Raw genomic sequence first — 288358 nt, 5'->3', positions numbered from 1 at the left:
GGAATACATACAAGATAATTTTTTAGGATCTAAATGCCATCTATAAAACATTTTATAAAAATTTTCTCTCAAATTTTGAGCTTGTGTAAATTTAACATTTCTTATCCAAATTATCTCCCATAAATCCAATGAGATCGGCTCCTGTATATTCTGAGCCCATTTAATCATACAATCTTTAACCAATTCTGTTTCCTGAATCTAACTCTAATAAAACATTATATATTCTTTTTATATGAGCCGGACCTTGGTTTTTAATCTGAATAACCAATTGTCTATCTTCTAGTGTTATTCCCTCTTTCTTGTCTACAGTCCATCTATCCATTATTTGTAAATATTGAAACCATGACTGTAGAATATTTTGCTGCCTTAATACATCTAGGGATTTCAAATGCCAATTCGAACCAGAACAAATTAACAATTCTTTATATGAAATTTTATCAAAATTTGTCCCCTTAGAGGTTCCCTCAATTGCATGTCTGGGAATCCCCCAGATAGGTATTTTATAATTTAATCTACAATAATACTTCTTCCAAACACGAAGTAAGGCATTCCTCAAAATATGTGATTTAAAAGTCCGATCAACTTTCTTATTAAAAATTAAATATGCATGCCAACCATATATTAAATCCCAACCTTCCAAAAAAAGAATATCCATATTTGTTAAATTAAGCCAATCACTTAACCAAGTTAGGGCGGCTGCATCATAATATAATTTCAAATTGGGTGCCTTAAGTCCCCCTCTTTCTCGAGCATCCTGTAATATCTTAAATTTAACCCTTGGTTTCTTCCCGGCCCATATAAAATTATTGATACCCTTTTGCCATTCCTCCAAATTTGCCTCTTTTTTAAGAATAGGTATCATCTGAAACAAAAAAAGAAACTTTGGTAGAACATTCATTTTTACAGCTGAAATTCTCCCCAACAATGACAATTGCAATTTTTTCCAATCTATTAAATCCTTTTGGACTTTTGCCCATAGTGGTTCATAATTGTTCTTGTACAATTTTCCATTTGAAGCAGTTAGATATACTCCCAAGTATTTAACCTTTTTTACCATCTGAAAACCTGTGGCTTTAATCAAACTTTCCCTTTCTTTAACTGACATATTCTTAGATAATATCTTAGTCTTATAATTATTAACTTTAAAACCAGAAACATTCCCATACTGTGTTATAAGTTCTAATAAACCATCAATCGCCTGATTCGGCTGTTCCAAAATTAAAACCAAATCATCCGCAAATGCCCGCAATTTATACTCATTCTTCCTTATCTTTACACCCTTAATTAACTTCGATTCCCGAATCTGAATCAATAAAATTTCCAATGTTAAAACAAATAACAATGGGGATAATGGACATCCTTGTCTTGTCCCTTTTTGAATATTAAAATTCTCAGTCAATCCCCCATTTACAACAATTTGTGCAGATTGCTGCTGATATATAGCTTTAAGTGCATGTAAAAAATTATCCCCAAAATTCATTTTCTCTACCAAAGAAAATAAAAATTGCCAGTCCAATTGATCAAAAGCTTTTTCAGCGTCCAAAAAGATAAAAGCCACAGGAATCTGATTATTCTTATCCAAGTACTCAATTAAGTTAATAATTTGTCTAACATTATCTTTCATATATCTCCCTGTTATAAATCCTGCTTGATAACTATGAATCAAGTCTTTCATAACCTGCATTAATCTATTTGCCACTTATACCATCTTTTAGAGATATCCAGCCATTGCTATTGCTTATGACAATAACGACAAAATATATATTATGAAGCACATTGTACTCTTCCTCCTCTTGAGGATGCCCAGGGAATGCGGACAGATTATAAATGAATTTATCACTGGTTGGATGATGTTAGAAAGTCTCTGTAAGTCACTACTGGGAAAGTGGCCTGTATTGCAACATTTGCAGAAGTGTGAAATCTGCTGGGTAACTAAATTGCAATCAGCATATTTGTGTGAAAAGTGCCCATCTGGTTATCTCATATAAGAATTTGCAAAAATCTTTAATCCTAACAAAAAGAAAGCTGATTTTACATCTCTAGGAAGGAAAAAAAATAATCTCAATTTGGCAAGAAGCCCAGCATATGCTTCTGTTGCCAAGATACTGAAGGAGATAGGCATCCTTCATTTTATTGCTCCTGTGGGTTTAAATGCAGCATTTTTAGGTTGTAGGGTTGCATATGTAATCCCCATTTGTTTTCCTATTGGTGCAGCATATGTCCATTTCAAATAGAGGCTCAATAAAGATTGATTCCTGAGTGATATGGAGCTGCTTGTTTCTTGTGATCTTAACTCTAACCTCAAAACATTTCACTTTATAGCAATAAAAAAGTAATAACAAAAAATAAGTTCACTGACAATGATAGCACAATAAAAGTGACTTAGAACTGGGTGCCTAACAAATTAATGGCAGGTTCATAACTCAGTATTTGGGGAGTCTGGTGAACAGCAAGCTTATTAGTAGGAAAATTCTGATTCTACATATTTCTAAAATCAATGAGCATGTTTTTCTGACAAAAGTACTGTTAATCAGGCCTACCCATCCAAACCTAGCTTATGATGTGTTCTGTTTTTAAAATGACAGTCTATATTTTAAGGTTTGTCCCAACTAAAGGAATTAGGAGCAGGAGATTTGAAGCTCTACAGCAGGGGTGTCAAACTGCTGGCCCACGGGCCGGACGCGTCATGTGGAAGCCACGCCCACCCCATTGCCAGCAATGGCAAAATCAGCGCGATACGTTGCGCGATGTCACATGACGTCACAAGTTTGACATGCCTGCTATACAGTTAAAGCAGCATAGCAGACTGCTTACAAATTCAGTCTGTTGTGATTACTTCTATTTAATAACAGGGATTATTTCTGAATTGTCCTTTATTACATACAAATTCAAACATGCAAATATTATGAAATGTATTGCTTCTTTTTATTTTGTCTTGAACTGTGCTTTTTGAAGAGCAAGATCTGTGTAGGATTTACGTGTGTGTTTAGTCTTGATCTGAACATTTGGACTCCTGCTTCAGAGTAAACTGTGGCTGAAAAAAAGATTGCAAGCTCCTTTCATTTATGCTAATCCACCACTTGATACCAAGAGAAAGGTCACAGAGGAAACAAATCTTGACACTGTTGTGATGCAGCCAACTTGGCAAAGAACTTGGCTGGGTTCCAGGTCTCCTTTACCCTTTGGGCAAAGTATATATTGAGGAATGGATAAAGCTGTGCAATAGGTAGAATATTGTTTTGATAAACCTATTAATTGTACTGAATGTTATGTCTAATTCACCAAGGACTTTGGAGTGTGATCAGATCATCAACAGTTCCCACACGGCATTTTTTAGCTCTAGGTTTGCACATATTATTTCTCCCCCTGTCTGGCTGTGGCTGCAAGAGATCAACTGCCCAAGAACCTCTAGCAAAGAAACATAATAATATTCCACCAAATAACTCACATCGGCCTAATAGGGATAGATTTCTAGAAGAAATTGTATGCCTCTTTCTGTATTATTACAAAAGAAATCTTAAAAGTATGTGAAAGTGGATTTTAATTCTCTCTGCACAGCAAGATCACAAGCCAGTTTTGTGCCCTACAAATATTTGTTTCATAGAATGCATATTTGTTTTCCTACTACTGTGAACCTGAAGTCTGATTATTTTCACACTGAGAAATGAATTTACAATATTTCATTCTTCAACATCTTATCCCTGTAATCATAAATCAGCCTTCTTCAAACTGAAGTCTTCCAAATTAGAGATGTACAAAATTTCTATTTGGAGCTTCAGTTTTAAACCACTTCAATGAAATAATCCTTTCCAATCAAGTATCTAAATCAAACCATCAAATTCAAGGTCTTGAATTGAATCTGTCAACTTCAAATTCATTTAAACATTCGATAGACTTTTATGTGTGCATAGGCACACTTACACAGATGATTTGATTCACAGATTCAAATCAAATTGAATTGATTCTTTGAAATGAATTGCAACACATCTCATAACCTTGCATAAGGTTTATCTTTCACTTGCTATCTGATCCTTTTCACAGAAAATTGTATGGATTGAATTTTGGATTGTCTGTACTTTACCACTGAGCCATGATTTCTCTGAGTGAAATTCTATTATATATTAGCTGTTTTGCATCTGTTTCTAATGGTAAAATCTCCTTAGATACTTCCTACATAATGAAGCCTTCTCCCTGTTACTTTATTTGAAGAAGTCTTTCCTGCCTCTATGAAGGAATGTCAATCAAAATGCCAATTTGCTAAGTTTTTCAAAGCATTGAGAGCTAGTTCAGAGTTTCCCAAATACACTAAATTTTAAAGTTAGAAAAGCCATCATGTTAAAAAATGAATTATGAACTTTCCCATTAAATCTTGTTTTAAAAATATACATCAGTAGCTATAATAATGGAAAAAATTTATAAATGTGAGTTTCGCTGACCAAGATCATGATTTTTCAATTATGTCTTTGTCAGTACAGCTCAGGAATGATATTCTTATTTTACTGAACTGCAATCAAGCAAAACCCAACATTCTCTGGGAGCACTGCAGAACTATTATTCTTTAAAGAGAATATATAACAATGATTGCAGGCAGGATTTGTATTCTTAGGACATTGACTGTCACTCCTCAGATTGCTAGGCAAATTTCCATACTTTGTTTTCTAGTCCATGCATATACTTCTTTTCCAAACTGGCTGCTCTTTTTTTCATGGATATTCCAATCTGGTTTCCTATTTGTTTTTAAAGCAGATGTTGCACATCAATATTAATGTAAACACTTTAAAGCAAGCAATTCAATCATAGGATTGAAAGCATTGAAAGCATGCCTAGGATTGTAACATCTCTCAGTGATAAGATTCAGGTGTGATGGGAGTTACAATTGGAAGGTCACAGATTTCCCACACTTGGTTTAGGTTTGGAATAAACAACCAAAACTCATTATTTACAGCTGTCATAAATACTGAGTCAAAACTGACTCACTAACATTTCATCAAAAAAAATAAATCTCCCAATAAATTTTAATTTCCCTATTGTTACACTAGCTCTCATTTCCTGCACACAATGTTTCAAATTACTGAAAACTTTTTTTACTCCTGATGTTTTGTGCTGATAAATTTAAATCCATCATACAGTCAGTTCATACCCCCACTGGTAGTTAAAAGGAAGAAACAGCTAAGACCACAAATTGCTCCTTGAAGCTCGAAGCTGAAACACCAGCCTGAAGATGATGAATGAGATTTCATCGAAACGTCGCCAAGACACTTCCAATTTTACGTGGAAGAACGGACAAAAATACAAACAAACAGAAGGAGCACCCATGGGATCACCCCTCTCACCTGTCATTGCTAACCTCTACATGGAACACTTTGAAACCCAAGGTCTAGAAAAATCGGATCACAAACCCAAACTCTGGCTCAGATACGTAGACGACACCTCCATAATCTGGCCACATGGGAAAGAAAAACTGGACAACGTCCTCACACACCTCAACAGCCTACACCCCAAAATACAGTTCACCATGGAAACAGAAGCTAATAACCAACTTCCCTTCCTGGATGTCTTAGTCTACAAGAAATCCAATGGCTCCCTAAGACACACCATCTACCAAAAGAAAACACACACAAACTGCTATCTGCATGCTCTCTCACACCACCACCCAGCACAGATCAACTCCGTAGCCAAGACACTCATCTCTAGAACAAAACGCTTAGCTGACGAACAACACCTAAAAACCGAACTACACACTCTCACCAATGTACTAACATCCAATGGATTCCAAAGAAGTAAGATTACAAACCTAATCCAAAAAGAAACCCCCACTAAAATCCAAGACAGAGAACAAGAAAACGGCAAAGCCCTCTTCCCATACATAAAAGGCACCACAGACAGAATCAGTAAGATCCTTCATAAACACAACATCAAAACAGCATTCTGCCCAAACAGAAAAATATCCACCATCCTAAGAAACCCCAAAGATAAAATTGAGTTAGAAAATCAAGGAGTATATGAAATCCCATGCACTGCTTGTCCCACCTGCTTGTTGCTTGACAAACCAACAGAAGAATAAGTGCACGCATTGAAGAACATAAGAACTCAATCAAAAAAGAGGAACCAACATCTTCCCTGGTCCAACACCTTAAAGCCACAGAACATGAAATTGACTTTAAAAATACCAGAACTATCGCCAAAACTGAACATTTTAGTAACAGAATAATCAGAGAAGCCATCGAAATAGAAAAATGCCCTCACAGCATGAACAAACGAGATGATACGTCCCGCCTACCAGCCATTTGGAAACCCACCCTTATTGACAAACGACTCCCTAACACAAAAAATGACACCAGACCCACACTCACAAAAACCACACAGGATGTCACCACCACACATCCACGCAAAAAGCAAACTCAAAGCCACACCAATGATGAGGCACGACCACAAACCAGAAGCCAGACCACAGCTGCATCATTAGCCACTTTAAACCCCTCCAATCCATACATGAAGCAAACTGACACCCTCCATGAAGATGAGGCATGACTACGAACGCGAAGCCAAAAAATAACAAGGCAGCCCACCATCTTAAATTCCCCTGCAACTCAGACTAACCTGAGCACAACAAAGCCCCCACCCAAACAGAACACTCCCCCAACCAATCAGACCACAGCCAACCCCCCAGTCAATCAGAGCACACCCAACCCCCCAGCCAATCAGAGCACAGCCAAGCCCCTAACCAATCAGAACACACCTCCACCAAATCAGAACACAGCCAAGCTCCCACCCAATCAGTTCATATCCCCACTGGCAGTTAAAAGGAAGAAACAGCTAAGACCACACATTGCTCCTCGAAGCACGAAGCTGAAAACACCAGCCTGAAGATGACGAATGGGACTTCGTCGAAACGTCGCCAAGACACTTCCAATTTTATGCAGGAGAAAACCCGAACAATCAAAGACATATATATATATATATATATATATATATATATATATATATATATATATATATATATATATATATATGGTACAAATAAAATACGAACACCAGGAGAGTATAAATATAAAAATATACTTTACTTAAAGCTGCCAAACTTTCGTTTAGAAATTCCAAACATCATCAGGGCTAAGGAGCCAGTAAACAATGTGGAGCAGGGATTGAGAAAAGTGTGTGTGTGGGGGAGCTTTGTGAGCCCAGGGAAGCTTGTAACACTGATAGAGGAGAAACAGATGCCCCCAGGGTGGAAAATGAAAAAAAAGGGGAGGAGGGTCAGTACTATGGAAGGAAATAAGGATAACGGGGTGGTGGAGGAGATGAATGCCAGTAATGAGATAGTGGAAGGAATGATCCGGAAGAACCATAGAAGGAAGCATAAGGAGAGTAATAAAGAAACATCTGGAACACTAATTAACCGGCCGGGACCGGTGACGCGGTCCATGAGCCGGGTGCAGATGCCGGCAAAACCCATTTAAGTCATCATTGTTTACTGGCTCCTTAGCCCTGATGATGTTTGGAGTTTCCAAACGAAAGCTTGGCAGCTTTTAGTAAACTATATTTTTATATTTATACTCTCCTGGTGTTCGTATTTTATTTGTACCATAGACATGCCCAGGAGTCGTATTTTTATGCAAATTTTCCAGTATATATATATATATATATTTGTTTTCTGAGGTTTTCGCGGGTATTTGTATGTAGGTCTTTGGTTGTTCGGGTTTTCTCCCACGTAAAATTGGAGGTGTCTTGGCGACGTTTCGACGAAGTCCCATTTGTCATCTTCAGGCTGGTGCTTTCAGCTTCGTGCTTTGAGCAGCAATGTGTGGTCTTAGCTGTTTATTCCTTTTAACTGCCAGTGGGGGTATGAACTGAGTGGGTGGGAGCTTGGCTGTGTTCTGATTGGGTGGAGGTGTGTTCTGAATGGTTAGGGGCTTGGCTGTGCTCTGATTGGCTGGGGGAGTGTTCTGTTTGGTTGTGCTCTGGTTAGTCTGAGTTGCAGAGGGATTTAAGATTTTGGGCTGCCTTGCTATTTTCTGGCTTTGCGTTCGTGGTCGTGTCTCCTCTTCATGGAGGGTGTCAGTTTGCTTCATGTATGGATTGGAGGGGTTTAAAGTGGCTAATGATGCAGCTGTGGTCTGGCTTCTGGTTTGTGGTCGTGCCTCGTCATCGGTGTGGCTTTGGGTTTGTTTTTTGTGTGGATGTGTGGTGGTGACATCCTGTGTGGTTTTTGTGAGTGTGGGTCTGGTGTCTTTTTTTGTGTTAGGGAGTCGTTTGTCAATAAGGGCGGGTTTCCAAATGGCTGGTAGGCGGGAGGTATCATCTCGTTTGTTCATGCTGTGTGGGCATTTTTCTATCTCGATGGCTTCTCTGATTATTCTGTTATTAAAATGTTCACTTTTGGCAATGGTTCTGATATTTTTAAAGTCAATTTCATGTCCTGTGGCTTTAAGGTGTTGGACCAGGGAAGATGTTGGTTCCTCTTTTTTGACTGAGTTCTTATGTTCTTCAATGCGTGCACTTATTCTTCTGTTGGTTTGTCCGATGTATGTGGTGGGACAAATGGTGCATGGGATTTTGTATACTCCTTGATTTTCTAATTCAATTTTATCTTTGGGGTTTCTAAGGATGGTGGATATTTTTCTGTTTGTGCAGAATGCTGTTTTGATGTTGTGTTTATGGAGGATCTTACTGATTCTGTCTGTGGTGCCTTTTATGTATGGGAGGAGGGCTTTGCCGTTTTCTTGTTCTTTGTCTTGGATTTTAGTGGGGGTTTCTTAAGCCAGAAAATAGCAAGGCAGCCCAAAATCTTAAACCCCTCTGCAACTCAGACTAACCTGAGCACAACCAAACAGAACACTTCCCCAGCCAATCAGAGCACAGCCAAGCCCCTAACCATTCAGAACACACCTCCACCCAATCAGAACACAGCCAAGCTCCCACCCAATCAGTTCATACCCCCACTGGCAGTTAAAAGGAATAAACAGCTAAGACCACACATTTCTGCTCAAAGCACGAAGCTGAAAGCACCAGCCTGAAGATGACGAATGGGACTTCGTCGAAACGTCGCCAAGACACTTCCAATTTTACGTGGGAGAAAACCCAAACAACCAAAGACCTACATACAAACACCTGTGAAAACCTCAGAATATATATATATATATATATATATATATATATATATATATATATATATATATATGCGCTTTTATACATATGCATCAATAGCATTTAGGTTTATTTAGTGCTTCAGTGTGCTTTACAGTCCTCTCTAAGCAGTGTACAGAGTCAACATATTACCTCCAACAGTCTAGGTCCTCATTTTACCAACCTCAGAAGGATGGAAGGCTGAGTCAACCTTGAGCCAGTCAGAATTGAACTCCTGGCAATCAGCATTCAGGAGAATTAGCCTGCAATAGTGCATTCTAACCACTGCGCCACAACAGACACACAAACATACATGTATTCTACATGTAGGTGCATTGAACTTCCAGTTAGAAACAAGGGCTAATTATACTACATAGAGTAAAGAGAGTTAGTTCTAAAGAGCATGATGGATATATAGTTTCAAGCTGTAAGATGTGGCTCACTTGATCAAAATATTGCTTTCATTTAATATTAGTGATGTATAATTCTTATCAGGAGCAAGCAGTGTGATGGTTGTGGACATGCCATGGAACTTGCTTGCTATCCATCAGGGTCTCTGCCTTTCAATACACAAGAAGTTAATTATAAGCTTGCCTGCTGCAAGCAAAGCAGTAGCTATTGCCATCATATTTATTTGCAGGAAAACATTTAAGAACCTACAAGATCCCACTTACTGATCATGCATTGCACAGCAGACATTTTGTGAATAAACAAGTCACCAGCAAACACTATTTTCTAAACTAATGTGTCATAAGTTTTCAGTGGTACTTCTTATGTACATATAATGAACTTACACTCATAATCATTTTCTCTGGCTTGAAGAGATGCTGCAATTACAGTATTTCATTAGCTGAAATGATGGCAATTTTAAAAACCATTTGCTTGCTTGTATTTTGTCAAGGTAGACCAGATTAAGAAACCAATATTTTATGGGCCAAGGTAACTTTTGAAAGTACCGTATATGCCGGCATATAAGGCGACTTCCGCAAGCATTAAAATCCGCGCCAAAGACGGGGGTCGTCTTATACGCCAGAAATACTGGTAGTTTCCGGCGTATAAGACGACATTCTAGGAATGTGACTCAGTGCCAAAGACGGGGGTCGTCTTATACGCTGGGTCGCCTAATACGCCAGCATATATGGGTAGCATTTTAATAGTAGCAATTTTGCAAGCTGGATGGAATGCAGTTTGCAGAATGAAGTCAGCAAGATGAGTGATTCATGGTTTCTTAAAGCCAACTAATTTCAATGAATATATTATTAAACCGAGATCCATCTATACTGTTTTTCTTTAGAGTGTTATACAGGTAATATTGTCTTTATCCATGGCAATGATAAAATTATTGGCTTTAAGAAACACAATCAATTTAGGAAACTCACTTTTGACAATTGCTGTACAAACTGAATTTCATCTTCACTGTGCATATTCTCTAAAATTACTTACATGGGATTACATTCAACTAAATGCTGTTGAATGTAATCCCATGTAAGTAATGTTAAGGCCTTTTCCTTTGACACTAAAGTGGAAAAATGCCCAATTTATAAATATGTCATTTTTTTCCTTCATAGGAAGGAAATGCTAAAATATATGTATCCTTTCTTCTTTAATGTCAGGTTTCTTTTTTCAAAGTCTCCATTGAGAATTTTCCAGATGTATCTTTCTGTTTACAGTTTTGAAGAACAGTTAGAAATTCCTCTGTTTGAAAAGTCAACTTTCTTCATTCAGCAATACAAATATTCTGCTTAGAATTGTCAAATTGCAGATAGAATATTGACACCTCACATTGGCATAGTTAATACAACTATATTTTAATTGTAAACACTGTAGACAATTATTCAAACTTGGTGGGGGTTTTTTGTTTTTGTAATTCTAATATCTAAATATCTTCCATTTGAATCACCCATATAATTACTGTTATGACCCAGTTCTCTTATGAAGACTAAAATAACAAGAATATTAAACATCATCAATTAATCTGCTCTGAACTGTTTAACAATCTGATGTTGAATGAAATCTAGTGTTTGAGACTAACCAGAGAAAAAGGGACTTCTTTTACTGAATTTGAAAATAATAAGTGAGCATTAAATAGATGCTATATCACATGGTGAAATATTCTAAATACATTTCCCCCTCCCCCCTTAATTACATTCTTTTAGGAATGAATTGATCCTTTTTTAGCATTTATTTCTGTTTACAGCTATGATTGAGCTCAAACCAATCCAGGTGTTAAGTTAACTGACACAGCTGGAAAATACAACCATAGCACATCAAAAAGTTCTAACATTTTTTTTCCCTTACAGGAAATGGAGAAAAAAAATCCTAAGAGATTTGCTTACTATCTAAACAAACTTCTCTTTCAGAGAGATTGTCCCACATTTCCCAGTATAAGGTGCATACATGTATCTTTTGAAGTTTTTTTTAAAGGAGATAATGTTAGTTTAATGTCTATCATTATGAAAATATAATAAACTAGGGCTTTTCTAGGACTACCTTCTATAGGTAGACCTCAACTTACAACAGTTCATTTAGTGACCATTCAAAGTTACAACGGTACTAAAAAAAAGTGACTTATGACCATTTTTACACAACCATTGCAGCATCCCCATGGTCACATGATCAAAATTCAGATATGTGGCAACTGACTCATATTTATGACGGTTGCAGTGTCCTGGGTTTATGTGATCCCTTCTGCAACTTTATGACAGACAAAGTCAATGGGAAAAACAGATTCATTTAACAACTATGTTGCTAACCTAACAATTGCAGTGATTCACTTAACAACTGTGACAAGAAAGGTCATAAAATGGAGCAAAATTCACTTAACAAATGTCTTGCTTAGCATTAGAAATTGCGGGTTCAATTGAGGTCATAAGTTGAGGACTGTTTGTATTAACTTTTTGACATGGTCTTAGAGCATATCTGTAATTCCCAATCCTGGAATATTTTATTTCATGATCATGACTAATTCACAATTCTTTATGAAATTCATTAGCAATAATAATCATTAAATCTGATGCTAGAGAATTCTGTAAATTATCTTTTTACAAGTGTAAGTACTTCTTTCCTCACCATAAATTTACTGGTAATTTCATTGTAGCAATCAATATAAATACCCTTTCTACTTTAAAAAAAACACACCTGCAATTAAGTTATCAAATTCATGTTATCTGCATAAAACATTTACTGGTTGAGGTAGCGTCAGCATGAAAGATCATGATTATTCTTGGGAGTTTAGTGACATATTTTGGTTTTTCTTTATATTAAGAAAAGTATAGAAGTTTAGAGCTCATTTTGAGCAAGCCTGCTTATTTTTCATTCTTGCTTGATGGACAAAGGAAAAAGGAGGGGGGAATCTTCAAATAGTTTTTCCCATTGTGAAGACTTTTGATTTCCATCCCTGAGTCATATCCTAGCCAGCCAAGGTCACGTCTTGCAATCTCCCAACCATATCAGAGACACAAGGTCATGGTGCTACAGTACATTTTAATAAAAAACTGCAGGGTTGTTGTTAGTTTGAAGTTTCTGCAAGAAAATATAGTGCTAGGCACTGTTGAAAACTTGGCCACTCTTGAGGTAGCTCTACTGTCATTATTAAGGAGCTCCTGATAGCCTGTAAGAGTTTTGACTATTGCCTGATATGTATGCTTTTTATTTTATGCTATTAGTTCTGTTTGCTTGAACTAATATTAAAGCTTAATAACTTTTTATTTACAGAAGTATTGGGTCTGATCATTGCCCTGACACTTAGCAAAACATAATTAGTGACAAAAGTGAGATCCAGTGACAATGTCCTGGTTCTGGGAAAGGAAATCTGCTAGGCAAGGTGATAGTGACCAGAATGACATCCCTGTTTGGCCCAGTGTCTGGGGGACAGTGGCTCAAATATTGAATTGGGTAACTTCACCAACATCAGACCAGCAAGAGGTGGCACAATTTGGAGACTCAGCTCCCAATTCAATGTTTGAAATGCTATTATTGGGAGAGAAGAAGGAGCAGAAGTCAGTGATTGGATCAGGGAGGATCTTTCTTAGTCTGCTCAGTAATGTCTGGGATCAATTAAAAGGTACTTGGAGAAAGGTGTAGCAGCAGGCTGAAGAAATTATAGCTGATAAAGTTCAGCAGGACCTCCTGAGAGAAGCACTGGAACATGCTCAAAACACGGGGGATTCAACAGAGGAACGAGCTGTAACAATGGGTGCTTGGTTTGCAAAATTAAAGAAGAAACAGTGCATAACCAACCTTTGCAACTTTATCTCAACCCCAGAATGGATTCCAAAAATTCGAGATGAAGGTATGTGGAATTTTGATGAAGAGGAATCCAGTTTGATGGAGGAAAATGAAGGAGGTGAAACTGTTTCGGCAACTAAAGCACAACCTTTGTTCATTAATAAATCTAAGGGGCCACCTGGCAAATTACAAGCTTCTCAAGCAAGGCAGACTGTCAGAAATTATACTCAACAGGAATTAGCTGACATGTCTAAGACTAATAGGCAGAAGCCAGGAGAAAGGCTGAGTCAATGGTTACTGAGAATGTGGGATCAAGGAGCTGCTAATCTTTATTTAACTGGAGAAGACTTAGTTAAGTTGGGGGCATTATCTAAAGACACCATGATTAATCAATATTTGAGTTTGCCTAAGGTTGCTACTGCAGAATCCTTATTTGATTGGTGTACACTGGCTATACAATACAGATAGACGGCTGCGAACTGGGAAGAACAGATGCCTTTATGGCATTCCATTGAAGAAGCCATAGATCAATTAAGAGGAATGGCTATGTAAGAAGCAATTTATCAACCAGAGTTTACAGGACCTGACACTCAACGTCTTACAGATGGGATGAATGCTTGTTTAATAAAAGGAGCCCCTTCCTACATGCACACTCCTTTGCTAACATTGCTGGGTCCAGTGCAAAGCATATCTGTGGGGGAGGCGGTAGTGCTGATAGCGTGTTTAGAAGATGTTCTGAGAGAAAATGCTTTCAAGCCTCCTGCTCAAGTAGCTAAAGAGGGAGACAATTTTCAGAAAAGAAAATCCAAAAATAGAATCTCACCAAGACAAATGTTTATGGAACTTCTTAAAGAAGGCATGCCAAAAGCAGATATACGTTACCTTCCAAACTTAAAGTTGTATAAAATGTGGAAGGAAAAATGTGCCACTGATGGGAAAAGTCTTCAAGAAAATGCACAGGTGAAGAAAATTATCCCAGCAGCCCCATTGAAAAAGCAATTGTATCATTCTCTTCCTAGAAGAAAAACTGGAGAGTGGAAGATGTCTCAGCTTTTAAACTGGGGATGTGACAACACTCCAGTGAGAATAGTAAGGGCACCTAAGCCTGGAGATCAACGTCCTTACTTACCATTAACAATTTATTGGCCTCGTAAGAAGACACAACAAGTAATGGTCCTTGTGGACACAGGGTCAGAAGTCACAATAATATATGGAAATCCTAAAAAACATCGTGGACAAACTGTATATATTAGTGGATATGGCAATGGAGAGGAGCGCACCACACAGGTGCAATTGAAACTGGCTATTGGAAGGTCATCCCCCTTTATGGCAAAAGTAATGATCTCTGCTGTGCGGGAATATATAATTGGAATTGATTTACTACAAGCACGAGAGTTTCATACACCGAAGGGCCATTTTGCCTTTGGAGTCTGAGCTATTGCTTGAGAAAAGCAAAATGAGAACCTTTCAAAATATCTCCACCTGAAGAGATAGTAAATTTAAAACTATACCATAGGGTGGGGGAATAAGGAGATATCTGAAACTATACAGGGGCTTTTGGAAGTGGAAATTTTAAGGCCAGCAGTTTCTCCTTTTAATTTCTCTGTCTGGCCTCTGAAAAAGCCTTAAAGGTCATGGAGAATGACAGTAGATTACCTTCATTTAAATCACCATTAGCAGCACTGCCAGATCTAGAAGTCTGTTAGAAAATATAGAGAAAAATTCTGGAACATGAATGCAGTTGTACACTTAACTAATGCTTTTTTTCTGTTCCAATTGATTCAGATTCTCAAGATCAATTTTCATTCATTTGGGAAGACAGACAATGTAACTTTTGAAGTTTTTGTTACAAAGGTATCACCCCACCTGAGTGCACCCCTGTCCTTGAAAATTAAGAATCCACAACTTAAATTGATGGCTCTAGGGGTTTTAGCTCCTTAGAAATAGCATAACAGCAGCCTAACAGAAATTATTTTAATCTGTTAAACTTCAAGGGATGGGGTAGGTCTGCTTCCTACTTTAGTGTAAAAGTAATTGTAGTAAATGGGCTGGCTTTTAAGCCCCTTACCAGAATAACAGTTGCATTTTTGTTAGTCTTTTCCTACAGCTGTTACTGTTAGGAAAGGTGATTGTTCCTCTTGATAATAGTTTGTTTACTGCTTATCTGTTGTGCAGGTCATGAGAGTGCTTTGCACTCCATTTTTCACCAATCTGAACCCCTGTCTTTCAACAAGAATCCACTATTGGCTCTAATGCAAGAAAATTTTCTTTGAGGACAATTAATGTGATTCATAAAGAAAGGAGGGTTGGTAGCTTCACATGTCTTAATTTTTAAATGGATTAAGAAATGGATTAAGAGAAATATCTTGGTTTTTATTTGAATAAACACTGTTTGACAGAGCCTCCAGGGGTAGGTATGATCTACATGAAAAAGTTTTAAAACATACTTAGAAACAGTTCAAGCACTGAATACGCATATATTTTCTTCTACTCAGCTTTGCAAGTTTTGTTTTTGAAAAGTAAAGGGGAATTAAATAGTATTTAAAGTTTTTTTCCAGTTTAATTGTATAATGTAAGCTTTAAACAGAAAATGCAATGAATTGTTTGTTTTGTCTCAAAATTGCTGTCAGGCATTGTTATGATTATGTTAATATTTGAAGATTTATCTTTACTGCAGAAGTAGACAACTGACCTGCAAACAGATGAGGGTGGGCAGTTAATCCTAATGAATACAAGGATCAGATACTGGTAGAAAAAAAATAGTGGTATGGCCAGGACATCATTACACATGGTTAACAACATTTTCCCCTGGTCTGAATAGTGAAAAGGGAAAGGAATGCTATGAAATGGGAAAGAAGGTGCTTTCAGACACTTTTAGTTCAATAAGCTGCTCAGAAGTGCAGAAATGTGGAGTTTCCTATTGGAAAAACAATAGCTGACAGTTTACTATGCATCAGTACATATAGAGGGAATCACAGATAAAACAATCACCCAGTAAAGGGGTGAATAAGTGACTCTACAACAGAAAGTTATGAGACCAGTCACATTCCTAGAAGAAGCTAATAACAAGCCCACTCATCCATCAATCTCTCAGGAAAATATTGAATGATGGGAAGAGGCATTTGGTAACCTAACTTTGCCCTTTCCTTTGCAAATAATTTGAATGTCCCTTGAAGACTTCACTTTGACTTTAATGTATATATGTCTAAAAGCAATTGGGCTAGATCTCTGGACCTGTAGAACTGTGGCCTAGCTGCACCATGCCAGGATTGCCCTCAGGTCTAGTTTGGCTGCAAAGGGAAATGGGGTATTAAAAGCAGTATAATAGACCCGGATTACAGAGGAGAATGTCCTATATAAAAGAGGGACACAAGTTTACTGAGAGATGAGATTGATATGTCCAGCTAATTCTGAAAAGTTTTTTTAAAAAAAGTTTGCCCAGTAAAAGAGATGGATAAACAAACAAACAAACAAAAAATAATATCTTTTATATTTAGAGGAAAAAAAGTACACAAACCCAGATGGTAGGTTAGCAAAGAAGTGCAAAGTAATAAATCTATTGTTTCCAACTGTTTTCTATCTCCTAGGTAAACTTTGTTTTTGAGCTTGCATGGTAGCAGTAGCTTTTATAGATCATAAGGGTCACAAAGACATCTGCATGACTATGCCTCAAATTATTACTATAATTGTTGGATTAATTTCATTTTACCAGTACGTGGGCATGAGTCCTTGAACACAATCCCCGATGTCCTAGTGGCAGTAAATCTGGGACCTCCAGCTGCTTAAGAAGGAATGTGTGAATTTAAGCAAGAATGCTGTGTGTTCATCCTTTATTCACAGTTTAAGAAAACAAAGCATGATCTCCATATGCCCAGAAGTTGTTGAAGAAGTTTAATAAAGTATTTTCAGAATTGAGCCCAACTATAACCAATGTTGTAAACTTGGCATAGCATCAAACAATTAATTTTCTAATGCAGTGGTTCTCAACCTTTTTAATGCCGCGACCCCCAACCGGTTGTAAGTCAAGGACTACTCAACCAATCGTAAGTCGAGGACTACTCAACTGGTGCAGCACCGTTTGCAGAATGGGACTTTTGGCGGGCTCAGCAGGGCAGAGACAGCCTGGACAATTCCTATTGGCTTTTGAAAGCCAATAGAATTAGACTCTATTCAAGAGAGTCTATTCTATTGGCTTTCAAAAGCCAATAAAATAAAAGGGAGTAGCACAGCTAAGGAAAAGGGGGAAAAAATGGCGGACTGCATTGTTTGGCAACCCCCGTGAAATGGTCGTTCAACCCCAAATGGGATCCCAACCCACAGGTTGAGAACCATTGTTCTAATGACTATGTTGATGTGTATTTTGTATGTTGAAGCTGAGTGATTACATGTAAGTGTAGAATTTATTATACAGAACAACAAGGTGAAGAAAAATTAAAATATGTCAGGGATGGAAGGTAGTGGCAATGCGGAAGACTATTGTTTATTTCGAGGAGATTAGAGACATATTTTTATTTTTTCTTCCTATTAAAAAAAGTGTAAAAGTTTAGAATTCATTCCAATCTAGCCTACTTGTTTTCACTCTTGAGTGCTAAACAAATGTACCTGGGAGTGGGGGAGGCAGGAGCAGAAGGAGGGAATCTTCATAGCTTTGACATTTTTCTGTTGTAGAAATATCAGACTTTCCAATTCCCATCACAGAGTCATATGCCAGCCGGGGGAAGATCAAATCTGGGACTCTCCTTACCATATCAGGGACATGAAGTTATGATACTACATTTTGATAAAAACTGCAAAAAAACTTTGTTATTGCAACAAAATCTGGTGCATGGTACTGTTGAAAACTGGCCACTCTTGAAACAGTCTGCTATTATTATTAAGGAATTCCGGCCAGCCTGTAAGAGATTGCTTACTATATATTATGTTGATTACTATACTGTATATTATGTTGCTTTCTATATATTATGTTTATTTGATGCTTTTAACTTTGAACAAATAATAAAGTGTAAAATACCTTTTTTTAATGGTATGCTTATTGTGTCTGGATCCAAAAGAACTAATTGCCTGGGTAACTGATCACTGCTCTGACATTTGGCAAAACAGTAGATTGATTGATTGATTGATTTAAATAAATGTGTATGCTACCGATCATGCTGGAAATGACTCTGGGAAGCTTATAGACATACAGTTAATATACATTGTAAAACATCAAAACAATAAATAGGGATCTTAAAATTAAAATTCAGTTAAAATAAAATTCACCCAGCTGGAAAGAGAGAGAACAAAGTCTGCACGGGGAGAAAGTGAAGCTATTTTCTATTCCATTAGCCACTTCCAAAAATGTAGGGCATCAAAACCAAAAAGATAGGTGCATATCTCACCTTGGGGGGGGGGAACACGATGTTCCAGAGGCTGGAAGCCATGGAAGAAAAGACACTTCTCCTAGACCCCATTTCATCCAGGTCCTCTGAAGCTGTCAAGCAACTACCTGCTCTACCATCTTTCAAAAAAAAAAAAAAAAAAAGGAAGATGGATGGAAATTTAGATGGTTTTTTTTTTAAGGAGGGAGAGAAATAGGGCCTTCTTAAAAGTTCCAGAAATGACCCTTCCTATAGTGAGGGAACCACATCAGCTCTTTTCCAGTCCCCTGGTATGAGATGTCATTGAAAATTCATTTATTGAACTCTCTTGGACTTTCGCCCCAACAACCACAGTGTGGGCAGTGATAACCTTATTGAACAATTTCAGCAGGGCATTTCAAACATGGAAAAGCAAATGGGGTCCCAATACATTGGCTGTCTACTGTTGGATTCTTGGAGAGATGTTCTTGAAGTGAAAATCAACAAACAAACAAACATCAAGCAGTGCTTATTTTAGGTAACACCTTTGTGCTTTTAATTAACTTATATAAACTATTATGGTGTGGTTGTGTGTCATTCAAAGCCTTGCTTGATAGAGAAGTTCTGAAAACATATCTGAATTCAGCATTAAAAAATATCAGATTTTGTTTGTGAAACACACTCACAAAAATATTTTTGTTCCTCAATTATTGAAGTAACTTCACTTTTTCATGTCTTTTTAGCACACATACAAAACAAAACAAACATAAAAACAGCAGCATTGATTTTAGAATCACATTCTTTAATGTGTTAATGTCTTTAACATGAGATTTAACAAAAATCAACCATCCATCCTATAAATCAACCATCCATCCTATAGGAAAACATTAGGTGCTGATGATCTATTATTGAACTGTTTAAACCTGCAGGAGATGAAGCAGTTGTAGTGGTAACAACTCTTTATCAACAAATATGTAAAAGATTTTATGGCCTAGAGTGTGGAAAAAGATTGGTATACTGTATTCAGCTTACTGAAGAAAAGTGCAAAATGCAACAGAATATACAAATTACTAAATCACTGCAGTAATAATTCATTCAGTAAGTGAAGTTTGGCTTCATATATGAAATAGAATAGGTAAGTTTCAAGAAATAGAGATAGTCAGATAAAAAAATGGATAATGGAGGCAGCAAGATAATATAAGAGGGAGGTATACCCTTGCTTTATTGACCACATTGCCTTTGATTGCATAAATCATGTTAGAATGGGAGACATATGATGGCTAAGGATGTGCTAGAACAACAGATAATTCTTCCGAGCCAACTATTATAAAAACTAAAATTGTAGAAACAAAGTTAATCAGAAAAGGGAAAGCATAAGGAAAAGCATATATGTTTAACTTATAAAGGGAATGTTTTATAAGGACCGGAATAAATGATACCAGAATTCAAAATAGAAGGCTAAAACTCTTAACAATTTGACCATGTTGGAGATACCACTTAATAAAAATCATTATAAAAGGAAAAAGAAAACATGGAAAAAGGCTATTGCTAAGTATTAAGGAAATAAAAATAATGCTAACCAGTCTGTTTAGTGGATTTATAGTAGACAAAAAAAATTATATGCCAGATAGTTATGATTTCTGGTGCTGAAGAATCAGTAAAAATGGTCAATGTACTAGAGTAGGAGATTAATCTCATGGATCATTTGCCCATGAATTATCAGAATTTGATACCATGAAACAATAGTACCCTACCTAACTATTCTTTTGGCTTACACAGAACAAGCACTGTAATGTTTCTGGATAAAGAACGGGATTACAGACTCAGAAACAGAACTGGTTAAAGATTGCATGATTAAATGGGCTCAGAATATACAGGAACCAATCTCATTGGACTTATGGGAGACAATTTGGATTAGAAATGTTAAATTTACACAAGCTCAAAATTTGAGAGAAAATTTTTATAAAATGTTTTATAGATGGCATTTAGATCCTAAAAAATTATCCTGCATGTATCCTAATATACAGCCCAAATGTTGGAGATGTGGTAATAATGATGTGACATATTTTCATATTTGGTGGAATTGTAAAAAAGTAAAGGCTTTTTGGATTATGATTTGGTGGAACATTCAAAAGATTTTTAGAAGGAAAATAAAGTTTACTCCTCAACTATTTTTACTGGGTATTTTTGTTGATTTAAATGAAAAAGAAACTATTTTGATGTTGAATTTAGTAACTGCAGCAAGGTTATTAGTAGGTTTATACTGGAAGAAAGATTCTCTGCCTACTTTAGAAGAATGGACACTTAAAATATCTAGTTTTGCAGAAATGGCAAAAATTTCTGCTTATTTAAAGGATCATACACAAGAAAGATACATCATTGTATGGAGAAGGTGGATAGATTATATTCAGAAAAAGTATGGAATTAAAAAGTTTCATTTATTTTATGAATGAATATTATAACAAATATTATAGAGAATTGTCTTATAGGTTATGGAGTTAAAGGTTAATTATGATATTTTCTTTTTTCTTTTCTTTTTTCTTTTTTTCTTTTCTTTTTTTATTATTAAATTTTGTTATTATTAACCCTGTATTCTGCTCTGGGAAGTGAAGGGAGGGGGGTTGGGGGTGGGAGGGAGGGTAAGAGGGGGGGTAAGTGTAGTATAGATAATGGTTGTTTACAGGAGTGCGGCCCGGGCACTCCCCTAATGCTGCGTTCATGGGTTTGATAGGGATGAGAGGAGAGAAGGTGTAGAGAGGAAGTAGGGTATTGAGAGGAGAGGGGGAGGGGAAAAGAGTAGGAGGGGAGGAGAGAAAGAGGAGGGAAGTAGGGAATGTTTTAAGAAAGGGTGGACGCAGCCTGGGGGGAATGGGCGGGTCGCACCAATGGTTATAATGTTTAAATGGAAAAAATAAAAATTTTCAATAATAATAATAAAAAAAGAACGGGATTACAAATATCTCCAAGGAACAAAACAAATCCAATAAACTGCAATCTCTCACTGAATCATCAACTCCTGAGAAAACTCAGGGTCTTATCCTGCTACTTAGTGAGATAGAAAAAGGTGGATAGACAACAACACCAGCAGATGGATTTGTAACTGGCTGACATACTGTACTCAGCAGAGTAGTCCTCAATGGTACCACATCCACATGGAGAAAAGTAAGCAGTGGGGTACCGCAAGACTCCTTCTTAGGCCCAGTACTATTCAATATCTTCAACAATGACTTAGATGAGGGAATAGAAGGGGAACTCATCAAATTTTCAGATGACACCAAACTGGCAGGAATAGCCAACATTCCAGAAGACAAGCTCAGGATATGAAAAGATCTTGACAGACTTGAACAATGGGCTCTATCCAACAAAATGAAATTTAATGTGGAGAAAAGCAAAGTTTTACATTTAGGCAGCAAAAGTCAAAGGTATAAGTACAGATTAGGTGTGACCTGGCTCAAAAACAATATCTGTCAGAGGGATCTTGGAGTCCTAGTGGACTATCACTTGACTATGAGCCAGCAGTGTGCAGCAGCAGACAAAAAAGCTAATACAATCCTGGGTTGTATAAATGGAGGCATATAATCAAGATCACACAAAGTATTAGTTATAAAACCATAGTAAGACCACACCTGGAATACTGCAACCAGTTTTGGTCACCATAGTATAAAAAAGAGGTTGAGACTTTGGAAAAAGTTCAGAGAAGAGCAACTAAGATGATCAAAAAAGTTCAGAGAATAGCAACTAAGATGATCAAAGGCCTGGAGACTAAAACATATGAAGAACAGCTGCAGGACTTGGGTTTTGCTAGTCTAAAGAAAGGGGTGACATGATAGCAGTATTCCATTGTTTGAGGGGCTGCCACCAAGAAGAGGGCATCAAACTATTCTCCAAAGCACCAGAGGGCAGGAAAAGAAACAATGGTTGGAAACTAACCAAAGAGAGAAGCAACCTGGAATTAAGGAGAAACTTCCTAACAGTGAGGACAATTAACCAGTGGAACAGCTTGCCTTCAGAAATGGTGGGTGTTCCATCATTGGAGATTTTTAAGAAGAGACTAGGCAGTCACTTTTCTGAAATGATATAGGTTCTTCTGCTTGAGCAGGGGGCTGGAGTAGGACCTCCAAGGTCCCTTCCATCTCTATTCTATTCTATTCTATTCTATTCTATTCTATTCTATTCTATTCTATTCTATTCATATAATGAAAATCTTTATTTGCTACATTTGGCAGCTAAAAGCAATAAACTGTGAGGTTCAGTGCTCCTACATGTACAAACCCTATTCAATCAAAGATAGATATTCTATTTCCTTCTTCAATAATACACCATACATTGTGTTACCTCTAGAGAAATCACTCAGTAAAGACTTAAAACAATTCTTAATCATCTGCTAATACCTTCCAAAGGGCAATTCAGTTCTTAGGAATTCTGGAGTTGCAATGATTATCATTGCCCTGAATTATTAACAGGTTTATATCAAAGCGCAGGCTTAAGTTGCTTTGGTTTCTGTAAAAAAAAAATTCTCTGATCTTTGGCAATCATAATTTATTTACAGCTTCCATACGTTCTATTCTCTGTGAAGAAATAGGGACATTTTTAAATATGCCCAAAAGGTGCTACATTTTTATATGCAATGCTGTCACAATATTAAAAAGTACAGTCAGCTTTCTCATGTGAAAGGCAGGTTATCTAAACATTTTCTTTCCCTGAGAGAGAGGTATTCATAATATTTATTCTAAAATACAAATATTGGGGCTTTTTGCTCCATGTGAATTGTCCTTAGGTATAGTAAATACAGTTCAGATTAAAATTAAATCAGTATATAGGAATAACTAATGTCTACATTTACAGAAGGGATATAGATGAGAGTGATTTCAGAAATATAGCATAGAATGCAATCATGGTCCCTTTTGTATCAATATAAAGCCTCCCCCCTGCTTTTTTTATAGACTTTGAATTTTAGCTAAAATTGATTGTAAATATAGGATTAAGCTTACATAGAACACATTTATGTTTATTGTGGCTGTTTGCCCAAATGTTGAGTTTGATTCAGAACAGAAAGTAATATCAAATGTCTTTTTTAAATATAAATTAAGATGAAATGTAGGCAGGTCACTTTTTTTAAAGATCTGTTTGACTATAATTTTGTTTTTCTGCTTTTGGAACAGACACAGTAAAAAGGAGAGAAATGTTTTAAAAGGGGGTATTTTTATGTTTTGGAGTTCGCGGCATTGAAGCAAGACACATATTGTAATTAAGTACTTCTTTATTCATTCCTCAACTCAACTCAACTCTACCAAGCAGGCATACAGGCCTTTTATAGTCTCCCAAAACCAGGCAGTCCAGCCAATAGGGAAGAATCTTTTTTTGCGCCTTGCGCATGCGCGCAAGGCCGGCACTAGCCAGTCTGGTCCTGGGCAGCTTTTAGTTTGCCCGGGACTGTTTGCAACACCCCTCCCCCCCTGGATGAAACATGCCACAGAAAGCACAATAGCCCAATACAGGTGTCTTGGACAGGATAACTGTTAAACACAAGTTTCTTTTACTGCGCATAGGCAGAGTACTTTATACTAAATCATAATAATAACAAATAAACTTTTAACAAAATAATTACAGCAGCCACTTTGTGGAACATAATTCTTTGACTAGTAATGTGGCCTTTGGACTGATAGTAACCTTACATAACCTTTAAGGTATTTAGGTGGGCCTTTGGCCCTTTGTGACCATCGCAGGGTCAGGGAGGGTTCCTGGCCTGACAGCTCATCTGCCACTCTAGGCAGACCAGGACTTCTAGTTAATGGTGCCTGGCCTACCTGCCCATCTGGTGGGCTCAATAGACCAGGACTTTGATGCCTTAGAATTCCAGGTGACCCACTCTGCTGCTGACTGGCTGGATCCTCTGAATCCAAGCCAGGTTTCCTTGGAGGGGTGGAAATCCCCAAACCCAATGGTGGAGTGGAATTCTCCAAGTCCACAATGGACTCCTCTTTAAACATTGTCTCTCAAGCCCACGACCAGCATCGGAAGTGGCCTGCGTTGCAGAAGTGCCCCAGTAGTCCCAGTCCCCTGTCATCTTTGGCCAAGGTGCCAAAGTCAGGAGCCGCTTCCATGGCAAACCCCCTCTCTTGTGGCTGTTTGGAACTCTTGCTGTATTGTGTGGATATGCCCAGTGCAACTCCCTGTCTGGAGCAATAACTGATGTGCGGAATGACCCCCTTTCTGGAGACTCCCTGTTTGGAGCAATAGCTGAATCCTGAGAATGCATTCAGTCACTGGACTCAGTGCATTAGTGTGTGAAAACTCATTGGAGCTAGGAGACTGAGGCCCAGAATGCAATTGATGGCCCTCCTCCCCTCCCGAGAGCAGAGCCAGGAGCAGAAACATTGTTGGACAACCACCAGCGCAGTCGGTCAATATGGAGCCAAAGGACGCATCCATTGCCCAAGGCCACTTCGTATGAGAGTGTGCCTGAGACCTTGCATACAATAGTACTGACCCAGAGATGTCCAGGACCATAGTTCCCTGCCCAGACTGGATCACCCACCTGAAGTCTCCTAGGTGCCCGCAGCTGTGATACCTGTGAAGCCACCCGGTCTGGGTGCAGTCTGTCCAACTTCATGATGAGGCGTCAAGCCCAGAGGAGTTCAGCTGGGCTCTTTCCAGTGGCAGTGCATGGTGTGGTGTGGTGTGCAAGAAGAAAATCTGCTAACCTGGGATGCCAGCTACCGTGCATGATTCTTTTGAGTGCATCTTTGGTGGCGCGCACCATCCGTTCAACTTGCCCATTGGTGGAAGGGTGGAAAGGAGTTGATGTTGCATGCCAGATCAAGTTGGCCTGTAGGAAAGCCTGGAACTCAAGAGAAGTAAATTGGGGGCCATTGTCAGAGACTATGACATCAGGAAGTCCATGGGTAGCGAAGATTCCTCTCAACGCCTGGATGGTCCTAGCAGTAGTAGTGGAGGAGACAGGTACAACCTCTAGCCACTTGGAATGTCTATCCACCAGGATAAGGAAGAATTGCCCCTGAAAGGGCCCAGCATAATCTAAATGTACCTTTGACCAAGGGGTTTGTGTCTCCTCCCACCTGTGTACAGAGGCCTGAGACATTTCAGGATGTGACTGTTGGCACACCTGGCACCCATGCACCTGGGCCTTGATAGCTTTATAAGCCCAGGCAACCAAATATGGCTGCGTGCAAGCGCTTTCATATGCACAATGCCCAGATGTTCCCTCATGCAGAGAGAACAAGACTCTAGACCTCAGTGAGGCTGGGATAACTACTCTACTACCCCGTAACAGGCACCCATTAAATGTAGAAAGTTCGTGCCTCCTTTGCCAGAAGCTTTGAAACACAGCATCTGGACATGTGTCAGGCCATCCTTACAACACCCATGTCAGCACGCGTGTAAGCATGTGATCAGTGGCAGTTTCTGCAGCCACGTCCCTAGCATTGAGGGGAGATTCAGGCAGCTCCTGAATAGAGAGAATATTAATAGCAGGTGCAGGATCTGCCTCTATTTGTGTGAGAGGTAGCCTACTTAGGCCATCTGCATGGCCCATTTCTTTCCCAGTTTTGTGAATGAGCGTGTAGTCATATGCTGGCAGGAAAATGGACCACCTCAGCATATGTGGAGATATGATGTGTGGGATTTGTTTGGTCATTGTAAACAACTCCTGCAAAGGCTTGTGCTCTGTATAGAATGTGAAGTGGCAACCATATAAGAAATGGTATTTCTTTATGCCAGCCATTATGGCCAAGGCTTCTCTGTCAATCTGAGCATAATTCCACTCTGCAGATGAGAGAGTCCTTGAATAGTAGGCCACAGGCAATGCACACAGGCAGTTGCTCATTAAAATGTGCTAATATAGCATTTGATGAGAGCAAGGGCTTGACCTCTTTAAAACTCCTGTCATGGACCTTAGTCCACTGCCATGGAGCTTGCTTATCTAAAAGCTGGTGTAATGGCTCAGCCACTGCAGCCTTATGGGGAAGAAAAGCATGATAGAAGTTGAAGCATGATAGAAGTCCCAAGAAAGCCTGAAACTCACTTTTAGACTTGGGATTTGGGGACTCCTGAATGGCCTTAAGTTTGCAGGGTGGATTCTGCAGGGTGGATGCCTTGAGCATCTATTTTAAAGCATAAAATTTTTGTGGAATTAACTCCAATTTTGCATTTGTCTTTTTTCAATTTGAGGCCCGCTTGGCGGAACCTCAAATTTGAGGCCCACTCTGAAATATGCCAGGAGCAACATTTACCCCAAATTGTAACCCTTTTACAGTAACTTAAAAGTGCCCCTATGTGTCACTATGTGTTTGGGCCTCAGCAGTTGCCTCATCAACAGGTAGCTGTTGATAGGCCTGTGCTAAATCAAGCTTTGCAAACAGCTTTTCCCCTTTGAGGGAGGCCAGAATATGACTCACTACTGGTATAGGATATGCATGCTGTTGCAAAGCTGTATTCAAAGTACATTTATAGTCTGTGCAAATTCGGACTTCCCCATTAGCCTTTAAAGGCATTACAATGGGGGTTTCCCATGGACTGGAGTCCACAGTTTCCAAGATGCACTGCTGGAGCAGCTTGTCCAGCTCATCATCAGTCTTGCCCTTGAGGACAAAGGGCATCCTCCTAGGCTTGTTTGAGTCTAACCGCAAGGCAATGGGAGGCCCCTTGTATGAACCAAGCTCTGAACTAAACACATCCACAAAGTCTCTGCAGACTTCTGCAATTCCTGGAGTTTGTAGGCTGTGTAGGTCAGTTACCTGGATTCCCAGGGCCTCGAACCAATCGTGTCCAATTAGACTTGCACGATCACCCCCAACAACCACCACATCTAATAGGCCTTGGAAAGCCTTACACTGCACTTTGAGTGTGGCTTGTCCAAGTACATTAACCCTTGAATTTTGAAAGTCAGTAAGAATTAGGAGCCAAGAATTCAGTTACTATGGCCCATTAGCTTCAGTGAAACTCAACTGAAATTTAGGTACTCTTAAGTGTTTATGCTTATCAAGCTGTTACTGAATTAACAGAAAGTTCAATGGACTTTTAATGTAAGAATAATCAATAACAGACTGGAGTTTTGATGTGCCATTTCTCTCTTGATAACCTGTTAAAGATCACAGACAGCATCTAAAGAGAACAGATGTTCCTTGCAACAGCAAGGATCAAGTATATTTCACCTTCTAGACAAAATGTTAGTCTTACATCCACACCATTTGATCTCACTTCTAATATTCCACTTTTAAGGAAACAATTTACTCCATTAAAAACATGATTGCAATTCTTCTGATATTTGGGCTACTGTCACCAGATTAAAAGATATAATTCCTTATTACTAGGCTGCCAAAATACAATTTCCTATTTAAAATTTACTGATAGTAATATGCAATTTCCTATCCAGTTTCTGGGGCGCAAGCTACTTTATAGAGAATAATTTTAGATTTAAAATATGTTGTCTGAAATTAAGAATATTCATTATAAACTGGGCTGTAATTTTGGGTTCTTGGAAGAGGAACCAGAAGAGCAGTTTGGAACCCTGGCATCATCCTCTGACCCTGTCTGAGTACCACTTGGAAGGGAATTGACAGGTGCAGCAATTGCCACTGAAACCATGCACACAATGTTAGGATGCACAAACCCTAAATATATATATCCTAAACTATGCATACAACCTCCTGGTGCAGCAATCTGCCCTGGTGGCAACCTGGATGGTCCACAACTTTTACCACTGTTGTTGTTATCCCAGAAATCTTTTGGCTTTCTCCTCAAGACATGATCAAGGCTCTGCTCTGGGGAATTCTGTCTCAAGGGAGAAAGGGCCACCAAGGATCCCATGGGTATCTAGTCTCAATTGCAGCCAGAAAATCAGAGATGTTTGCTGGATCCCACTGCTGATACCAAAACTGTCATGGAATTTTCACAAAGAAAAGAGCACAACACTAAGGGAAAATGGCCAAACATTTTCAGTTATCACTGGGTGCCTGTTTTGCAAGAAAAGGGATTCTGAACAAAAAACAGACAGAGGAGCTTACACATTCTGGGCTCAAGGGGTGGAAATTGCAAAGAAGATTGATCTGTCCAAAATCATGGACACATTTTGAGCAAATGAAATAATTGTTTAAACAGGAAAATTTCCTAAGCTGTTCCAAAGATGCTGTTTCAAGAGGCAACTGGACTTTCTTGTTTTTCTTTGAAGACATTCTGTTTCTCATGGAAGAAGCTGAAGCTTCTTCAGCTCTGATTGGATGGGGGAATGGAAGGGTTTATATTTCTTGCAAACAGCTGGGCATTTGCATTCTTTTAGAGAATCATTAAGGCCAATTGGAGGTTTACCTGTGTCCTAAGGGTCACTTGAATAGTACAAATGGGTGTGGAGACTTCTTGGCTGCAGGATGTTTTTTTCCCTGTGTCCCTTCACTGTTGAAGACAGGCGCAAGATATTGGGGGTCTGTGTTGTCCGCATCTCAAACTGAAGTGCAAATAGTTCCTGTAGATGTCTTTAGTAGTGAAGTGACACAGGGAAGAAAATATCCAAACCTCCAATTGGCCTCAACAACTCAAGGAAGCTCTGTGGCACTTCACACTTATGCTGCCACTTGCAGCAGGAGACCTCATGGTTTGTTGCACCAGTGCCACTGCTTGTGACAGGGAATGGGAGGCCTGGCTGCAGCAGTCCTAAGGCAAGTAGGTGTGGGATGCACACCCCCACTCTGCCCTAGCTTGATTTTTATGAATGCCCCTCACCCCAAAACTAGGGCTCATTTTGGAAGTAAAACTTATATTAGGCGCATGCATAAAAATCAAGCGAAGGCTTATTTTTGGAATAGGTCTTATTTTCAGGAAAATGTGGTATATTATATTCATGTTCATTTTATCATATAATCTTTAAATTGCTTGTCCTCTGTTTCCAGATTTTTCAGTAAAAACTTATGCATTTTAACAATAATATGATAATTATGTGTACACAAGTTCATATAAAATTAAGTCTTACCATCTTCAAATTCATATTTTTTCTTATTAAATTTAAATCTTAAATCTTAACAGTACATAAGAAAACCACAATCCTTGGACTTGGTTTGTATATTTCATGAAGATTATGTTTATAGAACTACCTAATTTGCTATAGTAGCAGGCAGGCTTATGGATTGTATGGAATGAAACAAGCAAGTCTATTGTTGTCTATTGTTATCAGCTTGACCATGTATTATGAACTTTGAGGTCAAAGAATATAGTACCAATGTATCCATTATCAGATGAGTGACTTTCAAATAAAACTCACATTATTAATTTATAAAGCTGGACCATCCAAGGAATGCTTCAAACTGTGTTCTAATTTGAAATTTATAATCTCATTATAATCAACAGGTACCAATAAATAAAAAATGTGTTGGCTTAAAGTCTCAAAAATTAAATTATGCTGAATTCCTAGCTACTATTTTATTTCTAGATCACTTTTGATTCATAATTTTGCCTCCATTTAATTTGGATGTCTCTAGATATAGTTCTTATGTTCCTATTTGAAACTTTGTTTTCCAACACCTATTGATAATCCAGATGCTGTTTTTTTGTTTGTTTTTTTTAAAAAGATATAACCTGTGTTTTGCCATCTTTATTTGAACAAAGTCCTAAAAGCAAATGTTACCGGGTCATTAATCACTCAGATTCATCGATTAGTAGAGTTTAAGATAAAATAGAAATGCTTTTTTGCCAATGAGAACCAATTGTGCCACTCTACAACTATTGGGCCAGTATAGAGGCAATACCCAAATAGTTTTTCATCCACAACCTGCATATTTCTCTGAACAGCCTAAGAATTGGATTACCCAATTATACCAACCTCAAAGTAACATAGTTCTCTCACCCCACTTCTTCTTTACAAACAGTATAATTTAAAAAGAAATGTCTGTCCATTTTTTTTACAAAAAAATATTTTAATTCAAAATTAAATGGTCACCTCTTTATCTCAAAAATGTAAGAAAAAGATAGTAGTGGGTGTCCCTTATAGGATAAAAAAACTGATTTTTCTCAAGAAGGATTCAAGTTAAAACTAGTCAATAGATCCAGTGAGAATTCATGCCATTAAAAAAAAATTACACTCAGGAGACCAGGATAACGCATTGTTAAAGTCTATCTCAAATCAAGCTTCACTTCTGGTAATTTTGTGTGTGTGTAATTTGTTTGGTAACAATAAGCAAGTATTTTACAATTATCCTTTTTCAGTTTTAGTTTTTGGGTTTTTTTTTTACTTTCCAATCTAGATAACAATCCTTGCATTTCTCATTCAAGAATTAACTCTACCTTTGGATTCATTCATTCATTTAAATTCATTGCCATTGATTTTAAATCTCCAAATAAATAACTCTGACTTTGGAGGTAAATTTATCAATTTGGAGGTTCACATTCAATGGCAATGATTTTTCAGTACCTTATGACCTTATGATCTTATTTACTCTACTTACTATTTGTCTAAGTGATTGTTTATCTGACTTCTTCTACCTTTCTTCCTAGACATCCTGATATAAAGCACATATGCCTTTATTTATTTATGAGACTTATATATCACTTTAAGTGCAAGCACTCTCTAAGCGGTATACACCAGTAAGCAATGTATATATATATTTACATTGCCCCCAACAATCTGGGTCCTCATTTTACCTACCCAGGAAGGATGGAAGGCTGAGTCAACCTTGAGCCAGTGAGATTTGAACCACTGACCTGCTGAACACAATCAGCCAAAGTAGCCTGCAGTACTGCACTCTAACTGCTGCGCCACCTCGGCTCATAGGACTTGACTTTCTCTTGATAGAATACACTTAGACCACAGGTCGGCAACCTGCGGCTCCGGAGCCGCATGTGGCTCTTTGAGCCTTCCCCGGTGGCTCCCAGCCTCCTCTGCCTTTGTAGAGAGAGACAGAGACAGAGAGAGGCAATTGCGCTTCCCTGCTTCTCTCTCTCTCTCTCTCTCTCTCTCTCTCTCTCTCTCTGTGTGTGTGTGTGTGTGTGTGTGTGTGTGTGTGTCTGTGTGTGTAAAAGAGAGTGCACTCACAGTATTCTCCGAGGAGCTGAAAAGCTTTCTGGGCGGAGCTCCTCCCTTTGCTGCGTCTCTGAAGGAAGCAGGAAGGGCAGGAGAGAGCTAGCTAGCCCAGCTAGGCTGACTCAGGAATTCTGGGAGTTGAAGTCCATGAGTCATAAAAGAGACGAGGTTGCCTACCCCGGAGATTGTTGGACAACAGCTTGAAGCTTGCCAGGTGAGCAGCAGATAGGAGGGGGGGGAGAAAGAGAGAGAGAGAAAGAGAGAGAGAGGGAGAGAGAGAGTGGGGGAAGAGGAGTGGCAGACCAAGGGCAGATAGAGAGGGAGGGAGAGAGAGACCCTTTTGACATCTAAAATGAAGATAAACTGCATATATCCTTTTTTTACCTTTGTGTGTATGTAATTTTATTCTCTTAAAGCATTCTCTTGGTGATCATTGTTTTAATAGTATGGATATTCCCAAGAGTCATATTTTTACTTTTATTTTTAATGTGTGTGTGTGTGTGTGTGTGTATACACATACATACACACACACACACATACACACACACACACACACACCTATAATAAAGGTAAAAAAGGATATATGCAGTGTTATCTTCATTTTAGATATCAAAATGGTTTTGCGGCTCCCTGTGTTTTGTTTTTGGTGGGAAACGGGTCCAAGTGGCTCTTTGAGTGTTTTGGGTTGCCTACCCCTGACTTAGACAGATACTAGGCTTCTAAAAAGCTTTGTTGCAGACCACAGTTGAGTTCCCTAATTAGAAGTCCTGCTATAAATTTTCCCATCCAGTTCTTAACCTCTGGCAGACTTACATCTAAGACAGACTGATGTGACTGGTTAGTACCCATGCAACAGGCTACTAAGCCAAGTTGAAAAATCTGTTTCTGATTAATAAGGCCTTAAGAAACTTGTACCTGGATTTTTGCCATCATTGATCATCAGAGAAACTTCTGCTACTTATTCCAGGATTGGCAGAAAGTCCCTTTATGATTACTTAAATTAAAATAGAATAACACAGTTGGAAGGGATCTTGGAGGTCACTCCATGTAGATGCAGTTCCATTGAGGACAAAAAGTTGAGTGCAGTTGGTAGCAGGGTTTTAAATCCATCTGGTGATGATGCTGCCTAACCCACATTTTTTTATCTTATCTAGTAGTAGGCCATGGTCTACTTTATCAAATGCCTTACTGAAATGCAAGTAAATTATATCCACAGCCTTTCTCTGGTCCACTAATTTTGTCACCTGGTCAAAGAATGCAATAAGATTTATCTGGCATGATCTATTTTTGACAAACCCATGTTGGCTTTTGGTTATGACTTTGTTTGCCTCTAAGTGTTCACTGATTCATTGCTTGATTATCTTTTCCAGAATCTTCCGAGGTATTGAGGTCAGGCTGACAGATTTTTCCTGGTTCTATTTTTTCCCCTTTTTTGAAGATGGGAACTACATCAGCTCTTTTCCAGTCCTCGGCTAGTTCCCCAGTGCTCTGGGATCTTTGAAAAATATAGTTCAGTGGTTCTGAGCTCACATCTGCCAGTTCCTTCAGAACCTTGGGATGTAATCCATCTGGTCCTGGTTATTTTAACTCATCTAGGGTGGACAGATGGTCACTTACCATTTTCTTGCCTATTTTAACTTGTGTTCCTAATCTGTTTCTTATGGTACTGTTGTTGATAGGTTGAACTGTTTTTTTTTCCTTTTGTGTAAAGATGAATGCAAAAGCCAAGTTAAGTAGTTCTCCCTGTTGCTTGTCATCTTCTTGCCACTTTCTCCCACTAATGGACCAATCATTTCCTTGACTTTTTTCTTGTTTTTTACATGTTGAAAGAAGCTTTTTTGTTATTTTTTACTTTTGTCACAGGTCTTAGTTCATTTTGAGCCTTAGCTTTCTTCACTTCATCTTTGCAGATTCAGACTATCTGCTGATATTCTGCCTTAGTTATGTGTCCCTCTTTCCACTTTTTATACTTGTCATTTTTGTCTTTCAATTTATCAGAGAGTTCTTTATGCATTCATGCTGATTTCTTTTGAGAGCATTATTTTTCTTCTTCACTGGTATTGTGCTAGACTGGGCTTTTATAATCTCGCTTTTCAAAATTTCCCAAGCTTCTTGAGTTGTTTTCCTCTTGAGGATTCTCATCCATGGAATCCTTCCCAAGCTCTGTGTAAGTTTATTGAAATTAGCTCTCTTAAAGTCCAAGACTCTAGTTTGACTTTTTTCTATTGCTTGTGCTTGCATAATATTGAATTCTAATATTACCTGATCACTCTCCCTAAGGTTCCTGTAGTTTCAAGATCTTCTATCATTTCATCTCTGTTAGTGAAAATTAAGTCCAATATGACTGATTCCCTAGTTCCGTTCTCTACTTTTTGGGAGGCAAAGTTGTCTGCTAGGTTTGTCAGAAACCTTTTTGATCTTGTATTTGTATGGAGTTTGTATTTGTATGGAGTTGATGTCAGGGTAGTTAAAATCCCCCATTACTATTGTGATGTGCTTCCTATATACCTTAGTTAACTGACTAGCAAAAAAGTTCATCTATTTCTTCTGTTTGTTTGGGTGGCTTATAGTATACATCATTGGCAATCTCTTTTTCCCCCTTTTATATTGATTTTGTAAGTTGGCTTTCTCTCTGGTCATGAAATTATCTTTCCTTGAAGTTGATGTAGTATTTATTCCTATATCTTTTAAGAATCTGTTGAGTACTGTTCTGTCCACTCAGTGCCCATACTGGGCAAATTAATCCAATGGATCTGTTTTGAATAATTTTAAAAATAATTTTAATAATAATTATTTAAAAAGTACTTTTAATCATTCTTTAGGAAATCATTTTACAATGTCATTGTTTAAACTTTATGCTATTTCATATATAAACACTCTCCAAAATCTCTTTTCTCTCTTAGGTACCTATTCGCTTAATATCAAAAAAGGTAATACTAAAAGATACTACTAAGAAGAAGAAATACAGGGCAATAAAGGAAAGTGTACTTACTTATATCAAATTTTAATTTTTTTAAATAATGTAAATATTTAATAAAACAAGAGGAATGTGGTTTTTTAAAAAAAATAAAATATATTATTTAAAGTGATTAAAACCTCATTTACAAACATATTCCTGTTCTATAGCCTATTCAGAGGGAATTATCAGCTTGTTGGGTGAGATTTTAATCATTTTCATTTTTAACATAAATATTTGGCTAATAGATACAAAAGGTATTTATTCTTCCTACAGTTGGCTCTTTTTCCCTGGATTAGTATAACATAACAGATGGTTGATGTCATCTTTGCTTGGAAGAACTCAGCTGGCAGTAATAGCATGGTACATTTCTAGGGATTTGTGATGCTGTGCATAAAAAGCATGCTTTTGAACCAAAAAGGAAAGAAAAAAAAAAACAAATGCCCAAAAGGGATTTCCCCAAAGTAAATATCTGTCTGTGCTAACCTACTGTTCTTTGTTGATGTATCATAAACAGAAGAATCCCCAACTAAAAAAGCATGGAATCTATATGAAATTCTATCAATATTGATATTACTGTCACTATTGAAGATACATTGCAAATGGTACAGATTATAAATGTTATAGATCCTTTGACTCAAAATCTTCTATTTTGACTGAAAATAATAAAAACAAATGCACATATACATGTTACATGTATATATTTGGGGATTTCCCTAGTTATAGATATGTTTGAATAGAAAGAGAGATCTTAATTTTCCTTATTTTTATTATACAAATATCTTACTTGAAGGAGATTGAGCCTTTATATTTCTCACCATTACCTACTGTATTTCTATCTTCTCAACAACTTTGCAAAGTGAAGGAAGAGCTAAGATAGGTAACAAATGTACAGCCACATGTGGAGCCCCAAACAACTTTTCCAAAACTGTCAAATCACATCTGATGAAAACAGCATGAATTCATGCCATTTTGAGCTGAGTATCAAACAAAAGACAGTGTTCACACTTGAACTATGCTTAGCATAATTTATAAACAAAGTTGATTCCTCTAATTCCTCCTGCCACACAAGGGGTATGGAAAGCAAAAAGTCTTAGTCTTGCTCAGATAGCTTGCAGAGATCTGTCTACTGCACATTTTTAGTGCAATCACCTGCTGTAGGTTTCATACTGGCCATGAGATTAAGTGTAAACACAGCTACCAAAGGCATGTCCAGACTCCTTTACCATTCAGGTTTCCTTTGATGAGTTTCATAGTAAATAGAACATATATGTAATTAAGTATTGCATATAAACTTATATAACCAACTAGTTAGAATAGAATAGAATTCTTTATTGGCCAAGTATGATTGGACACACAAGGAATTTGTCTCCAGTGGAGAAGCTCTCAATGTACAGACAAGCAACAAGTGATAAATCATGATCATAATGATAAAATACAAATCATCATAAATCATAAGATACAAACTCATTAGTAGTCATAGGATACTGGCTTCCGGTGGTGACGGCTGTGCCGATGGTCCCTGGGATGTGTCAAAGCCAGCTGAGACAGTGAGCAACAGCTATCTTGCAGCTTGGAACCTCTCTCCCCAGGTGAAGGGGAGGAGGTGAGCTTTCCTCAGATAGTAGTAGAGCTCCTCGAGACCCCGAAGCTTTCTTTTTGGTGGTCGGAGGGTGAGAGCTCCCATGGAGTCTGAGGTGTCCTCCACATTCCAATATGACTTTGCCCTGATTTTTATCCAGGGCAAAGCTAGACGCTGCTTCCACATCTGCACTTAAAATGAATTTGTGAGTAAAATTTAAAGCAGACAGAGCTGACCAGGAGAGATTAAAATGGTGATTATTTCGTGACTTTAACTCTGGAAAAGAATTTATCTTTTCCTTTTTTTTTTCAATTAAGAGTGGTGAAAAATGGTGCTGAGATGTTGATTCTTTGAGTGAAAGGACCGGAACTTCTATTTGAAACAATGTAACAGATTTTGTATTTATATAAAATGCAAGAATCTTCTTTTTTCTTTTAAGGGGGCTTTTGTCTTTTTTCCTTCCCCTTTTTTGGTATTTGTTGATTTTATAAGATTTTAGCAGACTTTTTAACAAGTGGTCTTAAAAATAAAATGGCTTCAAAGTGTCTCGGAGCTTCTATTGTTTCTAAAGCCTCGATCTTCCTGGTAATGCAGACAGCTCAGCAAGCTAAGTTTAAGTTACCACCACCTTCTCCATCGTTACCAGCATTTATACTTAAAGATTTACAGGAGGCCTTGGGAAATAAGGCAAGAAAGATTAAAGAAGAGAAGGAGGAATTTTTTGAAAATAAAATTAGGGAACTGAGAGAGGATATTGCGTCTGCGTTTCAAAAGTTTGTTGGTCATATAGATCGACTAGATGATTATATTGATGATGTTGTAGAAAATTTTGAAAAACTGGAAGATCGAATTGATAAAGTAGAAAATAAGGCGGAAATAATACAGGATGAAATTACAATGTTACAATATAGAGACATGGAATTTGCTTTAAGAATAAGGGGAATGAAGGAAAACATGCAAGAGGATTTGAGATAAGTGGTGGTAAAAGATATAGCTTTCATTTGGGGGGCTGAGCCTGAAGAAATATTGAGAGAGACAGAAAAAGTTTTTAGGGTTAATTCAAGGGTTGCAAGGCAGAGGAATTTGCCACGAGACATGGTTATTTATTTTTCTAGTAGATCACTTTGTAATGAAATTTTACAGGCTTTTTATAAGCAGAGATTTCAAATTGCAATCTATTATAATTTTAAAAGAAATACCTTCAAAAATTCTTAGAAAAAGAAAGGATTTTGATTTTTTGGCTGATGAGCTCAAAAAACAACAAGTCCGGTTCAGATGGGAGATACCGGCTGGAATAGCGGTGAATTATGTGGGGATATATCATAGACTTAACACAATTTCAAAGGCAAAAGATTTTTACCCTTCTGTTTTGAAGGCAGGCTCTTCATCATCTTTGCGACCTGAGATTACAGAAGAAAAGTCGGAAGGGCAGCTGGTTGACGGTGTTATGTTATTGGATGTAGGAGACATACAGGCTGAACCTCTGCAGCAGTCTCTTGTGACAGAAGCCGAGAATGACTCATGCAGCTTATAGACATAAAGTAAAAGAACAGCAGAAGGCGGATGTTGGAATAAAGAAAAGGAAATGATGAACTTTTGTAGTAGTATTTTGAGATAGAAGATGTTTTAAAGGAATAGTGAATGATTTGTGTAGTATGTAGATGTAAAGAAAAAGAATAATAGAAGGTGACGATTTAGTGGAAAAGTTTAAATATTTCGGAGTATATATATTATAAAATTTTTAATTTAAAGTGTATAAAAATAATTATGAGATATTATGGGTAAATATGTAAAAGAAATTCTAATGATCTCTGTTGGTGAGAATTTTAGTGATTAAGATGAATGGTTTGTTGAAACTTCTTAAGCAGGAGAGTATTAATAGATGTACTTAGGGGTGGGAAAAAAAGCAAATAGCCAAGTTTGTCAAATGTAAGTTTGTTGGTTGGGTTATATTGGAAGGAAAATTTTGTGTTTATTATGGATGAATGGTTGTTTAAAAGAAATATACACCTCAGCGTGGAGAAGATGGATAAATTACATGTAGAGTAAATAGAGTTGATATGGGATTAAAAAGTATTATTTAGATTATGAATAATTTTTAGTTTTTTAATTTGGAATTGCTTATATTGTTATTTTTGTTTTTTTCTTTTGTTTTTTTTATATATATTTTATTTGCTTAAATTTGTTTTGTATTTGAGTTAAAGTACATTATTGATTTTATTATTTGTATAGTTGGATAAATTTATTTAGAATTTGTTTGTTTATTTGTAACCCTGTAACCAGCTCTGGGAAGTGAGGGGGGAGGGAGGGAGGGGGTTATTTTAGGGGGGGATATTGTTAAAAACTTGTATAAAACTTTTCAATTAAAAAAAATAGTCATAGGATACTAAATAAACAAACAACGTAAATCATAATAGGATACTAAATAAATGCAATTAACATAAATCGTGAGATACAAACAACAAAGTTATAGTTATAAGAAGCTAAGGAAATAGGTAATAGATGAGAAGGATAATAGGTAATAAAGCCCTACTAGGTGGTTTGACATCTTAGAGCATAGATAATGTTGTGGGTATTAGTTGTTTAACAGGGTGATAGCATAGGGGAAAAAATTTTCTTTGTGTCTGGTTGTTTTGGCATGCAATGCCCTATAGCGGGGTAGGCAACCTTGGCTCTTTTATGACTTGTGGACTTCAACTCCCAGAATTCCTGAGCCAGCATGGCTCAGCTTGGAAACCTCTCCCTTTCCCCTCAGCATGGCTGGCTCAGGAATTTTTCATCAAGTCAACCTTTTTCTCAAGTAGCAGTCAAATGTGGAGCCATCCAAGGTTTTATCCTCCCTTTATTGCCAGAGTAGGCATCCTTAATTCCTCTACCATTTTAGGTATTATTATTCTTGCATATCTCTTTATTGTTAAATTTACCAGTAAGTCAGATATTAGTAAAAAATAAATAGCAAAAATTATCAGGAAAGCTCAGTCATGAGGGGGAACAATAAATTCACCACATATTCTTCTTTGGTGGCCAGTTACACCCCGTCTGCTGATTGCTATTCTCAAAGAGTAATAGATTTTATTTGCAAATTCAGTTTTAAGATTATTTTCAAAGCACACTAAGTCTACCTTTATAAAAACTCTAGATTAGAACTGAAAAGCAGGCTAGTCAGATGAAGAAGATCCATTTGTGGAAACCCCATGTCCAGTTTTAAGCCCAAGCCAACATGATTATAGAAAGCAGTTACAAACAATCTGGTGAGAGGGGAGGACAATGCAAGCAATAGTAAATGTTGCTGTGCAAATTTCAGCTAGTGACCATGTCAGTAACACATTCTCGGGAAATTGATAGAATAGAGCTAGAAGGGACTTTGGAAGTTTTCTAGTCCAGCCCCCTGCTCAAGCAGGAGAACCTATGCCATTTCAGGTAAGTGACTGTCTAGCTAGCCTCTTCTTAAAAACCTCCAGTGATGAAGCACCCATAACTTCTGAAGTCAAGCTGTTCCACTGATTAATTATCCTCATTGTTAGGATGTTTCTCCTTAATTCCAGGTTGCTTCCGTCTTTGATCATTTTCTGTCCATTGTTTCTTGTCATCATGCTAAATTGTAGCCAGGGCAAATGTTGTTTCAGGAGAGGAAAAATACTACTTTAAACTGGAGATGAGATAAATTTTATCATGAGGACATGCTACAAAAATGGGATAGAAGTGGTTGCATGATCATGTTGCAATGGGTATGAGGAAGAACTCAAAGTGAATAAAATTTACTTTTTTAAAGAAGGTTATTTGTTGAAAAAGAGTTGTATGCTATAATTTATGGCTTTACACATAGATAAGAGATGGGTTCTTTGAATAAAATTCCATCTTCTCCATGACACATATATTTAGATGACTCCCCAATTTCCTCTTTTGCTGGCTAAATATACACAATGCCTTCAGTTGTTTCTTATAGTCTTCCTCTCTTTTTCTTTTGATTGCTTTTCTCTGAATATACTCCAGTTTGTTTAGGTCTTCCCTAAAAAGTTTTTCCCAGAACTGAATGAAGTATTTTAGACATAATCTAACCTATATAGAGTAGAGAATCTGTCTTGATTGCACATTATTTCATACAAAGTAAAATGCCAAAGAGATGGAACTGAAATGTAACATTCAGAACAATAGCAAAAGAACCCAGAAAAATAATTAAAATTAAAAAACAAATCTCACATAGAAACATAGAATACATGAGGATTTTTTTCAGGGAAAAGAGTTAACCCTTTTTTTGATCAAAATATTGCATTTTTTAAAGGTGGGTTTTAAAATAATGCTGCTATAGACTATTGAAAAACTCAACCCAAGATTTGAAGTTAATACAAAATATAATTGCTGCTTTTGTGTAGATTGTTAAACCCTTTTTCAGTTGAGTGCAGTAAGTCAGCCAGTTACAAATCCATCTGGTGATGATGCTGGATGACATCTGTTTTAGGCTCAGTACTCTTCAACATTTCATCAATGATTTGGATAAGGGGATAGATGGGAAACTCATCAAATTTGCAAACAACATCAGGAATAGCCAACACTCCAGAAGACAGGCTTAAGATACAGAAGGATCTTGAAAGACTTGAACATTGGGTGCTATCTAACAAATGAAATTCAATGGTAAAAAAAAATAAGCTTCTACATTTAGGCAAGAAAAAACAAATGCACAGGTATAGTATAGGTGCTACCTTGCTCAGTAATAGTAACTGTGAGAGGGATTTTGGAGTCCTAGTGGACAATCACTTAAATATGAGTCAGCAGTGTGTTGCAGCTGCCAAAAAAGTCAACACAGTTGTAGACTGCATTAACAGAGGGATAGAAAAAAGATCACATGAAGTTTTAATACCACTTTATAATACCTTGGTAAAGCCACACTTGGTTTTGGTCACCATGATGTAAAAAAGATGTTGAGACTCTAGAAAGAATGCAGAAAAGAGCAACAAAGATGATCAGAGGACTGGAAACTAAAACATATAAAGAATAGTTGCTGGAATTGGCTATGTCTAGCTTAATGAAAAGAAGGACTAGGGGTGACATGATAGCAGTGTTCCAGTATCTCAGGAGTTGCCACAAAGAAAAGGGATTAAAGCTATTCTCCAAAGCAATGGATGAAAACTAATCAAGGTGAGAAGCAACCTAGAACTAAAAAAAAATTCCTGACAGAACAATTAATCAGTGGGCCAACTTGCCTCCAGAAATTGTGAATACTCCAACAGTGCAAGTTTTTAAGAAGAGACTGGACAGCTATTTGTCTGAAATGGTATAGGGTTTACTGTCTGAGCAGGGGGTTGGACTAGATTACCTTCAAGGTCCCTTCCCACTCTGCTATTCTATTCTGTTCTGTTCTATTCTATTCTATTCTATTCTATTCTATTCTATTCTATTCCTTTTAAATTACTGAGACAAAATTGTGTGTTTTAACATTTGGAACAGACTCTAAAATATAAAGTTCATGCATCCAGTAGCAATAAAATGTTAAAAATATTCAAAGATCTGAGAATCTATACAAATCATTCAAGTCAATATTACTGAGTTGCCAATCCATAAGCAGATGTGATAGAGCTCTCCAGTTTCCTCTTTGTATCCAAAATTGGTTGCCAAAATTCAGTGGCAAAATAGGCAATATTCAATGACATTTTTTGTCACTGAATACTGATCAATAACAGTAGTTGGTGGCCTTCTATTATTGAGACATATCATTTACTGATTAATTCATAACATCTCAAAATCACTGCTTCGCTTAACAATAGTCATATTTGCTTATCCTTTGATATAAAAATGAAATCATATTTAAATTATATATCCATTTCACACCTATGAATTTATTTATTTGGTATATGGCATAGAAAACATGGATATCAGTAATAAAATTATATAGAAGGAGCACATAATATTATGGTACATGTATGACAGAAATTTGTAGTCAATTTTATAAGATTTGAGAAATTAAAGAAATTATATACACGTAATCATCAACCTGCGACCACAACTGAATCCAATATTTATGTTGCTGAGTAAGGAATGTGTTAAGTGAGTTTTGCCTCATTTTATGACTTTTCTTGCCACAGTTGTTAAGTGAATCACTGCAGCTGTTAAGTTAGTAACATAGTTGTTAAATGAATCTGTTGACTTTACTGGTCAGAAGATTGCAAAATGGCATCCCATAACCCTGGGACACTGCAACTGTCATAAATGTGAGTCAGTTGACCAGCATCCAGGCGTAAATCACATGACCGTGGGATGCTGCAATGGTCATAAGTGTGAAAAATGGTCATAAATCACTTTTTTCAGTGCTGTAACTTTGAACAGTCACTAAGAGAACTGCTGTAAGTGAAGGACTACCTGTATTAGTTATATATTACATTTTAAAGTATGCTGATTCATAAGAATAGAATCTTCTATATATTAATACTGTACATAGACCTTCTATCTGAAACTCTACTACCACCAAACCAAATAGTGATGTAGTTTGTTTAAACACTCTCAATTGTGCCTCTGTAAAAAGTGGCCAGGACAGAAGGAGAAAGATGTGCTCTCCTCATCTGACACAAGAAATCAGATACTTGTTTGTACGCTTCACTAAAGATGATGTATGAAGAGACCAAGTCAGATTGTTAATTACCCCCAGATACTTAATACTGTTGACCACTTCCACAGTTGTAACCTTGATACAAAGTGGAGTATGACTATGCCATTTTTTTCAGATCCTATTCAGAGTTTTCCAGCACTGAATAAGTGGCATTGAAATCTGCTAATTTTTGTTTCAGATTAGATACTCTTTTTCTGGAATCTGGACACTCGGTAATCCAGTTTACTTTCCATTGGGATTTTACATTAAAGTTAGCATGATGCATCTGCTATGCCAGTATCAGTAGGGAAGGGGAGGGTTCTTGGATTCAAACATTCCAATTGATAGTGTGGCATATTGGAATGCACCAGAAGTTGCAGATTACTGCAGGCTGGTTTTGGGTGGTTTTTTGTTTTTTGTTTTGTTTTTGTACACTTTGAGAAGTGCATCTTGTAGTAAGGCTGGTGGAGCAGTATAGTTCAGTATGGGAAGACAGCAGGTCAACATGGTCTAGCATCCAGTTTATTTGTATGGCCACTGTTCATCCAGACAGGGCCAAGATATTTAGCTGTAGAGTATACCAATCCCAATGCTTGAGCTAGAGGCAGAGGCACCCCATTTAGTTCCACAAAGTTTATGTGAGTTCTGGTATTAGTTTTTACTGCAATGCTCTCTATATGTTTTTTATAAGAAACTTATCTAGCATTATAAGAAACTTATCTAGCATTAAAACAAGGTATTTTGGAAAAGAGTTATAAGGCAAAAGGCTGTTATTTAAGTATACCTTTGGAAGATTTTTGTTTGTTGTTTGTTATTAAGGTGAAATACATTGTTTCTTCTTTGCTCATGCTTGGGATAAGTCTCCATCAGCAAAGGACTTTCTCAGAACTTTTAGGTCTTCTGTGAGGAAATTGTCAACATCTTCTCTATGTTTATCTTGAGTTGCTAGGGCTAGGTCATCTGTATAAACAAATTTCCCTACAAGTAATCCCCCACTAATCAAATCTACCTTAAATGTAATTAAGATCTGAAATTAACTTTATTAGCATCAAAAAAAGTTAAGTTCAAAAAGTAAAGAAGTAAAGTATATGAAAAAATATTACTAAATATTGTTATGGCATATTTCTATTGCTCTGTATCAAATCTAAATGAATAACAATGGGGACTGAATGTGTTGAAGGAAATTCACCGGAAACACATTCAATATTTTAAAAGCATTGTTTTAATAAGTGAAACACATGCATTTATCAGGATAGATTTAATTCTAGCTTTTGTTCCCAAATGTATTATATTACAATGATAAATGTGTCAGGTTCAGTGTGAAAAGGAATAATGCCGTTAGACAAATACCTATGATTGTATACCAAGAGCTCTTTCTATATCATGCCAAATTTGCAAACAAATTATGTCATTTATTAAAGCTTTTATTGCTTCTCCTGTGTTTCTTAGACCTAGAGCATAACATGAAAAATCTGCATATCCTTGCATTTAGGGAATGCTTGTGTGTGTGTGTGTGTGTGTGTGTGTGTGTAGTTATATATACATGCATAAAAGTAATAAGCAATACCAGATCTATTTTACTTATAAGTTTTTATTAAAATTGTGGCCATTTCATTAATCAGTTTTAAACAGATCCACTTTATATTATGTAACATGAAATGGCTCAAATACCTTAGCAGAAGTGAGACTGCTAGGGAGACTTTTAGAAGTAGCGGTGGTTATTGTTGCTATTAGTAGTAGTAGTATTTCAAAGTTATCCTTCACTGGCAATGTGTATTTCTTTTAAAGTGTGATTAAATAATCACAAGAAATCTCTCCAAGGGCTAATCTGCTTTATTTCCCAGATTTTCACCTTGGGGACATATTTTCCCTTGTCCCTGAAGCCTCAGGGACAGAAGGGGACGCCACAGGATGGCTCAGCAGGAAGCTGCGATCCTGATGAAACAGTGTTCAGTTAATGAAGGCATGGCCCATGGCCTCTGCTGGTATGCCATATGTTTGAAGAAATGTTAATGACTACAATTCAAATACCTTTTTCATCTTAACTATATGTAAATGTCTTTATAAATACTTGCTTATAAATATACTATCACATTTTTAAAAACTAAGTGCTAATGTTGCTTTCAACATCTATAATACACAATAATTAAAACTTTAGCAATTCTGCTTAATTATACCTTATGGGAAACTGTATAGTAATTTATAGACATTAAGCAGAAAAAAAACAGGGGAGGAGGAATTGAATAATAAATCTCTCCCAACATTAATATACCTCCAAAAATTGTTGGGAAAGAAGTGACAGAAGGCCAATTTGAGATATGGCTGAAATATAAGAGAAAGACTAACATTCCTTGAGTCAATTGTACCAGTTATTTTGTACATACACACATAGAGACATTTTCTATAATTTCAGTATTATTTTTTCAGCATGGTATTCTTATTTACAATAATTTTGTTTCTCTTTCCAAAATCTGTTTTTTTAATCTGGTGCTCCATATAGCAATGATGACAATGATATTGTTGTTGATGATGGATATTTCTTTAATTAAGATGCTTGTGCCTTAGTTAACACACCAAATTTGTTGTTTGGAGATCGAAGTCTTGAGATGAACAATAAAAAGAGCATGTAAGATTATTGCCATATTTTTATCTTGCTTAATAACTGGTAAAATAATAGTCAAAAAGGAATAGAGAATTTTAGGTGATAGAATGTAATAAAGATTTTTGATGAAGGTGCTAAATATAAATAGGTAACCTGTTAAACAGACTATCTATGAAAGAGCCCTAAAGTGATTGTTCAGATGTCTCCTCTAACTGGCAGCTGTCTATAGGAATAAATATTTCTAGGCCTAGCTACATATAAAACAGATTGGTTCTGGGATAAACGCAAAATAGATGTTCTCCCTTTAAGCCAGAGGTGAAGAACTATGGCCCCTTTATGAAGCTGTCCTTTCCCACATGGCTGGCTCAGGAATTCTGGGACTTGAAGTCCATAAGTCATAAAAGAGGCATTGTTCCCCACTCCTGCTATAAGCCAACATTCCTCAATACTGATAGCATTCAGATATTTCAGCTTCCAGAATTCTCCAGCCACCACTGCTGACCAGGGAATTATGAAGCCCATGTATCTGAAATCTGCCAAGTTTGAGAAATACTAATCTAAGCTATGAATTTACATCGCAAAATACTATGTGTGGTACTGTATGTGTGATACTAAAATCATAACAATATATATTCTAGTGTTTCATATATTGGCAACTTCTAAACATATAGAATTCCTAGATTTACATGCAATGGCCATGCCACTTGGGGATTTGCGGAGTTGAATTCTGGAAATTGTCAAGACTGGGAAACACTTCATTTGCATGTATACAAGAAACATACTGTACATACCAGAGGAAGAAGGGTAAATGAAGGAATGTTGGTACAATCACATTATGCAAACTCTGCTCTTTTTATACTTGCACTGTGATGTTGTATGAATGGATATAAGGAGAGGAACTTGTATGATGACAAACCACATATGTTTTAGCATCTTGAGCAAATCTCCAGTTGCTGCAGATGCAACTGAGAAGGATGTTCTGATATTGTGCTTTGGATCTTGATTACACAATTTGGAAGAGTGAAAAAGCTAAATGTTTAAGCAAGTTTTCTGTTTGGAATTGGTCAATTTTTATTATATAATTTTTATATGACAACAGCTGAATACCTGGCAAGAACAGTGAATCAAAAATGCAGAAAATAAAATATTCCACAAGGCTGAAGCCCTGATAGATTTCAACCAGAGATCTTTAACTGAAAACCTCATTTATATCCAGGAATAGAAAAAATGCACATGAAGCTTTCTTACCTATAAGTGTTTTCCCCTCCCCCTATAGAATAGACATTTCAAAATGGGATTAATGCTTCTTTTCATTGCAATGGAATATCAGATGATAGCTTATAATGACTTTAAAGACACATTGAAAGAAAAATAATAAACAATCTAAGACAGTGATGGTGAACCTTTTAGAGACTGAGTGCCCTAACTGCAACCCAAAACCCACTTATGCATCGTCGAGTGTCAGGTGGGTGTGGCCCATTGGGTGGATGTGGCTAGTTAGGTGGACATGGCCAGTTGGGTAGGCATAGCTGCAGTGGTGACAGCAGACTGGGTGGAACTAAAAAGTTCAATCAATCAATTCCAACTTTGCAAGATCTTTTTTTTTCCTGCGAGAAGTTGAAATTGATTGATTGAACCTTTTTTTTTTTTTTTTGCATACGGCAGCAGAGGTCTAAAGCGAAAAGGTTTTATAAAACCCAGCTGAAGGCCTAGGACTGGGGCCTACAGAGAGGGCTCTGAGTGCTGCCTCTGGCACCCGTGCCATAGGTTTGCCACCACTGATCTAAGAGCATAAAACTGGTGCATTGTACAGAAGCTGCAGTAAAAACCAGCAATGGACAGTTATCTTAGCAGGCTCAAAACTACCTAAACAAAAAAAGGAGGCAAACCAGTTTAGAAGGGATAAAAAAGTATGAGCACAATTGCCTCCCAAAAGCAGTCTTGCACTGCTGCCAAATAAACCTAAGACATTGGAGGGACCCGAAAGAGGGCAACTGCTGTTGAAACAATAAATAGCAAGCCATTAGTCAGCACATATAATTCCTCATTCTCTTCTTTTTCTAAGAATGAAATAGACTAAAGTCAAGGGCAGACAGAAGTGTCAAAATGTATTGACATAGGGGAGGACCCCTGACCTCTGCTTTCAAAGCTGCTTGTGGGGCTGCCCTTCCTCAGCCCCAGCATATAGCATGAAGCATCAGAGAGCCAGAGTTCCTTGTACTGGAGGTACCCTGAAAGCTAATTATCTCCTGAGAACTTGCGAGAATCTTAAGGGTTATGCACAAGATGTTAACTAATCACACAGCTCCCAGATATTTGTAACATGCAGTGTGACTGTGAGGTTGTATTTAAATGAGTGCCAGGCATGATTACTGATGTGTTGTTTGTTAGTGCTGCACAGCAAGCAAAATGCTACATTACACGGTGCCAAATTCACAATAGTTGCTAGTTTATGCTTCAGAGAGGAAAGAAAGCATACAACGATTAATCAGGGTGCAGTGTTCCACAGGCGGTATTCAATAATAAGAATAATAAACTGAGGAGTACTTGAGGAGAAAATAGATGACAAAATTAATTACAAATTGCAAATATCATGCAAATGAATGCAAGACAAAGAGGTGAGATATGCATATTTTTATGTAAAAATGTTATTCAAATTATTATCTTTTTTTAACTCACAGGAGCATCAATAACTAATAGGGCCAGGAGCTACATCAGAGCATTCTACATTTATTTAAAACTTCTACATGTAACCAGTAGTAACGGTAAATTAGTGTTTTTAAGTGAATGGCCAAACAGATTTTAAAACTTATCATAAACAAATGGATTTTAAAACAAATTAAAACTTTTAGATAGTTATTACATGCTTTACAAAATTCTTGAAGAATTTCAACAGTAAAATCCAAGTTAAAGATTATTAGAATTTGGGTATTTGTGAAAGTGCCAATTGTTTGTGTAATCTTGAACAAACTACCAAGAAAACATTTGTGGGTATATTCTTTTGAATGAATATCTGTCCAAACCTTTAGCTGAACAGTGATTATATAATCATACGTGTGCATTTGCATGACTGAAGACATGTAGAATATGCAGAGCATAAAAGTTCCTTAGTCCTTTAAATTTATTTTTAAAATCTGATTGTCTCACTAAGAAACCATACTGTTTATCTTATGATGTTGATTAAAATGATCAAGAGATAAAGGTGAATATGTGGACATTTTATAATCTGTTATAGTCACAGTAGCTGGGATGATAATCACCAGCTGAATCTCTTCCAACATCACAAGGTCATCAAACATCAAGGGGAAATGTGACCATCCTAGACCAAGCCAAATCCAAAAATTCTAGTGAATTTCTAGAAGCCTGGCACTCTGACATATCAACCATAATAGATACATAGACATTAACAAGATATATAGACTATTGAAAAGAGAGTATCATCTGGCCCAAAAAGGAACAAAAAGACTCAAGCATCTTTCCTCCTGCAATCAGCAACCAGATCAGCATAGATTAACTCCAAGATTAACATCAGACCAACAATTTAATAAACAATACCCCAATTAAGAAACTGCCAATGAAGCCAACAGCAAGCAGCCCAACCAAAGGACGTCTAAGACCACCACCAACAACAACACTGACAGCTAAAGCACTAGAATATAAACTGACAAAAAACTGCACTCCTTACTTGCACTGATGTAAGTTACCTAGTTTGGGTAATGAAACATCTGCAAAAAACAAGCAAGCTCAGAGAACAGCAAGGACCCCTCATGTCAACCCTGAGCTACAAATATTCTCCTTTATTAAAGGTTGTATCTGTACCAAAGAAAGTCAGAATTTTTTTCACTTCTTGTATACACACTCTAATTTTGTTTTTTCCCTGCTTCCCCCTTTTCTCTTCATATCTTTTTCCCTTGTTGTTTGTACTGAAATTCAATATTGTAAACAAAAAAATCCACATAAGAGTTGTGATATACTTTGACGATATTCATCAAAATCTAAGATTTGAATCTGTTGAATATATCATTTTGCCCTATAAGAACTGTCTTATAATATTTTATAATTTTATGCCATAAAATATTATGATAAATAATTTTCCTACCAAATGTTACCCCACTATTTAATGAAATTTTCATCTACTTGATCCACGGCAGGAATGGAACCAAAGACTGAATTGAACCACAGTGCAAATGCATAAAGGGACAGTTTTAAACTTTGCAAATTCCAGAATTGAAGAGAAACATTTTTTTTTCTCAGATGTTTCACAGGAAGCATTATAGAGGAAGAAGATGCCATTGAAGAAATAATTTTCTCTGAAATTTATATGACCAGAGCAAACCATATTCCTCTTTCTCCTGATCCTCTTATATATTAATTAATTAAGAAAAGGGAACATAGCAGTATATTTAAGTTTAATACTTCAGAGAAGAAACCCAGGGTTTCAATTCTCAGACTTTAGTTCCTATCAGCTCTTAAATAACATAGTCAGTGAGAAGAGATTATAGGAATTGTAGTCCCAAAACATTTGGAGAAATTGGTCTTGTCATACAAGATCCTATAATTTCCTATTTGAAGTGCAGACCCACATTGTGGTTTTGGTCACGTGATGTAAAAAAGATGTTGAAACTCTAGAGAGAGTGCAGAGAAGAGCAACAAAGATGATTAGGGGACTGGAGGCTAAAGCATATAAGGAAAGGTTGCTGGAATTGGGAATGTCTAGTTTAATGAAGAGAAGGATGAGGGGGGACATGATAGCAGTGTTCCAATATCTCAGGGGTTGCCACAAAGAAGAGGGAGTCAAGCTATTCTCCAAAGTGCCGGAAGGTAGGACAAGAAGCAACGGATGGAAACTAATCAAGGAGAGAAGCAACCTAGAATTAAGGAGAAATTTCCTGACAGTTAGAACAATTAACCAGTGGAACAACCTGCCTCCAGAAGCAGTGAATGCTCCAACATTGGAAGTTTTTAAGAAGAGACTGGACAGCCATTTGTCTGAAATGATGTAGGGTTTCCTGCCTGAGCAAGGGGTTGGACTAGATGACCTCCAGGGTCCCTTCCAACTTTATTATTATTATTATTGTTGTTGTTGTTGTTGTTAATAAAAACATCACTGACAAGATAGTCATTTCCTCTTTCTCCTCCCCATCTCCAAAAACAAACTATTAGTACTTGCGGAAGAGGAGTGTAAAGGTATCAGGAACCAAACAACTTTCTTCCAGCAAGATAATGTTCAAACCTGTCCTGATCAAATAACAACTTGAATGATGTTATTTATTAGATGCTTCTGGGTAATGGCTGCCATTTCTATCAAGCCTCTCCTCCCCAAAAAAATGAATACAATCTCCTGGACTGCAAATATATCAAAGTGTATTACTGCACTTTATAGAATATCACATTTCATTTTGTGGAATCCATATAGATTCATCCTATGATTACTTTTCTAATCTTTAATATGCTAGAAGATTTAAAGTCATTCTAAGGAAAACAACAGTGAATGAGAAAAATTCTGCTGTTGCAATTATTGTTAAAGATAGCCAACCCTGCCCTTTGATAAAGCACATTAAACTTTTGAAAATGAATGAAAAGGCCAGTGTTTAGGGAGTCATCATATGGGGATTTGATGCTTGATTGTCTTTTTTAGCTTTCCTTTTAATTTTGATCTTTAAAACTTTACTGTACCTGGCTTGATTCAGGAAAAAAAAAATTGGCTGCATGTAGAGATTATTTTCAAGGCCTTGCCTAGAGTATTCCACTTCCAAAAAAAAAAAAGTTATGTAGAAACAACACACAAAGCCTTCTCAGTTATCTATTTGCAAGCATTCTGTGCAATTGTAAATAGATGATAAGCAAGAATAAATTTTCTATTCCATGTTAGTACCAACCATCCAGTCATAACAACACCTTGGTATTCACCTTAGAACCAAAGTTCAAGGTGTAACTAGAGTAATTTCGTAAAAATCTTTTTTTTTCATGCTACCCAGCACTTCACTCTTATGAAATCTTTCTCCATTCCTAAATCCAAATACTCTATTTAAGGCAACCTTAGAAATCTACAGGGAGAATGATTTTGAGACTTTGAGGGGGAAAAGAAAAGAGAAAGGACAATATGGGAGCTAGTAATGGGAGTAGATAATCAGGTGAGTTCTTTCAATCATGTATGACTAAAACATCCATGTCCAATTTTCTTTTGGAGGGGGGGGGAAGCCTCATAAACCACCAGCTCAAAACAAAAAACTAGCAGCAGTTATTTGAGAACTGACTACCATGCCAAAATACATGATATTAAGAAGCTAATATGTATAAATATTGCAATCTCTAATGTATGGTAGAGCACAATGTCTGTTCTGAACTTTTGAAAGTAAAGTTTACAACAATAAAGGAGGACAATTATGACAGTTGTGGGCATATTAGTAGACATAAGAATGAAATAAATGTAGAGTGGTAATTCATTGATTAACCAAACTGTCTCTCTTCTGAATGAATTGTTCAGAGTGTGTGCACATGACTCAGCTAGACACTTGTAAAAAATCAAATCTCAAATCAATCACTCTAAGTGGCAGGACACACAGCAGAAGAACAGAAACTCAACAGATTGATTTATCTTTCCTCTTATGTTAGATTGTCAACCTTTAGTCCCAGAAGGGTAAATAGGACATTGTATAAATTATTCTTAGCAATGCTGACAGCTGCTACCTCTTGTCTTTTAATGTAAACAAAATTTACCGATCCAGTTTCATTATTAGTCAAGGAACCAACAAAAGTTCATATTGTTTATATCTCTTCTGAATGAGCTCCATGCAAGAAATGAATGCTCTCTTGTATTTTTTATATATACAAACATATATGCCATATGTAGAATATAGAATGCAGCCTCCATCTCAAGATGGTATTTTTCCTTGTCAACATGGTAGGAGTTTTCAGAGTGGGGAAGGTTGTTTAAAAATATTCAGCTTACACATTCAGATAAGTATATAGAGGATTCAAACTATCTGTGTGTGTGTGTGTGTGTGTGTGTGTGTGTATATATATATATATATATATATATATATATATATATATATATATATATATATATATATAGGTCTTTGGTTGTTCGGGTTTTCTCCTGCGTAAAATTGGAAGTGTCTTGGCGACGTTTCGACGAAGTCCCATTCGTCATCTTCAGGCTGGTGTTTTCAGCTTTGTGCTTCGAGCAGCAATGTGTGGTCTTAGCTGTTTCTTCCTTTTAACTGCCAGTGGGGGTATGAACTGATTGGGTGGGAGCTTGCTGTGTTCTGATTGGGTGGAGGTGTGTTCTGATTGGTTAGGGGCGTGGCTGTGCTCTGATTGGCTGGGGGGTTGGCTGTGCTCTGATTGGCTGGGGGGTTGGCTGTGCTCTGATTGGCTGGGGGAGTGTTCTGTTTGGTTGTGTTCAGGTTAGTCTGAGTTGCAGAGGGGTTTAAGATTTTGGTCTGCCTTGCTATTTTTTGGCTTCGCGTTCGTGGTCGTGCCTCCTCTTCATGGAGGGTGTCAGTTTGCTTCATGTATGGATTGGAGGGGTTTAAAGTGGCTAATGATGCAGCTGTGGTCTGGCTTCTGGTTTGTGGTCGTGCCTCATCATCGGTGTGGCTTTGGGTTTGTTTTTTGCGTGGATGTGTGGTGGTGACATTCTGTGTGGTTTTTGTGAGTGTGGGTCTGGTATCATTTTTTGTGTTAGGGAGTCGTTTGTCAATAAGGGCGGGTTTCCAAATGGCTGATAGGCGGGAGGTATCATCTCGCTTGTTCATGCTGTGTGGGCATTTTTCTATCTCGATGGCTTCCCTGATTATTCTGTTATTAAAATGTTCACTTTTGGCAATGGTTCTGGTATTTTTAAAGTCAATTTCATGTCCTGTGGCTTTAAGGTGTTGGACCAGGGAAGATGTTGTTTCCTCTTTTTTGACTGAGTTCTTATGTTCTTCAGTGCGTGCACTTATTCTTCTGTTGGTTTGTCCGATGTATGTGGTGGGACAAGTGGTGCATGGGATTTTGTATACTCCTTGATTTTCTAATTCAATTTTATCTTTGGGGTTTCTAAGGATGGTTGATATTTTTCTGTTTGTGCAGAATGCTGTTTTGATGTTGTGTTTATGGAGGATCTTACTGATTCTGTCTGTGGTGCCTTTTATGTATGGGAGGAGGGCTTTGCCGTTTTCTTGTTCTTCGTCTTGGATTTTAGTGTGGGTTTCTTTTTGGATTAGGTTTGTAATCTTATTTCTTTGGAATCCATTGGATGTTAGTACATTGGTGAAAGTGTGTAGTTCGGTTTTTAGGTGTTGTTCGCATACATATAAAAATAAGGTTTTCGCGGGTGTTTGTATGTAGGTCTTTGGTTGTTCGGGTTTTCTCCCACATAAAATTGGAAGTGTCTTGGCGACGTTTCGACGAAGTCCCATTCGTCATCTTCAGGCTGGTGTTTTCAGCTTCGTCCTTCGAGGAGCAATGTTTGCTCCTCGAAGCACGAAGCACGAAGCTGAAAGCACGAAGCACAAAGCTGAAATTGTCCTCCTTTATTGTTGTAAACTTTACTTTCAAAAGTTCAGAACAGACATTGTGCTCTACATACATTAGAGATTGCAATATTGATACATATTAGCTTCTTAATATCATGTATTTTGGCATGGTAGTCAGTTCTCAAATAACTGTTGCTAGTTTTTTGTTTTGAGCTGGTGGTTTATGAGGCTTCCCCCCCCCTCCAAAAGAAAATTGGACATGGATGTTTTAGTCATACATGATTGAAAGAACTCACCTGATTATCTACTCCCATTACTAGCTCCCATATTGTCCTTTCTCTTTTCTTTTCCCCCTCAAAGTCTCAAAATCATTCTCCCTGTAGATTTCTAAGGCTGCCTTAAATAGAGTATTTGGATTTAGGAATGGAGAAAGATTTCATAAGAGTGAAGTGCTGGGTAGCATGAAAAAAAAAGATTTTTACGAAATTACTCTAGTTACACCTTGAACTTTGGTTCCAAGGTGAATACCAAGGTGTTGTTATGACTGGATGGTTGGTACTAACGTGGAATAGAAAATTTATTCTTGCTTATCATCTATTTACAATTGCACAGAATGCTTGCAAATAGATAACTGAGAAGGCTTTGTGTGTTGTTTCTATATGTGTGTCGTCATCTTCAGGCTGGTGTTTTCAGCTTCGTGCTTCGAGGAGCAATATTTGCTCCTCGAAGCACGAAGCACGAAGCTGAAAGCACGAAGCACGAAGCTGAAAACACCAGCCTGAAGATGACGAATGGGACTTTGTCGAAACGTCGCCAAGACACTTCCAATTTTACGCAGGAGAAAACCCGAACAACCAAAGACCTACATACAAACACCCGCGAAAACCTCAGAAAACACACACACACACATACACACACACACACACACACACACACACACACACATACTTACATACATACACACAGGGCTTTTTTTCTCATAGAACACCCAGAACAGAGTTCCGGCACCTTTTTTGGATAGAACCTTGTAGGGTAGGCAAGGTGGGTTGCATGACGTGTGTGAGTTCTGGCACCTTTTTTTTTTTTTAGAAAAAAAGAACTCTGTGTGTGTGTGTGTGTGTTTGTGTGTGTGTGTGTGTGTATGTATGTATGTATGTATGTATGTATGTATATATATATATAAAAAATTCTTCTAGCCATGCCCCACAGTCTTCCAGCTTCTATCTTGTTTGATTGGATATCTGAAAAAACAAAATCGATTATGGTTGCAGGAACTATATAATCAGGATCTGCTTTATTATGTTCTGGGCTTTGCAGAAAAGATATATTCAAATTCAAGCAAATTATTTAGCAATTATGTGGACTGCTCACTGAATGCTTGAAGGTTAGTGATGGTGAGGGCTCCATTACATACTCCACTATCTACTCAGTTTGAATGTCCCAAACTAACTCTTTTCCATGAGTCAAAGAGAAAATGTTTTGGTAAGAAAAGAGTAACAGATTGGCATATGGTATGTTTTCTGGGTACCCAATATGTGTGTATTTCTTTATTAGTTAGAGCTTAACTAGACATGGATTTAATGAGACATGGATTTAATTGAAGGAATGTAATTAAAAGATTACTTAGACCTCTTCCAGTTAGGATTTAAGGGGGACAGAAATAGCATTGGTTGCACTTGTTGCTGTTGTCCAGCAAGAGTAGGATGGGGATAGTGCATCCATCCTTGCTCTCCTTGCTCTCTTAGCAGTCAACCACAGTATCCTTTGGGGCTGGGCAGTATAGTCTTGTCCTGGTTTGGCTCTTTTTTCCAGGCTGGTCCCAATCAGTGTTGATAAGAAGGGAAAGGCTCTGCCTATTCCCACTGCTTTGTGGAATGCTGCAGGGTTTGGTACTCTGTCCAATCATTTTTAATATCCAAATGAAACTCCTGGGTGAGATCTTTCACCACCATGGGTTGAAGCATCATACGTATGTTGATAATACTCAACTATATTTCTCTACTCTGGTGATCCAAATGATGCTGTTGTTCCCTCTCGTGGAACCTGGAGGCTGTGGGACCAGGATGGAGGAACAATAGGCTTTGGCTGAACCCTACCAAGATGAAATGATTTGGGTACATGGAACTTCAAGATCCAAGACTTTACAAATTTATTTCTGGATGGGTTGCATTACTCCAGATAGACCCAGTTCACAAATTGAAGATTCTCTATGACTCCTGCTCGAAGAATGATGGCAGTTATAACTAGAACATCCTTTGCACAATTTTGTGTTGTGCACCAGTTGCAGCCTTTCCTGATTGGGAGTCCCTGTGCTCAGTTTCTCAAGCCTAGTCATCTCACATGTTATGACCCAGGTCACCTAGGCAGATGCAGGCTTCAATTAAATCCTGTATTGCTCTGCTATCCCATGACAAATGGCTCTACAATGGCTTGTAAAGATCCACCCCAAACCTTCCCGAAGCAAACCCACAGTCTATGTAACACAGTCCCACAGACTAAAGCCAATAGTCACTAGAGTGATTCACAAGTTAGGGAAGAAGTCCATAGTCCAGAAACAAGTTGTAAGTTCACAAAACAAGGTCTGAAAGTCAGAAACAAGTTTTAAGGTCCATAAGCAAGGTTCAGAGTCCACAGGATTTAAAGCAGGATTTAAAGCAGAGTTTTTCCAAGGCTGGGGAAGCAAAACAATTGTTCCTCATGAAGAAACCCTCTCCCAGCCTCCAATTAAATCAGTTTAAGCCAGATGTTCTTTCTGAGAAGGGGTAGGGTGGCCTCCTCACCAGCAGCCTTGAAGACTTTCCTTGAGCTTTCCTCTGGTCCAGATGGAATGTTCTGCCTCTCATCACCCCTGTCTGTCTGCAGCCAATCCTCCTCTGTGTTTGTGAAGGCAGGCAGCTCTCCATCCAGTCGACCACCTCTCTCAATGCCGGAAGAGCCTGGGACAGCGTCGTCCTCGGCTGCTGGACTCTTCAGACATTTCAGGGAAAACATGCCATCCATGTTAAATGGTCTTGGTTCCAACTCCTCCTCCGAACTGGGATCTGATTGGACCATGACATCATATTTGAACTACTGCATGGGGCTAACCTTGAAGAGCATTTGGAAGCTACCAGCATCCAGTGGCATAAGCAATTCTTTCAGACCCTAGGGTGGCCCATTTTACACTTCCACTCTGCAAGCTGCACTGGTATGGTATTGGTTATTACCTTTAAAACCCTGCAAGGTATTGGTCCAGGTTTTTTGAATAACTGTCTCACTCCAGTGGCACTGATCCACTGAAGCTGACAGAGGAGATATTCTGTAGAACTCAACAGTCAGAGAATTTTGGTTGATAGGATCCAGGAGAAGAGCTTTCTCCTACCCTTTGAAACATCCTGTCCCCAGAGGTAAGATTGGCTCCTGCCTTTCTATTCTTCCATAAGAACCTGAAGACCTGGCTCTGCCAGCTGGCTAGGAGCCCCAACAAGAGGAGTATCACACTGGAAATGGTTGATGAATTAAGATAAAATCCCACTTCTCCCCTGGAACATCTTAATCTCTCCCCCCCCCCCCATCTATTAAGTTCAATTCCACTTGGCTTGTAATTCTATTTTATTGTTTTAGAAATAGTTATCTTTTAATTATTACATTATTGTTTTTAATGCTATAAGCCAGGTGCCCCCAACTCCATGGTCGTGGTTCACTACCAAGCCACAGCCTGTTCAGTGCCAGGCTGTGCAAGTGATGGCCAAGCACACAAGTGAAGTTTCATTTGTGTGGAGTTGCATGTATGAGTGTGCACACTTGCTGCTTCCACAGAACCATACTTCTCTGGTCCACCAATCTGGAAAGGGGAATACTGTTGTAAGTCACCCATAGTCACTTTGCAGTGAGGCAAACAAAGTTAATAAACAAACCAATAAATAAATAGGTACTTTTGCTAGTTCTTGCAAGCATCATCGGAATATTTTAGCCCATTTCTCTATTGCAGTTAAAATTCCAAAGAAGACATCATGATAAAAGTCCTTCAACTGAGCTTTTCCCAACAGAGAGGATAGATAACCAAAAAAGCTTTGCTATGAGAGATGTGTTTAGCAGAAAGCAACAGCATAATTATAGTTGTTCAGCTTTAGTAATAAATTAGGCTCAAAATTGTTCCTAAGATAAATTCTAAAGCAATTATTAAATACATTGAGACCAGTAATTTTTTCCTAAGTGTACCTATACCTACACATCATCCAAAACAGACAAAAAAAAAACCTAAGGAAACAAAAAGACCATAACACATTTTTTTCAGAAGCCAACACCCAATAAACATGGATTAACACCAGACAAACAACTAAATAGAAAACAATATCATATTTAAGGAATTAACATGGAGAAAGCCAAACCATCATCACACCACATTGGCAAGGCAAGCTACTGTATATAAATAGTGACCAAATCCCACACTAACTGATGATATTATCCACCCAGGTAATAAAATGTCTGCAAGTAAACAACCAAGCTCAGAGAGCACCAAGGACTTCAGAGTACCTATACTTATCTACAGCATAATTCGATAAACAACTACAAGACACAAATTTACCAGACATTTGTTTTGGCCAATTTTTCTTTTGAGAGAAAAAAAGACTGATTGAATTTCTACATAGGAATTTAAACTGCTTAAACTGCTCTATTGCCATCCAAAGCCTCTCTATGAGGGTGGTGGGTGGTTAGGAAGTTTGATATATATAAACAAACAAATAAACTTACAGAATATCTAATGGTGTTTACTATGGAAGTTTCTAAAACATAATTTGGATACCTTGAACATTTGGAAATATGAACACCTCCCAAATATTGCAGGCAAACACAATAATACACAAGTTTAGAATTAAGGTGAAAATAAAAGATAATTTACTGGTTGACATTCTCACCCTCATACTTTGTGACACTATTCATGTTAATTTGATGGATATACAGTGCTATTAAATCTTCAGAGGTGAAAAAGAGCAACATCAGCTCAAACAACTGAGAGGTAGCCTGCAAGCATGGATGAAAAGTGCTTTATTAGTGCGATGTCACAGCAGGACTTTACAAAGTTGGCAGGGAAAACTCTGTATGTTGTAAGAGAAGTAAAAAAGGAAAAAGAGGCACATGATTAGAGAAACAAAAGGTATGTTATTAATATATTTCCACAAACACCTGAAATAAAAATACTTCAAATATTCAAAAAGAAAAAAATAAGAAATGCAAGATGTAGAAAGACAAGATCTTTATCAAAACTGTGCTGAAAATTGCTTCCTCATTTTTTACTCATTTTAATCCATTTGATGAAAAAGGATTTTCTTTACAAAGTAAAATATGAAATTTGTATCTCTTAATTGTTGTATGTTGTTTGTCCATTGATTTCGATGAAGACCTTGACATCTTGTGGGTTATGGGCCATCAATGATGTGTCCGTAGTTGGCTAATAAGACTGATGTTAGCACGGAATGTTCTGCCACATACTGAACAAAGAAGTGTAGACACTGTTAATTCAGCATTTGCAGCTCTGGCTTTGCGAAGTGCTCGCTTTTCTTGTGCCAAGATTGTCCTTCTGTGTTCATATGTCTGGCAACCCTGGTACACCAAGGTGCGCCATGTCGATCGATCATGCGCCAGAAGTTCCCAAGAGATGGTGTTAATATCCAGGGACTTAAGAGAAGCTTTTAACGTGTCTTTGTATCACTTCTTTTGTCCCCCGTGTGATCGCTTTCCTTGAGAGAGCTCACCACAGAAGAGCTGTTTAGGGATGCGATGATCTGGCATACTTACAACATGGCCTGCCCAGCACATCTGGGCTTTCATCAACAGAGTGTAAACTGATGATAGACCTGCTCTGGAGAGGACATCTGTGTCTAGTATCTTATCCTGCCACCGGATCCTCAGAATTCTATGAAGGCAAGTCATGTGGAAGTAGTTCAGTTGCCTAACATGCCTCCTGTACACTGTCCAGGTCTCACTAGCATACAATAGGGTAGTTAGCACTGCTGCCTGGTAAACTTTAAGCTTGGTAGCAAGACTTATTCCATGGCAGTCCCACACATTAGTCCGCAATCTGCCAAATGCAGAACTTGCCTTGGCAATTCTACAGTTGACCTCGATGTCAATTGTCACTGCATGGGAGAGGGTACTACCAAGATATGTAAATTGGTCCACTGCTTGCAGCTTTTGTCCCTTTACTGTGATGGTAGGCTCTTGATATTGGGCTTTTGGAGCTGGCTGGCGTATCACTTCAGTTTTCTTCATGTTGATGAAGAGGCCAAAGTTGTCACAATTGGCTGCGAATTTGTCCATGCTGGCTTGCATTTCTTGCTCCGATCCTGCATTAAGGGCACAGTCATCAGCAAAGAGGAGATCTCGTAGTACAGTCTCCTTTACCTTGGTGACAGCCTGAAGTCTTCGCAGGCTGAACAGTTTCCCATCAGTTCTGTACCTCAGATTAACTCCCACTGAGCTGTTCTGAAAGGCGTCTGACAGCACGGCTGAGAACATCATGCTGAACAGGGTTGGTGCCAGCACGCAGCTTTGCTTAACGCCATTAGTAACAGGGAAGGCCTCTGAGGCTCCACCGTTACTCAGAACACGAGCCGCCATGCCATCATGGAACTATCGTACCATCAGAATAAATCTGTCAGGGCACCCAAACTTCGACATAATGCGCCATAGTCCTTCATGACTAACTGTGTCAAAAGCCTTGGTGAGATCCACGAAGATGTGTATAGTTCACAATTCTGCTCCTGAAATTTCTCCTGGAGCTGTCGAGCTGCAAATATCATGTCCACTGTGCCACGCTTCCATCATGATGTCTTCTTTGGAATTTTAACTGCAATAGAGAAATGGGCTAAAATATTCCGATGATGCTTGCAAAAACTAGCAAAAGTACCTATTTATTTATTGGTTTGTTTATTAACTTTGTTTGCCTCACTGCAAAGTGACTATGGGTGACTTACAACAGTATTCCCCTTTCCAGCTTGGTGCACCAGAGAAGTATGGAGGATGGTGTTGAATAGTTGTGAAGGAACTTCCAATTCATTTGAAGAATGTAACCATTTGAGTGAAGATGACTTCTTCTACAGACATCTTCATGAGTGTAGGTCAGACCCACATAAGAGTTTTTCATAGCTTTCAAAACTGATTTATTCTTCCTGGTTTCTTAGAAGATTCTTAGGGAACAGAAGTAAAATGAGAAAGTAGAAAATAGAAAAGTGAGAAGATAGAACCAATAACAAAAACAATGCAAGAAACAGGACTTGCTAAGGACTTCCACAAAAACTCCTTTCAGCGAGGTCAAAGAAATATGAAGCTAATGAGAAAAGGAATTGCAACCCACACACACAAAGAGAATACTATTTTTCCTTACTACCCAGCAAAATGGCTTTTACATGAAAATCTGATACAAGGTAATGTCCAGCAATTGAAAAAAAAAAAACAGTTAAAAATCAGAAATGACAGGAACAGCAGGAGAGAGAGAGAGAGAGAGAGAGAGAGAGAGAGAGAGAGAGAGAGAAAGAGAGAGAGAGAGAGAGAGAGAGAGAGAGAGAGAGAGAGAGAGAGAAATTATGCACCATCTGTTCTTTGCCTAAAGAGAGATCCACATGCATTTTAATGGAGAGGATAGCTCCACAGGCCTCTATGGGAGGCAAGGCATTTATAATACCCTGGAGTCATTGCTTCTATACACCATGGAATCAAAAAAGTTCTACAGCAAAGTATTTCAGTTGGGAAATAACAACACTATGTTGTCACTTGATCTCCAAGATCTCCAGAACACACATTATAAAAAATCCCACCAAATATTAATCAAAGTAACATTAAAATTATTCATTGATTTAAAAGGAGAGGGGCAAGGTAAAGTACCATAAATCTTTTCTAAGTTTTAAGAAACTATGTACAAAAAGTTATTCTTACTGATGAAAGGAGCTCTTTACATATAAATTATATTGTAATAATAGAGATTCCCAATGGAAAAAGAGTTTCTTTTCCTGCTGGCAAAAATTAGAATAATCACAGATGGCTGATGATAAAAAATACTGACTGACTGTTCTGAAGTACAAGGTGTGCAAAATAGACTCAGAACTGAAGATTCCTTGTGGCCTGAGTTGGCTTTAGGCAATTACAGAATCTGTGGATCAGTGAGATGGGACCAAGATCTTTTATTCACCCCACTACTATGTTAGGATGGTAGCTGGTTCTTGTGATTTCACTGCATTATACATAATTGGTTTGTTGCAAAGTGACAGTAAATGATTTTTGGTGACATGAGAACAAAATAAAATGGCACTTGCTTTGCATGTAATGTATTGCATTATGCAGAATGTAAAACTGAAGTCAAATACTAAACCATATGCAAATTGAATGCACTGTTACCGCTTCAATGGTCCAAGTTTTAAAATCAATTCAAATTCCCACTGACTGGGTCTGGAAATTTCTTTACAATTATAAATAAAATACTTGAGAAATGGGACTGCAATTTAATGACAAGGATTTATATAAAGTTTTCCATTACTTTCTTATTTTGTTTTGACTTCCATCTATTCTAAGTGGAATTTCTTAATAGTGTCCCATTTGAATACTAATCATATTTGATCCTGTTTAGCTTTGGCACAGATAAACAAGATATTTCCGGGTGCTATGCCCTTGAAGTTTACATTGAAAATTGAATCTCTGAAGCATAAAGCTTCTATAGGATGGCAACATGACGACATACCTTTCAGATGTTACATAATGCTCCAATCAAGCCCATTGATATATAAACCCAATTTTGCTACAATTACATGAATTGGCTAGAACCAGATCAATCATCTTAATTTTTTTTTGTATTAGTGCAAGTGTAGTTACTAGAAAATTGATAAATACAGTTTTCTAATTCTTATTAATGGTTTGAGGCTTCAGCCTACAGGGCCTTTTTAGTGATGGTGCCCAAACTCTAGTGAAATTATTTATTCTACATTTAGGCAAGAAAAACCAAATGTACAGGTATAGTATAGGTGGTATGTCCTAATGGACAATCATTTAAATATGAGCCAGAAGTGTGCTGCAGCTGCCAAAAAAGCCAACACAGTTCTAGGATGCATTAACAGAGGGATAGACTCAAGATCACATGAAGTGTTAATACCACTTTTCAATGTCTTGGAAAGATCACACTTGGAATACTGCCTGCAGTTTTGGTCACCACAATGTTAAAAAGATGTTGAGACTCTAGAAAGAGTACAGAGAAGAACACAAATATGATAAGAGGACTGGAGGCTAAAATATATATGGCTTGGTTGCTGGAATTGGGAATGTCTAGTTTAATGAAGAGAAGGACGAGGGGGGACATGATATCAGTGTTCCAATATCTCAGGGGCTGCCACAAAGAAGAGGGAGTCAAGCTATTCTCCAAAGCACCTGAAGGCAGGACAAGAAGCAACGGATGGAAACTAACCAAAGAGAGAAACAAGGAGAAATTTTCTGACAGTTAGAACAATTAACCAGTGGAACAATCTGCCTCCAGAAGCTGTAAATGCTCCAACACTGGAAGTTTTTAAGAAGAAACTGGACAGCCATTTGTCTGAAATGGTATAGGATTTCCTGCCTGAGCAGGGGGTTGGACTAGATGACCTCCAAGTTCCCTTCCAACTTTATTATTATTATTGTTATTGTTGTTGTTGTTGTTGTTGCTATTGTTTTTTTTTTTTTTTTATTGAAAATTTTTAAATTTTTACAAAAACAAATCCCCTTCCCATACCCCCCCCAACCCTACCTCACCCCCCTCCTCCCCAACCTCCCAAACCCTCCCCTAGACTTCCCAGAGCTGAATACAGGCTTAATTGAGAAAAAAACTTAAAACACTTTTAAAACCTAAACAAATTTAAATACAATCATCATTCTATATAAACTCCCTCCAAAAATGCAAATTTAAACATTACTTTCTTTGAATATCTATAGCTATAATGTAAAATCTAATTTCTCCCTCTTTCTTTATCCTAATACAAAAAGATAAACATATAAACCTTTGTTGTACCATTAAAACTAAATACTCTTAGAAAACTTAAAGTAAATACATATTTCCTTCAATCTTCATCATCTTCTCACCTATCCAAAAAAAAAAAAAAAAACTTAAAAATCCTAAACAAATCTAGACACATTTAGTTAAACAAATTATTTTCTCTTAAAAATATTAATAATAATATTTAAAAGCTTGAAACACTTTTAAATCCTAAACAAATCTAAATACAATCATCATTCTATATAAACTTTCTCCAAAAACACAGATTTAAGCATTACTTTCTTTCCTAAACAAATCTAGACATTTAATTAAGCAAATTATTTTCTCTTAGAAATATTAATAATAATATTTAAAAACCAAATTTAAGCATTACTTGAAACTTAAACAAATTATACTCCCTTCGAAACACAAATTTATTAGAATCCCCTCACTGAAATAAACAAATTATAATCCCTTCAAAACACAGGTTTAAACAATATTATCATTAAAGGTTTAAAACTTAAAACTGAAATATATTATTATCCCAAAACACATATTTAGACATTACATAAGACATTTTCCAAAAACGATATAAGTTTTACTTCTCCCACAATCTCAATAGTAAACTTCTTGTCTAAAGTTCTCATTCAATGTCCATAATTTTCTGTCCAATAACCAGTTGCACCCACTATAAACACAAACTTCTTATCTAAAATTTTCATTCAATATCCATAATCTTCTGTCTAATAGCCAGTTGCATCTACTATAAGCACAATCCATATTGGTCTCTCTTGCCCGCAAGCATCGAAAAAAATGCGTGGAATTCTGCCCTTGAAGATCGCTCCAAAGAGTTTGTAAGTCCTGGTTGACCCACCAGCTCAGGAATCAGTACCTGTGAAACTTCCTCAACCTCCTTCTTCTGTTGGTCTTTCTCTTTACATTTATATGTTACTTTTTCTTTACATTTATATGTTGCACAAGTCTCAGGGACCGATACCTGTAAAACTTCCTCAGTGAATTCCTCCTTGTGTTGATCTTCACAGTTGTAAGTTGTACAAGTTATCCTCTGCCCGTTCCTCTCTTGTTGGTGCCCCTCAAGCTGAAATTTCCCAATTTCGATTTCAGGCAGCAATTCCACCCTTGAAGATTGCTCCAAAGACTTTGTAGGTCTAACTTCTCCCAGAGCTACCCTTGAAGATTGCTCCAAAGACTTTGTAAGTCCAACATCTCCCAGAGATTCAGAGACCGCTGAATATGAAACTTCCTTAACCTTCTTCTGTTGCTGCTTTTCTTTGGAGTTATGTGCTACACAAGTTGTCTTCTGCTCCTCAATCTGGACTTGTTGAGACCTAATAGATGGCGATGCACATACCCCCAGGACCGAAGTATAAAAATCTTTTGCTTGAGAAACAGTATTAAGTCTATGACATGTCCCCAGGTAGTTCACCACCATTCCAGTCGGAATATCCCATCTGAATAGAATTTTTCTCTTTTTAAGTTCATTTACTAGAAAAGCAAACTCCTTTCTTCTTCTTAAAATTTTAGATGGGATCTCCTTAAAAATTATGACATCTTGTGAAGCAATTTGAAATCTCTTCTTATAATAGGCTTGCACAATTTGATTGCGTAAGGATCTTTTACCAAAGTAAATTACCACATCTCTTGGCAGATTCTTCTGTGCTGCCACCACAGAGTTAACCCTAAATAATTTTTCAATTTCACTAAGTATTCCCTCTTTTTCTTTATTCAAAATCAATGCAAAGTCCTTTGCAACCATTTCTTTCAAATCTTCTTGCAAAGACTCTTCCAGGCCTCTGATTCTTAAGGCATATTCCATTTGTCCATATTGAAGCATAAGAATCTCATTTTCCATTTCTTTTTCCATACTTTCAATTTTCCCCTCCATTATGTCCACTTTTTCAGCTACCTCTTCCACATGGGAGTTCACCTTTTCAAGAACAGAAGCAACTCCTTCTAAAGCCAAAACAAAATCTTGTCTCAAGATCTTATTATTTTCCTCTAAAATCTTTTTCATTTCTGCCCTAATTTGAATTATAACATCTCCCATCATGTTTTGCAAATCCTTCATAGTTATTAGCTGACCCCCAGAAGAGGGTGAAACTGTTGATTTAGAAGCTGTAGAAATCCCTGGACGCTTTGGAGCCATCTTAAAGAAAAACCTTTAGCCCTTCTTAAAAAATTATAAAAATTCCTTCAAAAATCATAACTCCCTCCAAAGAAGGTCATTATAATAAAAAGAAAAAAGGGAAAAGAAAAAAAAAAGGAAGAGAAAAAGAATTAAAAAAAGCTTTACTCCTTCTTAAAAATTGCAAAAAATTAAACAGAAAAAAGTCCTTCAAAAAAGAGTCATTACAATATAAAGAAGGGAGAAGAAAAAAAATAATAATAATAATAATAATAATTAAATAGAAAAAGTCCATTCCAAAAAAAAAATACTTAGAGATACCAAAAACAACCATTCCAATCATAAGAAAATAAAAAGGGAAAGGGAAAGGAAAGAAAAAGAAACACCAAAAAGCCTGCCGGTCAGCATTCTAACTTCAAAAAAAAAAAAAACACCGAGAGATTTGCCGATCGCCATTTTACTTTCCCTTTCAACAGAGAAAAAAAAAAAAAAATAAAATAAAAAGAGAGAATAAAAATAGAAGCAAGTCTTAAAACTTAAAATCCAAATAAATCAAAGAAAGCAAAAACTAAATCCTCTACTCAGCTCTGTCCGTTTATAAAAAAAAAAACTCACCAGTTCTCTTTAAGCACGGAGGTGTTTGCAGCGGCTCGTTTTGTCCCTGAGGACAAAAACAGCTGGGAAGCGGAGACAAGTCCGAACTCCGTGGGAGCACTCCTTTCACCCCCCCCAAAAAAAAACTTGGGGGGTGCAAAAGAGGCTCTACCACTATTCGGACACTCTCTACCCCCCCCCTTTGCCCGGGAGGGGGATTTTGAACCGCTGAACAGCTGGTGTCTGCTGTTCATAGCGGTTCTTACACTTACCCAGGAAAGACGGCTACAAAGTAGCCGCCATCGCGCGCGCAAAATCCACCGGAAGTCACGTTGTTGCTATTGTTGTTGTTGTTGCTATCTTGGAAATTCCCAGTGAACTTTAATTTTTAATTCCCAATGGAGTTAAATTTTCAGGAATATATTACAAATTGCTAGATATGTTGGTTTTCAAAAATTTCCTTGAATGTAAGGAAGCCATCTGTCTCCCTGATTGCATCATCTGTCTGTCTGTCTGTCTGTCTGTCTGTTTGTCTGTTTGTCTGTCTGTCTATCTGTCTATCACAGACATTAGCTATAATTACTATAAGGTATTTAGAAGGATAATTTAAAGCATTCTTCATTATCATTACAATTTACATGCTTGTTGATATATTCATTTTTTCCTTTGATTTGTTTCATGCTTCTGTAATTATGCTGTTCTCTATGTATCATGCTGTTTTCAGTAATAAATACCCTACCTTATAATATAGGAGAACATGATAATACTGATTGGTAAAATGTTCTCTGTAACTCAGAAGAGTCCAAACTTTTTATCTATCAATATTTTTGTGATAAAGTTTGATAAACCATGAAAAATGATAAACATTGATAAAGCAGTTTGCTGTAGTGGTTAAGGCACTAGTCCAGAATCCAGAAAAGTGTGAGTTCTAGTCCTATCTCAGTCATGAAAGCCAGCTGGCTGACTTTGGACTAGTCACTATCTCTCAGTTCACCTCACCTACAATACAAGATGAAGATGTAGAGTATTAGGTATGTTTACTGTTATTTATGATAAATACATAAATTCAGCTTGCTTACTGGGTTGTTTGGATCACAGAGATAATATAGGAATTATTTTTTTCTCACAATGTGCCCAGATTTGTCAATAAACCTGCAAGAGAAAAGCTGCTGTTATGGGAATGCCACCTACTCATTCTTAGCAAAACAACACTTCTAAAGAGTGTGTGCTCATTTAAAAAAATAAATAAATAAATCGATATTACAGCTTAGTGCATCATCACAACTAAATCATTTCACTGAACTGAACAACTACAACAAAAATTAAAAGGAGTAAAAGTATTAAAAGCGTGCCTAAGGCGACAGTAAAGTTTGATGTTAATTTCCATTTCTTTCAAGTGTTTTTGATGAATGATATAACAAAAGAATTCTAATTAAAGTCAAAATCTTGAATACTAAGTAATTAGAAGTGCCCCTGTGTTCAGTTTAATAATGCTGTCACTTTCAATGCTTTGTGGAACATCTCATAATAGTCCTCAGAAAAGGACTTTCTGGCAAGGAAAATGAAGTAATCTTTGCCTGAACCAACAAAATAAGAGACAATAAAGCCTAACTTTGAAATCCTCAGTTCTTACCCAAGTCCCAAGCCTGATTTTATCCTTATGTTGCTTTTTTAATTTTAAATAGAGCTCTGATGCTATTTTTTTTAAAAAAAATCTCTTCTCCTCCCACAATTCTAAATTCTGTGTTAATATTGAATTTATTTTCCTGATCATGTAAGTATACTTTTTACAGCTGTGATTCATATCATTCACCTGGAAATAAGGAAAATAATGCCCATTTATCCAAAGCCATTTGTATTTGTGACATGGGAACCAGCAAAAACAGCGTTCTGCATTTCTACTACCTATCTGTTGAGACATATACAATTCTCATGATGTTGTTCTTTATCAAAATTGGATAAAAATGGTGATAATGTTATAAAATTATGTGTGGATGAAGCAGTCTGGATTTCCTAGAAATCCTAATATTCTCTCTCATTCCTAGTACAGCATTTTATTTGAAGGCCAAAGATATATGTTGATTTTATCAGTTTTTGGAATGTAGCCCAATTTAGCAGGCTGAGCTACTCAGAAAATATTGAATAAAATATAATAAGTTGAATATCTTTGTCCCATCTTGTACTTCCTCACTCAATAGAAGATTTGGGCTTCAGCACAGCCCTCTTTGTTCAATAAAGTATCTATTACTAGAATGGTCATTCTATTTATCAGTTTATACCCACACATTAGAGCAAATGGTAAATTATGACATCGCAATTTTTGGAACAAGGTACCTAAAAAGTACATGTCCTATCCTCCTCCACATATGCAAACACTGTAGGTGTTAGAAACTTTTACTGAGGCTTCCAAGCTCCAGTCTTCCTAGAAATTCATCGTTCCAATACCAATGCCACCTTCCCCACAAAGGACTTAACAGGCTATTCAAGGAAAACCCTGTGCCAATCCACACAGCAAAGGAAAGTTGACAAGGCAAAGATCGAAAGGCAAAGGCAAATCTAGAGTTTAAGAGGGATGATCCAAAGTTCAAGGTACAGAATCCAAAACTGGTAGTCAAGACAAGAATCACAGTGGTTTAAGAATATGCAGCAAGGACACAAACATGTTGTTCCCAACATCATTTTTCTCCAAGTGGTGAAGTAAATAGCACTCCCCAATGCAGCCCATAAAGAGGAGTGAGGCTGCTGCCTAAAAAAAAGTCTTCATTGCGCCTGCCTCCTCTCAATCCTATGCGCTCTCAGATCAGGAGGGGGAGGCAGTTCTTCCTCATTTTTGCTGACCAGCTGCAGCTGCATGCCCTCTCCTCCTGAAGTCTCTGGAGGAGGCTTCCCAGCTGCAGCTGTCCCTAGTTCAGCTGGCTGCTCGTGCAGTCCCTCCTGCTGCGACTGCTTTGTTGTGCTCAGTCTTGCCACTTGTCTCTGGCAACCTCTGGACATTCGTCCATGTTGCCTCCCTCACAACATCTCTAGATCTGGCTCTTCCTCATTCAAACTAGTATCTGGAGAAGTATCAGGGGAAGCCATCACAATGCATAAAATTATCCATTACTACAGTAGAATTGTAATTTTCACAATGTTCAGAATCTACCCAGTCACATGGTCATGATTTCCAATATTCCCTGCCAGTTTCCCATAAGCAAAGGGAAACTGGAAAGTTGTCAGGAAGTCAAATGTCACTCCCACTTTTAGAGCTATTTTGCCTGCCGTGTTCTTTCTATTTATTTGCTTAGGTAGATATTGATTTATTATTTAAGTTCATTTGTCACTACAATTAATTTTGTACTTATGATATATACCCTTGTTAGATAGTCATGGGGCTATCCAGGGTAAAAAAGAAAATATGGTCAGCCTATTGGTCACTGATCATTTCAGACTGCATACCTTTTTCTCAAAGGATGAACCAATAGGTCACAGGGTTGTCTAGTACTTCTAATGTTCCTGTTAATGATAAGAATCAAATTATCAAGTTCCAATTCTCCCAAAGAAAATTATTTCCTCTTTAAACCCATTTAAATTAATGGCCATCGCCTGATCTTATGACATTGTTTTAATTATCTGCCCGATTGAGTGTTTTCTTTCCTGAAATTACTGTCAATTGAATTGAATTTTAGAACTGTAAATCAAATCCAGAAGGGAGAGAAGGAGAAGCTTATATAAGATAAGATTAACACACAGGGTTTTTAGTGGTGATATTAAATATGATCAGAACCTGAGTTTGGGTCCTTAGTTTCTTAATGTGCATTAACCATGAGTGATTAAAATTTTCCTAATCAAATGTATCAATGAATAACTTAAAATATTAAATTATTCTAGAGTTTTAACTGCCAGGAGAATTGGAATGTAAAGAGAGCTAGAGGGAAAGGCCAGGAGAGAAACATGGGGAGAGAATTGAAAGAAATCTACCAGGTCATCAAGTCAACTCCTCTGCATAATGCAAGAAGCATTGTATCATCTCTGATAGATGACTATCCAGCCTTGTCTGAAAACTTCCAGTGAGGGGGGAAGGGAGGGAAACCACATGTAGTGACCTATTCATTGATTAACAACTCTTACTTCTATTTCAGCTTTGCTAAGGTTCACCAGTAGCCTAGGGATAATTTGACTATTCCTCTAGGCCTAGATTGTAGAGCCATTAGAAAATCCCCACCACCATGTTCATCTTATAGAGTGAAACTGCCCTATTCCCCTTACTACAGTAATCAAGTTTTGGATTTGGCCAACAGAGCCAAAGGCTTGCAAGAGATAGCCAAGCCAATAGAGTTAAAATTCTGCACTTTGTCAGAAAATCCACAGTAACCTTTGCATGGGGTGTTTAATTTTATTGCAAGCTTTTTATCAACACAGATGGAACATGTTCATTTTTCAGTTAGTCTAAGCAAAATCCCATTTAAATAATGTGTCTGCAATTGTATTCTATAGAGATAATCAGTAGCTTATTAACCTTAATCATAACACATTATCACTATTTGGTTTCATGTCTCTTAATTTGCAGAACAATGGCAAAGAGCATACTCCACACATATGAATATATTCTCAAGTTACTGGCACTGCATAAATACAGTGACCCTCACTTGAAATGTCAGGGACTTAACAATAAACTATATCACACAATAAATGGAGAGACATGAAGAAAAGTCCTGGGGAGAAGGGGAGAGAAAGGGTGAAACAAACTGATCAATGAGTTTGTAAAGAGAGAAATACTTAGAACAAAGTGGACCCTCAAAGTGGGCTCTGAAAGAGTCAACCAAAGTGCAAGCAAAGGTCAATAACTCTTGAGCATGTTTATGAAGCTTCAATTAAACTAAAAGATAATGGTGTCTGCTTAGATTAGACTTCAACTCTCCAAGGTTTACTTGAGACCAGCAAAAACAAGATTGAAATGTTTTTAGGGGTTTTGTGACACTTTGCTTCTTCACAAAACAGACTGTGTTCTTCCTTGTTTGGGGTAGCAAACTTCACCTTTGACCAGCAAAGACCCTGCAATATAATATCTACATAGAAAAGTGATCTGAAGCAGTGGTGAGATTCAAATACCTAAACAACCAGTTCTCTGCTTGGATGCTGCTTCCAGAAGTCCATTCTGGACCTGGGAAGCCTCCTCCAGGCTTTTGGGCTCAGAACAGACTTACAGAAGTGACATCCATGCACTTCTGGTGGGCCGTTCTGGTCCTGGGAGGCCTCCCCCAGGCCTTTGAGGCTCAGACAGACTTCCAGAAGTGGCGTCCATGTACTTCCAATGGGCTGTTCTGGGCCTAGGAGGCCTTCCCCAGGCCTCTGGGGCTCAGAGCGGACTCCCAGAAGTGGCATCCATGCACTTCCGGTGATCCATTCTTGGCCTTGTGAAAAAGGCTAGGGCTTCACTAGTTTGCCAAAGTCAACAAAAAATCAGCTACTGGTTCTACCGAACCAGTACGAACTGGCTGAATCCCACCATTGATCTCTAGAGACTTCTATAAAATCTAATCTTTACTCTTCCACCTCTCAGAAGTTGTTTGAAAATGACAAGCAATTATCTTCACTTCTAAGTCTCATAAATGTTGAGGACAAAGAGTCAAAAGCATTGTTGTGCCATTGCAGCAACAAGCTGCTGCAGGCCCACAAAAATAAATACAGGGAATTCTCAACTTATAGCAGTTCATTTTGTGACTGTTCAAAGTTGCAGTGTCACTGAAAAAAGTGACTTATGACTGTTTGTTACATTTAGGACTATTGCAGCATTTCCAGATCACGTAATCAAATTTTGAATTCTTGGCAACTAATATTTATGACAATTGAAGTGTTCTGAGATCATATGATCACTTTTGTTCAGGTGACCAACAGTCCTCCTTTTGTAAGTTCTGTCCTCCCTCCAAAATTGTCCTCCTACATATCCTCCTTTTCAATATTTGAAGACTAATTTCCAGGGCTTTTTTTTCTCATAGAACGCTTAGAACGGCATTCCGCCAAAACAATCGGCCAGCAAACTTTGCACATGCAAGTTGTCTGCAGCGAAGGTGAATTGGCAGGAACTTTGCACCCCTCCCTGCTACCCAACTACACCATCTACACTAGTCCTGAAGATACCTGCAGGAAACTAGCTTCCATTTAGGGATGGAAAAATAAAAAAAGAGGAAATGCCATTTCAATGTTAAATTGAATAAGGAATTTCCATTCATCACATCAAAGAAGGATAACATTGTTTTCTGCAATATTTGCAGCGGAGAATTTTGTATTGCAGTTGGGGGCAGAGCAGTTATTAGAAACACTTGACCACCAAGAAACATAAACAATCATCAGATAATCTGCTTCCAGTTGTAAAGTAACAAGTTTTTTTAAAAAACTTCAAAGTATTCTGAAGATGAAAAACAGTTAGCTGCAATGGAGGGAACACTTGCATTCCATACCATTCCATAATTCACAATCAAAGTTTTCGTAGTATGGATTGTACAACTAAATTATTGAAAAAGTTTCACAATGCTAAATTTTCATGCGCCAGGACAAAATGTGAGGCTATTATTAAATCAGTATTTAAAAATTACTATGACAAAATACTTACAGAAGAGTTAGAAACTGCAGTATTTGTAACGGTTTTATCTGATGCATCCAATCATAATGAAATTAAATTGTATCCAATACTAATAAGATATTTTAATGTTACCAAGGGCATTCAAGTAAAAATTTTAAATTTAGAATCCATTGAGGGCGAAACTGCTGAAATTTTATCAAACCATCTATACAGAATAATAAATGAAACAATTTGAAATCCAAAGTTGTTGCACTAACAGCTGATAATACAAACACAAATTTTGGTGGGCAAAGACGCAAAGGGGTGAATAATGTGTATGTAAAATTACAAGATTTACTCCAAAAGAAAATACTAGGAATAGATTGTAATGCACATATTTTGTCAAATGCAATCAACACGGCGTCATATGCCATGCCAATTGATATAGAAGTAATAATAACTACAATTTATTTGTATTTTAGTTGTTTTACCATTCGTGTGGCTACTTTAAAACAACTTTGTTAAGAAGCTAATGTTCAATATAAAAAACGTTTAGGACATTCAAAAGTTAGATAGCTTGCTCTAACATCTGCTATAGAGCATGTTCTACAATTATTTGTGCCTCTCCATTCATATTTTTAAAGTTTAAACAAATGTCCTAAAGTCCTGGAATAGCTTTTCAATAATGAAATATCTGAGATATTAATGTATTTTGTACATAATTAAGCATCTATTTTTCACAAAACAATTCAAAAGGTTGAAGGTGAACACATTTCAGCTACAGAAGTTAGTCTTGTATTGAATGACTTTATCCTTCAATATAAAACTCGAGTTGAAGAAAAATTTCTTCCTTTAGTTATAAAAAGAAAATTGTCAGACTTAGAGGAATCAAATCCAGGCATAACGGAAAAGTTTATCAAACGGAAAAGTTTATCTGAAACAAACATCACAAGAAATAACAGTTTTCAATGGTGTTTTCTGACTTCATCACAAGTATATTAGACAGATATTGAATCTTGTGTTGAGTTTTTATCTAAAGAAATGTCAGACATTAAAATAGACGACAATTGTCTCTTTGAAGAAATTAGAATACTGAATGTATTTTTAAATTTTGAAAAATTAATACAATGGGAAAATAAACACATTGAAATTGATAAAAGATGGGTGGAAATATTCAGCCATTTCAAAAATGAACATATTCCATGTGTAAATTTATTTATTCTTGTTCAATTTACGTTGTGCTGTCCTGGAACTAATGCAGCAGTTGAAAGGGTTTTTTCAATTGCTAATGATTTTTGGAAAAGTGAGAAATCGAGATTGGATGTTGATACTCTATACTGTTCCAGACAGAACAGACTGCCCCTCAGTTCAATCTAGTACACATAGATAACTTAATATAAATAATTGCAAAACAGATAAATGTTTATTCAAAGTAAATACTTGCTTTTACGATGTTGCTTCTGTATATTACATCTCTCCGTTCATTTGCATAGGTAAATTGATAATGGATTTCCCCCTCTTCTTCTGCATAAGCATCACATGTTGGCATAAGCATAAGATCTCCGAACCGTGTGGCTAGGGGCCATGAGGCTGGATGAACAAAGCATTCCCCTCAGGCTTGTGTCTAGGAAGTCTCCCTTTAGAAACTCCTCCCACTGACCCATCAACAACCAGCATTTAACCCAATAACTGCCAGATATTCTAACATACTGATACATGCTCACTAGTTAGGGTTACATAGAGCTATATGGTTCAGAATGCTCCCTGCTTGGAAATTTATATTTCCACTACTAACTAACTGAAATAGCAAAAAAATATAGCATTAAGGCATGCAATACTCATTGTTAACTAAATTGTGACTAAATAGGTAAAAACTTGGTATCAAATATGCATAACTATTGGTAAATATAAAACATGCACAATTATACAAAAAACAAGTAAGTGTTATATCAAACAATCCACAGACACAATACACAGTTTGAGGTTTGATCTTCTGATTCAGTCTTCATCAGCAACGGGTCCAAATTGGTGATCGGCCTGGCACAAGTGTCTTTGAGTCACTACCTGACTCACGTGGCTTCATGATCTGGATTTCAGCTTGGCAAAGTAGTTCATCAACTGGGTGGGCCTGGTGCGCAAGTCCCATGGGCCAATAATTCTGGTATGCAGTCTTGTCTCTCAGCGAGACAAGGTCTTCTTCCTGTAAAGAAAACTGGAACCAAATCTGGAACAGAAAAACTGGAACCCAAAATTTTTCAGGAACAAAGAGAACTGGATTCATGGGATACTCTGGAACTGAAGAACCTGGAAAAATGGGAACAACTGGATCTGAAAACTCAGGAACAGCTAGAGCTGGAAACTCAGGAACTGCTGGAGCTGAAGAATCAGGATCAGGAACATCAGCTGGAACTGAAGAAACAGGAACAACAGCTGGAACTGAAGAATCAGGAACAACAGCTGGAACTGAGAATCAGGATACTCAAGAACCGAAGGGTCTGGAACCATCAATGGAGTATTGAAGAGGGTTGTTACTGTTGTCATCAAGGTAGTGAGACTTCATGTGTGGGTGTGGGTGTCTTTAATGACATAGAGTCCATGAATTTGTGGGATGCACCAATCATGTGCTCCCATGCTTCGCCTATGCGTGCTTCGCCCTGTGAGATGCATGGGTAAGGCAATTTTTAGCTTTCAGACATTTGTCAATCACTGGGTCATGGCAAATGTCTCCAATAGTCTGTAGGTCTTTGCAGGCTTCTGTAAGGTAAATTCTTGGGATACTAAGACAGTGATCAAGATGATCAAAACTATGCCTAATCTCAAGTGCTTCCACTTAGATAGGTGTTTGAAGCAGATGGGTTGACATTTACTGGGTGCCTGAAGTTGAAGGTTGGCATGTTGATTTGAAGCTGGGAGTACATAGCGTTTTGGTCTCTGTGGCATTTGCCTGTTTAGACAGACCAAGAACTCAGGACTTTCTAGCCAGGTCAATTCTGTTAACTGTGTTGCAAGAGTGAGCCCCTTCACTTGGTTCACAAAGTTCTTATCTGTTGGCACATGTTGCCATTGTTCAGGGCTTAAAGATGTTTCAATTCTTTTCATTCTGTTGCCTACATAGACGTAGAAATGTCTGCTTTGTTTGCAGATGTAGCTTGACATCACCTTGCTGTCTGCGTAGAAGGTGGTAGACTGTAGTTCAAGGCACAATGTCTTCGCTGTCAAGTTGGTGAGCTTTACAGCCAAAATGGTACCACATAGTTCTAATCTTGGTACAGTGTGGCCTTCATGTATTGTTAGTCTCGCTTTTCCAAAGAAGACACCGAGACTGCAGCACTCCCTGCTGTAGACTCTGATGTATCTTATGGTTACAAATAAGATGATGTAAGTGTGGCTTTCCCCACTGTGGACTGTGATGCATCTTAAGGCTGCATTTACCTTCGTAGAAACATCTAAGGAAATGTACAATTCTTTCTTCTGCACTGTGGTGGGTGAGCTGGAGACATACGTGCGCTGCACTTGCACGCTTTGGAGACATCTTGGGAGTATGCTCGTCTGGAATACTGTTGCTTCCAAAACAGGTTTGGTTGTCACAAGCGTGCAGTGTTCTAGGTATACTGCTCCAGACAGAACAGATTGTCCCTCAGTTCAATCTAATACAGATAGATAACTTAATAGAAATAATTGCAAAACGGATAAATGTTTATTCAGAGTAAATACTTGCTTTTACAATGTTGCTTCTTTATATTACATCTCTCTGTTCATTTGCATAGGTAAATTGATAATGGATTTTCCCCTCTTCTTCTGCATAAGCATCACATGTTGGCATAAGCATAAGATCTCCGAGCCGTGTGGCTAGGGGCCATGAGGCTGGATGAACAAAGCATTCCCCTCAGGCTTGTGTTCAAGAAGTCTCCCAATGCCCTTTAGAAACTCCTCCCACTGACCCATCAACAAAACCAGCATTTAACCCAATAACTGCCAGATATTCTAACATACTGATACATGCTCATTTAACAGATTCATTTAACAACTATGTTACTAACTTAACAGCTGCAGTGATTCATTTAACAACTGTGGCAAAAAAGGTCATAAAATGGAGCAAGATTCATATAACATAGATAGGGTTACATAGAGCTATACGAGGTTACATAGAGCTATACGGTTCAGAACATACTCTACCTGGAGCACTTGCTGTAAAATTCAATATGAAGGATATTTCTTGTTCAGATATTTCCAAAATATTGTTATAAGATGATACATTGACAAAAAATATTCATTCAATGGAAAAGTACTCATTTAAATAATAATTAATAGGCATTTAAACATAATTACAATATAAAATGTTATTGTTTCAAATGTTTTTATTATGCATTTATCATATCATAGTGTATTCTGTATTATTGTTGCAATTAATAAAATGTTTCTTTTATTTATGATATTTTTTTCTTCAATTTATTTGTGTCCTCCTTTTCATTGTAAAAAATTTGGTCACCTTTTGTGATCTTCTGACAAGCAAAGTCAATGGCGAAGCCAGATTCATTTAACAACTATGTTACTAACTTAACAGCTGCAGTGATTCATTTAACAACTGTGGCAAAAAAGGTCATAAAATGGAACAAGATTCATATAACAACTGTCTCACTTAGCAACAGAAATCTAGACTCAATTGTGGTCGTAAGTCAAGGACTATCTATATTTTAAAAGGTCTGCATTTTGCAAACAGGGAAACTCATAGAATGTTGTCATCCTGTTCCTTGCTCCTGGGTTATTTGAGAGTCATTTAATCTCAATATGCTCTTTGTGCATTCCTACAGGATGGCTGAAATTTAGAAGTCTGGAGTGTGTTTAGGGGTTAAAACAAAGGTTTGTACACATAGTTCCTGTGTTTCCAGTTGTAAAACAGCTTCAGACAGGTTTTTCTTGCACTCCTTCTCTATTGTTATTCCAACGCTTCCTTATCATTACAGGATCTTTCCCCCTACAATTAAGACTCTCAGGATCACTCAATTAAGATTGATTTTTACTTGACCACAAGCAAGCATTGCTTAAATATTCTTCCTGCTTATAGTCTTCAAGGCTTTTGTTAAGTGTCTGTAAATATTCCAAACTGTGAATCATGGCATCTAGTCCTATCTTGGTTGCTGTTAATAACTCAACCTCCTAACTGCTAAAGCTGATCAAAATGTTTCCTCTGTCATTGTTTCTATGATTTCATCTCCTTGCTTGTAATGTCCTATTGACTTTGAGCTTACCTATTTACAAGAAAATGTATAAAAGCTTGTATCAAAATGCTGTCAAGAAGATAGCAAGGTAAAGATGCTACATTTCTCCCAATTCTGGAATTTAAATTAAAACATCATTGCCTTTCACCCTGTCTGTAGGTACAGCTAATTTCCTTAGCAGCATAAATATGTTACGTGGAAGGCCTTCAGCATAGCTGGTCAAGGAAATCAGAAAATAACAGAATCAAGGACAAAAACCTATGAGAAATATGGTGAAAAGGAGAAATAATATTCACGGAAATATTATAAATATCAGCAGACATGCGAAAGCAGAAGGGCAAGCAAGTTTTGATTGTAGTACAGTTTTGATTCATTCCCACTGCCATTCTGGTAATTTATTTAAAGTTTTATTTTTTTCAAAATGTTTTAGTATTTTTATTGTTTTCTCATTTTTCTATTTTCATACTACATTTATTATAATGTTTTCTTTTTATTTGAAGCACATTTAACCAAATGATAAAGAAATATTTATTTGTTTATTAAATTTATATAACCATCTCACATGCTGAGTGGCTTATAAAGTTAAAAATACAAAGAGAGAAACACACAAATTAAAAAAGCCCATATCAACAAGAATAATTAAAACAATTTAAAAAACCATTACAAAAACAAACAAAAACACAAAATTATGGTAAAACGTCTGCAACCTATTTCTCAAGTCAGCAATTTTTTTTTATTTTTTAGAAAGTGTAACAAATATACTCCATTCTGCAGGGTTCATTAATATGCATATGCTTGAATACATACACTTCATTACTGCTTAAGAGAGGCTTTATTTTAGAACTTTATCACCAAGGAAGTGGTTGAATCTGAGAAAGAGTCTAGGGAAATTTGGCATCCTGTCCTATATGGATGGGAGCATAAAGTGCATAAAATTAGAGCTTGCTTCAAATAATTCTTCACTTTTGTAATTGACATCGTGTGAAAGGAAGAAAAAAAAGGAAGAAAAAAAAGGGGGGAAAAAGCAGCTGGGGCCTTGCTGATTGGATCTTTTGCATTTAAACTTCTCAGTGCTTGTCATAACTGTGAGTGGGGAGGGGATTCAGCTCCAAAAGCAGTCGGGGCCTTGCTGATTGGATCTTTTGCATTTAAACTTCTCAGTGCTTGCTATAACTGTGAGTGGGGAGGGGATTCAGCTCCAAATGGCACGCGAATTATATAACCAAAAATCAAACAGCAGCAGTACATTCAGGGCAAGTACGTCTGTGATTCCTTGTATCTAAGAATGTAAGGCATAGTTCAGTGCAACACTTGTTTTGCAGCTGTCTTTTGCAGTACCCTTTTCAATCATGGAAACTGTCCTATCTGTAAACAATCACTAGTCTACAAGGACAGAATACCTATCTAGGGTCTGTAATCTCTGCTCTTCAGGCAGAAATTAGGTGTCCAGTTTAGACCTTCTACTTCACTGAGCCTCGGAGCTATCAGCCCCCTCTACCCCAAAGATCCTGCAGGAGCAGGGCAGTGTGGAGAACCATGGGATCTGGCAGGGTGAGAGCTGTGAACCATAAACACAAAACTTTTGCTGTGTCCCTGAATAACAGATAAAGTGCTCTTGCTGACCTTAATAGGGACATTAAGAAGACAGGTAAAGGTATTTGTGATGACAACTCAAATAAGCAGGGGATCTTGGTCCAAGATGAAGAACTTGTTTTCGACAGGGAGAAGTGCAAATCAGGTATTACACATCAGTCATGCAATAACAGAAAGGCACCCAAAAGAGAAGCCACCTTTTGGTTGGTGATTCAATTATAAGGCATGTAAATTTAAGAAACGACACAGAGGTTTTGAATGAGGTCAGGTGTCTTCCAGTGCTACTGCCAGTAGGGACAAGAAGCGTATTTGTAAAATAATCAAGAATGCCAGCAATGACTGTGATGTGGAGGCTATTGTACATCTTGGCACTAACGATCTGTCCCAAAAAGATGTACTCACTGTGCAGAATGACTTCCAGAGCCTGGGACAGAATACGCTGTAGGCTTATTTTTTCAGAGGTCTTACCAGTGTATAAGGACCAAAATGGAAAAGGCCAGCGTATAGCACAATTCAATATGTGGCTAAAGGAGTGGTGTAAAGGAGAAGGTTTTGGATATATTAGTCACAATGTCAGTAGTTGGTCCCATGAAAAAAATGTACAAAAGAGATGGCTTGCATCCATCAAAGAAAGGGACTGAGTTACTTGGCTATAAATTTACAGATTTTCTGGAGGAATATTTAAACTAAAGGGCGGGGACAGTGAGCTAACTAATACAGAACATCCCTGTCCCTGGCAATCTAAAAACAATAGGGCTATCAGTTCATGTAACATAGATATGTGTGTGGACAAAAATAGCAACCTTGCTGTCAAGCAAAATGAAGATCTTAATAGTGAGTGCCACACAAAGTGCACTAACCAAATAGGTGGTAAGACATTAGGGGAACTCAGGCACCACACAGGTTATGTAGGAAGTAACCACAGGGTCGGTCATAAAGGACTCAAATGTCTATACACAAATGCACAGAGTATGAACAGCAAACAGGGTGAACTAGAAATTCAGATTAATGAAGGCAGATATGATATTGTTGCCATAACGGAAACATGGTGGGACGAAACCCACAAATGGAATACACAACTAGAGGGATTTAAATTATTTAAAAGAAATAGACCAAATAAAAGAGAAGGTGGAGTGGCTCTCTATATAAGAAATAACTACATCTCTACAGAAATAGAGCACAACAATGATGAAAACTGTCCTGAATGCATATGGGTCAATATAAAGTGGGGGGGGGAAACGACATTGCCATAGCTGTGTACTATAGGCCACCCAACCAGACACAGGAAATAGATGAACTTTTTGCTAGTAAGCTAACTAAGGTATGTAGGAAGCACATCACAATCGTAATGGGGGACTTTAACTATCCTGACATCAACTGGGAGACAAACTCTGCACTAAGTGGAAGATCAAACAGATTCCTGACAAACCTAGCAGACAACTTTGTCTCCCCAAAAGTAGAGAAGGAAACTAGGGGATTAGCCATATTGGATTTAATCTTCACTAACAGAGATGAAATGATAGAAGATGTAGAAGCCAGAGGAACCTTGGGAGGAAGTGATCATGCATGCATGGAATTCAACATTATGGAAGCACAAGCAATAGGACATAGTCAAACTAGAGTCTTGGACTTCAAGAGAGCTAATTTCAATAAACTTAGAGAGGGTTTGGGAAGGATTCCATGGATGAGAATCCTCCAGGGGAAACAACTCAAGAAGCTTGGGAAATTTTGAAAAGTGAGATAATAAAGGCCCAGTCTAGCACAATACCAATAAAGAGGAAAACTAACAGCTCTCAAAAGAAACCAGCATGGCTGCATAAAGAACACTCTGATCAAATGAAAGATAAAAAGGACAACTATAGAAAGTGGAAAGAGGGACACATAACTAAGTCAGAATATCAGCAAATAGCCCGAGCCTGCAAAGATGAAGTGAGGAAAGCTAAGGCTCAAAATGAACTAAGGCTTGCAACCAAAGTCAAACATAACAAAAAAAGCTTCTTTCAACATGTAAAGAACAAGAAAAAAGTGAAGAAAATGATTGGTCCATTAGTGGGTGAAAGTGGCAAGAAGGTGACAAGCAACAGGGAGAAAGCGGAACTATTTAACTCCTTTTTTGTATCTGTCTTTACACAAAGGGAAAAAACAGACCAACCTATCAAAAATAATGCCATAAAAAGCAAAATAGAAATACAAGGTAAGATAGACAATAAAATGGTAAGTGTAACACCTGTCCAGCCTAGACGAGTTCAAATCACCAGGACCAGATGGATTACACCCCAAGGTTCTTAAGGAACTGGCAGATGTGATCTTAGAACCACTGAACTATATTTTTCAAAGATCCTGGAGCACTGGGGAACTATCAGAGTTCTGGAAAAGAGCTGATGTAGTTCCCATCTTCAAAAAAACGGGGAAAAAGGACCCAGGAAATTACAGACCTATCAGCCTGACCTCAATACCTGGGAAGATTCTGGAAAAGATAATCAAACAACAAATCAGCGAACACCTACAGGCAAACAAAGTCAATACTAAAAGCCAACACGGGTTTGTCAAAAACAGATCATGCCAGACAAATCTTATTGCATTCTTTGACCAAGTGACAAAATTAGTGGACCAGAGGAATGCTGTGGATATAATTTACTTAGACTTTAGTAAGGCATTTGACAAAGTAGACCACAACCTACTACTTGATAAGATAGAAAAATGCGGGTTAGACAAGCATCAGCACCAGGTGGATCCATAGCTGGCTGACCAGCCGTACTCAGCATGTGGTCCTCAATGGAACCGCATTTACATGGAGGGAAGTGTGTCATGGGGTGCCCCAGGGCTCTGTTTTGGGTCCAGTGCTCTTCAACATCTTCATCAACAATCTGGATGAGGGGATAGATGGGGAACTCATCAAATTTGCAGACAACACCAAGCTGGCAGGAATAGCCAACACTCCAGAACACAGGCTGAGGATACAAGAGGATGTGGACAGACTTGAACACTGGGCACTATCTAACAAAATGAAATTCAATGGTGAAAAAAGTAAGGTTCTACATTTAGGCAAGAAAAACCAAATGCACAGGTATAGTATAGGTGGTACCTTGCTCAATAGTAGTAACTGGGAGAGGGATCTCAGTGTGCTGCAGCTGCCAAAAAAGCCAACACAGTGCTAGGCTGCATTAACAGAGGGATAGAATCAAGATCACGTGAAGTATTAATACCACTTTACAATGCCTTGGTAAGGCCACACCGGAATACTGCATTCAGTTTTGGTCACCACAATGTAAAAATGATGTTGAAACTCTAGAAAGAGTACAGAGAAGAGCAACAAAGATGATTAGGGGACTGGAGGCTAAAACATATAAGGAACGATTGCTGTAATTGGGTATGTCTAGTTTAACAAAGAGAAGGATGAGGGGGGACATGATAGCTGTGTTCCAATATCTCAGGGGCTGCCACAAAGAAGAGGGAGTCAAGCTATTTTCCAAAGTGCCTGAAGGCAGGACAAGAAGCAATGGATGGAAACTAACCAAAAAGAAAAGCAACCTAGAACTAAGGAGAAAATTCCTGACAATTAGAACAATTAACCAGTGGAACAACCTGCCTCCAGAAGCAGTGAATGCTCCAACACTGGAAGTTTTTAAGAAGAAACTGGATAGCCATTTGTCCAAAATGGTATAGGGTTTCCTATACTAACTGGTCCCTTCCAACTTTATCATTATTATTATTATAAGATAGACACAATAATTGGTTAAGATCATTCACTGAGGCTTGCAATGGGGATCTTGCTATATATTGCTGTACGTATATCGGTTTTGTATATGATGTAGATAATAATAATGATGATGATGATGATGATGATGATGATGAAGATGAAGATGCACTGAAATTAGTATATCAGGAAGGCTTACTGACTACTGGAGAGACCAAACTGGCCTACAAGAAAGACCAAATGAAGAACAGAATAGAGGCATGGGAAGACAAAGCACTACATGGCCAACACATTAAAAAAAATAGCTGCGAAAGCAGATAATAACAAGACCTGGCAATGGCTAAGACCAGGAAAATTGAAGAAAGAGACTGAGGGACTAATTCTGGCTGCAAAAGACCATGCCTTAAGGACAAATGCATGTAAAGTCAAAATTGAGAAGACAGCAACAGACAGTAAGTGCCGCCTATGCAAAGAAGCTGAAGAAACAGTGGACCACTTGGTAAGCTGTTGCAAGAAGATTGCACAGACTGACTACAAGCAGCAGCATGACAAAGTAGCAACAATGGTGCATTGGAAGATTGCAAAAAATATAATTTGCCTGTAAACAAGAAATGGTGGGATCATAAAATAGAGAAAGTCATAAAAAATGATAAAATTAAATTGCTCTGGGACTTCAGAATTCAAACAGACAAGCACCTGCAACATAACATCCCAGACTTAACAATTGTCGATAAGAAAGACAAAAAAGTCTGGATAGTGGATGTGGCAGTGCCTGGAATCAGCAGAATAGACGAGAAAGAACTGGAGAAGATAACAAAAGCAAGCAAGGGTAGTACCAATAGTAATAAGCTCCTTGAGTGCAATCCCAAAACAACTGGAGCACCACTTGAACACCATTGGCATTGACAAATTCGCTATTAGTCACTTGCAAAAGGCGGCCCTACTAGGAACTGCTTCCATCCTGCGATGATATCTGTAATACCATCAAACATCCACATCTGCCTATCCCAGGTCCTGGGTAAGGACTTGATAGGTAGAGAAAATGCCAAATCCAGTCTGAACATCTGGCTGACTGTGCGATGATCCATACTAAAGTTGGAAGGGACCTTGGAGGTCTTCAAGTCCAACCCCCTGTTCAGGCAGATAACCCTATACCATTTCAGACAAATGGCTGTCCAGTTTTTTCTTAAAAACTTTCAGTGTTGGAGCATTCACCGCTTCTGGAGGCAGGTTGTTCCACTGGTTAATTGTTCTAACTGTAAGGAAGTTTCTCCTTAGTTCTAGGTTGCTTCTCTATTTCCACCCATTACTTCTTGTTCTGCCTTCAGGAACTTTGGAAGATAGCTTGATTCCCTCTTCTTTGTTGCAGCCCCAAGATCACTGCTTGATAACTTATGTAGATCATTATTTAAATATGGTTGTATAAGTGTACAGTCTTTCTCAAACAATATGTGAGTTGTGATACAGCTAGATGTTAACAGGACATGACAGGATCAGTCAGTGGAACCTGTTTTTTCCATTATGTTAACATCTGTAAAAAAAAAGTTATTCATTACTACAACCATTGCTTTATTCCCTTGGTCTACTTAATATCTTCCTTTTCTTTCCAGAGTTTATAATTTTATTTCCAAGTTAAACTCAAGCACTCTTTTCAAAAACTGAAGTGCAAAGGAGTTCATAAGAGACATAGTATTGTTAGATACTATCCTCAACTATATTATTCCAACAATTGAAATGAGTTTAAATTTATGTGCAAGGTTTGCCCAGTGTGTTATTTGAAAAAAAGTTCAAAATTGAATTTAAACTCCTTGAAATGCCAGCATCTATTCTTCATTCTTACCTATGTAATATTGATTATTGATTTGAATTTAGAAAGTAGCTGTCTTTTCAAATTGTAGCATTTTTCAAATGAATGAAAAAATGCTTTTATTCAATGTTTCTATTGATATTTTAAGTATCACATCCATTGCTATGTAATGATAAGACAAAATGCACTTTGGCAGTGATTCAATATAAAATGAGGAAGTGTTGATTTTGTTACCACTCCAGCACTGCATTTGAAAGTGTGCTAATGACTATTAATGGCCTAATACCCAGCCAAATGAATTCTTAAAATCACCCATAAAGGCATTTTTCTCTAATTTTCAGTGTTAGAAACAGTTTCTAATGTATCATGGGAAACCTTTTTTTACTTCTTAAATGAATGCAATTGCTGTTTTATTGAGCATTCACTGAAATGCTAATGAAATATAGAAAAAAAACATTCTGTAAATGAATATAATTTATGATTTCAACAAGTTTGGGCCTGAGGTTAAGTCACCATTGAAATTAACTTATAGCATCTAGATGATTTAGGTATAATTGCAGCAATACTAAAAGCAGCATTATTATCTACTTTAGATAAATATTGTTCCATTCTAAATTGACTCTATGCCATTCACAGGTAATAAACAACAAAAACAAACCAGAACAAGAAAGGATCTGGTCACTCTGTACAAAAATACAGATTAAAAACAAGCGCTTTCATCCATTCTAATATTAGGCTTATTTATTGCCCTATTTATTATTTCCTTCTCTTGTAAATATGGCCTGTTTATTCCTGTTGTTTGCTTTCATTTTTTTAAAATGCTTAACAGTCCATCAACGAGCTGATCCTAAGTTAACTCCAAGACTTCTTATGAGGTATTTTGTCACTGACATTTTCAAAATCCAGGTTTACAAGGTTTATAGGATTACTTCCTCCATCATGCCTATTGGCAATCTCAAAAAACTCTAAAAAGCAGGATTTACCTTTGTGAAATCCATATACTGACTCTTGGTGAGCAAGGCTAGTGCATAGTTCTCTTTGGTAGGAAAGATCAAGCAGGATGATTATAAAAGGCAAGACCTTTCTGGCGATAATCCCATAACATTGCATAGGTCTGAGGGCAACAGAAAAAGGGGACGACAGAGAATGAGGTGGCTGGATGGAGTTACTGAAGAGAAGGCATGAGCTTAAATGGAACCCAGAAGATGGTAGAGGACAGGAAGGCCTGGAGGAACATTGTCCATGGGGTCGCGATGGGTCGGACACGACTTCGCAGTTAACAACAAGAAGAAATTTTTAATTGCTGTCTTTCTACCTTTTGCTATATTGAACAGAAAGATTTTTCTGTTTGAAATCATTTTAGTCAGCCATCTACTCTTGTCTTTGCTGGAGATTTAGTACTGATGCCTTTCTTAATTGTCTACATTTTTAAAACGGTCAGTAATATATCAAAAGGCAATGGTAGCCATTCTATTAAAATGCATATATTTCATCCTTTTGTTAGATTGCATTGTTTTTATAAACTCCTTAATTCTTATTTTTAAACATAAAAGCAAATTATTAATATTAATCAATCAAATCCCATCACATTATTAGTATATTTCCTGATCCTGCTATATCTTGAATTCCTCACCCAGTATGAATAAGAAGGAAATAATTAATAAAATTGAAGCTTCTGTTCTGAGTAGCACAACTGTAGCAGGACAAGAGAAAACAGATGCCAATTATTTGCCAGTGGATATTGTAGAACAGAATATTTTATGACATTTACTTTGCCTTTGTGGAACGGAAATGTATGTTAGAGAAACACACAGTCCATTAAACATCACTGATCCATAATTTCTGAAGTAGATAGAGTTGGAAGAATCATTTATTTATTATAAAATTTATTGGCTGTCCAGCTTAACACTGGGTAACTCTGTATGGCTTATAATCATAAAAATAATGACATACATTCTGTATTGCTGCATTGCTGACTAAGATTCTATTGAAAGTAATATCCTGAAAGCTTGGATTTCAAGTTATAAAAAATTTTGGATATTGCTGTTGATATTTGAAATAACTTATTTCAGTATGAAAACTATTCTAGCTGATGCATATTGTGAAAACCTTTTCCCACTATATTATTATTATTGTTATTATTATTATTATATAATTCAAATGAAGTGAAAATATAATTGGATGCATACTGGTAGAAGATTTCGTATCTACTAATGACTAATATCAGAAGATGATGATTTCGTTGTATTATGCATCGTGTAGCATATATTTCTCTTTTTTTAGCTCTCTTTCTACACTATCCTCACTGCTTTCATTCTCGAACCCTAAAAGGACATATGCCATAAAACTAGACACTAGTAAGTGAAGCAGTGCTTGGCATTGTGGGAGCAGTCTTTCCCTGAACTAAAAACAAAACAAAACATCCAAATGATGAATGAGTGTTAATTAGAGTTGAAGCAGACATCACTGGCATGTTTGTCCAAACTCTCTAGAAGCTTTTTCTTTACCTGTTACAGCCAATGATGTTTTACCAATAATATTAGCAGTTGGAGATCTTTTAGGTTTTTTTTTTTTGAATACTATATATACTTATATATCTGCAACTAAGCTGATCCTTGAATTTTTAACTAAAAGATCATGAAAAATGTACCGCTTGCATTTAAGCTGACCCTTGACAATTAAATGTTTAATTCTCACAACTGTCTTACTTGCACATGTTGTATTTTTTATGAAATTTTGGTTAAAAGTATGAGGGTACCTTTTATCAATAGATAAAGCATCATCATCAACAACAACAACATCATCCTAGCCATTGTCTATCCACTGCAGGAGGAAGGCCTCTTCCGCATGTTTCCAACCAATACAGTCCTGAGCTTTCTTTTGCCAATTGGGCCCACAATACTTGCTGATATCGTTGATCCATCTTGTTGTAGGTCTCTTTTGTGGATGCTTTTTATCAAGTGGGATCCATTCTATGACTGCCTTGGTCCCCCTGCCATCAGTTCTTCTTGCTATGTGACCAGCCCATTTCCATTTCAATTCTTTTACTCTCTTGATGATATTGCATGCTTTCGTTTGTTCTCTAATTTATGGACAGGTCTTTCTATTTTGTCTTGTAATGCTGAGCATATATTTTTCCATGACTCTTTGCCCCACTCATAATTTTTGTATCAATTGAGAGACTAGTGTCCATGTTTCATCGGCATATGTTGGAGCAGGTAGCACACACTGATCGAAAACTTTTCTCTTCAGACATAGGGGGATACACATATGTATACATACAAATATATATGGAATATATAGATAGTTTTGAAAAGTATGATCATATATGCTCATGGAAAACCCTTTCATAGATAAGCCTAACCCAATTAATTTTAGGATGATTTTTGGCACCTAAAATTCTTGGTTTATACACTTGTAATCTGCAATCTATAGATTTTGGATGGTCTAATCTCTATTTTATTTGCTTCTAACCATGCTAAAATAATTTTCACAGAAAGTATTATTATGTGGGATGAATAAAATAAACTTTTCAAAAAAAGAAAATGTGGTTCAGCAAATCTTTCAAAAGGCCAACTGGATTGGAGGCATCTATATTTCCAGGCTAGATGCTTCTACAGAAAATACAACACCCTTGGATCCAACAGGACGAGCTGTAGTATGCGAATTGCATGCACAGTCAATTCCTGAAATTTTCCTATTTATTTATTTGTATAGAAACTTGCTAACTTCTTTGTGCTTGCCATCCATTACAGATACCTTATCCCAGACCAAAGCTACACAGTTCTCTAGGCCAATGTTTCTGAACCGTAACCAATTTTATGAGGTGTGGACTTCAGCTCCCAAGATTTTCCAGCCAACATGCTCTAGGCTGACTTTTGAAGCTGATGCATTTTTCCATTGCCTTTGCAACATTTTTAACATATGCATGGTTTATTGTAGGCGTATCCAGAAAGTAGTCCTAATTGAAGCATGAGAATTTTCAAAGGTGACAAGTATTGACAAGAATTTGTCATCCTTGTCAGAATTGCCATCTGTAGTCAGTGAAAAGTGTTTTTAAATCACCAGAACTTTATAATAATTGCTTTTTGCTCTCTTTTCCAATGCAGTTGATAAGATGAGTAGTTTTTGAGTGTCTAGTGCTTATTTCTTAGCTATTTCACTGTCTAGAAATTTTCTATCTATCACACCATACCTGAAATTCTCACTTATAGCTAATGGTAAATTAGGTACAGCAACAGTCCCACCAAACAAAATCCAAAACTTGTCCCCACCCCCAAAAAAGCTCTCTGCTTTGCTTGTTCCTAGATTGCATGAACTGGATCAACAACTCATCAAATATTGCAAAGATTTCATGTTTTTTCTTCCTCATCACACAATCCTTTACATTATGAGGTACTAAGAAATCACAATAATGTTTCATTAAAAAAAAGTTTGTCTTTTCCGGATTCTTTTGTAAACTGAATGTGATTTTCTAATGTCTTTTGTTGTTGTTGTTGTTTTGGAGGAAAATAATAAAATTTTAAAAAATAAAATTCTGTTTTTGATAAGAAAGGAGCTTGATTAGAGTATTTAAACAATTTCTGGCAGTACAATGAAAAGCAAGACCCTAAATTGAACCCTGAAGCCAACTTTGAAAATAAAATGATATTTTATATAAGAAAAGAGCATAATTTCTGTTTTGAAATATCTCTTGGGAATAAAATGCTATTTTGGAGAAGGAAGGCTTTTTACATCCATTCTTCAAGTCATATACACACACATATACAGATTGTTTATGTGTTATAAAATAATTTCTGACTGTCTATGATGTTCTAAAGTGTCTTTTTCAACATCAAAGTTTAAAGGCAACAATATTCTTCCTATCCTGCTTCTTTAAAAGTCAAACTTTCACTTCTATAAAGTGTCACAAGGAATGCCATAAATTGCATGGTTCTGATTTTTGTAGGTACAAAGGCGCTCTACATGGGCTGCTCTTGAAAAGCATCCAGAAGCTCCAGTTGGTTCAAAATGCAGCAGCCTCCGTGATTTTGTGTAGAGATGCACAGGTGTTACCTCTCCTGGGGAGCTGCATTGGTTGCCAATTTGCTTCTGGGTACAGTTCAAGGTGCTGGTTGTCACCTTTAAAACCTTTCTTGGTTTGGCACTGAGGGACTGTCTCTGCCAGTCACATCCACCTGATTAACCAGACAAGGGAGGCAAGGAATGTTATGGGTTCTATTCCCTAAGGAGGTACATCTGGAAGAAATTTCTACATGGTGGCTCTCTCTCTCTTTGGAATATCCTCCCTTCAGAGTTAGACTGGCTCCCACTTTGACACTTTTTTGTAACATCCTGAAGACTTACTTTTGCCAGTGGATCTTGGGAACCCAGAGTAGAATGAAGCCCATTAAATGGCTTGTTTGGCTATGTGTTATAACCAGCTGGGGGTGGTGGGGATTGGGTTATTGGTATTTTTTAATTTTCTATATGGTGTTTTTATTGTTTATAAGCTGTCTAGTGACCATATAAATTTCCTAAATAAATAAATATAGATACATTGGTGTATTTGAGTATTTTTTTCCAAATGAAAAATAAAACAAAAGATATATGTGCATCTACATACACATACACAAATACAGAGCAGAAAGCCTTCTTAATCAATTATTTAAAATGGGTACTATGAAAGAGTGTCAGAATGGGGCCAGTCTAATTTTTGAAGAGATGGTGTTCCAAAGAGAGAGAACCACCATGGATATAGGAATACAAAAAGATAATCCCATCCTTTCTAAAATCGAAGAGAAATGATGGCTCATTAGTTAAAGATGTTGAGCTTTTCAGTTGGAAAGCTGACAGCCAAGGTTTGAAATCTGAGTGCCACACAACAGTGTAAGCCCCTGTTACCTGGTCCAGTTCCTGAGCACCTAGCAGTTTGAAAGCATGCAAATGCAAGTAGATAAAAAGATAATACTTTGGTGAGAAGATAATCTCATGCACTCTCAGCATATCATCATGCTGGTCACATGACCACTGAAGTGTCATTAGAAAATGCTGGCTCCTTTGGCCAAGAAACAGAGATGAGCACTGCCCCCTAGAATCAGACATGATTAGAAAGAGAAAAAATTTACCTTTATCTTTTTTTTCTAAATGGTATGTAGGAATGACATTTCATTGGGAGACATACAATGGCAGGAGTGGGGGGAATATACTTTATTTCTAAATAGATTCAATAGATTCTGTTAATGAAAGCATAAGTAAAGTAGAATTATCTTATGTGACCATGCTTGTCTGAACAATATCATTAGGCTGATAATTTCCAAATATTTTTATGCTAATTCATAATAGTTAAAATCCACTATTTTATATTGCAGCTATAAAAGGTTTGACCTTAAACTAAGATAATTCAGGCAAGATTTGAATCCTAGCCAAATTAGAACAAATCTAAATGGAATTGTAGATGAATTTATCTCTGACCATGTGAAGAAGAAAGAGTGGAAATGATTGCCTAAGCCTTATTAGGATTACTAGACATCTGACAAAAAGAACATATGTCTTCCTTTTTTGTCCTCATATCCTTCATATGGCAGGCAGAGCTTTAAAAATCAAATTACAGAAAGTCCTGTTTTGTGTTTTTGTTTTTACAACAGTAATCATTAGTAGAAGTAGTGTATACCTTTTTTTAATGAAAATTATCAGCACTTTTGATCAGTGACGTCATCAAAGTAAACAAACCCACGTGCTGATTACGTCAACAGGGCACAGCCCTAAAAGGAAGTGACGTGCTCAGCCCCCACCCTCCGGATGTGACGTTTTGGCCTAATCCCATCAAGATTGGCAGTCAATCCTCTGGGTACATGATTAGGTTAACCCTAGACTAATTCTATGGACATTCAAAACCAAAAAGAGCTAAGTAAAGTGAATAATTAGCAGAGGCCTGTGTTTTTGGGGAACAAGCCCTACTTTGGGGAGCTGTTAACCCTAGACTATTTCTATGGACATTCAAAACCCAAAAGAGCTAAGTGAATAATTAGCAGAGGCCTGTGTTTTTGGGAAACAAGCCCTACTTTGGGGAGCTGTGAAATAAAAAATAAAAAAAGGCTTTTTATTTCTAATCATTCTAGCCTAACGATGCTTTTAATTTTTGTGGAGTTTTAAAAATCAGTGCCTCAAAAGCTGGGGAAAAAGAAGCCCCTGAAAGGCAGCCAGAGCCTGCATTTAACCCCTTTTTTCTAAAAGATATTTTTTTCTAAAAGGTATTTATGTCTAGGTGGTTTTAAAAGCATTTCCTCGAATGCAGGGGGAAAAACAAACAAACACAGCCCCTTTTAAAACCCACAGCTGGTTTTTACCTTTGTAAAAAATCTAAACACACATATTTTGCCATTTGTACCCTGAATAAAATTTATTCTGCCCGCCTTCCCACTATAGCAAAAGACAAGGAATATTAACAGGAATTAAAATGCTCACAAGAGGCAAGCAGCCAACCAGGCTCACAAGAGGCAAGCAGCAAGCAGCCATGTGTGTTTCTGTCTGTCTGCTAGTAAAAAAAGGGGGGTTAGGCCTTGTTTGGGACGTGCCCGGGCATGTCATGCTCCCCGTGATCTGGGCATGCGCAATGCTCAAGGGCGTGTCATTGCAAGGGGCAGGGGAGTTTGCTCCCCGTGATCTGGGCATGCGCAATGCTCAAGGGCGTGTCATTGCAAGGGGCAGGGGAGTTTGCGCGGGCAGGGACATGCCCGGGCATGTCATGCCCCCCGTGATCTGGGCATGCGCAATGCTCAAGGGCGTGTCATTGCAAGGGGCAGGGGAGTTTGCTCCCCGTGATCTGGGCATGCGCAATGCTCAAGGGCGTGTCATTGCAAGGGGCAGGGGAGTTTGCGCGGGCAGGGACATGCCCGGGCATGTCATGCTCCCTGTGATCTGGGCATGCGCAATGCTCAAGGGCTGTCATTTCAAGGGGCAGGGGAGTTTGTGTGGGCAGGCCTGAACAGCTAGCGATTTAACCCCAGCAGTCTTTTGAAGATGGCAGCCTCTGATGGAGATTTGTTTGATGTAAATTTGACCCCCAAACCACCCAAGCGTGGGCGCAGAATAAGAAAAGGACCTGAGTTATACAGTTTCATTGAAGAGAACAAACTTATAAAACCTTGTTATTGCAGATTCTGCAAAACCTTTTGCAAATCTGGCCAGCCCCGCCTCATCAGGAAAACCCAATTGAATAATATCCCTTGAGTTTTGATTAAATTGTGTTTAACATCTGCCAAAGTTAAACAGGGGTCAGCAAAAGAAAAACATAATACATATTTCATGTGATTTGTAAAACCCATTTTATTATAAATTTCATAGCATTAAGAGATTCTTGTAATTAATTTCTGTTACATTTTGGCATATGAGCCTCTTCAGAGACAATGGCAATTCAGATTCAATCTTTGACATTAATGACAGTGGTTTACGGCTCTTTTCGATGCGCTGTATGAATGTCTTGACCTCATCAAGGGAACCCTGGGTGAAATATAAGTTATTCATTTTGTCAGAAATACTGATGATGATCCAGAGAACATGAGGCATAGAAAGTCTAAAGCATAAGCTTTTAATATGTTCTGTTTCACTGGTACCATCCACGTGGTCTTCATCTGATTGTAGACACCCCATTAAACAGTGGTGTAATATTTTAATAATACACGCTTTCAGAATCTGAGGCATGCTGACATTTTGAGACTCCGCCGTTTCTAAAGCAGGAAATAAGGTAGATTTAGGCTAGCTGTTTCAACCAATCAAAATACTGTTTTCTTAATTTATATATATATATATTTACTTACCATTTGATGTTTTGCAGAATCTGCAATAACAAGGTTTTATAAGTTTGTTCTCTTCAATGAAACTGTATAACTCAGGTCCTTTTCTTATTCTGCGCCCACGCTTGGGTGGTTTGGGGGTCAAATTTACATCAAACAAATCTCCATCAGAGGCTGCCATCTTCAAAAGACTGCTGGGGTTAAATCGCTAGCTGTTCAGGCCTGCCCACACAAACTCCCCTGCCCCTTGAAATGACACACCCTTGAGCATTGCGCATGCCCAGATCACAGGGAGCATGACATGCCCGGGCATGTCCCTGCCCGCGCAAACTCCCCTGCCCCTTGCAATGACACACCCTTGAGCATTGCGCATGCCCAGATCACGGGGAGCAAACTCCCCTGCCCCTTGCAATGACACGCCCTTGAGCATTGTGCATGCCCAGATCACGGGGGGCATGACATGCCCGGGCATGTCCCTGCCCGCGCAAACTCCCCTGCCCCTTGCAATGACACGCCCTTGAGCATTGCGCATGCCCAGATCACGGGGAGCAAACTCCCCTGCCCCTTGCAATGACACGCCCTTGAGCATTGCGCATGCCCAGATCACGGGGAGCATGACATGCCCGGGCACGTCCCAAACAAGGCCTAACCCCCCCTTTTTTTACTAGCAGACAGACAGAAACACACATGGCTGCTTGCTGCTTGCCTCTTGTGAGCCTGGTTGGCTGCTTGCCTCTTGTGAGCATTTTAATTCCTGTTAATATTCCTTGTCTTTTGCTATAGTGGGAAGGCGGGCAGAATAAATTTTATTCAGGGTACAAATGGCAAAATATGTGTGTTTAGATTTTTTACAAAGGTAAAAACCAGCTGTGGGTTTTAAAAGGGGCTGTGTTTGTTTGTTTTTCCCCCTGCATTCGAGGAAATGCTTTTAAAACCACCTAGACATAAATACCTTTTAGAAAAAAATATCTTTTAGAAAAAAGGGGTTAAATGCAGGCTCTGGCTGCCTTTCAGGGGCTTCTTTTTCCCCAGCTTTTGAGGCACTGATTTTTAAAACTCCACAAAAATTAAAAGCATCGTTAGGCTAGAATGATTAGAAATAAAAAGCCTTTTTTTATTTTTTATTTCACAGCTCCCCAAAGTAGGGCTTGTTCCCCAAAAACACAGGCCTCTGCTAATTATTCACTTTACTTAGCTCTTTTTGGTTTTGAATGTCCATAGAATTAGTCTAGGGTTAACCTAATCATGTACCCAGAGGATTGACTGCCAATCTTGATGGGATTAGGCCAAAACGTCACATCCGGAGGGTGGGGGCTGAGCACGTCACTTCCTTTTAGGGCTGTGCCCTGTTGACGTAATCAGCACGTGGGTTTGTTTACTTTGATGACGTCACTGATCAAAAGTGCTGATAATTTTCATTAAAAAAAGGTATACACTACTTCTACTATCATTCAATCTTTCATGTATTGGGACCTCATAAATTGTCTGCTTCTTTTCTTTCTTCATTTTTTGACAGACTCAGTAGCCTAGATTTATATTATTTAACTTATTTCCAAATTCTGTTAGACTTAAGGTATCAACAAATGACATAAGTGGCAACCAAAGGCTCACCTTATCCTTCTGGAATAGCTTCTTACTGATATTCAAGGGGCTCCTATTCTTTTAGCCTCCCAGAAAGCTGGGTTAGGATTGGCACTGAGTCAGAAGGATTAGGGTATTTATTATTGCTCTGCTTTTATTCTTATTTTTATTCACTGTGAGCTGCACTATGCAAAACAGGCAGCCATATATATATTTAAAGTAAATAAACAAATAAAACCCATGGACTAATATAATAAAGCAATGTTCAAAATAATGAATGTTAAAGAATAATTATCTTCAAGAGTAAATGTTACAAACTTAAGGCACCAAAGCTTACATCAAGGTATAGAACGAAATATCAGAATTTTATAGAGTTAGGTTCTGGGTTGTTGTTGTTTTTCCAAGCAGGAAGTGGGTTGGAACAATGCAGCTGATAAATTAAATCACCATGTCCTCCAAGGGACACAAAAGGACATGTTAACTCCAAAAAGCAGGTAGTATCATGGGATAACCATATACAAAATTATAGTGAAGGCTGACCATTGTTTAGAATCATTACTGTCTAAAGTACACTATTTTGTGATTCAATTGACTTGTAAGTGGATACCTGTCATCTCTTGTCAGCACAAGAGTAATGTTCAACTTGAGAACAGAGCAGAATGAAGCAAAAACAACAAAAGAGAGGGGTGTCAATGCTTACAAAGTCTAATAGAAGGTTTTTATCTATATAGCCCTGAGGAGCTAGCAGACTGGAACACACGGATTGATTGTAGGTTGTAGGAATGCTAACTTCTAGATAAACATTCTGCATTTGCCCTGTATCTACAGAAAAACATGACAGGTTTTTTTTTTAATCTAAGAATAAATATAATAGTAATATCACAATGAATCATTGCAGAAATATTATTACAATTTCTATTTAGGTTAACAGGTAATTTTGAAGAATTAGTAAAAAATGCACAAGTGCATTAACGAAAGGGCAAATTTGGCTCTTTATAATTATGTATATTGAAGGACAAATAGTTGCTTGAAAGTCAATTAGACAATTTCCCCTGTGAAATTCGGTGAGTATCTTTCTTTAGTTTGTACATCTTGGTTGTTCCATGTCTCATGCTCTACTTAGTCCATGATATTTTAGAAAAATATTGCATATAGAGTATCTTCTTCTCCATTTTTCCCAACAATAACAAACTTCTAAAGCCAGTGGAGCCAAGAGCTTACCATTGGCTTCAAGGTATCCTGTGAATTTCCCTCTCTGAGTTATAACCATATAAATATCTGAAGTACTCCACCTAGCTATACATTCTTTGAACAATGAATTGATTGGTTGGTTGAATGATTTATATCCTGCTTTTCATTCAAGAGTTTAGTGAGACATACAAATGGCTGCATTTGTCTATATGTCCCTATAACAACTCTGTGGATAGGTTGGGTTACAAAGAACCACCCAAATTTATCCAGGGGGCTTCCAACCTAGGTTTACCCAGAGGCTGGATTAGAGCTTGGTTCTCCCCTTTCCTAGGCCAATACTCTAATTACTATATCACAAAGCAACAATTTTTTGTAATGTAATGTCTTTCTAGATTTATGTCTAGCATGTCTGGAAATTATATATAATGTTATATGGATCTTTACTTTCCTTTTAAGTCCTTTTAATTTCTGTTATGCATATTTTACTCTGATTATATTATCATTGTTATATTTTTATCTATGTTGAAATGGGGAAAAAAGCCCTGTTTTTGATATATACTCATTTCTTTGCCAGATATGTGTATGGGTAAATGTGTTCCTAATTATGTGTTTGAAACAAGCAGATATTTTCTTTAATAGCTTCTTCAGTCACTACCCATAAGCAGTTACCAAACTGTCAAAATTGGCCCAATCATTTTTTGTTTTGTATCCACCTATCCTTGAGTGCCACTAATAAAATATTTTTTCTACCCTTCTCTGATTCTTCCATTATCACAATTCAGTTCATAATTTCTAATATGCATTTCAGCCCTTTTATTATAATTACATCCACACTTCCACTTCTATGCATCATCTTCAATCATCATCATCAACAACAACACCATCATTATCTTAATAAAGATCAGTGCAAAATAAGTTAAAATAATGTATAATATAATATAATACAAAATAATATAAATTTTATATAATAAATATAGTAACAGTTTAATAGTTTATTAATGTCTGTTTCTGTCTTTAAAAAATCTAGATATAATACAGCATTATGTCTAAGGTCCTGCAGATATTTATCACTTCATAAGATAAATTTCATTCAGAGCTATTACTTCTTTCTCTTTCCTTTTAGTTTCATACACATTTTCTTTTACTTTATTCAATAATTTATGTTTGAGAACCAGCTTGGTCAAGTGGTTAAGGAGCAGGTTAGAAACCAGAAGGCATGAAAACTGATTGAGTGACTTTGGGCCAGCAATTTTCTCTCAGCCCATGACAGCAGACTCGGATAACAAACCAATTGGTCAGTTCCTTTTGCGGCCAATAGGAGATCCAGAAAAAAAGTGGACTCTGCACTTTGGCCATTGTGAGAAAATGCTAGGAAGAAGAGGAAGATTTTTGTAATTTACAATAGTTTACTCATGTTAGATTGCAAGTCACACTTTTCCATGTGCCATAATCATCATCAAATGGATCTATAGTTCTTCTGCCCATCATAGTTTTGGTCAATGGAGACTTTCACTTTATGCTTTTTAGTAAGATAGAGAAGGCATAAACTAGGTTGTTAATGTGAATTGTACTATACCTTGATAATAGCAAAAATAGTATCAGCCAGTTTTGGCACATTTTGGCCAGTAGGACACAAATACTATCAAAGTCATTTTTACTGCAAGAAGGCTCATGTTAATAATGGGTGGTCTATAAATGTGACAAATCAATACTGTATTATCTAGAGTACCTTGCAAACTAATGGAGTTTTGCCTACATTTCACCAATTAGGAGCCATTTACAATATGTAGGACAACACTAGCGATGAACATCAATAAAATAAGCTCAAAAAGCCACCCAAAATAAATGTTGAAGGATTTTCTAAATCTTGAAATAGGAAAAAAAGATGCTTCTTTAAAAGGGAAGAAAATTCTGAAAAAAATGAGAAATCTTAATATAGCTTGCTGCCATCTCTCCTAGTGTAACTTTGGAGTTGCCTTTAGTTGAACCTTTAGGGCTATATTACAAGTTAAAGAACAACCTGTTAATCTAGCTATGATTTTTTCTTGTCCCCATTACTCAAAATTTTTAGAACAGGACATATCTGGAACCATGGAAAGTGTACGATCTATCACCTAATTTGTCCTACTCTTGTTCTTTGAGAGGGAGAACCTGAAAATAATCCTCATTCCAGCTACAACTATCAAATTCATTGGATCTCAGTTATTCTTCATTACATGGAAGTCACATATTTGTTCCTCTTAAATTCACGGTTCTATTAACACCACACAAGCTTTTGTGTTAATTAAAGAATTGGTATTAAGAACTATCACTTTTGGTACTTTCCTTCTGTGCCACTGTTTTATTCATGGCTATCTTAGACCATGCCACTATTTTATTTATGCAATAAATATATAAATATTAATTAGTTAACCAAAAGCTTTTATTGTGCTATTTTAAATTAGGAGGGGGAAAGTAAAAGAAAGAAAGAAAGTTCAGGGTGATTCATACTAATGAATACAAAAAAGAAAAAAAGAAAGAAAGAAAAAGATAAGTAGCTTGGATAGTTAAATGCTTTCATTTTTTAAATTTCTTTTTCTGATAAGAATATGTGTATTCCTGAAAGAAGAAGGGCATATATAACATTTTTATAATTTTCAACCATCCTTGCTTTATCTTCTAGCCCTCAAATAGGTAAATATATTCCCATTATGTTAGTAAAAAATATGTGGGGGGGGAGAGGACAGCAAAAACAATCTTATTAGATAAAAATATTTTAATCAATCACCAGTATAATAGTTCCTATGCCAATTAGTCTTGCAAGTTTAGGATTATTTATAAGATTGTTGTTTGTCCTTACTTTGTCATTTTCTTTGCAATTTCAAGACATACAAATGTTTCTATGTATCTCTTCAGTATATGCATTGGCTTTTCCCAAATGGGACCCTCTCTAGGTGGCTTGAAATGCTAACCAGCAGTGATTTTGCTGTTTGGGATTCCTATAGGCAGGATCAATGAAAACTTAAATTGAAGACCCAGGAGGCCCTATGAATCTGGAGAGACTACAATAGACCATTTAGTGGGCTTCAAAGATGACCAATGATTTGCAGACCATATTGGAAGATCTCTGCTGTACAGATGATAGAAACGACTGTCTGACCCAATATTATGAAATGTTCAAGAGTTAAATGCTTGAAATATGTTTGAAATACAAATTGTGAAATTTCTGTCAATTCATTGGGAATTAATTATTCTTAGAGACTTTAGCCATCTCATATTTTCAGTTGAAATATTTCATCAATAGTATGCTTTGGGCAAAGAGTTACAGGTAGTCCTCAAGTTACAAATATAATGTAACCTGTCCATTCCATTCGTAACTCAAGAATTTGTAAGAGTGAATTTTGTATCTTGAATGAGATCATTCCCTGCTTTCACCCAAGCATTCGCTAATCGAATGTGCTGCTCTTAGCACTGCTTGTTAAGTGCAGATGAGGTATCTCAAGGTGGGGAAGGCCAAGGGGGGGGGCTAGTGATGGAATAGGTCCCCAAGGCCTCCCCAACCCACTAAGATACCTCATGCTTCCCCCACTATTCCTGCCGGGCTGGACTATTTCCCTTGCCAAGATCTGTCTCCTCTCTGTCGCAGTTTCTGCCTTTAAGGCAGAGGAGAGTTGATGAAAACTCCTGGCTGCCATGATATCACGCAAGTTCAGGCACTTATCCTCTTTTGCAGAAAATGGGTGCCTGAACTCTCATGAGATCATGGACCCCATTTTGGAGGCAAAAAGTATTCGCGATGCCTGTCTTTTGCTTTCCCCCCCCCCCCAGCTCCTTTCCACCATTGCTGGAACACTTTTCACCCAGCTGGAGACTTTGGGGAGACTAGAAGCTTTATCTGCCTGCAAATGGGACATGGAAACAAAATAGAACACTCCCTTGCCAAGCACCCCATTTGCAGCCATATGGGGCTTCCAATCTCCCCAAGGTCTCAGCCCAGATAAAAGGTATTTGAGTACTTATGGGGTGCTTTGAAACAGAGTGGAACCTTGGGGAAAGTGGAAGGTCCATATGGATGCAAATGGGCTGCTTTGAAATGGAGCATTTTGCTCCTTTCCCAAGCATGTCATTTCCAGGCAGACAAAACTTACAGTCTCCCCAAGGTCTCCATCTGGGTGAAAAGTATTCCGACAGTGGTGGAAAGGAGTTGGGGGAGCAGGAAACACAAACACTTTTCATCTTGAAAATGAAAGTTTCTGGGATCTTGTAAGAATTCAGGCACCAATTCTCTGCAAAAGAGGATGGGTGCCTGAACCCATGCAATATTACAGCACCCAGGAGCTTCCATCGACTCTCCTTCAAAGGCAAAGAAACCATGGCAGAGAGGATTTTTGCAAGGTAAATGATTCCTGCCCGTCAGAATGGGAGGGTGAAGCAATTGTGGGGAGTAGGGGGGGAATAGGGAGAATGTTGCAGAGCCTCTGCAATCATTTGTAAGGGCAAACAACTGCTATCATGCTTGTAAACACTAGGAGGTGCTTATCACATAACTTCGAACGAGCACTAAGTGAATGCTCATAACGCGGCGATTTCCTGTATAGCCCTGTCATTTATTGGAGAATAAATGACTACATACAGCAGGCTAAATGGGAAGGCACAACCAAAACATTCTGATTGTATGTTCCCATTTGTGTCTGCCCAAAAAAAACCTATGGGAAAAAATCGCTATTTTTGATTTGGCATTCAGCAAGGCACTTAGCGTGACCAAAACCATCCAATGAAATTTTTTGCAAGAAATCTTTTAAAACAAAACAGAAATCTCATTATTAGAAGGAGATTGACTATTCAGACCAATACAGTATATAATGATAGACATTAAATTAGAAAATTAATTAAATATTTAATCCAGCCTAATTCCATTTTGTTAAAAGATGCTGTACTCCTAAAGACATATATCAGGCAGTAAACTTCATTGGTGACAAGTGAACACAATACCATCTAAAATATATATTTGCTATGAATAATATCCACTCCCAAAGTACCACTTGAATTGTAACTCTTTTCTCCCCTTTAATTTACAAAATAATCCTTTGTTTTTTCTTCCTTTGAAGAAAATCTTTCTGTGAATGGATCTTCTATTTAAAAAGGTTACCTGACCAAAGACCTTTATACAAACAAGGTGAGCAAGGGCCCAACTGCTTTGAAGTTAATATCTTAGTATGCATGCCCTACTTGCTACAATACGAAGATGATCCATTTACTTACTCTGGAGAATGCGAATGTAAATGTTGGTCTCAACATGTCGCTAGTCCACGATAAAAGCAATCTGCTCTCTCTAGCTTGCCCATTCACCTGCTGGCATCTTTCTCTCTCTCTCTCTCTCTCTCTCTCTCTCTCTCCTTCCCTCCCTGCCTCCCTCTCCATATCAGAAGTATTTTCCACCCTCTAGTGGCACTGGTGAGACTATCCAATCCATCTACTCTGCTTCAATTAGCAGTGTATTTGCTGTTCTGCAGTTGGCATGATTCTTATCCAGTGGCCATGGGTCACTATTCTCTATGGACATTTCACCCCAGACTGCTGCACTAGTGAAATGGTGAATTTCTTCCCCCCCCCCAAGTATATTGGTGAAATAATGGACCTCTCTTTTTCTTTTCTTTTCTTTTCCTTTCCTTTCCTTTCCTTTCCTTTTCTTTTATAATTGGTCTCATGAAAATGACCTAAAGGCAAAGGGGGATGGAAAACTGAGCCCCACCAGTAAAGGGATAAGGGGAGAGTAGGGCTTAAGTGTCTGCATATTGATTCAAAGGAATAAAGTCAAGAAGCAAGGAACTTCCAAACCTCATCTTGACAATTATATAGAAAAAAGATTGAACATAGAACATAGAAAAATAGGGTTGGAACAGTGGTGGGATTCAGCTGGTTTGCACCACTTCAGCAGAACCGGTAGATAAATTTTTGTTGCCCAGGCCCAGAATGGACTTTCAGAAGTGGCATCCACACAGAGAAACAGTTGTTCACATATTTGAATCCCACCACTGGGTTGGAAGGGACCTTAGAGGTTTGTAGTCCAACCCCTTGCCTGTGGCAGGAAATCCTATACACTTCTGGACTTTCTTTGGGCTTGATAGGTTGGAGACATATAATCATAGAAAGAATAACAGAATAACACAACAAAATAACAGAGTTGAAATGGACCCTGGAGGTCATCCAATCCAACTCCCCACCTAAATAGGAGACGCTGTATCATTTCATACAATTACCATTTCTCTTTTCTATATTATTGTGGATACTTCCCAGTTTTCCTATCCAGTATAATTTTGGCTTGTGGCAAACTCTACAGATGGGCCAACCAAAATGAACTGCTGGAAGAAAACATTTTTTTCAGAATTCAGAATAGAGCTGGAAGGGACCTTGGAGGTCTTCTAGTCCAGCACCCTGCTCAAGCATAAGACTCTGTATAATTTCAGACAAGTGGCTGTCCACTCTCTTCTTAAAAACCTCCAGTGATAAAACAGCAATAAAGTTTAAAAGCAAGCTGTTCCACTGGTTAATTGTTCTCACTGTTAGGAAATTTCTTCTTAGTTCCAAGTTGCTTCTCTCTTGATTAGTTTCCAATCATTGTTTCTTGTCTTGTCTTCTGGTGCTATGGAAAATAGATTGACTCCCTCAACCTATAGATATGCTGCTATCATGTCACCCATAGTCCTTCTCTAGACTAGCCATACCCAATTCCTGCAACCGTTCTTCCTAAGTTTTATTCTCCAGGCCTTTAATTATTTTAATTGCTCTTTGCACTTTTTCTAAAGTCTCAACATATTTTTTGTAATGTGGTAACAAAAATTGGTTGCAATATTCCAGGGGTCTCTTACTAAGGTTTTATAAAGTGATACAAATACTTTATGTGATTTTTATTCTATGCCTCTGCTTATATAACCAAGGATTGTATTAGCTTTTCTGGCTGCTGTTGTACAATACTGGATCCTATTTAAGTGATTGTCCACTAGGACTCCAAGATCCCTTTCACAGTTACTATTTTTGAGCCAGGTTTTGCCTAATATCTACTTGTACCTTTGGTTTTTCATATCTAAATGTAAAACCTTGCTTTTTTCCACATTAAATTTCATATAGTTGGATTGTTAGATTGTTCAAGTCAGTCAAGATCCTTTTGGATTCTAAGCTTGTCTTCTCAGGTGATGGCTATTCCTGCCAGCTTAGTGTCATCTGCAAATTTGATGAGTTTCCTTTTCTATTCCCTCATTTAAATCATTTATGAAGATATTGAAGAGTACTGGCCTAAGACAGAATCTTGTGATACCCTACTGCTTACTTCTCTCTATGTAGATGTATTACCATTAAGGACTACTCATTGGGTAGTTTGACAGCCAGTTACAAATCCATCTGGTGGTTATACTTTCTATCCCATATTTTTTTAGCTTACCAAGAAGTAGGTTGTGGTCTACTTATTGAATGCCTTACTAAAATCTGGTCTACTAATTTAGTCACTTTGTCCAAAAATGAAATAAGATTCGTTTGGCACGATCTGTTTTTAACAAACCCGTGCTGCTTTCTAGTTATAACTTTGTTTATTTCTAGATGTTCACAGATCTGTTTTTGATACTGTTCCAGTATCTTCCCAGTCTCTAGTTTCCTGGGTCTGTGTTTTTTTTTTTTTCTTTTTGAAGGGGGGAACCACATCAGCTCTTTCCAATCTTCAAGTAGTTTCTCAATGCTCCAGGACTTTTGAAAGATACAGTGGTTCTGAAATAACATCTGCCTGCTCCTTCAGAACTCTGGGATGTAATCTGTCAGGTCCCAGTGATTTATTTTCATCATGATCAGACAGGTGTTATCTTACTATTTTCTTGTTTATTTTATTTTTTATTTCTAGTTTTCTATTACAGTTATGTTTTTGGTAGGTTGGGCTATAGTTTGTTTTTGCATGACGACTGATGCAAATAATATGTTAAGCAGCTCTGCTTTTGCTCTACTGCATGTTACTTCTTTGCCGTCTTCTCTTTTTTTGTGGACTGACTGTTTCCTTGATTTTTTTCTTGTTATTTATATGTTGAAAGAAGCTTTTTAAAAATAATCTTACTTTTGTTGCAAGTCTGTGTTCATTCTGAGCCTTTGCTTTACTGACTTCATCTTTGCAGATTTGGGCTATCTGCTAATATTCTGACTTAGTTATGTGCCCCTTTTTCCATTTTTTATACTTCTCCTTTTTGTCTTTCAGTTTATCAGAGAGATCTTTGTGCAACCATGCTGGTTTCTTCTTGGATTTCTTATTTTTTTTTTTAGTGGTATTGTGCTGGACTGGGCTTTTATAGTCATATTTTTTCAGTTTCCTACACTTCTTGAGTTGTTTTTCCCTTTAGGATTTTCATCCATGGAATCTTTCCTAGGCTCTCTCTGAGTCCCAGTTTCTTGGGTCCCAGTATTATACACGTACTGGAATGAAATTGACAAGACTTTGCCAGCTACCACTTCCAGCTCAAGAGCCAAGAACATAATGAAAAGAATACCATTTTCTCCCATCAGTAAAACAATGGACAAATGAGCTATTTTGATAATGGTCATTAGGAGCAAAGAAATCCTGGAGACCAGCGGCTGAGAAGAAATTAGCCTGAATGTCCTTTCCAAATGTATGACTGCTTGGAAAATACATCTTCTTGAGAACCTGCCCATATAAAGAAAGTGACTAGAACTTGCTATCCCAGCATATTTGGGAGAAGTAAAAACACAGAAGAATCCACTACTGGAGATGTTATAGTAACTCCCATCCACCAAAAGACCTGGTGACTCTCATTGCAAAGCTAAAATCTGAATAGTAATGGGTGGCATGTAGACTGAGGTTACCATGAACAATTCCCTAAAGCACACACAATTTCTCATCATGGTGAAATGTTTTGGATTCTATTTTATTATATTATTTCTTAATTTGTATCTCTAAAGAGTTGGCATATATACGTGTGATGTCCTTTTATTGTGAGGATTTTTATAAGTTACCTCCTTCCATGATAGGCAATCTTTAGCTTACTCCTGAGGGAATACGCATAGCTTTCTGCTATATAAAGAAATTAGACTTTGGCGATGTTTTTTTTTAAACAATAACAACAATGTATTTGTTTATTTGTATTCTGCCTTCATTATTTTTACAAATCACTCATATCCACATACATACATACCTGTTTGACAATAACTTGAAATTTCAGTTAATAGTGAGTCTACTTTCCTTAACACTTTTTATTAGGCATGTTAATAAATTATACTTGTCATTTCTTTATAAAGTATTCAACTCCCTCTAGCTGCCAAGAAAAGTAATGACAGGTTTTCAGTGTCTCAGCTTAATTTTATAAATAAAAAAATATGTATAAAAATTTATCTTTCTTCCTCCTTTTTCTCTTTTGGTATAGTGCTTCCTCTTTATGCATAAGGTTTTACTGGCCAGAATACACATAATTCATGTTCTCAAATGACCTGGATTATTCCCCCTTCCCATTTCATCAATGTTACTTAGAAATCTCCTGAAAATAGTTTTTTTAAAAAAGAAATAAAGGTAGAAATTCATTCCAAAATGCTAATCTTCTTTTAAACACCTTTTTAAAATACAGTTTTAAAGTACTGAATGTGTTAGTTTGAAGCCATTCCTTTAATTCTAATGAATTACTCTAGAAAAATCTAATTGAAGTGTGCAGTAAAATTGCATTCTTTGGAAGAAAAGGATTGCTCTCTGAACATCTCTGAAATGTTGTAGATCAGGGATCTTCAAACTAAGCTCTTTTATGACTTGTGGACTTCTGGGAGTTAAAGTCCACAAATCATAAAAGGGCCAAGTTTGAAGACCCCTGTTGTAGATTATATGTTCCAAGGTACTGCAAGTCTCATGATATACTTTATGACAATATGTTCAGAAGGACTCATCTGTCAAGTTACTCACCAAACTAAAGAACAAGTTTTCCTCTGCTACTTCACCTGCAACCATATATAGATATTGCTCCACAGAACAACAGGTGATTTTCATGGAACTCTGTCAAACAGGTGACTTTGACCACCTGTCCCATTCTTTGCCATGGGATCAGAATGGTGAAAAATGCAGGAAATGAATCCAAATATGACTGTCTTGCTTAGTGTAGCATTTTGTCCTCATGGTGATCAAACCCAATGACTAAGGAAAGTCCATAGACAGAATATAAATGCAGTAGCAGATTGTTCCTTGCATTTTGCAGTATGGTAGCCATTGTATTACATTTTGGAGGAGTGAACCCCATAGTTCAACTATGCACCATGTAAAGACATCTTTGAATAGATCTTTCCCTTTCAGCTTGATGGAGAGGCCCGAGGTTCTACTTTTTGGAAAGCAAACTATTGGTAATGAAAATGGACAATATCTATAAGGGAAATGTCAGTTTTAAGCAAGAAGGAAAGTAAAGAAACTGTTGATTTGTTTGCATTTGCAAGAAACTTACTTCAATAGCAGCTTATACAGGGAAAAGGGGGTTCATTATTGTTCCATGAACTATATCATTGTGGGAAGTCAGCCCTCCCCCTAAAAAAGAAATATTTTTGGAAATATTTAAAAGATAAAATATATTTCCCTAAAGGATTTAAAAGCAGAAACCAGAGGGTATAAAAACCCACTCCCTACATGTGCTCTCTTTTTTCTTCCAAAGCCATCTTTCTGTCTGACTCTCCTCTTCAATAAACTGCAACCTTTTTTCTAAAGCAGTCACCATGTTGTTTATTCCCAGCTTGTACTGAACCAAGATGAAGATTTTTCCTTCAACACCATTAGAATGATATTATCAAAAAAGGGAAATTTGGGGGTCACTTTATCTGTTTCTAATGTAAAATTGTATAAAAATAATTATGAAAGGTTGTGGGTCAGGGTACAAAGAGATTTGAAAAATTGGGAGAAGTTGCAATTATCCCTTATGGGAAGAATTGCGGTAATTAAAATGAATGTCTTGCCAAAGTTTCTCTTTTTATTTCAAATGATACCTATCTTAAAGAATGAGGTTAACTTAAATGAATGGAAGAAAGGTATCAATAAATTTATTTGGGCATGGAAAAAACCAAGAGTAAAGCTTAAAATTATGTAAGATATTAGTGAGAGAGGTGGACTCAAGGTACCGAATTTGAAATTGTATTATGATGCTGTGGCTTTAACATTACTTAGTGACTGGGTTAATTTAACAAATGTAGAAATACTCCACTTGGAGGGTTGGGATTTACTTTTTGGATGGCATGCCTATTTAATTTTTAATAAAAAAGTTGACCGGGTTTTTAAATCTCATATTATAAGGATTTCTTTACTTCGGGTTTGGAGGAAATATTATAAAAGTGATTTTAAAATACCATTATGGGCTATACCTTGGCATGCGATAGAGGGGATAAGGAGAGGAGTTAAGATGGATAGTGTTTCTTATGCACAATTACTCAGATGGGATGGTAAAAATTGGCAGTTAAAATCTTTGGAAGATTTAGCACATGAAAATATTACATATTCATGGTTTCAGTATAGACAAATAGTGGATAGATGGAAGATAGATTGTAATATGGGTTTGCATAGAGAAGATGAAAATCTTTTTAAACAAGTAAAAGACCAAAGGCGAACTCATATTAAGAGAATCTATGGGGTGCTAGTAGAGCTGGATTCAGAACCAGAACTAATTAAAGAATGTATGATTAAATGGGCACAAAATTTTGGTGAACCAGTTCTACTAGATACCTGGGAAACCATCTGGGTGAGGAATGTTAAATTTACACAAGCCCAGAACTTAAGGGAGAATTTTTACAAAATGTTTTATAGATGGCACCTTGATCCATAAAAAATGTCTCGTATGTATCCTGACTTACAGCCTAAATGTTGGAAATGTGGTTGTTTGGATGCTACTTATTATCATATTTGGTGGTCGTGTAAAAATATAAAAGCTTTTTGGATTAAGATATGGTGGAATATTCAAAGAATTTTTAGAAGGAGGGTAAAATTTACCCCACAATTGTTTTTGTTGGATATCGTTACTGATTGTGATGCTAAGGAGGTTATACTGATGTTAAATTTAATCACAGCCACAAGGTTGTTAGTAGGGCAATACTGGAAGAAGGAATCTTTGCCTACCTTGCAAGAATGGTTTTTTAAAGTTTCTTATTTGGCGGAAATGGCAAAGATTTCGGTTTTTTTAAAGGATCAGTCGCAAGAGAAGTTTTTTGCGATATGGGAAAAATGGATAGATTTTATACAACAAAAGTTGGATATAAAAAATATTACTTAGTTTTTCAATAACTTATATATAAATCTTAATATTTTATAGTTTGTATTTTTTTCTTCTCTTTCCTTATATTTCTTATTTTAATTTTATCTTATTTTACTTCTTTTTTTCTTATATATACATCTTTTCTTCTTTCTTTTTTCTTTTATTCTTTTTCTTTTTAAGCATTTTTCTTTTTTAATATTTATGCTTTTTTTACATATATATTATTGTTAATTATCTTATAAGCTTATGTAATGTATTTAGATATATTTATGGTTTATATTTTTTTAATCTCTTTTTAAGATTTTTAGAAATTTTAATTAAGCCTATATTCAGCTCTGGGAAGGTTGGGGGGATGGAGTGGGAGGGTTGGGGTGGTTGGGTAGGGTTGTTTTTTGTTTTTTATTTTTTCTTTTCCTTATTTGTAAAAATTTTAAAAATTTTCAATTAAAAAAAAAGGGAAAGAGTTGCTTTGCTACTGATTAATTTCCTTAGATATTTGTATGCTCAAATATAGCTACAGTGACCAGATTTGGGACCATTAATTGTTACATGAAGCACTAACTGAGTGAAACTAAAGTGTGCATACAATTTTGCTTCAGTTTTCCTTTGCTTGACAGAACTGCAACAGTCATAAAACAAGGGTTGGTCATAAAGTTATTTTTCATGATTGCCATAATTGTGAACAGTCACTAAACAAAGCAGTTGCTAAATGAGGATTATTTGTATATGGGTAACCTTCTTCTTGTTTAGCTGATCACCTCCCACAGAACATCTTTTTTAGGCTTTTGGCCTAAGAAAAGTAAGAAGAAAGAAAATTTTACATTAGACTATAAAGGCTAGCTTTTGTCTTTAAAACAATCAATGTAGTGTTGATAAAATTGGTAAAATATAACTTTACTTGCTGTCTTGTAGAACTTAAAAAAAACAGAAAATAAAAGAAAAATCATGAAGAAACTAATTAATAATAATTATATCCTTCTCACAGCTGCAGAAAAAATGGAGCTAATTCAATTAAAAACAGCTTTTATCATTTTAAAACATTGTATGCTTATTTTAATTAAATAAGTGTTAGCAGTTTATCCTCCATGATATAGAGGACTTTGATTCTTTTTTAATCACTCCAGAATATTTAAACTGTTGAATGAGCAAAATTAAACAGGGAAAAGAGTTTCAAACCGTGCACATTCACAAGACAAAGTGTTAAATTCAGTTCACCTATTGAGGAACTGCCTGCTCTAACTTTGAATACACTCAATTGTAATTAATTGTTATTATCTTAAGCTAAATGAGAACCAGTAGGTGGACCTGTGTGGGTGGGAAGATATGCTGTATTAACTGAGCCACCCAACTTAGTGCCCTCTGGGTAACCCCAAATTTAATTTAAAAACACCCTTATCCCACAGCAGTAGAAGCAAAATTGGGGGTGATCCTCCATATGAAATCAGAAGAAGCTATTGTCTCTATGCCAGTCACAGTCAAATTGTGTGAACATGGTGGTTTTCATTAAGCGATCAATAATATATTTTATTAGTTCCAGAACAATGCACATGCCCACTAGAAGTCATCTCACTCAACTGTTTTAAGTGTGAATACCATAATTAATCCAAAGAAAAAATAAATTAGTTTCCCCTGAAATCTGAAGGTTTTCAAGCTACAAAAGTCCAATTACAAATTAGCAAGCTGTGAATAATCAGATTTTGAAAAAAAAAATCAGCCTCAAAGCTATAAGTGGTTCACTTGAAAAGTCCCTCAGATTTAGAAAGTTGAAGTTTAAAAGCAATTGTTGAAAAAGAGCAACTTTCATCCAGGTTGTGGTGACTGCATTTATATTCTTTGAAAATCTCTATTGGCTATTGTATATCGCTAGTTAGCTTATATTTTCAGATCAATGGCTTCTTCAAGGCCATAATTTTATTGTTAACCATGTATAGCCACAGCAGCCTGAAGAAAGAATGTGTGGAGGACCCAGCATCTCCAAGACTACCGCCTGTTTTAGACTTCTCTGTAGCTGCATGTCAGAGAATATGCATATGTCATTTAGAGAAAGTTGAATACCTGTTGCATTTGTATTTCTGTAAAGGTTAACATTCTGGCTAGGGTTCGCTCAAATAACAATAAGTGCCTTGCCTTCTGCCTGCCTCCCAACAGAAAGTAGATCAACCAATCAGCATGCAGGACGTGCACCTTCACTCAATGCATATTTGAGATTTGGGAGGTGTGTCCAACAGCTTGCTTGCAACCATCTGCAACCTATGCTTATCCATCAACCCCTTTGTAACATAGGCATGCATTAATGCTTGCAACAGTTGTGGACAAGTCTAAATCAAGCTTACCAATCTAGCTGCAGCCTTGGCCTGTTTCTTACATAACCCTAGCAGTCTAACTAATGTTTCTGGTTATCATTTTCACTGCCGGTCTGGAAACAGCTGAATGTCCCATCAGAAAAAGCAGCTCCATCTCTTGGGCATTTTACAAGAAATTGCTGAACTTATTGTGTTCATTGGATTGATGTGTTATTCAATGAATACACATGTATGAATACTTTCAAACTGCCTAGATATAAAAATATTGTGATTATCAGTTGTACAAAAGACAAATAAAATGAATTGGGAAAACTTGTGGTGAAGATTAAGACAAAATCTCTGCATGTCTTTTATTTCTAGGGATGGCAAAAGTTTAAATGGAATGCATTTTGGGTATATAAATAGACTAAAACATACACATAAAAGACTTCAAACAACAGCTCAACATGGAACTGTAAAATACCATGCATTAGCGTTTGCTAACACAAAATCACACTATTATGTTTCTGAATAACTACCCAGTCAGACACTGAACAAAGAACTCTGTATTTGGAAACTGTAGTTTGATTGGATCCATTTGCAAAACTTGCCAAGTGCTGCTATTTTTAATGATGTAATCATTAGACTTCTCAGTTAAAATGGCAAGCATGTATGCATTTAGAAGAAAAAGTGGAGGAATGCTTTCAGGTTTACATGATATATATTTTCCAGAAATTAAAGACTTTGTCTTTCTTTTTTGGACCAGCAGCTGAAAAATGTGATAAATCTTTCTGATCCAGAATGGAAATTGTCTAAAATTAATGTAGATTGGCTCTTGACCTTGGCATAAAGACATTATACATGGACATATTATTGCTGTTAGAATGAAGTCCTCTATTTGATCAGAATCCCATCTTCTTTTTCAACTAGACCTCACCTAACTCTTAACTTTGAAATCCCAATACTATATTCTGCTGTATTCTGAATGGAAGGGAAAGCTTTTGTAAAATCTCTTCAATCTTTGGAATAGACATAGGACTATTATAAGGCAGTAGTTATGAGGAATCTCCTTTCCTTACTCTCCTTCCTCCACTAGCAAATGGAATCTTTCCTCAGGTTTAATGTTTGTGCTGCCTTTAAGAATAAGGCAGATGGTGCAACAGGCAGGAATGTTATTGGAAGCTTGACTGGATTATAAATCTCTCATGCTGATCACCATGAAATCAAAAAGAAAGGTAGAGTACAATTTTTAATGTAATCAGAACTGAAGTGTCATTTATTACTCTGGATAGGGGTTAATTCAGATAACCCACATGAAGCAGACACATTTATCAGTTTTGATTTTTTGAAAAGAGAAGAAAACACTTCATATTGAACTCTTCTTTTTATCAATAGCAGATGTCATTCAGGAGAATTGTAGAGTTGAACAACTATCTCTGAGAAATCTATCCTTGCAACTGTTTGCACATTCATTCACTCACTCACTTATTCATTCATTCATTCATTCATTCATTCATTCAAGACTGATGTCAGCCTTTTAAGATATGCCAACCTTGAACAGTAAAGGCATGAACACTAAAATAATTACTTTATTTTAGAGTTATAGTAATCAAACCTTATAATTCTGAATGTGTTTTTCCCTTACTCCCTTATCTTTAACATGACAAAATGACGGAAGCCCATGCAACCCCTTTCCTGCTCTAGGCTCAGATTTCTCTTTTCTGACCATTGCCTTGTGTGTGACTCTTCCTCATTTTCATCGAGATTATTCTCACAACTCATTACATAAGTCATGTTCTAATTAGACGAGTACATAAGCAACACAACAGGTAAATGTTAGAAATTTAGATTGTACAGCTTCTAACGCATGGATATCTTTGAAGATTCAATATTATGTGCCGTACAGCAAAACACAGCATTTTGAGTTTAAAAAGTTTAATTACAGCAGGCATATAATTGTTACCTGTGTGGATTTAATATGTAATAAATAAATATTCACAAAGAAAAGTTTGAAGATTTAAACTTCCAAAAAGAAAATAACTAGAAATAGATAAATCTTTGAAAGCCTTCAAATGCTCAGTTTGGTAGTCTCCCAGGCATGGAATGATTAGTGTGTTGGTGAATACAAACACTTTGGTCTTCATACAGTTGATTTTTAGCAGCTTAATTTGGTAGTAGGATACTAATGCATGAAATCTGCTTTGCAGTCCTATCAGGGAAAAAAACAAGATAACAGCATCATCGTCACATAGCAGAATAGAAAATGGTTTATTGGCCAAAGAAGAGATACAGTATGATATTTGGTTTTGGTAAGGGCCAAAACAATATTGGGTTGTTGTGTTTTTGCATTGGACTACAGTGTTTATTGATTGATAAAGATATTTCTTTCATGTTTTAAAATTGAAGATGTATTAATTTTGATCTTCCCAGTTTTACTTCTTTTTTTTTTTTTTTTGCTAAATTTACAATATTGTTGATATAAACAAAAATAGTAGAGGGGTCAGGACAGATCCCTAATTTTTCCATTGGGTTAGGGTTAGTCGATTCTCTATTGCATTGTCCTTCCTTCATTCATGAAATAGGTGGCTAATAAATTTAAATAAATAAAAATAAATTCACAAATTGGCAACAGAGTAAGCTATGAGATTTTGCCATGATCTCTCACATAGTTGAATCCAATACCACTCTCAGGTTTCTGGAACCAGCATAAATAGCAACAGGAGTAGTATATTTGCAGAGAGGTGGTACTGAGTGATACATTAATCAGAAATAGAAACAAAAATCTGATCTAAAACAGCATTGATATCATTCTTTCTTTGACCATTCTATGAGTAAACTTACAAAAGATGTTTAGCATGTACTCTGGTTTCTCTTCAGATCATGTAATTCTTTCACCACACCTTAACCACACCTTTTTTTGACGGATTTTCCAAGCTTTAAAAGTAACTTTTGAAAATTTGATGTTTGTGGACTTGAATTGCCCTATCGAACGTAGCAGGTCAATGGCAAAAATATTAAAATGGTGCATGCAGGCTACTTGTATGTCGAGTCTGATGCATGCGTACTTCGTCCGCACTGGTTGTGATGGTGCTGCTTGACTTGTGGCACTGTTCAGCTTGTGATTGGTCATGTGGTCGTTCACAGAGTACTTACTGCGGGCAGTGACCATTATGTTTTGTTACACAACTGTCATGTGTGGGCGTGTGTACAGTGATTGACCATGTGCAAAAGGTAAATAATTTCTTTATTTTAAAAAATTGTTAGTGAATTGAAAATCTTTTTTAAATTTTTAGTGTAAAAGTGTGACCCCAAATTTAAAAATGAAAAAAAAATACTAATCATTTTTCAATCACCGGTCCTGCTAAGAACTGAATATATAATTTTTTAACTAAAAGATTAACCAGATGTGAGTTCCGGCACCTTTTTTCTTACAAAAAAAGCACTGATCTTAACAAATATATTATAGAATCAAACAAGGGCCCTGAGTATTATTGGAGGTGGGTATAACTTCATTGTTACAACAGGTACAATAGTGGGGCTTTTTAGCTTGGAATGAAGGATATTGAGTATATAAAATAATACCCACCATAGATAATGTGGACAGAGACAAGTTTTTCTCTTGCTCTCTGTTGAAACTAAAAGCAGTACTTCTCAAGACCAGTAGAAGGGAATTTATATTAATGATTGTTTACTATCTCTTGGCTCACCGATTACATGTCTTGGTTCTGACAGATAGAGACAAACAAAGCAGAACTCAGAGGCTTGGAAATTCCTCAAAGAACATGTTTATTAGTTACAAAGTATCAATATGATCAAAAGTGAAACTAAGTCTGAATTTCTAACTAAAAATTACCCAGTTACCCTAAAGTATAATGTCCCACCCACAAAACTATGCCATCAACTACAACCGTCAAAATATTCATTTGGCGGGTTTTCTTATACAACGCCCAGTCCCTGATTGCAGGAGCAGTAGATGACCTAGGTTCCCATGGGACAGAAGCTTATTTTGATTAGTGAAACACCTGGGCAAGCCGCCCTCCCTCCATTCTATGTGGCAACCTAAAATGAGAAGAAAAATGTCTGCAGCCTGGTTCATTGTAGAGATGACATAACATACCTAAAATCCTCATGAATAAAATATGAGATGTTTCTTTGGACAACAAGGTAAGACTTTGAGGAAACTGGACTAAAAGTAATTCTCGATTTACTACCATAACTGAACCCAAAAGTTCTGTTGCTAAGTGAGATATTTGTTGAGTGAATTTTGTCCCAATTTTGTGACCTTTCTTGTCACATTTGTTAAGCAAATCACTGCAGTTGTTAAGTTAGTAATACAGTTGTTAAATGATCTGGCTTCCCCCTTGCTTTACTTGTCAGAATGTCCCAAAAGATGATCACATGACACTGCAACTGTCCTAAATATGAACCAGTTGCCAAGCATCTGAATTTTGATCATGTCACCATGTGGAAGTTACAATGGTCATAAGTATGAATTTTGTAACTTTGAATGGTCATTAAATGAACTGTTGTAAATCAAGGTCTACCTGCACAGCAAATTTCAGTGTAATATAGTCAACACATTTTTTTTTCATTTTCCAAAATAGCTTTTCTACTCATGGATGCACAACTATGGCCCTTCAAATTGCATTTCTCAGCAGACTTCACTTTGACTGTGCTGGGGCTGTTGGGAATTGTGGTAACTAAACTATGTGTGATACAGATGGGAGCAATGGATATAACCAATATAACCACCCACCCCAGGAACTGAGCTATAGTTATCTGCTTTGTAAGTCTGTATTAAAAGCAATGGTATAGGATACACATCTGTGAATTAATAAAGCATTTACAAATATATATTCAATAAATTATATAAAAACAACCACCCTTCAGATTCATTAATTGGCTTTCATAGTCTAAATTCTCAGTTTTTAAATTGTACTTTTAACAATAAATAGCTTTATGTGGAAGCTTTCCAGGAAAAATATTGCTAAATTCAATGTTTTAGCTAACATTTATTATAGTGCATGAATAGGAATGCCCAACATTATAATAGCATGTGTGTTATAATTGGAATGGTTTTCAAGGGATGACAACATTTTAATTAATATTGTTTTAACCTAACAAACTTTATAACTTGCTTAGTTATGATATATTTATAGTACAGAGTGTCAGACTTCACACCAAACATGGCAAGAAATCTCAGCTCTCCAGGAACACAACCCCAGTTTCAGTTACTAGCTAATAACAGAGGCTTCACAAACTCAACCCAGCTAAGTAAATTGTTTTATACAAGAATTAAGTCCTCTCTTTATGTGTCAGTCCCAGGATTTAAATTCTGGGCCTTTACCATTTAGACTTGAACATCAAAACCACCTAATTTTCATTTACATAAAGTTTTTGTCTGACCAAAATAAGTCTATACATGATCTTTCCATTATAGTTCATGTTTGACTAGCCCTTTCAATGAATCAAATATATTAGTCTGCTCCTCCTGCATTAGAGTTCAAAATGAATTCCACCGAGAGAGAGAGAGAGAGAGAGAGACAGACAGACAGACAGACAGACAGACAGACAGACAGACAGACAGAGAAAGAATAATGAAATAGTAGAAAACCAGATGCTTCTTCAGAGTGATCAGAAATGCAAGAACAGAAAATGATCCACTACTTTTGACATCCAACTTTTTAGACATACATCAGCAAGATGACAATAAGCAATATTTTTAGATCATAACACCAAAAGAAAAAATCTAGTGGAAAATCAGATGTAATCTCCAACATCAGTGAATTGGCCTGCTTGGCAATGACCATCAATATAGTGCTTGAAAGAGGCTTTCACACATCCAGTTAAAATGCCAAGTAGCTTGCATTTTCTGAAGAAATTGGAAAAAAAAACTTCTGGAATGGGGATGGTCAAGAAGTATAAGGCAGTATTGTAAATGGTTGCAGGTGATCTGATATAGTAACTTAGTATTAGAATCATGAACTAAAATCTAACTTGATAAAAATGTATGCCTTCTGAGGTATTTAAAAATCTAAAAAATGAGAGAAGCAGGTAGAGATTTATAAATAAATTTAAATCAATAAATAATAGTCCCCAGTGTTGCAAAATTTAGAATCCAATAATCATGGCATACATATATGGAAGTACCTTGCAGTTTAACAAAAGAAGGAGGAGTAATAGTAAATAAAAGATAAATAAATAAATAGTAGATAAAGTCTTTTTGTAAGTCCCCATTTACAGTATAAACCCTATTACATTGGCCAACTTTGTCTTTGAAGTTCAGCAATGAGAATTTAAGCTCAAATTTTGTGACTTTTGTGAGAATCTAAGTTCAATGGAAGATACTAATAATATACAGATACAGAATTAATAATATCTGTAATATACAAATACAGAATTAAACTGGGAGGACTGGACTCAGGCCTTACTCCCCTTCAAACATATTGGCATAATCTTCATATTTAGTAGACAAAGCATGAGCCTTCACAGACTATGACTTTTGTCTGTATCTTTGGAATCAAAGATGATCCTAATGATCCATAATAGTGAGTAGAAGCTGTGATGCCCTGGTCTTGAATATAAGATTTGGCCATTAACAGTTTCAGTTCTAATAAAATGTTGGATTAATTGAGTGGGCAAAGAATAGTTCAATAATGAAGAATTCAGTGCAATTGCCTGTGCTGCCAAACTCTGTTAGATTTTTAGTTGTACTTTTTTTTTAAAAAAAATATTTTTATTTTATTTTTAAAAAAGTTAAAACACAAAGCTTCAAAAAAAATTTTTAGAGAAACAAACAAAACTTCCCATAAGACATTTTTTTAAAAAGGTGCATTAAAAAAAACCCTAGCACATATACACATAACATCACCTTTAATTGAATATTGATTAATATATTACAACAACATTAATTTCCTATCCCTTGTGAAATAGTCCCCTCAAATTTTTAAATACTAATTCTATTTGCAAGTTATTAACCTATCATCTATATTATATATTAATGACAAATAGTTAACAGGAAGAACAATAATAATAATAATAAAGACAAGATTAAAGTTTCAAAACTCTCTGATAACAAATTGATATTTCAATCAATTCATAGAAAATTTACTACCACTTCTTAACTATTCCAAATCATCCCAAGAATTAATACTGATTTGTCTTAATAAAATATATACATTTGTTTCTTAATACCATTTTTAAATGATTTTGAGATTATTTCCAATCTCATGTAAGTGTGTTGGTAACAGAAACAACTAGCACTGATACACAGCCACACATTGCTCTCTATGTAAATAAAACACACCTGAAAGGTCCCCATACATCACTAAGATTTGGCCATGGAGATCTGTCCAGCTGGGTTTTGTACTTACCGTAATCCTGATCAGGAGAGGTAGTGTAGCAATTGCTTATTAAGAGATCTTAGCTAATGAAAGAAGCAGTGTCCCACAGGTGAACAAATGTGGTCCTTGATCACGAGGCTGGGATGCTGTTTGTACTGTTCTCCTAACTGCCTGCCAACATCCTTCACTAAGCTGCTTGATTACACTGCAGGAAATGGTGGTGATTTTCCAGACTGCTAGTATTGGGTGATTTCAACTTCCCTCCCTGTGATTAGACGTGTCTTAGGAGCTCATTTCCATCATGACAACTGGGAGCTTCTCTCAGTTTATCATTGACTCATTTCACGTGGTTGGGTGTTCAGCTGCCAAATATTGGACCACAACAGATATGGATGTTCCCAATTTTGATAGAATAGGTTACCTTATTGATAATCCAAGTTAATTTATCAATCTGGTCATGGCTTAGTCCTGATACTGTAAAAATATTTTTAGTCATTGTATAATATCAGGCTTGGAGAGTGGACTCTCTTCCCACAGTTTTTTAAGTTTTCCCATTTTTATTAAGTTTATTAAGGATATAAAATACAAAAGAAAACAAAAATTGAAAATGAGAAAATGAGAAGTAAAATGGGGGGGGAGAAAAGCATTGACTTCCAACTCTTTTTAGCACAATAGAATAAGATAATAACATTAAAGCCTCTACATTTTCCTTTTACATGCTAATGTATACTAGCCATTTTTATAACAACAAACCTATCTAATCAGCAAAACTCAAAATTTCATTTTTTTATATCTCAAACACAAAATTCAGAAGTGATTTCCAAGTGAGAACAAATATGTTCTTATCTTTGATTAACGTAATCAATTTAGCCATCTCACTAATTCCATCAGTTTTTCCAGCCAGTCATTCATTGTGGAAATTAAGATATCTTTCCATTGTTGTGCATAAAGCATTATTGCTGCTATCAAAATATTTAACAACAAAGTTCCAGTTCTTTGTCCATTAAGCCTAAAAGAAAAGTCTCTGATTTTATTTCTATATTCTCTTTAAGAATATTCTGTACTACAATATAAATCTTACACCAGGATTTTTTGTTTATTTTTTTGACACAGGTACACCAAAGATGATAAAAAGTTCCTTCTCTACATTTACATTTCCAACATACATTGGTCTCAGACACAACCTGTGCCCAATTTTTAATTCTGCTCTTGCATCAGTCCCCAGGAAGATCAAGACCACTTCACAGGTTTGCCAGGGAGGCCACATTTAATGACCCAACTAGGATAAGTTTTCAGGAGCAATGACTCTTAACATCTGTCTGCCTCCTTATCTAACAAGTCTATTCAGATTAGTGAGAAATGAAGCCACCCTAGAGGACATAAATAGAATTCCCCTAACCAACTTGCTCAGACTGAAGAAGTTACCTGGGTAAGCAGCAAAACATTTCAAACCAAAAGAAAAAATATTATTATTATTATTAATAATAATAAAGTTGGAAGGGACCTTGGAGGTCATCTAGTCCAATACCCTGCTTAGGCAGTAAACCCTATACCATTTCAGACAAATGGCTGTCCAGTCTTTTCTTAAAAACTTCCAATGTTGGTGCATTCACCGCTTCTGGAGGCAGGTTGTTCCACTGGTTAATTGTTCTAACTGTCAGGAAGTTTCTCCTTAGTTCTAGATTGCTTCTCTCTTTGGTTAGTTTCCATCTATTGCTTCTTGTCCTGCCTTCCAGCGCTTTGGAGAATAGCTTGACTCCCTCTTCTTTGTGACAGCCCCTGAGATATTGGAATACTGCTATCATGTCCCCCCTCGTCCAGTGGTCATGACTGTGATCTATATACTGATTATTGCTTTACTGTTTAAAATACATAAATTAGAGTATATGGGTGTCTTCAACCAAGATTTATGGGCAGTGATTGAACCTTAAAATTTAAAAAAAAAGAAAAGAAATAAATAGAGTGTTTTAATTGATGTGAAGTTATTCCACTATATCATATATGCCAGAATTCTCAACAGAATGTATTGAAAATACAGACCCCACATAAAAATCTTGCTTTAGTTACTTAACATTGTAATAGGACAATCCAAACCGTACTTGCATAAAGGATTCTAGAAGGAAATTAAACTCTTTTTTCATTCATATCTGATTTATTTAATTTAATCAAGAGATAAATTAAGGGCTAAAGCAAATTAAAAGGAAAGAGAGGGAAACAGTATAATTAGTTAAGAGCTCTTGCATCATTTAGAGTATAACCTTAGACAGATTTAGTAAGTCCTTTGGAATATGATTCTGATTATTGTATTGTAGTGAGATGTTTTAATTTCTAATGTGTGGTGATTTTACTATACTTTTGCTATTATTATTGTTGTTGTTGTTGTTGTTGTTGTTGTATGTAATTTGTATACTACTGCTGCTTTGGCAGACCTTCTGTCATAAAAGATTGCTTAGAAATATTTATATTAAAAGGAAGATAAATATCACTTTCTTTGTTTTCAGTTCTAAGATTATTCCATCTTATTCCCAAATCAATTTACATTTTTAAAGACTGACCAAGATTACAGTTTGTAGCATAGTAATATACTTACTTTTGCACATGTTTTTCAGTTACACATTAAAAAAAAACAATTCAAGAACATATTGCAACATTCTAAGAAATCTGAAAATAGAAGGTTAATTACTTTCTGGTTCACATACTGCTTCAGGAAATATAAATTAAATTATTTCTTACTATGAAGAATTGAACAAACTCTTTCCTATGCCAACATAAAAACTTCGCATAAGAAAAATAACCATCACTATTTGGATGTCAAATCATGTAGTCACATGGGATAGACAGTGATTGAAATCGCTGCATATTGCAAATAGGAATATTACATATATATATACAGTATTATGTCAATTTGAAGTTTTACATATTTACATAATATGAAACTACTGCTGGATAGCAGGTAGTTTTTTAGAACAGACGTGTGGGAAGATGAACACTAAAATTACCAGTATGACTTTCTAAAGTTAGCAATATAACTTTCACAAGAAAGTATTCTTTTTTTAAAAAAAAATATTTTATTGTTTTTTTAATTTTAACAAAAAGTACTTCAGACACACCATGGTGTTTGGGCAAACAAACATTTCAAGGTAAAAAACATACATAAACAGCTCAACTTAATACATTCACTATCATCTCTCTATTTCTCACAAATAACATAACAGATTTAATATATTCCATTTCTAGCTTAAATTTTGACAACTCAACCTGTTTTAAAGCTTTATCAATTTAAAATTACCATAATCAAATATTGTTTTACATCAACAAATTATCACTTCAAGTATCTCTACCAAGTATATTGAAGTTCTTAATCTCTCTCAGCCTTCTTCTTATCACCAATCTCATTCATTTCTTCTTCCAATGATAACTAACTTAATTATAAAAAAACAATGTTAAACCTTAATTCCTTTCAGTTCATTACACAAACTTCAGATTCCATCCAATTAAATATCGTACCTTATCACCTAATCAATTTAAGCACTTCAAAATTACATTCTCATGACTGAACATTTTTTTCAATTCCAGAATATATATATTATATATATATATATAAGTCTTTGATTATTCGGGTTTTCTCCCACGTAAAATTGGAAATGTCTTGGCGACGTTTCGACGACGTCTCATTTGTCATCTTCAGGCTGGTGCTTTTGGCTTCGTGCTTATATATATATATATATATATATATATATATATATATATTCTGAGGTTTTCGCGGGTGTTTGTATGTAGATCTTTGGTTGTTCGGGTTTTCTCCTACGTAAAATTGGAAGTGTCTTGGTGACGTTTCGACGAGGTCCCATTCGTCATCTTCAGGCTGGTGTTTTCAGCTTCGTGCTTCAAGGCGCAATGTGTGGTCTTAGCTGTTTCTTCCTTTTAACTGCCAGTGGGGGTATGAACTGATTGGGTGGGAGCTTGGCTGTGTTCTGATTGGGTGGAGGTGTGTTCTGATTGGTTAGGGGCTTGGCTGTGCTCTGATTGGCTGGGGGGTTGGCTGTGCTCTGATTGGCTGGGCTGTTGGCTGTGCTCTGATTGGCTGGGGGAGTGTTCTGTTTGGGTGGGGGCTTTGTTGTGCTCAGGTTAGTCTGAGTTGCAGGGGGGTTTAAGATGGTGGGCTGCCCTTGCTATTTTTTGGCTTCGCGTTCGTGGTCGTGCCTTATCTTCATGGAGGGTGTCAGTTTGCTTCATGTATGGATTGGAGGGGTTTAAAGTGGCTAATGATGCAGCTGTGGTCTGGCTTCTGGTTTGTGGTCGTGCCTCATCATCGGTGTGGCTTTGGGTTTGCTTTTTGTGTGGATGTGTGGTGGTGACACCCTGTGTGGTTTTTGTGAGTGTGGGTCTGGTATCATTTTTTGTGTTAGGGAGTCGTTTGTCAATAAGGGTGGGTTTCCAAATGGCTGGTAGGTAGGAGGTATCATCTCGCTTGTTCATGCTGTGTGGGCGTTTTTCTATCTCGATGGCTTCTCTGATTATTCTGTTATTAAAATGTTCAGTTTTGGCAATGGTTCTGGTATTTTTAAAGTCAATTTCATGTCCTATGGCTTTAAGGTGTTGGACCAGGGAAGATGTTGGTTCCTCTTTTTTGACTGAGTTCTTATGCTCTTCAATGCGTGCACTTATTCTTCTGTTGGTTTGTCCAATGTATGTGTTGGGACAAGCAGTGCATGGGATTTCATATACTCCTTGATTTTCTAACTCAATTTTATCTTTGGGGTTTCTTAGGATGGTGGATATTTTTCTGTTTGTGCAGAATGCTGTTTTGATGTTGTGTTTATGGAGGATCTTACTGATTCTGTCCATGGTGCCTTTTATGGGAGGAGGGCTTTGTCATTTTCTTTGTCTTGGATTTTAGTGGGGGTTTCTTTTTGGATTAGGTTTGTATTCTTACTTCTTTGGAATCCATTGGATGTTAGTACATTGGTGAGAGTGTGTAGTTCGGTTTTTAGGTGTTGTTCGTCAGCTAAGCGTTTTGCTCTAGAGATGAGTATCTTGGCTATGGAGTTGATCTGTGCTGGGTGGTGGTGGTGTGAGAGAGCATGCAGTGTGTGTTTTCTTCTGGTAGATGGTGTGTCCTAGGGAGCCATTGGATTTCTTGTAAACTAAGACATCGAGGAAGGGAAGCTGGTTATTAGCTTCTGTTTCCATGATGAACTGTATTTTGGGGTGTAGGCTGTTGAGGTGTGTGAGGAAGTTGTCCAGTTTTTCTTTCCCATGTGGCCAGATTATGAAGGTGTTGTCTACATATCTGAGCCAGTGTTTGGGTTTGTGATCCGATTTTTCTAGAGCTTGGGTTTCAAAGTCTTCCATGTAGACATTGGCAATGACAGGTGAGAGGGGTGATCCCATGGGTGCTCCTTCTGTTTGTTTGTATTTTTGTCTGTTATAGATGAAGTATGTGTTGGATAGGCAGTGGTTGGTCAGATCTAAGATGTGTTTTGGGGGGGTTATATTTGTTTTGGATAGCTGTCAAGGCTTCTTTGACAGGCACTTGGGTGAAGAGGGATATGACATCGAAGCTCACGAGTAGGTCGCTGGGCTGTAAGTTTTGTTTCTTTATGATCTCTATAAACTGGAATGAGTTTTTTACGTGTGAGGTGATGGATTCTGCATAGGGCTGTAGTTGTTTGGCGAGAAATTTGGCTAGGTTTTGTAGAGGTGAGCCTATGGAGCTGACTATAGGTCTGAGTGGGGTTCCTTCTTTGTGTATCTTGGGGAGACCATAGAGTTTGGGGCATCTGGATGATTTCTCTCTGAGAATGATTCTTTGCTGGATCTCTTTGCTAATGGGGGAGGCTTTTATTTTGGATCTGGTGGTTTTTTCCAGGTAGGTGGTGGGATCTGTGTTTAGGGATTTGTCTGTAGAGTCTTGGAGTAGGTTGGTTAATTTGGTTTGGTAGTCAGATGTGTTCATTACCACCGTGGCATTGCCCTTGTCTGCTGGTAGGATTATTATGCTGGTGTCTTCTTTCAGGTTACGTACTGCTGTCTGTTCCTCTTTGGGTAAGTTGCTTTTGGATGGCTTGCTGGTGCAGAGGATGTTGGTGATTTCAAGTCTGATTCTGTTAGCGTCATCGGGGTTGATTTTGGTCAGGCTGGTTTCAACTCCAGCCAATCAGAGCACAGCCAACCCCCCAGCCAATCAGAGCACAGCCAAGCCCCTAACCAATCAGAACACACCTCCACCCAATCAGAACACAGCCAAGCTCCCACCCAATCAGTTCATACCCCCACTGGCAGTTAAAGGAAGAAACAGCTAAGACCACACATTGCTCCTTGAAGCACGAAGCTGAAAACACCAGCCTGAAGATGACGAATGGGACTTCATTGAAATGTCACCAAGACACTTCCAATTTTACGTGGGAGAAAACCCGAACAACCAAAGATCTACACATATAAATACATACATATATATATATATATATATATATATATATATATATATATATATATATTGTTTTCTGAGGTTTTCGCGGGTATTTGTATGTAGGTCTTTGGTTGTTCGGGTTTTCTCCCGCGTAAAATTGGAAGTGTCTTGGCGACGTTTCGACGAAGTCCCATTCGTCATCTTCAGGCTGGTGTTTTCAGCTTCGTGCTTTGAGCAGCAATGTGTGGTCTTAGCTGCTCAAAGCACGAAGCTGAAAACACCAGCCTGAAGACACTTCCAATTTTACGTGGGAGAAAACCCGAACAACCAAAGACCTATATATATGATTATATATTTTTATCCTTAATACAATCCATAAAGCCAAGGTTCTTTTATCCAAACAAATTTCCATACAAAAAAAAAATCTAACTAATTTAAACACATATGTATATAATTATAACTAACTTAATTAAGAGAATGAAAAAATAATAATGTTAAACCTTAATTCCTTTCAATTCATTACAGAATTTATTCCTTTCAAATTCCATCCAATTAATTATCATACCTTATCAGATATATTATTATACACAAAAATCACCTAATCAATTTAAAGACTTGCTAATTTAAACACACATGTATATAATTGCATTTTTCTTACTTCTAACTCTAGATCATTATCCTTAAAACAATCCATAAAATCAGCATTGCCTTTTACTCCATTAAACATTTTTGAATTTCCTTTTCAGTCTAATTCTGAGTTTCTTTCTATGCCACACAGGCTTCCATAAAAGTGCTTCCCTTTCAACCAATAAATCCATTCTTGTTGCTTGTAGTAATCTTTGAAAGAATGTAAGTCCCTTCCTCTGCAAAAGTCTTTTTTCCCTTTCAACCAGTAGATCCATTCTTGTTGCTTGTAGTAGCCTTTGAGAAAATATAAATCCCTTCTTTTGCAGTAAAGTCTTTTTCTGTTGTCCTTGCAGCATAGTTGCTTTGTATTTTGAGAGCTTGGTCTTTGCTTCTTCTGGTTCTCTAAGTTGCTGAAGAAAGGATTGTCAGATGAAATAAATTCCATTTCTATCTTTGTAAATTCCTCTTCTGGTACATTTTGCCAAAGTCAGGTGTAACCTGGACATCAGTTTGAACAAATGTAATAGAGTCTCTGGCTCTTAATTCTAAAGTACAGTTTTTGAATGTAGCACATATTTCTGCAGTGGCCTCATAAACCTTTTCCAATATAAGTGCACAATTCAGTTGCATCTGAGGTTTCTCCATTTTAATAGTAATGCTTAAAAGAAAATCTCTTTTTCTTTTTTGTATAGGCTTTATTTAATGCACCCCCACAGCTTCACAGGTGCACAGCTTATCTTTAGTATTTTGAAATTCAGTGGAAAAATAAACAAAAGTTGCAGTATTAAATTTTCGCCACTAGATGCCTTCAATGAGTTAAGAAAGTCTTTTCCAAAAATCAATTCCTTTTTTCTGTCTTTTAAAGTAATACTATATATATATATATAGAGAGAGAGAGAGAAATATTACATATATATATATATGTTTTCTGAGGTTTTTGCGGATATTTGTATGTAGTTCTTTGGTTGTTCGGGTTTTCTCCCGCGTAAAATTGGAAGTGTCTTGGCGACGTTTCGACGAAGTCCCATTCGTCATCTTCAGGCTGGTGTTTTCAGCTTCGTGCTTTGAAAAGCAATGTGTGGTCTTAGCTGTTTCTTCCTTTTAACTGCTAGTGGGGGTATGAACTGATTGGGTGGGAGCTTGGCTGTGTTCTGATTGGGTGGAGGTGTGTTCTGAATGGTTAGGGGCTTGGCTGTGCTCTGATTGGCTGGGGAGTGTTCTGTTTGGTTGTGCTCAGGTTAGTCTGAGTTGCAGAGGGGTTTGAGATTTTGGGCTGCCTTGCTATTTTTTGGCTTCGCGTTCGTGGTCGTGCCTCCTCTTCATGGAGGGTGTCAGTTTGCTTCATGTATTGATTGGAGGGGTTTAAAGTGGCTAATGATGCAGCTGTGGTCTGGCTTCTGGTTTGTGGTCGTGTCTCGTCATCGGTGTGGCTTTGGGTTTGTTTTTTGCGTGGATGTGTGGTGGTGACATCCTGTGTGGTTTTTGTGAGTGTGGGTCTGGTATCCTTTTTTATGTTAGGGAGTCGTTTGTCAATAAGGGCGGGTTTCCAAATGGCTGGTAGGCGGGAGGTATCATCTCACTTGTTCATGCTGTGTGGGCATTTTTCTATCTCGATGGCTTCCCTGATTATTCTGTTATTAAAATGTTCACTTTTGGCAATGGTTCTGGTATTTTTAAAGTCAATTTCATGTCCTGTGGCTTTAAGGTGTTGAACCAGGGAAGACGTTGGTTCCTCTTTTTTGACTGAGTTCTTATGTTCTTCAATGCGTGCACTTATTCTTCTGTTGGTTTGTCTGATGTATGTAGTGGGACAAGTGGTGCATGGGATTTCGTATACTCTTTGATTTTCTAATTCAATTTTATCTTTGGGGTTTCTAAGGATGGTGGATATTTTTCTGTTTGTGCAGAATGCTGTTTTGATGTTGTGTTTATGGAGGATCTTACTGATCCTGTCTGTGGTGCCTTTTATGTATGGGAGGAGGGCTTTGCCGTTTTCTTGTTCTTTGTCTTGGATTTTAGTGGGGGTTTCTTTTTGGATTAGGTTTGTAATCTTATTTCTATGGAATCCATTGGATGTTAGTACATTGGTGAGAGTGTGTAGTTCGTGTTTTAGGTGTTGTTCGTCAGCTAAGCGTTTTGTTCTGGAGATGAGTGTCTTGGCTACAGAGTTGATCTGTGCTGGGTGGTGGTGTGAGAGAGCGTGCAGATAGCGGTTTGTGTGTGTTTTCTTCTGGTAGATGGTGTGTCTTAGGAAGCCATTGGATTTCTGGTAGACTAAGACATCCAGGAAGGGAAGTTGGTTGTTAGCTTCTGTTTCCATGGTGAACTGTATTTTGGGGTGTAGGCTGTTGAGGTGTGTGAGGAAGTTGTCCAGTTTTTCTTTCCCATGTGGCCAGATTATGAAGGTGTCGTCTACGTATCTGAGCCAGAGTTTGGGTTTGTGATCCGATTTTTCTTGAGCTTGGGTTTCAAAGTCTTTCATGTAGACATTGGCAATGACAGGTGAGAGGGGTGATCCCATGGGTGCTCCTTCTGTTTGTTTGTATTTTTGTCCATTATAGATGAAGTATGTGTTGGATAGGCAGTGGTTGGTCAGATCTAAGATTTGTTTGGGGGGGTTATATTTGTTTTGAATAACTGTCAAGGCTTCTTTGATAGGCACTTGGGTGAAGAGGGATATGACATCGAAGCTCACTAGTAGGTCGCTGGGCTGTAAGTTTTGTTTCTTTATGATCTCTATAAACTGGAATGAGTTTTTTACATGTGAGGTGATGGATTCTGCATAGGGCTGTAGTTGTTTGTCGAGAAATTTGGCTAGGTTTTGTAGAGGTGAGCCTATGGAGCTGACTATAGGTCTGAGTGGGGTTCCTTCTTTGTGTATCTTGGGGAGACCATAGATTTTGGGGCATCTGGATGATTTCTCTCTGGGAATGTTTCTTTGCTGGATCTCTTCGCTAATGGGGGAGGCTTTTATTTTGGATCTGGTGGTTTTTTCCAGGTAGGTGGTGGGATCTGTATTTAGGGGTTTGTATGTGGAGTCTTGGAGTAGGTTGGTTAATTTGGTTTGGTAGTCAGATGTGTTCATAACCACCGTGGCGTTGCCCTTGTCTGCTGGTCGGATTATTATGCTGGTGTCTTCTTTCAGGTTACGTAGTGCTGTCTGTTCCTCTTTGGGTAAGTTGCTTTTGGGTGGCTTGCTGGTGCAGAGGATGTTGGTGATTTCGAGTCTGATTCTGTTAGCGTCGTTGGGGTTGATTTTGGTCAGGCTGGTTTCAACTCCACATATAATGATTTCAGTGGGGATGTGTTTGGGAGCAACTGCAAGTTGAATCCTTTGGAAAGGACATTGGTTTCGGCTTTGGTGAGGATCCTATCTGAGATGTTATGCACTGTTTGTTTCATGTGTGGCTGTGAGGGATGAGGGGTTTGTTTCTGGCGTTCTTGTAGTCTTCGGAGTTTGTTGGTGTGTGTATCTGTCTTGAGGGTGGTCTGTGTTTCGGCTCTCCAGACGGCGAGTTGTTTGGATTTGTCCCAAAGTGCATGAACAAGCGAGATGATACCTCCCGCCTACCAGCCATTTGGAAACCCGCCCTTATTGAGAAACGACTCCCTAACACAAAAAAGGATACCAGACCCACACTCACAAAAACCACACAGGATGTCACCACCACAAATCCACGCAAAAAACAAACCCAAAGCCACACCGATGACGAGACATGACCACAAACCAGAAGCCAGACCACAGCTGCATCATTAGCCACTTTAAACCCCTCCAATCCATACATGAAGCAAACTGGCACCCCCCCCCCATGAAGAGGAGGCATGACCACGAACGCGAAGCCAAAACATAGCAAGGCAGCCCAAAATCTTAAACCCCTCTGCAACTCAGATTAACCTGAGCACAACCAAACAGAACACTCCCCCAGCCAATCAGAGCACAGCCAAGCCCCTAACCATTCAGAACACACCTCCACCCAATCAGAACACAGCCAAGCTCCCACCCAATCAGTTCATACCCCCACTGGCAGTTAAAAGGAAGAAACAGCTAAGACCACACATTGCTGCTCAAAGCACGAAGCTGAAAACACCAGCCTGAAGATGACGAATGGGACTTCGTCGAAACGTCGCCAAGACACTTCCAATTTTACGTGGGAGAAAACCCGAACAACCAATATTATATATATATATATATATATATATATATATATATATATATATATATATATATATATATATACAGAGAGAGAGAGAGAGAGAGAGAGAGAAATAGTAGAGTTCTTAAAAAGAGAGGAGAGAGAAAACCTTTTCCTTCTTTTTTCCTTTTTAATGTCCAAATAAAAATAAAATATAGTCTTTTAGTGTTTATAAAATGCCTTTCTTCCCCAAAAAAGCAGAAGCCACCTTTCCAAGCCAGGGAAATAATTCCAAAAGCTCTTACAGGTACACAAAGAAAAAAGGTAGAAAAGAGAGAGAAACAAGAAAAAATTCTCATCCGGATTCACCACAGGGACAATCAAAGCTTAGATGTTGTCTGACTTACGGTCTGAAGCGGCAGGGCGCTCGGCCATTTTACTGGCCGATCTTCTTCTCTGTTGGCACTCTCTGAAGAAAGTATTCTTCAGGCTATTGCTTGCATGAAAGAAAAACAAAGCCAAATTTTATTTTAAAAAGCTTATTTTTGTTAAGAATCTGTAATATACTATCACACATCATGGAAAGACAATTAGGGTTTATTCACACTGGCCGCTTGACCTATCAATAGAACAGGCCAGCAATCATTTCTGGAAGCAGAAACAGACAATATTGGACTCTATAAATTTCCTATTCCCTATCAAAGCAATCTGAGTGCATTTTTCTGTTCTACTTCTAAAATACCTCTGCCCATTTCATGGTGTCCTGAGTCAACTGTGACTCTGTATAAATTTCTTTCTAGTTCCTTGGCTACTTAGCAGAAAAAAAGAATATTTCTTCAACTAAGTCTGTGTTTACTGCACTCTATTACTTTTTAAGACTCTTTTTTTTAAGCAGGGATGCTATGATAGCACAATAGCTGTCCTTCATGTCTTACAGATAAAGATTGTGTATTAAAAATCCAGCAGAAACAAATTTTAATTAACTGTTTTTCTTTCTATGAGCTTTCTATTTTTCACAAATCTTTTTGTTTTCTAAATATGCCAATGGGCACTGCTTTATTGTTTTCCCAGTCAACTGAGATTAAAAAAAAGAACTTCCTGTGAGCACCATGGAAACCTGACCTTCTACTGTTAGTGAGACCCTGTTTACAAAGAGAATGGGTCAGTGCTGGATCTAGCCTGGAAAAATATTTCCAGAGGAAAGAGAGATTGATGAAATTATCCGCATGATTTCAGACAGCTCTGCTCTTTGTGAGTAGATCACAGAAAATATCACTTTGTGGTTCGTTATGAGTTGAGTAATTGGGAGCTGGAATTCCACCAAGCTCACATTCATAATGCAGCCTTTAATAGACATTAAGCTCAACTAAGTCTCTTTTCTTAATCACTTTTTGCATTTTTTTTATTGCATTGGAGAGATTGAGACCCTTTAGATTGCTAGATTTTACTGTATTCATTGAGTGAATTGATCTTTTGTCACCCAATCCAGGTAACCAGACAGGAAAAAGGAGTAGATGGACTAATTTTATTTTATGGTAAGGCTACATTAACAGAATTTTGAAAATCTGAAAACACAATTTTTCTGCTGCCATTTTACCTACTTGATCCATTAGGGCAGTGGTTCTTAACCTTTCTAATGCTGCGACCCTTTAACATAGTTCCTCATGTTGTTGTGACCCCCAACCCCCATCCAGCTGGCTGGGGGGTATCAAAAACATGACCCCCCCAAAAAAGGAAAAAATGGGAAAGTATAGGTAGTCCTCGATTTACAACAATTCACTTAGTGACTGTTTGAAGTTACAACAGCACTGAAAAAGCAAATTATGATCATTTTTCCCACTTATGATTGTTGCAGCATCCCCAGGGTCATGTGATTTACATTCGGATGTTTGACAACTGATTCATACTTATGACGTTCACAGTGTCCCAGGGTCACATGATCAATGGCCAGGGGGCGTGGCCAGCTGATCACTCAGGTTGCAGAGTGCCTGTGGGGGGGAATCTGTGGGTCTCTGGGATGGGACTGGGGTGGGTGACTGCCTTCCTTCCCTCCCTTCTCTCCCCTTTTCCCTTCCTTCCTTCTTTTCTTCCTTTTTTTCACCTCCCTCTTAGCCTCTTCCTCCTTCCCTCCCTCTCCCATTGTCCCTTCCTTCCTTCTTTTCTTCCTTTCCTTCACCTCTCTTAGTCTCTTCCACCTTCCCTCCCTCTTTCCCATTGTCCCTTCCTTCTTTTCTTCCTTTCCTTCACCTCCTTAGTCTCTTCCTCCTTCCCTCCCTCTTTCCCATTGTCCCTTCCTTCTTTCCTTCCTTTCCTTCACCTCCTTCTTAGCCTCTTCCTCTTTCCCTCCCTCTCTCTCATTGTCCCTTCCTTTCTTCTTTCCTTCCTTTCCTTCACCTCCCTTAGTCTCTTCCTTCTTCCCTCCCTCTTTCCCATTGTCCTTTCCTTCCTTTTCTTCACCTCCTTCTTAGTCCCTTCCTCCTTCCCTCCCTCTCTCCCTGTCAAGCCCTGGCAGGCTCGACATGAACAGGTGGAGGAGCAGTCGAGGACGGCGGGGTGCTAAAGGAGACTGGCGGCCGTCGCCAGACCTCCCGGCTGACAAAGCACAAGTTCGGGGGTTGCCAGCTGATGGGTGCTGGAGTTGGGTGCTGCGGCGGCCTCCCCTTCGCTGACCTGCATGCATGAGAAGAAGTCAATCTGTTGCTACACAATGAGTCTCTGGGGAGAGTGGGGCCTTGCTCTGCACTTGCGCTCTTTATGCGCCCCCTGCAGGGCACCTTTGGTAGAGTTCGTGCAGCCAAGCAGCATATGTTCCACAAACAAGTGAGGTGGAGCGGAGGGGGGGGGGAGGGAGAGAAGGCGGTTGACAAGCCCTGCTTAAGACCATCGGAAATATGTTTTTTCTGATGGTCTTAGATGACCCCTGTGAAAGGCTCATGCAACCCCCAAAAGGGTCACAACCCACAGGTTGAGAACTGCTGCATTAGGGCAAGTCCTTCCTAAGCTTCTTTCTCTGACCATTAAGCTCTGAGGAGTCCTGTCTCTCTTGTCCAATTAATTGCTGGGCAGCATCTCTTCTCTTTCCATTCATGCATTCCATTACATTTGTTCTTTAAAGGAAGATGATATAAATATGATTTTACATCTTTTGGAATTTGTTTTATGTAGCAAAAGAGTTCTTGGGAAGTTAACAATGGGTCCAGATGAATTTGGAATTATAGTTTGGATTAATTGGGAAAAAAAGTTCCCCAAAGGAAATTGTGATTGTTTGAATATTTCTAGGAAGAAATATGATATGGGGACCTTGAAGGTTGGATGCTAGAGGAAAGAACTAGGAAAGAATGGAGCATACATCTAGAACAGAAGTTTTTTTTTCTTTTTAAATATTCATCTTCCAAATTTCTTGAAAGATGGACAAAGCAAGCTACCATGAATTTACAGAAGAATAAGTTGCAATATATCATTTTCAATTATTTTGAAAGGAGACTTAAATGTGATAAGCAATGAGAAGGATATGGAATAAGATACTGACACACAATTGTGACTGATGGATAACTTATTCCTTAAAGAAGATATACAACCACTGAGCCAGGAAACTAATTTGGATAACTTTTCTTACTGATATACAAAAGAGCTCTGTTAAGATATTGAAGAAATTTGAAGCAAGTTTTGGAATATTTTTCAGATGAACAGAAAACTAATTCTGATATTCTTTTTGAAAGGATTATAAAATAAGATTCTTTAAAACATGAATGTGAAAAGAGGTTGGCTTATTTCTGTGGTGGTGAACTTATGGCACGTGTGCCACAGGTGGCACGCAGAGCCCTCTCTGTGGGCATGCATGCCATCACCCTAGTCCTAGGCCTTCAGCTGGGTTTTATAAAATCTTTTCGCTTTAGGCCTCCGCCATGTGCAAAAAAAAAAAAAAAGGTTCAATCAATCAATTTCAACTTCTCGCAGGAAAAAAAAAGGTCTTGCAAAGTTGGAATTGATTGATTGAACTTTTTAGTCCCACCCAGTCTGCCATTACCATTGCAGACATGCCCACCCAATGGGCCACACCCACCCGATGGGCCACGCACCCGACAATACATAAGTGGGTTTTGGGTTGCAGTTTGGGCACTCGGTCTCTAAAAGGTTTGCCATCACTGGCTTATTTGATCAGGGCTAAAAGAAAAAAAAATACATTTGGTTGCCCATTTTAGAATTTTGCTGGCAAAGAAATTTGACAAAACATTTGGATTTTGTTTTATACTTAAGAGATAAGATATGGGGTGAAGAGGGATTGTGGTGTATTTAGAGATAATGAAAAACAGTCAAAATAGTCTTTACTTATTGAGATGAAGGGAGAAGGGTTTTCTTTCTCTCTCTCTCTCTCTCTCTCTCTCTCTCTCTCTCTCTCTCTCTCTCTCTCTCTCTCTCTCTCTCTCTCATTTTCATTTCTGGATTTAAAAGAGAGAGAATTTTGCCTTAAATTGAAAATAAGTCTTTCAAATTAATCTATTCAATATTCTGAACTCTACAAGTTGCATTTTCAGTCTGCAAATACTATTTTTATCTGTTGTTGTGATTAAAATTGTGTTATTCTGTGCTTTGGTATGGATATTTTGTTTTAGAGAAGGATTAAGTTGTCATTGATCTGTGTTCCATTGTTATTTGTTTTAATTTGCATCTTGTTTAGAGAAGCTTAACTATTTTAAAAAAATCAAATGTGAGAATTTGATAGTAAAATATAAACAACATATTTTATCTTGAGTTCCTTGAAATAAAAATGGAATAGACTTATTATTATGCACACAACCATGTGAAATCCCAGATGACAGTTTTTAGGTGAAATTGGCTTTAATACAGAACTAGTTCCTCCTAAAAACCAAGATCCTGTAATGTATTGGCTACTGTGTGTATCAGTCAAAGCTATTTGACCTTTCATAATTGATAGGTGGAAATTTTGTCAATACACAATACAGTTATGCACTTAAAAAGTTTTATTCAAATTTAGTTCATAAGACTGCAGAGCAGTCAATTAGTCTTTTCCAGTGGTGGGATTCAATCCGTTCGCACTACTTCAACAGAACTGGTAACTAACGTTTTGTTGCCCAGGGCCAGAATGGACTTCCAGAAGCGGCATCCATACAGAGAACTGGTTACGCACATACGAATCCCACCACTTGTTTTTTCCGTATAGCACTTTTTAGGTATGATAGAGCAATACCTTCATCGTATTGCTTTTGCTCAGACTGATTGGTTATCGTGGGTTTTGTAGTCAAATATACCTGGAATGCCTCATGAAATGCTTTCCATTCTTTAAAAAAAAAAAAGACTGAAGGATGCTTAGATTCTGAGGATAAAATCCTGTTTATTTTCATTTCTCTTGGAAACTAACTTAATTGAGTATAATGAACATACATTTCTGTCTTCAGAAGACTAATTCAACCAGATGCTAAGAACCAGATCCTCATCTAACATTAAAATGGACGTCACATCATGTGTTTCAATGAAATAAAGCCAATTTACAGCAACTGTGACCTGCAGATTGAATATAAATGATCAAATATCTATAAAAGAGCTTTAGGAATGCAACCTTGCTTAAAATATATTTTTCTGAAATGTAAAAGTTAAATATAGAAATTATAAAATGTCATAGGTCATCTCAACCTTCCCACTCATCAACAAAAGCTGAGAGATTTTTCTTAAGTTCTTGGATAACCATCTGGAAAATGTCAGCTGGTGAAACTTTTGTTCTTGCTAGAAGGAACAGGGAGATTTTTCATCAATCCTTCCAAGAATGTGCACTTCAGAATGATGCCTGAAGAATGACATGAGTAATTAATGCACCAGAAATAATGTTATGAGAAAGTTGAAGAATTTAGAAAAGTAAATGAAATTCATGCCAAGAACGGTGATACACTATAAGATGTCTTGTTTTTCTCTATATTTATATTTATGTGTGCATTAAAATATGTCCATGTGTAATTGTATATACCTGATATATTGCTTTATTTGTGTCTGAGTCGATGGAAGACAAGAAAAAATTGCACTGAACTTTACAGAATAGACTGAAACTGTCAGCTTTTTAAGAATGTCTAGATAAGAAGCACATCCAAGAGTACTAGCCCCATCTTTCTTGTAAAGTTTACACAAAAATAAAGTTGCAAGTCTAAAAGTATATCTCTCCCCATTTGCCTTTTCAGTCCAAGAAACAATTAGGTCCCTTCTGAGATGTTTGCCACAGCCCCATTCCTTCTATGGGCTATCTGCTTCTTACCTGACCATTGCTATGTCTGCAGCTCTTCCTCCTGTCTTCCAAACACCTTCCCATGTACCATTACATAAACATTGAGGGAAAGCTTCCCTCAGATAGCCAGGCTTATACCATGAAGGGTTTTATAGATGATATTAACACCTCATATTAACAAGCCATATCTACAAGCTCACCAATTGCAGCTTTTTCAGCAGAAGTATAACATTGGTATATCCAGGCATCTCCATAATATGCTGAATCCTCTGAGTCCAGCCCTATGTACATCATGTTCCAATAACTCCTACACAAGATGATGGGAGGAATCAATTATTATAAAAAATCATTTTTCATCCAAGTAAGGGTGCAATCACTTACTGAATGGTTTTAGTTTACTTGCTTGCTTGTTTTGCCATGGAATCAATCTTGATTCTTGGCTTCATAGTCCATGCAGCCTTTTAAATGGTTTTCCATTGCCTTCTTCCTAGAGCTATGAGACATAACTCATTCACCCAATTGGATTTTGTGCCTAAGATAGAACTAGAACTGTATTGAATTTTTACTGCCCCGTTTCCGTAGTCCATCTCCATAACCCCAAAGTACAAGAACCATATATTCTTATACAATCCATCTATTAGTATTACCTCTATCTTTAAGGCTTTAATTTCAGTTCAATTATATAAAGAACTTCTCCTGTTCAATTATATTTGCTCATTCCACCAGATCTGGCAATGAGAGCACACTGTGGGTCTTATCTATTAGGAAATCTGCTATGGTGGTCACCTTACCATATCTTTTTTTCCTGGAAGCAAGGTTAACTCCATTCCTTTCAACATCTGCAAGAGACTCCACACCTGGCTATTCCATCAGATCTGGTGAGGTCTTGCCATGGATCCCTTACTGTAACTAACATAATGCTCTCTTATTGTGTGCTTTTTAAATAGTTTTTAATTATGCATGTTTTACATATTTATTAGTTTTTTTCTACATCACCTAGAGTCACAGTCTTGTGAGTTGGGCAGCCACATAAATATGATAAATAAATACATTCAATATCTACCATTCACGATATTAAAGTATTTTTCTTTGATTTCATCTAAATTTTTCTGAACTCCCTATCATTCGGACCCAGCCTTTGATATTCTTATATATAAAATGTGCTATTAGCTAAATTGTTGGCTATCCAAAACTCTATTTTCAGTATTAAGTTATTCAGATTTTGATATAGATAAGTAGTGTTCACAATGTTGACTTGCCAGCACTGTAGAGCAGATGACTCTATTTCATTGTGACAATTTGTATGATTAGTTCTCCACCCAGTGGTTTAGAATGCCATAGTCAAATATCCTAACAAATATTCTATATTCCACTCAGGATAGGGAGATAATTTAATCTTAAATTAATAAGATGTCATGAAAAAAAGAATAAAATAGTGAAATCTTTTTTTAAAAAATAATTAAATGCTACTTTTTTTTCACAGTATTGCAGAACTGAAAGATTCTGGCACAAGAGATTAAATTCTTCTCTGCATCTGTTCCTCACCATCCAAATTCATTTATTTTTTCATATTTAGAATCCTAACTTTCTACATCTAAGAGATATACTAACATTAAAGCATCACTTGTGAATACAAAAAAAATGACAGATTGTTCTGCAATGAAAAAACATGGCTAGGGAAGAAATAAATTCTCATAGCCTTTGCAAGCTATAAACGTATGCAGTATTATGAGAATAAACCCCACTAAGCTTTATAGCCAACGAATGTATAGCCACATTGCTCCACAGCACACCTGATTTAATTAAATACATGATGATTGAAAGACCCAGGATTATGGATTTCAAAAATCTGTGTCTAACCACAGGCTTCCAATATGATGGACCAACTTAGCAACAAATTAAAGGCAAACCTATCAAGGATCATCAGGACTCACAGTGGAGGGCTGGAATGTCTGGAAGTCATAGCCTTTCCACATATACAATCCAAAATATGGATCAGATATGTAGATGACACCTTTGCCATAAAAAAGGACAAATTAGAGAACCCACAAAAAACCATCACCATCTTTAAAGGAATCCAGTTTACTAGTATAGTGCTACCCCTGAAAGGGCTGCTAGAGTCTGGGAACCTCTGTCCCTTTCCCCAGGAAATTAGATTCCTCCCCCTATCAGTCACTGACCTGAAAAATCAAGGTCTCTCACTCTGTCCCTCATCCTGGCCATTGGCTTCCTCTGGTTGCTCACCCAGGCACCTCCACTCACTCATCTCAGTTTGTCTGCATTGCTCTACATAAATCTGGTGCACCCTCAGGCCACTGGCTTGCTCAGTTGCCTGGATAGCTCAAGAGCTTCTCTCTCTCTCTCTCTCTCTCTCTCTCTCTCTCTCTCTCTCTCTCTCTCTCTCTCTCTCTCTCTCTCTCTCTCTCTCCCCTAATGCCTTCTGTACAGTTCCATCAAGCAGCACCCAGGTGGAGGGGTGGTAGCAGGGTGGACCAATAAGCCTTTCTTCCCCTCTCTCTTCCTTCCCTGCTCTATACTGTATTCTCCCACCTCTCTCCCTCTCTTCTCACCTCCTCCTCTGCTGGTCTCTGCTGTCTCTTTTCTCGTCATGCTGTTTCTCTGCTTTCTTCACTCTCTCTCACTCTCTATTTTCCTTTCTTCTCCTCCTCTCTCCTCCTTTGTTCTTCCCCTATTTTCTACCAAACCTCTCCTTTTATCCTCCTCTGTTCCATGCTGTCTCTTCCCCCCCTAAATTCCAGGTAATTCCCTCTACCTGGTGGTCATCCTGGGATGTCCCACACAGCCACTGGCCATATGCCATCCTTCAGGTTTCCACATCTGGTTCCCACATCTGAGTGCTTCTCCCCCTGGGACACCTGCAGCCATTTGCTGCCAAGCTGATCAGTGCTGATCAGCTGTGTGCCACTGCCACCACCATTGTCCAGGCTCAGATGGAGCTCTGGCAAATGCTGCCAGTCCAGCCCACCTTGCTATACCATCATGACACTAGAGAAGAAGAAAACACTATCTTTCCTGATCATCAGAAAACATGATGGCTAATTAGAAACACAAGTGTACCACCAATACAAGAAAAGCTGTATAATAACAATGAGTACAAACTCACTGCAGCAACTCTGAACAGTGAAAAAAGGAAATAGAGCATCTATGCAACATCTTTCAACAAAATGGATATCCACCCAACTTTATCAAAAACTGCCTGACCACTCAACCCAACCAATACAAGCCATAAAAAGAATAACACTGCCATATATCAAGAACATCTCAGAAACGACTTCCGGTGTGATCAAACAACTACGATGGCTGCTTTTCACAAAGCAGCCCGTTCCTGGGTTGTGTAAAAGCCGCAGGACTTTTACAGTCAGCTGTCCCGCGGCTTGAATCTCTTCCCTGGGAGAAAGGGAAGAGAAGAGCTGCTCAGTTAGAGGTAAGAGCTCCCCTGGATCCCCATAATTTCAGGGATCGGAGGGTAGAGCTCCCTCGGAGCCTGAGCCAACTCCGCACTCCAGGACGTCTTTGTCCCGAAGTTCTGGGATGAAGCAAGGCACTGCTCCCACATCTGCTTTTTGGGGGGGAGGCTTGTGAGTATTCAAATGCAGACGGAGCAGACCAGGAGAAAGTGGATTTAAAATTGATTGTGACTTTAACTCCTGCAAGCATCTTCTCCCCCCTTTCTTCTCTTTGTTTACTTTCCCTTTAAGAAAGGGAAAGGGAAAGGCAAAATGGCGACTGTCTTTCTTTTTTGACTTTGCAACAAAGTTAAAAGTTTATGTTTTAAATATAGAGGCAAGAATTTTGTTCCTCTTTCTCTTTTTTTCCCTTTTTTCTTTCTTTTTATTATTATTTAAAGAACTGTGATATTATAGAGGCAAGAATTTTGCTCCTTTGAATTTAACAGAATGGCTTCAAAACATTTGGTCTCTGTCCCTAAAGCTTCTATTTCCTCCCCAATGACTCAGCCTGTTTCTCAGTCTAAACCAAAATCACCCCCACTCTCTCCTCCTCCTGCAATCTCTCTCAAAGACTTACAAGAGGCTTTAAAAATGACTGCTTTGGATATTAAAGAGGAGGTAAAAGATCTTATAATTGCAGAGAGGGCTATTACAGAACAATTATTGGAGAAAAAGAACAGGCAGGTCAGAGAAGACATATTATTTGCGTTTTCTGGTCTTGCCCTGCATATTGAAAAGATTGACGATAAAATGGAAGAGATTACTGAAAATGCAGCAAAATTGGAATTTAAAATGGTGGAAGTGGAGAATAAGATAGAAGTTACACAGGATGAAGAAACTATTTCACAATACAGAGAAATGGAGTTCGCATTGCATATCCGGGGTTTGAAAGAAAATTCCCAGGAAGATTTGAAGATGCTTATTGTTAAAGATATCGCTTTTAATCTTGGATGGAGACCAGAATAAGTTGGGAATGAGATAGAAAAAATCTTCAGAGTCAACTCACGGGTGGCCAGACAGAGAAATTTACCAAGAGATGTGGTTATTTACTTTTCCAGAAGACCTATTCATAATGAAATTATACAGGCTTTTTATAAAAAGAGGTTTCAAATTGCAGCTCAAGATGTGATAATTTTAAAAGAAATACCTCCAAAAATTTTAAGAGGTAGAAAAGATTTTACTTTTCTGTCTGATGAGTTAAAATGTCATCAAATCCAGTTCAGATGGGAGATTCCAAGAGGAATAGTAGTGAATTATGATGGAATACGTCACAGATTAACTACAGTTTTAAAGGCAAGAGATTTCTATCATTCTATTCTAAAGGCAAGACCGTCTTCACCTCCACAAATAAGGATAATTGAAGAGTCCATTATGGCAGGAGCTTCCTCATTGATGGTCATGGAACAAGCGGTGTTGCCTGTACAGAAACTTGAGATAAAAGATCAAAGGATGATATGAGCTGCCCATAAACATAAAGAAAAAGAGCAGCAGCAGAAGAGTGGTGATAAAGTAGAAGGAATGGTTACTACAGAGCCTGTGGGAGGGGCAAGACCTAAAAGATCTTCGACAGTTGATCTTCAGGCTATGCTTCAAAGGCTTCAGGCTGGTGTAGATGGCCAAGTTCCTGACCTGGAATGTTAATGGCTTAAATTCACCTCAGAAACGGAGAAAGGTCTTCTATTATTTGAAACAACATAATAATGACTTGATATGTTTGCAAGAGACTCATATAACTTCAAAGGACTCAAAATATTTGACAAATTCTCGTTTGGGATCACATTTTATAGCTCCAGCTCCAGGGGAAAAGGGGGTGTTGTAATTTATGTGAAGAAAAATTTATAGGCTAAATTAATTGAGGTTGATCTTGAAGGAAGATATGTCTTTGTGGAACTACTGTTACAAGGCAAGAAAGTCTTATTGTTGGATTATATGCCCCTAATCAACAACAGAAGCAATTTTATAAGCTTTTGCATGGGAAGATATCCCAGTTGGATTATAAATCCGTAATTTTGATGGGTGACTAGAATGGAGTTTTGAATATAACTATAGATAAAAAGAGCTCTTCAAAAAATTTTACTCAAACTAAATTACCCAAAACTTTTTTTGATTTGAAAGAAGAGTTGGAACTTATTGACATTTGGTGAGAAAGGAACACAAGTGATAGAGATTTTATCTTTTATTCAGATAGACATCAGTCCTTTTCAAGGATTGACTTCTTTTTGATTACTAGTGATTTTCTTTCTAGGGTGAGAAAGGTAAAAATCTTTCCCAGGACCCTTTCAGACCATAGTCCTGTGTGGATGGAGCTATACGTGGAAGATGGGAACAGGAGGCCTTGGAGACTGAATGAGAATTTGTTTACCCGGGAAGAGTTTGTACAAAAATGTAAAGAGTATTTAAAGGAGTTTTTTGCTTTAAATATGAATAAAGGTACATGGATGCCCATGGTCTGGGATGCTAATAAGGTGTATATGAGGGGAATTTTAATTCATTTAAATAAAGTTTCTATGGATAAAAGGATACAAAGACATAGAGAAATAGAAGATGAGATTAAAATAAAAGAAGAAGTGCTTGCTCTTAATCCAACTGATAATAACTTAAAGGTTTCTATAAAGATGCTTAGGGAACAATTTAATATGTTGATGGCAGATCAGGGGGCTACCAATTTGCGTTATATGAGACATAATATTTTTTGTAATGCGAATAAGCCTGGGAGGTAGTTAGCTTATCAGTTACGAAAGAAACAGAAGGCTAGGATTATAGAGAAAGTAAAATATAAAGGTACTGAAGTTTTTCAGCAAAATTTGATTAAAAAGAGTTTTTTAGATTTTTACACAAAACTATACTCAAGTGATAATATAAAGGGAATGGATACAGATAAATATTTACAATCAGTACATTTTCAGTACATCAAGAACATCTCAGAAACCACGTACAGACTCTTACAGCCACATGGAATCAGGGCAGCATACAAGCCAAGTAAAGCCCTTCCAAACATCCTAAGTAAAGTAAAAGATCTTTTTCCAAAAGAAAAAAAAACACGAGTCATCTTCAACATACAATGTAATAACTGCAACAATCACTACATAGGACAAATAGGCAGAAGACTGGGGGAACATATCCATGACACCAACTAGCAGTCTGAAGATATGATGAAAACTCTTTAATTTCACAATATATGGACAGACTCAACTACAGTGTCAGTTGTGGCACTATGACCATAATAGAACAAGCCAAGTCCAAAAATGCTAGGAAATTTCTAGAAGCTTGGCATTCTGATAAACTAGCCATCAATAGACACATAGACATAAACAATATTTATATACTATGCAAAAGGGACAATCAACAAACTAAGAAAGGAACAAAATAAAAAATAGACATAGAAAATAATTTCTATGATTTAATGAAAATAATCTTTAGACATATTTTACCACTTGAAATACATGAAATAAATGTGGAAGAAAAGTAAATCTGCATGTTATTTTACAGTCAGCATGTTAGCTGAGTACGTGAATTACATATAAGCAGATGATGAGATATTGTTACTGAGAAGCTTAAATGATTTGCCATCATTATTAGATAACTTGATCTGAAAATCAATGTATCAAAGGCAGTTATATTTGAGAAGGAAAATGGACTGAACTGTTGCAAATTATATAAAAAAAGGGGAGAAAAAATAGAGCAAGTATAAAACTGGGTTCTGAACACGTATAAGACAGTAATAAAAAAACCAAATGGATCTTTGAACAGTCCAAGGTACATTCAAGGTACAAATGACAAGGGTCAGATTACCACACACAATAGCTGTTTTGAGAAATGTATAAGGTTAGGAAAGGTAGAAGGAAAGAGAAGAGGATGCTTAGGAGCAAGCTAAGGACTCAGTTACAATTGTGATAGGTGCACCTGTTGGACAACCTTAAGGACCAGTGGGATGGGGGTAGGCTTTCTGGAGAAAATTTAGCTATACTGACACTAATTTGGTGGCACATAATCAATTAACTGATTTTTAAACTCTGACATATTTTGAACTTTATATCTTTGCAATAACAATTTGATACAAACAGAGAGAATGTTTGTCTTAAAGCATTCTTTATCTAAAGGGAGAATAGGTAGATACATATCAAGAACAATCTCTGAATATTTAAATATCTTTAGTTACTGAAATGTGACTTTATTAAAATTACTGATATCATTAAACTATTGCTAGGCATTATATTACTTACAACTCCCATATTCTGTAAAATATAAAAGTTAACAAATATTTTGAATCTTGGCATACACCAGAAAATCCAGGCATATACCATGCTCTAGTGCTCCATCTCCTGGAGTTCCTCAAAAGCAGAAGTAACATATGAGAGATCTGTTTCCTATTACTTACCTAACCTATAGTTAGTAAAATCTCTTTAGTGGAATCTCCTTGGTAGAATCTGCCTTCGAATCATAAAACCTAATGATCATCAGCTGCCCACTAGTGCCTCAACAGTGGGGTAGCTCATACAGAGAGGACAAATGAAAATTAAACTGCAAAACAAGTTTGTAAAACGGATTGTTAGGAAAAGGAAGAATGTTGTAAGGAGCCTCAAAAAGAACAAAAGACAATCTATACATCAGCATCTGGACACATGGAAGCAAGGATAATTTTCATGTATAGAAAAAATATGGAATACAAAAGGAATGAAGTTGGTGGAAACTAGTTTTGCTTTTTATTATTATTGTCATCTCAGAGCTTTAATTTCTTTGTCTTAGTATTCCTTAAAAGTTTTGTTTGCCTTTAAAGTAAAGATAAAAATGAAACCAGAAACTTTTCTTCTGGGCTTAATGGGAAAAGACTTGGGGGAAAAAATGGAACTCTGATCTTATATATGTCAATGGCAGCAACACTATTGTATGCACAAAAATATAAGGACATTTTGATTCCCACTATGGACAAATGGCTACAGAAGTTGATGGACTTGGCAGAGATGGCTAAATTGACTGTTTTGATTAAAGAAAAGAACATAAGTACTTTTGTTTCAACATGGAGACCACTTCTGGACTTTGTGTTTGAGATGGAAAAAAATGAAACTTTGATTTTGAATTTTACTGTTTAGATAAAATTGTTTTTATATAAATTGCTAGTTTATACTATTATGGAAAAGTAAAAAGTTGAGCCTCGATGTTAATGCTTTATTCTACTGTAATAGAAATCAATGTCTTTTTTTCTTTTTCCCTTCTCTCCTTCACCTTCCTTTCCTTTTTTGCTTCCCTATTTGCTTTGTACTTTATATTTTATAATCTAATAAAATGTATTTAAAAAGTGGTGTTTGCCTAATTTTGTTTGCCCCCAAAGGACCAATAAGATTGGTAATAATATAATTTGTATAACATTTGAATTAGCCAGTTGTGCATGATTTAAAGAAAATGGAATGAAAAATCATGAATTTATCCAAGGCAAAGTGATGAAGAACTGGGAGCTTAATTTTTTCCCGTCACAGCACATATCAACCTCTTTTCTGCCATAAAGGTACATAGTTAAACAGCATGTAAATTTTGCAAACTTGTCTATAATTTTGTAAACTTTTTTCCTTACTGAGAATAAACTTCAGATCATTAGCCAACCTCACCACCTAGTGGTTTAGTGGAAATTATCAAGGCAACTTTAAAAAGCTAGACTTTACTGAGATATAAATTCTTTAGTTACCCATAGTTTAACTGTGAATCTTGGCAGTACAACAAAGAAAATTATTTTATTCAGACTATTATTAGCTTTTACTTATGCATTTCTTGATGATTATAGGGCACATCTGGGAACATCTCCTTTTAGTGTATTAAGGGATTTATTGGATTGAATGGACGATATGGGCAAAGGAAAATAATGTGAAATGATTGGTTATAAAATAGGTTATCTGAGTGGAATAATAGTTTTCCCTTCTACCACAATACATTCAATAAACCCAGTGGAAGTGAATGTCAGTACATTCAAGGCAGTTGAGATAAATCACTTCTGCATTCTTGCGGCCACATAATATGATGATACCCCTTTGTTTGAAAGAAGAGGTTAAACATCATCAGCATTTCTTCTGATTTTCCTATCTGTTAATGAAGTCAGAGAGGAAAGGAGGATTCTGCATACTTTACAGCGAAACCATGATTAGAGAGTTTCTATTATTCCCATTTATCTATGAAATTTGTGTCTTTATGCAAAATTCCAAAATGACTGTTTGCATTATTTTGCACTACTAGAATTTGTCACTGCACAAATTATGTAAAAAGCTGTAAATACAATAGGATTTTTATCTGGTAACGCCCAGCTTAGTGTTTTAGTCCATAATGCACCACTTATTTTCCCAACTTAGATTCCTTGTTATAGGAAGCTTCTTTTATATTGTGGATTCAATATAATCTGGGTTATCTATTTTGCCATTGGGGAATATAGTCAGGTTAAGAGTTATTTCATATATTTTCTGACATGGCTGTCATTCTGATGTAAGATGGGGTTACTGAATAACCACCAGATGGCAATAAAAAGATACAGAAATTTTGCGAAGTAGATTATTAACCATTCTGATAAAGTAAAAGTGTACTTACTTTTCTCTGTACACATTGTTGTTAGCTCCAAAAACATATACATGTAAGCCTGTATAAAGAGAAGTTGAAGTTGTTCAGTATGTAATATATAAGCCTATGCAGTGATGCTTTCTGTGCATTCTACAAATGTTTGCATCTCTAAAGTAGTTTGAGAAGTTTTTTAATCATTCTTGGAGCACAGCTGGTCAACAAATTGGTGGATTTTATTTAGAGAATTTTCAAATATATCTCTAATAATTTGCTCCTCCATCTTAACTCCCTCTTTGGTCAAAGAATAACTTTTTCTTTATAAGTCTCTTAGGAATTGCTAGCAGTTAAGAAATTATAAAAATCAGAAGGTTTTAGCCACCCACAGCAAAGTAGACTAAGCTACAAGCTATTACAATAATAAACTAAACCACAGCTTTCAGTCTTTATGTTTGTCCATCAGTTTTTCTTTTTGTTTTTTTGCTCCACATTTTTTTTATTTGGCTTGCCTTAACAGCCTTCTTCCTTTTTGTTTAACACTAAAGAAATGCCTCAAAAGGTGCAGGTCTTCAATTTTGCAAAGTATATTATTATTAGCCATACTAAGAAAGTAAAAGTGTACTCACTTTCTCCTCTGCACATTGTTGTTAGCTCCAAAACATATACATGTAAGCCTGTATAAAGTCTGTAATGTATGAGCATGTGCATGATACCTTTTGGGCATTTTCTGAAACACTTCTACTTTTCTACCATTTTCAAAGGACATTTGATAATTTTATATTCTACTCTTAGTCTTTTGTAACTTTTTATTTAGGGGCTCATTTTTAGGGCCATGCTAAAAATGCTTAAGCAGCCAACTACTTCTTCATCTGAGATAATGTACTGAGAAAATCGAGTGCATTTAGTATTGTGAAATTCAGCATCTTTTATTTGAACGTTTATCTTGAACAGGTATAAGCAGTATTTGGCATTTCTGATTTTTTGAACTGCAGCTCCATGATCCCTCTTTAAAGTTTAAACAGGGTAAGGTTAATGAACAATGATCTAAAAATTTAGATAATGCCAGAATGTGTATTTTTTTATATAGAGTAACTTGGAATTATTTGATTTGAAATGTTTCTTTTTTTTATTATTGAATTTTTTTTTATTTTTTAACATACAAGCATTTATAAAAATACAATAAAATTTTAAAGTAGAAAAAAAAAAAAACCCTTACCCTCCCTTCACTTCCCAGAGCAGAATACAGGGTTAATAATAACAAAATTTATAATAATTAAGAAAAAAGAAAAAAAAGAAAAGAAAAAAGAATTTTGTTTTTATCATAATTAACCTTTAACTCCATAACCTTTGAAATGTTTCTATGGGACACAAGTCTGGTTTGTAACATTTAGTAAATAAGTATTGATTTATTTTCTATTAATTAAATGAATTTCCTGTTAATTGTATACTAATGCCACAAAATTGAACGTTTAAAGAATTTCTAACTGCTTTGGGTGCTTTTTAACTTGGAAACTAAGCTAAAATATTTTAAACAAATAATAAAGAGGTTTTCTTTCCATGCCACTGAAAGTTCTCTTCCCTGATATTGAGCTTCTTCCTATTGTGATATTTCTGCTGTCTTCTTTCTCTGGCAAACATTAGATTCCCACAAACTTTTGATTTCAGCTGATTTAGACCTGGCCTATAATATGTCTGATAAATAAATCCCGATTTATATTTTGGAAACAGAAGAACATTATTATTTTTCTATTATCTGCACATCAATGCTCTGGGTGGCAGTATTGGTCTACTTCATAAATTTTCTTAGTATTTTGTATTATAAGACAATAATTGGTAGATTATAATCTTCAAAGGAAGAGGAAGAAAAGAAAAATAAGGGGAACAAGAATATTATTCAAGCATATAGGAATAAATTCATAGTTTCTGCCAGGTAGTCAGGTATGTCTGTTGTGAACTGTCCACAATTGCACAAAGGATAGACATGTGTTTTAGATAAATGGTAGATAGATGAATGAAAGAGGGAGATCATTTTAAAGAAAATGATTTCATAAAAACATCATAATCTTGTTGGTTAATGGGGACATATTAAAATTTATTTATCTATTATAAATTATAATTTATAAATGATAATAATTTTAATAGGACAAATTGCAAAAAACCTCTTCAGAAATCTTTAATCTGAAGAATTTAAAAGTTTAATAATTTTTATGTTAATTTTGTTAACAGATGAATATATTGTACAACAATTAATGTTACTTTTCTCATTAACTACAGTTGTTACCCAATTTATATTCTTACAAATTTTAAAGTGTCTTTCTTTAAAAGCCAGAAATATTTCTTTTGCTTTTAAAAAGCTTTGTGCTAACTTATTTATTTATTTTATTTCTTTGTTTTAATATACTTATAAGGTCTCCCAATTCAAACAATTTGCCTCTTGAGCAATGTATAACAGAAATACAAAACTTTAAATCAGTGGTTCTCAACCTTTTTAATGCCGCGACCCCCAACCGGTCATAAGTCGAGGACTAAACCGGTCGTAAGTTGAGGACTTCCCAACCAGTTGTAAGTCGAGGACTTTCCCTGCCCAGGAGTGCCGCGCATGCATGGTGCTGCCCCCTGCGCCGGCCGAGGCATAGCTTGCAAGCGGCAGAGACGGAGCAGGCCAACCACCAGCTGGGCTACCAGCTGGCCCAGCCCAAGAGTGATAAGGCACCCACTGGAAAAGGAGAAAAAATGGTGGACAGCCTTGCTTGGTGACCCCCGTGAAATGGCCGATTGACCCCAAATGGGTTGCGACCCATAGGTTGAGAACCGCTGCTTTAAATAATAAAAACAATCCCACTGTGTAACAAGAAGCCACTACAATATGTAAATACAAAATGTAAAATGGTAACCAGCATGTAACTGAACAACCAAAAAGGAGGACTTTTCTTAATGCCCAGGAGAAAGATTATAACAACTTCCCTAAAAGTAAAATAATGTTGAGTCCTTGGCATCTTACTGTTTTGTTCAAATACTACACATTCAGAAATAATCCAATGTGTTTATCTATGTATCCAGTGTTTTTTTTGTAAAACAAATATATGGAGTGGGCATGGTTTCACTATAATGCATTTGGCCAGTGAGCTGGCAGTTTGATACCTCTGATTTAAGGCAAATGTTCATAGTAAATTCCAAACTTTTGTCCAATTCACGTCTGGCAAATCTTCTAGACTCCTTTCCTTGCTGTTAGTATCTATGGCTGAATGTCGTCCTCTGAGTAACAACAGATCAATGTACTTTGAAGTATTTAAAGGTCTCAGAGGTGGTCTGACAAGTTTGATGAACAAAAGTGCTGAAATTGTCTCAGTCTTCAACACAGCTCTTGTAGGGGGGGCAATTAGATTCACATTCACTTAAAGAAATGGGAAGGATATTCAGAGTCTGTATCAAATGCAACAGTTTTTCTGGATATGTCTTTTTGAGAATGTATTCACGGAATCTACAAATCATTTCTCTTTCATTTAGTTGCAGTCTGATTGACAAGTTCGTAATTTCCATTTCTCCAAATGTTAGTCAAGTATTAACATCTTCAGGCCAATGTTTTTGATCAAGTATGTGAGATCAATACGCCAACTCATCGTCTTTGCTATCAAGCAATCTTTTTTGAATTGACTCTTTCAATTTTGTATAAAATGTACTTGGGTCAATGGGGGGATCCTTTCTTGAATCTTTTTCATGAAGTAAAACTCCACAAAAGTGAAGATCACGTACAGATAGTTTGTAATTTTACCCTTGGGACATTCTTACTAATGCTGCATCTTAAAGATTTGAGCCAAGTTTAATTCATAATTGCCTTTAGTTTTTTTTCTGTTTTTGGCTTAGAAAAAGTAATGCATCTTTCAGGCATTTACCAAATAAACTAGAATTTGTTGTGAGCATCTCCTTAAATACAAACAGCTCATAAGCTGGGCTTACCTATATTAGCAACCACATTATTGATGACTTGTATATACTATTTTAAAGATATGACCACATTGGTTCAAATGAATGAGATGCTCCTATAACCCAAAATGCATACTATTAATTCATCCCTACCAAAATAGTTGGTTATTTTCATCAGACTTAGTTCATGATGAACTTAGAAAACTAAGTTCTGTTTTATCAAATTAATAATGAAGACAGCATAGTAGGCTGCCATAGGGGTGAAAAACATACATACTGTATATGTTTATATATTGTAGGTGGGTATAGTAAAGATGGAATATTATTTTTTGGAAAAAATATTATTTTTACTTGGAAAATGATGTGTTGCACTTTAATAGAGGAGGAGACAACTTTTGCATATATAGTCTGACATAATTGAGTTCCTTTTGGAAGGACTAGCAGTGGGAGATGGCAGTGCATATGCTGCCTTCAACATATATATGTTTAATTGATGGAGTCATGTTACTGACAAGATAATGAATTGCAAAGAAATTGTGTTATATATATTCAACTTTGTCTTGATAATATAAACATTTTTGTACAGTTGTTTCTTTTTTATTAACAAAGTTCATGAAGAGATTATAAACTTGTTTAAAAATTAAAAAGCTACACAATCCTTAAGCCCTCTGTCTTGGAACTGGGTTTGTCTGAAACTAATAACACTTAATCCATATTTCGCCCACAAACACAGCAGATTCCATCCAAGGGTTCCCCTTGCAACTCTTTCTAAACCCAGGATCTATAGGAAATGCTAAGGCTATATTGGACACCATGCACAAAGTGCCTCTCGCCCTGTACTATTTCCAGGGACCCAATCTGAGCCTCTATGCAGAATTAAATGCTCTCTTACACACAAGGAGACAGTGTGGTTGGGCAGCAGGGAGGGGTGCAAAGTTCCTACCAACTCGCTTCCGCTGCAGACAACTTTGACGCGCAGCGTTTGCCAGCCGGGTCCCTTGGCATGCTCGGTGGTGCAGAGACAGCTGACAATGACCAGGTCCAGGCAATTCCTATTGGCTTTTGAAAGCCAACAGAGAGAGTAGCACAGCCCATGCAGGAGACAGCAACCAAGTCTGGCAGGCGCAAGCGCACAAGTTGTACCCCAGAACTAATCACGTGCGGTTCCTCTGTTGGGGGCAGCAGAAGTTGAAAATCCATTAAAAAAAAGGGGCTGGAATGCCATTCCATGTGTTCCGTGCATTCTATGACAAAAAAAGCCTTGTATGTATCCCTATGTGCAAAAGAATTAAAGTATTCATAAAATTATCAATGAAGATTCTCAATTATCCAGGCAGAGTTCTCTGAAAATTGAGTCAACAAAATGAGACATATTTCTGCTAATTTGAGATGTTTTGCTGCTCATCCAAACAGCTTCCTCAGTCTGATCAAATTGGTTAGGCATAGAGTTGTTGGAATGTACCAAACTACGAAGTGAGCAGCAATATGTCAATGAAGATTGTAATTCATGGTAACTAGTGCTCTACTTGGATTATTGATAATCTTCATCAACATATTGCCATTATAGTGTAATGTATCTAGTTAGTTGGTTAGTTTATGTTATTTACAAAGCTGCCTTTCTCACAAGTTGTGATTGATACAAGTTGTGACTCTAGGTAGCATTTTATTTTGTGCCTGCAAATTGGTCTTGTCTCCTGGCAATGGCCTGAGCCACATACCACAATAAACAACAACAAAATAAAAGAATAAAAAAAGGAAATAAATGCCTTACAAAAGCAAAACTAGTGTGTATTTTTATTTTTATTTTTTCATAGAAATCATCACCCTATATTATACTATAAAAGTAGAAGCAAGTGGGTTTTCTTTATATTAGCTTTAAATAAGTTGTATATAACCTTGGATAACTTCTATATAACTTATATATGTCCACCACCTCCATCCTTGGATATCTGGAAACCTTTTTTTTTTTCAAATATAGTGATATCCCTGATGGATTAATTAGTCTGATGTCACTCATGTTGAATTTTGGCAAATACACCAAACAGAGATGAAGAGCTCTCAAGAGCTTCCTTGCCCTACTGAAACATCCCTGTGGCAAAAACTGATATATTCATAGCATTGCCTAATTCACAGCAGGCAGGACAAAGCAAGTTTCAAAGGTGATAGCTTAATGATAACATTTTTATTTTAATAATCATGAAAGTAACTCCCCTCTCAATGTCAGTGAGCAGATGAATGTCTAAGACTGCCAATCTCCTCAGATACAGATTTATTTTTGGGGGGCAAGAAGGTGGTATTCCAGGTCCAGAAAAGAAAAGAAAACCAAGTGGAAAGCACTGGATGCCCCCTTTCCAATAGCAAAATCTTGACACTTTGATTTGTATATATGTATAATATATACTAATTAATTACAGCTGCCGTAGATCAGCTGGAAAAATCTAGACAGCCACTAGATTTCAGAAAGGGTTTTTGTCTAGTGGTTATTCAAAATAGGAGTGTGAAAATAAAGTCATGAAGAGTGGTTAGAAATTGTAAAGTATGTCCCCCCCCCAGAGGAACAGTTGTATTACTGTTTATATTTGTGAGCCTTGAAGGTACTATGTGACTATTACTATGATTAGTAGCAATAGTAAAAGTATTAATAGTTATGGTACAAATATTTTAATGTTGTTCTTTAATAATATCTATATTTTTTAAAGCAGGTAACAATGAAAACAATAAACATAAGCAACAATACCAGTAGTAATACACTGAAAACCCATAAGGTAAAAATGTTGACAAAATTTTAAGTATCAGAAATATCATGCAAACTAGTAAAAGGGAATATTTGTTACTTAGAGTTGAACTGTGGAAGTCTTTCATGCTCTCTGAGTTTGTTTGTTTTTTATTGTTTTCATTACCAAACTAGGTAACTAGTAATGATTCTATTATGCAAGCTTCTCCCCAGAATCCACTAAATCAGCCATCAAATCATTTTCTTAAGGGAAGATTTCCACTTTTGGAGGCCACCACAAAACTATCCTCATTTGCCTGGAAGCTTCTGACCTTCTTCAGATATAAGAAGCAGAATGGGTTGAACCAATACTGTGGTGGGTAAATTAGGGGAAGGATAGACCTGGAAATTAGCATACAATTCATTCCCTTTATCAGTTGAATTCAGGATTCCTGCTGCCACTGGACATCTTGTTTTTACAAGAGAAAGAACAAGAAAAAATGGCATCCAGATGCAGTGAGGTTTAGAGGTTGTGAATGGGCAGCTATGTACAAAAGGAGATGTCACACGGAATTTTTTTTCACCTTTACCTAAAGCTGCTAATTAAGATAAAAATTTCTCTCATAGGACTTTCTGTGGACTCTGAATAAATCCATTTGTACATCCTTATTCTATTGCAAACTTCAGCAAAATGCAATGTTACAGAATCTAATTAACACACTGAAAGTCAATGGTTTCAAAGCTGACACAAGAAAAATTCAGCTCAGCTTTGCTCTCAAAGCCTAAAATCTTTTTCTTATGCAAGGACAAAAGTAAAAGATATTTGTGTTTCCCTGAGGGCTACATAGTTCCCTTTGTTTATAATATTGGAAATTCATTTAATTACTTTTACAAATGAGAAATGCAAGTCTAGATTAACCAATGTTTTGACTACTTAGCATGTGGAACTGCCCTGCCCTTTGATGGGTGAATTAATACACAGACATTGGTATGATGAAAATTATAAGGCAACTAATAACAATAGAAAAAAAATCTGATACTTACTTAATTTAATTAATTAACTGCATTAAATTAGGGTGTTTGACATATACTAGATATAAAATTAGCTGCATGGGGAAAACATAGCCTAGGAAATTATTCAGAGAAACTTTCAAATCTGGACTAAAAGAATTTCTGGATGACCAGTTTGTCTATCTCCTAATCGTGTTGGGTATAGTTTAAAATGTAGACAGAGTTGATTTGATCGATTATTTTTAATATTTCTAAATGTAATCTAAGCAAAAAGCCTAAGCATTTTTTCTGAACGTCTGCAGGGAGCATATCAAGATCTGCAAGATAGCAGGCACACTCATACCAGAGATTGCTATTTAAAGAATCCTAGTCAGACTATGCTTGCCCTTTTGTTGCCATTAGTTGAGCATAGAAAATTGAAGCCTATCACTGCTTGCTTACTGGCCAGAAAAGGCAAGCATTTTCTCAGAATACTCAACAGTATTCTGAAAACACTTAATGAAATTGAATGTATAGCTACTTGAATCCCTTAAACAAGGTTGTTCCATCTTTTATCATGCCTTTTTTAATATTCAAAGTTAAAAATGCTTCGGGCTGTTATATAATAATGAAAATGTACCAGCTGAGTTATTTATTTAACTCTTAAAAGATGTTGAGGGAGAGGTCACAATTACATAAAAAAGCTGTGACAAAGAAAATCTGTGATTTAAGAATAAGACAATGCCAAAGATGCCTTTAGTAATTTGTATGTGCCATTTTGATCCTTCCTGCTTTCTCAGAAAAGAAATTAGGGAAAAAACATTTAGATAACTAGATAATTTTTGTCATGATATCATTGATATAGTCATTACATTTGCTTTGTTCCCAAAGTATCTAGAAATTCAGTTTGATGATAAAGAGAAATGACCTAATTTGTGCCCATCTTAAATTGATCCAGAAATATTATCCAAAAAGAAATAGATAAGTAGATTGTTTTCGAAATGACATCTAATTCTTTTTATTAGTTTGATTTTTTTTTCATAATTAGCCTTTGAAGACAAGCTGATTATGTCAAAATTATAATTATCCTTTTTCTAACTTTTGCTTCTTGAATTATTATAAAATGCAATCTGCTTGCCAAGAATGAAGTAGCTGGAAAATTTTTCACCCATGTAACTTTGGTGACCTTGAACTTGAATTTAATTAGTAAAGGAGATACAAATTCATTCTAGCCTGGAAACATTTGCTAACCTCATGTTTGAAATTTTATTACTTGAACCAATAGTTTGTTTGCAGAATAATGAGAGTTTTCCTTATCATTGCACATAAATATATCTTTCCTTCTAGAGATTTCTACTGCTAGTTTGATGCGCAAATGTAGCAAAATCAATAAATAATTTGATGCTCTCTTCTCAATCCTCTTCAAAAATTGTCATCAAAAAATGTTCACCTTGTGAAGCAATTGCAAGCATAACACATTCATCAACGGCACTAAATTTGATGCTTCATGGGGATAGTTGGTGACAATATAAACATGCTAGAGTCTGCAGACTCATTTTGTTTGTAATCAATGTCTGTTTGTAATCAATGAAGATAATAGATGGGTTTTGTTATAGATTACTAGAAGTATTGATTTCAGTACATCTGTGAGAAATAATATGGTCTCAGCTTTCTTGTTTAACTGCTATAAGATCTGTCTAATACCTCGTGAATGCTAAATGCCTTATGAATTATAGAGATAAAGGAAACGAAGGATTAAAAATAATTGAACCTGCATTTTGAAATAAAGTATAAGATAGAGCAATTTGATGAACTAGACTCACAACTTCAATTAATTTTACCAATGGCATATGTAATAAGAATTAAACAGCTGTATGGCTATCCATTTGCTACTATCTGAACTGTAAATCTATTTTAAAAATAATTTAATATCTAAAGTATTTCTCTATTACTACTTATTTCTACACATCCCTAAGTGGTTTTCAAAAATGCACAAAACAGCGCTACAATTAAAACAACGATAAATGTCACAGACCTAGGTGGATGTTTGTAGCTAAAGTCAGGCAACTAAAATTCTATAAAATGACCTCTAAATGTTCAGTACACTATATAAGTATACTTTGAGTGCTCCAAATATGAAGTAAGACTTGACTAGTTCCAGCAGCATCATATTAAATATACTGGTCCCTGTGATGTGGGGGTTTTTAATGTTTTGTTTTGTTTTTAATCATTTTCCAGTAATCAATAGGGTTCTGCATGGGATGCAAAAATCCAGATAATGGTAAGTTGGCAGAAGTTCATAAAAAAATTGTCCACTCTGAAAAAAATGCTACTGCTTGAGAATTCTTCTCTCTCTCTCTCTCTCTCTCTCTCTCTCTCTCTCTCTCTCTCTCTCTCTCTCTCTCTCTCTCTCTCTCATACTAAACAATGATAGGCTATTGCAACAAATAGCAAACAGTTGTTGGATTTGTATATTATATAACGATAGTGGCAATGCATAAAACCATTGTTATTAGGAGGAGTTAGTGACATATTTTAATTTCTCCTTCATACTAAGAAAACTCTAAAAGTTTAGAGCTCATTCTCAGCTATCCTGCTTGTTTTCCACACTTGCTTGCTGAACAAAAAATGGAAGTAGAGTCTTCACACAGCTTCAAAGCTTTTCCTGATATGAAAGCCCTAGACTTTCAGTTCCCATCCCAGACTCATATGCCACTCAGTCAAGGTCAGGTCTTATAGTTTCCTGACCATAACAGGATCATGAAGTCATGGTGCCAGATTTTGACAACAACAACAACAACAATAATAATAATAATAATAATAATAATAATAATAATAATATCCACACAGTGACATTGACAGACTCTACCTACCAAGGCAAATAGATGGGTGTGGAATGCTACAAGTACATCAGATGGTTGCAGAAGAAAAAATGGTTTTGGAAGAATATCTGAAGAACAATGATGAAGATGCACTGAAATTAGTATATCAGGAAGGCTTACTGACTACTGGAAAGACCAAACTGGCCTACAAGAAAGACCAAATGAAGAACAGAATAGAGGCATGGGAAGACAAAGCACTACATGGCCAGTACATTAAAAAAATAGCTGGGGAAGCAAATAATAACAAGACCTGGCAATGGCTAAGAGCAGGAAAATTAAAGAAAGAGACCGAGGGACTAATTCTGGCTGCACAAGACCAAGCCTTAAGGACAAATGCATACAAAGTCAAAATTGAGAAGACAGCAACAGACAGTAAATGCCACCTATGCAAAGAAGCTGAAGAAACAGTGGACCATCTGGTAAGCTGCTGCAAGAAGATTGCACAGACTGACTACAAGCAGCGGTATGACAAAGTAGCAACAATAGTGCATTGGAAAATCTGCAAGAAATATCATTTGCCTGTAAACAAGAAATGGTGGGATCATAAAATAGAGAAAGTCATAGAAAATGATAAAATTAAACTGCTCTGGGACTTCAGAATTCAAACAGACAAGCACCTGCAACATAACACCCCAGACTTAACAATTGTCGATAAGAAAGACAAAAAAGTCTGTATAGTGGATGTGGCAGTGCCTGGAGACAGCAGAATAGAAGAGAAAGAGCTGGAGAAGATAACAAAATACAAAGACCTACAAATAGAAATAGAAAGACTGTGGCAAAAGCAAGCAAGGGTAGTACCAATAGTCATAGGTGCCTTGGGTGCAATCCCAAAACAACTGAAGCACCACTTGAACACCATTGGCATTGACAAATTCGCTATTAGTCAATTGCAAAAGGCGGCCTTACTAGGAACTGCTTCCAATCTGCAACGATATCTGTAATACCATCAAACATCCACATCTGCCTATCCCAGGTCCTGGGTAAGGACTCGATAGGTAGACCAAATGCCAAATCCAGTCTGAACATCTGGCTGACTGTGCGATGATCAATAATAATAATAATACCATGAAGTTTTTTTATTTGTTGGGATCTTCTGCATAGAATTTGGTATTATGTGCTGGGAAAACTAGCCACCCTTGGGATATATCTACTGTCATTATTAAGGAGCTTCTGGTGGTTTATAAGAGATTTGAGTTTTACTTACATGCTTTTATGTTTTGCTTTTAACTGTTTTCTAAAGTTAATAATATAGCTTAAAATCCTTTTATTTATTGGTGTGTTCATTATTTCTGAATCTAAAAGAACAAATTGCCTGGGCATCTAATCACTACCCTCCTGACACTTAGCAAAACATTGAGCAAATTCTTCCAAATCATTTCTGAAACATGCATAACCTAATTAGTCATTACAGTAGTAAGGACCATCCATGACCCAAATGCCAGTGGTTGCGATTTGATGTTGAAAGGGGAGTTGAAAAGAAAGAAAAGTGTGTATATGGCCACCAGCATGCTTTTTTAAAAAGTGAGAGAAAGTGAGATAATTCATATGAATGGGTTACATGTGTAGTTTTAAGCTTTTATTTTACAAGCAGGCAATGGAAAAACATGTGAGTATATTAGCATATTTCACACCCAAATATTGCTGATATTGCATATCTAATATTGGTTAGGTATTATAGTTGTAAATATAATTAATACAATGTTGATATATTTGCTTTGCATGCTAGTCTATCCTGTTAATACTGAGCTTCAGAGTATATTTTAAAATGTAAATATAAAACTGTTTGCCAGTTTGGGTTCTGATGAGTTTTGATATGCATTCAGTGCATGTATGTTATAAGTGTATTATTCCTGCTGTTAAGAATTCAGCAGCTTCCCTTTGTTGAAGCCAGCAGTCTTAGACACAACTTTTAATAAAAACATTTGTTGAGTTTTTAACTGCTTGAGGTTACTAATTAAATTGGCTAGAGATAAGATTGGAAAGACCAAAAACATTAATGGAAGTGATATGGTAATTGATTGTAATATTAAACATTAGCTTTTCTCTTGTCCTCTAATCTGTTAATTATATCTGTTGTTGAACAGAATATATTTTACATTGAAAAGTGTTTTTTTTTTAAATTAAAGGAGTACTTCAATGGGTCTTAACAGTAATTTAGTCACTTTGTCAAAAACAAATGCAATACAATTTGCCTGCATGATCTGTTTTTGACAAACTCATGTTAGTTTCTGGTTATAACTTTGCTTTCCTCTAAGTGTTTGCAGATTCATTGCTTTATTATCTTTTACAGGAGTTTCTCAGATATTATGTATGAAATCACCTAGAAATTCAATGAGAAAGACAAATAACACACTATTTAGTATCTATATAGGGGTCTAGATAGAAGTTTACTACTCAACAAGGCAGAAATGTTTTGCAGTGGAAGGAGCCACAGAAAATACACATGGCAGTAAACTGTCAAAAGGAACAACATAGAGAGCCAGAATATACAGGCAAACAATTATCATTACTAAAAGTTTATAGGAAACAATAATATTGGTAAGTTGAAATTCTAAGCAAGTATGTCACTGCATCATCCCAAAATAGTCTGGACTAGAAAGGCTGTTATGACATTTAAAAGTAACAATTAGTATGAAGCTGAAACTACCCATATCATTAATTCAAAAGCTGATTGCTTATTGCAGACTATTTGCAACAAGAAAGACCATACGACTACAGCTTCACAAGTTTGTGGGTTGAACTACTATGTTAGTATTGAATAATCCATTCTGATACTTATTATCAATGAAAGCCATTGTGGCAACATTAGCAAGCAAAGAGGTTTCTTGGCTCTGCCAATTGATGATCAACATTGGGATAGATATTCTCCTGATTCATGAGGAAATCTAAAGGCACAGGTGTATGGTGCAGACTAAACTATCAAATACTACCAGAGCAGACCTGCTGAAGATCCCATAGATCAAGAAATTCTGACTAACAGGATTCACTCAGAGCCTTCAGAACAGCCTTCTGCTGTAGTGCCAGCCCTCTGGAACTTCCTGCTCCAGCTCTGAAATGAAGGCCAATAGCTACCTAGGGCTATTGGACTAATTAGCTGACCCCACCTTCTCTCTGCCCTTCCTGTCTCCCTCCACTCATCTTTAATTTCATATTATTGTCTTTCCATTCTTTATTGTTTCATACCTTTGCCATAAATTTAAATAAATAAATAAAGTAGAAGATATCAAGAGGAAGTCTCCTGAGTAAACCCATCCTTGAAGTCAGCATAGCAATCATAACATAAAAAATATATTTGGTGAATGATCCACAAACTGTTGAAAAGGTGTGTGGGAGCAGCAGCAGTTGGTGAAGTTTTGTGCATCAATATTAAAAAGAGTTACTCTTAAATCAGAATAAATCCCAGGAAGGGAAAAACTCAAGGAGGAATATCTCCCAGTAACATGTACTGCAACACCAGTCCTGAGCTTCCTCATGCCTCTTTCCAGCAGCCTCTGAAAATGTAAGTTCTCTCTATGCAAACTCTGGAAAAAAGCAAAGCCAATAAATATATCTTTTTCTAAACTACATCTGAGTGCAATTAAAAGTAAATCTTGGATACAGAACTAGGCTGTTAAGAAGGCTGAGCTTGGAGTAACAACTCACTTTAGGAAAGTTACATTTCATTTAACTGGGTTTTGAGTAAAAATAAAAGTTGAGAAGCCAATGCATACAGAGAGAAGCTGCTGTCATATCACCGAGAAAAAAGCTGCATCCTATCTTCAGAAGCAGAGTGTTGTTTAATGGTATCTTTTGGAAGGAGTTTTCCTCAGAGATTGATCAAAAGAAAGTTCTTTTTGAATATTTTCCCAGCCTTAATAGCCTTAGTCTTTGTTGGTTTTTAAGTGATGAATTAAACATTTCCTCCAAATCATAGTTAATACAAGGCATATGACTTAATTCTATCTATCTATCTATCTATCTATCTATCTATCTATCTATCTATCTATCTATCTATCTATCTATCTATCTATCTATCTATCTATCTATCTGTTCTAGACCACCCATCTCACCTTTACAAAAGTGACTTTACAAAGGACATCATAAAATAATATAAAAATGTGACTAAAAGACAAAATTAAAACAGGATTAAAATTATTAATTAATAAAGTTACAAATAAAACTTTGACTTTGTTTTACTTGTAACTTGTAAAGTTTAATATAATTTTTAATCCTTGCCACAATTGTTAAGTGGATCATTGTGGTTAAGAAGTTAGTAACTTGGTTGTTAAGTGAATCTGGCTTCTCCTTTGACTTTGCTTGTCAGAACGTTGCAAAGGACACTGCAATGGTCATAAGTATGAACCAGTTGCCAAGCATCTGAATTTTGATCACATGATCGATCATAGTGGTGCTGCAAAGGTTGTAATGGGAAAAATGGTCATAAGTCACTTTTTTCAGTGCCATTATAACTTTGAACCATCTCTAAATGAATTGTTTACTGATTACTTATACATAATATACATAATACTTAATCTACATAAGTTGTCAGTTCAGTACAGTATTTTTGAAAAGCAATAGCATTAGCACTTAGACTTATAATGCTTTCTAGTGCTCTAAGTGATTGACAGAGCATATTGTCCTCAATAATCTGGGTCCTCATTTTACCAACTTTGGAAGGATGGAAGGATGAGTCAATCTCAAGCCCCATCAGTTTTGAACTTAGGCTGTGGGTAGAGTTAGCCTGCAATTCTTCACTTAACCACTGCGCCACCAGGCTCCTATAAAAAGCATTGCATTATGCACTTTGCTAAATGATGTGTTTATCCCTGATTAAACTTTCATAAGTAAATCATCAAGTTTTGGCAATTAAAACTGGCAAGTACTTCCAAGTAAGTCTTTTTATTTTACAGAATTAATTCTGGCATTACTCCCAAGCCTACTTCATCTGAAATAATACATTGTCAACAAGTGAAATGCTTAGAAAAAAAGTGCTAGCATGTAACATGGTAAAAAAGTTTATTTTTTCCCAGTTAGAAACAGGAAAATCTGTCACATCCATGCATGCAAATTACATTGTCTAAATTAGATGAAGAGTAATAAATGAAATGGCCTTATTGGAATAAAGTCAGTTTTCTATTGGAATAGATGCCTTATTTTCTAATTCAAGCAAACCAACCTTGCACTCACCAAAATGGTGTTTTTTATCAATTCATTTGCCTTGAGGATTTGTTTTTCACTTGTGGAATGAAGAATTAATTTATTCAATCTCACTTCTGTTAGTGATAATAACAGTGGTATGAATCACTTATCTTTGACTTGAAACCCTGGTTTCATAATGAAAGAAATTGCCTCAACAGGTAACATTGAGCAACTTACTTTAGCAGCTAAGCCACTACATGGATGAGAGAACACCTGGTAATTCCAAACTATAGAAAGTGCACCATTACTATAAAAAACATTAGGAATCAAGCTCAGCTTAAAGAAGAGTTTATCTTGTGCATAATGACATCATAATGCACAATAGCATTTCTCAACCTTGTTTAAGCTGTGTGTACTTAAGCTGTGTGTACTTAAGCTGTGAACTCTCAGAATTCCCAGGTTAGCATGCAGACGGGGAAATTCTGGCAGTTGAAGTCCACACATCTTAAAGTTATGAAGATTGAAAGAAACTAAAATAAAGCATATATATATTTTCAAAACTGACTTAAAAGCACTGAAAGAGTGGGATTTACATAACTCCAGGTAAATAAATTCTGTAAGAAATAAACTTTTACCAGAAAGCATCATACAATAGGATCATTGTGTTTGGGCTGCAAAAAATTAAACAATAACTATATAGCCATAAAGAGCCATATAGCAGACATCTGAAATTTTGCTACCAAATAGGCTAACCCTGCCCAATGCCTTAGTCACTAGTATGTAGCAGGTCTGTATGATCTCTGACAGAGCAATCTTCAGTGGCATCTACCAGGGTGGAGAACTGTGATCAAACTCCAAGACAGTACTGCCTGCCTGCCTGCCTGCCTGCCCACCTGCCTGCTTGTCTATGAATGACACAGCCACCCACTCCCATGCTTGCATCAACTGTAATAAATATCAACCTGAAGATAGGCCAGGTCAGGAAACATAAACAAGAAGAACAAGAACAAGAAATACTAAGAGTCTATTTATATAACGTATAATAATAGAATCTTTATCCTCCTTTATTGTGTATTTTAAGGTAGTCCTCATTTAACAACCACAATTGGAACTTGCTGCTCAGTTGTTAAGCAAAGCAGTCACTAAGAGAATTCACAAGCTGTGTTTATGCTTTTCTTTTCTTTACAAACATATGAAAGTTGTAAATATGAGAACTGTTGCAATTACTTTTTCAAGTTGTCATAACTGCAAGCAATCACTAATGAGGCAGTTACTAAACAAAGACTACCTGTCTTATTGAGGGGTGTCAGCTTTAGAATTCTTTCTCGTGTGGTCTTTTTTTCCTGAACTTAGCTTTTATTTTATTAATAGTTGTTGCATTTGTTCTCCAAGTTAATTTCTGACCTCTTACCATAAAGGATGACTTCTAGTAAACTGTTAAATAATTTAAATTCACTCGTAGATTAAAATATATATATCCTATTTCTTATACTTAGATACTAATGCATAGAGAGAAATGAGATATAAATTATTACTAACTAAAAAAGCAAGTAAAAAGAGGATAAATATATAATGGAAAATATCCTAAAGAAATTGTATTCTTGTAGAGAGATTTCTAATCTGGGTGCCTTTCTTTTTAAAACTATGAAAATTTTGAAGCTTACGGGGGGGGGGGGGAATGAGCTTGAAATTGATTTTTGACATAACAGAAAAACTGATAAATTTTGGAAGAAGCTTCCCTAAGCCTCTCCTCTATGTTTTGGACTTGAAAGAAGGAGGAAAATTATCAATATTTTTCACTATTGATGTATTTTATAAATCAAATACAAACTTTGTTTGGCCCACAACCACGATTTTGTGCTGGTCTGGATTCTATTAAAAGTATAGCTTTTATTCTATTACTTAAAAATGCAGGGTGACTTTCAGCCGGATAAAAGATGATATACTTTTGTTTCACTAAATCAATTAAACTTCACAATGCCTCTTTTGATATGTTTTGTCTCCTTCTGCACTGAAAGGGTTTCTATTATACATTCTCAAGTAAGCTAAGCAGGTATAAACAAGAAACATACAAAGGTGAAAACTAGATTAGAAAAGGGACATTTATCAGTTGCTTGCAGCCTCAGTTGAAGTGAATATATGTTGTCATGCCCCAGCATATAATTGGCCTAGCCCCAGCATATAATATATACTGTTGTTGTTCTCTGGTCCTATCTAGTGGCTAGAGCCAAATATTAATTTGTACTGTTTGACCCAGCCCTTTAAGGGTCATCTGCCCATCAACCCTACCTCCAAAAACAAGTGCATCCTGGGAAGCACACTCCATTTCCTTTAGCATTCAGAGGAAACAGAAGCACCAGAAAGAATCCAGCGTAATCCATGGCACACATTTGTGTGAGGACAAAATTCCACATTCCACGCACACAGTATTGCTGGTGAGATTTAGATTTATCTGTATTTGTTAATTGTAATGCTCACCAGCAATTCAACACTGCTTAATTTGTATTTGGCTTCTTATTGTATGTATTTCTATTTTTTCCCAGTTTCACCCATCCTGTTCCTTTAATAAAGCATCCAGATCAACGCACACTGTCTATTTTATTGGAGAATAGGTGGGTTTAGCTGCACATAGTAACGTGTACTGAGGACAGAACATAAGTTATATACACGTATACTTTTTCTGTGCATTAAAAATATGACAGCTTTCAATCAAAGGCTGCAGGGTTCAAACTATTTGAATGTTTCTTTCTTTTCATAAAAAATTCCCAGCTTGGTATAAATGACATTTTTGCAAGGCTACAAGAGGTACACTGCACTGCTGTTCTAGTTGGCTCCAAAATGTCATTATCCTGTTTGATAAAGCACAGAAATTCTGTTGCCAGTCAAACAGCACAGTAGGCTTCCTAGAAACATTTTCAGATAGTGTTTAAATAAAGTACACTCACACTAAGCCACCATGAATGGAAGATCTGCAGTTATAAGTAGAACTGCAGTTTACTTACAATTTACCTCTTAGTTTTCTTACTCAGCACATCTTTTGCCAGGGTATATTGTCTATATGCATAATAAACCTAATTGCATGCTTGAGCAACATCACTTAACATAACAACCCTTGGGCATATTATACAGTACTTTTAGCATTCCTTTTTGTATATATTTAGGGAAGAAGAAAAGGTAAGAGACTAAGGAAGCATGCTGAGAAACTGCACAAATTATAGTTGCTGAGAAGGTTTGGCCTTAGTTAGCCAAATCACAAAGAGTAGGATTAGAAAAGCAGCTTAAAATTGTTCTCAGTAGGAATTAAATTTTGAAAACATTTTTTTCTATGCAATTCCTTGCTAACTTTTAAACAAGTACATTAATCTTTGTTTTCCTTCTAACAGGACCAACAAATTCTAGAAAGAGTAAAAAGAAAACCTGATGCATCTTCACTAAGATCATGTGAAAATATCACTTTATAATGCCTTGGTAAGAACACACTTGGAATACTGCATCCAGTTTTGATATTAAAACTCTAGAAAGAGTGCAGTGAAGAACCACAAAGATGATTAGGGGACTGGAGGCTAAAACATATAAGGAACGGTTGTGTACGTCTAGTTTACTAAAAAGGACTAGGAGTGACTAGGCAGTGTTCCAATATCTCAGGGGCTACCACAAAGAAGAGGTGGTCAATTTATTTTCCAAAGCACCTGAGGGCAGGACAAGAATGGATAGAAACTAATCAAGGAGAATCAACCTAGAACTAAGGAGAAAATTCCTGACAGAACAATTAATCAGTGGAGCAACCTGCCTCCAGAAGTTTTGAATGTTCCAGCCCTGGAAGTTTTAAGAAGAGATTGGACAACATTTGTCTGAAATGATATAGGGCTTCCTTCCTGAGTAAGGAGTTGGACTAGAAGACCTCCAAAGTCTTCCAGCTCTGTTATTCTTTTCTTGGTTTTTAAAAACAGATCATGCCAAACAAACAGAGAGTGGACAGCTTGTCTAAAATGGTATAGGGTGTCCTGCTTGATCAGGGAGTTAAACTGTGTCCCTTCCATCTCTATTATTCTATGTTCTATGTCTTATGCTTATTGCTACTGTTTTCTTTAATTCTTGGTGCTGATTTTAATATTTCTGAATTGTTCTATGACAGTGGTGGCAAACCTATGGCACGCGTGCCACAGGTGGCATGCAGAGCTTCTCTGTGGGCATGCGCGCCGTCGCCCCAGTCCTAGGCCTTCAGCTGGGTTTTATAAAACCTTTTCCCTTTAGGACTCTGTCGCCATGTGCAAAAAAAAAAAAAGTTCAATCAATCAATTTCAACTTCTCCCAGGGAAGAAGTCCCACCCAGTCTGCCCTTACCATGCCCATCCAATGCACCATACCCACCCAATGGGTCACGCCCACCCAATGGGCCATGCTCACCCGGCACCTGACAATACAGAAATGGGTTTGGGGTTGCAGTTTGGGCCCTTGGTCTCTAAAAGTTTCACCGCCACTGTTCTATGATGTAGACTATTTAAACCATTTTAAAGCCAATTATACTATTCCCTTTTCATTACACAAATGTGATTCTAATTATCATGATTAGAAAGATGGGAACATATTTGCCAGTAATAGCCCATATGTTTATTAATCTCATAATTGGAAACCCTGGGTGCGGTAACTCTACGTACCTGGAGGGGTTCTTGTAGAATTCTTGTAACCCATTTTTCCTTTTCAGAGCAGATATTTGTAGTCCACATTAATTATTATTATCTCCCCATTTAAGAGTAGAAATTTGAGGACTTTTGTTTGAAAAAAAAAGTAAATAGGTACTGTCAAATGCTTAAAACTTTCACTTTTTTCTTTGTCCCATGAGAAATCACATTTCTGTTAGTGAACAGCTTGACACTAACTTTTGGCAATACTTAGAGGACTCCTGTTGTTATAAACACTGAATTGCAAATTGATAATTGTGTAGAAATATTCACCAAGCACAGTAGGATTTACCTTTGAATAAGCATGCACAGGTTTGCTCAAAGGGAGTGATTGAGATTAAGTTTCCAAACTGAGAATGCAGATGACAAAGGTTTAACATTAATCTGTGGCACATCAGTTCTTCTTGATTCTAAATTAAGATTACCCAGAGAATAATCTGTTGGCATTGCCAACAGTCAGCCAATTAAAACAGTTAGCAGCTTGCAACTATTGATTTTCCATTTCTAAATAGATATTGCATTCATTATTATGTCTTATATAATTTTAAGTCTCTTGGATTAATCATTAAACCAAGTAATGATTAATTGCAAGAGGAAACTGTAACTTCTTTGTGCAAAATCATGTGGCTAAATGACATTGAAACTTGAAAGTAAAGAGTAAATTAATAGGTTAAAATTATGTTTAAGCAATAACAGAAATTTTATATGTGAAGCATAAGTAATGTGGTTTTTCCAGTAATTTTTCATCTATTGTGGCATAAAGCAACCTCTGATAGCATTATGTAATTATTTTCAAAATGCAATTCAAACTATAAGTTTTATTTGTTATTTTAATACTAAGTGACACTTGGAGATTTTCCCTAATCTGGTGAATCCATAAATGTAATTGCAAGGTAAGACAGCCAGTTTGGTGTATAGGTTAAGTCACCTATCTAGCAACCAGGCAATCATAAGCTCTATTCCTGCCTTAGGCATGGAGCCAGATGGGTGTCTTTGAGGTAGTCACTTTATCTCAATCCTAGAAAACAGGCAATGACAAACTACTTCCAAAAACATTGCTAAAAAAAACTTCAGAGACTAGTTCAGGCAGTTGCCAGTAATCAACACTAACATGAAGACATAAAAAAGGCCATACCTCATATATATCAGATTACATGTGTCTTTTTACATTACATCTTTTTCTTTTCTGGCATTTTTTCCATAAATCAGGTTCTGATTTTTCTTTTCTAATTCTTTCTTTCTTTCTTTCTTTCTTTCTTTCTTTCTTTCTTTCTTTCTTTCTTTCTTTCTTTCTTTCCTCCTCCTCCTCGTCCTCCTCTTCATTCTTCTTCTTCTTCTTCTTCTTCTTCTTCTTCTTCTTCTTCTTCTTCTTCTTCTTCTTCTGCTTCTTCTTCTTCTTCTTCTTCTTCTTCTTCTTCTCCTCCTCCTCCTCCTCCTCCTCCTCCTCCTCCTCCTCCTCCTCCTCCTCCTCCTTCTTCTTCTTCTTCTTCTTCTTCTTCTTCTTCTTCTTCTTTGCATCAACTGAGTGCTTATCCATTGGTTGTGTCAGGAATTGACCAACCAACTAAGCTTCAGATCAGGGGCTGAGAGAAAGTGATTTGTCCAAGGACAGCTGGACGGTTTCATGCCCAAGATGAGACTACAACACAGTAGCCTTGGATTCTAGTTAGAAACTGGAGTCTACTATTGGGAAAGATAATATCATCAAATCTACATTAATGTACAAATGAATATGTTGTTATCAAGCTTTGGCTTTCTATTCTTATTGATTTCAAGCCTGTTATATGTGTGACATTCTACATCTCACTAACTGTATACTAGGAAGCATGGTGTATATCAGGGATGTCAAACTGCTGGCCCACGGGCCGGTTTCATCATACCGGACCCGCGTCCGCCCCATTGCCGGCAATGGCAAAAAAGCTCCGATACGTCGCACGACATCACATGACATCATGAGTTTGACCTGCCTGGTGTATATTAATATGATCTATTAATATAGGCCATATTAATACGTATGTGATAGTGGGTATGCTTAGTTTCTGGATTCTTTGTCACTGAGCCCTTCCAAATCAATCCAAATAATTTGAAACTCACCAGAAATTACCCTCATTGTCTTTTTCTGGTCATTTCAAAACTCTGACTATAGTCAGGCACACTATGAGCTAATTGTATACTGGGGAGGTGTTCTGCCATCTGCTTCCAAATAAAAGGAAATTAAAATAAATCCACTGAACTCCAAATCTACACTTTCAGTATTTGTAAAAAAAAAAAAAAAATTGAACTATTTCCCAAGCATCATTCATTTGTATCAAAAATCATCCTGTATGCAGTTATAATGAAATGATAGCATGTCTATATTTTGCTATCAGGTGCATTTCCAATATCTATAATTAACTGTTTAATTCTGCCAGAGGAAGGGAACAAGGCATTTCTGCAATCCAGAAAGATTGATACAAATAATAGGAGCTTAGAAGCCATAGGGAGGGGTAGTGTTTGTAGAATGCAAGAATAGAGCACTAAGTAAGATCAGAATCACTATCAATTAAGAAAAAAAATAATTTATAGCTTTAGAAAATCTGTCCAACCTTTAGTTGGCATCATGGCAATAATGGGAGTTAGGAAAGGGTTTTCAGGTCTGGGGTAAAATAGGTCAGGGTTTCTCAATTTGAGCAATTTTAACAGATGTGGACTTCGAGGTTCATAATTCTCCAACCAGATGCCAATTGAAGTCCACATATTTCAAAGTAGCCAATGTTGAGAAACACTGAGACATACTAAGGACTTTCAGTCTATCTTATCCCTTGCAAGGGATGAAAAATATACCAGCTTTGGAATGATATACTTATTTCCCTTCCTACTAAGAACAATGATTGATTTTTTTAAAAGAGGGTAGAAGTGGAAAAAAAAAAAAAACCTGGAAAAATGCTGCTGATCATGTTGGATCCTGCAAGCATAGAGGGTCTAGCTAAATCTTCCTTTTAAAAAGGTTGTTTGTTTTTAATGAAGAAAGACTAAATACATACAGCAGTGTTTCTCAACCTCAGCAACTTTAAATTGGGTAGACTTCAACTCCCAGAGTTGCTGACTTGCTAGAGATTCTGGGAGTTGAAGCCCACAGATTTTAAAGTTGCTGAGTTGAGAAACATTTCCACAGAGTAAACTTGGTAATTTGAGGGATCAGGATAGACAAAAAGGGAGAAGTAATCTTGTTTTTAATGAAAAGCAAGGATGTTGCAGAGCCTTAGTCTCTATTTCTAACCATATTTTTGGAATCTGGAATTCAAACACATCCCAGAGACATGGGGGTGAAAGGAATGATAGAATGCTGCAATGTAATTCCTTGTTTTGGAAAACTGCCAACCTAGACAACAGGTATCTTGTGACTGTCATCATGGCAGTCCTGTTGTGTGTGTACTGACAATATTATCTACCAGTCTTCCAGTTCCAAAAGTCTGAGATTTTTTAAAATCAATATTGAATTAATTAAATCAATGTTCTAATTGGATCATAAAATGAACTTTGCTAACTTGTAGAATGAATTTGGTGGGTAAACTCTGGTAATTATTAAGAAATAATCCAGAAAAAAGAAGAAATGCAGTATATAGTAATTGTAACCAAAATTAAGCTGTTTTAAAATTGTTCTGTTTCAGGAAAAGAGGCATTGAGACAAAGCAACGAGTTCCAACAGTCTCCTTTATTGCAATACCAACAAAACAGATTTTAAAATGGTGCGCCCCCCTTTTATAGTCCCCCTGCACAATACCCTGCTGGCCAATCATTGCAAAGGCTGGAAACAGCCTTTCTTGTCTCGGGCATCCACATGGTCTGCCCAGGCCAATCACTGCAGCCTGTGCCTGCCGGCCCAGGACATAACAAAAATAAAGTTGAATGAGTCATCCACAGGCTTCATCATATTTGCAAGATACTGCTATGAAATAAACTATGTTTTCAGACTTTCTTGATTACACCATTTTAAGAGGTGCAATTATTTTAAACTACAGCTGTAATTTAACAGCGGAAGCCTAAAGAAAGAAAAAATTGATAAGCATAAATATGATATTTATATTTGGGGACATGTTATTACAAGTTCAGATCTCTGAAATTAACAGTGTGATTTTATCTACTCAGAAGTAAATGTTGAGTTCATAGGCAATGAGATAAAAATAATAGGACTTAATGTTGCATTGTTCTAATGCCATCATATACATATGTCCTCAGTGAGCTATTGCCAGGTTGTAGTAAACTGGAACAGCAAGTTTCCCAAACTGAAAGATACCTTTAGACATTTTTTTTCAAAGCAAGATGTCTGGAGTTTCCAAATAGAATAGAACATAATAGAATTCTTTATTGGCCAAGTGTAATTGGACAGACAAGGAATTTGTCTCTTCTAAAATTCTATTCAGTTTGCTTGCTATTCTTGCTTACTACAGTGTACATACAAGCAACAAGTGATAAATCATGATCATACTCATCATAAGATACATTCATCAGAAATCATAAGATACAATACTTAGTGATAGTCATAGGATACTAAATAAGCAATCAACATAAATCATACTAGGATACTAAATAAAAATAATAATATAATTTATAAGATACAAACAACACAGTTATAGTCGTAAGAGGATAAGGAAAAAGGTAATAGGAAGAATGAGAAGGATAATAGTAATACAGGCCGGCTAGGTAATTGACAGTGTTGTGAGAATTAGTTGTTTAGCAGATTGATGGCATGGGGGGAAAACCTTTCCTTGTATTTATTTTTGCTTGCAATGCTCTATAGCATTGTCTTAAGGGAAGAGCTTGAAATAGTTTATGTCCAGGATGTGAGGGGTCTGTGCAGTATATAGGTCCTCAGTGGAAGGCAGGCTGGTAAAAGTTGTTTTTTTTTCTTCAGTTCTATCTATCCGTTGAAGTATGTGTCTATCTTGTTTGTTTGCAGTGCCAAACCCGGCAGTTATAAAGGTACAAATGACACACTCAACAAAAGCCAGGTGAAGCACAGCTTTGATGGGCACCAAAGGAGGTGTCCAAGCATATTAGGGAGATCACATTGCTTATTCTTTCAATGTGTTCCTGCAATTTTACAAACAACAGTCATTATTGTTTGCAAAATTGTGTCTGAGTTTATGATTTACCTGAATAGGAAATCTGGGGAGTTAACATTTAAAGCTAGGTCTGGTATGAAATCTGACAATAAGTGTCCTTATTTACAATGTTCAAGGAACATTAATAAAAAGGATTTATGGATTCCTTCAGTCCAAAAGAGGATTTTTTCCCATGTTGTTTTCAAGTTATTTGAACAAATATCTTGAAAGAAAATGTGTACCAATCACTTTAACAGCATTAAAGTTAGACCTGTTGAGGCACAATATTTTGACAGATGATTACATCCTCAGGACTAGCCACTTGTCCAACAAGATTCCAGTAGTTGATCCCAGACTGAGGGGCAGAAATTGCTGGCTGGTTCTTTCAAGGCTCTTAAGACTCTAATCCTATGGATAAAGAGTAAATTTGCCTTTTTTAGCTATCTATTGCAAGCTGATCTCCAGGCTGAAACCAGTGGTAGAAAAGAAGGGATTAGTTGACTCCAAGTTTCCAAGGATTCATCCTGTGGATAGTCAGCTTCCCTTTTTTCAGGGAGAGGTGTCAAGCCTGTTCAAGACCTTGTATGTGTGTGAGAGAGAGGGGGGGGAGAGAGAGGGGGGGAAAGGAAGGAGAGAGAGAGAGAGAGAGACAGAGAGAGAGAGAGAGAGAGAGAGAGAGAGAGAGAGAGAGAGAGAAGTATTTGAAATTGCAATGGGAATTGCAATGGGACAGATAACCATACAAGTTGCCCACACTTCTGTAAGGCTCTCTATCACTAATAACTGGTAGGTATAGAAGGCCATTGCATGGTGTTCAGGAAGGAGACTCACAGCATGGGGAAGAGAGAGTGTTTGTTAAATCCAAATGTCTGTTAAATATGAAGGCATATCTTTTTCATGTTTACATTATCTGTGTCAATTCAGATCATTGGCATAATTGACTTAAATAGCACCATCTACAATATACACTACTAAAACCCTTGTTTACTTCTTTGTAACCTTCAATTGGGCAAAACTGATAGGTATAGGGCAACCATTATTGAACCAAGGTAATTCAAATGGCCTAATGTATAGCATGTCAGAAGCCATAATTCCTGTAGGGATGAAATTTGGGGAGGTTATGACTGCTACAGCACAAATGCATCTTCTAACTATATATTCCAGAAATCTGTAAGATACATGGTACAAGGAAAGATGGGAGGGCCATATTACCACTTAATGGCATATTACCACTTATTTATAAATAAATCCATACATCACCACATCAAAGTAAATAGCATTTACTTTATTAAATTATGTAGCAATTAAGGTGATGAATTGAAATGTTTTTTAAAAGGTGATGAGGTACAATTTTTAAAGGAAAACTATTGATTGTCTATAATTAAGAGCTTGGGAAAGTGATGCCTATTTGCATAAACAAATAAAACCTCTAATTCATGCAGCATAACCTGTATATCATTATATCTTAATTGTAAAACTATATTTCTAATAGTGTGGGAAATTGCAGGCTTTTATTTTTGTAAAGTAAGCAGAGTGCCTATCTTGATTCTTTTATGATTCTGGCAGTAACATGATACTCGTTGCCTAGAATTTTATTGCCTGATTCTAATGAAAGTGATATATACTTTCTCAAATGAGCCCTTTGTGTCATCTTGACAGTACTCCAGTGTTGGGAAGAAAAACACAGTGAAATATCAGGAGAAGAAAACAACACTATTATTTATGTTATAAAAATATAGTTGCCAGGTTAGTAAGGTAATTTATTTACTCTGTTCTTAGGCAGACATATAAATAGCTTTTATTTTTTTGCCAAACAGAGCTCTCAAAATAACATACTATTAAAAATAAACCAATATAATAAAGGCAAGAGCTACTTTCAAATTCCTCAGAAGCCAACATACATGCCATTTAATAATTCAGTAAGAATGGAGCAATTGCCTACCTCAAGAAAATGTTCTGTTGTTTGGGTGTTAGTAGAGAGAAGAGCATCTGGGGAAACCATTAACCCAGCCCTTGCTAAAAGTCGATAAAGTATGTAAAACTTCTTACATAAGAGCATGTCTTTAAAGTGTCATTGTTCTTTTATCTCATCATAAGGGATCTCCAATACCTTAACCTAGACCTGGAAATCAATTGAAAGACTGGTGTAGTTCATGTTCAGTAATATTGCTTCTAAAGTACATTATCAACAAATCATATCACTCTATTCATTTGTGCAATAAATGAATAGAGCATTACTACGCAATTGTGCATTACACCTTGCAACCAAAGTCAAAAATAACAAAAAAAGCTTCTTTCAACACGTAAAAAACAAGAAAAAAGTGAAGGAAACAATTGGTCCAGTAGTGGGTGAAAGTGGCAAGAAGGTGACAAGTAACAGGGAGAAAGCAGAACTATTTAACTCGTTTTTCGCATCTGTCTTTACACAAAGGGAAAAAACAGACCAACCTATCAAAAATAGTGCCATAAAAAAACAAAATAGAAATACAAGTTAAGATAGACAAGAAAATAGTAAGTGAACACCTGTCCAGCCTAGATGAGTTCAAATCACCAGGACCGGATGGATTACACCCCAAGGTTCTTAAGGAACTGGCAGATGTGATCTCAGAACCACTGAACTATATTTTTCAAAGATCCTGGAGCACTGGGAAACTACCAGAGTTCCGGAAAAGAGCTGATGTAGTTCCCATCTTCAAAAAAAGGGGGGGAAAGAACCCAGGAAATTACAGACCTATCAGCCTGACCTCAATACCTGGGAAGATTCTGCAAAAGATAATCAAACAACGAATCAGCGAACACCTACAGGCAAACAAAGTCATTACTAAAAGCCAACACTGGTTTGTCAAAAATAGATCATGCCAGACAAATCTTATTGCATTCTTTGACCAAGTGACAAAATTAGTGGATCAGAAGATTGCTGTGGATATAATTTACTTGGACTTCAGTAAGGCATTTGACAAAGTAGACCACAACCTAATACTTGAGAAGATAGAAAAATGCAAGTTAGACAGCATCACAACCAGATGGATCCGTAGCAGGCTGACCGGCTGTACTCAGCATGTGGTCCTCAATGGAACCGCATCTACATGGAGGGAAGTGTGTCGTGGGGTGCCCCAGGGCTCTGTACTGGGCCCAGGGCTCTTCAATCTCTTCATCAATGATCTGGACGAGGGGATAGATGGGGAACTCATCAAATTTGCAGATGACACCAAGCTGGCAGGAATAGCCAACACTCCAGCAGACAGGCTTAGGATACAGGAGGATCTGGACAGACTTGAACACTGGGCGCTATCTAACAAAATGAAAGTCAATGGTGAAAAAAGTAAGGTTCTACATTTAGGCAAGAAAAACCAAATGTACAGGTATAGTACAGGGGGTACCTTGCTCAATAGTAGTAACTGTGAGAGGGATCTCGGAGGTCTAGTGGACAATCATTTAAATATGAGCCAGCAGTGTGCTGCAGCTGCCAAAAAAGACAACATAGTTCTAGACTGCATTAACAGAGGGATAGACTCAAGATCATGTGAAGTATTAATACCACTTTACAATGCCTTGGTAAGGCCACACTTGGAATACTGCATCCAGTTTGGTCATCACGATGTAAAAAAGATGTTAAGACTCTAGAAAGAGTACAGAGAAGAGCAACAAAGATGATTAGGGGACTGGAGGCTAAAACATATAAGGAACAGTTGCTGGAATTGGGTATGTCTAGTTTAACAAAGAGAAGGACAAGGATGGACATGATAGCAGTGTTCCAATATCTCAGGGGCTGCCACAAAGAACAGGGAGTCAAGCTATTTTCCAAAGCGCCTGAAGGCAGGACAAGAAGCAACGAATGGAAACTAATCAAGGAGAAAAGCAATCTAGAACTAAGGAGAAACTTCCTGACAGTTAGAACAATTAACCAGTGGAACAACCTGCCCCCAGAAACAGTGAATGCTCCAACATTGGAAGTTTTTAAGAAGAAACTGGACAGCCATTTGTCCAAAATGGTATAGGGTTTCCTGCCTGAGCAAGGAGTTGGGCTAGATGACCTCCAAGGTCCCTTCCAATTTTTATTATTATTATTATTATGGATCATCGCACAGTCAGCCAGATGTTCAGACTGGATTTGGCATTTTGTCTACCTATCGAGTCCTTACCCAGGACCTGGGATAGGCAGATGTGGATGTTTGATGGTATTACAGATTTCGTCGCAGGATGGAAGCAGTTCCTAATAAGGCCGCCTTTTGCATTTGACTAATAGCGAATTTGTCAATGCCAATGGTGTTCAAGTGGTGCGCCAGTTGTTTTGGGATTGCACCCAAGGAGCCTATGACTATTGGTACTACCCTTGCTTGCTTTTGTCACAGTCTTTCTATTTCTATTTGTAGGTCTTTGTATTTTGTTATCTTCTCCAGTTCTTTCTCTTCTATTCTGCTATCTCCAGGCACTGCCACGTCCACTATCCAGACTTTTTTGTCTTTCTTATCGACAATTGTTAGGTCTGGGGTGTTATGTTGCAGGTGCTTGTCTGTTTGAATTCTGAAGTCCCAGGGCAGTTTAATTTTATCATTTTCTATGACTTTCTCTATTTTATGATCCCACCAGTTTTTGCTTACAGGCAAATGATATTTTTTGCAGATCTTCCAAGGCACCATTGTTGCTACTTGGTCATGCCGCTGCTTGTAATCAGTTTGTGCAATCTTCTTGCAACAGCTTACCAAGTGGTCCACTGTTTCTTCAGCTTCTTTGCAGAGGCGGCACTTACTGTCTGTTGCTGTCTTCTCAATTTTGACTTTGTATGCATTTGTCCTTAAGGCTTGGTCTTGTGCAGCCAGAATTAGTCCCTCGGTCTCTTTCTTCAATTTTCCTGCTCTTAGGCATTGCCAGGTTTTATTATTATCTGCTTTCCCAGCTATTTTTTTAATGTATTGGCCATGTAGTGCTTTGTCTTCCCATGCCTCTATTCTGTTCTTCATTGGTCTTTCTTGTAGGCCAGTTTGGTCTCTCCAGTAGTCAGTAAGCCTTCCTGATATACTAATTTCAGTGCATCTTCATCATTGTTCTTCAGATATTCTTCCAAAGCCATTTTTTCTTCTTCAACCATCTGATGTACTTGTAGCATTCCACGCCAACCTATTTGCATTGGTAGATAAAGTCTATCAATGTCACTGCGTGGATGAAGGGCATGATTCATTGTCATTATTTTTCTGGTCTGCCTATCCATTGCTTTTAGTTCTGCTTGAGTCCAGTCCACTATTCCAGCTGTGTACCTAAGGACTGGGATTGCCCAGGTGTTGATTGCCCTTATGGTATTTCCTCCATTGAGTTTGGACTTTAAGATCTTCTTCACTCTCTTGATGTATTCACCTCTAATCTTTTTCTTGACTTCAGTGTGCTTGATGTTGTCAGCTTGAAGGATACCCAAGTATTTGTAGTACTCTTCCTCATCCAGACTCTTAATGTTATTTTCGTGGGGCATCTTGATTCCTTCAGTTTTCACTATTTTTCCTTGTTTGATAGTAAGTGTGGCACATTTGTCCAAGCCAAACTCCATTACAATATCTTGGCTATATATACGGACAGTGTTGAGCAGCGATTCTATTTCAGATGATGTTTTTCCATACAGCTTCAGATCATCCATATAAAGGAGGTGGGATAGTCTGGCAGATGTTTTTGATGTTTGATAGCCATGTCCTGAGTTATTCAGTATTGTTGACAGAGGAAACAGTGCAATAACAAATAGTAATGGTGATAATGAATCTCCTTGAAATATTCCTCTCTTGATATTAACCTCTCCCAGCTTCTCACCATTGATTTGCAACTGTGTCTTCCATTGTGCCATCGATCTTTGCACAAATTTTCTGATGTTTCTACTGACTCCTGTTATTTCTAGGCACTTTATTATCCAATCATGTGGCAGAGAGTCAAATGCCTTTTTGTAGTCAATCCATGCCACATTTGACTACAAAAAGGCATTTGACTCTCTGCCACATTATTATTATTATTATTATTATTATTATTATGCAATTGTAGTAATGTAAACAAAAGGCAATTAAGATCTAGATCACCATGGTTAGTTTTTTTGCCACATGAACCAAAACTATATAAGGGCACTCCTGATCATAGAAAGCTCCTGGCACTCAGAAACACAAGTAGGTCAATAAGATCCTCCCCAAATCTTGTTGTTTTCCATTAGAGAGGGAATGCAATTAAAATCAAAGTAGGGTTTAATCATATAAACCCAAGTTAAATAATGTTCAGGAAAAGGGGCGTTGGTCTTACCTGAACGCCTTTTCTCAGTACGGAGATGGATAATTCACCGATGGGTTTTCTCTGTCTTCCTGCTCTTGAGACCAAGTAGCCAAAACTTGACACGCCCCCACTTCCTGTGGAGTCCATTCTTACCGAGGGCGAATTGGCTGATGATTGACGAGGTATTGGGTCTCAGCTCCCTACTAGCGGCCTGCTGGCCTTGGGGTGGGTGTGGATTATCCATCTCCGTACTGAGAAAAGGTGTTCAGGTAAGACCAACGCCCCTTCTCCAGTACAGGAGATGGATAATCCACCGATGGGACGTACCAAAGCCTCACTGTCCCAAGGGGTAGGAAACAGATAAGGCCGGCAGATTGATCTCTGAGACAACTTGCTGGAGGACCCTCCTACCAAAGGAGGCATCCGCCGATGCAAAGCGGTCTATCTTGTAGTGTCGTATAAACGGGGAAGGCGAGGACCATGTCGCGGCCCTGCAAACTTCCTCAATTGACGCCTGGGTAGCCCGTGCCGCCGAAGTTGCAGCGCTTCGGGTGGAATGGGCCGTGAGATGACTTGGGGGCGGCAGGGATGATACATTGTAAGCTTCTGCGATACAGCTTCGGATCCACCTTCCAATGGTGCCCGCGGAAACTTTCCGCCCCAAGGTGCCCGCTTGGAAGGACACAAATAGGGCCTCCGATTTGCAGAAGGGTTCTGTACGCTTTATATAACGCCGCAAGGCTCTGCGGATGTCCAATATATGCCACTGCCGCTCCCGGTCATGTGTTGGATTTGGACAGAAGTTTGAGAGAATTACTTCCTGTGTCCTGTGAAAGAGTGAATTCACCTTCGGTATGAAGGAAGGATCTAACCTAAGGACCACCCTGTCCTTGTGGAAAATGCATAGGTCGTTTCTGACTGACAGTGCGGCCAGTTCTGAAATTCATCTGGCCGATGTGATGGCAATCAGGAACGCCACCTTTAGCGACAGGTGTCGCAAGGAAACGGTCGCCAATGGTTCAAATGGTGAACAAATGAGCGCGTGAAGGACTCGCGGTAGTTCCCAGGACGGGTACCTGTGAACTACTGGAGGTCTGGTGTTATAGGCACCCTTGATAAAGGCGCAGATCCTTGGGGGGTGAGCTAAGGAAACCGAATCCATGCAGGTGAGGAGGGTGGACAAGGCCGCCACTTGCCTGCGGATGGTCACGGGGGTGAGGCCTCTGTCTAGTCCCTCCAAGAGATAATCTACTATCTGAGGAATGTAGAGTTTGTGTAAGTCAAACTGCCGTTCCCTGCACCAAAGGCAAAAATTTTTCCAAGTGAAGTCGTAAATGCGGTTTGTTGCCAGACAGCGTGAAGCTTGAATTATGGTAATGGCCCCGGGAGAGAATAGTTCCTGTGCCATTATCCGGCACCCAAGTGCCAGGCGGTCAGTTGTAACCATTGGGGTTCCGGGTGACTGATGGTTCCCTGGTGTAGGGACACTTGATGAGGGGGAATGTTCCATGGGGGCGACTGAGACAGGTTCATCAGGTGGGCGAACCATGGTCTCTGTGGCCAATATGGTGCCACTAGGATCACTTCTGCCCGCTCCTGAATCAGCTTGCGGATGACCGCCGGTATGAGTGGTAGTGGGGGAAAGGCATAAAGTAGACCCTGAGGCCACTGAGTTCTCAGGGCGTCCGTCCCCTCTGCTCGTGGGTTGAAGTAACGAGAGTAAAATCTGGGGAGCTGGGCATTGTCTGATGATGCGAACAGATCGAGGATCGGGTACCCGAACTTGCGGGAGATGTCTAGGAACAAGTTCGGGTGTAGCCCCCACTCCGAAGGGTCCACTGTGGTGCGGCTTAGGAAGTCCGCTTGCTGGTTGTTGACCCCCGATATGTGTTCCGCTTTTAGTGACTTCAGATTGGGCTCTACCCAGCTGAATAGGAGTCGTGCCTCTGTCATCAGGGTTTTTGATCTGGTCCCCCCCTGCCGATTGATGTGCGCCTTGGCTGCTATGTTGTCTGTTAGGACTAGACGTGGTGGCCTCTGATTCTGTCTTTGAATTGTTGTAAGGCTAGGTGGATAGCCCTGAGTTCTAGCCAGTTGATGTTGTTTCTCAGATCCGCGGCGGACCAACGTCCCTGTACAAACTGGGAGTCCAGATGGGCTCCCCAACCATACAGACTGGCGTCTGTAGTGATGGTAACTCTGACTGGTTCCTTGAAGGGTGACCCCTTGGTCACGGCCCGAGAGCACCACCAGCGTAGCGCCCTGCGGATTTGTGGCATGACCCTGACTAGGTGGTTGGATGCGCTGGTGTTCTGCCGTTGGTAAGGGAGCAGAAACCACTGTAGTTCCCGTAGGTGGAGCCTGGCCCAGGGTACAATGGCTATGGCCGATACCATCTTGCCCAATAATTGGGAAAGTGTTAGTATCAGAACTGAACGCTGCCGGTGAACCCAGCGAGCCAGTTCCCTGATGCCAGCCACCCGCTCTTGGGAGAGATAGACCATACAGTTGGTTGTGTCTATCGTGGCCCCCAGATGCAGCAGCCTGGACGAGGGAACTGTCTGGCTCTTCTGAAAGTTTACTGAGAATCCGTGTAATTGGAGGACGCGAATGACGGTCCTTACGTCCGCCTGAGCTGTCTGTAGGGATGTTGCTTGGATTAGTATGTCGTCTAGGTAACATTGGACGCGTATTGGGATTTTTCTCAGTTTGGCGGCTACCGCTGCTAGTATCTTGGTAAATACCCTGGGTGCCGAAGATAGACCGAAGGGGAGAGCTCTGTATTGGAAGTGTTTTCCCCCGTAACAGAAACGTAGGAACCAGCGGTGGTTTGGGTGGATGGGGATGTGAAGGTAGGCTTCCGTGAGGTCTATCGATGCCAGGAAGTCTCCTTCTCTGATGCTTCTCAGGATGCATTGAAGGGATTGCATCTTGAATTTTTTGTATGTGATGTAGCGGTTGAGGTTTTTGAGGTCCAGGATTGCCCTCCATCCTCCTGAAGTCTTTGGAACCACAAAGAGGATGGAGTAAAATCCTCTGCCTCTGTATTCCGCTGGGACCGGTTCTATGGCTTGAATGTCCAACAGGTGTTGGATGGCCTCCTGCATGAGTTTGCGTTTGGTGGGGTTCCTGGAGACCGAGCAGTTGATGAGTCGGTCTGGGGGTGTGACCAGGAACTCCAGGGACAGCCCGGACTGGATGGTTTGTAGTACCCAGTTGTCCGTGGAGGTCTGCTCCCACTGGTGGAAGAAGTGAGCTAGTCTTCCTCCAATGGGTAGGTCTATGTAGGAGTCATTTTGTCTTCCGGTACGGATGACCCATTCCACGAAAGGGTCGTCTCGACTGGTTTTGTTGTTTGGGCTGGAACCCCAGTCTGTCGTAGGGGCAGCCGTATGGTTTGTTCTGCCTGGGAGTGAATGGCTTGGGTGCCTGACTGATAGGCGTGGTTGTCGGTTGGCGAAAGGACTGCCTACGAAAGTAAGGTGTGGTACGTTTGTCTGACCTTTTGTTCAAGTGTGCCATGACCTTCCGCTTGTCTTTGTTCTCTACAAGATATGGGTCCAAGGCCTCCCCAAACAGACCGTTGCTTGAGTAAGGGGAAGTCGCTAGCCGCAACTTAGCCTTGGTGTCAGCTTGCCAGTGTTTTAGCCATAGCAATTATGTTTTAGCATCCTGGCAATTATGTTGGATGCTATGGATCTGGATGAAAAAATGGCTGATTGGAGCGTTGCGTCTGCAGCGTATTCTGTGGCTGCTATCATCTTAGCCAGGTCCTGGTGTGTTCGTATGTCATCCATAGGAACTATGGTTTGTAGTTGTTGCAACCAGATAAGGGTGGCCCGGACAAAAAAGGAGGCCGAGGTGACTGCTTTGATGGCCCACGCTGCTGTCTGGTGGGTTTTGCGAAAAAAGGCTTGTTCCCACTTTTTGTCATCTGCCTTAAGGGCCTCCACTAGGTCCCCAGCCATGGCTGTCTGGGAGACCAAGGGGGTCCAGGCTTCATCTACTTTAGGTATTTCTAAGGCCTCATTGAGGTCTGTGGCAGTGCTGTATAATTTTTTGTCCGTACCACTCACTGATGGGAAGGAAGCGGGAGAGTCCCATGGCTTCTTGATCCCTTTCAGGAAAATGGTGGGGCAAGGTATATGGTGCTGCATTGTCACCTTTTCTATGAATACGGGTCTGGATGTGGTGGCTGGTGTCGCTTGCAGCTGAGAAAACTGATCCGTCCCCATGTCCGTAATGGCTGTGGCCTTGCGTAGTATCGTGAGGAAGCGGTTGTGATTAAATAATCCCCCTGAGGGGGGCTCAGGGGGAAGCTCCTCATCCTCTGACATAGAGATCCCAGGTTGATCCTCCTCTTGTGGTGAAGAATAACCACTCATGGAGGACTGGGCCGGGGAGGCGGGTTCCTGGATGCCTGAGGACTCTGAGGGGAGTTCCGAGTGTGGCATGGCTGAGGTGGAGGGCCCCTGGTCATGGTGGGCGGAGCGCTGTGCTAGGGCTTGGTCCACCACTTTGGTTAATAGGGCCTCTAGCCGTCCATCTGCCCAGATGTCCCCTATGTTATTACCTTTGGGTGTGGTGACCGCAGGTGGAGAGGTGGACTCAGTGGTTGTGCCTGCCACCATGGTTGTTTGTTGGGCTGATGTGGATGGCAAATCCAGTGGTTGCGGTGTTCCTGGAATGGACCACACGCTCTGGGTTGATGTGGATGGACCCAATGGTAATTCCATCTCGGTGGCCGCCATTTGAACCAATTCCAATTGGGCCTGCCTCTGCGCTCTGGAGAACTCCTTCTCCAGGACCTGGTGCCTACGGCTGGCTTGCTTTTCCGCCAACTTGGAGGGCCTCTTGAGCGAGTGTTTTGTCTTCGCTTTGCACTTGCCTGCCGCCTTCTGATCAGAAGGTGTGTTGCAGCCATAATTGGGAGATGGAGGGGTCGTGCTCATGGATTGAGGCAACGAGGATCCCTCCATTCCACTTGAGCAGTCCCAGAAAAACTGAGAAGACGCTCAGGCAGGCAAGTATTGGCGGGAGCGAAATTGGAACAAGTACCAGGACTGTTCCCCTGATCACCCGACCACAACAAAAATATTCTTTCTGGGCTAAGGTCACGGTAGCTGAGGGAGGTACCTAAGGCACGTTTGGAACCACTCTTTGGGTTCCGCCCGGAGGCCTTAGGTGACCAGGCAATGTGGACCAGTAGAAAAAAGAAAAGGGAGGCAAAAAATATCAGTGGCGACCTCAAAAGGGTCTGTAGGCCTGACTTAATACACAACAAGGTATCAAATGGCGGTCACCTAGAGCGGAATTTATTCTTATTAATATTATTACTATTATACAAATAATAGGAACAATAATAATAATAATAATAAAATAATAATAATAACAACAACAACAACAATAATGGTGATGATGATAATATTGTGTGTTCTGCCTTAAGGCCTGTTGGCCTTGCAGTCGCTTAATTTTTAGCTTTAATTAATTTTTTTTAATTTATTTATTTATTTTTATTATTATTATATTTTGTCCTATTATTATATGTGTATATCGGGGGTGGAGCGCTGGCTGTGCGCTCCTATTCCTCCTCTATCAGTGCTTCCAGATATGATGTGGAGCTTCCTTAAGCTCCGTTTGCCTTCCTTTGGCAAGAGATGGTGGCCGCGGCTCGTTTCTCTCTGAAAACGGGCTTCGCGGATCCCAGGAGGGTTCTCTAGCCCCCGTTTCTTAGTTGAGGCTTACTCCCTTCCTGTGCTTCGGCTTTTTAAAAAGGAGGGTGGCCGCGGCTCGTTTCCCTCTGAAAATGAGCTCCGCGGCTTCCCAGAAACTGCTTGTGCCCGGGGATTTAAATTTGGCGCGCTGGTGATGTTTTAAGGGAATCCTAGTCAGGGATTGCCTTTGTTGCCTGAAAGCGGCAACTAAAATGGTGCCCGCGGTTGCCCTGGGCTGCTAGGGAATCTCCGACGATCCAAATTCAAGTTTGAATCTGGACCTGGAGATTGTTATTTTTTCCCCAATTTGAGGAAAAAATCCCTTGGAAGGTTGGGGAGAAAAGCTCAGCAAGTGGTCTCTGCTGATGCCTTCTTCCCCCCTTTTCCACCTCCAGAGCCCTGGGGCTGGCTGGGATCCATGGGGAGTTCCCCCCCACACCCCCTTTTCCAATTTTAATATAAGATCAGGGATGATCCCAAGGAAAAATTAGTGGTTGGGGAAAAGGTTCAGCAAGTAGTCTTTGCTTCTTCCCCCCCATTCCACCCCCAGAGCCCTGGGGCTTGCTGATATCTGTGGGGAAGTTACCCTCCCCACCAATCCCCTTTTTAGTTTTAGGTTTGAGATCAGGACTGATCTCCAGAAAATTTTGTGGTTAAATTCCTATAGGTGGCAATTTTTTGGGAAGGGGAAGCCAATTATCAAGGGATAATCAATCAATGGATTTCTTTATCTAACCTGATAAGCTGAGAGCCACGCCAAAATGAGTCTTCTCGAGCAGAGACCAAGTTAAGAATGGACTCCACAGGAAGTGGGGGCGTGTCAAGTTTTGGCTACTTGGTCTCAAGAGCAGGCAGACAGAGAAAACCCATCGGTGGATTATCCATCTCCTGTACTGGAGAATAACATAATTTTTATCTAGTCTAAGTCCAAACTGAAAAAGTAAACCAGCTTGGATTTTCCACTAGATACCGCCAGATTGTCGGCTGGCTCACAATATCTTGGCAGAATCATTACAAAAAGATACTTCTCTCTTTTTCACATCATTACTCAAAATTAAAACCCTGCATGATTATGAGTCTACAAAGTATCAAACCAGAATAGAATAGTCTCTTCATATTAAAAAATATGCCAATACAGGTGGTGGGTCTGGAAGGCATAGCTCCAACCTCACTTCCATGCAGTAATTAACTAAAAAAGAAAAACAACAAATGAATATTGATTAGACTTTACAGTAGATTAGGAAAGAATGGAGAACAGGAGTGCAATGAAGCTTATAAAGCTTGTAGCAGAGTAAGAAAATACCTATTCTTCACTTTATAATGAATGACTATTGAAAAGTACAAGTATGGTATTGATGGTGATTTTTAAAAATGATTTTTCAGCTCCATAAAGATACAATTGTGGTTTCATACTTTCAATCTTTCTGTAATTTTACTTCGATAAATTTAAGAAGCCGCCTTTTTCTCCAGAAGTAGTATAATTATATTAACTATGAAGTTAAAATCAGCAGGATATATTCAAGGGAAATACTAATTGCATGATGATTAACAAAGGCTATTATATAGAAAAAGAATAACTTAGTAGGCATTTCTTTGATGAAGCAATTGAAATGTTCCTATTTTAACTCTAATAATATAATAACTCTAATAATATGTTAGCAATGCTGCATTTGTGAGTAGAATTTTCCCCAGCAAATGCTGAAATTACTTCTCTTTCGTTCCTACCACCTGGTTTCATATCCATATGGCAAGTTCCAAATTAGAAATAAGGCAGAACACCTTACAACATGTGTTTTGTGATTATCAAGCTTATCTCTTTGGTTGCCATTCAAAATATTGCTATTCTCAAATGGGGTCATCTTTCCCATATTCCATTTACCATCACTGGATTACCTTTTTATTAACAGATTTATCCATATAATCCTGCTGAAACTGTGGCATTCTTTATCCCATGCAGCTTCGTTGGCTTCATAACTTGCTGTGCTCTGTCAAGTGCTACAAACATCTCTTTAATGCTATAGTCTCTGCTGTAAAAGTCTTCAAGACTATTCAACTATTCAACATTGGCCAGTTCAAGATTGGCTCCATGGATTTATTAGATATATGATAATGCCTTTTTTCATGCTAGAACCTCTTTGGAAAATTGAACAAACAACAGATATGAATATGTGGATTTATATAAATGCAAATGGACACATCCTTTTCCCTTTCTTCAATACTTTTCAATCTTAGCAGCAATGGTCACAGGATTATGATACAAAGTCATTTTTAGCTCATAAAAAGGGAAAAAGAGGATCTGATTAGTGTCTTCTATTTATTAATGACACTGAAAAGGTAGCAATAAGACTTCCTTTTGTGTTGCCCAGAGAAAGGAAGCATTGATTTTGTTCCCTTTTTTTAAATGGAAAAGAAGCACTTCATAACTTCACTTTTCTTCCAGAGAAAGAGCTGAACATATTGTGATCACTACATTCTCACTACCATTGGCAACAGTAAGATAGCAAACTGCAGCTTCTTTTTTTGATAAAAAAAGAGCAGTCCTTTCCTTTCCATTGAACGTGTCATAGAGCTGAGTGTTCAAGAAGACCATTTTTCACTGCTCCTTGATCAGGTAATGGGGAGGTGGAGGGGCTCAGAAACTCCACTAACTCTTGTCCTGCTATCAAAAGTAAGAAAAGTAAGAAAATGGGAGTTAAAGCAGTAAGGAGATACTTTTTTAAAAAAAAACACAAAACAACAACAACAACCTGTTTATTTGATTATGGTTGGTCACATAGTCAGCCAAATATTTATAATGTATTTGGCATTTTTATCCACCTATCGAGTCATTTCCTAGGACCTGGGATAGGCAGATGTTGACATTTAATGGTATTAGAGGTATCGTTGCAGGATGGAAGTTGTTCCAAGTAAATGTGCCTTTGCAACTGACTAATGATAATTTGTCAATGTTGAGGGTGTTCAAGTGCTCCTCTGCTTATTTTGGGATTGCACCCAAGATGCTGATTACTATTGGTACTACCTTTGTTTTGTTTTTGTTTTTTGCTACAGTCATTCTATTATTATTATCACTATTTCAAAAAAAATGAAAAAAAAATAATGCTGATGCTAATATATATTTAAAAGACTATAGGAAATACAGTAAAGAAGGAAAAGGGGAACAGAAACAGCATAAGCATTAAAAGATAGATGGATAATTAGGAAATCTCAGATAATCAGCAGATCTAAGAAGAGGCTTTCCATCACCTGAATAAAGGCTGAATGATGCTGGAAGATGTTAGTGAAGATTGTAGCATCTTCTCTTGATTTTCCTGAAATTCCTGAGCACTTACTGAGGCTACTTGAAGAACAAAGAAGAGAAAAATATAGCATGGGTCAGTTTACCAATTGTCATTCATAGTATGATTAATTCTCATGCATTGGATATTAGAGGACATCTTGGTTGTGACTGCAAATAAGCCATCTAGATGGCAATAATGGCAAAGTATAAGAACACATTTATGCAATTGCTCCTCTCTCAACCACTTTCTTAAATTGCTGCAACTTTTTTGGAGCATAACTGAAAAGAAAAAAAGTGGATTCAATTATGTGGGAGGTTTCTGCATTCAAAATATGGAATTAACATCTCTACTTTGGCACATTAGCCACTTGAAAAATTTTAACACTCAAATGTTCATTGCCTTTCACAGCAATAGTCTCTCAAGGCGTAGTTGTCTTTTTATATAATACTTCTTGAAAAAAAATATTTCTAATTCTTTATAAAATGCTAGTGAAACATGGAAAATAGAGGTTTTAAATTTGTTAACTTCCATAATGAAGAAACAAAGAAAAAACACCTTCCTGCTTTATATATTATTCTTACAAAGAATTAAATATGTACGGTATTCCACAAAGTATTAGATATGATTTGCTATTCTACATTTCTTGTTCTTTTCTTCCTGGCTGGTTGACCACATTCAACAGATCTTGAATATGGGATAATTCACACACAGAGATATTTTTCAATTTTTTCTTATTAGTTAAGAATCATAGAGAGAGCTCATTTGGTGTAGAGGTTAAGGCTGCAAATAAGAAACTGGGATATCATGAATTCCAGTCTTGCCTTGGGAACAAATCCAGTTGGGTGACCTTGCGATGAGGCAATGGTAAAATATTTCCAAAGAACCTTGCAAAGAAAACTGTAGAGACTTGTCCAGTCATTTCCCATAAGTCAAAAACCTACTCAAAGGCACATAATGATGCAGGCACATAGACACACTTGTGCGCACAGACACAGAGATGATAGATAGATGAGAGAAAGAGAGAGAGAGAGAGAGAGAGAGAGAGAGAGAGAGAGAGAGAGAGAGAGAGAGAGAGAGAGAGAGAGAGAGAGAGAGAGAGAGAAAGAAAGAAAGAAAGAAAGAAAGAAAGAAAGAAAGAAAGAAAGAAAGAATCAAAAAGTTGGAAGGACTCTTGGAGGCTATTTATTGAAACCTTTTTCCTTGTATATCTATTTATCTATCTGTCTATCTATCTATCTATCTATCTATCTATCTATCTACCCATCCACCTACCTAACTATCCACCCACACACCCATCTATCTATCTATCTATCGATCGATCGATCGATCTATTTGGGATGGTGTAGTGAAACCTGCAACATGCAAGGTGTTGGATTTGATGAACACTTAGGTCTCTTCCATCTATACTTGCGTGAAAATATACCAACATATGAATGTCCAGTATGTATTGGAACCTCTGCTAACATCTAGTCTAGTCATTAATGCTACTGGAAAACTGTTCTTATCTATCTAGTCATTAATGCTACTGGAAAACTGTCCTTATCATTCAAAAAATTCTCCATATCTCTTTGAATTCTACTAGTTAGTGAAATCTTCAGTTATATGAATAACATTATCACACATCAAGATTCAAGCAGGATCACCATGATAAAGTATTTCTTGAACAATGAAAATTAGCATACGAAACCATTGCATTAAATCCCTTTTTCTGACTTCTATCTTTCTACCTGCAGAATTTCAAAATAGGATTTCTCCAATGAAACATCTGCATAGCAACAAGTAGATTATTTAGAAGCACAACATATGATATTTCTATTTTCTTACCTTACTACCTCTTGACCATTTCTAAACTGAGCATCTTTTATCATCTTAAATCCTTAGGTGGATATATTGAAAGCTATTAAAATGATATCTGAAAGCAAAACAAAATAATTCTGTAATTATGGATAATTTTTGTAACATTAATGTGGTTTTCATCTTCTCATTTATACTATAATAAACTTTATTATGACACTTGTGATTAGAAAAATTGTATGCATATCATAAAACTGGAAGAGTATTATATTATATTTAAATTAACCAAAGATTTTTTCTTTCTCTTTCTTGTTAGTTTGTTTTGGTAAGCATTAAAAATGGACAGTTTCTGATAAGCATTACAAATTGACAGTACTGTTTCTTTGCTTCCAATTTAAACCATTGCTAGTTATTTGCTAGTCAAAATTTTGGAGTTTTATAATATCCAAGAAATATTGTGAGACAGTTATTGATTGCTCCTTTTTACACCATTTTAGCCCTATAATCCTTTTTACGTTGCCTTTATAATCCTTTTTAAGTTAACCGGAAATGCACACACTAGCCCAAGTATGAGGATATTATTATATTATTAGTTCTTTTTTCAATTCCATTTCTAATTATTCCAACAGGGGAACTCAGTCAAGCTCTTCCCTTTCGCTAACTCCTTGCCTGATGCCTTCAAGAAATTGATTGCTCATGGTAGGGCCACCATAAGCAGAACTGAAACATGACAACCTCTACTCCTTTCACCTGTGTGCAATGCCATGACACATACATAAATGTAGAGCACACCTCACATCAGCACAATGATGCTTTTGCCTTTTGTCCACTCTTGTACTCTCCTGCCCAAACTTGCTGTTTCTGAATCTCTTGGTTGCCATGTCTAAAATGAGTCAAAATAGAAGAATAGCATGGAAGAAAAGAGGGATCAAATGAGGGAAGAAATTTTGCTGCTGCTTCTACCACCACTTTTTATTGCTGAATCAATCACTGCCGTGGCAGTCATCACATCCATGGGAAGAGATTTCCCTGGTGAAAATTGCTCTTCTATTCCTCTTTTTGCTCTCCTCTCCTTCTTTCTGATTGTGAGAATGGAAAAGAAGTTTTCATATCTGGATTTCCAAAGTCTGAATGATCAATAAATGGAGACAATAAACTGGAGACAAAAAACTCTAATTTGTTCTTGCAAGCTAATCATCTTCCAGATTTCTGCAGACCATATTCAGTATGCCTTAAATGGAAAGACTATTAAGCAACACAATAGGGAGTTTTCTGATGGGAGAGGCATTAAGGCTGTGCATGTGATTTATTTATTTCTTTATCCAATTTATATGCATACATTTTACATCTATGCCTCTAAACAGCTCACAAAACTAAAAATAATAAAATACAAAAACACAAATAAATAGTCAAAACAATAATAACAATTAAAACAAATTTAAACAATTAAAAATAAAACCTGTCTTCAAGACTTCCCAAAGGACCAATCAGGTCAGGGCTGATCTAAATTCAGGGCTGTTAAAGTTCCAAAGGGCTGGTGCTATAGCTCAAAGGACTCTCCTCCTAGGTCACATGAATCTCCTTAGTAGACACAATATGCCTTTCTTCTGGCCCTGAAGGTCAGCATTGCTATACTCTGAATAGGAAGAAAAATGGGCATCCCATCTGAAAGTAATAAACATAGGGAAAGAAGAGAAGCTTTGAATGACTGAGAATATGAGACTTATGATGGTTCAATCCCATTGCTGTTATGAAGACAGAAAAGAAGGGGGACATAGGGACCCTTAAACCTCTTCTGCCATTTCTCACCCTAGAAATTGAAGACATCTGAGAGCTTTGTTATAAGTTCTACTTATATTCCTGACAGCAAATTTTGCTACCAAAGCATATTGGACTTCAAAGCCTATTATTTAAACATAGTACAGCCAAAGCCTAATGAGAAACTATAGGAAGTGAAATCCAACACATTTGAAGAGAGCTACAGGATTGAGAATAGCAAATCAATAGCTTCCAGTTTATTAATTGTAATATTATGATTTAATTTTTACTTCCTTAAATTTTAGAATTACTTGGAACAGTTACACTTTGAATAAGATAGATAGATAGATAGATAGATAGATAGATAGATAGATAGATAGATAGATAGATAGATAGATAGATAGATATAGATGTTTTCTGAGGTTTTCACGGGTATTTGTATGTAGGTCTTTGGTTATTCGGGTTTTCTCCTGTGTCAAATTGGAAGTGTCTTGGCGACGTTTCAACAAAGTCTCATTCATCATCTTCAGGCTGGTGTTTTCGGCTTCGTGCTTCTAGGACCACAAAGCTGAAAACACCAGCCTGAAGATGACGAATGAGACTTCGTCAAAACGTCGCCAAGCCATTTCCAATTTGACGCAGGAGAAAACCCGAATAACCAAAGACCTACATAGATATGTTATTGTTGTTAATTGCGAAATCATATCTGACTCATCATGACCCCATGGACAATGTTACTCCAGGTCTTCCTGTCCTCTACCATCTTCTGGAGTCCATTTAAGTTCACACCTACTGCTTCCGTGACTCCATTCAGCCATCTCATTCTCTATCATCCCATTCTTCTATTGCCCTCAATCTTTCCCAGCATTAGGCCCTTCTCCAGTGAGTCCTTCCTTCTCATTAGGTGGCCAAAGTATTTGAGTTTCAACTTCAGGATCTGGCCTTCTAAAGAGCAGTCGGGATTTATCTGTTCTAGGACTGACCAGTTTGAATGCCTTGCAGTCCAAGGGACTCGCAGGAGTCTTCTCCAGCACCATAGTTCAAGACCTCAATTCTTTGGTGCTCAGCCTTTCTTATGGACCAACTTTCACAGCCATACATTGCAACTGGGAAAACCATGGCCTGGACTATACGCACTTTTGTTGGCAGGGTGATGTCTCTGCTTTTTAGTATGCTATCTAGATTTGCCATAGCTTTCCTCCCCAGGAGCAAGCGTCTTTTAATTTCTTGGCTGCAGTCCCCATCTGAGGTGATCTTGGAGCCCAAAAAAATAAAATCTGTCACTACCTCCATTTCTTCCCCATCTATTTGCCAGGAATTGAGCGGGCCGGATGCCATGATTTTGGTTTTCTTAATGTTGAGTTTCAAGCCAACTTTTGCACTCTCCTTCTTCACCTGCATCAAGAGGCTCTTTAGTTCCTCTTCACTTTCTGCCATTAGAGTGGTATCATCTGCATATCTTAAGTTGTTGATATTTCTCCCGGCAATCTTAATTCCAACTTTTGATTCATCTAGCCCTGCCTTTCTCATGATGTGCTCTGCATATAAGTTAAATAGGCAGGGCGACAGTATACAGCCTTGCCGGACTCCTTTTCCAATTTTGAACCAATCAGTGGTTCCGTGTTCGGTTCTCACTGTTGCTTCTTGACCCGCATATAGGTTTCTCACGAGACAAATGAGATGGTCTGGTACTCCCATCTCTTTAAGAACTTGCCACAATTTGTTGTGATCCACACAATCAAAGGCTTTAGCATAGTCAATGAAGCAGAAGTAGATGTTTTCTGGAACTCCCTAGCTTTCTCCATGATCCAGCGTATGTTGGCAATTTGATCTCTAGTTCCTCTGCCTCTTCGAAATCCTGCCTGTACTTCTGGTAGTTCTCAATCCACATACTGTTGGAGTCTAGCTTGTAGGATTTTAAGCATAACTTTACTAGCATGTGAAATGAGTGCAATGGTGCGATAGTTTGAACATTCTTTGGCATTGTCTTTCTTTGGAATTGGAATGTAAACTGACCTTTTCCAATCCTGTGGCCACTGTTGAGTTTTCCAAATTTTCTGGCAAATTGAGTGTAGCACTTTTACTGCACCATCTTTTAAGATTTTGAATAGCTCAGCTGGAATACTGTCACCTCCACTAGCTTTGTTGTTGCTCAGATTTTCTAAGGCCCATTTCACTTCACATTCTAGGATATCTGGTTCGAGGTCAGTGACCATCTCATTGTGGCTATCTGGGATGTTAAGCTCATTCTTGTATAGTTCTTCTGTGTAGTTTTGCCATCTCTTCTTAATCTCTTCTGCCTCTGTTAGGTCCCTGCCATTTTATCATGCCCATCTTTGCATGAAAAGTTCCCTTCATATCTCCAATTTTCTTGAAGAGATCTCTGGTCCTCCCTATTCTGTTGTTTTCTTCTATTTCTTTGCACTGTTCATTTAAGAAGGCATTCTTATCTCTTCTAGTTATTCTCTGGAATTCTGCATTCAATTGGGTGTATCTTTCTCTTTCTCCTTTGCCTTTCGCTTCCATTCTTTCCTCAGCTATTTGCAAAGCTTCCTCAGAAAGCCATTTTGCTTTCTTGCATTTCTTTTTCTTTGGGATGGTTTTAGTTGCTACCTCTTGTACAATGTTGCGAATTTCCATCCATAGTTCTTCAGGCACTCTGTCTATCAGATCTAATTCCTTAAATCTATTTGTCACCTCTACTGTATATTAATTAGGAATATGATTTAGTTCATACCTGAGTGGCCTAGTGCTTTTCCCTACTTTTTTTCAATTTAAGCCTAAATTTTGCAATGAGAAGCTCATGATCTGAGCCACAGTCAGCTCCTGGTCTTGTTTTTACTGACTGTATAGAGCTTCTCCATCTTTAGCTGCAGAGCACATAGTCAATCTGATTTCTATGTTGACCGTCTGGTGATGTCCATGTGTAGAGCCGTCTCTTGGGTTGTTGGAAAAGAGTGTTTGTTATGACCATCGTATTCTCTTGACAAAATTCTATCAGCCTGTGCCCTGCTTCATTTTGTACTCCAAGGCCAAACTTGCCTGTTATTCCGGTTATCTTTTGGCTTCCTACCTTAGCATTCCAATCCCCCATGATGATAAGGACATCATTTTTTGGTGTTAATTCTATAAGGTGCTGTAGGGCTTCATAGAACCGGTCAATTTCATCCTCTTCAGCACCAGTGGTTGGGGCATAGATTTGGACTATTGTGATATTGAATGGTTTGCCTTGGATTCGAATTGAGATCATTCTGTCATTTTGGGGATTGTATCCCAGTATTGCTTTTCCTATTCTTTTATTGACTATGAAGGCTACTCCATTTCTTCTGAGGGATTCTTGCCCACAGTAGTATACCTGATGGTCATCTGAGTTAAATTCACCCATTCCTGTCCATTTTAGTTTGCTAATTCCTAAGATGTCAATGTTCAGTCTTGTCATCTCTTTTTTGACTACGTCTAGCTTGCCTTGATTCATGGCTCTTACATTCCAGGTTTCTATGGAGAAAAAATCTTTACAGCATTGGACTTTCCTTTCACATAGATATAGATATAGATATAGATAGATATAGATAAGATAGATAGATAGATAGATAGATAGATAGATTTATATAGATTTTAATAGAATTAGAGTTATATAGTTCATTGAAATTCTATCATATCAGCTAATTAAAGGTTATATGCTGTTCCATAGCTTTGATCCATCCTCTAATACTTTTCAACAGCTTTCTATTTTTATTTATTTATTTATTTATTTATTTTTGTTCTTCTCATAGGGAACATAGTGGTTTTTATGAAATAGAAGTGCCATGGTTGTTTTGTTTTTCATTCTTGAGTGATGGATGGAATCACATTCTGGCAGGTTACTATTCCCAATGCAACACTTCTATCAATAATAGATGAACCCATCCTGTGACCCAGCTTTACACAGTGAGTAGTGAATTCAGTGCTGCAGGAACCAAGTTAGAAAGGTTTGCATAAATATATTAAAACATTATTTTAATGTTTTTTTCTCTCAGTTTTTCAGTTCAATGTGAAGACAGTATAAAGCATTGACATTTATTATGCACATTTACATAAACATTGCAACAGTTCATTGTATATTTTTAAAGACTGAATAATTGCAGATATTGCTATTTAGATCAGCTGACATGATCTGGATAAAGGTAAAATATTAATATTTTATAGGATAGGTGCCTAATAGTGCTAAACATGCATCTTTCTCATTCTTCCCAATATTTGGAAATAACTTTCTAGAAGAGACAGAAAGAGACTTTTCAGCTTTCCTATTAGCTCATTTTGTGTCCTCCCATTAGATAAAAATTACCTATCAAGAGGATGAGCTAACTTCTTTAATTCTATGTACAACATCACTGTTACAGTGAGAAATATCTGTCTCTCAAGCAACTGAATTCAAGTTCTAGCAGTAAAATACAGCTAATTTGTATTCTTTCATTATTACATTATCTCAAAGAAGAAAGAATAAAGAAATATACACTAAATCCTTTTGTTGCACTCATTATTCATGTACAGTACATTTCCAGATGATGTTCAGCAACAAATCTCATCATCTGTCCACTAGCTCTGCTGGACAAAGACTATGGGAACTACAGCTCATCAACATTTGAGAACTCACTGTAATAACGGTTGGGTTGTGAAAATCATTCTGTGGAATATTTTGTTTTGAATCAATTCATCAAAGCTATGAAGCAACCACAGCTGGTCATCCTGGCATTAAATATCTTCTAGGCTTTCACATACATGCCCAAATATCTCAGGAGGGTTTTCAAGCAGCTGTGCCAAGCCTTTGAGAAACTGCATCTGCTTCACAGCTCAGTGAGCAGATCCAGAGAGAGAGATGCTAGAGCACTTCTTCAAATGATTTGGAGAAGACAATGAAATCCTGATGAATACTAAGCAGTTATACCAAATAAACATACTTTGGATTAATGGTAGCTCAGGGATTGAGCATGTGCTTGGGATCTCAATATTATCAAATTCAGTCTTCAGAATATCCCAAAAAGAAAAAAAACTTTTCATTGAAACATTGAAAAGATGCTGCCAGTTTTCTACCAAACCAAACCAATATAAAAATAAGGGGGAAAGGAACAAATAACAGTATAGCAAAAAAGAAAAAATATATAAAAAAGGAATAACTTTCCCTTTCAAGTATAAACAATTTTAGTAACTTATCACCTTCTCTTAAAATACAACAAATGATATCGTCTTCCCATGTCCCATCTGCATAGAGCCTCCACATTTCAGCCTTGTTGTCAACAAAAGCCCATTAAGGGTCAGCAGAGAATACAATATATCTCCTTTAAACTTGATCAAGTAAACCAACTTTATATTCCTTTCATTTACTTCTAATAATCTAAATCCTTTATCATTTCAAAATAAATAACATTTTCTTTTCATTTCTTTCTTGTCACTCCCCACAAAATTCTTTACAGTTTTAACAAGCCTCTTTTGTAAATCCAATATAACAAAATGTATATCCCTCTTAATTATTTAGACCTCATCCAGTTTCTTTTGTGTGTCCTGTCATTTTGCATGCTATCCTGGCATTTTTAAATCCACCTACAAATCAGTGTTAATCTTGTCAGCTAAAACTTGTTTCTCTTCCATAGCATCTTTTAAACACTGTATATCTATAGAGTTAGATACTGTATACCAGAGGTCCCCAACCTTGGCAACTTTAAGACCTGTGGACTTCAACTCCCAGAATTCCCCAGCCAGTCATGCTGGCTAGGGAATTCTGGGAGTTCAAGTCTACAGGTCTTAAAGTTGCCAAGGTTGGGACCCCTGCTCTATACTGTTATGTCTTATCTGTCAGTGCAAGCTACACTGTCTTTGTATGTGCAGTGTGATGTTGCATGTGCATCCAAAAAGATTGAAGTTTGAGGATGAATACTTTTTCTCACTTTAATGACAGCAGTGGATTCTACAAAAACCTTTGAATATATCCATCATAACTTGTAGCCAGCTGTCGAGTTACCTTCCATGAATCTCTCTCACTTCTATTTAAAATCATTCCAGTTGGTGGTTATTGTTACATCTTGTGTTATTTATTCCAAAAGGATTATTTAAAGCTTGGATTCAGCCTATCAATATTATCTTACTCTGAAACTGTTCTTATGTTCAGTTTCAGTTAATTATCCATTAGAATTAAAAGCATAGAGTCCTTTCTAGTTTAATCATTTTTAGCATTCCATTTCCCATTTATTGTGTAATTACACAGCATTTAAAATGAGAGGGAGAAGTGAAAATCAATTTGCCCATCAGAGATTTTTTTCATGTTTTCTTTACATGACTTTGAAGATTTATGAAACTGTTAAAAGGCAATTTTAGCTAGTCAGCTGGGAAAAAAATATGGAACAGATAACAATAGCTCCTGGAGTCAACTTGCAAACATTTTCTTACTTGTGAAGTTACCAGCCATCTTAATTAATGTGCAATTGTAAATTTATTACTTATTATCACAGAGTAGATAGATACATAGCCTGAGTTTTTCCAAAAGTTTTTTAAAAATAAAAATATAAACTAAAAGATAACACTGGAATTTTCCAGCATGATCTGCCAGAGGGAGCTATTGCAACATAATTTAACTCAATTATGTAGTTTTTTAAAAAAAGAAAAAAGAAAAGAAACTGCTGAAATCCCTCTCATGCCAATTTTAAACTGTATCTAGATATGTTGCTAAGTAATATGCTTAAGTCTCAAGATTTGTTTAAGTGCCACATTGGAAGCATCAAAACTCAATTCTATCAATAAGCTCAGAAATCGTTTCAGGAGCTTTTCTCTACACTTCTTTTCTATACAGCATTTTTTGGGGGAAGAAAGATTTTCTTCAAGTCAAGTTGATTACCTACTGATTTATTTGCCACCCATCTCAACCACAAGGTGACTCTGTGGTGCTTATAATGTTAAAAAGAATAAGACAATGCAACAATGTGAATATAATAGGAATAAAACCACCACTGGAGCCCCAGGCCAACTGGCAGAGCCAGCTTTTCAAGCTCTTGCAGAAGGTCAGCAAGTGGGAGCCAACATCAGCCCTAGGGGCAAGATATTCCAAAGATCAAGAATAACAGCAGAGAAGGCTCTTGTTCTGGACCATGGCAGCCAAGAAGGGTGGGCCAATCATATTTCTTGCCAGGAAAATGCAATACTTACGTCGAGAAACTGTAATCAATCACTCTTTTCTCTCAAGATATGAAATTAAGAAACCTCTTGTGTGCTAACTAAAGTTAGACTCCATAAGAAGTATAAGTTGACAGTGTTTTCAGGTGCTGGTCACAAAATGCTTTCTATAATGCTACCAGTACCAAAAATTAATAATGACTGAGATATTAAAAGATCTTCATATCTCACAAGATTTTGGAAATCTTATTCTTGAGACCTTATGTGATCTAATACGAAAACTTTGAATTTTTACATATATTTTGCCTTATATTTTATGAAGTTTTATGCAAGTCTTTTATGTACATTACATCCATAGCTCAGGTAAGAAAGCAATGGGACTTTACTTGTGTAGTCACAGCCACCATCTTGATTTTTTTTTTTTTACTCCTCTATCATGCCCTAGATATTATGCCACATGGGCTATGAACATACTGTGGATATCTGTTTTCAGTTTTTCAGTTTTCAGTGGATATCTGTTTTCATTTAGCTTATTTCATTACAGTAGGGCACAACAAGAACAGATGCAATATTTCTGACTCCCTGGATTAAATACTTGAACAACTTGTGTGAGTGTTCTGCCTCAGCTGCCATGAGTCTTTCAGCTTCTTTTCCAAATGGTAGATGTCCATGCTATAAAGCATTTCCTAGTTTGATTTTAATTTTGTTGCCTGGAGAATGTCATTGGAAAGACAGAAAATGCAAGCAAGAAAATGTGTCTTAATGAACACTGAATTGGACAACAAACTGTATGAAATGTCAAGGAGCAAAATCTTAGAATAAATTCTTAAGCTATTTTTAAAAAGAAGGAAGGAAGGAAGGAAGGAAGGAAGGAAGGAAGGAAGGAAGGAAGGAAGGAAGGAAGGAAGGAAGGAAGGAAGGCGGGAGGAAGGGAGGGAAGGAAGGAAGGAAGGAGGGAGGGAGGGAGGGAGGGAGGGAGGGAGGGAGGGAGGGAAGGAAGGAGGAAGGAAGAAAAGAAGAAAAGAAAAGAAGTAAGTAAGTAAGTAAGTTTTTTTTTCCTAGTCATGTTTGATTGCTAGTGATTTGATGGATATGACCATATATTGTAGGACTTTGGGACAACAATAGTAATTTGCCATGGTCTTTGCTTTTGATTTTTTTAGTGGGAGGATTGATCCCTCAGGCTATTTCCTTTGAGGTTCCTTGAAATTCTGCATATTTTTCATTTCTGTTGGAATCTTTAATTTCCTTTCAGATTTTTCTTTAGGCAAAACCTTCTGCCAACATCTTTTTATTTTTTTTATTCAGACAGATATCAGATATATAAGTGGATTTGTTTGCTAATAAATGTATTTGCTAATAAAGTGAGATATACATTGGATGCTTTGTTGTTTTATATGTTTACTTTTTAATTGCTTTTATTATATTTTAAACAGTGCTTGAACTTTTCTTTATTGTTAAATGTTTCTCTTGGGGAAAAAAAGTGAGAATAAATAAAACTATCCAAAATGGGTATCCCATATTACCCATACTTTCTTCATGGGTACTTGAAAAGATGTTTTATTGCTGCCATCCACGCATGAAATAATCCCCACCCTCATTGTAATGCCCATGCAAGCTAAAATGGATGCAGTAATTGCAGAGAGTTCTCATTTGCATAATTTTTAAAGTTATGCAGTTATGTATTTATGTAATACTATATGTGTGCCACATTAAAATTCTACATAGACTCTTTGCAGAGGTTTACTTGTATAAGAGAAGGCCCCTGACTCTCACCTTCTCATTAATTTCTGAGAAATCGATTCTTAAAAAGGAAGACAGAATGGCAGAACCCCAGAAAGCCCTTCCCTCTAACCCAGACATGTCAAACTTGTGACGTCACATGACGTCACGCAACATATAAGAGTTTTTTCCCCATTGCCAGCAATGGAGTGGGTGCAGTTTCTTCATGACACGTCTGGCCTGCGGGTTGGCAGTTTGACACCCCTGCTCTAACCAGTCCTTTTAAAATGGAAGGTATTTTAAAATTGTCTTCTAACTCACTTTTGTCAAATGTGTTCTCTGGGGACACATTTTTCCCTCCATCTCATTATGGAGGAAATGTAATGAAAATAGAGTGGATGAAAATAGAGTGGATGCAACATGCTCCTTGAGATTAAAACAACAACAACAACACAAACCAAAAAAGCAGGTTATTACCACCCAGGAGACACCAATGTCAGATTTTGTTAAGATCACCATCCTTCAGTTTTGAGTTCAGCAATCATAGCCACAAGAGGAGAATGTAAATGGGATTCGATTAGAAGAGCTAAGCTCTTTCATAGGGTCTTTGTCAAATGGAACAAAAGAAAAATAATAAAAATCTTAAATGAATCTACAAGATAAGTAAAAGAATATGGAACATGGAAATATTTAGAAGATTTTTAAAAATAGATAAAGAGTTTAGATAGCTGCCTATTCCGATAGATATTCAGATGTTTATGGATCAGCAGGACTTAGAGAAGAGATTTTTTTTTATCCATCCATCATATGCTGAATTTTACATGCAGGCATGTTTCCTAAATAAGATTTATGTGTGAGGAAAGACTGACACTAGTAGAACATAGAATAACAGAGTTGGAAGGGACTTTGGAGATCTTCTAGTTCAATCTCTTGCTTAAGGAAGACAGCCTATACCCATTTCAGACAAATGGTTGTCCAATATCTTCTTCCAAACCTTCAGTGAAGGAGCATCCAAAACTTCTGATGACAAATTGTTTCACTGATTAATTATTCTATCAAGAAATCTCTCCTTATTTGTAGGTTGGTTCTGTCCTTCATTATTTTCTCTTTATTGTTTCTTGTCCTGTCTTCAAGTACTTTTGAGAATAGGTTGACCCCCTTTTCTTTGTGGTAGCTCTTTGATTTTGGAAAACTGCTGTCATGTCACTCATTTTCCTTCTTTTCATTAAATTAGATATACCCAATTCCTGAAACCGGTTTTTATATATTTTAGTCTCCAGTCCCCTAACCATCTTTGTTGTTCTTCTCTGCATTCTTCCTAGAGCCTCAACACTGAAATATAGAACATATTGAGAATATAAATTCTCATTATAGCAATTAGGAATATTTTCCAGAAATTATGGTTTAACAAGATAGTTTAACAAGGTTGTAGTATGTAGAAATATATAAGGCTGATAATACTCTAGACCAGTGATGGCGAACCTTTTAGAGACTGAGTGCCCAAACTACAACCCAAAACCCACTTATGCATCGTCGAATGCTGGGTGGCTGTGGCCCATTGGCTGGGTGTGGCCCATTGGTGGGCGTGGCTGCGGTAGTAACGGCAGACTGAGTGGGACTAAAAAGTTCAATCAATCAATTCCAACTTTGCAAGATCTTTTTTTCCCGCAAGAAGTTGAAATTGACTGATTGAACCTTCTTTTTTTTTTGCACATGGCGGTGGAGGCCTAAAGTAAAAAGGTTTTATAAAACCCAGCTGAAGGCCTAAGTATCATAATTCCCAGTCCAAATAGCATTACCGTATATGCCAGCGTATTAGGCGACCCGGCGTATAAGACGACCCCCGTCTTTATCGCTGAGACGCATACCTAGAACGTCGTCTTATATGCCGGAAACTACCAGTATTTCTGGCGTATAAGATGACTTGGCGTATAAGACAACCCCCATCTTTGGTGCCGAGTTTAGCGCTTCCGGAAGTCGTCTTATACACCGGCATATACGGTATTTATAATACCTTGCTGTAAGTAAATTTGACTACATATAACTGGAATAATTCAATTAGTCCTGCCTTCTTTTCCTTTTCCTTTTTTTCTGCTGATTTCCTTGTGTTGATCTTTACAGTGTGGTGTCTTTGAGAATGGACTTCTCCAACACGATGTAAAAAAGATGCTGAGACTCTAGAAAGAGTACAGAGAAGAGCAACAAAGATGATTAGGGGACTGGAGGCTAAAACATATAAGAAAAGGCTGCTGGAATTGGGTATGTCTAGTTTAATGAAGAGAAGGACGAGGGGGGACATGATGTTGTTGTTGTTGTTAATTGCGAAGTCGTGTCCAACCCATCGCGACCCCATGGACAACATTCCTCCAGGTCTTCCTGTCCTCCACCATCTTCTGGAGTCCATTTAAGCTCACACCTACTGTTTCAGTGACTCCATCCAGCCATCTCGTTCTCTGTCGTCCCCTTCTTCTATTGCCCTCAATCTTTCCCAGCATTAAGCCCTTCTCCAGTGAGTCCTTCCTTCCCATTAGGTGGCCAAAGTATTTGAGTTTCAACTTCAGGATCTGGCCTTCTAAAGAGCAGTCGGGATTTGGTGCATTATAGCAATATTACAGCTGACAGATCACTTCACCAAGTGTACTTGCTTTTTCATTCTGTCAATGAACTCTATCAAATGCCAGCAATTTCCATCAGCCAGCTAAAGAAAGTATTTATTTAATATAATTAGTGGAGGATCCAATCTGGATCGCTCGCCGGGACCAAAGGCTTTGTCTTCCGAGCTTTCGGGTTCGTGCTGGAACCCATCTTTAGGGAACTTCTCTCTAGCAGAGTGTGTGCTGTTTTCTATGTGTTATTTATAGTCCCTATAGTAAGTGGTTTTTATATGTTGATTGGGGTGTGTTGATAGCTGGCTTTTAAGTCATTAGCTGTTATTTGTTTCTGCTGCCCAGCCCTCACCTTCTAAGTACTTGATAGACTAGTGGTAAATCAGCACTCCTATTGACTGACAGGGGTCCTGTTTCTCAGGTTTCAGTGTCTTCCTGGCTGTTTTGGGGTTTGCTCATCCAACAATCTTAGTAGCTGCAAAACTGAATCTGTGTCCTTGTTCATTGCAGTGTGAGCCTACCAATCAAAAATAGTGCCATAAAAAACAAAATAGAAATACAAGTTAAGATAGGCAAGAAAATGGTAAATGAACACCTGTCCAGCCTAAAAGAGTTCAAATCACCAGGATCAGATGGATTACACCCCAAGGTTCTTAAGGAACTGGCAGATGTGATCTCAGAACCACTGAACTATATTTTTCAAAGATCCTAGAGCACCGGGGAACTACCAGAGGACTGGAAAAGAGCTGATGTAGTTCCCATCATCAAAATAGGAAAAAAAAAAAGGACCCAGGAAATTACAGACCTATCAGCCTGACCTCAATACCTGGGAAGATTCTGGAAAAGATAATCAAACAACGAATCAGCAAACACCTACAGGCAAACAAAGTCATTACTAAAAGCCAACACTGGTTTGTCAAAAATAGATCGTGCCAGACAAATCTTATTGCATTCTTTGACCAAGTGACAAAATTAGTGGACCAGAGGAATGCTGTGGATATAATTTACTTGGACTTCAGTAAGGCATTTGACAAAGTAGATCACAACCTAATACTTGAGAAGATAGAAAAATGCGGGTTAGACAGCATCACAACCAGATGGATCCGTAGCTGGCTGACCAGCTGTACTCAGCATGTGGTCCTCAATGGAACCGCATCTACATGGAGGGAAGTGTGTCGTGGGGTGCCCCAGGGCTCTGTTCTGGGCCCAGTGCTCTTCAATGTCTTCATCAATGATCTGGATGAGGAGATAGATGGGGAACTCATCAAATTTGCAGACGACACCAAGCTAGCAGGAATAGCCAACACTCCAGAAGACAGGCTTAAGATACAGGAGGATCTGGACAGACTTGAACACTGGGCGCTATCTAACAAAATGAAAGTCAATGGTGAAAAAAGTAAGGTTCAACATTTAGGCAAGAAAAACCAAATGTACAGGTATAGTATAGGGGGTACCTTGCTCAATAGTAGTAACTGTGAGAAAGATCTCGGAGGTCTAGTGGACAATCATTTAAATATGAGCCAGCAGTGTGCTGCAGCTGCCAAAAAAGCCAACACAGTGCTAGGCTGCATTAACAGAGGGATAGAATCAAGATCAAGTGTAGTATTAACACCACTTTACAATGCCTTGATAAGGCCACCCTTGGAATACTGCATCCAGTTTTGGTCACCATGATGTAAAAAAGATGTTGGACTCTAGAAAGAGTATAGAGAAGAGCAACAAAGATGATTAGGGGACTGGAGGCTAAAACATATAAGGAACAGTTGCTGGAATTGGGTATGTCTAGTTTAACAAAGAGAAGGACGAGGGAGGACATGATAGCAGTGTTCCAGTATCTCAGGGGCTGCCACAAAGAAGAGGGAGTCAAGCTATTTTCCAAAGCGCCTGAAGGCAGGACAAGGACCAACGGGTGGAAACTAACCAAAGAGAGAAGCAACCTAGAACTAAAGAGAAACTTCCTGACAGTTAGAACAATTAATCAGTGGAACTACCTACCTCCAGAAGCGGTGAATGCTCCCACACTGGAAGTTTTAAAGAAGAAACTGGACAGCCATTTGTCCAAAATGGTATAGGGTTTCCTGCCTGAGCAAGGGGTTGGACTAGATGACCTCCAAGATCCCTTCCAACTTTATCATTATTATTATTATTAATGTAGTCCTTGTCTGACTGCTCACTTGTATTCTTGCAATCTGGTGGGAATTTTCCTCCCCATCTCTCCTACATAGTCACTGGGACAACCCATGCATGGAATTCAATAGATTACATTGGAAGTATCTCCCACCTCCAATCAATCTTTACAATGTATAATTTGTCCTTATATGGTAGCTTCTAGATGATGTGCAATGCCAACATGCAGATTTTGGAAGCTGCATTCTATAGCTTCTGGAGTGTTTTTGATGTATTGCAGGGTGTGCCATGCATTTGGTCTTGTATCTTGTTTCTTTCTTTCTCTCCCCTCCCCATTGTGTTGTGCAGACATATTGTGAAAAATGATTGTGGGTGCCCATTCTGCTTGAATTGGTCAGGTAGGTACCTGTTCTCCAGCTGTTTGGCATGCTGTGTACTATAGTGTGTTCTCACCCTGCCATCAGGGTGAGAGTTCTGATGCAACTTTTTTTGTGTGTCAGTGGGATGGTTGCTGTTGATATTCAGAATGCATGGGGTAATAATAATAAAGTTGAAAGGGACCTTAGAGGTCATCTAGTCCAACCCCCTGCCTGCTGAGGCAGGAAACCCTGTAACATTTCAGACAAAGGGCTGCCCAATCTCTTCTTAAAGACTTCCAGTGTTGGAGCACTCACCACTTCTGGAGGCAGGTTGTTCCACTGGTTAATTGTTCTAACTCTCAGAAAATTTCTCCTTACTTCTAAGTTGCTTCTCTCTTTGGTTAGTGTCCACCCATTGCTTCTTGTCTTGCCTTCAGGTGCTTTGGAGAATAGCTTGACTCCCTCTTCTTTGTGACAACCCCTGAGATATTGGAACACTGCTATCATGTCCCCCCTCATCCTTCTCTTCATTAAACTAGAACTACCCAATTCCAGCAACCATTTTTATACTGTATGTTTTAGCCTCCAGCCCCCTAATCATCAGTATTGATGGCCGTGCAATAACTGTGGTTTCTAGGCTTCTATCCTCTTGTCTGTTGACAAGTACATCTAAACATGGTAATTGCATAGCTGTTTCTTCCTCCATTGTGAACAGTATTTCGGGAAAGATGGAGTTCAATATGGAATGAAAGTCCTTAATGCAGTTCTCTTGATGATGACAAATGTGTCATCCACATAGGGGCACCAGAAATTAGGTGTGTAGTTCTGAAATGCACTGTGTTCTGATTCACACACGACTGGACTGTTTCTGCAATGACTAATCACTAATATAATCGCTAATATAATTAGTAATTAAAAGGAGACTTCCCCATATTATTATTCAATGGCTACCAAGTATTGTAATTAACACCCATGCCTACAGATGCTTACTATATATTATAATTTTACAAGAAAATATAGGTAGCAGAAGATGTGATCATCAAAAAAGACACAATTAAACAGGATAGATGGGAAGATAGATAGAATGGGGAAAAAGTTTGATATGCTGCCATTCAATAGGTTTCCTTAGGAAACATCTGCTTCAATGCATGGACACCAATAGTTGTCAAAAGAAATTACCCTATATTCCCTAAGAAAGTATATTTCCTAGCCCCAGATGTGCTAAAGAGCAGCTTAGAACCTTCCAGAACAAAAGAACTGAGAAAAAGAGATGCTTATACAACAGTGGTGGTGAACCTATGGCACGCATGCCAGAGGCGGCACTCAGAGCCCTCTCTGTGGGCATATGCGACATTGCCCCAGCCCGGCCTCCCCCCGTGGCCCCCTCCTCACCAGCTGCCTCCCGCAGGAGAGTCACCCCAGAGCGCAACCCACATGGAGCAGCACACACAAGGACATGGCAGCTGGGGACAAGACTCCACCCTCATATCCCATTGCACGCAATTGATGCTGCAGGGCACAGACAGGGGGCATGGCTGCCATGATACTGCTGGGCCACCTGGGTGATCTGTGTGGGCCATGGAGGCGATGGGTGGCCCTGTGGGTGGGTGGGCTGGGGGAGGGTGGAGAATGGGACAGGTCCCAGTTTTGGGGCACTCGGTCTCTAAAAGGTTCGTCACCACTGTTATAGAACTTGAAGAAAACTCAACAAAATAACCCTGAAGGAGAGAATGTTCTATTTGGATGATCACTGTGATCATATCATTGCTGTAAGTTACCTGATCAGATAGACCAGTGGTTCTCAACCTTTTTAATGTCACGACCCCCAAACGGTCGTAAGTCGAGGACAACCAGTCATATGTTGAGGACTACTCAACTGGTGCAGCACCGTTTGAAGAATGGGACTTTTGGTGGACTCAGCAGGGCAGAGACAGCCTGAACAATTCCTATTGGCTTTTGAAAGCCAATAGAACAGTGGTTCTTAACCTGTAGGTCGGGACCCCATTTGGGGTCGAACGACCATTTCACGGGGGTCGCCAAACAACACAGTCCGCCATTTTTTTTCCCTTTTCCTTAGCTGTGCTACTCCCTTTTATTCTATTGGCTTTTGGAAGCCAATAGAATAGACTCTCTTGAATAGAGTCTAATTCTATTGGCTTTCAAAAGCCAATAGGAATTGTCCAGGCTGTCTCTGCCCTGCTGAGCCCATCAAAAGCCCCATTCTGCAAACGGTGCTGCAAGTTGTCTGCAGCGAAGGCGAGCTGTCTGGAAGTTTCCACTCCTCCCTGCTGAGCAACTACTAAAAATGTAAGTAACAGAGGGCCAGGGGTGGGAGCTGGGCGACCGGCGGGCACAGGGAGGGTTGCTGGCACGCGTGGGGCCCAGCGGATGCCTTACCTCCCTTGGACTGGGCCAGCTGGTGGCCCAGCCAGTGGTCAGCCTGCGTCATCTCTGCCGCTTGCCAGCTATGCCTTGGCTGGCACAGGGGGCGGCACCACGCATGCGCGGCGCTCCCAGGCAGGGAAAGTCCTCGACTTATGACTGGTTGGGTAGTCCTCGACTTATGACCGGTTGGGGTCGTGGCATTTAAAAAATTGAGAACCACTGCAATAGAATTAGACTCTATTCAAGAGAGTCTATTCTATTGGCTTTCAAAAGCCAATAGAATAAAAGGGAGTAGCACAGCTAAGGAAAAGGGGGAAAAATGGCGGACTGCATTGTTGGCGACCCCCGTGAAATGGTCGTTTGACCCCAAATGGGGTCCCGACCCACAGGTTGAGAACCACTGAGATAGACAGAGTGGTAGAATATGAATTTGATTAATAAATATATGCCTAATGTGCCCATCAGTAGAACTTTAGTTACTTACCTATGCTTTTAGGATATTATTCTGATTTATTAGGTATTTTCTTTCAATTGATTAAACAAAAACCTATTCTGATTTACATTTTAATTGTCCATTGAGTTATCATAGGTAGTTTTCTGTATGTGTGTTTATCAAAGTATATTCCCCAAGAAATACATTTTCTTAATACATCTTTTCCAAATCTCCTTCTTTGATTCATATGGCTATTTTATCTCACAAAAAATCTGTGACATAGATTAAGTAGACATAATGGAGATTAGAAACCAATTCTTGTTTAATATTCTAATTGTTAAATCTAACTGGTAATATCAGGCTTGAATAATCAATATAAACTGTGGAAACAGAAAAGATTTCTCTTATCACTCAAACAAAAATATTACAAGGGAAGGCAAGCTACATCTACATATCCCTTGAGTGGCACAAGAATATCAGATTTTGTGAACATACAGTATGAACATTTGAGCCAACAATTCCAGGAAACAGTGACTCAAATCTAACTTTCTCTTATGGCATAAGAGAGGAAATTATGTTATCTTAGAAAGCACATCAGAAGATATTTTATATCATAAGAGCAAAGTAAGCTAAACTACTTAAAATCTCAAATGCTGTAAGCTTTGGAGAGGTTGTCACAATTGCACTAAAGAACAGGTATGACCAAAGAATTCCCTGTTTTGGACCACTCTTTTTTCAATAACTAGAACCAATGGAGGAACAACATAGATTTAATTTAATAATATAATTTCATTATGGGATGTGCCAATATTCAATTCTGTCTTGATTTCTTCACAAATAGGACAGCATGGTTGGCTGCCATGATCACATATTAAAATGATCATGGGTAGTAGTAAGAAAAGATAAACAAACAAACAAAAAGGCTGCTCTGACCAAAAAAAAACCTGCTGAATGTTAACAAGTGGCATGTTGGTTTCCAAAATAATTCAAGTTAAGACCATAGGACATTTATTATAAAACCAATAATAAGATAACAATACAAATATTAGAAAATAAATAAATAAAATAATAAGACCATGAATAATAAAGAAAGAAAATAAAAACAGAAAAAAGAAAGAATTATAAAAAAGTGGTTTCTGATCTTTTTGACAGTGGTTATAAATGTATATTTTACCCGCCTTCCAGTTACATTATAATGTCTTTCTTTTAATAAGATATCCTTTCTAATTTTGAAACCCATTTATCACAAGTTCATTTTTTATGTTTTTCAGCAAAAATTATACTAGGTTCCAGTCACTGATAAATGTACCTTTTGATCTTTCTCTAATTGAACAAGATAATTTTATCATTACTGCTAGTTTAGTCATCTTCACCAACCATTCCTCTGCTTTGGGTATTTCAGAGGCTCTCAATTTTTGCATATGTAATAGTCTTGCAACAGTAATCATATATAAAAATAATCTTCCATGGCTTTTTGTGATTGATTGTCTATTAAACCCAATTTTTAAAAACCCTTCTAGTTCAGTTGAATGTGAAACAATCAACATTCCCAGGAAAGTCAGTTCATTTCATTAATTAATTCTAAATAACACCACAGCAATTTTGCAAAATATTTATCTTTCAGATTTATACTAAATACAGATTTATGCCTTTATCCATTTATAAACTCTGTGTTAAAATATTTATTAAGCTTTTTGCTTAATGTTTAAAGTGTTTTAAAGGTAGTATTTTTCTTTTTGCTTTGCTTTTTGTAATCCAGAATTAAGGCTAAAACTCATTGAAAAAAATTATTTTTCCCACTGTTTTGAAATAATCTTTTTCAACTGTAAGTTGATTAAATCATGAAGTAATTAAGAAAGTGAGGGTTTGTTGAACTCAGTGTACTTTAAAAAGCTGTCCTTGAGTGTAAGAAACAAATTATTTGTCCTTTGATCATTTGCCATCCTATTCTGAGAAAACTACAAAGCAAAAGAAGCATAGTCTGGGTATAGGTGGGCAATCTTTCTATTTCTCCTCTATCGAGAAAAAATTTGCCAGCCAGAAACCACTGCTGGCCATTATTTATTACAGCAGCGTTATCGCCACTCCTAGTTCACCAGAGAACGTCACCCAGAAGGCCTGGGAAAGGAAAGACCACTCTTGTTTTCAGTTAAACAGAATTTCCTCGAAGGGGAAAAAAGTGAATAACCATTTTGAATACAAGTGCCAGATGATGCATACGAACAAATGGAAATAATAATAATAATAATAATAATAATAATAATAATAATAATAATAGTAGTAGTAGTAGTAGTAGTAGTAGTAGTAGTAGTAGTAGTAAAGTTGGAAGGGACCTAGGAGGTCATCTAGTCCAACCCCCTGCTCAGGCAGGAAACCCTACACCATTTCGGACAAATGGCTGTCCAGTTTCTTCTTAAAAACTTCCAGTGTTGGAGCATTTACTGCTTCTGAAGGCACATTGTTCCACTGATTAATTGTTCTCACTGTCAGGAAGTTTCTCCGTAGTTCTAGGTTGCTTCTCTCCTTGATTAATTTATATACACAGGCACACACAAACACACATACACTGTGCATGTTTAACACAATTATACCACTGCATCTATGGCACATTTGCAGGAGAATATATTTGAAAATAGTGAAACAATTAAGTAGGGGCAGCCTTCTCAGGTAGGATACCATGAATATTGCAAAACGTAAAATAGAACCCAACCTGCAAAAGGAAATAATGTGACACTTTTATCTTTGCCTTTTAAGATGCTACAAATTTATTTTGAGATTTTGAACAGTGTTCCCCCACCTCTTCATTTAATGTCCATTCAGCCAGCAATTCCATTTTCTAAGATATTTTATGACTATATTTTCCACAACTATTCTTTTCATTTTTTTTCCCCAGCTATCTTTGAACTTCTCAGAGGATTCCTTGGGTCCAAGGATTCTTTCCCTTTGGTACAAATAATGCTTTTCTGACTAAATAAACTGTGGGAATTGTGTCTGAGAATCAGAAATAATTGAAATAATATTTAACAGACATCCACAATTCTAAACTTTGATCAGAAATATTTAAAAACAATTTCATGAAAAAGCTCATTTGGAGATTTCAGCCTTTTGACTGGGTGATAGTAGTAAAATGTAAAGGTCATAATGTTAAAGCAATGAGGAATCATTCCTGAGATGGCTGACCAGTTCAGCTAGATGTTGTGATTCCACAGTTTGATTTATTCTGCATGACCAGCTGTAAGATTTTAAAGACATTCTTCCTTTGCTAGAAAACAAGAGTTAAATAGACAAGAATCTAATCTGTGGTTCGCTAGTCAAAGAGAGGGCATGAACTGCAAAAAAATCATAGGCTATGAATTTATTCTTTTTCTCCCTTTGATCCTTTTATTTCTTAAAAAAAAATCCTTAAGCATTTGTTAAACCAACCATCCTAATATGATAGCAGTATAAAATATTTGTAAGCAAAAAGAAAGAACAAATATGGAATTTATCTCCCCTTATATAAATATTGATAGCCATCTTAGTTGAAATAAGAATTAACAATGCAACCATTTATACAGAATTTAAAAATAAAGAAAAATATTTGGAAATGCTTATCATGGATGACACATATCTAATCAGTGCAACAAAGCTTTTCCAGAAGTTTGGGGCTCTATCACTAGAGGTTTCTAAGAAGATATTGGAAAAACCATTTTTCAGGAATAGTACTATATAGAGTCTCCTGCTTGAGCAGAGGATTGGAGTAGAAAACCACCATGGTCCCTTCCAACTTTGTCATTCTGTATATCAGTATTCATCTTCTTCCCATCCATCTTTGCTTAATATGTATTTGGCATACATAAATAAGGGGAGATTACATAGTCTTTTTGTATTCCTTTGCCAACTTGGAGCCAGATTGTTTTTCACCATGTTTTGTCTATTGTTGCGTCCTTCGCGAAATGACAATGACACGAGAAGCAGTTATAGTTCTCAGGAACTTCTTTATTTCTGTTCAGCATACTGGTTACAAGACACCGACAACGCCCAAATCTCCCAGCCTCTTTTATAGGCCATTCCCGGGCCAATCTGCAACATTTGGCACGCCAGCACCGCACATGCGCGCACGTGCTGGCGACAGCCAGTCTGGTCCTGGGCAGCTTGCACCTGCCCAGGACCATTGCAATGCCCCGAGCCTGCTTCCACAGGTTCAGGACATAACACCCCTTCCCCCCCGGCTAAGACTATGATCATACAATAATAACATACAACCTAATGCGAGCGTGGTGCCCATACTACCTAGTGTCAGTTATTTCCTCTGCTTCTATCATTCCCAGTGTTCTATTTTCCTATGTGTACAGGAATGTTCTCTGTTAACTCTGTTTTGCCAGTAGAGTTACAAAATCTTCTAAATACTTAGGAGATCTTCTGGCTCTCTGTGACCTCCTGACTTCTGGGTACCTGCCAAGTACCCCTTGACTGAGGGGTGATGCATACCTGTCCCCCCTGTTACACCCTGGTGATTCCCAAGGACAGTGCTCCAATGCCTGGCCTGCTTGCTTGCCCACCGGGCTCGTCAGGCCAGGGCTTCTTTCTCTGTTTGACCTGGTTGTCCTGCCTAGCTGCAGGTTCTCTGGCCCTCTTAAGTGACTGTCACTGTTGGGCGATTCTGTAGAACCTCCCAGGTCTGTCCTAGACCCGTCAGGAGGTTGTCTTTCCCCTTGTTCCCATTCTTTCCCCGGGCTTGTGGGGTTTTCAGTGCTGTCCCAAAACTCAGTTGTCCCCTGAGTGAAGTCAGAGGTGTTGTAGTCGGGATTTGGTTCCTCGACCACCTCCCTGTATGCTTGCCCACTTCTAGGGACAGGGGTAGTGTCGGGCCAACTAGAGGGAATGTGTGCCAGCTCTCTTGCAGGGTGTGATTTGTTTGGATGCCCCCGGATATCCTGGAGTACTGGAGTACTGAGTGATGCGGGTAAGTAGTGATTATGCTCCCGGGGTGACTCCCTGGCTGGAGTAGGCACTGGTGCCTGAGTTCTAGTTGGGCTCCGTGAATTCCTGTTTGGAGTGTGGAAGGAGGTCTGTCCAGATACAACCGGTCAAGCTTGGTGGTCAGTTTGCGCCCCCAACGAAGTTCAGCTGGGCTCCTCCCGGTAGAAGTGGATGGTGTAGTGTGATAAGAAAAGAGGAAGTCAGCCAACCTGTGATGCCAGTCTCCATAGGTAATTTTCTTCAAGGCGTCCTTGGTGATGCAAACCATGCGTTCAGCCATACCGTTGGTGGACGGGTGGAAAGGCGCAGAGGTGGCATGATGAATCATGTTGGCCTGTAAGAAAGCTTGGAATTCGGAAGAAGTGAATTGAGGGCCGTTGTCAGACACAAGGACGTCTGGAAGCCCGTGTGCAGCAAAAATCCCCCTCAGTACTTGAATAATCTTTGCAGTGGTGGTGGAAGAGACAGGTACAACCTCAAGCCATTTTGAATGGCTATCAACTAGGACCAAGAAGAATTGACCCTGAAAAGGCCCAGCGTAGTCAATGTGCATCCTAGACCAGTGATGGGCAACCTTTTCGGCGTGGTGTGTCAAAATTCGGCAAAAAATCGAGCATAACTCGCGTGGTGTGTCACTTCGACAAAAAAACATAATTTTGCCCAATTTATAGTTTAAACTACAAAAATGTATAATTGCAATATATAATTGTATTTAATAAACCAAAAACAAATTATTTAACATACCTGCTTAGTAACTTCTTTGTTCATCAATCTGTCGATTTCGTATGTTGCCCTTGATATTATTGAACTTGTTTGGGGTGCCGTGAACTGAGATAAGTGAGGGGGAGGGCGAATTCTTTAACTAACCTGCATATTAGTGACTTTTTTGTTGCTGAATTTCATTGGCTAAATCTTCAATTGAAGGTTGGTATTTTGTACACTTCAGGCCCAAGCAAGCGCTACTAACCTCATCTGTCAATCTGTTTCTTTTGTTGGTTTTGATATTATTTAATGCTGAGAATAAGGTCTCACAAAAGTACGTAGAAGGAAAAATTGTGAGTAAAGCTGTTGCTATATTTTTCAGGGTGCTAAAAGTGTCTGGTAGTCTGTTCCAGGCACTCCAAATTTCCTGTTCGTAGTGGCACTCATCTTGATTCTCCAAGCGGCCCCTTTCCAGATTCTCAAGCTTTGACCTCAAGTCGACAAACACCTGAGCCCAGATGCTGTCTTGAAATTCTGCAAGCTGCATCTCCAAATCATCTATTTGCGTCCATTGGAAACCATTTAATTCCAAACTATTGTAGACTACTACATCAGGATACTTAATTATTCTCATGGTCTGTTCTAGGCTTCTAAATTGACTAAATCTATCAGTAAACTGGTCAAGTAACGAGTCTAAAACATGCTGGCACTTCATATGCAAGAGTTCCACTTCATTTCGTACAGCTGCACTGGCCTTCTCAAAATGCTTTTGTACTCGAGGAAAATACTTATACGTTTTAGTTTCTACATCTCGCTTGAAAATTTTTACTTTACTTTCAAAAGCTTTTATGTATCCAAACATCAGCAGTCCACTGTAGGTGGAATCAACCTCCAGTAAAAGTGCTGAAAATTCTGGCTTGTGAAGGGGGTGAGCAGCTATTAAATTAACTATTTTTGTAACAACTGACATTAAGTCATTTAAGTCAGTGAATCCTACCTTGGCACATAAAGCCTCCTGATGGATAATACAATGAAAAGGCATAATCGGATGTCCAATAGCTTCTGTAAACAATTTCACAAATCCAACTTTTTTCCCCACCATGTTTGGGGCACCATCTGTCGTCACTGACACAACTTTAGAGATATCAATGCTTAGGTCACAGAATGTTTGCATAACAACCTTACATATTTCGCTTACTGATGTACTTGTTGGAACTGATACTAACTTTATCAACTCTTCTCTCATTGTGTGACTATCAGAATATCGACCAATAATGACCAACTGAGCATGTGACATGACATCAGTAGTTTCATCAAGACAGATGGAAAAATATTTACAATTCCTTATGTCTCTCTTTAATTGATGTTGTACGTTTGTGTTCAGTCTCATTATTCGGTCTTTTATGATATTTCTACTGAGTGGTAACTCAGATATTCTCTTAATAATTGCATCTTTATTCTGCATATCGTGAAATAGAAGTGGCGCACATCTTAGGAGAGTTTCTTTAATAAATTCTCCCTCATTAAGTGCTTTTGCATGCTGAGCTATGGAGTGAGCAATGCTCAAACTTGCAGATGTTAAATTTGTACAGCCTTTTATAAATTTAAGGATGGAGTTAGATTGGCTCTTATAAAGGTGTAGCTTCCTGGAAATGTATTCCTTCCTTTCATCCTCACTTTTTTCCAAGAGCTGGGAATGATTAGTTTCAAAATGTCTATTTATATTCCACATTCTGCTTACTACCGTTTCAGTACATAGAACGCAAAATGATCTGCCATTTTTTTCTATAATACCATACATCTCGCTCCATGTCTCTTGAAAGGGTCGGCCACTACTACTACCACTCCCTTTACTAAACCTTTGTTTTTTATTTTTTGGGTGCTCCATCAGTGGGCCAGTGACAGCAGATAGAATTATAGATAGCTTGTTAGCCAATTAGGGGTTAACTAGCCTAACACAGCCTCCCCCTCACTTATCTCAGTTATTGTGGGCAATTACAAGTCCATGGCACCCCAATAGTTGCTGCTAATGGAGCTCACAGGTCCCCCTTACTGTGTGGCACTCACTAATTGCGGCCTGACTGGAGAAAGGCATGCACTGTTCCTGCGCTCCTCTCCTGGGGGTCCTGCCTAACGTACTCTCAGCCGTGCTGATGAAGTGTGTGCGCACGGCACGCACGCCTTACCAGCAGCCCCTGCGCTGATAAAGGGGCTGTGCCTGTGCTTGCCTGTCAGTCGGCGGTGGGGACACAGTGAATGAGTGAGTGTGGGTTGGGGAGATCACACGTCCCGCCCCCCGTTCCTCCAGTACAGAGCGTATTTCTTTCATCCTTCCTGGATCCAAGGCCGTAGTGGTACGGTTGCTCTAGGAGGGCGGTAGTCATAATGGGAGAGTTTTAGTGGGTTCGAGTCCCACATAACCTGGTGACTCGCCAGGTATCCGTGGGGATTTCTCTTCCGTGGCAAAAAAAAAAAAAAATTCTTTCATCTTCGGCGTGCAGGAGCCGAGGATGAATTGCATAAAATCGCATGAAATCCTGCGCGTGTCACCCCAAATGGCTACGCGTGTCAGCACTGACACGCGTGTCATAGGTTCGCCATCACTGCCCTAGACCATGCAGACTGTGTTTCCTCCCATCTATGTACAGGAGCTTGGGGCATTTCAGGGCGCGAGCGTTGACAAAGGTGGCATGCATGCACCTTAGCTTCAATGTCTCTATCTAACCCAGGCCACCACAAATGGCTGCGCGCAAGCGCCTTCATGCGTACAATGCCAGGATGACCCTCATGGAGGGAACCTAAGACCCTAGTCCTCATTGAGGTAGGAATGACAACTCTGCTTCCCCAAAGCAGACAACCCTGGAAGGTGGACAATTCGTTCCTTTTGGACCAGAAACTCTGAAACTCAATGCCAGGACAGCTCTCTGGCCATCCAGGTAACACCCAAGAAAGGACACGTGAAAGTGTGAGATCTGTGGCTGATTCAGCGGCCATATCCCTGGCATCTAAAGGGGACTCAGGCAAGGCCTGAATGGAGAGGATATTGATAGTTGGTGCAGGGTCAGCTTCTATTACCGGCAGGGGTAATCTACTGAGGCCATCAGCATGGCCCATTTCCTTCCCAGGTTTGTGAAGTAAGGAGAAATCATAGGCAGACAGAAAGATAGACCATCTCAGCATTCTGGGGGAGATGATCTGGGGAGTTTTTTTATGTGTGGTAAACAGTCCCAACAAAGGCTTATGGTCAGTGAATACCGTGAAATGCCTGCCATATAAAAAATCATGGAATTTTTTGATTCCCGCAACAACAGCTAAAGCCTCCCTGTCTATTTGAGCATAATTTCGCTCAGCAGAAGACAAGGTTCTGGAGTAATATGCAACAGGAACCTGAGTTCCGTCTGATCTGAGGTGGCTTAGTACGGCTCCCACCCCATAAGGAGAAGCATCACAAGCGATGCACACAGGAAGGGATTCATTGAAATGTGCAAGCACACTGTTAGAAGTGAGTAAGGCCTTGACCTCATTGAAACTTGCTTCGTGTTTTTGTGACCACTGCCACACTGCCTGTTTGTCCAGAAGCCTGTGAAGAGGCTCGGCTACACTAGCCTTGTTTGGGAGGAAGGAGTTATAGAAATTCAGAAGGCCCAGAAAAGCCTGTAGTTTGGCCTTGGACTTTGGCCTAGGGGCATGCATAATGGCTTCCAGTTTGGATTCAGCAGGGTGAATACCAGTAGCATCGATTTTGAATCCCAGAAAATCTGTAGAAGGCACCCCAATTTTACATTTGTCCTTCTTAAATTTGAGGCCCATTTTCCTGAACCTCAGCAGAACAGCCCTTAATCTCTCAGCTAAGTTGTGTGTAGAGTCCCCTGCAATTAAGACATCATCAAAATAGGGGCAAACCCCTGGTATACCCCATAGTGTGTTTTCCATTATGCTTTGGAAAATTCCAGGAGCAACATTTACTCCAAATTGTAACCTCTTTACCTTGAATGCCCCTCTATGGGTCACAATGGTCTGAGCTACAGCAGAAGCATCATCAACAGGCAGCTGTTGATACGCCTGAGCTAGGTCAAGCTTTGCAAAAACGCGCCCCCCCTTGAGGGAGGCCAGGATATGACTGACCACAGGGACAGGATAGGCATGTTGCTGCAATGCCTTATTTAGAGTGCATTTGTAATCTGCACAGATGCGAATATCCCCATTTGCCTTAAGAGGCGTGACAATGGGGGTCTCCCAAGAACTGGAGTTGACAGGTTCTAAGACTCCTTGCTGAATCAATTTGTCTAATTCAGTGTCAATTTTACCCTTTAAAGCAAAAGGAACCCTTCTTGCTTTGATTCTAATAGGGGTGACAGTGGGGTCTAACTTCAGTGACACAGGGGGTCCTTTGTACGTGCCCAGCTGGGGGCTGAAAACATCTGCAAATTCTTTGCAGACTTCTTGTAGGTCAAGTGTTTGCAAACTATTGAGCCCTGTGACGTGTATTCCCAAGGCCTCAAACCAACGAGTCCTATGAGACTCATTCGTTCCCCCCCCTACTACTACTACATCTAGTGGACCTTCAAAATCCTTATACTGTACGTTAAGGGTGGCCTCCCCCTTAACACACACTCTGGAGTTTTGAAAGTCCATTAACACAATGTCGGAAGGCCTCAACTTGGCCTGAAATCCGCTGCCAGAACAAATCTTCCTAAACATGTGCATGGAAATGATCGAGAGTGCAGACCCCATATCCAGTTCCATAGCCAATGGAACCCCTTGTAGCTTCACTTTAAGTGACAGCTTTTTCTTGATGGGCTTGTGTGTGCCTGTCTTGTAAATGCTTCTTCACGAAGCGCAGAACCCCACCCTGTTTTGGCTGGGAACCCTGGTACCTTTCAGGTGCAATTCTTCCTGAGGTTGTACCTTCTGACGCCCCAGACACACAGCTGCAATGTGTCCCTGCTTTCCGCATCCTCTACAGATAGCGGAGCAGAATCTACAGTTGGTCCTCTTGTGGCGACCTCCACTACCGAGGCACTTGGGGAGAGCTGAAGAGCTTCCTTTCTGTTTCCCTTCTTTCGTGGGGTAGAGACGGTCTACTTCATCGTCAGGATCCTCCTCTGGGTTTCTTTGGGGTCCTTCCTGGTGCACGGACACAGCCTCTGGAGTGCTTCTGATCGGCCTCATGTTCTTGATGGCGCCGCCCGCTGCCTCTTCTGCAGTAACCTCTCTCAAGGCATCTTGGAATGATAAGTCTTCTTTAGCAAAAAGTCTCTGCTGTAATTCTCTCTGCCTCAGTCCACATACAAATCTGTCTCTCAACCGTTCTTCTAGATCCTTGAACTCACAGTGTTTAGCGGCTTTTCTCAGCGCAGCAATGCATTCTCTGGCTGATTCTCCAGGTCGCTGATCCCTCTGTTCAAAGGTGTGGCGCCAAGCGATGACGGACAGCTTGGGCTGGAAGTGTTCCTTGAGTAGTTTTTGGAGATCTGTGTAGTTAACAGATTCTAGAGGTACAGGTGCTGCTATGTTTTCAGCGATTTCGAATGCGTCTTGACCGCAAACGCACAGCAGGGTGGGGGCTTTCAAACTATCTTCTCTTACTTGGTTGACTTTAAGATAGTTTTCCACCCTGGCTACGTAGGACTCCCATCTTTCCGGATGCGAGACGTCGAATTCTGAAAGTCTTCCTACTTTTGCCATTTTTGTAGAAAAGGAAGGGTCTATCAGCCAGCCTACCCCCGATGCTCGCTGGATTGGCGGGTAGCTGCCGAGTCAACACCGTTCCTACCGCTCAGGACTCTCTCGGGTAAGCTTACACCTGTCTTCGGTCGATGTAAGGCAATCCCACCTTCGTCGCCAGTGTTGCGTCCTTCGCGAAATGGCAATGACACGAGAAGCAGTTGTAGTTCTCAGGAACTTCTTTATTTCTGTTCAGCATACTGGTTACAAGACGCCGACAATGCCCAAATCTCCCGGCCTCTTTTATAGGCCATTCCCGGGCCAATCTGCAACATTTGGCACGCCAGCACCCGCGCATGCGCGCATGTGCTGGCGACAGCCAGTTTGGTCCCGGGCAGCTTGCACCTGCCCAGGACCATTGCAATGCCCCGAGCCTGCTTCCACAGGCTCAGGACATAACACTTGTCCATATCAACATCCTAGTCTGAAGGTATGCCTCTTGGAAATTTCACTGTATTCTAAGAACTTACTTCTAAGTAAGTATTCACATGATTGTAACTTCAGCTACAGCTTACAACTGTTCTTCACATTATACATTGAATTAAAATTTTCTAAAAACAAATGCTCCAAAAATGAACCTTTATTAAAATGTTTATTATATAGATAAGAATACACATAGGCACATACATCAACAATGGATAATTAGAATAATTTCTTATTTTCTGCAGAGACAATCAAATAACCTCATTAGCTGGCCACTGTGTATTTCCACAAGCTTCTTGGCTTGGTTTGGTTTAAAACTAGTTACATAGGTCTTCACACATTTTCAAACTCTTAGAGGCAAATATTTTTCAAGCTAAAAATAGCAAAGGAGAAAAAGGTTGGGCAAGGTTCTCTTGAGCAGAGGGTTGGAATAGAAAACCACCATGGTCCCTTCCAACTTTGTCATTCTGTATATCAGTATTCATCTTCTTCCCATCCATCTTTGCTTAATATGTATTTGGCATACATAAATAAGGGGAGATTACATAGTCTTTTTGTATTCCTTTGCCAACTTGGAGCCAGATTGTTTTTCACCATGTTTTGTCTATACTGTGGCTTCCTGATCTGTATATAGATTTTCTCATGGGTACAGTGAGATATTTTGTGATTTCCATTTTTCTGAGCACAGCTTGAAATGACTGACATAATCAAAGGTCTTCTTATGATCAATAAAGCACATAGTGCCTTCTTTTTGGTATTGTTTGATTTTATTAATTATCTATAAGCAAAACTTTCTCATGTTCTTTAGTCTTTTCTAAAACCAGATTTAACATCTTGCATTCTCTGTTACCATTAATCTGTGTTCTATTATATAATACCTTGAACACTCTCTTAAGTCTCCTTTTTTAAATTTTAAATTCAGATTGACCTCTTCCAATCAGTTAGCCATTGTGTCAAAGTTTTCTATCATAGCTTGATTAGAATTTTAGTGATACTTCTTCTGTTGCTTGCTATAATTCAGTTATGGCATCACCCTAGAGTTACTTTGAACATGCCCAGAGTCACTTTGAAATTAGATGAGCAGCAAATAAATTAATTTAAATTAATCAGTTCCTGTAGCCTTCCAATTTGGTAATGACTGGAGTACTAGAGGGTTTTCCTATATCTTCTAAGAATATCTTATAAAGTACCTTGGGTGTTGACATTTCTACTGCAAATTGTTTCAACATACTCATTCTGTACTTGCCTTGTTTTTCCATGTTTATTTCTATTTCAACGTTTTTACAGATGTTGTGGTAATATTGTTTCTTGTCTTAAATTTTTTGTTAAGTTTCTTTCTGAGAGTTTTGCCTTTCTTGGCTTTGGTTTCTCCTCACTTCTTAGCAATTTCCATGGTTTGTTCTGACATGCAGTTTTCTTTTTCCTTTTCTTTATTTTTGGCAATCTCTTCTCACATTCATACTTAATATGTTTTCAACCTTGGCATTCCAGTTTTCAATCAGCAATAGAACATCTTGCTTATGTTTTCTGTGGGTTTCAAATTGAACTTGAAATTCATCAGCCTTCTCTTCAGCATTAGAGGCTGGTGCATGAACTTGAATGATCAACAAATTTAAGGGCTGGTATTATTCAATCATTGTTTGCTTTCTAACTTTCAAGGACAGTTCTTGCTATACTCATTATACCTATAAACAATGCCATTTCTCCTTTGTTTTTCATGATCTGAACAGTAAACATTGTGATCTTCTGACTGAAAGTATCTTATTCTAGTCTATCTATTGATACTTAGGATGTGAATTTGTAATTGTTTCATTTCCTCTTTCGCTGTTGAGTTTCTCTCTCTCTCTCTCTCTCTCTCTCTGTGTGTGTGTGTGTGTGTGTGTGTGTGTGTGTGTTCATTCAAACTTCTTATGTTCTGTGTTCCTAGAATAGTTCTAGGTTTACAACTTCAGATTTTCTTTTCTATCAGCAATTAGAAATCTCATCTTAATCTAGCCCACGGGTAGGCAGCCTTGGCTCTTTTATGACTCGTGGACTTCAACTCCCAGAATTCCTGAGCCAACATAGCTCATCATGCAAACCTCCCTGGCTGGCTCAGGAATTCTGGGAGTTGAAGTCCATGAGTCATAAAAGAGCCAAGGTTGCCTACCCCTGATCTAGCCACATCAGAACATCAGTCTATTACCACCTAAAGTAGAGAAGTGTTGGAATTTAGTAAGGAATTTCTTAAACATACTTCATTTCCAGTTGGTCTATGTACGGAAATCATTATAAAACACAGTAATCTCTAAATACTACACCATCTGCACACACATATGTGAAAATCCTTCATATTGTTCTATTTTCTTTTTGTTCCAAAGGACTGTTCAATTTAACTAGTTTATGTAAGAATCAGAAACACCTGTTTCCTAAATTCACAGTGAAACAAATAAGAATAGAAGAACCATACTTTAAGGAGGATATTTTCCTGATTCTCTTAGCCATTTAAATAGCATATACACTCTGGAGACTGAATCATTTTTTTACTTGGATGGAAATCAAGAATCTACCAGCTTTTGGAGGGTTGGTTTTGTTTTATTTTCAAAACTTATTAGTAGCTCTCTCCTTTCTTCCTGACACTTTCTAGTGCAGCAGCCTTCACCAATCTTGCACATTCCAGATGTGCAGACTTTTTCCCACAATTCTCGAAGCTGACTAGCCATTACAGAAAATTTCAAAAGTTGCAACTCACACCTCTCCATCTGCAGAATTTTGCTTTACTTGATGTATCCCAATCATAACATTTTGTAAGTTGCTAAAGATGGAGAAAAATGCAAATAATAATGTACATTATTTATATCCATGAATACCAATATTCCCACTGACACAATTTCCTTGCTTCTTCCCTCATACAAGTTTTTAGATTATATTGATCTAAATCTGCAGCAGCAGCATTGTTCCAAAAATGCATCTAGCTCCCTTCATAATGCCCCTACTATTCTTAGAAAGTAAAAATGGGCATGATTAGGCTTGGAATTTGGAATTATGCCCATATGCCCAAGAAAAAGGGGGAAAACTAATTAGAGTAGTTGGAAGATTCTCCCAGAGACTAAAAGGAAAGGGCAAGTTTATGTCATATTTATAGACATATTTTAAAAACTGAACATACAAGCAATTGTCCATTTATACAAGGCAAGATTGTTGTGTTTTGTTTTGTTTTCTAGAAAACAGCCTGCCACTGCAGCAAGTCATTGCAACAAGTATCATACATTAATAAGGTTGTAAATTCAAATCTTTAAATAATCAGCACTTGGATAATTTTAATTAATAAGGGATAATTTTTTCTGATTTCAATGTTTAATAAGTTTTTGTACATGTAAACAAAATCTTTGCCTATTTCTGTCCCTGATATTTTATAATGAATCTGTGTTAGGCAAAGTAGTCACCAGATTGTATTCTCTTCATAATAAAGCACATTGTTACTATAACCAAGTCTATTAATTTCATACCGTTAAATTTTTAAGCTGCTGAAATCTGCTCACATGGCTTACATTTTATTTTTTTTATTTTTATCCTGTCTTTATTATTTTTATAAGTAATTTCTCCATTTTCTCCACAACAACCCCTTGAAATGGGTGGCCTAAAAAAAGAGTTACTGATCCAAAGTTACCCAGCTGACTTTCATATCTATCACTTTATATTTGATAGCCACTTATTTTCTTCTCTGGCTCTTTTAGTATTTAATAAAACTAGCTTGCCTGCATCTTTGAATCTCACCCTGCTAATATTCAAATGTGAGCAACCGGAAACGCTTGTTTGATATGTATTCTCTGATAAGATGTTGTGGTAGCCATTGTCTACAGCACGGATGTCAAACTTGCGATGTCATGTGATGTGTCAAGACGTATCGTGACCTTTTCCCCATTGCCAGCAGTGGGGTGGGCGTGGTTTTGACATGACGCATCCGACCCAAGGGCTGGCAATTTGACACCTCTGATCTACAATGTTTTAACAACAAAATCAATAGTTATAAGCCACAAAAATGATATTCTAGATGCTGAAGAAACAGTAGAAAGCAGATGCCTTTGTGATCTGCTTGTAGATTGGCAGGAGATACTCATCAGCTAATATTCAAAATAGATAACTGCTTTGGATAGAGGGAGCTTAGTTGGAGCTTGTAGAATTTATTTTACTTGGCTATGCAAAGCTTTCAAAGGTTACTTCTCTTCTATAATATTTATATAAGAAGCACCTCTTCAAAGCATTGTGTTTCCCACTTCTAACAACTGAAGCGGCCACACTGTTTCACTTTATGGTTATTCCAATAGTTTCCCCTGAAATTTATGGATCTTAAATACTGGAGAAGGTTCTTAGAGCAAAACAAAGCATCTCAACAAGGCAACTGCGTCATTTCTGCGCCTTAGCAAAGCAAACAATATTTGTCTGTGGCACGAAACCTCTCAGCAAGACAACACATGACTACTTACAACTGGGTTACTTTTTCCCTTCCTTCCAGAATTATTGCAACAATTCTGTTTAAGCAAAGTCTTACATTCTTCCCTCCCTCATCAGGCATAGCTTGGTTTTATGGGTAGGTCATCTTTAATTCATCCATTTTTTTTTTTATCCTGAGACAGGTTTCCATGTAAAGTATATGCATCATCAAAAGAGATGAATATTTTCTTCAGGCATTTTACTGTGGTAATGCCTTTATATTTAAGACAAAGAGGAAAATACTGTGTCAGATCCTCTCTATTTCATCTTTTGGGGGCTCTGCCATTCTGCTAGCAGATGTATTTTCTTTACTTTGTTCTCTCCATCTTTAATGTATCCCTTTTGGTGTGAAAAGGGGAAGGAATATGCCATGAGCCATCTGCCTTATCACCACTCCATTGTAAAGATGAAGCTACATCTGGGAACTGTCCCTTATTGCTCAGGTTCCCATAATAACTTCATACCTGTGGATTGGCTGGAAACAAACTGGACAGGTTCTAGGGAGGGTTTTGAAAGGGATATTTTAATGTAGCATTTTGCATGGGAATTCTTTAGATCTTGTCTTGCTTTTCTGCTTTCACTGACTCTCAATAAAAGTTGCTGTTTGAAACAATACCTGTTTCAAGAGTTGCTTTCTTGGGAGCACTAGCTGAGGCAGGACCTTACATAAAGATGGTGAGGCAGGACACTGCCCTGTAGCCAAATACATAAGAGAAATTCTGGGACCTGGTGTGATGCCTCAACTGGCCTGAGGACATCTTAGTGAGCTGCTTCCAAGACAGGCTCAACAATGACCTGTATAATGCCTGCATTGTCCATGGAGCCCTGGTCCACCTACATGATTGGTGCATCCTGGCTGAAGAAGCAGAGATTTACCAGAATCACAATCCATACCGGTCAGGCAAAGTTTGGAAGAGATCTCACCAGAAAAGAAAGGGAAGACAACCAAGCCCATGGCAGTTCAACCACACTCCGCTGTCTGCTTCAAATGTTGTAAGGAAGGCCATCATGTGCTGGAATGCCACATGAAAACTCCAACCAAGAAGGGAGACTGACTATCTGGAGGGAGGTTGATGAAACCAACTCAACACCCAAAGGACACAGCCTTGAAGACTGAGGAGATCATGGATTTCCACTCAACTCCAAAATCAGGAGAGGAAACTCTGACCCCACAGGGAGATAAATCGGGAACACCCAGAAGCAACTACAATGATGACCCCTTAGTAAGTGGGCCAATTGTGCCATTCACAATGCTCATAAAACAGTTAATCTTGGGCAAGGAAGAAAAGGTAGCCCTAAATGCCTTACTAAACTCAAGCTGCACCAGGTACCTAATTAGCCCAACCTTGGTAGGGAAACTTGGGGTCCAACTGAGGAGGCTAAAGAACCCCATCACATTCTACCAACTCGATGGGTCCATCACAGAAGGTGTCCTGGCCAGCTTTGCCACCGAACTTCTGGGTTTTACATGGAGAGCCACTCTGAAACTTTAACCATTATAGTGGCACCTGGTATGGATTGACCCCTTATTCTGGTGCTGACATGGTTGAAAAAATGAAACCCACTAGTAGATTGGTAGGAAGGGAGCTTGAGATTCCCAAAAGAGCAGAAGCCCCTGCCTGAGAGGTGAAAGGGCAAGAAGGGGAAGCCATACCATGAAACAGTAACAGAGGTGAGAGTTAAAAGGCATATCCAGGGAATACCATGATTTAGCTGAGGCATTCACCAGATGAACTCCTTCCTCACCTTTTTGGATTATAAAAACCATATATAAAGATAAGAACTATATAAGAGTTGGTTGTTTGGACTTTAAGATTGGCTAGTTTGACAAGGCTAATTACAGAGAGTATGATACCATGAAAGACTATTTGAAGGGGGAGATAAAATGGATGTTACATACCTATCTAAAAGTGGCAGGAAACCACACCTAGTATCTCCTTCTGAAAGCCCTAGCCTGGAACATTAGAGATCTGCAGGAGCAATACTTCAAGACAAGGCAAATATCTTCCAGGAGGAAATGTATGCAATGCTGTGACAGATTCAAACAACAATAGTTTCAAATCATGATAAGATTAAAAACAACTTTGACAACATAAATGAGCACATCTTTAACTTAAACTTAAATTAAAAAACTCTCAGAAAATGATTACAAAGAATGAACAAACAAATCAGATAACAGAATACAAACTAGAGGACAGTGACCCAAAGAGGCAACCTACAGATGAAGAGAACCATAATCTAATACAAACAAAAGAAAACTTACAAGATTTTGCCATAACAACAGAAAGGGAAAATATATCTTCTTTTTCAGGACTTCAAAATAAACTTGAAGATAGGAAAGAAGATCTAACAAAATGGATTATAGAGCACCAGGAGAATTATTAGAGTTTGGGAGACAAAAAACTCATATCCTACCTAATTTGTCTTTTCTATTTCTAACAACATTCACAAAAAAGCAGGAAGAATTTCCTGGCAAGATGAGCATACTAACTTGAAAAGTTGCTTCGCAAAAGAAGAAAGCTAGAGTTAGATTCAAGATATTCAAATAAAAATATTGTATGTGAATGAAAAGTTTGGATATTTAAAGATAATTAACATTGAGAAAATTATGTGTGATAAGAATGGTTCAAAATACATAGGGGAAATTAATATTAAATAAGAATCTTGAAAACAGGATATATAGTGACTTAATAAAATATTTTTTTATAAATACAGTTGAAACATAAGCGGACTAGAAAAGATGTTATATGCTGATGTTACTGTTATTTGTACAAGCACAAGAAAAATGTTTATATCCAAACTTGTATGTATTGAAAGTATTAAGAACTATATTTGCTTAATGTTGATAAAAGGAAAATACTACTAGAAGAAGAGAAGATCAAGGAAATTATCATTAATTAATATATTGATTATGGAATTGTAGAAATTAATTATTGTTGATTGTTTTTAAATATATGAAGTTAGATAACACATTGTTAACTAAGCACTAAAAATTGTTATTGTAAAACATCAATAAAATATATTTTAAAAAAGAAAAGAAAAGGGATGTTTTGTGCAAGAATTCTTTAGATCTTGCCTTGCTTCTCTGTTTTCACTGACTCTCAATAAAAGTTCCTGTTTGAAACAATGCCTGTTTCAAGAGTTCTGCTTTCTTGGAAGCACTATATTTTCAACTTTGTGTTGAAAATTACTGCCAATTGCAGAACAACAAACAAAAAACTGGAACTGTAAAACTGCCCCAAAACTATTTATTTATTTAACATTTTTATGCATGTGAGTTGATCTAGGCTCATGCTAGTGTGCATCAATAAGAAATCACAGAAGAAACTAAAACTTTATGGCAATATGGGAACAGAATATCAGCCTTCCAGCAAATAGCATGATTAACTTAAATGATAACTAATAAATAACAAAGAAAACAAGGGTTAAAACAAAACAACAACATAGTTAATTTCTGTCACAATTACTAATTTCATACACACAAAATTTGAACAACTCATTATGCTCCAGCAAAAAGGAACTATCTTCTCTTTGATTTAAGACTCACACCATCCCTTCTAATGTTTTTATGGAGGACCCTTTTGCAAAGAATTTGGAGATTAACTGTTGTCAAAAATTTTAACTTTAACTGTATTTTAACTGTATTTTAGTTTTGTATTTTCTTTATTGTATTTTGCACAGATCAGAAGGAAGTCTGAGAAACTATCTACAGATCCCTCACATATTGGACATAACTGATGGTCCTAGTGGGCATTGCATGCCAAAACAACTAGATACAGAGACAGTTTTTCCCCCTCATGCCATCACTCTGCTGAACACCTAATTCCCAGAGTACTATCTTATTTCTATTTACTCATGTAGTATGGCTGTATTAATTTTATTATCCTTCTCATCTTCTCTACTATCTCATCTTATTGGCATCTTTACTGGGTTCTGTTCTGTTCTATTCTAAATTGTTGTTCTCTTTTTTATTTATTATGGATTGCAATTTGGGTTTTAATAATGTTTACCAAGAACATTTTAAGTAGTTGTATGATTTTATTAGATATGATTTATAACATATGAAGTATTAATGATTTGGTAATCACAAATAGTTGAAATAAATAAAATGAATGAATAATCTAAAAAATCAAACTATGAGCAGCAATTTCAAGGAAGCGAGGGAGGACGTTCCTGGAAGAATGCTGGCAAACAATTCTATCTGGCAAAAAATAAAGACAGTACTTGCAAAATACTTTTGGATAGCTGAATGTTTATAAAATATTTTTTTCATGCAACACCATACACTATACTTCATACTGTCATAAAAATGCTTTATCAACATTAAAGAATTTTTTTGTGAAAACATATGCCATTAGTCCAGATTCACCCTAACAATGAAACAGTGAAATTCTCCCATCATCTGCTAAATCAGACATGTCAAACAAAAGGCCCGGGAGACAGATGCGGCCCGTGAAGTGGTTTCATGTGGCCCGTGAAGCCATCCTAGAAACAGTGATGGAATGGCCCACACTGCCTTGGCCCTAGCCCAGGCCAGCCGGGAGCCAATGTACAATTTTGTGGTGGACATCTATACTGAAATTCATTCAGTCTTAGCTCCACAAGGCCATCTGGAAACAGGGAGGAACCAGCCCTGCCGCGTTGGCCCTATCCCCTGGGTGCATGCTGGGGAGGTGTCACCCTTTGTGCAGAATGAAGAAATGCACCATTGCCTGGAAGTGGCCAGCAAATGGCCCTTGCCTACACATATCCAGCTTGATGGGCTCTGGGAGAGGGGTTTCGGCAGGCAGCAGGGTGCTCTCCTCACAGCACCAAGAGCTGAGCCAGGTGGCACGAATCTGATGAAAAGTGCAATGCTGCCTAGCCCCCAGCCTGCCCAGTTTCAGCTCGGCTCAATGTCTCGATGGTGTGAGGAGAGCACCCCGCTGCCTGCCGAAACCAGGCAGCATTGCACTTCTTTTTGGATTTGCGCCACTCAGTTTAGCCTCTTGGTGCTATGAGGAAAGCGCTTCACTGCCTCCCGAAACCGGGCAGGCTGGGGGCTGGGTAGCATCATGCTTCCTTTTGGATTTGCGCCGCCCGGTTCAGCCTCTTGGCGCTATGAGGAAAGCGCCCCGCTGCCTGCCAAAACCGGGCAGGCTGAGGGCTGGGTGGCATTGCACAGGTAACATTGACTCTCACGCTGCTCATGGCATCCCCTCCTCCAGAGCCCACCAAGCCAGATATGTGAAGTAGGTGAGGACCATGTGCTGGCCACTTCCAGGCGATGGTGCATTTCTTTATTCCTCATGAAGGGTGACACCTCTCCAGTTGCATTTCTTGCCTGTTTTTCTCCCTCCCTCATCTCAAATATTTTCCCACCACTCTGTACTTAGGAAGGAAAGGAGAGGGAGGGTCTGAGGGAAGTCCTGCCTTAGTCCTGCCCTGCTATCCTTTCATCATCCCCTTGCCCCCTCCTCCTGGCCTATCTTGGGGATCTCCCATCCTATTGCTAAGGAAGCTTTGGATACAAAGCCGAGTCTCCTCCCATGGAGAGGGAATGGGCCTCCCTCTGACTTTGCCCTTGAACCCATCATGAGCAACCTGGGTAAGGAGAGCAAGCATAGCTTGGGGAAGTGGGGCTGGGCTTGGTGTTGTGGGTGCTCAAGGGCCAGGCTGGGCATTTGAACTCTGCTGTCCAGAGCTCCCGGCAGCCTGCACCACCATCTAGCCCCCCCTTGCATGGCCTGAGAGGAACAGTGAGGTTCCTCCAGTGGACCATGCCTTGGCACTTGCTCTAATCCCACCCCTTTCTGCCAGAGACCCTGAGATCTGTCCCACTCCTGCCCAGGCCCCCACAGGCACCCTTGACGTGAATGATTTAGAGCTGGCCATGCCCACCCAGTAGCCCACACCCACTCCATCCACGCCCACTGAGTAGGCCACACCCACCTGGCCACACCCATCCAGCCCTCCAAGGGCAACTGCAATGCTGATGCAGCCCTCAATGAAATTGAGTTTGATACCCCTGCGCTAAACCCTCTATGATTTTAAGTTTTTCCTGCAAATATTCAAGAAAATTGTCACAAAAACTGAAGACTTGTGTATTGGCAGTGTTATAGATGGTTAGGAAACTATGAATAAAGACTTACTTATCATTTCTTTGGAATATTTACTTTCATTTACATCTTGGACTTTAAAATTTATGAAAGCCACAATCATTATGCTTCTCCATACACTTGATTTTTCATGAAACGGCAGCTGTATAGTTTCCATTTATTTTAAAATGATTTGCAGAAATTCCTGCTTAGTTCATTGATTCAGTACAATATCTGCTGATTTCAGCTGTGCAAAACTGCCTTGTCCTACATTTCAGCAAATTACTGAATAAGGACTTTTCAGTTCCCCATTAACCATAAGATAATGCTACACAGTTCCGATGCTAAAGAATTGAATGCCTAGTGTATGATCTAAAAATATAGCTGGATTTGCTAAACTAGTGCTGGAGATATTTCTCTTTCTGCTTTTTTCTAGAGCCAAAGCATGCATGCTTCCCCCAAAGGAGAAGGCAGATTTAACCTAGAGATGGCTGTCATGATTTTAGGGCTGGTTATAAGTACATGACTCCTTTTTGGGACAAACATATCTAATCCTCAATGATGTCCACCTCAAAAATGCTACTCTTTGACATACGACAGTAATGCACATTACAAACATAGTGATTATAAAGCAAGTCACCAACATGATCAACCTGATTTTATGACTTTTTTTTTTTTGCTCCAGCCATTGTTCACCATGTGGCATTTTTGCCAAAACCCAGAAGAAAACATTGGTTTTCAATAAAACTTTCATAAATTGAAGTCAGATAACTGGGAAATGCTACAAATAGCCATAAATCTGGGCTGTTTGCAGTCACATAGCCAGGAAACAGCCATTGGAACTTTGAAACTGGGTCGTAAATACCATTTGGGGGGGGGGGGGAAGGAATTGTAATTTTAAAAACTTCAAAAGATTTCTAAGCAACCAATCATAAATCAAAGGCTATTTGTAGTCCTACAGCCACATCATTTGCTCTACAAATTGGATTTTTCTGCTACATCCCTGCCTTTTATGTTTCCTAGATTCATGATAAATAAAGAGTAAAATCAGTTCTTTCATTAGGTACAATGAAGTAGGCACTTTGGGAAGGAGATGTGGAGGGATGGTCAGTTAGAGCCATACCTACTGCCTTCCTGAACCAAAGTCTCGAACAGTAATTTTTTTCAATCATTTTATTTTGAAAAACAAGCAAGTAATTGAACTGTGGCTGCTGTTGAGAGAAAGGGAGAATATATTTCTAAAGGAAAAATTCTGTTTCTTCTTTCTTTCTCATAGATTTGATGCTTTTCTTTTGCTTTTCCAAATATTTGAACATTTAGGTACTATATACCGCCACCTATAAAATCTCCTTTATCAGCCCCTTTCTTTTTTCCCTTTTATTGTCATTTTGTTATTTTAATATTCAAATTACAAGAAATAGGTTGTTTTAAGTTCCTTACTTTCACCCATAAATCTTTAGAAATTTTATAGCAAGGAAGAATGTATAATTCAGTTTCATAGAAACAAAATAGCAATATTCTACCTTGCAGTTTAAAGATTTGGGCTTTTTTTTTAAAGGAAGAGAAGAAAAAAAATGCAATATTGTGGGTTTAGAGGAAAAAAGCAAGGACAGCATGCTTGACCCAGCCCGGGTAGAAACAGAAATTGGAGAATTTAGGAAAAAGGAGCATCTAGGGATAAGAATACAGGTAGTCCTCAATTTATAACCACAATTGGGACCAGAATTTCTGTTTCTGAGGAAGATGGTTGTTAAGTGACTTACACCCAGCTGAACAATATTTTGTGCCATTATTGTTAAGCTAATCCCTGGAGTTGTAAAGTAATTGTGCAGTCATTAAATGAATCAGTTTTCTCCTAATAACTTTGCTTGTATGAAATCCACTAAGAAAATTTCCAAATAGTGATCACGTGACCCAGGATCCCGTAACATCATAAATACATGCCAGTTACCAAACACCTGAATTTTGATCACATGACCATGCAGATGCAAGCACCAGTTGAAAATGACTTTTTCCAGTGCCTTTTGGACCGTTACTAAACAGATGTTATAAGCTGAAGATTACCTGTAATTCTTTGACTGAATGGGCCATTATTTGATGATTTGCAAGACTATTTTTAAAAAAATGCAGAAAATATAACAGGCTGGCAGCCCAGGATGAAAGGCTGTACACAGTAGCAACCAGCTATTAGGGGTAGAATTCATGCCAGCATTCTAGACTATCAGAGCTGAGAGTGGTCCTAAAATGCTGTTAAGTGTGGAGATCTTCCACTCTGAGAGCATTAAAATAGATAAGGTTAGAATCTTGAATCAAAGGTGGAAAACATACGTGTGGTGCATTTGCAACAGGAGGAAATCATCAGCACCCCAAAATTGTTAAGCGACTTTTAGAAACTGTAGATCTGCTTCTAGCCTGCTGTTTGTACTTTATTTCTTTCCTATAGATTCAAATATTTAGGGAGAGAATTGTTTACATTTGCAAAATTTCAAATGGAGAGAGAGCTTGTTTGTATCTCTCCCTAATTTACTAGTTGAATAAATTGCATAAGAAAATTTAGGTTAAATTGTTCACAGAGTTTTTAGGCGTGTATAATTACTCTGCTTTCATTTGACACATGGTGCAGGTATTTTCAAAGTAAATTTTCCTCAGGCATGCTTTTTGATGTCATTACCATTGTTTGCACAAATTATAAATAAATGAAAAAAATTAAGTGCTAGAATTGATTCCAGTGGCAAAGTTTAATGAAAGTGAACACTTACATTCATTCCCAACAAAATGTATGGTGGAATTCTTTTCTATACAGCTTCTCTGAAATTGCAAGTCCATTTCTTGGTTTGAAGCAGTGGCACCAGTGGTGGATTCAGTCGGTTCGCACCAGTTCAGCAGAACCAGTAGCTACTTTTTGTTGCCCAGGACCAGAATGGACTTCCGGAAGTGGCATCCACACAGAGAACTGGTTGTTCACATAATTTGAATCCCTTCATTGAGTGGTACTACTGCTGTTTGCAACTTGGTCCTATTACAGCTAACAAACCAGTTAGGATCATGTCTAATGAAGAGAAGGACGAGGGGGGATATGATACCAGTGTTCTAAAATCTCAGGTGCTGCCACAAAGAAGAGGGAGTCAAGCTATTCTCCAAAGAACCTGAAGGCAGGACAAGAAGCAAGGGATGGAAACTAATCAAGGAGAGAAGCAACCTAAAACTAAGGAGAAACTTCCTGACAGTTAGAACAATTAACAACCTGCCTCTAGAAGCGGTGAATGCTCCAACACTGGAAGTTTTTAAGAAGAGACTGGACAGCCACTTATCTGAAATGGTATAGGATTTCCTGCCTGAGCAGGGGGTTGGACTAGATGACCTCCAAGGTCCCTTCCAACTTCATTATTATTATTGTTGTTGTGGTTGTTATTATTATTATTATGTGAGGCAAGAATAAACCCTGCCTATTATATATCAGATATTGACTGGTTTGTTTTTGGTAGTTAATCTCCTTTCTCCCTGGCAGAAAGTCCTGAAGAGCACAGCATTGTCTGAACTCCTGGTGAATGATTAACATTTAAAATAATGTGGCAGAAAAAAGCAACATAACCAAATCTGTATTATGCCTCAGCAAGATGTTTTGTGGCAGAGAGGTGACATTATTTACATGGTTCCAAAGCATCGTATGGCATTAGAACTAAGTTTCTATGCATGTTCCATTCCATTCCACCTTAACCAGTTGGTGAATTGAAACAAAATAGCCCTAAGATAATACTGAGGTCACTGAGTATTCTCTGACCATAACCCCACTGGGACTTTACCATGGTACATTCATTTTTGATGCAGGAAATTTCACTTGATTGCCGCTCACAAGTGAGAGAGACTTAAATATTTAGCTGTACTGGTATTAACATTTTCTGCTGATTTCAAAACCATCCAGTGGCAGCCTGAATGTGTACATGATTCATTATGTTTTGCCACCCAGCATACCAGCGGGGAAATCCTTGCCTAGCCAGTCAGTGTAAACAGAGAGGCTCTTATTGCTATTCCAGGCTGACATAAGGCCCTCCCCTCCAATCTTCCTGAACACAGGGCACAGGGTAGCCTGAAATGACAGGTACTTGAGGTATAAAGTTGCCAAATAAACCACCAGGATTCATGCTTGTCTTAATTTGTTTTTTAACTGAGTGTTACAACTTGCTTCGGAAGCCCTTGCTATTTCTATGGCCAATCAAATTCACACAAGACAGATAAAATGCTTGTTTTACTCAGAGCTACTTTCAGATAACTTATCTTTGCTAAACATGTAAGGCTCATAGTATTGAAAGCTGGAACTAAACTGGAATATTTATAAGGTTCAGTATATAAAGACTCTCTTGCAAAGTGCAGGTACCTGTGTCATTCTCAGCTTCTTCTACCAAGCAATCATCACCATCCTTTTAATGCTAGATTGCCCAAACCTATACTATAGACTTTTACATATTGTCTTGGAGTTTTGACCAAGGCTAGCATAATGTAACAATGAAATGACAAAGTCATTTACTGACATTTGAAACAGAAGAACAAGTGAAAGAATGTATGATAACATGTGCTAAAGAAATGACTATTCTATGCAGGTGGAACAATGGGGAGAAAAGACTGAAATTTATATTATGTTATACTCTGAAAGAGAATTTTTATAAAATTATATACTAAAAGTCAAAAGAAGTAGTAGTATATTAAAAATGAAGGCAGGCAGGCAGGTAGGCAGTAAAGAAAGAAACTGTTCCCTTGTATTTGTTGTTTTTTTTAACTACATTATTAAAATTATATGACAGGATGGAATTTGTAGTGTTTATAGCCGCTTGCCTTTTCAAAGATAGAAGATTATGATTAACTCTGTATGAGAAAAAGCCATAAGACCTACTGAATCATGTCTTTATAGAGTTCTTCACTATTTGTTCCACTGAATAATCTTTTCAACTATAATATGTTTATCAAGGAAGGGTGGGTAGGAGTTGATCAATGCTATCATAAGGCAGGTTTTTATTCAAGATAAAGGCCAAAAGCTGTTGCAATGTAGTCAGTCTATCCAGTGACTTGTGATTACTTTTAGAATGGTCCAGTTACTCAATACATGCTTTCAACACAATCAACACATACTGTTAGAAAGACAACAACAAAAAAAACTCTTCTAGTTTTCTAGACATTTTCTACTACCATTACTATTATTATTATTCTATTACTAGTATTAAGAATGTTCATGTAGCTGGTTATAATTGGTCATTAGATATAAACAGAAGAAAAATATGATAACTTTTCATTTTGTTAAAATGCTTTCAGCAGGTTTTATTTGCCAAGCACAGGCCTTATTAGACTTGTTTAAACTTTACAGATAATGGCAATATCAAAAGGGCCAAATGCATAGAATGGAAATGCAGATAAGATAAACTATTAAAAACTTTAACTCACAAGGACATTGAGAAAGCCTTTCCTTTTGATCATGCTTTTTTGTCTTTCTTCTTCCATTTTAATGTCTTTGGAAGTCTTATCTTACTTTGAAATAAATCTTCCTAATAAGGCATGGGTAGACTTCCACAATGCCTCCCAAAAATGAAATCACAGTAGTTTTTCAGTGAAGTCTGTATTCTTGGTCATATTTAATTATTCTTCTGTTCTTATTTTTGCACCTGCTTGTACATGGAATTGGGAGGTTGTAGCTCTGAAAAGTAATTGAAAAGATTACAAAGGACAATATGAGTTATAATGTGCAGACATTCCATCTGGCTTAGCAAATAGAGAGGAGCCAGTTGGAGCTTTCAGATGATTTTGTGACAAACTATAACCCATGATGCTTATGTCACACTATCCATTTTGTCATGTCTGACAAAAGTCTGGCTCTCATTGAATTTAAAAAGTCCTAGTTTTGCCTTATGATTATCATTTATAATTTGGATTGCTGAGCTTTATTTTCAGAATTATCAAATATTGTTAATGTCTGTTTAATTTCTGAATATTTTTCTCAACAATTCATGAACCTTATTTATCACTCCATAGTATGGTTTTAATTTTAATTCTTCTGACTTCATATATGTATTCAGCTTGCCAGTTTCTAAATCTCAGGATTAGTTTTATTTCTGCAAGATCCAATCTGGGTTGGTCACCAGGATTGGATCTTGCAGTGACTCTAATCCCAGTGACCGACCCAAATTGAATGTTGCAACATTATCCTGAGACACCTGATTTTATTTCTGCTTTTAAACTAAAAAAAAAATGATCCAGAAAAGAATTTCTGTAGCTTTGCTTAAATGTTAGACAATGAATTAATATTTAGGGGCACATAATGAAAGGGGTTCAAAAAGATAAAGATGATGGCTGCAGCCATGTGTTTGAATCTCTGCCCTTTTTCATCTGGGATGCAGTTGATATAACCAGAGAAAGGCTTTAATTTGCTATCATGACCATCATTTGAATTTCTTTTTATCCCTCCTCTCCTGTTAATATTTCTTCTGAGGATATGTCTCTGACTTTTCCCTCCAATTTAATTATTAATTTATTGAATTTGTTAAAGGCCAGCCAGCTCCAAGAAGGCTCTGTGTAGCTTTCAGTATGTCCAATGCATACATTATATTTAAAACCCAACTGCCACATGACTGACTATACTAAAACAGCGCACTCAACATGCAAGAAAGACTTGAGAGGTTCCACAGATACCCTTCTCCCCAAGCCTGGGAACAGAACAAGATCTTCTGGAACTTTAAGAGAATGGGTGACATGTATCTCTCCAGGGAGATTTTGTTCCAAATGTCAGAAAAAGTGATAGAGAAAGCACACTTCTTCATTACCATTTAATTGATTGCCTCCCTTTATTAATAGAAATTATTGTAGCCTTTAATATAAATTTTCAAAGGGTTTCTTTTTCTTGGGCAGAGCTCCTTTATAAAAGCTACCATGGGTACCAAAATGCAATTAAAGATTTATGTTCTCTCTTTGCAAGCATGAAAAATGGCCATTTTGTAAGTCTAGCTGTCACACATTGCCTGGGCTCATACCTGTTCAGCTAGACAACTGGATTTTCATGTCTCTTTTTGATCTTTCCTTCAGAACATAAGGATGCATTAATTGGGTACTAAAATATGTATAAATAAAACAAATAATATCAAAGGCAGTTAAAAACAGAATTAATTGAAGAATAGTTTTTGCTATGAAGGCAGTTCCAATCCTATTTATAGAGAAAAAAATAACAGAAGGGGGAAGAAAGCAGTATTAGGTTATATAACATTATTATTCTTTCAATCTAAAACTGAGAAAAGGATGGTAGCACTTTGGGAAGTACAGCTATTACTGGTAAATCTTCAAAAATTCACTTTGAGTAAATTCAGTTAGTTTGCAAAGATAAGAAAGGTTGATTATACCACATTTTAAGAAACGCCTTATTACGTGTCTGAAAGAAGTATTATTACAGGTTAAATTATAAAATTCCAATTTGGGGGATTCCTGGACACGTGATAGAGGGGGTATCTAGGGATGTGAATTTGGATAAGATTTCTTATAAGGAATTACTTAGTTTGGTTGGACAAGATTGGCAATTAAAGTCTTTAGCTGAGTTGAAGCAAGAAAATATTGTATACTCGTGGTTTCAGTATAATCAATTGTTAGTGAGGTGGAGTTTAGATCAAAAGGCTAGCATCACTTTAGAGAACGTGAATTTGGTAAAATAGATTAAAGATCAAACACGAGCCCATATAAAGAGAATTTATAATGTTTTAATAGAATTGGATTCTGAAACGGAGTTAGTTAAAGATTGTATGGTAAAATGGGCTCAAAATATTCAAGAGCCGATTCTATTGGACACATGGGAGACAATTTGGGTTAGAAATGTAAAATTTACTCAAGCTCAAAATTTAAGAGAAAATTTTTATAAAATGTTTTATAGGTGGCATTTGGATCCCCAAAAGCTGTCTTGCATGTATTCTAATTTACAGCCCAAATGTTGGAGATGTGGGAGCTTAGATGCAACCTATTTTCATATTTGGCGGACTTGTAAAGACATAAAAGCTTTTTGGAGTAAGATTTGGTGGAATATTCAAAAGATTTTTAAGAGAAAGATAAAGTTTATGCCGCAATTATTTTTCTTGGGCGTTACTGTAGATTTTGATGTTAAAGAAATTAATTTGATTTTGAATCTTATAACAGCTGCAAGATTATTGGTGGGGCAATATTGGAAAAAAAATTATTTGCCTTCTATGGAAGAATGGATACTTAAAGTGTCTAATTTAGCAGAAATGGCAAAAATGTCCGCTTATTTGAAGGATCATTCACAAAAAAAATCTATTTCGGTTTGGAGAAGATGGATTGTTTATATTGAAAAGAAATATGAGACTGAAAAGTATTATCTTTTTTATGAGTGAACTTTAGATTATTATTAATAGTTTAATATGGTTGAATTTATATTATTTTTAGTATTATGGTTTAATTATATTATTATTTTTGTTTTTAATTTGTTAATATTTATCTTAAAAGGAGTTAAAGGATGTTATGGATTTGATTGATAGTATAGTTGGGTAATGTTAGTTAGATTGTATTTGTTTATTTGTAACCCTGTAATCAGCTCTGGGAGTGGGGGAGGGGGAGGGGTGGAAGGGATTTGGGATATATTGTATGAAATGTTTAAAAACTTTTAATAAAAATAATAAAAAATAAAGGTTGATTATATTATTAGATGCAGCATGTTCTGCTTTCTAAAAGCAGTCACCCTTGCAAATTTGAATTTATCTTCTTCTGCAAGTGCCCCAATATATATTCTGTGTATTTATATATTTGTTGAGCTAAAGGAGGAAGGAAGGAAGGAAGGAAGGAAGGAAGGAAGGAAGGAAGGAAGGAAGGAAGGAAGGGAGGGAGGGAGGGAGGGAGGGAGGGAGGGAGGGAGGGAGGGAGGGAGGCAGGCAAAAACTGTAGGAGCATGAAATTTGCTATCCCACTGCCAATCACTATTCTGATACTATTGCTTCTCTTCTGACTCACCGCTAAAATGTGCTGGTCTGATTTTGCACATGAGTTGATTCCTCTAACTTGGTTGCTTTCTTCTCATGTAACTGGCCAGCAGGGAAACAGCGATCAATCATCTATCTGGGAGACAATGTACAGGTTTTGTCCAAGACGTCTTGCTATCTAAAGCAAGTGATGCAGGAATGGCTGGAAGTCAGGACCCAGTCAAGGAAATTTTTGACACTTGACAAAAAGCAAATAATTGCTTGAAAAGGACCTAACAGATACAGGTGGTCCTTGGTTAATTAAAGTAATGTGGGCTATAATTTGTGTTACTAAGCAATAAGGTTGTAAAGCACAATATCACGTGACTGCATTGCTTATGATGGCAATGGTGGAATCCTAGCATTGCAGTTGGAGAGAGGGACAAAGGGAAGAGGAAGGAAGGAAGGGAGGGAGGGAGAAAAAGAGGGAGGGTGAAGAACGATGAGAAAGAAAGGGAAGAAGGGAAGATGTCTTGTTCACACTCATTTGACCACACACCATAGAGGATTCAAGGGGTTTATTGAGTCTTTCCAAGCTGTCCCAAGAAAATCCTCCTATCAGTTCCAAAATGGCTCCAGCACGAATCCATAATGCTAGAGTAGTCCACAAGGCAGGGATGAAGTAGAAGCAAGGTGAGGTATACACATCAGGATCCAATGTTCAGGGTATGGAATACAGGGTTCAAGGCAAAAGCAAGTCTGAGAAGCTGATCTTCTAGGGTCTAAGTCCATGGTCTGGGTCAGGAAGCTCATAAGAGCCTGGAAAGGTTAGGCACCACAATGGATGTATTGTTCCCAGCATCATTTCCCTCTTCCCACTGCACTAAATAGCCATTGCTGGTGTAGCCCATCAAGAGGGCAGAGGCTATCACCTTTCAAGTAGCTCAGCTGACCATCATTGCTCCTGCCTCTTTTCCATCCTGCATAAGGCAGAGGAGGCAGTTCCTTCTCATCCATGCTGCCCAGCTACAGTTGTGCACTCTCTCTATCCAAAGCCTTGGGACTGTCCCATTGCAGCTGTGTCTTGACCCATGCTCAACCAGCTGCTCATCTGGTTGCTTCCCCTGTAATTGCTCACCATTCCTGGCCTTGCTGATTCTGACTTGGAACCACTGGCCACCTCCAGATGTGCTGCCACTGATATGTCTGGTTCATCCTTCTCCAAGCTGGTGTCTGGAAAGACATCCATGGAAGCATCCAAGAAAGCCATAACAGAAGGGAGGAAGGAGAGAGGAAGAAAGTGGGAGGAACAGGGAAGTTGGGAGGAATGGAAGAAAGGAAGGTTTCTGATGCTTCATGGCTGCTTTCCATAAGGAAACTCAATAGATAAGCCAGCAGAAAATCAGAAATCACCCCTGCTCCTACTACTTTTTTGACCACCTATGGTCTTTTTGTTTCTCTATTTAGGTAAGGAATTAAATGTTTCTTTGAAAGTAAGGCCTAACCCAAAAATAAGCACTAGCTTGATTTTTGGGGGTGAGCCTAATATAAGCCCTATCCCAAAAATAAGCCCTAGTTTGGGGGTGAGGCACATACCTAAAAATCAAGGTAGGGCAGGAGTCGGGGTGTGGAACTGCCCCATGCACCTCCTACCCACTTACCTTGCAGCCAGGCCTCTTCTCACCAGCTCACTTGTTCTGAGGTGTCTTCTGCTGCCAAATCTGCATTTCTCAGTCACAGGCCTTTCCAGAAGGCCTGTGCAGCCAAGAACTGAGCTATGGGTCCAATCCATACCTCAGTATTCGGCTGCATAGGCCTTCCAGAAAGGTCTGACTGCAAAATGCAGACTGGCATGCAGCTGCAGAATGAAGCTACTCCTTTGGCCCAAGAAGAAGGGGACCTACTGGCCAAGGCTGTTGTTGCTGGAAATAAGACCTGGTGCCTCTTTTGGAGGCAAAACAACAACAAGAAGAAGATCTGATCTAATTTTTGGGACAACATGGTATTTTCCATATTTTGGACTAAGCAATCCCTGATTGATGCGACATATACCAAGAATAATTCACAATAGTAATTTGTTTCTGGGAAAATTCACTATCATCATAGATTGCAATTAAGTTTGGTTTCAGAGAAAGCAAGAAATTGATTTGTTGTAGACACTACATTATACATAAATATGCTGCTCTGCAAGTCCAGTGCTCAGTCTTCTTTACATATCCAACAGGTTGAATGTATGCACCACATGTTCATTTGTTGCAATTTGTATCTGAAGACTTAAAATGGCAGCTTCTCAGAAAAAGCTCATCAACAAAAGTGCAAACAGGCATTTCTTCCAGAACCAGACTTGGCTGCATACACAATTTTCTCTCTGAGACATGGCACCTTTTTCACCTGACTTGTACCTTCTATGTTTGTATAACTATATTTTAATTTCTAATTGTAAATTAGATTTTGATTTGCAGATGGTGGCAATCAGAATAACTTAAGGTTCAGAGTGGTGCTCTCAAGCCCAACGTATTGATTATGGTAATCACCTTAAAGATACTACTTCTGAATCAGTCTGCTGCTGGAACACTTGAGAGTCCATATGGTATCCACATTGAATGTCAATGTGTAAATTATAATGCCAGCTGTGAATGTGAATGCAAAATTAGCTGGGATACTTTGATCTGCATTTTTTTTTTTTTTTGCAGCCAATGATAATCACACAGACATGAAAGAAAGGAGGAGTTCTTTGATTTTCTTTGAATGTTGCTGCAACTGGTAATGGTGAATTGCCTTTATATATATATAAAGCACATTGGTTCATAGCCTGCTGTTTACTATGTATGCAGAATCTTCATCAAGCATCCTTATCATTTGTTTATTGACTTTTTTACATGCAAATTTGTATCTTTTATAATATCACAACAGCTAAATATATTTGTCTGACCAGAAAATTTGCAATCATTAATTTTCGTGGCCTAAGAAATAAATCTCCACATAAAATTAAAATAAGGGGTAAGAAAAGACAAACTAGTTTATTCTGGTCACAAAGAAAGCTCATTTAAGTGTTCCATGTTAGTTTTGTTTGGATTTCCCCCCCCCCCCAAAATATCTTCACATTATTGAGAATATCTGATTCCATGGTTTTTATCAACCTAAATTGGTGATAAAGATTCTTTACTAAACATTTCACATTGTCTACTATCTCCCTATAGCCTTTTAACTCTTCTATGTAGCCTCCTCTGCCCCTCACAAAATCCTTTTCCAAATCTGGCCAGGACTAGAGGAAACTGTGCAAGAGTACCAGGAGTGCTGGAAGAAACGGCTAAGGATGAAAGCCAAGCAGGAATGAAGCCACATTTGCATTTTTCTCTGTTTAGAGACAGCATTTTGCTCAAAACTTTGCTGAAGGAAAGCATCTCTTTGCATATTTTCACAGCTCTACTGAGATTTTTTTTAATGAAGTTTTTAAAAATATATTTTAAATTGTATAGTACACATTTTAGTACATATAGTTCCAAATACATATAGTTCTATTAGCAATTTGCATATTACATAAGATTTCATCATTTGTATTATATTATGCACTTTGTGTATTAATTGATTACATATGTGCATTTTACAGACTTTTAATGGGTAAGTAGTTCTTTCAGTTAAACCATATTGCCAAGTATGAATTTCCAGCAATAACTAAAGTTTGGAGAATGCATATTAAACAATGTGTATTTTTTTCTTAATTGTGTGGTTTGATGGTCAGTTTGATGTAGTTAAGATTGTGAGTTCTAGTCCTACCTTAGGCACAAAACCAGGTAGGTAATCTTAGGACAGTCACTTTGTCTCAACCCTAGGATTGAGACAAAAAACCTAATAATAATAATAATGATAATAATAATATGTGCCACGTTACTATCAAACAAGGAAAAATAGTGAAAGTTGAAGGAATAAAGATGCCCTGCGAAAATAACATTAAGAGTCTGGATAAGGAAAATTACTACAAATACTTGGGTATCCTTCAAGCTGACAACATCAAGCACACTGAAGTCAAGAAAAAGATCAGAGGTAAATACATCAAGAAAGTGAAGAAGATCTTAAAGTTGAAACTCAATGGAGGAAATGCCATGAAGGCAATCAACACCTGGGCAATTCCAGTCATTAGATACACAGCTGGAATAGTGGACTGGACTCAAGCAGAACTAAAAGCAATGGATAGGAAGACCAGAAAAATAATGACAAGGAATCATGCCCTTCATCCACGCAATGCCATTGATAGACTCTACCTACCAAGGCAAATAGGTGGGCGTGGAATGCTGCAAGTATATTCTTCCAAAGCCATTTTTTCTTCTTCAACCATCTGATGACTACTGGAGAGACCAAACTGGCCTAGAAGAAAGACCAAATGAAGCACAGAAAAGAGGCATGGAAAGGCAAAGCACTACATGGCCAGCATATTAAAAAAAAATAGCTGGGAAAGCAGATAATAACAAGACCTGGCAATGGCTAAGAACAGAAAAATTGAAAAAAGAGACCGAGGGGTTAATTCTGGCTGCACAAGACCAAGCCTTAAGGACAAATGCATACAAAGTCAAAATTGAGAAGACAGCAACAGACAGTAAGTGCCGCCTATGCAAAGGAGCTGAAGAAACCTGTTAAGCTGCTGCAAGAAGATCACACAGAGTGACTACAAGCAGCAGCATGACAAAGTAGTAACAATGGTGCATTGGAAGATCTGCAAGAAATATGATTTGCCTGTAAGCAAGAACTGGTGGGATCATAAAATAGAAAAAGTCGTAGAAAATGATAAAATTAAACTACTCTGGGACTTCAGAATTCAAATAGACAAGCAGTAAATGCTCCAGAAGCAGTAAATGCTCCAACACTGGAAATTTTTAAGAAGAGACTGGACAGCCATTTGTCCGAAATGGTGTAGGGTTTCCTGCTTGAGCAGGGGGTTGGACTAGATGACCTCCAAGGTCCCTTCCAACTTTACTACTATTACTATTACCTGTAACATAACACCCCAGATGTAACAATTGTCAATAAGAAAGACAAAAAAGTCTGGATAGTGGACATGGCAGTGCTTGGAGACAGCAGAATAGACGAGAAAGAACTGGAGAAGATAACAAAATACAAAGACCTACAAATAGAAATAGAAAGACTGTGGCAAAGGCAAGCAAGGGTGGCCTGCTTCCATCCTGAGACGATATCTGTAATACCATCAACATCCACATCTGTCTATCCCAGGTCCTTAGTAAGGACTCGATAGGTAAACAAAAATGCCAAATCCAGTCTGAACATCTGGCTGAGTATGCAATGATCAACAACAACAGCAACAACAACAACAATAATAATAATAATACAAGAACTTGTCTAGGCCAGGGCTTTTCAACCAGTGATACGGGTACCACCTGTGGTACATTGGCACCTGGCAGGTGGTAAGCGACCATCCTAGAAAAATGGTAGTGGGGGAGGGGAATGAGCTAAACCGCTGGTAGCATCGCACAAGCCTGAGCGAGAGATGGCTGGAGCTGCAGGGCTGTCAGGGCTCAGCAGAAATGCCAGGATCAGTGTCGCTTTCCAGCTGATTGGCGCTTCTTCAGGGCTGTCAGGGCTCAGTAGACGTGCCAGGATCAGTGCCAGGCTCCAGCTGGAGCTCGGTGCTGATCCTGGTGCTTCTGCTGAACCCTGAAGAAGCACCAATCAACTGGAAAGCAGCACTGATCCTGGCGCTTCTGCTGAACCCAGAAGAAGCGCCGATCAGCTGGACTGTTGCAGCATCTCCAGGGTCTTGTGATTTATATTCAGATGCTTGGCAACTGATTCATATTTATGACGGTCACAGTGTCCCAGAGTCATGTGAAGTGACCAAAACCTGCTATAATCTAGCAGACAGGGGGAATAAAAACCAACCTCCCCATCCCACCCCCGCTGCCAATCCTCAACAGAAATGCTCACAATAGTGAAAATCTCGAACAGGAGGAAGAGTGTGGGCAGGCAGGCAGGCAGGTGTCTTGCTTGGCTGTGGCTTTGGGGGCACTTTTTTCAGTACCATTGTAACTTCGAACAGTCACTAAGCGAACTGTTGTAAGTTGAGGACTACCTGTACTTTATCACTTTTTTCCTTTTTTGAGGGGTCAAGTTTTGATACCTTGTTACGCGAGTGGTGGTACTCGGATGTTGCCATATCCTAAAAGTGGTACAATGGGTGAAAAGTTTGAAAAGCCCTGATCTAGGCAATCTCCAAAAATCAGGCATGATTGAACTGAAAGGAAAAAAAATCTATCAATCTTACTTACAATTTAGGATGTCAATATTACAAGCATAGAATTATTTGATTCTTTCCTTCAAGGTTGAATATAACATCGAAAAAGAACCTCTACAACTCACATCAAAATATTTGTTATGTATTAGAGATTTCAGTCTTTTCTAAAAAAAAATATGTTTATTGATTTTTAACATAATCACCCTAATATTTGGTAAACGGCGCATAGTCTGGGTTAGTATTTGAAAAACAATAACAATTAATTTCTATAATTCTATAGTCTATATAATAGCTTTGCTTGATTTTCTCTTTTTCCAGTATTATTCTCTTTTGCCAACTTTAATTTAATACTGTTCTTATTATTTAAATAAATGACAATTAAATATAAACATTTTTTCTCATGTTTCTGCAAATAATAACCACCTAAATATAAAGCTTCTTTTGTAATTGCCAAATCATAGGTCCTGTTTACAAAATTTTTATTTAAATTTGTTTCCCCGACAATATTCAAAGCATTCTTACTGGTTAAGATTTTCTCGAAATTAAGTATTTAAGTCTTTTTTCTCATACAAGCCAGCCCAACACTTTTACATTTCTCATATCTTAAAAAAAAAGAAAAAAAAATGGGAAAACATTTATTTTATATAAACCACTCCAACATTTTTATATTTCTCATGTCAAAAAACAAAACACAAAGGAAAAAAGAAAGAAAAAATACTGTTACTTGAGGGGTTCATCCCTCTTAAACTAATCTTCATTTATATCCAAAATCTTTATATTTTTTAACCATATCCAAACAAATGTTTCATTTTTAAATATTCCCTCTGGTAAATCCCATCATCTAATTTCTTAATTCTCACTTTAGCCTTTTTTTTTTTTTTTTTGCCAAACATCTTTTCTGATTAATATGCTTCACTGAATCAAAGAAACTTTCCATAATCTTAAAAGTGTTGTTGCAGGTACAAAAGGCAAAACAGGTAAGATACATAATTATTGTGCTGAAGTTTGATTTTTTAAAAAATAATAATTGTAAACTATCAATTTGAGCTGGGTAGTATATGCATTTCAGTAAACAAATAAATGTCAAGGAGTTGGTTTTAATCTTTATAAGTATAAAAGAATTAGTGCCTGACTTTCTGACAGAAGGCTTTTTTCACTTTAACCCTATCTGCTCTCTAAATTAAGTAGAAGAATTTGTATTCATGTGGAAAAAGCTTTCTCTTGACTTGTTCTTGAACTAAAGAATTTGATCCCTCAGGAATTGTGTTTTACCTCTAATCACTACTTTTGCTCTCCCCCTTCCTCCAACTCTGGCTTAGGTGGCTTCACATAGTCCTACACTGAATTCCATGAAATTTTGCACTTCAAAGTCAAATAGAATTGTTCATTGAAGGTAAATGTCACATTGGTGTAGGAATTATTATTAATAAACCTTTGTATTAAGGTTTAATTTGGTTATGACTCACTGTTCTAACAGAGTTTAAATGCACTGTGGCTTATGTTGCCTGAAGACAAGAATGACAGATTAATCAATCCTTCTTGTAATGACACAATGGTCCTTCAAGCTTCATCACTGTAAGGGCAGAAGAAAATACTGTATAATAAATGTGCATTTCTCAGTGTCAGACCAAATTATTCCCCATTTTTATAATGCCAGCATTTAAGTCATATCTTAAATTTAAGCTACTTATTACAGTGCAAATGAGGAAAATTCAGCACTTGCTTTTATGGTTTGACTATAGCAAATCCTTCAGCTAACAGTTAACAGACTAATTAGGAAACAGGATATTCATTTAAAGCCAAAATAATGAATGGAATTTCATTATGCCTATGACAAACCTTACTATATGCTGCCTAGGATTTGACAGATCTGAGACTAATAAAAGTTATTACTCACTGATAACCTAGTTTTTGAAATTCTTCCAATTCTTTTAACCATGGCTTTTTCAGTTATGTTACTCAATTATCTAGCTGGTATGGAGAATCATTTTCAACTTTCTCTAAGTATTGAAAGACATTGTCCTTAACCATTTCATTATTACCAACTTTTGGTAGAATTCTGTAGTGGTCATTGATTTCAAATCCCATATTCATGTCATAAAGGCAGTTTTTTTTTTTAACCAGCCATTTTTTCCAGACTGGCATTTTGACTATTTTCCAAGTTGCTGCAGTATTGAAGGTGGGTTTAAGTTATGAAAGTATGCTGCCCTTTTGTGTCCTTTCTTTATCATATTCATATTCTAACACAACTATCTCTTGATCACCTCTTCCCATAAGATATTTTAGATGCCTGAAATATCCCTGATCCATAGGCTAAATGTTTGTTGCATTTTTTAGAAAAACTAAGCAAATTCTACCTTTCCTACTGCAAATTCTCTTCCCTCCTCTCCCAGTGAATACATTGAGACATTAACCAGATTTAGGAAAGCTCTGTTTGCATTTTCAGATTGTATTTTTAGTATTAATTTTCATATATTTATATATTTCTGGCACAAAGGATTCATGAATTAGTACTGAAAAAAATTGATGTAAATCGAGACTTCTGTGCATTATAATTACACTGTTTGTGGTAGATGCATAACATCTTTCAGCACTCTTGACATGATTTACCAAAAATGATTAGTGTTAATCTATGCAATGTGTTAGTGTTTACACAAACTAACACTGAAATCTATTCTTTGCTGATTTTTCATCCTGCTGTTGATTTTTTTTTTTTTTTTTTAATGTCTAAAGGCTTGAGTACTCTTGGAAATCAAACACTAGCACAAAAAGTCTCATCAGTATTGCAGATTTGTGACAGTATAAGGCCTTCATTCTCAATTAGCTTAAGTAAACTTTTCTTAAAAACCTCTTTTCCCTTGGCGTTTTTAATACTTTCCTAAAAGTTTGCTTATGATTCATTGCTGTCAAAGCAAGAGTTTCATCTTTTGGAACCATGACAATTGCCTTTACAAAATTGCCAACGTCATCTATCACTGGCTTTGAAACTTATTTCCTTGTGGGATCTTTTTATTGGATTAGCTCTTTATCTTACTCTGCATGCATAAATATTGTACAAGCATTGTATAACATAACATTTCATCACCAATTTATCTAGGAATACTTCTTTCCATTTTCATGTTATCTTGCCCCAGTTTCAGCATTTTTTACTGATAGCATTTACATCATATAGCAATAATTGTTGAGTTTATATTTTGCTCTATAATTATCTTATCTAGTTTGTTTTTTAATAGAGTACATATCACAAATATATTGTAAATTCTTTTACCAACTCTGGTTTTCTTTACATTTAAATCAACTCTTATTTCTTTTTCATCAGCTTGATTAGCAATAGCAATAGCTTTAGACTTATATACCGCTTCACAGTGCTTTACAGCCTTCTCTAAGCGGTTTACAGAATCAACTTATTGCCCCCAACACTCTGGGTCCTCATTTTACTGACTTCTGAAGGATGGAAGACTGAGTCAACCTTGAGCCTAGTGAGACTTGAACTACCAAACTGCTGGCAATTGGCAGCAGTCAGCAGAATTAGCCTGCAATACTGCATTCTAACCACTATGCTACCACAGATCTGTTTTTATTTAAACACATCATTTCTAATACATTTACAAAATCTTTAAAAATACCAATTCATACAGCAGCATATGAAGATGTTGAGATTGCACACAGATTCTACATATTTGTTGATGCATGTACCAAAGATATAAAATTTAAACATGCACAAAAGCAGCAATCATTGCTTTGATTGTTTTGCCAGCCATTGGACTTTTGTTTATTGTCTGGGGCAAGGTGCAGATTCAGATTTTTTTCAATTACAGGTAGTCCTCACAATGATTATTTATTCAGTGACTATTTGAATTTGTGATGGTGCTGAATGAGTGGTGCTGTGATACAACTGGTTTCTGAAATTTCAGCTATCACAGGTTCCTCAAAAACAGTCCAGGCATTTGACAACTGTCTTGCAATTATAGTGTCACAGCATCCTTGGTCATGTGACTGTCATTTGTGCCTTCTTTGCTTTGTACAACCAAAGTCAATGGAAAAGCCAGCAGGAAATGGCTTTTGCAAATGGTGACCACATGATAACACTGATAGCACAGGATCATTTAACAGTGGTAACTGGAAAATGCCAGAGGTGCTTTTTATGACCTTGTAAATTAGCAACAGAAATTTTAATCCCAACTACTGTCATTAAATGGAGTATACTGTGTCTCTACATCTAGAATCTGCTGAACTTCAAATCCAAAATATATCATTTATAATTAATAGCCCCATTCAAAATCTATCAGAAGACTTTTCAAATAAGGAGTCCTTAACTGAAATTTTAAAATGATCTGATGTGTGGCTTTTAAACAAAAATTCTGATTAGTTTTAAAGTACACATTTTAAACTTCTGCATAAATTTATTTTGGATTATATAATTACTTTGTAGTATATTTATTAACCTCCTATAATCTTCTTAAGTTTCCATGACTGGATATAAATGATTCAAATGAATTTTAGTTCAGGTTTCTAAAACTAGTATTGTCTGTATCATCCTAAGATATCAATAGAAAGAAAAAATTTGAAAGTTCAGTCATTATAATTTTGTCCACAAATATTATAAGAAAAAAAATGCTTGCAAAATGTCCATATGAATGATCCAAACATTGTTTTTCTGTACTACAGACACTATTTGGAAATCTTTGAAAACAATCTTACAATGAATCATAGTAACAATAAGATGTGATGGGAGTCTATAGGCTAAAAATAATGAAATATATGTTCCTTCACAATCAACATAATTACACCTCAATTATTACCTAAACTGAAAGTTCTAATTCCATACACAATAAAATAATAAATCTTGAGGATAAAAAGCACCCATTTTAAAAGCCATCTTAAAATAAATGTTACGTTATTTTATCCGGTGTTCAGAACTGATTTGTATGCAAGATGTAAAAATATACTAACCAAGTTAACCTAACTAATAATTTTTTTCTCTGTGTATAACTTGATGTTTCCATTTCAAAAATACACAATCTAGATTCTTCTTAAAGATCTGGATCAATTTAAATATAAGCAAAGACATTAAAAGGTATAATATATAATATTTGGTTAAATGGCATTTGTTCACATGACTTTAGAGCTGTGAGAGATCTAATTTTTATTACACATGTGTTATTTTGTAAACGGACACAACTTGTGATTGTCTTTGTCACTTGATTTGTCCTTTCAATTAAAATATAACATCCTTCTTGTACATAATGGACAAGAATCCATAGAAGTCCCTGTTTTCATTTTTGATGCTATCCAGATTCAAACTTTATATGCCAGATGAATAAGTTTTTGCACTGTAAGTATTTTGAAAATATCTTGCAATCTATTTTTACAACCCTATATTAATATTAGCCCTTTTCAAAGTAATGAAAAAAAAATCAATGACATGATTCATTCATTAACACTTTCTTCATGTTTGAATCTCTAAAGCCATGAAAGCCAACTGGGTGACCTTGCGCCAGTCACTCTTCTTCAACCCAATTCTCCTAAATTGCTGAATTGCTTTGGGGAAAATAGGAGGAAGTTGTGTTGGATATGTTTGCTACCTCGAGTTATTGGTAAAAATAATAAAGGGAAGAATATAAATAAATTGTTTACAAAAAAATATTTTTCATGATTTGATCCTATTAATTCCAGTTCAGCAATACCTACTATAATCTCAGATATCACAACACTTTTCAAAAAATGTTTTAAAAAGCAATTTTTTTAAAAAAAATAGTCACATCTTAACTTTATGAGATTTCTAGTATTTATCACATGATCAAAAATAAATCACATTTGACAATCATGTAAAATTTGGGCCATCTTTTCTTATCTTCTGGGTTTTAGTTTTTTTTACTACTCATTTCCTGAAATTATTTGGGGTACATAAGTCTTGCCCTCATTGGTAAAGAACAGAACAGTATACATTGTATTCACAGAAAATTTAACTCTGATCATTTAGCAAAATTTTATTTTATTCTTTTCCTTAAACTCTCATTTAAAATATAAAGAAACCACAAGGATATATACACAGTGATGGTCATTGATGTAGCAATTCCAAGTGACAACAACATCAGGAAAAAAAAGAGTATGAGAAATTGAAGATGAACCAGTGCCTGAAGCAGGAACTTGAAAAGATGTGGAAAATAAAGGCCAAAGTGGTCCCAGTAGTAGAAGAAGCACTTGCAACTATAATTTCTAAGCTGGGAGAGTAGTTCCCACAGATCCCAGGAACAACATCAGAGCTTTCTGTCCAGAAGAGCACAGCACTAAACAGTTGCACTCATTGGTCTGGTGGTTAAGGTGCCAGATCTGAAACCAAAAGACTGCGTTCTAGTCCCACTTTAGATGACTAAACTCATCTCATGGGGTTGTTGTTATGGTGAAATAGGAGGAGGAAGGAATATTAGGTGGTTGACTGCCTTATTTATGAAAATAATAAAGGTGAGATTAAAAAAAAAACCCTAAAAACAGCTAATGATGCTGCACATAACCTCTAGGCCTAATAGAGGACCAGAGATTAAAGAAGGTGCATTATATCCACTAGGTGAAAAGGGATTTTTTTTTAAGTGTGAAAACCTCTTATCTTACTGCATGACATTGTCTTTAATTGCTTTGCATATACAAATTCAATACAATCTATTAAAATGAGCTGCGAATTTCTGAATCTACATCTATAAGACAGGGACTGCTTGTTTTTGGTTGTCCAAATATCTTTAATTCATTCCATTCATGGGTTGCTTCTGATTAACCATTTATAACGATTGAGAATATGGAATAAAGTTGCCAGACTGAAAATAACCTTAAGAAAAGATCTTGTGATTTAAATAGGTGGCTCTCTTTGGAGAAAAAGGAATAGCATTAGCATCATTATGGGAGGGATGCTGTGAAAAGAAATGTTTGCCTTTATCCTTGAAGATTCTCAAGAGTATTCAGAACTTCTGAAAGACTAATTAAAGTGAGCCTTCTAGATAAATGAAACTTCTATTTGTGCAGCCAACTATCTTTATATTACAAAAAAGTACCACTATACTTTGGAAAAAGTCATTTAGCAATCTATTGTATTCTAGAAAGTATAAAAGAGAAATGGAAAAGCAACAGAAGCTGTTTGTTGCCAAGATGCTGAAGGATGATTGGTGAGGAGCATCAAGTGCTATAAATGATCAAGTAAGTGTTCTTTCACTGAGAAGGTGTGAAAACAGCATGTAAAAATGGGGGGAGGGAGGAAATATCAAATGTAACTTAACTACCACAACTTCTTTGATTCGCATATGCAATGAAGCTATTAATCTGAGGTAGCCTATTGACTACCATGATCCTTCAAACAACAATAATCTCTAGAAGGCCACAGAGTTTTTTGGCTTCAGAGTTCTGTGAGGGAAAAACCTTGAAAGTCTTTGGAAGTGTAATTATAAGCCAGGATACACTTTGTCTCTAAAGAGAAGAGGGAAGTTAGCCCCCACAGAAGGAAATATTAAAAAGGAAAATATATTTTTCACCAAAAGGATTTTTTGAAAAGCAGAAACCAAACCTGACCCCAAATTTCTTCGCCCCAAGCAAGAGCTAGCCTCATACAAATGCAAATGTAAGACCATCAGGAAGGTTGGAGCCAGGGAATTCAAGACAAAGAAACTCTTAAGAGTCATTAGCCCAGCCCCAGGGAAGCAGGAGATGACTTTTGGGATATAATAGGACTAACCCATTACTATCAAGTATACCATAGAGCAGTGGTTCTCAACCTTTTTAATGCCGTGACCCCCAACCAGTCATAAGTTGAGGACTACCCAACCGGTCGTAAGTTTAAGACTACCCAACTGGTCGTAAGTCGAGGACTTTCCCTGCCTGGGAGCGCCGCACATGCGTGGTGCCGCCCCCTGCGCCAGCTGAGACGTAGCTGGCAAGCGGCAGAGATAGAGCAGGCTGACCACCAGCTGGGCCACCAGCTGGCCCAGCCCAAGAGAGGTAAGGCACCCACCAGGCCCCATGCGCGCCAGCAACCCTCCCTGCACCCGCTGGCCTCCCACCTCCCACCCCTGGCTTTATTTTACTTACATTTTTAGTAGTTGCTTAGAAGGGAGGGGTGGAAACTCCCAGACAGCTCACCTTCGCTGCAGACAACTTGCAGCACCGTTTGCAGAGTGGGACTTTTGGCAGGCTCAGCAGGGCAGAGACAGCCTGGACAATTCCTATTGGCTTTTGAAAGCCAATAGAATTAGACTCTATTCAAGAGAGTCTATTCTATTGGCTTTCAAAAGCCAATAGAATAAAAGGGAGTAGCACAGCTACTTTTAAGGATTAATATACAATTGAAGACTTTTCTTATGGAATTAATGGAGAAATAAATGGAGAAATAAATTCCAACATTGATTTTCTGCATGACAATTGCAGCAATGTATTGAGGATGATGGAACTTGCTGATATGGACAAATTGATGGCTTTAATTGGGAACAAGAAATTATCTAAATTTAATTCTGAGTGAAAATTCTCTATGTACTTTCTGAATAAAACAGAAAAAAATGAAATTATTGATATTTAGAAAAGAAATAAATGATAGAGGAAATGTTTATAATGTTTAAAAATAGACTAAGAGGTTAATTTACATTTATACTTATAACTGCTATAAAATTATAGACAGGGGAAAAAATAGTTTATTTCTTTTTTGCAATTTTCTTTTTATTCTTTTTAAATCCTTTTTATTTTATCATAAATTCCTGTTAGTTTTAATAATTTTGAATATATCCATCTATGCAGAATGTATATATTTATTTAGTATATATAGGTCTTTGGTTGTTCGGGTTTTCTCCCGCGTAAAATTGGAAGTGTCTTGGCGACGTTTCGACGAAGTCCCATTCGTCATCTTCAGGCTGGTGCTTTCGGCTTCGTGCTTCGAGGAGCAATGTGTATATATAAATATATATTTAGTATATATTTATATTTATTATATAATATTTATTACCTAATAATCAATATATACCTTAACATGACAGCCATTTCCTGAAAGAAAAAGACCAAAACTAGTTTTAATAAAGATTTGCCCATGTAATATGCTGGAATTTTGTTTTTGTTTTAACAAACTCTGTGAATCACATGGTGTTTTTATTTTATTTTATTTTTTAGAATCACTCTGCTATTGCCAATTTATTGTCTTATTCCAGGATTCTTGCCAAATCTGAACAATAGTCTCATTTACAAAGAGTTATTGCAATGTCCCATATTGTACTTCCTTCTTTGTTTGGCAATGAACTTGATAATCTCTGCACTTGGGGGGGAGCCTAATTTAACATGTTGATTCCAGCCTCTACTATTAAGGACTGCAACTGCTTGGGAAACAAAGGACATTCTTTGTGCATCAGCTGCAGGAATGTGAAGAGCTCTCCCTTTACAAACTCCATTGGAAGAATGGATGTTCATTTCATGCATAGCACATTCTCGCTACCCCTTACTCAGGATACTTGTATTTTTTCCATGTTAAAACAAAAATAATAAAGTAATTTCCACAGTAAGTAAATGATTTGATGCCAGAAGAAAAAAAACAACCTAGTATTTGTCAGACATGCTCAAACAGAATAGCCCGTTTCCAATAATTTTATGGCCTTTGAACTATGGTGCTGGAGAAGACTCCTGCGAGTCCCTTGAACTGCAAGGCATTCAAACCGGTCAGTCCTAGAAGAGATCAATCCCGACTGCTCTTTAGAAGGCCAGATTCTGAAGTTGAAACTCAAATACTTTGGCCACCTAATGAGAAGGAAGGACTCACTGGTGAAGGGCCTAATGCTGGGAAAGATTGAGGGCAATAGAAGAAGGGGACGACAGAGAATGAGATGGCTGGATGGAGTCACTGAAGCAGTAGGTGTGAACTTAAATGGACTCCAGAAGATGGTAGAGGACAGGAAGACCTGGAGGAACATTGTCCATGGGGGTCGCGATGGGTCGGACACGACTTCTCAGTTGACAACAACAAACAACAACAACAATAATTTTATATTGAGCAAAGCCATATGTATGAAATTTTAACTTTTTTTGTAACAAATTTTGTCTAGTGAACATGAAAAAATATGTTTTGTATATTTACAGTTTTATGTTTATTATTTGAAATACTGTACAGCAGACATTCTCTACAGTGGTCTATTTTAAATCTAATCCCTCCTAGGTGACAACTCTAGGGAGACAATAGTGTCAGCAGGCATCTTAGTGGAAGGAAATAGTAAGTTAGTGTCACCTTCACTAGTTTGCAATCAGAAGTAGCACTCAGCTTCAGCTTTTCTAGTTGAAATGCAAAGGAACTTTTCCAGAATCATCTTAATTGAAATCAGACATCCATCACCGGCTGAGAACAACAGATAGCATTCTTGAGGTTGGTACAATACATTAGAAGTCAAACTTGTCTGTCAGCCAAAATCCATTTTAAATTTTGTGGCTCAATCCACCTTAAACAAGACTAATTAATGGAGCAATTCAGTGTTTCTCAACCTCAGCAACTTTAAGATGTACGGACTCCAACTGCCAGAATTACCTAGCCAGCATGTTGGCTGCCCAACATTTCAGCTCACAAAGGGACAGTTCATGTAGTAGAAGTAAGAGAATCTTACTCTTTTCAAGTAGAAATATTTTCTGAGATTAAAGAAGATGAAGCAGATGATAAACACAAACAGAATTTGTACAAATGGATTTAAATAATCCCCATCATGAAAACGGCTTCAAACCTCATGTTTGTCATTAAGCGTCTCTTCGTGCTAGTGTTTAGTTTGGTTTGTTTGGGCTTATCCTTTGCAAGAAGGATTACATTCTTTTCATCACCTTCAATTACCAGCTTTTCTAATGAATTGGCATATTTTGTTGGCTTTTCTTATTTTTATTTTATTAGTCTATTCTATTCAGAGAGGTTTTTCTCCATGAATTAATCTAATCTTCTAAACTGGATTCCAACACCATATCCCAGAGAAGGATTATTGTCCTTTATAAAATAGTAAGTTCACTCCGATTTCTATTTGACAGACCTTCAGATATTTGAAAACTGCTATTATAGTCAGTCATTTTTGCTAATGGATTAAATATATGTATGTTCTTTAATTATTTCTTGTATAGTTTTTCTTCCCTTTGCTAAAACTTCAGTTTCTTATCTTCACTGGATTACTTCACTTCAGCATGATCTTTTTGTTTGTCTGATTATTTCCAGAAGACATGACATTCTATCATTAAAGTTTTCTGATATAAGAGCTGAAACTAAGCAGAATATGCATGGAAAGTTCTTATTATTTTAATAGTAAATGCTATAGTAAGACTACTTGACCTCATCTTGATTCTCATGTCCTCTTTCTGGCAGGCATATTGTCTATTTTTGGAGTAGAGTTCTTGAGCACCTTTTCTCCACAGCCCAGCATTTCCTTAACAAGTGTTAATGACAACTTAACAAGCTCAATTAAGTGATCTTAATTAGTTGATCAGTGTCCCCCAGCCTGAAATTGACAAGACTGTAATCAATTACATACTGACTTTTTTGTATTAACTGAAATCTGATGCTAGAAAAAAATAATTTCATATATAAATGTAGGCCTAAGTAATTTTTTTTAAAAAAAATGACTGAAATTTTTGTTTTGATGGCAAGAAAGTTAAATAGATTGTCCTTCTTTCCAGTTATTCGGATTAAATATCTGCTAATTTTCATAGGCAATTCTGTGTTATGAATATGCAGCACTCACTGAGAACCAAAAATGAGCTCTTCCTGGCCACTAGGGGACAGAGATATCTCAGACAATCTATGCTCAGCTATTCATCAGTAATTATTTTTAACTTTTATGTACACAACTTTCTATAGACAGCATATCACCGGCAAAGTCAGCTTGCAGCAGTTAATAAAGAAACTCAAAAAATAATCATGATCAGAAACAGTATATACCTAAAGCAAATATGTGAGGAGGAGGAAGATCATGATAATGAAAATGGTGGTGGTGGCGATAGAATAACAGAATATTACAGTAAGAAGTTCTTGGAGTTCTTCTAGTCCACCACCTGCTCAAGCAGGAAACCATATACTTTTTGGACTAATAGCTGTCCAATCTCTTTTTAAAAACCTCCAGTGATAAAGCACCCACAACTTTTGAAAACAGACCATTCCACTGGTTAATTATTCTCTATGTGGAAATTTCTCCTTAGTTCTAGGTTGCCTCTTTCCTTGATCAGTTGTCATCTATTGCTTCTTGTCCTGCCTTCTAGTACTTTGGAAAATAGATTGACCCTTTATTCTTTGTAGTGACAGCTCCATGAATATTAGAACACTGTTTTTATGTCTTTTTTTCACTAGACTAGATATACCGAATTCCTACAATTCTTGCAACAATTGTTCATATGATTTAGCCCCAGTCCCCTAATCTATTGTTCTTTTCTATACTCTTTCCAGAGTCTCAACATCTTTTTTATATTGTGGGAACCATAACTGAATGCAATATTCCAAGTGTGATCTTATCAAGATCTTATGAAGCAGTACTAACACTTCACATGATCTTGATTCTATCTCTCTGTTAATGCAGCCTAGGATTGCAATGGTTTTTTTGATGGCTTATATTTAAGCAGTTATCTATTAGGACTCTAGAATCCTCTCGCAGTTGCTTCTATTGAGCCAGGTTCCACCTATTCCCATCTTCCCATCTTCAAAAAAGCGGGGTTGGGGAAACAAATCCAGAAAACTACAGACCTATCAGCCTAATATTAATATCTAGGAAGTTCCTGGAAAAGATAATGAAACAATAGATTTGTGAAAATCTAGAAGCAAGCTAAGTTATAGCAAGAAGCCAATATGGATTTGTTTAAAAAACAGATCATGACAAACGAGTCTTATTTCATTCTTTGACAAAGTGATTTAACTAGTGGACAAGTGAAAAACAGTGGACATAGTATACTTGGATTTTAGTAAGCATTTGCCAGAGTAGACCACAATTCCCTTCTTGGTAAACTAGAAAAATGTGGGACAGACACTACTGCCAGATGGATTTGCAATTGTCTGACAAATTGCACTCAATGTGTAGTGCTTAATGGAATTACGTCTATGTGGAGGAAAGTAAGCAGTGGGGTACCCCAAGGTTCTGTTTTCTGTATTCTTCAATATCTTCATAAATGATTTTGATGAAGGAATAGAAGGGAACACATCAAATTTGCAGATGACACTAAACTGGCAAAAATAGCCAACACTCCAGATGATAAAATCAAGAGCCAGATGAATTTCAACAGACTTGGATATTGGGCTCTATCCAACAAAATGAAATTGTAGAGAAAAATAAGATCTTACACTTAGGAAAGAATATGTACAGAATATGTACAGTTACAGATTAGATGAATCTGGCTCAATAGAACAGCCTGCCTCCAGAAGCAGTAAATGCTCCAACACTGGAAATTTTTAAGAAGAGACTGGACAGCCATTTGTCTGAAATGGTGTAGGGTTTCCTGCCTGAGCAGGGGGTTGGACTAGATGACCTCCAAGGTCCCTTCCAACTTTACTACTACCATTATTATTATTATAGCAATAAATGTGAAAGGGATCTTGGAGTCCTAGTGGACAATCATTTAAATATGAGCCAGCGCAGCCAAAAAAGTCAATGCAACTCTAGGATTCATTAATAGAGGGATAGACTGAAGTTCATGTTAAGTACTAGTACCACTTTACCCAAGCCTTAATAAGATCACACCTGGAATACTGCATCCAGTTTTTGTCACCACATGACAAAAAAAGATTTTGAGACTTTGGAAAAAGTCTTTGGAAAAAGATGATTAAAGGCCTGGCAAGAACTGGATATGGCCATTTCTAGGAAAAAAAAAAAGACTAGGGGTACATGATAGCAGTATTCCAGTATTTTAGGGGGTTTTACAAAGAAGAGGAGGACAACTATAAGCCAGCAATGTGCAGCAGCAGCCAAAAAAGCAAATACAATCCTGGATTATATAAAGAGAGGCATAGAATCAAGATCACGTGGTATTAGTACTGCAACCAGTTTTGACCACTGAGTCATTCATGGCATTGCTATCATTACTGAAGGAAGGTTATGGACCTGCAAAGTATTTTAGAGAATAGGTCTTAATTTAGCAGCTTGAAAGTACATTATATGACACCCACTGGTAGAAAGAAAGCATCAAAGGACCTCTCTTGCTTCTTTATGAAAAGCAATATATGGGCAATAATTACAGAAATTGTCAAAAGCTATTACCTTTGACTGCTTTCAAGAAGCAATGTATTTATCTTTTGTGTAACAGATTGCATCCTGTGAAAAAAGCAGCTTTCTCCTAAATAAAAAGAAGAGCGGCACAATTTCGTTTTGCTTTTGATTAGGAATTATCAAAGCAGAAAGGATGAGTTTAGTCAGGCATAAAAGAATGATTTACTTTTAAAGTGCAAAATCCCTTTTGAGCTTGTGTTAGTTAATTAGCACTGGGCATAAACATTTTTTGGATGATAATCAAATTCAGACCAATAGGAAAGAGGGGGAGAGAATGCTACTCCAACACAAGTAGCTGGCTGTGAGTGAATAGAAAGGAAAGAAGTACTCTCTTCCCCCATGGAACAAAACCAAGAGTGTGCTGGCATTTAGAAAGGGGGTTCCCACTACTCATTTTTTAAGGAAACCTATTAAAAACATGCATAGATAATGGAGCATTGTCATGCAATGAATAACAAACTAATTCAAAGGCCATTCTCCTTTTTCATTTCCTTTGCACTGTCTTGCATCTGCTTTTTCTTCTGACTGCTGGGCATGTGGATGATGTTTATTGATACCAAGGGGTTTTTGTTCTTAGAATGGAAAAGGCATTTGTTGCTAGCTGCCTATCATGGGAGAGCAAGTTGTTTTCTTCTGGCATGTGCAATAAAATTATATAGGGGAGAACTTATCTTTGATATACCCAACTGCTCCATCTATTAAAATATTTGGCAAGATAACTAATAGCTAGAGATAACTTTCTCCTGTTTCCTGAAGAGTCCTCTTCTAATATGTTTTATTATCTTTTTGTCTTGTTCTTTTTGCCAAAGAAGGTTCTGAGTTCATCTCTGTATTTTGCAGGATTTGTCCAGCTTTGGGATTTATTATTTTTTTTTTACTGAGCCAGCTTCCTTGTAATATTCTTCCCTTGGAAATTATGCAGCAGGAACTTTGTATATGCAGGTCCTTCTTTGAATTGCATCCCCTCCTTATATCAATGAAGGTGATTAAGTATCACTCTTGACATGTTAGTAAATAGAGCTAAGCAGTCTACTACATTCTACAAGGTGAGTTTCATTCCTTGACATTCCAAAAACAGAAGGAAAAGATCTTGAAAAACTTCTGTCAATCAGGAAGACCAGTTCTACCATGTATTCTTTGGTTACCTTGGCCAGAATTTCAGAGAGTTGTAATCTTAACACTTCAGGTGGACACCAAATCAAGGAAGATTGGAGTAGTCAATGATGTATTAGACAGATTAGTGGCTTTACTGAATGTACAGTATATTAATTTTCTCTGCTTTTCTAATATACTGTACCTACCCATTAATGAATGTGACATTGTTTTACAAATTCCCACTTATCTACAATTATGTGGGGACAAGTTAGGATCAGTGCATATTGTGCTTCCACAAGCTAATATATTCTTTTTCCCCAAATGTCATTCCTTAATTCTGTTGGATAATATAATGTAAAAACATTAAAATAATTTATTTTAGAAGCAGAAATGTATAATAAATTGGAAACAACATTGCAAAGAATGCAAATTGAATTTAACATGTATATTGTATGACTTTGTGGCAATTATGGGTTGTTAACTTGTGGAAGCTGTGCTATGTCAATTGAATTTATAGTGGAAATATTAATTTTTAATGTGTAATATAAGCAAAACTCACATTAAATTAACTAGAGCCTGTTAATGTAGTCTTAGTATAAAGTACAAGTAGCTTATATATTTGTCTTTCCTGTCTGGTTTACTTGGAAGGCCTAACATCTTTCCTCTCTATGTGTCTTCTTTCTTTGCTGTTGTGTCAAGTTAACAAAAGTCTTATTTATGGCTCCATCCTTAATTGCAGAGATGTCAGTCCATTAAATAGAACATATCAGGAATCAAATATATAGAAAGGCAAGGCTACTTTCATTGAGAGTGGTTATGATAAGTCTGATTGTGATCTCCCTCCTCCTCTTTTTATAATTATATGAAATAGGCAAGGATCTGTCTTAGCTGATTCCACATATTTTTCTTTGTTTTAAATTTAAGCTGTTTTTCTCCTTTTTATTTTGGTAAAGTATCTGGACTATTTCTGTCAAGCTCACCTTCCTTGGTCTCTACAAACTATGTGTACAAGAGTATGGTCAAAAAAGTCAACATGGCAGCCACAACAGTGTGAACAAAGCACCTTCTGATTTTTATGTGTGCTATAAAAATGAAGTAGAGTTTTAATAGAATAACAGAGTTGGAAAGGACCTTGGTGTTCTTCTAGTCTAAACCCCTGCTCAAGCAAAAGATCCTATAACAGTGACCCCAACCTTGGGACCAGTTCTGTAGAGAGAGGTTTTTCCATGGATCAGAGGAGGTATGGTTTCAGGTGCTGCCTGCATCCCATGGATGAGGTTTTACTTGTTTGTGTGGTCCAGTTTCTGGTCCATGGACTGGGGGTTGGAGACCGCTGTCTTATAGCATTTCAGAAAAATGGTTGTCCAATCTCCTCTTAAAAACCTCCAGCGATGGAGCACCCACAACCTCTGGTGGCAAGCCATTCCACTGATTAATTGTTCTTATTGTCAGGAAATTTCTCCTTATTTCTAGGTTGTTTCTCTCTTAGATTAAGTTTCATCCCTCTGTCCTTAAAGTAGGCCACAGAAATGAATGGTTTTATGATCAGCTTAAAAGCACTCCCCTATTTTGTTTGCACCATCATAACTGCCATGTCGATTTTTTGGGCCACAAGCTGCAAATGCCCCAGATTAACTTGGAGGAATAAAAATGAAAGGCATTTTCAAAATTCTCCATTATAGCAAGGGAAGATCAACATTTCACATGCTTAATTAATCTGCTCTATTGAAAATTTAAAATTAGATAAAGTATGATACAATTATTCAAACATCTGTCATTATACATTCAGAAATGTTTCATCAAGTATCTTTACTGCCTAGCTAAATTAAGCTTTCTTGACAAGTGCCTTTGATAAATGAAAGAAAATTTAATGTACCTAGCCTTAGAAATTTTAATTTTGTCTGAAATCACATAAAATATACCTTGTTGATAAATTCAAAACTTTATACATATTATAAGTTAGCATATGATATGATAAAAAATGACTTTTTCAGAAGGCAACTGGACTTTTTTTAAAAAAAAATATTCTCTTATCCAAGAACTTTCTTCAGTTCTACTTGGATGAAAAGCAAAACATATTCAAAGAAATGTTGGGACAACTGTGACCTGGATGATTGAGAATAAGAAAAGACATTTCTCAGGATACATTTGCATTCTCATACTGATGTTTAAAAAAGTTACAGTCAAAAAGACATTTTATGACAATATTGAAAATATTATACACCAACATATTCCATATGTTACGTGTAACATAACTTGACTTATTTAACTTAATTTTAGCAATGCCTAATTCCACAGCAAAATATTTTATGTGATAAAAGTATGCCCACAACTTGAAAATAAAATAGTAAAAATTTAAATGAAAAGTAAATACATCAAGAACAATATATTCATATTTTCTCCAAATGTAAAAATAAAAGATTTTTTTAAAAAGTATAGGTTGCAGAAATGAAACTTTTATAACTAAAAATAATTAAGTGAAAAAAGGTTGTAGCAATACTTGAATAATTTATACCATACAAAATCATTTGCTGTAATTTAAAATCATAACTTCAAAATATTATTTAAAAAGTAATAAGGAAGGAAGGAAGGAAGAGGAAGAAAAAAGAAAGAAAGAAAGAAAGAAGACGAAAGAAAGAAAGAAAGAAAGAAAGAAAGAAAGAAAGAAAGAAAGAAAGAAAGAAAGAAAGAAAGAAAGAAAGAAAGAAAGAAAGGTTATGAAGTAATATGAATGAAATAATATGACAAAAAAGATTGGAAATATAAACCAAATCTTTAGTAATTTTTAAATATTATTTATTTATTTATTTAACTTATATGCCATCCATCTCACATAGAGGCAAATCTAAGCAGCTTACAATTAATAAAAACAAAAATATGAAACATTAAAATATTAAAACAATAAATAGTAATATTAAAAGTGTTTAAAATGGAAAAAAATGAGAAGAAACAGAGCAATACACATACAGGGCAAAAATAGAGTTCTTTGTTCACTAACCATCTCTAGAATGACTGGCCCCCTTAGGGCCAGAGAGCCATGTTATCAGGCCCTTTCAAAAAGCTAATAGGGTGAGTGGGTAGCTCATCTTGGGAGTCCATGATATTCCAGAGGACTGGAACCATAATGGAGAAGGTTGTTTCATACTTGCATTGTAATTCATTCATACCTGTGTTATAATATTATCATTTTTCAGTATTATTACAGTCCTATAAGATTTAAAATGCATGCATTTTTTCATATACTGTTCTCTCTCTCTCTCTCTCTCTCTCTCTCACACACACACACACACACACACACACACACATCTGCATGGGTGTACACACATACACACACACCCATTTGTGCATAGAATCGCAGTTAGGTCATTGAACACAACCCTCTACTCATTTCAGAAATCCAAATTAACATTTTAATGGTGCTTATTTAACCTTCACAAAAAAGAAACCCACTACTTTTCTGGGTAATTGTCTGTACATGTTTTCCTGGATAATTCCTGGATAATTTTCCTGTGCGCTGTGTGTGTGTGTGTGTGTGTGTGTGTGTATGTACTCTATTTTGAACCAGATAATACAATAATGGCCTAGTAGATTCTAAAATCATTCACAGGGTAGAAAAACCTTCCTGCCTGCTTGCCAGCCAATTTATTATGCTATATTTTTCCAATGAGTCTTTCTTGGCTCTCATAATACTGTCTTTTTAACATTAAGTGTTAAATGTTGCTTCATACAGTATTCATTATACACATACCCTGCTTCTGGTATTTCTTTAATGGATGCATTAAACTGAAGTTTGGGGCTTAGATGTGCTGCTGCACTTTTCCTTTAAGTCGTTGTTTTGTTTTTGTAACATTTTTGTTCTCAAGGTAACACACCCCAAACTGTACAGATTAAAGTCAGTTAAGAAATATGCTGATGGGGAAAAAGTCAATGTCACAACAAGCCTAATTGCTTTCCCCAGAACAGCTGAGTAGACTAAGTGTGCTTAGGCCTGTCAAGACAAGGAACTGACAATTGCTGTGTGTTTGCATTGGAGATGGTGTAGCCTTCAGTACCCAGTGTTATGTTTTTACATTTGGGAAGCGGTGAGAGGAGAAAAAGTACAAGAAAATGAGGAAGGTGAACTTCAAGAAGCATTGGGGTTTTTTTAGAGCCATGAGAAATTGGAAACTAGCACACCTACCTACACTGATATTCTGCAAAATTATCCCCCTTAAAAAATATCTAAAGTGCACTTTATGCAGTGGTGGGATTCAAATATCTGAACAACCGGTTCTCTCTGTGAATGTCGCTTCTGGAAGTCCATTCTGGGCCTGGGCAACAAAATATTAGCTACCAGTTCTACCGAACTGGTGTGAACCAGCTAAATCCCACCACTGACTTCATGTAATGTACATGTATGACTTTCCTAAAATGGAACCTAACATTTCTTATTATATTCCTTCTTCTCCTCATATATCACTCAAGAGGAGATTTTAATATTAACACAATAATCTCCCATTCCTCTTGCTCAGTATTGCTTCTTTCAGCAACATTTTAAAAAATATTAATATTAATACACAGTAAGAAAGCTACACCGCAAGTTTTACCCCCGGGTAAGCAAGTCCACAATTCTTCAGAAGAAGCTCAAAATTTAGTGCTTTTTTTGCAATTGAAAATGCTTTCTTTTCTAATAATTTTTATCTCATCTTCTTGCACCATATTTTCCTTTTTTTTTGTTCTTGTGGGGAAGGGAAGAACAATATTTGAGGAATGAGTTTTTGAGGCTTTGTTGGTGGGGGGATAGTTATGTGTTGGTTTAAGACTGGCAATATGTCTTCAGAATCATGAAGGGCCCAGTATTATATCAAAACGCCTTATTAAAAACTTTATTTTCTCCTATTAAGTAAGCAATGTAACATGCTGTAATAAATATTTAATAAATAAATAAGAAATAAAATATTTACATTGATATAGAAAGGCAAAATATATGTTATAATCAGCTCTATTGGGGCAGCCAGAGTAGTGAAACACTTAAGCAGTTGTGCTTGGAGTGGAAAGAGGACATTTCTATTCCAGTCAGGGAAGCCCCTGGTTAGTTTTCAAAAAGCTGAGGAGACCTGGCAGGTCTCCAAGGCAAGGAGGTCAAGGCTTAATCAAGCCTATGAAGTACTGCTTGTTTATTATTGATGGACTTTGTTTGCATTTTTCTGCTTTATCTTCTCTTCATTTATCTATTTCTTATTTTTGTTAAATATATGTCTGGTTGACAAGAGGGATGACCTTACTAAAAGAAACAAAATAAAATATAAAAATAAAATCCTTTGGGATAGGATTGTTGTTGGGGGAAAAAAGAGGAAAGAACATTGTATCTACCATCTCCAGCTGGACCAGACTAGAAAATCAAAGTTATAAATGCTAATATTATTTTTATTATAAGGTAATAGTAACAGAATCCTGCAAGAATGAACACACTTCTTCCCTCCCTTTATCTTCTAAAAAATAAGGGTGGGCCTTATTTGTTACAGATCTGCTCCTGACTCAGATTTCTTTTATCTGATTAGTGTCTACTTTGCAGCTCTTCCATTATGGTTTTCAGTCTGTGGGTGCTAGCAGATTATTAGCAAAGCAGAATTGTGTGAATTAGATGTATTACCATTCTGATTGTCTACATATCATAAGCCCAAATGGTAAGAGAACAATTATTATTCACTACTGCAAGACTGCATCTGTGAAACATAGAAACAAGCTTTTGTTATGTGCCTAAGAAACAGAAGGATAACTATAATACTAATATTAATACTAATAATAGAGTTGGAAGGAACCTTGGAGGTCTTCTAGTCCAACCCCTTGCTCAGGCAGGAAACCTATACCATTTCAGACAAATGGTTGTCCAGTCTCTTCTTAAAAACTTCCAACGTTGGAATATTCATATCTTCTGGAGGTATGTTGTTCCACTGATTAAGTGTTCTAACTATCAGAAAATTTCTCCTTAGTTCTAGGCTGCTTCTCTGTTTGATTAGTTTCCATCCATTGCTTCTTGTCCTATTTTCAAGTGCTTTGGAGAATAGCTTGGCTCCCTCTTTTTTGTGGCTACCCCTGAGATATTGGAACACATATATTTTGCTTTTCTATATCAATATCCCCCCTAGTTCTTCTCTTCATTAAACTAGGCATACCCAATTCCAGCAACTGTTCTTTATATGTTTTAACTTCCAGTCCCCTAATCATCTTTGTTTTTTTTTCTTGTACTCTTTCTAGAATCTCAACATCTTTTTTACATCGTGGTGACCAAAACTGGATGCAGTATTCCAAGTGTGGCCTTACCAAGCATGGTAAAGTGGTATTAACACTTCATGTGATCTTGATTCTGTTAATGCAGCCTAGCACTGTGTTGGCTTTTTTTGGCAGCTGCAACACACTCCTGGCTCATATTTAAGTGATTGTTCACTAGGATTCTGAGATCCCTCTCACAGTTACAACTGCTGAGCAAGGTACCATCTATATTGTACCTGAGCATTTGGTTTTTCTTGCCTAAATGTAGAACTTTACCACTGAATTTCATTTTGTTAGATAGCGCCCAGTGTTCAAGTCTGTCCAGTTCCTTCTGTATCTTAAGCCAATCTTCTGGAGTTTTTGCTATTATTGCCAGCTTGGCATTGCCTGCAAATCTGATGAATTCCCCATCTATCCCTTCATTTGTTGAAGAGCACTGGGCCCAGAATAGAGCCCAGGGCACCCCACTACACAATTCATATAGATGCAGTTCCATTGAGTACGACATGCTGAGTACAGTCTGTCAGCCAGTTACGAATCCATCTGTCTACCCCACATTTTTCTATCTTATCAAGTAGTAGGTTGTGATCTACTTTATCAAATGCCTTACTGAAATCCAAGTAAATTATATCCACAGCATTCCTCTGGTCCACTAATTTGTCACCTGGTCAAAGAATGCAATAAGATTTATCTGGCATGATATGCTTTTGACAAACCCATCTTGGCTTTTGGTTATGACTTTGTTTGCTTCTAGGTCTTCACTGATTCATTGCTTGATTATCTTTTCCAGAATCTTCCCAGGTATTGAGGTCAGGCTGATATGTCCTGGATCCATTTTTCCCATTTTTTGAAGATGGGAACTACACCAGCTCTTTTTCAATCCTCTGCTAGTTCCCTAGTGCTCCAGGATCTTTGAAAGATATAGTTCAATGGTTCTGACATCACATCTGCCAAACGTGGGGTGTAATTCATCTGGTATTGTGATTTGTTCATGATATCCTCCAGGAAATCCATATGCTGTGACATTGCCATTTTAGGTAACATTCTCAATTTTTGTGAGAAATTTTAGTTCTTTCTGACAAAAATTCATTAACTTTTCTAAGGACATTTTACCATATGCCTTAGCAACTTCATTTTTTTCTACTCTATGACATTGCTTTTGATAAGAGAGCCAACTGAAGTTGTACTTAATGGTGTCCCTGTTAAAATAATATTTTCCTCTTTGTGATACTATCCCAGGGCAGCCTCAAGATATATGAAATCTGTTAGGCTTTGCCATATCTTGTCTTAGAGAAAACTCAGAAGACTGCAATGATCTGAATTAAACAATGGAAGCAAATAAGGGTAACAAATGTCATATCCATATCACTGTCTGCCAATTTCTTCTCAGCAGTGGTTGCCAACTTTAGATACAGAGCTTAAAAGTACACCTTCCCAAACTTTATTAAAGAGTTGGAATCAAAGTTTCTGGATCAATTAGCAATCTTAATTTAGGACCTCACTTTTTATTGTTGATGTTCCCATGAACTTTATGAATCTTATCAGTTTTCTAACTTTACCAAAGTTAAAAATTGCTAACAAGGAAATTATTTTTAAAAAATCAGAAAATGTACAGTCAAGGAGAAGACTTGAAATCATCCACAAGTGTTGCGTATAGTGGCTCCTCATGAACAGACTGCAAGATAGGAATCTCTGGAAGGTTTAGAACTCTGGCGGACAACAGAACACTCATATGACTCAAACCAGGGGTGTACCACTAGGGCAACTGGCACCTCCTCCACACAGAGGCACACAAGGAAATATTAATTTTGAGATTCAGAAAACTACTCTCACTACTGATGCTTGAAAGGACCAGGAGAGGATCCAGACCACAGATAGCAGAAGATATTCTCAAGATCTACCTACCCAGTTCACCAGTTACTGAGAATTCTAAGTAAAGGTAGACCTCAACTTACTACCACAATTTATGTTGCTAAGTGAGATAGTTGTTAAGTGCATCTTGCTCCATTTTACGAGCTTTCTTGCTATAGTTATGTGAATCACTGTAGTTGTTAAATTAGTAACATGGTTGTTAAGTGAATCTGTTTTCCCCTTTGACTGCTTGTCAGAAGATTGCAAAAGGTGATCATATGACCCAGAGACACTGTAACCATCATAAATATGAGTCAGTATCTGAATTTTGATCACATAATCATGCAATGGTTGTAAGTATGAAAAACAGTCATAAGTCACTTTTTTCAGCATTGTAACTTTGAACGGTCACAAAACCAACTTTCTAAGTTGAATACTACCTGTAAGAAAAAAAAAACTTAGATAACTTGACAAAATATGCCCTTTTCATAGATTTTGCATAAGACTTGAGCAATCTGAATGACTTTACTGCAAAATGCTATGCTATCTGTTTCCACTGACTAAAGAGAAGCTCTTACAGGTCCCATGACAGTCTGTTAATTCACTAAGTGATATCTGGGAATAGGATTAATTCAGTTTTACATTTGTTTAAGATGAAAATCCTAAATTTAATCTTGCAGGAATTCTACTGAAAATACTTTTATATTCCTAGTTTTAACAAACTTGATAAACATATTTCCAGCTGTGATAGTAACAGATAAACTACTGGCTATATGTGCCAGTAGTTTGAAGAATAAGCAACAACATGAATTATTTTGACCTGCAAGTATGTGAAGGTCCAAAAAAACTGCAAATGTCTTGCAATTCCCTCCCCCCCAAATTGTTTGATTTCCATCTGGAGAATAAAAACACTCCTCTCTCTAGTTCTCTTGGCACAGGCACCACAAAAATCTAGTTTTGAAAATTATATAACAGGAAATAAAAATCTATAAATAAATGAAGGAACACATCTGAAAGCTGTTATATTTGCTATCTTAAATAGTTTAAACATTGCAATTCATTGTGATACCAGCAGCAGTGACAATTTTATCACATCAATTTTTCCAGTTCTCAGAACAAAAGAATCACGAAGACCTTAAATTCCTTTAATACTCTTTTTTTTTATTTAAAAAGTTTTATTGAAAGTTACAAAATAAACCCATTTACCCTCCCCCCCACCCCACCCCCCAACTTCCCGGAGCCAAATACAGGGTATTTCAAACATATTAAACATAATCTAATTAAGTTAACAAATATATTAATCATAACCTAAACAAGTTTAACAATTTATACAACAATTAAAATCATACTTAAACCTTAACTTCCTTTAAAGCTTAATAACATATCATAAACAAATCAGTCTTTAATCAATTGTTATATAATAAAAAAATTAATTTAAATATTATTAATAATACTTATTATTTAATCATAAAATAAGTGGAACTTTTCAGTTCCATATTTAATCTTAATATAATCTATCCATCTTCTCCATACCATAATATATATTTCTTGTGTATGATCCTTTAAATAAGCAGAAATTTTAGCCATTTCTGCTAAGTTAGAAACCTTAAATGTCCATTCTTCTAATGTAGGCAACGAATCCTTCTTCCAATATTGACCTATCAATAACCTTGCTGCCAAAAAATTATAGACCTATATCTCTCTTGAATGTAGATTATAAGATTTTTTCGAAAATTTTAGCTAATAGATTTATGGTTGTGTTGAACCAATTAATACATATGGACCAAACTGGTTTTATAACTTGAAGGTATATGAAAAATAATGTCAGACAAATTATTAATTTAATAGAATATTTGGATAAGAACAATCAAATTTCTGCAGGATTGATATTTTTAGATGCTGAAAAAGCTTTTGATCAATTAAATTGGCAATTTATGCTAAGACTGGTTGAGGAAATGAATTTTGGAGATAAAATTTTACAGGCCCTTCGAGCTATTTATCAAAAACAAACGGCACAACTTATAGTTAATGGAGGTTTATCAGAGGTACTCCCAATTGAAAAGGAGACTAGACAGGGTTGTCCATTGTCTCCATTGCTGTTTGTGTTAATCTTGGAAATTTTATTGATTAAGATTCGGGAATCATTGAAGATAAAAGGAATAGAAATTAATAAAAAAGAATATAAATTAAGGGCCTTTGCAGATGATCTAGTTGTTACATTATCTCAACCAACTTATTCTGTAATGGAGTTGTTACAATTGATAAATCAATATGGACAAGTTTCAGGTTTTAAAATTAATAATAATAAGACTAAAATATTGCCTAAGAACATGACCAACTTGGATAAGGAGACCTTGGTTAGATTGACAGGTTTTGAGGTTGTTAATAAGGTAAAATATTCGGGTGTTATTCTATCTGCTTCCAATTCAAAACTGTATAAAAATAATTATGAAACGCTGTGGGTTAGAATACAAAAGTATTTGGACAATTGGAAAAAGCTGCAATTGTCCCTTTTGGGGAGAATAGCAGCGATTAAAATGAATGTTCTGCCAAAATTTCTCTTTTTATTTCAAATGATACCTATTTTAAAGAAAGAAGCAAATTTAGATGAGTGGCAGAAAGGTATCAATAAATTTATCTGGGCAGGGAAAAAACCAAGAGTAAAACTTAAAATTTTACAAGATATACGAGAGAGAGGTGGACTCAAGGTACCGAATTTGAAACTGTATTATGATGCTGTGTTCGTAACATTAATTAGTGATTGGGTTAATCTAACAAATGTAGATATACTCCTTTTGGAGGGATGGGATTTACTTTTTGGATGGCATGCCTATTTAATTTATAATAAAAAGGTTGATAGGGTTTTTAGATCTCATATCTTAAGAATTTCTTTACTTCGGGTTTGGAAGAAATATTATAGAAGTGATTCAAGAATTCCATTATGGGCTATTCCATGGCATGCAATAGAAGGAATAAGGAGAGGAGTTAAGATGGATATTATTTCTTATACACAATTACTTAAGTGGGATGGTAAAAATTGGCAATTAAAATCTATGCATGAATTAGTACAAGAAAATATTATTTATTCATGGTTTCAGTATAGACAATTATTTGAAAGGTGGAAGATAGATTATAAGGTGGGCCTGCTCAGAGAGGATGAAAATTTGTTAAAACAAATTAGAGATCAAAGCCGAACCCATAATAAAAGAATTTATGGTGTCTTGGTGGAATTGGATTCAGAAGCAGAGCTAGTTAAAGATTGTATGGTTAAGTGGGCACAAAATTTTGATGAACCGATTTTATTAGATACATGGGAGATTATTTGGGTGAGGAATGTTAAATTCACGCAAGCCCAAAACTTACGGGAAAACTTTTATAAAATGTTTTATAGATGGCACCTTGATCCACAAAAAATGTCTCGTATGTATCCAAACCTGCAGCCTAAATGTTGTAGATGTGGTTGCTCGGATGCTACTTATTATCATATCTGGTGGTCATGTAAAAGTATTAAAGCTTTTTGGATTAAGATATGGTGGAATATTCAAGAATTTTTAAAAGAAGGATAAAATTTACTCCACAATTGTTTTTGTTGGGTATTGTTTCTGATTGTGATGATAAAGAGATTATTTTAATGTTAAATTTAATTACTGCGGCTAGGTTGTTAATAGGGCAATATTGGAAGAAGGAATCTTTGCCTACTTTGCAAGAATGGTTTTTTAAAGTTTCTTATTTAGCGGAAATGGCAAAAATTTCGGCTTTCTTGAAAGATCAATCGCAAGAGAAGTATTTTTTGGTGTGGAGAAGATGGATAAATTTTATACAATATAAGTATGATATAAGAAAATATTATCTAGCTTTTGAATAATTTATATAAGTTTAAGACATTATTTAGAAGTGTAATTGTTATTATTCTTTAATTATTTTTTTATTTTTTTTATTTTCTCTTTTTTTTTTCCTCTTTGTTTTTTACATATAATGGAGTTAAAGTATTTTACAATTTGTTTATTGAGTGTAATTATATTTGCTTAAGGTTTATTTGGGTTCAAAACTTTTTTTCTTTTAAGATCTAATCTAGTTAAGCCTGTATTCAGCTCTGGGAAGAATGGGGGAGGGTTTTGGGGTGGGTTGGGAGGGATTGGGGAAGGGGTTTTTATTGTAAAATTTTAAAAATTTTTAATAAAAAAAACCCCTTGCTGCTGTAATTCAATATTAAAACAGTATCTTTAACATCAAAATCCTCAAAAATCCCTAATAAAAATAGTTGAGGAGTAAACTTTATCTTCCTTTTGAAAATATTTTGAATATTCCACCAAATCATGATCCAAAAGGCCTTAATATTTTTACAAGTCCACCAAATATGAAAAAAAGTTGCATCAAAACTACCACACCTCCAACATTTGGGCTGTAAATTAGGGTACATACAAGATAACTTTTTAGGATCCAAGTGCCACCTATAAAACATTTTGTAAAAATTTTCTCTTAAATTTTGAGCCTGTGTAAATTTGACATTTCTGATCCATATTATCTCCCATAAATCCAATGGGATTGCTTCCTGAATATTCTGAGCCCATTTTACCATACAATCTTTAACCAATTCCGTTTCCGAATCCAATTCTATTAAACTATTATAAATTCTTTTTATATGTGCCTTATTCTGATCTTTAATCTGTGTTATCAAATTTTCATCTCCTAATGTTATCCCCACTTTCTTATCTAAAGTCCACCTATCCACTATTTGTAAATATTGAAACCATGACTGTAACGTATTTTCTTGTCTTAATACATCCAAGGACTTTAATTGCCAGTCATTGCCAGACCAGATAAGTAATTCTTTATATGAAATTTTCCCAGAATTCATCCCCTTCGATATTCCCTCTACTGCATGTTCAGGAATCCCCCAAATAGGTATTTTATAATTTAACCTACAATAATACTTCTTCCAGACTCGAAGTAGGACACTTCTTAAAATATGCGATTTAAAAGCCCAATCAACTCTCTTATTAAAAATCAAATATGCATGCCAGCCATATAATAAGTCCCACCCTTCAAGAAAAAGAATATTTTTATTTGTTAAGTTAACCCAATCACTTATCAAAGTTAATGTGGCTGCATCATAATATAATTTTAAATTGGGTGCTTTAAGCCCTCCTCTTTCATGAACATCTTGCAACATCTTAAACTTCACCCTTGGTTTCTTCCCAGCCCATATAAATTTATTAATACCCTTCTGCCATTCATCCAAATTAGCATCCTTTTTTAAAATGGGTATCATTTGAAACAAAAAAAGGAAACTTTGGTAGAACATTCATTTTAACAGCTGAAATTCTCCCCAACAACGACAATTGTAATTTTTTCCAATCATTTAAATCCTTTTGTACCTTTGTCTATAATACTTCATAATTATTCTTATATAATTTTCCATTAGAAGCAGTTATATACATTCCCAAGTATTTAACCTTCTTCACTATCTGAAAACCTGTAAGTCTAGCTAAAGTTTCATTATCCTTCTCAGTCATATTCTTAGATAATATCTTAGTCTTATAATTATTAACTCTGAAACCAGAAACTTTTCCATATTGAGTTATAAGTTCTAATAAATGAGTAACCGATTGAATCGGTTGTTGTAAAGTTAGAACTAGATCATCTGCAAAAACTCTCAATCTATAATCATTGTTATTTATTTTTATTCCCTTAAGTAATGTAGACTTTCGAATTTGAATTAACAAAATCTCCATTGTCAGCACAAATAACAGTGGAGATAATGGACAGCCTTGTCTTGTACCCTTTTCAATGTTAAAAGTTTCTGTCAATCCACCATTAATGATAATTTGAGCAGACTGCTGATGATATATAACTTTGAGAGCATGTAAAAACTTATCTCCAAAATTCATTTTTTCAATTAGTAAAAATAAAAATTTCCAATCTAATTGATCAAAGGCTTTCTCAGCATCCAAAAATATAAAAGCCACTGGAATCTGATTATTCTTATCCAAATACTCAATTAAATTAATAATTTGTCTTATCTTGTATTTCATATAGCTTCCTGTTATAAATCCTGATTGATCACTATGAATTAAATCCTTTAAAACCAGTATTAATCTATTTGCCAGAACTTTGGAAAAAAATCTTGTAATCTACATTTAAAAGAGATATAGGTCTATAATTTTTAGGTTCAGTAAGATCCTGATCTTCCTTAGGAATTAATGATATAAAAGCCATCTGCCAAGAAGGAGGGATCGAAGCTCCCAACAATATATCATTAAAAAGTTCCTTTAATGGGTTGGCCGGTGAATCTGCGCGCGCGATGGCAGCTACTTTGTAGCCGTCCTCCTGGGTAAGTGTTTGAATCGCTATGAACAGCGGCCATCAGCTGTTCAGCAGTTCAAAATCCCCCTCCCGGGCAAAGGGGGGGAAGAGGGTTGTCTGAATAGTGGTAGAGCCACTCTCATGCACCCCCAAGGTTTTTTGGGGGGGTGAGAGGAGTGCTCCCACGAAGTTCAGACTGTCTCCACTTCCCAGCTGCTTTTGTCCCTAGGGACAAAACAAGCCGCTGCAACCACCTCCGCGATTAAAGTGATCTGGTGCGTTTTTTTTAGAGGCGGACAGAGCTGAGTAGAGGATTTAGCTTTTGCTTTCTTTGATTTTATTTGGATTTTAAGTTTAAAGATTTACTTTTACTTTTATATTCCCTCTTTTTATTTTTTTCCTTTTGTTGAAAGGGAAAGTAAAATGGCGATCGGCAAGCCTTTTGGTTTTTTTGGGGGGGTAGAATGGCGATCGGCAGGCTTTTTGGTGTTTTTTTTTATCCTTTTCCTTTTTTTAATGATTGGAACGGAATGTGGATTTGATTTTGATGTTGGGTTTGGATTTTAGAAGCATTATTATTTTTGTTTAACTTCTTTGTTTTGCTTTTTGTACTTTTAAAAAAAATGGAATGGATTTTTTCTATTTAATTATTTTTTTCTTCTTCCCTTTTCTTTTTTTAACTCCTTTCTTTTTATTATAATGATCTCCTTTTGAAGGATTTTTTGATTTTTTGGAGTTAATCTCTCTTTTTCTTTTGTTTAATTTTTGTAACTTTTAAGAAGGAGTAAAGATTTTTCTAAGATGGCTCCAAAGCGTTCAGCATTTTTTTTGTTATAATGATCTCCTTTTGAAGGATTTTTTGATTTTTTTGGACTTAATCTCTCTTTTTCTTTTGCTTAATATTTGTAATTTTTAAGAAGGAGTAAAGATTTTTTTTAAGATGGCTCCAAAGCGTCCAGTAATTCCTACAGCTCCTAAGGTGGTTTCTTCTTCGGTGTTATCATCAATGCAACAACCTAAATCAATAGCTTCACCCTCTTCCTTGGTACAGCCAATAAATGTGAAGGATTTGCAAGATATGATGGGAAATGTTATATCTCAAATTAGGGCAGAAATGAAAGAGATTTTAGAGGAAAATAATAAGATTTTGAGGCAAGAGATAGTTTTGGCTCTAAAAGGAGTTGCCTCTGTTCTTGAAAAGCTGAACTCTCGTGTAGAAGAGGTAACAGAAAAAGTGGAATTGATGGAGGGAAAATTTGAAAGCATGGAAAAAGAAATGGAAAATGAGATTCTTATGCTTCAATATAGACAAATGGAATATGCCTTAAGAATCAGAGGTTTGGGAGAGTCTGTGCAAGGAGATCTGAGAGAGATGGTTGCAAAGGACTTTGCTGTGATTTTGAATAAAGAAAAAGAGGAAATACTTAGTGAAATTGAAAAATTATTTAGAGTTAACTCTGTGGTGGCAGTGCAAAAGAATTTGCCAAGAGATGTGGTAATTTACTTTGGGAAAAGATCCCTGCGCAACGAAATTATACAAGCTTTTTATAAGAAGAGATTTCAAATTGCTTCACAAGATGTTATAATTCTAAAGGAGATCCCATCTAAAATTTTAAGAAGAAGAAAGGAGTTTGCTTTTTTAGCAGATGAACTTAAAAAGAGACGAATCTTGTTCAGATGGGATGTTCCGATTGGAATGGTGGTGAATTACCTGGGGATATGTTATAGACTTAATACTGTTTCTCAAGCAAAAGACTTTTATACTTCGGTCCTGGGGGTATGTTCATCGCCATCTATTAAGTTTAAAGCTTTGGAAGAAAAGAAGGTAGAATTGCAGTCTGAAGAGCCTATACTTATGAAAATTGGGAAACCTCAGTTTGAGGGGCCTCAACAAGTTGAGATGGAGGAGCAGAGGATAACCTGTGCAACATATAACTGTAAAGAAAAGGAGCAACAGAAGAAGGTTAAGGAAGCCTCACAACTATTGGTTTCTGAATCTGCGGGAGAAGTAGGATTTATAAATTTTTTGGAGCAACCTTTAAGGGTAGAATTGCAGTCTGAAGAGCCTATATTAATGAAAAATGGGAAATCTCAGTTTGAGGGGCCTCAACAAGTCGAGATGAAGGAGCAGAGGACAACTCGTGCAACATATAATCGTAAAGAAAAAGAGCAACAGAAGAAGGAGTTTAAGGAAGCCTCACAAGTATTGGCTCCTGAGTCTGTGGGAGAAGCAGGATTTATAAACTTTTTGGAGCTACCTTTAAGGGCAGATTTCAAAGCACTTCTTTCAAGATTTATGGATAAGAGAGACTGACAAGGATGGAGATCGAATGAAAATTCTAGATAAGAAGTTTAAGTTTAAGTACTTAGTTTAAGTATTCAAAAGAGTACTGAGTCTGTGGGAGAAGCAAGATTTACAAACTTTTTGGAGTTAGCTTTAAGGGCAGTTTTCAAAGCACTTCTTTTGAGGTTTATGGACAAGAGAGACTGATAAGGAATGTGTTTATTGTGGATGGAATTTGTTATTGGTAAAGATTTAAATGTGTATAAGGGAATTTTAATGGTTTATGGACAAGAGAGACTGATAAGGAATGTGTTTATTGTGGATGGAATTTGTTATTGGTAAAGATTTAAATGTGTATAAGGGAATTCTAATGTTTTAAGTAATGTTCAAATTTGTGTTTTGGAGGGAGTTTATAAAGAATGATGGATAATAACATAAGTATGATATGAAAAGGTTCAGAGTATATTATAATGTATTTAATGATTGGGTTTTTTTAAAATTATTATTATTATTATTTTTAAGAGAAGATAACTTGTTTAATTAAATGTACCTAGAGTTGTTTAGGATTTATATGTTTTTTAAGGTTTTTTTTGATAGGAGAGAAGATTATGGAGATTGAATGAAAATCTTAGATAAGAAGTTTAAGTTTAAGTATTTAGTTTAAGTATTCAAAGAGTATTTAGTTTTAATGGTATAATGAAGGTTTATATGTTTATTTTTGTGTTCTAGGATAAAGAAAGAGGGAGAGATTAGATTTTATATTGTAGGTATAGATATTCAAAGAAAGTAATGTTTAAATTTGTGTTTTGGAGGGAGTTTATACAGAATGATGGATAATAATATAAGTATGATACTAGAAAATGTTTAGAGTATATTATAATGTGTTTAATGATTGCAATTATTATTTTTTAGAGAAGATAACTTATTTAATTTAATGTATTTAGATTTGTTTAGGATTTATATGTGTTTTAAGTTTTTCTTTTCTTTTTCTGAAAAATTTTAATTAAGCCTGTACTCAACTCTGGGAAGGTTGGGGGAGGGTTTGGGAGGTTTGGGGAGGTGGGGGAGGGTATGGGAGGGTGGGGGGTTTGGGGAGGGGATTTGTTTTGTAAAATTTAAAAAACTTTCAATTAAAAAAAAAGTTCCTTTAATGGCTCTAGCATTTCTTGACATAACATTTTATAATACTTAGCTGTTAATCCATCTATGCCTGGAGCCTTTCCAATCTTTAACTGTTTAATAGAAAAACTAATTTCCTCTGAAGTAATTAGGCAATTCATTGCATTTTGTTGTTCAATAGAAAGTTTAGAAAAATGTACTGATTGTAAATATTTCTCTACGTCTGAAACCTGTATATTATCACTAGTATATAGCTTTGTATAAAATTCTAAAAAGCACTGTTTAATCAAATCTTGTTGATAAACTTCACTACCTTTATATTTTACTTTCTCTATAATTCTAGCCTTCTGTTTTTTACGTAATTGATAAGCCAACTACCTCCCTGGCTTATTAGTATTACAAAATGTATTATGTTTCATGTAACGCAAGTTAGTTGCAACCTGATCTGCCATTAACATATTAAATTGCTCCCTAAGCAACTTTATAAAAACCTTTAACTTATTATCCATTGTATTTAGCACAAGAGCCTTTTCTTTAGATTTAATCTCTTCTTCAATTTCTTTACGTCTTTGAATCCATTTAGACCTAAATGCCTTGTTCATATGAATCAAAAAACCCCTCATGTAGGCTTTACTAGCATCCCACACCATAGACATTGAAGTACCCTTATTCATATTTAAGACAAAAAATTCCTTCAAATGTTCTCTACGTTTCTACACCAATTCCTTGCGTATGAATAAATTTTCATTCCGGTGGCGCTCAGCTGCGCTTATGGCAGCTTTCTTTTAGCTGCCCATCCTGGGACTGCATAAAAGCCAGGGGAGACAGTGAAGATCAGCTGTCTCGCGGCTTAAAACCTCTCTCCTTGGGAGAAGAGGAGGAGGAGAGCTTCTCGGGTAAAGGTAGAGCTCCCCGAGACCGCTATATTTTTATGGAAGTCGGAGGGTAGAGTTCCCTTGGAGGCTGAGTTTTACTCCGCATTCCAGGTCACCTTTGTTCTGAATTTTTGGAACAAAGCTAGACGCTACTTCCACATCTGCCTTTTAAAGTGGAACTGTGAGTATTCAGAAGCAGACGGAGCTAATCAGGAGAAATCAGAATTGGGATTATTTAGGACTTTAACTCCTCCATCTTCTTCTTTAAAAAGAAGTTTTCCTTTGTTTTAAGAAAGAAAGGGAAAGTGATGGAAGTCAAAGATGGTGCTCAGCTTTTTCTGCTTTTTCTGTTTGTTGTAACAAAGTTAATAAGAACTTTTAATCTCAAAGGCAAGAACTTTCTTCTTTTTTGGGGTGGGGATAGTATTTTTTGAGTTCTTTTTTTTTTCTTTTCCTTTCTATTATTACTGACTGGAATTTACATTGTATAGACTGTGGACTTTTACTTTCCTGATATTGTTTTAAAAATGGCTTCAAAAAGATTTGTGTCCTCGGTTCCAAAAGCTTCCATTTCCTCTCTGATGATACAGCCTCAGACTGTCTCTCAAACTAAGCCAAAATTGCCCCCTCCTTCTCCCCCCCCACCTGCCTTTTCATTTAAAGATCTACAAGATGCTTTAAAACAAACCACTTTACATATTAAAGAAGAGATGGCAGATCTTTTGGATGTTAAATTGGCTTCAGAGAGGGCTGAAATGGCAGAATAACTGGAGGAGAAGAATAAAATTATGAAGGAAGATATTGTGTTTGCTTTTCAAGGTCTTGCTGTGCATATTGAGAGAATTGATGACAGATTGGATGATGTGATGGAAAATGCAGAGAAATTGGAATGCAGAGTTGATGAAGTTGAGCATAAAATAGAGATGACTCAAGATGAATTACTTATTTCACAGTATAGAGATATGGAATTAGCTCTGTGCATTAGGGGTTTAAAAGAAAACCCACAAGAGGATTTAAGAGAGCTGGTGGTTAAAAATATCGCTTTTAATCTGGGATGAAAGCCAGAAGAGATCTGGGAGGGGATTGAAAAAATTTCAGAGTGAATTCATGGATTGCCAGGCAAAGAAATTTACCAAGAGATGTGATCATATATTTTTCCAGAAGATTAATCTACAATGAAATTATACAAGCTTTTTATAAACAGAGATTTCAAATTGCAAATCAAGATGTTATAATCTTAAAAGAAATACCTCCAAAAATTTTAAGAAAAAGAAAAGTAATAGTAATAGTAATAGTAATAGTAGTAAAGTTGGAAGGGACCTTGGAGGTCATCTAGTCCAACCCCCTGCTCGGGCAGGAAACCCTACACCATTTCGGACAAATGGCTGTCCAGTCTCTTCTTAAAAACTTCCAGTGTTGGAGCATTTACTGCTTCTGGAGGCAAGCTGTTCCACTGATTAATTGTTCTCACTGTCAGGAAGTTTCTCCTTAGTTCTAGGTTGCTTCTCTCCTTGATTAGTTTCCACCCGTTGCTTCTTGTCCTGCCTTCAGGTGCTTTGGAAAATAGCTTAATTCCCTCTTCTTTATGGCAGCCCCTGAGATATTGGAATACTGCTATCATGTCCCCCCTTGTCCTTCTCTTCGTTAAACTAGACATACCCAATTCTCGCAACCGTTCCTTATATGTTTTAGCCTCCAGTCCCCTAATCATCTTTGTTGCTCTTCTCTGTACTCTTTCTAGAGTCTCAACATCTTTTTTACATCGTGGTGACCAAAACTGGATGCAGTATTCCAAGTGTGGCCTTACCAAGGCATTGAAGAGTGGTATTAATACTTCACGTGATCTTGATTCTATCCCTCTGTTAATGCAGCCTAGCACTGTGTTGGCCTTTTTGGCAGCTGCAGCACACTGCTGGCTCATATTTAGGTGATTGTCTACTAGGACTCCGAGGTCCTCTCACAGTTACTACTATTGAGCATGGTGCCACCTATGCTGTACTTGTGCATTTGGTTTTTCTTGCCTAAATGTAGAACCTTGCTTTTTTCACCATTGAATTTCATTTTGTTAGTTAGTGCCCAGTGTTCAAGTCTGTCCAGATCCTTCTGTATCTGAAGCCTGTCTTCTGGAGTGTTGGCTATTCCTGCCAGCTTGGTGTCGTCTGCAAATTTGATGAGTTCCCCATCTATCCCTTCATCCAAATCGTTGATGAAGATGTTGAAGAGTACTGGGCCCAGAACAGAGCCCTGGGGCACCCCACTACACACTTCCCTCCATATAGATGCAGTTCCATTGAGGACCACCACTCGCTGAGTACGGCCGGTCAGCCAGCTACGGATCCATCTGGTGGTGGTTCTGTCTACCCCACATTTTTCTATCTTGTCAAGTAGTAGGTTGTGATCTACTTTATCAAATGCCTTACTGAAGTCCAAGTAAATTATGTCCACAGCATTCCTCTGATCCACTAATTTTGTCACTTGGTCAAAGAATGCAATAAGATTTGTCTGGCATGATCTATTTTTGACAAACCCATGTTGGCTTTTAGTAATGACTTTGTTTGCCTCTAGGTGTTCGTTGATTCGTTGTTTGATTATCTTTTCCAGGATCTTCCCAGGTATTGAGGTCAGGCTGATAGGTCTGTAATTTCCTGGATCCATTTTTTTCCTTTTTTGAGGATGGGAACTACATCAGCTCTTTTCCAGTCCTCTGGTAGTTCCCCTGTGTTCCAGGATCTTTGAAAAATATAGTTCAGTGGCTCCGATATCACATCTGCCAGTTCCTTGAGAACTCTGGGGTGTAATCCGTCTGGTCCTGGCGATTTGAACTCATCTAGGCTGGACAGGTGCTCACTAACGATTTTCTTGCCTATCTTAACTTGTGTTTCTGTTTTGTTTTTTGTGGCACTATTTTTGATAGGTTGGTCTGTTTTTTCCCTTTGTGTAAAGACAGATGCAAAAAATGAGTTAAATAGTTCTGCTTTCTCCCTGTTGCTTGTCACCTTCTTGCCACTTCCACCCACTAATGGACCAATCATTTCCTTCACTTTTTTCTTGTTTTTTACATGTTGAAAGAAGCTTTTTTTGTTATTTTTGACTTTGGTCGCAAGCCTCAGTTCATTTTGAGCCTTGGCTTTCTTCACTTCATCTTTGCAGGCTCGGGCTATTTGCTGATATTCTGACTTAGTTATGTTCCCCTCTTTCCACTTTCTATACTTGTCCTTTTTATCTTTCAATTTGTCAGAGAGTTCTTTATGCAGCCATGCTGGTTTCTTTTGAGAGCTGTTGTTTTTCCTCTTTGTTGGTATTGTGCTAGACTGTGCTTTTATTATCTCATTTTTCAAAATTTCCCAAGCTTCTTGAGTTGTTTTCCCCTTGAGGATTCTCATCCATGGAATCCTTCCCAAGCCCTCTCTAAGTTTATTGAAATTAGCTCTCTTGAAGTCCAAGACTCTAGTTTGACTGTGTTCTATTGGTTGTGCTTCTATAATGTTGAATTCTAATATTGCATGATCACTTCCTCCCAGGGTTCCTATGGCTCCAACACCGTCTATCATTTCATCTCTGTTAGTGAGAATTAGATCCAAAATGGCTAATCCCCTAGTTCCATTCTCTACTTTTTGGGAGACAAAGTTGTCTGCTAGGTTTGCCAGGAACCTGTTTGATCTTCCACTTGGTGCGGAGTTTGTCTCCCAGTTGATGTCAGGGTAGTTAAAGTCCCCCATTACTATTGTGATGTGCTTCCTACATACCTTAGTTAGCTGACTAGCAAAAAGTTCATCTATTTCCTCTGTTTGGTTGGGTGGTCTGTAGTATACACCTATGGCAATGTCATTCCCCCCCCCTTTTATATTGACCCAAATGCATTCAAGACAGTTTTTATCATTGTTGTACTCTATTTCTGTGAAGATGTAGTTATTTCTTATATAGAGAGCAACTCCACCTCCTCTTTTATTTGGTCTGTTTCTTTTAAATAATTTAAATCCCTCTAGCTGTGTGTTCCATGTGTGAGTTTCATCCCACCATGTTTCCGTAATGGCAACAATATCGTATCTGCCCTCATTAACCTGAATTTCTAGTTCACCCTGTTTGCTGTTCATACTTTGTGCATTGGTGTATAAACATTTGAGTCCTTTGTGGGTGGCCCTGTGTTTCCTTTCTACATAACCTGTGTGGTGCCTGAGTTCCCCTATTGTCTTACCACCTATTTGGTTAGTGCACTTTATATGGCACTCGCTATTAGAGGCTTCATTTTGATTGGTAGCAAGGTTGGTATTCTTGTCCACACACACATCTGTGCTACATGCACTGATAGCCCTATAGTTTTTAAATTGCCGGGGACAGGGTTGTTCCGTATCAATTAACTCCCTGTCCCCGCTGTTTAGTTTAAATTTCCCTCCAGAATTTAATTTACTTTCTTATCGGAAGAGCTTAAACATCGTCAAATCCAGTTCAGATGGGAAATTCCAGATGGGATAGTGGTGAACTGCTTAGGAACACGTTATAGATTAAATACAGTGTTAAAGGCAAAAGATTTTTATTCTAGCATTCTGAAGGCTGGTTTGCCCGTATCTCCCCAAGCCAGCAAAACTGGAGACGAACAAGCAACTGGAGGAGCTACTGCTAGTGAGTTGCAGGGAGAGCATGCTTTACAAGTTTTAGAGATAAAAGAACAAAGGATGACTTGTGCTGCGCATAAACGCAGGGAAAAAGAACAGAAGCAAAAGGCTAGTGAAAAAATAGAAGGAACTGTTGCTACTGAGCCTGTGGGAGGAGCAAGACCAAAGAGATCATCTACAGCTGATCTACAAGTCATGCTTCAAAGGCTTCAAGCGGCTTCAGATGTCAAAGTTACTGACATGGAATGTTAATGGATTGAACTCACCTCAGAAGAGAAAAAAATATTTCAGTATTTGAAACAGTACAACAATGATGTGATATGTTTGTGAGAAACTCATATAACTTTGAAAGACTCTAAATATTTGACAAATTCTCGTTTAGGTTCGCATTTTATAGCTCTTGTCCCCGGAAAAAAAGGGGGAGTTGTAATTTATGTCAAAAAAAGTTATCTGCTAAACTAATTGACTCTGACTCTCAAGAAAGATATGTTATTATTGAGTTAGTATTACAAGGCAAGAAACTCCTTATTGTTGGTTTATATGCTCCAAATCAACAACAGAAACAATTTTACAAGCTTTTGCATGGTAAAATAAATCAGTTGGATTATAAATCAGTGATCTTGATGGGTGATTGGAATGGAGTTTTGGATACAAGGAAAGACAAAAAGGGTTCTTTTAAAACTTTTAATCAAACTAGATTGTCAAAAGCTTTTTTTGATATGAAAGATGACTTGGAACTTACAGACATTTGGCGAGAGAGGAATTTAAATGAAAAAGATTTTACTTTTTATTCCGACAGACATCAATCATTCTCCAGGATTGATTTTTTCTTAATTTCCACTGATTTTCTTTCTAGGGTTAAAAAAGTCAAGATTTTTCCTAGGACCTTTATCTGATCACAGTCCTGTTTGGTTGGAGTTATCTACAGAAGATGGGAATAGAAGATCTTGGAGTCCTTTAATACTCTTAAATATTCAGTAAACTACATTTTATGGCCATGTGTTAACTATAAGAAATGAAAAAAATATTCTTGGAATATTTAATGTTTAAATTAGAAATGTAAGAGAAAGAAGATAAGAACTCAGATAAAGGGGTTGGATGTCCAAACAGTATGGAAGCTGCTTTTTTTTTAATCTAGGGAAGAGCCTTTCTATGTACTCAGGCCCAGTACTATCAAAGGACGCCATGATTTGAAGGCAGAAAGGAAGCAATTATTTTCATAGTCTCACAGCAATACTCCAAGGGAATATTAAATCAGGACACCAGGAGAATATCTAAATGTTAGCTGCTGTTAATTATTGTTCCCTTCTCCAGCTTCTTTAGAAATAAAAATATGGCGAACACATTATAAACACTATTAAATAATAACTACAAATATTCCATAGGATATTTAATTAAAGAAATTATATGAAAATGTATAATCAGAGCCCCAAACCTACAACATCCCAATGTTTTGCTTATCTTTCCTTACCTCTGCTAAAGGTGAATAAGTTCAAATACTTAACATGATTAATTAGTATGTGTGTATGTGTGTTTGTGTGTGTGTGTGTGTGTGTATAATTTTATAGTGACAAGCAGACAGATTCAACCACAAAGATTTTGCACTTTAAAAAACATTGGCTAGTGCTTAGTCTATTCATTAACCCAGTCTATCTCTAGCATGCATTGATTATGCTAGCATTAAAGTTGTTATCTAGTCTGATGAACAAGCAGCAAACAGCCAAGTTCAGAGAACACCAAAGACTCTACAATTCAACCCTGAACTGCATATATTCTCCTCTATTAGTAAAGATTGATTTGCAGACTCAGCATTTTATGAAAGCAGCAGAGTCAGAATGGACTCTAATAAATTAGCATTAGTTTTGAAAAAATTTCAAGCTAAACTTGTATATGCTTTGATAATGTTGTTCGGGATTTTTTTTTAAATCACTTTAATTATCCAGGGGAAATGACATGCTGTATTAATGAAGAAGCACTAAAACGATGGCTAGAGAAGGAAATATTGATTTTCAACAGGGTGACATTTCTCCCAGGCTGTGACTTAATATCCATTAAAGAGATTCTCCAGCTGAGTAATTCAGGATGGTGGCCAAACTCACTGTGTGTATTTATTCCCTTTGCAATGCTTGGCAGAAAAAATAATCAGTAAGAGACAACTGATTAAATAGTCTTATGAATACACTGAGTTCTTTTTCCTTTCACCTTTGGAACTCTGAGGAAAAACTAAGTGGATACATAAATGTGTGCCAATTCAGATGGTCATATTGAATGGAATATTATTAGACTTGTATTGCATGCAAGACAAAAGGGCTGTGGGAATATTTACCATACAACAGAGCTTGTAATTTTTGAACACCTCAGTAAAGTCACAAGACTTGCCAAGACTTGCCAAAGCAATTTGGGGCATTGATGTACATTATGGCAAGGGATGGGAGCTTACTGCTTTGCTTGCAGTAGACCTTAGGTTTAATCCAAAACATCTTGCTGGGAATACAAACAGTTGTTTTTTGTCAGATAAGATATGGCCTATCTTTTCCATTATTGTTTATGCTAGCTATCAAGTATTCTCTACCATCTCAGGCCAGTTTTCTTCACATCACTCAATATTTCATTCTTAAAACTTAAAAAAAAATATTTCAGGGCTGTAAACATATGTAGTACTCCAAGCATTTTTCCATCAGGTTGACATTTCCTTTGCAAAATTGTGATTTTCAAAGCCTACATTTTGGAGAAGAAAATAGTTTAGTGCTGTTTTCACTAACAATGCCAGGGATTGAATTTGAAACCATTCATATGCAAAGCTGGCACTGAAATGAAGTTTTCTCTAGCCTAAGTATGCAGATGAGTAATGAATCTTTAAAATGTAATGAAAAGAGAGTTCATCCAGTGAAGCTTCTCTCATTGTAATAGTGCCAAGATGGTAGAAACCATTTCTGGTGGGATTTAGGAATCTTACAAATACTGGAGCCCATCTGAGAACCTACCATTATCAGCAGTGAGAAAGCATGTTTATAATTTGGCATCATTGTAATTATTTTTGTATAGAATAGTCTACAACAGAGGAGTCATGAGGTTGTGTTAAAAAAAAATCAAAAAAATAATCTGCATAAATGCATCTTGATTTTTTTTATTCTTCTTTCCCCTAGATGCTTTGCTCTACAGAAAGATGAGATTATGTAAAAATGAATCAAATTTTAAGAATAAGTCCAGCCACTTTTTGTCATATTATACATAAATTTGTCAATAAGTTGGTGAAATAAATAATTGATCTTATATGAATTGCAATGGTAATAAAGTAATTAATTAATTAATGTCACAGCATTAATGAATTTTGAGATTTATCTTTCTTCTTTTCCTCAAGAAGTAAGATAAGAAAATAGGAGGAAATTCTTTGAGAACAAGTATGAAAGGATCTTACCAAGAGGGCAATGGAAGAAAAAGTGCCATAAAATTATTTTGAATGAAAAGTTTTACTTATTATTAACATATCTATATCTAAAGAAATAGCTGTTTTAAGCCATTACATAGCTACAAAAGCAATTCTTAATAATCAAGTAATGCCCAAAACTCATAAAGTCATGAATGGGTTTTTGAAGTGGGGGTGTGGGTACAAACAGAAAACAAACAAAAGTGCCTCTTTCACTAACAAGAATGTTAGTGGCTACCTAAACTATAAAAGAACAGAACAGAATAGAACAGAATAGAATAGAATTCTTTATTGGCCAAGTGTGATTGGACCTACAATGAATTTGTCTCCAGTGCACGAATGTTGATTTTTAGATATGCATGTAGACAACTGACTAGTAATAATATTGTAACAATTCATAGACCTGTGAAAAGCAATATCTTTGTGTAAGCTTCTGAGATATGTGCCTATTGATTCATAATTATCAGTTACAGGCATTGCAAACTGAAGCACACTTCTGGACTGCATGTAACAAAGCAAAATATGTTGCACATTGGAATCAGTCAGTCATATACACTGTCTAAGAATGTAGTCTGCTGCTTAAAAGTTCTTTCAAGTCCATGGGAATTTTGTATTCTCTTTTGTTGGTTTACAATGTATGCTTTCAAGTAGACAAATTGATATGTTTTTTTAACAAAATTTTATTAAGTTTATATAGATCAGGAAAAATAGGGACAATACAGGTATAGTAAAGGGAGGGGGTGGGGGGAGAGGGGAAAGGGAAGGGAATGAATGATTTAGGGTAAAATAAAGATAGGTACAATCATGTATTTCAACAAACAAACTACCGTCTGGATCATAATAATGAGTAAATATCATTTTCAACCATTTTTACTGAAGCTTAGACTATAACATATTAAGAAAAATTAGTAAACAAATACGTTAATCTATTAAGTAAACACTGCTAATAAAATCTCAAAAAGTCCTAACAGTCAAAAGTAACAAATAAAAATCAGTAAGTCAGGGAAATAATCATATCATCAATATGTTGGTTAGAACTCAGTTACAAATCAGTCATCTATTCTAAAATATTGAATCCTTCAAGTTCTAAAGTGTCTCTAACTATTGGTAGAATTTTTCCCAAGTTCTAAAATAAATTGAATCATCTTTTTCTTTCATTTCTAACATTAATCTATCCATTCTGCACACTCTAGAATTTTAGTATTTATAATTTGGTCAGATGGTAAGTTCTCATTTTTCCAAAATTGGGCAAATACTATCCTTGCAGCTGTTAAAACATGCAATATCAAATAGTCATTCTCTTTACCATAATTAGGTCTTAATATTCCTAACAAAAACAATTCCGGTTTAAATTCTATCTGTAATTTCATCATCTTTTCCAACCATCTATGGATCAGACTAATATTTCTTAGTGACAGGGCATATCCACCAGGCATGGTAATAAGTGCCTGGCTGTTGTTTACATTTCCAGCAAATATCCAAAACATTTTTAAACATTTTCGCTAAGTGAACTGGTGTCATATGCCATCTATAAAACA

Source organism: Crotalus tigris, unplaced genomic scaffold, assembly GCF_016545835.1.
Source record: "Crotalus tigris isolate CLP2741 ecotype Arizona unplaced genomic scaffold, ASM1654583v1 scf7180000018651.982201, whole genome shotgun sequence".
NCBI lineage: Eukaryota > Metazoa > Chordata > Lepidosauria > Squamata > Viperidae > Crotalus > Crotalus tigris.
Note: the sequence above shows the minus strand (reverse complement) of the source record.